At 42.4% G+C, this 256,684-nt stretch overlaps 5 protein-coding genes across 18 annotated transcripts; 3 read left to right on the top strand and 2 right to left on the bottom strand.

Moving 5' to 3' along the window:
- Window positions 1-1,959: 1,959 nt before the first annotated feature.
- TM6SF1 (transmembrane 6 superfamily member 1) lies at window positions 1,960-76,246 on the bottom strand. Of its 10 annotated transcripts, XM_033919879.1 has the most exons (11): window positions 71,988-72,212; window positions 71,345-71,468; window positions 53,893-53,996; window positions 45,923-46,020; window positions 42,003-42,106; window positions 30,066-30,148; window positions 24,537-24,658; window positions 20,234-20,338; window positions 12,284-12,376; window positions 11,247-11,366; window positions 1,960-2,262 (listed from the first exon to the last, which is right to left on the bottom strand). In XM_033919879.1, exons 1-11 carry the CDS (start codon window positions 72,145-72,147, stop codon window positions 2,071-2,073), a joined length of 1,305 nt encoding a protein of 434 aa, XP_033775770.1. In that variant the 5' UTR covers window positions 72,148-72,212; the 3' UTR covers window positions 1,960-2,070. The 10 variants fall into 10 exon arrangements, with proteins under 10 accessions (XP_033775770.1, XP_033775777.1, XP_033775773.1 ...); XM_033919886.1 differs by lacking the exons at window positions 71,345-71,468; window positions 71,988-72,212 and adding an exon at window positions 76,207-76,246; XM_033919882.1 differs by lacking the exons at window positions 53,893-53,996; window positions 71,345-71,468; window positions 71,988-72,212 and adding exons at window positions 73,125-73,226; window positions 74,489-74,666.
- Window positions 76,247-76,345: 99 nt separating this feature from the next.
- Window positions 76,346-106,508, top strand: BTBD1 (BTB domain containing 1). 3 transcript variants are annotated; one of them, XM_033919877.1, is made up of 10 exons: window positions 76,860-77,005; window positions 79,371-79,418; window positions 82,022-82,063; window positions 86,004-86,160; window positions 88,567-88,672; window positions 91,201-91,398; window positions 96,104-96,296; window positions 96,650-96,737; window positions 98,395-98,541; window positions 104,359-106,508. In XM_033919877.1, exons 1-10 carry the CDS (start codon window positions 76,884-76,886, stop codon window positions 104,515-104,517), a joined length of 1,260 nt encoding a protein of 419 aa, XP_033775768.1. In that variant the 5' UTR covers window positions 76,860-76,883; the 3' UTR covers window positions 104,518-106,508. The 3 variants fall into 3 exon arrangements, with proteins under 3 accessions (XP_033775766.1, XP_033775767.1, XP_033775768.1); XM_033919875.1 differs by lacking the exons at window positions 76,860-77,005; window positions 79,371-79,418 and adding an exon at window positions 76,346-76,847; XM_033919876.1 differs by lacking the exons at window positions 76,860-77,005; window positions 79,371-79,418; window positions 82,022-82,063 and adding an exon at window positions 76,347-76,847.
- A 3,386-nt stretch (window positions 106,509-109,894) lies between these two features.
- C14H15orf40 (chromosome 14 C15orf40 homolog) lies at window positions 109,895-113,368 on the top strand. The gene is made up of 4 exons (XM_033920856.1): window positions 109,895-110,032; window positions 110,209-110,332; window positions 111,761-111,888; window positions 112,984-113,368. The coding sequence occupies exons 1-4, from the start codon at window positions 109,952-109,954 to the stop codon at window positions 113,077-113,079; spliced, it is 429 nt and encodes a 142-aa protein (XP_033776747.1). The 5' UTR covers window positions 109,895-109,951; the 3' UTR covers window positions 113,080-113,368.
- A 4,716-nt stretch (window positions 113,369-118,084) lies between these two features.
- HOMER2 (homer scaffold protein 2) lies at window positions 118,085-237,689 on the top strand. Of its 3 annotated transcripts, XM_033920507.1 has the most exons (10): window positions 146,940-147,712; window positions 156,251-156,326; window positions 186,531-186,687; window positions 205,678-205,809; window positions 209,977-210,069; window positions 212,309-212,448; window positions 216,727-216,883; window positions 222,585-222,695; window positions 227,631-227,711; window positions 235,905-237,689. In XM_033920507.1, the coding sequence occupies exons 2-10, from the start codon at window positions 156,295-156,297 to the stop codon at window positions 236,091-236,093; spliced, it is 1,092 nt and encodes a 363-aa protein (XP_033776398.1). In that variant the 5' UTR covers window positions 146,940-147,712; window positions 156,251-156,294; the 3' UTR covers window positions 236,094-237,689. The 3 variants fall into 3 exon arrangements, with proteins under 3 accessions (XP_033776397.1, XP_033776398.1, XP_033776399.1); XM_033920506.1 differs by lacking the exons at window positions 146,940-147,712; window positions 156,251-156,326 and adding an exon at window positions 118,085-119,214; XM_033920508.1 differs by lacking the exon at window positions 156,251-156,326 and having other exon boundaries at window positions 146,941-147,712.
- On the bottom strand, window positions 128,977-134,373 carry RAMAC (RNA guanine-7 methyltransferase activating subunit). Its single transcript, XM_033920509.1, has 3 exons — window positions 134,275-134,373; window positions 131,586-131,755; window positions 128,977-129,320 (listed from the first exon to the last, which is right to left on the bottom strand). The coding sequence occupies exons 2-3, from the start codon at window positions 131,753-131,755 to the stop codon at window positions 129,131-129,133; spliced, it is 360 nt and encodes a 119-aa protein (XP_033776400.1). The 5' UTR covers window positions 134,275-134,373; the 3' UTR covers window positions 128,977-129,130.
- Window positions 237,690-256,684: the final 18,995 nt, after the last annotated feature.

Here is a 256,684-nt window from a genome sequence, read left to right as displayed (position 1 = left end):
TCCTCTCAAGTAACGCTCAGAATCAACTCTTGAAGAGGGGGTGGGCAGGATTGTATATCTGATTAATATTCCTGACTAGGCAAACACCTGTTATAGATAAGCAACTTTGCTTTTTTCATCAACTAGCAGTATTGAATCGGGCACATAAGTGGGTGACTGACATTCTCAGGATTGCTTCAGCTTGTGACATAATTGCTCAGCTGTTGAAGAGTTGAGCAGTTAAATCGCCAAAGGCACTGTTCTTAATGACAAACTGGTCCAGAAACTAGTGGCTAGTGAATGTGTAGAGAGAGGTCACTGCTTTGCAGATACATTGCAAACGGCCTATATGGAGGGAGGCAATGTTCACTGCTCTTAAAGTCAGTTGTTCTCAAGAATATTTACACCCTTCCTAATGACCCCCCATCCACGAGACTACTGTCAGAAGTCATGGCCACAATTTTGAAGCTGGGGCTGGCAAAAAGGCAGGAGTGAATGGGGATTGCTCTTGCTTATCCTACCCTAGGCTACGAGAGCATTACTAAAGTAGATCTGGAGAGGACCTATAGGGAGTGGAGGGTCTTCAGTAGGGGAGTGAATACTGTTGTGAGAAAGTTTCAGAGGTAATGTTCTGGTGTGAGGCCTCACCACTCTGGTGCTGTTAGCGAATAGAATGCTAGGTATAATCAAGAAGGGTATTACAACCAGGACGAAAGAAGTTATCCTGCTGTTCTATCGGGCGATGGTGCGCCCACATCTGGAATACTGCGTCCAATATTGGTCACCGTACCTCAAGAAAGATATGGCGTTACTCAAGAGGGTTCAAAGGAGAGCGACACGTCTGATAAAAGGGATGGAAAACCTTTCATACGCTGAGAGATTGGAGAAACTGGGTCTCTTTTCCCTGGAGAAGAGGAGACTTAGAGGGGATATGATAGAGACGTATAAGATCATGAGGGGCATAGAGAGATAGAGAGGGACAGATTCTTCAAACTTTCAAAAAATAAAAGAATAAGGGCATTCGGAAAAGCTGAAAGGGGACAGATTCAAAACAAATGCTAGGAAGTTCTTTTTTACCCAGCGTGTGGTGGACACCTGGAATGCGCTTCCAGAGGACGTAATAGGGCAGAGTACGGTATTGGGGATTAAGAAAGGATTAGATAATTTCCTGCTGGAAAGGGGGATAGAAGGGTATAAATAGAGGATCACTGCACAGGTCCTGGACCTGTTGGGCCACCGCGTGAGCGGGCTGCTGGGCATGATGGACCTTAGGTCTGACCCAGCAGAGGCATTGCTTATGTTCTAAAAGTTTTAAAACCCAGTTATACTAACTGCCTTTATCACGTCCTCTGGCAATATTTCTCCTAATTGTGAGGATTTCATCGATCTCCATCCTATCTCCCTTCAGATCTGGTCACATATTTCAGTTAATACAAGTTTACTATTTAACGTGTAATAATTTTTGCAAAAAAAACATACAAAACAGAAGTACATAAAGCAGTAACTTCACAATCAAAAGGCAGATAGGTTATGGTAGATAGTGCTGGTGAACACATTATCTTCAGTAAAGAAATGCATTTATTCATCAATAAGCTATCAAAATTGTAGGGCTGCATCTGACAAAACCACCTAAGAACTGTCCCCATAATTACTTGTACTTGATTGTCAGTGTATATAGATCATTTACATAATTCACAAGGCTACAATACCCCTCTTCAAAAGGTCTTACAGTCCATTTGAAGAGAGACAAATAATATACTCAAGGTACAAATGGTGGATAGGGAAATAAATCCAAGATTTCCCTGGTCACAGTTGTATGCTTTAACCACTCTGAGCAAAATGATGTGAATGTTTTTTTTACCTATCCCTGGAACCCAACAAATTTCTGGAGCAATTGAATAGCTTGTGTACAAAAAAGAAAAAAAACCCACACATCCAAGCTAATTAGAGGACTTGATTACACTATCAAAATACACAGACTAGACTGTACAATTTTATTTATTACAATACATTTTGTTGAGGTTCTTCAGTAAGAGATATGTTATGCCATGAGCCATATTTATTCATATCCAGATGAGGAATTTTGCTATTTTACTCTGCTTTGGTATCTTGCTTTAATTTCATGAAGAACTCTGGTTTGATGACACACCGATAGGCCAGAAGTTGGGGCACAATTCCAAGGAGGATATTTAATGATAAAAAGACCATTTTAGCTTCTTGTGGCACTCTGTAGATGTAAGGAGTTCTGGCATGGAGAGAAGCACCAATATGGGAAAACTGGGCCTACAGACATAAAACAGAAACATAAGGAAGGTAAATGAGATGTGTATCTTCCACATGTAATATATGTCACAAAATTTTATTGTGGACCTGTTCTCTTCCATGCAATTCAATCTAAGGAGATAATCATGATGAGGAGGGTCTCAGGGATCAATTCTAGGTATGGCTTGATTTAAAAGTTGGGTTCTCACAGACAATGGAGGGGGGGGGGAGGCCCACCTCCAAGATTTACTGGAGTAGTGGGGGGGGAGGGTGGAAAAGGGGTGATGAGAAGAAAAACTCCCTACCTCCATAAATCATCAATACAGAGTGACTCCCAAATATTACCTTTACCTAAGTAATAGCAGCCTTGCATGGTTTTCCAAGCTGGCATGCGATCTCAGGCCTTGTGGAAGACTTGCACCCTCCTCCACATAGGGCTTCCTGTTTTCAGTGGAAACCCATGAAAGGCTATGACATCCACAGGGTCTGAAATTTAAAGCAAGAGCTGAAGCTCCATGCTGACTGCTTAAGGCTGCTGCTTTCCTGCAGCCAGCAGAGAAAGAATGTTCAGGGCAATCCCAGTTGGAGACACGGCTTCAGCAGCAGCAAGTTAGTGGCTATTAAGTTTAGACCTCAGAGGCAGTTGCTAGTATTGCCTATGCATAAATGTAGGTCTGGTTCTAGCATTGTTTCTGTTCAATATTTTTGTGATCAGTATTGTGGAGGAGTTAGAAGGATAGGTTTCCATTTTCGTAGATGACACTAAGATATACAAGCAGAGTGGACACTAATGATGATGCAGAAAAAAATAAAAGTGCAGTAAAATGCTTTGGAAGTTAATATTCATAACAAAGAATGTGCAGAATCAGAGAGATAATGATGGGAGTGATAAGCTGATGTGCACTTCAGGAGAGAAACGCTACTCGTTTTGGTAGTAATGTACATTATTAGAAAGCTTCGTAATAAGATACTGAGATAGATCTAATGATTGATTTAGCATTGATTCTATAAGAATCATAGAGCAATAACAATGCTTAAAATGATCTACCAGTGCAGTTAATAGAGACCAGATTCTGGACAGGCCTGGGACAAAAATGTAAGACAGTGAAAAAGAAAAGAACCCCCCCCCCCCACTGGGGGTGGGGAACTGGTGTTTGGTTCGGGTATTGGAACTGGTATGGGGATCTATTGCCTCATCTAGCCAAAGTGGAAGAACCACAACTGGGTAGACTGAATGAACCAGACTGGTCTTAATAAATGATGGCAGGATGTTCATTAATAAAGATCCCATACGGAAACATCTTGCCCTTCCCCACTGTTCTTTTCTTGAGTATGTTTCTGTTGCCACACACTGCATGCAGTTATGATCTCTAATTTATAGTTCTACTTCTGCTACTTAAAGAACTCCAAAATCCCTTAATGTTATTTTTTTATGGGCATCAAAATTAAATTTCCTCTAACAGTTTCTTTACATTGAGGTATTGGCCTGGTTTGAAAAGCAATAAGAGTCTTTCTGCTGCCAGGAATTCATGAACGTACTTTCCCATCTCTATTGTTGAAGACGGCATAGTAAGAAAAACAGCTGGAGTAACTCCAAAATGTGTGTTCCATTACTTATAAGATGCAATGAGGAGTACATCCAACTAAGTAAGTACTTTTGACAGTGCTCCCAGCGTGCAAAGGGACAAGATAGGTCAAGTCATTGTCAAACAACTGCAGTACAATTATGACCCATTTCTATGCGATAGGCAAAGAGCTGCATAAAACTTGGTTGCATTAGTTTCATTCAGTTTGCCTTTACCTAGAGGTCTGGCTCAGTTCTCTGTCAGCCTGCCATTCAGGTCCTATCTCCCTAAAACAAAAGGCTTCAAGTATACTGTACAATCTTTTATTTTATATAGGGAAATCACTTTTTATAAACCAAGCCTTCAATGTGCTAGCACCATTTTGATCTCTTCTTATCAGTTACCCATGCTGTTATTCCTGTCAACAGTCACCTTTCTTCTCTCCAAGCTAAAAACAGCCTCATCTATTTAGTTTGATGCTGCTGTGCCCAGAAATTCCTTTTTTTTATTCCACTGGACTCAAAAATACCCTGTTGCAGAGCTTAGAAACTCATAATATAGACTACAAAGGAGAAAATACCTTCCTCGAAGTGCTGGCAGTGATAGCCAAGGAAAAAGAAACTTATTAAACCAAATAAGTATCTTTAATACTGATAGAAATATTGTAGAATGCTGTAGAACATTTTATCAAATGACATACTCAAGTTATTGTTATTTAAAAATAACTTGAAACACACATGGCATTATATACCAAATAGGCATCCTACAACACTGCTAACCTATATCATCCTCTCACTGAACTAGATTAATAATCTTTTATATTTAGTTACTCATTTAAATATAACCTTTGCCAGTGTCCAGTTTAAATTTACAAAAGAAGTCATACACAGAGGGGCACTCAGTGAGCTCAAGGCATATTTTCAGCATTAACAAACATTTAAAGATAGAAGCAATATAAAAGCTGTTGTCTTTTTGCCTCCATCTGTTAGCAGCTATTTCAGGCCGCATGACCCTTCTGTGCTGCACAAGGAACCTGAGATGATAGCTGAGGATCACAATAGGAGTGTGGGTTGGTTGTTTTTGCAGGACAGAGCTGGGAGAGAATTTTATGAGGGAAAGAAGTGCTGGATTCTTACTAATTCAGCAGGTACAAAACATTACAGTCCCCCCAATGGCATTGTCTGTTCAGTATACACTACAGGTCTTGTCATTTTCCGCTTTATATTGTGCCATTGGTGGAAGTCCATTGTCAAATTTACCAAAGTTTTTCCACAGAATTCTTACGCCTTTGGGACTCCCGGGAGTGTGATATGTATTCATTCCTCTAGTACCTGCCAACAGGCTGTCATCATAAACATGAACTATATCACCCTGAACCACACAAACCTACCCAAGCCTTTGTCTGTGCATGCATGGATGTTGACATGACGTCAAGAGGCCCTCCAGATCTAGCCCTGAGGTCAGGGACTTCCAAAACTCTAACAAACTGCTGGGTTTTGGAAATCCCTCTGGGCACCCAGACAGTCCTCCAGAAAGAGGACATGTCTGGGTTTTCTCAGATGTCTGGTAACCCTAATGCAGGGCAAACTAAGTGAACCTAAGAAAACACTCAACCAAGAAGTATAGTACTTGCCTAAGGGAGAGAAAATCTATTGTCCTGTTGAAGTTTACCTTTTAGAAAAACTATTTACAGGCTGAAAGCAAAGCTTTAAAACAAAAAAGGGAAATGTTTTTAGTTGAGGCACTATAGACTAGCTCAACAAGATGTGATTTAGGAAGTGCAGCAGAAAAGAAATTTTATTTTTGTCTCACTAATTTTCCTCCTGCTCCTTGGGGCTTCCAGTTCAATGAGAACCAGGACTGGAAAATGGCATTGTGAAAGCTTAATTCATAACTACCTGGGGATTTTTATCCTATTTTTAGACCCCCTCTCACCTCACAGCTCAATAATTGCAGAAACAATCTTTCAGCAGGGTCCAAGTACCACAGCAGTCTTGAACTCAAACCCTTTGCAGGGGGCCACATTTTGGATTTGTAGGTACTTGGAGAGCCACAGAAAAAAATAGTTAATGTCTTATTAAAGAAATGACAACTTTGCATGAGAAGTACCTACAAATCCAAAATGTGGATTATCTGAAATTATCAGAAGCAATTAAGGAAATATGTATAAACTATACTTTATAAACTATAGCTTATAAATCTTTCCTTAATTGCTTCTGATAATTTCAGCTATACACAGCTGAAGCAGTGCACCAAGCAGAAAGTGAAAAACTATCAAAGTATCAACTGCAAGAGACAAGATTTTGGACCAACTGATTCTTTATGGAAAACTTGTGCCTTAAGTGTCCGGTGGTTGCGTCTCACCTCCTCCAACACCGGACACATGCACAAGCTGCACTGTTTCCAATTGTTACCTTACATTCTGGACTTTGCAGGGCCCAGAAGCAGGCCAAATGGAACAGGAAGGAAAACTGCTAGGCCCTATTAGCCAGTTCTAATAACTCAGCTACAGAACTTGTGATTCCTTTTTTTTTTTTTTTCTTCCCCTATAGAATCCTGAATTGTGTTTTACCCAATCTGATCGTCTCCCTTGTTAGAATAAGGTAAAGAATCATGTTGGTCCTAAGTTCTCTGTTGACACCAGTCACAATCACAGCCTGCATTTATTTTAGCTATTTTTATATATTATTTCTACTTAAAAAGTTCATATTTTCAATTGTTTTTAAAGACCAAACCGCAACAATAACAACTTGTGCGCAGGTAGTCTTCTCATCAATCCTACCAGTTAGAGGCAAGGGAAGAGCCAGAGATGAATGCATCCTGAGAACGAACGAATGGCTACGAGGATAGTGTCAAGATATGAACTTCGGATTCCTGGATCATAGAGAGGCGCTGCAAGGACTACAGGGACCAGACGGACTCCATTTAACCAGCAGAGGTAAGAACATCTTCGGACACCGACTAGCCCGCCTACTTCGCAGGGCTTTAAACTAGGTAAGTTGGGGGAGGGGACCTACTCATATACTGGGGTGGAAAGGAACTATCCTGATGGGACGAGTCGACACTCAGATTCCGAGGTAAGGACCCAATATGCAAACAGTTCTCTTGGAGCCACACAGACTCGGTCAGGAATAGCCTTACAGGGACTCAGCAAACACAAAGTGTGGAGGGCCATGTATGTTAATGCACACAGTTTAGGCAATAAAATTCTAGAACTAGAAACTGAAATAAGGGATGCCAATCTGGACGTGGTGGCAATATCCGAGACTTGGTTCACTGACGCACATGGGTGGGATATGGCTATACCGGGGTACAATCTACTTCGTCAGGACAGAGAGGGCAGGTTAGGTGGAGGGGTAGCACTATACATTAAAGAAGACATCAAAACTACCAGGATCACTGATGTCAAGTATACCGGGGAGTCCCTCTGGGTTAACCTGGCACGAGGTAGTAAAAAATGCCTGTATCTTGGTGTGGTATACAGACCTCCAAGACAACCGGAAAACATGGACGCAGAATTGAAGACATAGAGAATATAACTCTACGGGGTGACACTGTGCTGCTAGGGGACTTCAACATGCCTGACGCAGACTGGAACACATTTTCAGCAGCAACCAGCAGCAGCAGGAGGCTTCTGAACTCCATAAAAGGAGTACATCTCAGACAGATGGTAACGGAGCCCACTAGGGCCCAGACAATCCTAGACCTGGTACTCACAAACGGGGAAAGCATCTCAGAGGTCTCGGTAGGAGATACGCTAGCCTCCAGCGACCATAACATGGTATGGTTCAACATTGGGAAAGGATCCCCTAAATCAATTACAAAAACAAAGGTGCTCAACTTTCGGGGCGCCGACTTCGCACGTATGGGAGATCACGTTCATCAGACGCTACAGGACCAAGCAGAGACCGGCAATGTGGAAACTATGTGGTCGTACCTGAAATCATCCATACACGAAGCAACTAATCGCTACATAAAATCAGTAGACAAACGGCAAAGAAACAACAAACCCCAATGGTTCACTGAAGAGATCTCACTCCTCATTAAGGAGAAGAAAAAAGCATTTCTTTCCTACAAACGCACCCAGAGAAGAGAAACTAAAGTAGAATATAAGACCAGATCTGCAACGGTCAAAACAGCAGTTAGGGAGGCCAAACTTCGAGTGGAAGAAACTCTGGCAAAAAACATTAAAAAAGGGGACAAATCCTTCTTTAGGTATATCAGCGATAGGAAAAGGAACACAGACGGTATAGTACGCCTTAGACAACCGGACGGAAACTACGCGGTGGCGGATTCAGAAAAAGCAGAACTACTAAATGAATATTTCTGCTCAGTCTTCACCTGCGAAGCACCGGGACACGGACCACAGTTGATGATAATACAAGACGTGGATGACCCGTTTCAGAATTTTGAGTTCACTCCTGGGGACGTCTACAACGAACTGGCAAGGCTAAAGGTAAACAAGGCCATGGGACCGGACAATTTACACCCAAGAGTGCTCAGAGAATTGAGAGATGTCCTGGCAGAACCATTGGCGGTGCTCTTCAATCTCTCACTAAGTACGGGGAAAGTTCCGTTGGACTGGAAAACAGCCAACGTCGTTCCTCTACATAAAAAGGGTTGCAAGGCTGAGGCTGCGAACTATAGACCGGTAAGCCTCACCTCAATAGTGTGCAAACTCATGGAAACACTAATTAAGTATAAATTAGATACGATCCTGAACGAGGGAAATCTCCGGGATCCCAGCCAACATGGATTCACCAAGGGTAGGTCATGCCAGTCCAATCTAATAAGCTTCTTTGACTGGGTAACAAGAAGACTAGACTCAGGAGAGTCCTTGGACGTCGTGTACCTGGACTTCAGCAAAGCGTTTGACAGCGTCCCACACCGCAGGCTGCTGAACAAGATGAAATCTATGGGATTAGGAGAGACTCTAACTGCATGGGTTAAAGATTGGCTTAGTGGCAGACTTCAGAGGGTGGTGGTCAACGGTACCCTTTCTAAAATGTCGGAGGTGACCAGCGGAGTGCCACAGGGTTCGGTCCTGGGCCCACTCCTCTTCAACATATTCATTAGGGATCTGACTCAAGGGCTCCAAGGCAAGGTAACCTTATTCGCTGATGACGCCAAACTATGCAATGTAGTAAACGGCTATAATCTTCAGGATGCTATGGAGCAAGACCTGCGTACTTTAGAAAATTGGTCCTTGATCTGGCAGCTGGGCTTCAACGCCAAGAAATGTAAGGTCATGCATCTCGGCAACGGAAATCCTTGCAGAACTTACACCCTGAATGGAGAAACTTTAGCCAGGACTACGGCAGAACGAGACTTAGGAGTAATCATCAGTGCTGACATGAAAGCAGCCACTCAAGTGGAGAAGGCTTCATCTAAAGCACGGCAAATGATAGGTTGTATCAAGAGAAGCTTCGTCAACAGGAAACCTGAAGTCATGATGCCACTGTACAGAGCCATGGTGAGACCGCATCTGGAATACTGTGTTTAATTCTGGAGGCCACATTACCGTAAGGATGTGCTCAGAGTTGAATCGGTTCAGCGGATGGCCACCAGGATGGTCTCGGGGCTAAAGGGTCTCCCGTACGAAGAAAGACTGAGCAAATTGCAGCGCTACACTCTCAAGGAGCGTAGGGAGAGGGGAGACATGATTGAGACATTTAAGTACATCACGGGACGGGTAGAGGTGGAAGATGATATCTTTCTTCTCAGGGGACCCTCGACCACAAGAGGACATCCGCTCAAGCTCAGGGGAGGGAAGTTTCGTGGAGACACCAGGAAATACTTCTTCACGGAGAGAGTGATTGAGCATTGGAACGAGCTTCCAGTGCAGGTGGTCGAGGCACGCAGCATCTCAGACTTCAAGAACAAATGGGATACCTATGTGGGATCCCTACGAGGTCATGCCAAGGGATAGGGTCATTAGGACTGAATGAGCGGGTCAGTAGAGTGACAGTATAATTACAATTATTCTTTAGGGGGTCAGTAGACTCAAGAGGGTGGGTAAATAGTGTGGGCAGACTTGATGGGCTATGGCCCTTATCTGCCGTCATCTTTCTATGTTTCTATGTTCTAACTTGCTCACAAAAAGAGATCCAACAACAGCAGTTAAGAGTAGGAAAAAAGGAAGAAACATGCTATTGTATATTAAAGGTAAGATTAAAAGGACAAAATTGCAGGACTTAGATGGAAGAAAGAGGCACTCAGATTTTCCATTCCCTCTTTCCAGATTAAGCCAAATTGCACTGGTGTGACATGCAGAGAAAGTGGACAGAGATTTAAATTAAAAACATAGCTATAAAAAGGAATGTACTAAAAATAGGTGATTTTGATATGTTGAAAGTTGACTGGGGCATCTTTTTCCAGGGAAATCCTGGATTCTCTATAGGGAGAACTACTCCAGCTGTTGGTAAAGGAACTCATGTGAGATGGAGACACACTGGACTTGGTAACTAACAAACAGGGGGAATGTTTCTGATGCTAAAGTACATTGGTGTAGTAAGGGAGGGCAGTCCGTCTCAGGTGCCGTCTTAGTGGGGACACTAGCACCCATCCTCTCTGCCCCCTGCTCCTTCCCAAACCCCCCTACCACACGTGTGCGCCCCTTCCCTTCCCGCGTACCTCTTTAATCTTTAATTTTCCCAGCATGAGCAGCATTACGAACTTGCTGCCCGCATTGGTGTCGGCTCTCTGACATCACTTCCGGGTCCCGCACCTGCGTGATGCTGCTCATGCTGGGAAAATGAAAGAGGTACGAGGGAAGGGAAGGGGGATGCGGAGAAGAGGGAGGGGCACCACTCACTCTTGCTACGCCACTGTTACAGTGGTTGATCACCTGGCATTTAGTGGTTCAATATTAATATGCAAGCGAGGAGGGTTTATTGAAAAGTGAAGGTTCAAGACTTTAAAAAAAGACTAATTTTAACAAGATGGGGGAATCCCTCCAAGAGTAGTTAGCTGAAAACATCAGAAGTAGGAAAGCAGTGGTGTTCCCATGCCAGCATGATAGTTTTCTATAACAGCATCTTGGTGCACAGATACCATTAAAGAATTAGCACCCAAGGCATGGCACTGAGGCACCTAAATGGAGACATCAGTTTATAACATTGCCTCTATTCAACTGTTCATCAAAGGTCAAAGTCAATGGAGAAAAAGCACAGAGAATTCAAGGGGAGATTGACAAGTTGCTTATGAGTAAGGAATCGGCAAGTTCCATCTCTAATTTTGAAATCACCAAACAACGAATAAAAATAAACATTTTAAAATAAGACAACAACCAGAGAACAGGAAAGCTGATAGAATGCTTGTACTTCTGCTTGAAAAATGACTTCACGTTGACAGGATAAAGATTACACACAGAAAATCAACAATCCAAAAGTGACCAAGACTACTGTATTGATTTTATTATTTATGCAGCACTCATAATACCTGAGCTAATCCTCCAGCATGTACAAGCGATAAATCGGGCATCCAAGAACATCCAGGAACCAGCAGGCCATACAGTGAGATTATACAGCATGGAACTGTGTAGAACATATAGATGAGCATCTGTATTTTTAATTAGAAAAATATTACCCTTTAAAACAATGAGCAAACTTTCACACTGCTAGCGTCAACTCTGCAAATAGTCACAGCCAGTGTTAAAACTAAATATATATATAAATAATCTTTGAGATGGAGCTTCTTCCCCCTCCCCCTTTCCCTCCAGCAGCATGGAACTGCTGTGATGCAGCCTAGTATGCCCAAAGACCATATTAAAAAGGGATGTCATGGATATCCAATTTCCAGCAACACCAAGTACACCCCACCCCCTCCAGATTTCCTACCACCCCTATCACCCATAACTACCAGGATTCAGGTGCAATCCCCAGATGTTCCTTCCCTGGCAGCTCCCAGAATCAAAATGGCACTGAGGAGCTGAGACAGACATTGTGATTCCTGGAGCTACAGGGGCAGGAGCACCCAAGAACCCACCCCTGGAGTGCAAAATTAAATATATCATGCAAGTCACAAACCTGAGGTACCACAACTTAGTGACTTCATGTTAAAATTTTGCTGCTGTAAAATACTGCATTTTGCCACCGTTTATCACCTAGCTCTCTGAATGCTTCAAGTCACTGCTATGGCTGGGAAAAAAGCTTGCCGTGTTTAAATGGCACCAGATTAACCCCTTTTACGAAGCCACATTTTTATCACTGACCTCAGCAGTATTAGGTCCAACGCTCATAGAATTCCTATGAGCTAATACCGCCAAGGCCAGCGATAGAAAAGCCTAACGCGGCTTCATAAAAGGGATGGTAAATTGGCACATGATTGCATCTCTGGAAAACAAGAAGGGTCTATAGCATTGCCCTAGAAAGCAAACTGGGCATAACAGATGGGCCTGATATTTGCCAACTGACTCTGTATTTATTATGTCAACAACAATTCTGTTCTCATGTGACAATTAAGACAATCATGTTTACCTGAATTTTTGGATAGGCAGCTGGATCTTTTAGGTATGGCTCTTGACGCTGAACATATAATCGACAGAATTCAGCAGGACAATCTAAAGCAATCTAAAGATAATCATAAAATAGAAACTGCTGTAGCAATATCTTTCTCAAATATGCCATGCCAGAATTATATCAAATCTCATTGTCACCACTGACCTGAGCACATGGCAGATTTGCTGTATGCAGTTGTACAACTAATACTTTGAAAGCTGGCACCAATTCTAGTGGACATCTGATCCAGTAGGGTTTATTTATACTAACAATTAAAAAATATATATATTGAATACCTAGAGGGACATTTAAAAAAAAACATCTAAATCCAACTTGAGGGGAAAAATGGCCATTTTCGAATGATAAACTGCTGGACATCCAAATGTAATTTTTTTTTTTTTTTTACTGTTTACTTACAATTGTAATTGGTACATTTGACCATAGTAAATATTGAAGAACTAAGGCCAGCCAGTACTGGGCAGACTTGCACGGTCTGTGTCTGTATATGGCCTTTTGGTTGAGGATGGGCTGGGGAGGGCTTCAATGGCTGGGCGTGTGTGGATGGGTTGGAGTGAGATTGGACTTCAGCAGTTGGAACTTAAGCACAGGACCGGGTAGAGCTTTGGAATCTTGCCCAGAAATAGCTAAGAAGAAAAATTTTTTAAATTGAATCAGGTTGGGCAGACTGGATGGACCATTCGGGTATTTATCTGCCATCATCTACTATGTTACTATGTTTCAAGTTATATACATTAAAGCAGTGGCATAGTAAGGGTGGGGCACTATCTTGGAGGGGGCGCCAGCACCTTTCCTCCCCTCTGCCCCCCCCAGTATCTCTAGCTCTTCGCCGGCACATGCAGCAGCTCTAACGTGAAAATTTTGATATGAAATTCAAACATTTTAGAAGTGTTTGGGCATATAATTTAGAAGATCTTCCCTTTAATAGTACTAGGATTTATTTTGTCTATTTCGCTTTACAGACTGCGGTAAGAACAAGTCCTAGGACAAAGCCCCTAAATTATAGGACAACAGTAAACATCAATAGAATTAAGCTTTGGAACTCGTTGCCAGAGGATGTGGTTTGGACAAGTTCCTGGAGGAAAAGTCCATAGTCTGTTATTGAGAAAGCCACTGCTTGCCCTATATCGGTAGCATGGAATATTGCTACTCCTTAGGGTTTTGGCCAGGTACTAGTGACCTGGATTGGCCACAGTGAGAATGAGCTTCTGGGCTTGATGGACCATTGGTCTGACCCAGTAAGATTATTATTATGTTCTTATCTCTAATCCTAAACTCCTACCTGATTAAATATGGTACAAAAGGATAGTCCTTAACTGCCATCCTAAAAACATGACAGCATTTAATACCTCAGATTTTACATGGTAACTTATTTCCATAAGTCAGGATCACTTCCAGGTCCCGCAACTAGGAAGAATAGCCTTGCTGTTTACTCTTTCCAAAAACATAAGGCTAGGGGGCTTGCAATGAAGCTACTACATAGTAGATTTAAAATAAAAAGGAGAAAATATTTCTTCATACAAAGTGTAATTAATCTTTGGAATTCATTGCTGGAGAATGTGATGAAATCAGTTAGCTTAGCAGAGTTTAAAAAAGGTTTGGATTATTTCCTAAAAGAAATGTCTATAGGTAATTATTGAGATGGCTTAGGGAAATCCTAGGAAAAGCAGCATAAAATCCGTTTTACTCCTTGGTATCTAGATAGGTATTTGGGACCTGGGTTGGCCACTGGTAGAAACAGGAGTCTGTCCCACTATGGCAGCTCTTACATTCTTATATTAAACAACACTACAAACAAACCCAAATACCTAAACCATGCCATAACCCGCAACTCTGCAAACTAAAAATAATCATAAATGTAATCAAAAGCATAATTACACAAACTCAGAGTACAAGCTTACAATCAAGCACTGAACATGTGCCAGGAGGATCACTGGTATCCTGATATCAGTCTTGTGCCACTTGCATCCCTTGAAGGTGATAGTTTCTCAACCACTTTTCTTCCTTCACCAGGAATTTGCACCTAGACACAGTGAAATAGAAGTTCCGAAAAGCTCTTGCTGTGACAACCTGGCTGGCTCAGGGGGTTGAGTGCTGAGTTAGTAGCAGGAGACTGAGGTTTTGATCCTCAGCTAAGGAGTAGAACCTAAGTGCTGCATTTTGTGTCAACAACTAGGATTTGAGCTCAGAGATGGAGAAATAGAAGTTACGAAAAGCTCTTGATGTGAAAGCCCGTCTGGCTCAAGGGATGAGTGCTGGGTTAGTAACAGGAGGCTGAGGTACAAATCTCAGCTAAGGAGTAGGAGCTAAGAAAGGAGGGTAGCTTCTATTCTGATGCATTTTGTGTCAATGACTAGGATTTGAGCTCAGAGATAGAGAAATAGAAGTTACAAAAATTTCTCACTGTAAAAACCTGGCTGGCTCAAGGGATGAGTGCTGGGTTAGTAACAGGAGACTGAGGGTTTGAGTCTCATCTAAGAAGTAGGAGAGGAGGGTACCCTCTTATCATTTTTTAATTTTTTTTATCAATTCAAACAAGTACATAAACAATTGCACAGGAAATACTGAATATATCTCTTCAATTCATCAAATAATAAATGAATATGAAACATAAAGAGAAGAAAATTCTTTATCATAGTCCACCTGTGGGGGGAGAAAAAGCATCAAGAAACCACCTTGTGGGAATCAAGGTTTTAACTAAATATCTAATAAGAGGAAAAAATATTTGAGCAATACATCATTCCTAACATTCCATGACTACATTTATACTGTTTTGCTCTGGACCGCAGTAGGAATTCCTTTACCTTCCAAAAAAAAAAAAAAACCCCAATTGGGCAGATTCAAAGAAAATATACTTGTTCCTCTGATAGGAAACACTAGGAAACAAAACCCTTACAGGGAAATCTTAATTGAAAGCTTGCCCCCAAAGAAATCACGCTTTTACGGTATGTAAGAAATTCTTTCTGCATATGGTCCGCAAATTTAATCACCTCACTCGTCGTACCTATGTCCAGATTGTTTATAAAGATGTTAAAGAACACGGGTCCAAGCACCGAGCCCTGTGGCACCCCATTGGTATTTTGTTCTACGTCTGAATCATATCTCCCCTGTCCCTCCTTTTCTCTAAGTCTAAGGTATACATATTCAGGGCTTCCAGTCTCTCCTCATATGTCTTTTGTCGCAAAACTCCTATCATTTTCGTATCCCTCCTCTGGACCACTTCAAGCCTTTTTGTGTCCTTCGCCAGATACGGTATCCAAAACTGAACACAATACTTCAAGTGGGGCCTCACCAATGATCTGTACAGGGGCATCAACACCTTCGTTGTTCTACTGGTTACGTCTCTCTTTATACAGCCCAGCATCCATCTAGCAGCAGCCACCGCCTTGTCGCACTATTTTTTTGTCTTTAGATCTTCAGACACTATCACCCCAAGGTCCCTCTCCCCATCCATGCATATCAGCCTCTCCCCTCCCAGCATATATGGTTCCTTCTGATTAATCCCCAAATGCATTACTCTGCATTTCTTTGCATTGGATTTTAGACCATTCCTCTAACTTTTGCAGATATTTCTTCATGTTTTCCACGCCCTCCTCGGCATCTACTCTGTTACAAATCTTGGTATCATCCGCAAAAAGGCAAACTTCCTTCTAACCCTTCAGCAATGTCACTCACAAACATATTGAACAAGATCGGCCCCAGTACCGAACTCTGAGGGACTCCACTACTCACCTTTCCTTCCTCCGAGCGACTTCCATTAACCACCACCCTCTGGTATCTGTCCGTTAACCAATTTCTAATTCAGTTCTCCACTTTAGGTCCTAACTTCAGCCCTTCAAGTTTGTTCAAGGGCCTCCTATGAGGAACTGTGTAAAAGGCTTTGCTGAAATCCACGTAAATTACATCTAGCATATATCCTCGATCCAGTTCTCTGGTCACCCAATCAAAAACTTCAATCAGGTTCTTTTGGCACAATTTACCTTTAGTAAAGCCATGTTGCCTCGGATCCTGTAACTATTCTTTATTTCAACAACTCTTCCATTATTTTTCCAACAACCGAAGTAAAGCTAACCAGCCTGTAGTTTCCCGCTTCATCCCTGTGATCACTTTTGTGACTAGAGACCACATCCGCTCTTCTCCAGTCCCCAGGAACCACTCCCGTCTCCAGAGATTTGTTGAACAAGTCTTTAATAGGACCCACCAGAACCTCTCTGAGCTCCCTCGGTATCCTGGGATTGATCCCGTCCGGTCCTATCGCTTTGTCCACTATCAGTTTTTCAAGTTGTTCATAAACACTTTCCTCCTTGAATGGTGCATAATCTACTCCATTTACTAGTGTAACTTTGCCAGACAACCTCGGTCCTTCTCCAGGTTTTTCTTCCATGAACACAGAACAGAAATATTTAACAGGTTTGCCTTTTCTTCATCACTCTCCACATATTTGTTCCTAGCATCTTTTAGTTTAGCAATTCCATTTTTCATCTTCCTCCTTTCACTGATATATCAAAAAAATTTTGTCTCCCTTTTTAACATTTTTTAGCCATTTGCTCTTCTGCCTGCGCAGTCACTAGGTGTATCTCCGTCTTGGCTTCTTTCAGTTTCACCCGGTAGTCCTTTCTGTACTCTTCTTCTTGGGGTTTTTTAATATTTCAGGAACGCCTACTCTTTTGCCTTTATTTTCTCCGCTACTAGTATAGAGAACCATGTCAATTTCTTGTTTTTATTTATTTTCTTCACATAAAGTTCCGTAGCCATATTTATAGCTCCTTTCAGCTTAGACTACTGTTTTTCCACTTCTCTTATGTCCTCCCATCCTAACAGCTCTTTCTTCAGGTACTCTCCCATTTTATTAAAGTCCATATGTTTGAAATCTAGGACTTTTAGTATCGTGCGGCAGCCCTCCACTTTAGCCGTTATATCAAACCAAACCATTTAATGATCGCTACTTCCCAGGTAAGCACCCACTCATACATTAGATATACTCTTTCCATGTATGAGGACCAGATCCAATATCGCTGTTTCTCTCGTGGGTTCCGTCACCATTTGTCTGAGCAAAACCTCTTGAAAGGCATCCACAATCTCCCTACTTCTTTCCAATTCCACAGACGGAACTTTCCAGTCCACATCTAGCAGGCTGAAATCTCCCAACAGCAGCACCTCCTCTTTCTTTCCAAACTTTTGGATATCCACAATCAGATCTTTATCAATTTGCTGCGATTAAGTCGGAGGTCTGTAGACTACACCCACAGCCCCACAACACATACGCCGAACGAGGCATAACGCACTGTCAAAGGACGCATATTGCACCAAACAGAGATCACGCAGAATGCCATCATTCACCGAGCGCCCCACGGGCCTGGACAAGTTGTGACTCAAACGATATTTGCCAGGCTCCTTCTTTGGAATAATCGCCAGCGGAGACAATATCAGTACCGGGAACAGGCACTCTTGGAAGGGCCCCGCAGTCTGTGCCCTCTCGAGTTCCTCCTTCAACTTCCTACAAACCTCCACCTGTAGCTGAGAAACTGAGGAAGTGTTGGAAGCCTGCACGTTATCTAATGGAAGCGCATAAGGAATCACAAAACCCTCACTAAAACCCTCAACCAAAACAGCCGCCACCCGCGAATCACCATACAGATCGAGCCACGGCTGTATGGCAACCCTTGGGACCCCACCTAACCTAGCCGGGGCAGACAGCACTCCAGCTCCTTTCTTGGGGCACTTGAGAGCCGAGTGACCCTGACCACATATGGAACAGGCGTGACGAAAGCGACAGACGGTAAAGGAGCAGGCCAATTTATTAACTGCCAGCAACGGCCGGAGCCACCCCCGGCCCCCCTGGCGGACAAAAGGAACGCACCCCCCCCGAGGCCTGAGAGCCCAGCTTAGCCGAAGTACTCAGCCCCGATACCCCCGGTTTTGCCATATGGGTGATCCACAGATTAATGTCCTGCGTACCCCAGGACATGTGCCAGTTCTCCTCCATCTTGTTGCGGAACACCTCGTCATAGTTGAGCCACACCCAACCCCCAAATCGCTGACACGCATCGAGGATGGAGTCCGCAAGAGGCCGTAATCCTGGGGACGTTCCCGCCCCAGACACTGGCTAGCCGTAAAAACGCAAGCGTCCAGTTTAGAACATTGCGAGAAACCGCACCCACTTTTAGCTTCCCTCCCTTTTTCTTACTCTTCTTCTTCCGACCGCGAACCCGACCTTATAGGAGTTTAAAAATGTCCACACGTACGCTTCCTAATCTTATGACGTAGGGACCGCGGGACCTTCTCCCATAGCTCCGACAGTGCCAAGGGCTGGGACCCCCCGATCATCACCGTCCTACACCAGCCCCTCCCTCCCCGCCGAGGTAACCCAGAGGAGGAAGATGACGTAAAAGAGGAAGAGGACGAAGAAGAATCCCTGCCCCCACGGCCCTTTTTACCCCTCCCCTTCTTCTTCCGGACACCATCCCCAGCCCCTAGGGCCATGTTACCCGCAGTCTGGTCACTTCCAGCTCTGTGTCCGCTGCCGCCCGCTCCCAGAGTGGCGCCATCCACAGCAACCACCATAGCTGGACGCTGGCGAGCCTGCCCAGGCTCCTCAACGCCGATCCGCAGGGCTTCATCCAGTCCACCTTGAGCCGTTCCAGCAGCAGACGTCCCAGACACACCGTCACGTCTTAGGTCCTGTGGGAAAAAATCCGGACAGGGGCCAGCAACCTGCACAGCATGAGGGTAAGTTAGCCCCGTGGAACCAGCCCCCGCATGCTGGCCCCCCGCCCCCACGAAACCCCCTGACCCCCCAGTAACACTCGGACCCCAAGGGGATGGTGGAACAACGCCCATGAACAGAGGCGAGACCATCGCCCAGGGACCTACTCCCCAAGGAGGACCCCATGGCTCAACCGCCCATGGGGACCACCAGCCCGACGTGCCCCCTGGCGACCCTCCGCCCATACCTGATGTCGAGGGGCGTACTGGAGCTTCAGTCACCCCCCCAAATCCCCCCCTTGCAGGAGAACAAGTCCTCATCCCCAGATTGTCTGTCCCTGGCGCAGACCTAACCACCCCCTCATCCTGAGGCACGGCCAGAGGAACACCGGCTGCAAGCAAGGTCCTCGCCGGTGTCGGGTGTGCTGATGGAGTCTTGCCTGCTATTTTCGGTCCCCTCAAGGGGATTTTGTCCTTTTGCTGGTCTACCTCCGAGTTCTGCAGCATTTGGAGGCGGTTTCTGCAGGCCCTCTGGGACATTTTTAGGCACTGAGGGCAGGCAGCCATGAGGTGAGCCTCCCTGAGGCAACAGACACACACTTCGTGGGGGTCCATGGAACTCATTTTCCTTTTGCAGTCCGGGCACTTCTTAAAGCTCGGTTTTGCTGCAGTCTTCTCTTTTTTCTGCCATTCTTCTTCTTTTCCTGATGTTTTTTGGGTTGTTTTTTTTTTTAATGGAGAGCGATGATCCATCCGTTGGGGAGGGCGGATGAACTAAACTGAATTAGAGAGGGCCAGCACAGGTATATATAGGGCTACCACAGGTATATATAGGGCTACCTGCACATGCTCAGATGAGGCTCCCAAAAGCCTCACCTGAGCTCTGGGAAAGCAATTCCAAATTGGTAACGTTAGAGGACGTCACCAAAGTGTGGCTGACTTAAGACTGCTTGTCCATGGAGAATGTTTTATATATAGACCCTCTTTCTCAAAACCATAGCACAGTTTTTAGCACCAGCTGCAGCAGTAACAGTTCAGACACTCATAGGAATTGAGTGTCAGAGCCGTTACCCCCGCAGCCAATGCTAAAAAACCGTGCTACGGTTTTGTAAAAAGGTGGGATAATACTTTTAATATTGCAGGCTAGCAAGCTCTGTTAAAATTTTTCTAAATAGCAATAAGTCAAAACTAATAATTCAAACTCACCATGCCTCTAAATAAACAAAATATGGTTGCAAATATGAGGTAGGTGGCCAACACTAGATCGAATGGTCTTCCCAACAGTCCTTTCTTCTGGATTTCTTGAATCACCTAAATATAACATAAAAAAGGTAAATAACACATGTTGAGAATCATTATCTCATGCCATATGTTGTTAGTAAATGACTCCAACAGTGAAACTTTCTTTCATTATTTTCTAGGCTTTATTGTTTCCATTTCTTTGTTAATATGAAAGGCAATATTTAATTCCAGGAAACATTATTTTTAAAAATCTAACTGAAAATTCTTTTTTTTTTGTTGCCCAGTAGTGTTTTTCTGTTTCTTTAGGTTTCTAGTAGTGAATGGCACGGGAAAAAACTCTGTCCCTGTTACTGCCCCGTCACCGGACCACCGTCCTTTTCACCGCCACTGTCCCGTCCCCAAACCCGCCGTCCCCTTCACCGCCCCATCCCCGCAGCATCCACCCTTCCCTCTCGCCACCTCACCGCCCTTCTGTGGCCCGAGAATCTCCCTCCCTCCCCCTTACTGTTGCAGCGTAAAGAAACTTAAGGTAGGGAAAGTGCGCAGTCACCGATCGCACGTGCGGCCCCTTCCCTCCCTCCGACCAAATCTATCTCCCTCCCTCCCCCTTACCTTTGCGGCACTTTAGAAAAGAAACTAGCTGCCCCTGGAGGCAAGAGTTCTGTTCAAATTCACCTGTCTTTGTTTGAAATCTATTCTTGGTTTGGCCTCTCATGTACTTGCTCTCTCATTTCAACTTGGATTATTCCATTAGACCTACACGCAGAATCCACATGTTTATCCATCCATCTATAAAGGCCTGCCGATATAGAAGATTCTTGGACAGAACACTCGCCTTCCAAGCAGGTCATCTGAACAATTGGCTTGGTAACATTATTACACACTCCTCATCCTATCTAAGTTTTAGAAAACTAGTAAAAACAAACTTGTACAATAAATTTTTAACCTAAGATCTCTTAAAGCCCTTCCCCTTTTTAGTCTAACCAATTTGTAACCAAGATCTCTCAAGCCTTCTTAGTACCCTGCTTACATGTACTTGACGACTTTACAGTGTGCCTATTTTCGCTGATCGTGCACTGATTGTTCCAGCTCCTCTTATCTCTGTATCCTGCTCTCATGTATTCAATGACTTTTCATTGTGCCTATCTTTGCTGATTGTCCAGCTCTTCTTATTGTAAATCGCTTCAAACTATTATGGCTTTGGCGGTATATAAAAATAAAAATTATTAAATTATTATTATTATGCCTGTGCCGCCCTGCAGTCACGTGTGTGGGTGGAAGCTTCTCCTCTGATAATTGTCATTTTATAAACACAAATAAAACAAAGCAAAGGTTCAACAAAATCCATCTCCCCTCCCTTTCACAAATATCCCCTTCACTATTGTGAAAACTGAACAAACCAAATTACTATAGAATGCTACATAGAAAAATAAAGCTAACAGAATACTTTAGTCCTAGCAAATATTCACTCTTTGACTGCCTGTTATACTAATAGCTATTGTATGGATCTCATGCCAGCATGGTGATCTGGAACACATTAGCACAGCAGTTCTCCAAATCACTTGAATTATTATAGTTTATTCAAAAGTTTCTATACTGCGCAATGTCACCTCAGTAACTATAGAAAAATATAGTGTAAAATATAGACAGCAGATATAAATTCTCAAAACTGATACATTTTGATCACTAAATTGAAAATAAAATAATTTTTCCTACTTTTGCTGTCTGGTGATTTCATGAGTCTCTGATTGCATTTCCTTCTGACTGTGCATCCTTTCTTTCTGTACTCAGGCCCAACAATTGTCTGTTTCTATTCCCTTCCTCCTTCCTTCCTATGTCCTTAGTGCCCCCAGTGCCCCCTGATGGAATAACAGAAATTAATCAAAAACTCAACAAAATCAGCCTCTGGCTTCGGCATATTAAACTATCACTGAACATTCTTAAAACTACTAGTGTCCTTTTCTCGCCTTCTCCAGATGAACATTTATGTCTACCCATCAGTATCAACTCCTCCCCAATTCAAATGGATAGCAAAGTTTTAGACAGGGATCTTAGCTTTCATTAACAAATTAGTGTAGTTATGCAGAAATGTTTCCATAAGCTTACGCTCATCCGTTCTATTTCCTCTTTTCTTGATCCCTCCTCCATTAATATCCTGATTCACTCCCTAGTAATTTCAACTATAGATTACTGTAATGCCCTCTATCAGGGCATAACCCAGAAAGAAATTTGCCGTCTACAACTATTGCAAAACACAGCTGTTAAATTAATCTATCACGCAAAAAAATTTGATCATGTCACCCCTCTCCTCTGTAAAGCATATTGGCTACCTGTCACTCATCGTCTCTCCTATAAAATACTCCTCCTCACTTTTAAAACAAAAAAGTCTAACCAACCAGTGTTCATAGATAAACTGTTGATCCCTTACTCATCATCAAGGGCCCTCCGATCAAATAATCAAAATTTATTCTCTATACTGTCAATACGGGAATTGTTTTACGATACTACTCACAAATCTGAGGGGGCCGCCGCGGGAGCGGACTGCTGGGCATGATGGACCCCTGGTCTGACCCAGCAGAGGCAATGCTCATGTTCTAAATCCATCTTTTAGGTTACCGCCCCCTCTCTGTGAAATGCCCTTCCACTAGACATTCAATAGAAGAACTCACTCAGAAAATTTAAAATCAAACTTAAAACTTTTCTCTTTAAAGATGCTTTTACTCTTTAGCATCAGCCTCTGTCTCCTAATTCTCTGATTCATGTGTAGCAGTGAAACATCTAATACTTCTTTTGAAGTGATTCCCCTCCTAATATCTTTACCACTCCCCCACTTACCGTCCTTTTTTCATTAATTTTACTTTGATGTATTTTAAACAACTTTTCCCTCCCCTACTTTCCTTTTGTTTCATGTAGGTTAATCTAAATTTGTCCAGTATATTTTTTAATATTTGATAAATTATTGTTTTTATTTACCTATTTTAATTGTTTCCTATAATCTTTTATAACGTACACCGTCTAGACATGTATTTTGATAGACGGTATATCAAAAATAAAGAAACTTGAAACTTCCCATGTCCTTAATGCTCCCAGTACCTCCTTCCCATGTCCTTAGTGCCCCCACTGCCTCCTTCCCATGTCCTTAGTGCCTCCTTCCCATGTCCTTAGTGCCCCCAGTGCCTCCTTCCTATGTCCTTAGTGCTCCCAGTGCCTCTTTCCCATCTCCTTAGTGCCTCTTCCTATATCCTTAATGCCCTCAGTGTCTCCTTCCTATGTCCTTAGTAGTGCTGCCCGGTTCACTGATTCACTTCGGGTGAATCGATTCTAATCTATTCAAAACAAACAAAAAATATCGGCTTCCCAATTCGGATGACCCTCCCCCCCTTGCCCCCTAAAGCAGAAGCCGGTTAGTGTTGCGGTCCAGTTCCCCCCCCCCCCCCGGCATCTGGTTCCCCCCCCTGGCGTCTGATTCTCCCCCACCCGACATCTCGCTTCCCCCCTGGTCTCCCCATACCGTTTATCTTATAGAAGCAGCCTGCAGCAAGATTGCGATGCCAGCGATCTTTGCACTGCTTCGGAGCTATTTCCTCTGCCACGGTCCCGCCCCTCCTCAAGGGGAGGGACAGGCCTTCAAGGGGGGGAGACAGGCCTTCAAGGAGGGACAGGCCTTTCCAGGGGGGGGAGGGTAAGAATCCTTCGAGGTGGGACAGGCCTTCAGGGGTGGGATGCAGGCCTTCAAGGGAGGGACGGTGACAGGCCTTCAGGGGTGAGATTAAGACCTTTGCGTGGCAGGGAGAGAGAGGAAGCGATCGCCTGGGACGCTGTCCCTGAAAACAGGACATTTTGGCGTCCCGAAGCTGTATGTGGGGACAACGGGACAGGGGATCTAAAAATGGGACGGTCCTGTTCAAAACAGGACGTATGGTCACCTTAGGTATAGAAGCTTTCAATAAACATAAAATGCTGACAATGGTAGAGAGGCGCATTCTAATCACTTTTTCTGCCTCACTTGGCAATGCTGAAACCTGTTCCATATCGTTTTTATTTTTGTAAGGGACGTACAAACTATAACATATAATAAACAGAGCCCCTCTCCCATGACCACCAACACACAAGCTATTGCTAAGCCTAATAAAATTCAAACATGTCCTGGTTATTCATACGAGTGTGGCCCAACCAAAAAAAAAAATATATATATATATATAAATAACCATAATTAAGTATGGCATGTATGAAACACTGTAAGGTTACACATAGTTCAATCATTTACCTTGGCTGAAGGATTATGAATCACCGAAGCTTGATTATAGATTCTAAACCCAGCCCATAAAGGAAGGCAAATGAATGGTACATTTAAGAGAAAAGCAGGACATATCTGTGTTCCATATTTACCTATTAAAATAAAGGAAACAGTAAAGTTACAAGATTAAAAATTGTTAATTATATCGACTTGATATAGTCTACACCAGTGTTTCTCAACCTTTTCAAGCCAAGTACCCCCTAAGCCAGGGGTCTCAAAGTCCCTCCTTGAGGGCCGCAATCCAGTCGGGTTTTCAGGATTTCCCCAATGAATATGCATGAGATCTATGTGCATGCACTGCTTTCAATGCATATTCACTGGGGAAATCCTGAAAACCCGACTGGATTGCAGCCCTCAAGGAGGGACTTTGAGATCCCTGCCCTAAGCCTAACAACCGAGTACCCCTGGCTAAACTACGTCCCGGACCCGCCCAAACTCCACCCATGACTCCACACCCATAATAGTAATACTAATTGTAATGCAATTTCTTCCATCCATTTTTCTTATACACATAACATAATCTTACTAATACATAATGGTAACCACAAAATTAAAAAAAAACTAAGCACACTGTACGCAGAGAAAATGTTAATTATCATTTATATTCGGGGTTTTTAAAAGATGTCAAGGCAGATGACTTTAAAATATGCAATGTCACCTCAGTAACAACTACAGAAAAATAGACAATTATAGTGCAAAATATAGACAACAGATATAAATTCTTAAAAAGCACAGTTACTTACCGTAACAGGTGTTATCCAAGGACAGCAGGCAGCTATTCTCACTAATGGGTGACGTGATCCAACAGAGCCCCGATGCGGACACCTCACAAGCAGTCTTGCTTGAAGAAACTCGAAATTTCGAGTCGCCCGCACCGTGCATGCGTGAGTGCCTTCCCGCAAAACGCAGGGTGCGTCTCCTCAGTTCAGATAGCTAGCAGCGAAACCAACCCGGGGAGGTGGGTGGGTCATAAGAATAGCTGCCTGCTGTCCCTGGATAACACCTGTTATGGTTATTAACTGTGCTTTATCCCAGGACAAGCAGGCAGGTATTCTCACTAATGGGTGACCTCCAAGCTAATCAAAGTGGGATGGTGGGAGAGTTGGCAACTTAGGAGAATAAATTTTGCAATACTGTTTGGCTAAACTGTCCATCCCGTCTGGAGAAAGTATCCAGACAATAATGAGAAGTGAAGGTATCAACTGAGGAACAAGTAGCAGCTTTACAAATTTCCTCAATAGGTGTAGATCTAAGGAAAGCCACAGAAGCTGCCATTGCTCTGACCTTATGGGCTGTGACTTTACTGTGAAGAGGAAACCCAGCCTGGGCATAGCAGAATGAGATACAAGCCGCCATCCAATTAGAGATGGTACGCTTAGAAATTGGACATCCCAACTTGTTCGGATCAAAGGAGACAAAAAGTTGAGGAGCAGTTCTGTGCTTGGTGCGTTCCAAATAGAAAGCCAAAGCACACTTACAGTCCAGAGTATGAAGAGCTGATTCTCCAGGATGAGAATGAGGCTTTGGAAAAAAACACTGGAAGCACAATTGACTGATTTAGATGAAATTCTGTGACCACTTGTGGCAAGAATTTAGGATGAGTGCCGAGAACCACCTTATCATGGTGGGAAACTGTAAACGGTGGGTCCAACACCAACGCTTGAAGCTCACTCGCTCAACGTGCAGAAGTGATGGAGATTAAAAATACCATTTTCCAAGTGAGATATTTAAGATGAACAGAAGACATTGGTTCATATGGAAGCTTCATCAGTCTAGTGCGAACAACATTAAGATCCCAAACCACTGGAGGCAGTTTGAGAGGCAGCCTGATAAATCTGGAAACAAGAGGATGAACTGCAAGAGATTTATTGTTGACTTGAACATGGAAAGCACTGATAGCACTAAGGTGAGCTTTGACTGAAGTGGTTTTAAGACCTAAGTTGGATAAGTGTAGATGATATTCCAACACTGAAGGTATGGAAGAGGATTAAGTATCGTGATGATGAAGAATACACTATGCTGAAAAAGTGTCCACTTCTGTTGGTAGCTCTGCTGTGTAGAAGGTTTTCTGGATGCTTCTAAAATGACTGACTGGATCAGAAAAATCAGCATCTGCTGAGGTCAGGCTGAGAGGTAACAATTTGTCAGGTTTAACAACTGCAGGTTGGGATGAAAAAGAAACCCTTGACTCTGAGTGAGAAGAGATGGAAAGATCTGCAGGATTATTGGATCTTTGACCTTGAGCTGAAGTAGAAGGGATAACCACGGTTGTCTAGACCACCAAGGTGCTATAAAGATCATGATAGCTGAGTCTTGTTTGAGCTTAGAAATTGTAATTAAGGATCCTATTCGTCAGCATGAAATTCTGATAAAGGCAATGTCCAAATTTGTCTATCATATGGTCCTCATGTCCTGGAAGTGCCAAGGCATAAACTTTTGCATTGGAATATTTTTTAAGGGTTGATTTCACCACTAATGATTGACGTTGAAGCTGTGGCTTATCAAACCCTGGACAAGAAATGAATCTGTATAGGGAATCAAGTTTTCTCAGAGCTACTGTGATAGTTAAAGGCGTTTCCCAATTTTTAAGAAGTGTCTCTTTAAGAATGCCATGTAACAGTAACTTAAGGAGTTCTTTGGGAGGTTCATCATAGTACAAGGCCTCCAAGTACTCTGCACTATGATCAGTGTCAGCTTCCAATTTAATAGGTAGGGCTTTGTCTAATGTATCTAGTAAAAGAAAGTCTTTCTGAAGGAGATTTTCTTCCAGGAGGCATTTTTCTGTGGCGACTTTTCCGAAGGAATGCCATAAGACTCAAGTGCAGATAAAGTAGGTGAACAGTCTTGAGTCAGAAAGTAAATCTGAATCATATAGAAGGCTTGGAGACACTGGATGTCGAGGAGAATGTTGTCTATGAGAAGAGTTTTGATTTCTTCGGTACCAATCTGATGAAGACGAGGAAGATGACCGATGAGTGTCTCTCTTATGCTTTGAAGTATGAAATTGACGTGATGAGGAGTGATGATATCTTGAAGTCGAATGCCCTGAAGAAGAGTGTTGATGCTTCGAAGTAGAGGATCAATGCTTCAATGAGGTATGTTGGTGACAAGAGCGAGAACCTCAGTGTGAAGATCAATGTCTGGAAGCTGAACATCATTGAGAAGGGGAACGATAGTGTCTCAAAGGAGATCCCTGAGGAGTTCAATGCTCCAATGGATAGCTGACAGAGCTACCTTGAGGCCTTGTAATGCTATGCTCAAGTTGGGCCAGTACCAAGGGAATCGATGCTAGCACTGGTATGCATTGAGTGCAGTTTAAATATATTACCGAGCTCCCTCTGGAAGAACTCATCAAATTTTTCCCTAAAAGTAGGCACCAGTACTGATGGCTCAACAGCCGGTACCATTGGTGCAGCAGGTTGTCTCAGAGTGGGTGACCTCAATGAGTATGCACACAATGCAGGAGAGACAACCTGTGAAGCTAGAGAGCGATGGCATCGTTGTTTGGTCTCCATCAAGGGACTCAATGCTGTAGAGACCTGCGACGCTTGTTTGAAAGCAGCTGGTTTATCTGATGACAGAATCTCTTGCGATATCGATGTCAAAGCCAATCCCAGGGTTTTCGATGGTAGCACCGAACAATTGCTCCTGCTGAGTGCGATGGACTTTAAGAGAGCGTGACTTTAAAGTTGAACAGCAAGAACAAGTCTCAATTTTGTGTTCAGTGCCTAAAAATGTAGATATCAATTATGAGAGTCTGCAACAGAAATAGACCACTGACATCTGCCACACTTTTTAAAACCCGTCAACAATTTCAACATAGAGAAAAAAATTACTTCAGCGAGATTGAACTCAACTGTCACTGGAATTTATGAGAGAAAAGAAAAAAAAATTAAATTCTTCTCCGTTCCCTCATTGTTTATGAAAAAATAAATAAAGAAGAAAAATTACACCAAAGCGGGAAGGCAAACTTAGGCTGAACAGAGTTCAGCCAAATAGTACTTCTTTGCTCTATAGAAAACAAAAAGCTGAGGTACTGTGAACCTCAGTGGGTGAGAAGGCAGTCGTGAAGTTTCTAAAAACTTAACGTGACAGTTCACTTGTCAAACTGTTCGTTCCGAGCTCCGTGGATGACATCACCCATTTGTGAGAATATACTGCCTGCTTGCCTTAGGATAAGCAAAGATACTTATTTGTAGCAGGTGTTCTCTAAGGAGAGAAGACATATATTCTCACATGTGGTACTCTAAGCTGTCAGGATCATGACTCTGGAAGAGATTAATAAATACATAAACATGAGCCTGGTGAAACCCAATAAGGCCAGAGGGAAAGTTGGCTCTCAGAAAATGAAGAGAGTTTGCAGAATTACTCATCCAAACTGACTGCCCCTTCTGGAATTGTGTTCTAAAATGCAATGAAAGGTAAACATAGCCACGGAATGGGGGAGTGACCGGGGGGTGCAGGTTTGAGTGTATGATGGTTGTAGGAGTGTATGGGTATGCATGGTGGGTTTTGGGGTTGGTATGCTTTGGAGTGGTGGTGTGTATTTTATGAATGTCTGGATGGACTAGTCGAGGGTTATTCTGAAAATAGGCTGTGACTTGGACAAGGTCAGGCAGACCTAAATACAGTGTCCATACCAGGTTCTGTGGAAGATATCACCCACAAGTGAAAATATAAGCCCTTTTTATCAAGCAGTGTTACGAGTTGTTTTTTTTTATCACTGGCTGCTGCTGTAAAAGCATTTACCGCAGTGGCTGGCAATAAAAAACCCTAATGCGTCTTGATAAAAGAGGGTCATAGTGTCTGCTTGTCTTTGGATAAACAATTTTTCAGTTTCAGACAGGAAAGTCAATTTATTTATTTAAAAAATTTTCACTCGCCTAATACCTAGGTGGGTTACAGTAGTATCTACACAATTTATTATAGAATAGCGAACTATAAGAATTCTTCACATCTGCAAATAAAATATATCTTCTTATAAAGAGAATTCATCAACAGAGCAACAATTCATCCCTCCCACCTTAATAAATTATGAGTAGTTATTTCAAGCTTTCCACATTTCTTGGCCATAAATGACCTAGTTCAGTAACAAAACTCCTTCACAAATAAATTAGTCTTGAGCAGTCGCCTAAATTGTTCCATATTCTTATATAAATGTACTTGTCCTGGTAGTACATAATCTGGCTCCTCCTATCGAGAAAGATACCTGACTTGTTGACATATAATGTACCGAATCTACCAATGATTTCATGCTTTCTCTGACCTTAATGATCATTTTGGCATATATAATGCAAATACTTTTTTAAAATTTTCTGTTTGTCTGTATATAGTGTGGTGAATTATTTATCATTAAAATCTTATATTGCACCCTATATTTCACTGGCAACTAATGGAATTGCTTCAAAATTGGTATTATATGCTTTGAACGGTTGCCATCTTTTGAATTAACTGCAATGCTTTAACCTTACATTTTGCTATTCTTAAATATATCCTTACCCACGATATTTCCAGGGAGAAAGACAATTATGCTCATCAATATGGATCCTACCCAATATAGACCAATGTTCCTATAGCTCTCCCTGAAAAAGAAAATGTTAAAATTTAAAATAGTTAGAAACACTATGAAAAAAATTATATTTTTTTCTTCAAAATAATGCAGCTAAAAAGGCTAGATTCATCAACATGGCAGTTTTCTAGTTTATTAATCCTACTGCCTCATGTTTGGAATCTAGACCTACTGCATTTTATGGTCTTACATCAGATAACATGGCCAGAGACAACCTAAAGAACTCAGGGCCAAATGATCAAAAGTCACTGTTAAATATTGCTTGCATTTATAACCATGGTTGAACTTACTGATTTTGAAACAGCGATTGATGCTCAAAGGAACATAAGAAAAGCCATATTGGGTCAGACCAATGGTCAATCTAGCCCAGTTTCCTGTTTCCACAGTGGCCAATTCAGGTTACAAGGACCTGGCAAAAACCCAAATACAGTGGAACCTCGGTTTGCGAGTAACCTGGTTTGCGAGTGTTTTGCAAGACGCGCAAAATACTCAGCAAACTTTTGACTCGCAAACCGAGCACTGCCCCGATAAACGAGCACTTACAGTCCAGGAAGCGCCGCTTCGGGGGATTCCTCTTCTATCTTACGGCCAGCCTTCCACGTCGGGTGCCTTCCGCAGGTTGGAGGACCTTTGTTTGGGCCTGCGCGGCCGGGTGCCGTCCCCCCTGCACGTTGCGTGTGGCGCGCACAGCGTCAATCATCGACGTTGTGCGTGTCGTGCGTGGCGTGTGGGTGGGGCAGCGCTCGGCTGCGTGGGCTCGGGTGGGCTCCAGGATAGGGCGCAGGTCCCCGGTCTTTTTGGGGACCAGAAAGTACCGGGAGTAGAATCCGGTGCCCCGCTGACACAAAGGGACCTCCTCCACCGCTCAGAGGCGAAGGAGGACATGAGCCTCCTGGAGAAGAAGGGGGAGTTGTGCTCTGTTCGAAGGACACTTTCTTGGGGGCAGGTCCGGAGGCGGCATCCAGAAGTGCAGGAAATACCCTTCTCTGATGACGGAGAGGACCCAATTGTCCGTAGTTATCAGTTCCCAGTGGTGAGAAAAGGCACTGAGGCGGCCCCCTATAGGCAGAGGAGAAGGCTCGAGGATGGAGGGGGTCGGCCTTCTCCAATCCAGACAGTCAAAAGGACGGCGCAGGCTTAGCCGTCGCAGGGGTCTGAGGCTTTTGAGGGGCCCTCTGCTGCTGCTGACGCCGAGGAGGTGGCCTGGAAAAAGCCGGCATCGACTTCTGGGGATAGCACCGGGGAGGCAACTTGTATGACTTAGGAGGAGCGGGCTTCGCCTTGGGTCGGACCAAGGAGGCAAAGGAGCGCTCATGCTCGGAGAGGCATTTGGTGGCTGCCTCAATGGAGTCAAAGAGTTCGTTGCCCAAGCACGGGAGATTCGCCAGCCAGTCCTGCAGATTTGGGTCCATGTCGACTATGCGGAGCCAAGCCAGGCGGCGCATGGCTACCACAAAGGCGGAGACCCTGGAGGAGAGTTCAAAGGCATTATATGTCGCCTGAAACATATATTGTAATTTCTCCCCCTACTTACCCTAATGTTTCCAATTAGTCCTGCAATTAAATTGTTTTGTCGTGTTTGTTTGTTCTTTGTACGTTTTAAATATTGTAATTTTAAACATGTGTTAATCGCTTTGAAATTGATAAAGCGATCAATCAAATATATATTAAACTTGGAAACTTGGAAACTTGGATAAAGCCGAATCTGCAACAGCGTATCCAGGACTAGCGAAATTCCATCCGGCGATGGACAGGCAAATCATCCTGAAAGGAGAGCATGGATTTGATGCACTGTTGAGATAGGATGTGAAAGTAAAATTGTAGTTCAGAACCCTGTTCGCCATCATCGAATTTTGGTACAGGCATCTGCCAAACTTATCCATAGTCCAGCCTTCCCGGCCCGGCGGGACAGCCGCATAGACTTCTTTAGGGAAAACTCCACCACCAGGGACTGGTGGGAGAGTTGAGCCTTCTCAAACCCCTTACAGGGGACCGTCCGGTACCTGGATTCCATTTTGGACAGAATGGCCGGGATAACATAAGGAGTCTCCAAATTCCGGAAGAAAGTCTGCTGCAAAACCGGATTCAAAGGGAGGCGAAGGGATTCCTTCGGTGGATAAGAAAGCTCCATCTCCTCCAAATATTCCCGGGTGTACCTAGAATCAGACTGGAGGTCCAATTGCAGCGCCTTGCCCATGTCCATCACAAACCTGGTGAAGGAGGACGGCTTGCTCGCAGACGGCCCCTCAAGGGGGTAAGCTGAGTGAGACTTCGCTGCAGCAGAAAACGAGGGGGAAGCCTCCCTCAAATACTGCACTGGTACATCAGTGTCAACAAGAATGGACGTTGAGGAGGCCCCGCTAAAAGAACAAGGGGGAGTTGACGACGGCTTGCGCTTAGAGAGCCAGGAAGGTGAGGACCCAGGGGTCCGAGGGACAGAGATCCAACATGGGACGGAGGCGGGAGTCCTTGATCTGGGGCCCCCTCGGTCCGGGGACCGAGACGGCACAGGAGAGCGAAGAATACTAGGGTCAGACAGTACGAGGTCTGATGTAATGTAATGTAATTTATTTCTTATATACCGCTACCGTTTTATTTATTTCTTATATACCGTTAGGTTCTAAGCGGTTTACAGAAAATATACATTAAGATTAGAAATAAGAAAGGTACTTGAAAAATTCCCTTACTGTCCCGAAGGCTCACAATCTAACTAAAGTACCTGGAGGGTAATAGAGAAGTGAAAAGTAGAGTTAGAGGAAAAATAAAAATAAAATAAACATTTTAACAAGACAGCATTGATCTAAATACTGATGACTTGATGGACCCTGTAGTGCGAAGGCCTGGTGACCTACCCCGCTTCGGGGAAGAATCCCATGGCCACTTCACAGACCTCTGCCTTGAGGAAGAAGTACGTCTCGACCGGTGCTTCACACGAGGCCGGGCGGTAGGAGAAGTCTGCCTCAAGGGAACAGGCGAGGAATCACTCGAGGACAAGCGTCGAGACCAACGCACCTTGCCTCGAGAGCTCTCGGCGCAACGCTCAGGCTGGTCCACAATGAGCGAGGTCAAGGCCGGGGCAAGCTGAGCTAAAGCCAAGGAGTTCTGTGAGGTTAAGATAGCCTTAAACATATCCTCGAACATCGGCACCGAGACCAAAGGATTCGGACATACTGGTGCGGCAGTGCACTCCAACGAGGGCGACCTCGATGTAAAGTATTCCTGTAATGTGGAGGCACGCTTGGAAGGAGGTCTCATCAAGGCCGGCAGGACTACACTCACTGCCTAGGCGGCCAGAGACTCCAAGGATGGCTTCTTCGGTAGCTGAGCTGAACCTGAAGGAGGAAGAGGAGACTTACCCGAGGCCTTTGAAGCCGGAGCCCCCGAGGTCTTCGAGGCCGAGGCGTTACCAGCTTCCATGTCGAAGAGGTCCAGAATCTTGGCTCGACGCTGACGAAGAGTCCAAGGCTCAAGGGTGGCACAACGAGGGCAAGAGTCCGTAGGGTGATCAACACCCAGGCAAAGGATATACCAACGGTGCGGGTCTGTGATGGAAATTACCCGACCGCACTGCGTGCACTTCCTGAACCCAGTAAGAGGCCGGGACATATAGTAGGAAGGAGGGCTGCGGCCACCGAAAAACCGGGATCCCCCAGTCGCTGATTGCAGAAGAAAATACTGAAAAAATAATATATATATATTTTTTTTAAGATGATAAAAACAAAGACGCAGAGCACAGTGAATTCCGACTAGAAAAACAAGAAAAGAAGCCGCGGTGCAAGAAAGGCACTTAGGAACGCAGAGAAGAGAGACAGGGCTTTCTGGCTCCGCAGAAAACTAAGAACTGAAGACCATGTTGAGGAGACGTGCCCTCTAGCTGAGCGGGAAGGCACACGCATGCGCGGTGCAGCACTAGCAAACTTGAGATCTTCAATCAAGTTTGCTTGAAAAGCTGTCCGCGACGGGGCTCCGTGGATGATGTCACCCACATGTCGAGAATATGCTGCCTGCTTGTCCTGGGATAAATATATCTTTCTTGCATAAAGGCTCTTTAAGCCATTTGAGCAAAATCCAGCAAAACAAGATATTTTTAGAAGATATGTCACTCACTCCTCTTCAGTACATGCAAAGAACACTTGTTTATGGAGGTTCCAATAATATAGAATCTATCAAAATACTCTCCTGCAGTGTGTCTTAATTAAACATATTTTGACAATTCTACATCACCCACTGCAAGGGCTGATTTTAGTGCCTTTTGCCTCCCTTAAAGCTCAACATTCTGCTGGGTTTTGTTTTGGGTTTTTTGGGCTCCTCACTTTCCAACTGCAAAACTGATATTCATTATGTGCATAGAGTAAATCATACATAAAAGAGGGGCTTCTGTTGTTACTCAAAACAGGAACTTAACTTCCTGAAAGAGCACTTGTTAAAACAGGAAGTTTGGTTTTGCATGATGTTATTTTCTCTATGCTAGTGTTTGTATTACCCAGTTTTGAAATTTAATAACATTAAAACAAGAGTTCAGTCTGAAGGATTTAGTCTTCTTTTACACAAAGACCATAGTGCATAGCTCAGTGTTACAAATTCATAGAGGGAAAGTCTTCAGAAAGTAAATCATTCCAGCATATTTATTATCCTATTCTTCAAAAGGAAAGGCTGATAAAGCAATTGTCTGCATGCATAAGTATTTGAATGTGGTTTTGTGGAGGGGGGGTCCTTAATTACTGGCTGCTTGCAAGCTGCATGCTACATAGGCAATATTTGGAGCTTCTGGAGTTTCAAATACCTAACAGCCAGGGTTGGGTTCTACATTACTTGGGTAAAGCAAGGAGCCATGGTTTGGGGCTCTTGGCCAAGGAGTGTCAGCGCAGCAGCTGAGAAGAGTTGGCAGGGAAATAATACTCAGATAGGGGGGAAATCCCTCAGACATTTGCAAACGAAGACTTATGGTATGTAGTTCAAAAGAGGGGCATTCTGATTGAGCAGGAAGATAAAGGAACAACAGGAAACTGCTGTGTCTATAAAAGGGATTCTGGGAATTGTTTTGTTTAAAACTCTGCACTAGAAAACTATGTTCAAATCCAAGTCTAACCTGCCCTTATGCATGCCCAAAGCCCGCCAACACACTCATCTCAAGCTCTGGATGCATAGAGGCTGGACACCTTGCTAGAAGTCCAGAAAGGTGGTTTTGATTATCGTTACATGGATGTCCTGGCAATTAGGACTTAGGATGCTTTATGGGCATTAAATTTTTTTTTATTATTATGAGCCCCTAAGCGTTTAAAAAACGCTGACCACTGCCAGCTGAATATCAGCCGGTAAATTATTTGCAATGTTGTTGAAATGTTTATATTCAAGAGTACACTCTTGTATAGAACAGCCAATTCAGTATCAAAAATGAAAAATAGAGAGAGGAAAACGATCAGCGGTCCCAGAAATAGTCCACCATATTGGGGTGAGACAAGTCACAAATTAATATGCAATATTTTCAGCATGAAAATTTAAAGTTACACAGAGCTGAATTCACCAGAATCATCTACTTTGTATGAAAACTCATTCACCTCTATGAACAGGCAGCTAAGAAGGTACAACCGGCTACAAAAGCAGCTTGGAAGCAAGGAAACCGGTCAAATGTGCTAGATCAAAAGTAAATATCAAACTGACTCATATTTAACTACATTTACAAGAAAATTTCAACCTGCCACTATTTAAATATTGTAATAATGTTTAAGGACTGGTATTACCTTATTTCAGTATTGCTTTTAGAATACAGCATCTTACTGAGGATCACCAGTGGATCCCAAACTGTGAGTCAGGACCCCAAATCAACATATCATCAGGTCCCCCCCCCCCCCGGGCCTCCACTGTAACTTATGCCCAGAAGCAGTAGTTAGTATGAGATCTATGAATGTTCTCATGCACAGACTCAGCCCGCTCTTCTTTCAAAGGCTCCCTGTTAAAATGGAACCCAATGCATAACACTGCAGTTTGTGAGCACACCTCGATCGGCTGCACAGTTGGAATTTTAGGACAATTCAACACTCTCAAGTTCAGCCAAAGGTTGTAATTTTCAATCATTTCTATCTTGCGTGAAATAGAGGTCTGCTCTCTAATTATAGTAGTAATGGAGTTTCTCAAAGGAATAGTCTACAGTCGACTCCACTTAAGTGCAAGGCCTCTGGACTTAAATAGAGTGTGTGCTTAATCGGAGTACCACTATTTATTCATGAAAAATCACAGTATGTAATGAAACTTTTATTCAGTAAAAAACACACACGTAAAACAATTCTACACGGTTCAGTTTTAGAATCAGCACTATCCCATCTAATGCAACACACTGTAAACCTTTTTTAAACCAACATTCTACTGAAATAATCAGTCATTGTTTTCTGCACGCAGATTGCATGATTCAGGCTGACTACTGAGGCTGACTACTGAGGCTGACTACTGAGGCTGTAAAACTGGCCATAGTCGTGACATCCATTTATCTCCAGATAACAACGCAGTGCATGTAGGGACTTCAGCAGGTCCGAGAAGGAAACAATCTCTGCAGATGTTTCATTAGTCATGATGACCGCAGCAGTATCCCCGTCATCAGACTCTTGATTGTCAGTAGTGTCCTTTATGACTGTACAGATATTGGAATTAGTGCTGTCAGATGATGTGGGCACAACATTGTCAACGGCGACATATAGATCAAACTGGGAGTTCAATAGACAAAGTGTCACAGCTTCAGTTGTCTCATCAGATGTGTGAATGAAACTCGCCCGTCAATAGCAATTTGAAATCGTGGATGATGAGACTTGACTCCATGCCTTCCGTATCATGTGAAGAGAGTCGAGCACAGTCATTTTTCTTGCAAGCTCAGCAGCTCGGGAGCTGTATTCCGTGCTTGCATCAATCACCGCCATCACATATCTCATGACGAGCGACCTGTAATGACATTTGAAGTTGGCAATTATCTCCTGGTCCATCAGTTAGATCAAAGAGGTCGTGTTTAGTGGCAGAAATACGAGTTTGATGTTGGTTAGTCGTACGTTATTGCTGTGTGCTGCACAGTTATCATACAGTATTATAATGTGTCTCCTATGCCTTCTCATCAGATTGTCAAGCTTCTGCAATCATTCAATCCACAGTCTCGCCGTCATCCATTCGTTTTTATTGCTTTCATATTCAACAGGCAGACATTTTATGCTTTTGAAGCACTGAGGATTTTGATTCTTCTCAAACAATCCTCACTCAACAGGATAAACCATTCAAAAAAAGAAGAACAGACCAACTTGTAACGTTCTTCATCTTTCTTTATTCAAATTTTTTTTCTTTTTTTCTTATTAGTCTTGCTCCAATGCTCAAATGCCCGATGGGACCCGTTTCGCCAAACTGGCTTTATCAAGGATTCCAGCAAGGAGCACTATACAATATAATAAATTAAAGAGTTAATACACATATCATAAATTTATATTTAACATCCTGAAAAAACTGCATTTTAACTAGTAAAATTATCTATATTGAATGTGCAAAAATGCAAATCCTATATAAATATTTATTTGAATTAATCTATCACTTATCATTCAAATTAATTTATCCCTAATAAATCAATACATACCTTCATAATTAATATTAATTACATTTCTCAATAAATATTCAATGAATACCTCCCTAACCACAGACAATGGTAAAATTATATTGGAAACCAACATATTTGATAAATACTTATTCATATAATGTCCAACTCATTTATAATATATAGAAATTAAATAATCAAATTAACTACTTCATATATATTAAACATATCACTAAAAATCAATCATATATACAAATACAAACTTTAATTGATAATTAACCAATGAAAATTTAATATTCTTAAAACACCATCTATCTTAAAACATATTAGCTATTAATTAATAAATAGATATAATCAATCATATATATATATTCTCACACCTTTTATCTAATAAATCCATACTAGTACACCATTAAAAACCTATGTATTTAAATATCAATTAATAAATATTCTTTAAACATCATCTCTCTTAAAAAACATTTGCTATTAATAAATAGATGTAATTGGTCATATATGTGCATTCTCACACTTTTTGTCTAATAGATTCATACTAATACACCATTAATATTTAAAAAAAATATATATGCATCTAAATATTAATTAATTAATAAATAATTATAATCAATCATATAAATATATGTACATATGATAACTAACAAATACTTAGATAAAATACAATAAGAAATGAAGTAGTGTAATCTATATATGTGCAGCTATATGTAATTATTTAAATAACAAATAAAAAACAAAAAACAATAAAAAAAACCATACTACATATGTGGTTTTTTACAATGTAAATGAAAATTAAGCAATGAATTGTTAATGGATATAATTTCAAGTTACAAGCGTTATTTGGAGTATATTTTCTGAGGTTGATGCATTATTAATCATTTCATTTAAAAGTGGGGGCACAAATATACACAGTCTTTGATGTTAATATTGACTTTCATATTATGTTAAAGGAGATTAATTAAAAATTTTAATTGGTTATTAATTTTTGATAATTAATTTATGAGTTGTTATTTAAATAATTACATATAGCTGCACATTTATAGATTACACTACTTCATTTCTTATTGTATTTTATCTAGGTATTTGTTAGTTATCATATGTACATATATTTATATGATTGATTATAATTATTTATTAATTAATTAATATTTAGATGCATATATATTTTTTTAAAATATTAATGGTGTATTAGTATGAATCTATTAGACAAAAAGTGTGAGAATGCACATATATGACCAATTACATCTATTTATTAATTAAGAGCTAATATGTTTTTTAAGAGAGATGATGTTTAAAGAATATCTATTTATTAATTGATATTTAAATACATAGGTTTTTAATGGTGTACTAGTATGGATTTATTAGATAAAAGATGTGAGAATATATATATATGATTGATTATATCTATTTATTAATTAATAGCTAATATGTTTTAAGATAGATGTGTTTTAAGAATATTAAATTTTCATTGGTTAATTATCAATTAAAGTTTGTATTTGTATATATGATTGATTTTTAGTGATATGTTTAATATATATGAAGTAGTTAATTTGATTATTTAATTTCTATATATTATAAATGAGTTGGACATTATATGAATAAGTATTTATCAAATATGTTGGTTTCCAATATCATTTTACCATTGTCTGTGGTTAGGGAGGTATTCATTGAATATTTATTGAGAAATGTAATTATGTAATTAATATTAATTATGAAGGTATGTATTGATTTATTAGGGATAAATGAATTTGAATAAGTAATAGATTAATTCAAATAAATATTTATATAGGATTTGCATTTTTGCACATTCAATATAGATAATTTTACTAGTTAAAATGCAGTTTTTTCAGGATGTTAAATATAAATTTATGATAATATGTGTATTAACTCTTTAATTTATTATATTGTATAGTGCTCCTTGCTGGAACCCTTGATAAAGCCAGTTTGGCGAAACGGGTCCCGTCGGGCATTTGAGCAAGAAAAAAAGAAAAAAAATTTTGAATAAAGAAAGATGAAGAATGTTACAAGTTGGTCTGTTCTTCTTTTTTTGAATGGTTTATCCTGTTGAGTGAGGATTGTATACTGTTTGAGTTGTTCAACTTACCTCACTTCCTATCTTCAAGAACCTTTTTCGTAGATTTCGATTCTTCCCAATCACCAGTGGCTCGAGCTTTTCACTACCATCTGTATTGCAAATGAGCAACAATGTCAATCATTCCTTTGGCACCTTGAAGCCAATAGTTTCATTGCGTTTGAAAGCCAATGTTCCATCAGGGATGTCAAGCCAGTACAGGCCGTCTCATTGGCGTTGAAAATGTCACATGGTTCATATCCACCAATGACTGATGGCAAAACTTCCATGACCCATCTTTCTGCACCAAATTCATCCACGTCTTGTTTTTCACCATGCTGCTTCTTAAATTTTATGCCGTTACGAACCTTCCACCTCTCCAGCCATCCGTTGTTGCTTTGAAGTCTTCTACACCCAGTTCTTTGGATAGCTGTGCTGCTTTCTCCATCAGCAGAGGCCCACTGATTGGCAGTTGATGATTTCTAGCTTCAGCAAACCATCGCAATGCCTGTTCAATGTCTCCAGCCTTCCCAATTATTTTCCATTTCCTGGTAGGATTGCTGTTTTGCCAGTCTTTCAATATGGCTTGCTTTTTTTTTTGTGAATCTTGAGAAAACTGGCTAGGATGAACGCTGTAATAGAGACCTGACTCTCCCGTTGGTCAAGTTTCGCTAAGACATCGACACGTTCAGCCAAAGACAATGACTTTTGTCCAGCGTGGTTGACACGTTCAGCCAGAGACAATGACTTTTGACCAGCCAAAGACAAAGGTTTTTCTCCACGAGACGCCATGGTGCAGTTTCGAAAGTTCGAACACCTGGCCAGGCCTAGACTGTTGATCCGAAACACATGGCTCATCAATGTGAGAACATGATTGCTTTTAACCGTGATTGCACTTTAACATAAACGCATAGAGGTGGGACCTATAACATCAGTGCGCATAAGCGGATTGTGTGCTTATCAGAATTGCAATTATCCGTTTACGTCCATTGACTTTAATGTAAAAAAAAACAAAAAAAAAACCAGGACCATGATGGTAGGCAGCGGATAACCGAAGCGCATTTAGGTGGAGTCTACTATATCTTATCAAGGCATTCCTGTTTCACCTTCCCCATACTTGACATAAAGGAATCCACCTTCTCCTCTATTCTCCGCATGGCCTCAAGGAGACTATCCAGGGTGCCTGCAGGGATTTTTGCTTCAAAAAGTCTCAGCGTTCTTCCTCCCCTGCTCTCCAGCTGAGAATATAGCTCCACCCGCTGCTTGCTCCGGAGTCACTCCCTCCTTCCCTCCAGAGAAAAAATTGCTACTCTGCCAACCCACTGGACAGGGTGGGGCAGAGACTGTAGGCGGCAAGAGAGATGTTTGAAGCTCCAATGGCTTGAGTGCTCCCTCACTCAGAGCCAATGCAGAAGTCTGCCGCTGTTGGGGAGACTGAGGGTCAGTAGTAATCTGCAGCTTGAAGAATCGCTGCAATGTTTGCTGACTCGGCAATGAGGTAAAGGCTGCGGGGTTGTGCCACTCTCACAGCTCCTTTTCTCTTTGTATGGGGCATATTCGGCCAAGAAGTAATAATGTCCCAAGGCAGCAAGTAACAAAGTTTGAAGAAAACCAAAACGAGCAGTCGGATCACCGAGGCCAGGCGTCTGCCATCTTAAATTGCGTCTCTGATCTGCCATAATTTATTATGTTACAATCATCCAGGTTCGCACAAGTTTTTAAGGGCTTCTTTTACGAGGCCACATTAGCGGTTTAATGCGCGTAATAGCACGTGCTGAATTGCCAGCCGTGCTAGATGCAAACGCCAGCATTGAGCTGGCGTTAGTTCTAGCCACGTAGCACGGGTTTAGCACGTGCTAAAACTGTTAACATAGCCCTAAGTGTTAAAATAGGATCACATTGGGTAAATTTAGGAAGCACCAATCTAGGAGTATTGTCTTGCAATAGGCTAAGGGTTCTACTAAAAATCTGCTTACATGCTGAACTTAATTAAATGCCTCAGTCTACACAAAACGATACATACTAATTTATAAGCAAAATCGTGGTATCGGATTGGTAGCATGGAATGTTTCTACCATTTGGGTTACTGCCAGGTACTTGTTACCTGGATTGACCACTGAGAAAACAGAATACTGGGCTATATGGACCATTGCTCTGACTCAGTTTGGCTATTCTTATGTTCTTAATTTATACAGAAATTTGAATACGAGAAAAGAGACTTACTCCCAGGCAATAGCTGCCACCATTAAGAGGTACATCAAATAATGCGCAGAACCATCCCAGTAACAGATCACATGCCCATAAGCAGTATTCAGATAAGGTTCACCCTGGAAAATACAATATAATTTCAAAGGTATTTAAATTTAAATATAATAAAACAAAATTATCGGGGCTATTGTAATCTAAACTGCACATTTCATTGAAGGCGACAAGAGTTAGAATAAGAATTTTTAGTAATCCATAACTGTAAATATTAAACAAAGGGGCCTATTTACTAAAGTGCACTAAGTTTTCACAAATAAGTTTTGTATCTAATGAGCATTAAGTCCTGTATGCTGTTGGGGAAGCAGTCAGCGAATTCCATGCAATAAGCACACAGGGCACACATTGACTGCAGAGGCCCATGTTAAATTCATCAGCAGATAGTGAAAAGACGGTTAATAAAGCCTAATAAATAAATAAGTGTAGATGTATCCATGCTATCGACACATTTCATACAGGTCCCATCACTAAAAAAGATCAATAGCTAAACACTGCTAATCCTGATAAAAAACCCAGTTCCAAGCACAACATCAAGCTCATTCCTCCAGATTTTCACCTGGTACTTAATGGGGGTATACCTGGTAGTGTAATAACGGAGCAAAAGTGATCCCCTATATTTGTCTCCTTGCCACAATTTTGAACCCAAGCAGCAACAGGATGGGAGCCAGCGGGATAGCTCCTGCCATGATATATCCATGTAAGTGCTAGTAAGGGGGAAGTTGGGAGTTTGGTGGAGCGTCATTTTTAAAAAATTTTATTTAGGCAATAGCTACACTAAGATGCACACTTATAGAGCAGGTACACTTAATGCCCCATCCCTGAAGTACTTGGTAGTCTGAGCCCTAGCAGATTACAACTAGAGGTCATGGGCACTTTTTTGAACCTAGGACTTGGCATGAGCAAAAGCAACTGGGGATCATTCTTGCTTCCACTAGACTACCAGAGATTTTGCTAAGAATGGGGGGGCTTGAGGGATGTACAGGTAAAAAAAAGTTGGATGTTGAGGGGAGGGGGGAGCAGTCGTGGGAAGAATCCAATGCTCCTTAGCTTTTACACTTGCCCCTTCAAGTAGGCATTTATTCATGCCGTGGGTCAGGTATAAATGCCAAAATCTAGATATTTTTCTTATTAACATACTTTGCCCTTGTAAAATCCATATTTTCAACTAACCCAAACCACTCCTTCTCCATGCTCTAACCACACCTCACTGCAATCTAACTGTGGTATGCATCTCCATGTAGAAATGGCAGCTTTCTAAAATCACTATTTGCATGTGTAGGCAATCTGTTCATACAAAAAGCCTCTATTTACACACGACGACAACTTTGAAACCACCCTGTTGGTTATTATTGTTGCATCAAACACAGTAAGATACAGACAACTGCAACAATCATAACGCCAGCCACAGAAGCCTAATTTACTCATTTACCAGATGCCAAATAATTGCCTGTACCTTATTAATCTAATCTTTAGCCTTATATACCGGGTCATTCCCTTGAGGGACTCGAACCGGTTAACAAAATTTAGGTTAAGAATACATTAATGAACAGTAATAGAACATTAATGAACAGTAATAGAACTGGAGAGACAGTATATATTAAACTTTCAGTCATTAAGTAGAAAATTCATAAAGACGCATCCTCTTTCAACTATCAGTTAAAAATCTCTTGAACAGGTATGTTTTCAGAGTTTTTCTGAAATAAGTCAGAGAGAAAAGGAAGTTCTAATAACTGAAGGAAGACCATTCCAAACTTTCACCATAGTAAATGCCAAAGAATGTGAAAACTTATCCAAAGTTTGAATCTCTCTAACAGAAGGGAATATTAATTTAAATTTATGTATATTCCTAGTAGACAGAAGACGATAAGAATTAAAAGAGAGGAAACAATGGGGGAAAAAATCCCATATAAGCTCTTAAAAACAACATTACCACACTTAAAACTGAACCCTCCAATACATCGGAAGCCAATGCAGTGCCCTCAACAATGGAGTAACATGATCATATTTATTTTTACCAAAAATCAGTTTGGCAGCCGTGTTCTGAATAAGCTGTAATCTCTTCAAATTACATTTGCTCAAACCAATTTAAAGAGAATTGGCATAGTCTAAATATGCTAAAATTATAGCCTGGACCAAAGCAACAAAGTGATGTTGATGAAAGAAACAATGAACCCTCCTTAGCATCTGTAGGCTAAAAAAGCACTTTTTTGATATGTTATTAATTTGATTAGTCAAAGAGGGTGGAATCTAAAACAAATCCAAGAACTCTAGATGAAAATTCAATCTTTAGGGAATCATCCGAATTTAATCTTATAGATAGAGGTAAATTGTGTAAACAGGACCAAACCATAACATAAATATAAGAATCAAATAATGATCATAATGGACATCCCAATGTACTCCTTTGAGCTTACACGCATCACAGCAGAACCAGGGAACGACCAATAAAAGTGACACAGCAAATCATGTCTGTTTGGTGAACATGATTTTAGATTTATTTTGCAACAATCCACCACGTGTTTACCCCCAGGTTCTATAGACGTGCACACATCTTTACTGGCTAACAAGCCATTAAAAAACATTAACTAACCACTAACAACCAATTACTGGCATTTATTAGCAGAAATTGGAATTTACACATGTATCTGGCTGTGTGCCATTCTATAACGCCAGGTGCTTATATCCCCATAATGTGGAACTCAAAAAGAGGCATAGCCATAAGAGGGGTATGGGTGTGTAAAGGGTTTCCAAAAAGTTGTGCACATTAACGAATAATGGGTCAGCATGATCAGCTTGGGTGAGAGCATTTACACCACTTTTCAGCAGGCATACATACGTCTGGCACCCAAAGTTAGAGAACATGGAACAACATTCGGAGGCACAGGAATAATGGTGATACTTTATTAATCAAGACTTCTATATCATAATAGCAAGTACAAACAAAAACAACAATAAAAGCAGATGCATCAGTAACAACATATAAGGTACCAAATGTCTGTCATGATATCACAGTATTAACACCTTATATCTGATTTATTTGTTCAATTCTCTATACTGTTCTCCCAAGGGAGCTCAGAACGGTTTACATGAATTTATTCAGGTACTCAAGCATTTTTCCCTATCTGTCCCAGTGAGCTCACAATCTATCTAATGTAACTGGGGCAATGGGGGTATTATGTGATTTCCCAGGGTCACAAGGAGCAGCGTGGGTTTGAACCCACAACCCCAGGGTGTTGAGGCTGTAGCTTTAAACATGTGTATTCAGATCTAGTGGGTATACAATGTGATATGTATCATCAATATTTTGAAGTGCCAAACAATTACATGTTGAGGGATGTAATAAGTGTTTGGCATTTCAAAATATTGATGATGCATATCCACATATCTCATGTTTATGGTTTGTTTTTTTTATTCTATGATTTTTTCTTTCATTCTTCTGTTTAAGGACCCCTGAGGAAGGCAAAACATTGCCGAAACACGGCCCATGTAGGGTCAATTGTCATTCTGTGAGAATCAGATACAAGGTGTTAATACTGTGATATCGTGACACGGACTTTTGGTACCTCATATGTTATTATTGATGTATCTGCTTTTATTGTTATTTTTGTTTTTACTTGCTTTTATGATATAGAAGTCTTGATTAATAAAGTATCATCATTATTCTTGTGCCTCCTGGAATGTTCTTCCACGTTGTGTTGCTTGTGATTCGCTCGTTTTTGTTGTGGAACATACGTCACTTACTGTGGACTTTATTTGCTCTACTCAAAGTTAGAGAGCAGGAATCAGCACAAAGCGCAAGTCTATTATAATCGCATTTAGCACCGATCTTTCCTTGTGCCCATTTTTGAATGCCATGTATAGAATCCAGGCCTCTCACATACCTCTTTCAAGTAAAATGTCATGAATCCATCGATCATGCCATCGTGTTCAAGTCCAATGATAAGGGCCACCACACTTGTAAACGCAAATACTGCATAAACTGGAGAAATAAGTTGACAACTGTTATCTAGAAGCTGACTTTTACAAGCAGTGCATTCTGAACACAGAATCTAAAGAATATGGGGCTCATTTTCAAAAAAGAAAGACATTCAAAAAGTGGCATAAAGGGGCAGATGGATGTCTTTCTCGCCAAAACCTTCCAATTCGCTATTTTCAAAAACCTATTTTCTATATGGATTTCTATGGTGTTCATCTGTAGTTCATCTAAATCTTAAAGGGACATGTTAGAGTTGTGGTATAGGCAGGATTAGGGAGGGCTTATGACTTGGACGCTTTCTTGCAATAACATTTAAGAATATGTCCAGGGCACAATTTGGACATTTGGGGATAGACCTGTTTTAACAACAAAAAAGTGCCAAAAAAGGTGCCCAAATGACCACTGGAGGGATGTGAGCATGATCCCTCTACACTCTCCCAGTAGTCACTATCCTTCCACTCCCCCAAAAGTTGTAAATGAAACAGTACATACCTGCCTGAATGCCAACTGCAGATGTTATGGCCAGTTCTAGTAGAGCAGTAAAGGTGTCTGGAGTAACCTAGTGGTCATTGCAGTGGACTGCAGAGAAGGGGACTCAGGCTTATATCCCACTATAAATATACAATATAACTACTACACTTATGGTGGAAAGTGCGAGGCAACCAAAACCCACCCAAAACCTACTGGACCTGGTGGACCATCATATGGGTCAGTGGTCCCCAACCCTGTCCTGGAGGACCACTAGCCAGTCGGGTTTTCGGGATAGCCCTAATGAATATGCATGGGGTAGATCTGCATTCCTATCATCTTCATTACATGCAAATCTCTTTCATGCATATTCATTAGGGCTATCCTGAAAACCCGACTGGCTAGTGGTCCTCCAGGACAGGGTTGGGGACCACTGATATAGGTGACACTCCCAAAGGAGGTGGTGGAGAGGAAAATGGTGACAGACAGGAAAATGGTGACAGAGTTCAAAAAACCATGGGATGAATACAGAGGATCTCTAATCAGAAAATAATGGTATATATTGAAGAACTAAGGCCAATACTGGGCAGACTTGCACGGTTTGTGTCCCATATATGGCCATTCAGTTGAGAATGGGCTGGGGAGGGTTTCGACGGCTGGGATGGTTTAGATGGGCTGGAGTGCGCTTTGACAGAGACTCTAGTAGGGTGTAACCTAAGCACAGTACTGAACAGAGCTCTAGGTTTCTAGCTCAGAAATATCTAAGAAAAAGGACCATTTAAATTATATCATTAATTTATAGAGCATGTACGGTTGGGCAGACTGGATGGACCATTTCGGGCTTTACCTACCATCATTTACTATGTTACTTGCATCATTTACTATGTTACTCTGCTGGGTAACTATGTTACCCAGCAGAGGCATTGCTTATGTTCTCTGCTTTATGTTCTCCAGCCATTTGCCTATCCATCTTAGTATAAATATCTCTCTCTATTCTATGGCTTTGTAGTTTCCTGAGAAGTCTTTCGTGTGGAACCTTGTTGAACGCTTTCTGGAAGTCCAAGTATATTATGTCCACCAGTTCTCCACTATCAATTTGTTTGTTCACAGTCTCAAAAACCTGAAGTAAATTCATCAAACATTATTTCCCTTTCCCGAAGCCATATTGACTGGCTCTCATCAGGTCGTGTGTATCTGAGTGCTATCTTTAATTAGTGCCTCAACCATCTTTCCAGGGACAGACGTAAGACTCGCAGATCTGTAGTTGCCCGGTTCTCCTCTTGATCCTTTTTTGAAAATTGGCGTGACGTTCGCTATCTTCCAGTCGTCAGGTATCTGTCCAGTTCTAATTGACAGGTTGGCAAGTTTTTGCAATAGCTCTCCGATTTCAACCTTCAGTGCTTTTAAGACTCTCGGGGATTTGTCACTTTTAAGATTGTCGATCTGGTAGTATATCTGGTCCAAGTCCACTTCTACTGTGGTGAGGCTGTCATCTATTACTCCTTTGAACACTTTCACTGCTTCTGGTATTGTTGCAGTGTCCTCCTTCGTAAAGACAGACGCAAAGAAGGAATTTAGTCAGTCTGCAATTTGTTTGTCTTCCTTGATGATACCCTTTTCTTCCCTGGTCATCCAGCGGTCCCACCGCCTCTTTTGCGGGTTTTTTTCTTTTTATATAAAAAAGAGCTTGAAATTTTTGGCCTCTTGCGCTATTTTCTCCTCATAGTCCTTTTTGACATCCCTCACCGCCTTGTGACATTTCTTCTGATCATCTTTGTGTTTGTTCCAAGCTTCGGTTGTTTTCGTGCATTTGCATTTTTTAAAGGAGTCCTTCTTTTCTTTTATGGCTTCCTTCATCTCTCTAGTAAGCCATGCCGGTTCTCCTTTGCCTTTAGTTTTCCTTTCTTTGGAAATCTGCGGAATGTAGAGATTTTGTGCTTCCGTGATAGTATTTTTCAGTAGGGACCATGCCTGATCTACTGTTTTAACTTTGGCCATCTTTTTCTTGAGCCATTGTTTCATCATGGCTCTCATGCTATCGTATCTTCCCTTTTTAAAGTTTAAGGTTGTGGTTAAGGTTTTGCTATGTTTCCCTTTCCCGATGTCAAGTTTAAAGTTGATCATATTGTGATCGCTCATCCCCAGCGGGACCATGACTTCTACTTCTTTTGTCAGTCCCGTAATGCCATTCAGAACCAAGTCCAAGGTGACGTTTCTTCTCGTCGGCTCTCCCACCATTTGTTCCAAAAAGCAGTCCCTAGCGCTTCCATGAACTTGGCCTCCTTGCCGCAGTTCGAGGTTCCCAGGTTCCAGTCTATCCCCAGGAAATTGAAGTCTCCCATGATTATTACATTACCTGTCTTACATTCTTGTTTAATTTCCTCTATCATTTCTGAGTCTGACTCCTCCGTCTGTCCTGGGGGTTGATAGTAAAGGCCAATTTTTGTGTCTGCACTGTTGTGTCTAGGAATCTTGATCCAGAGGGACTCCAGCTTCTCTTTCCTTTCCGTCGCAGCCTCTCTAACAGATTCTACTCCATCCTGAACATATAGGGCAATACCTCCACCTTTCTGCCCTATTCTATCTCTTCTGTATAGTTTGTATCCCTGTAGTACTGTGTCCCATTTGTTTTCATCATTCCACCATGTTTCTCTTATGCCAATGATTTCCAGTTCATCGTGTCTTACTATTGTCTCTAATTCTCCCATTTTGTTTCTCAGACTTCTAGCATTTGTATACATACATTTGAGTTCCCTTTGTGTTACCAGTCTCTGTTTCTTTCACGGTATCCTTTTCTGCTCCTGCGTTGTCTCCCTTATTTGCTTTGTGGTCATCCCCTCCTGTGTCTGAGTAGTTGTCCCTTCTTCGGGGCATCCTTTCGCCGGGGCCATCGATTGGTGGTCAACTTGTCGACTTTCCCCTGACCTTTAGTTTAAAGCCTTCTCGATGGCCCTCTTCATGTTGCCTGCCAATACTCTTGCTCCTTCCTTTTTGAGGTGTAGTCCGTCCTTTCTGTAGTACTTGCTTTTTCCCCAGAACGCCGTCCAGTTGTGCACGAAGCTTCGTACCATCGTCTCATCCAGGTGTTGATCGCTTGTCTCTTTCCATCCTCTTGCCCTTCATCTCTTCCCTGTCATACTTCCGTCCGCTCACAACGTTGGTTCCCACGTGGATAAGCACAGCAGTGTCCTCTCCCCCTGCGCTGTCTATGAAGGCAATGAGCCCCCCAACCCAACAGCCTGGGATATTTGGTGACTATGAGCCAGTCCAGCAAAGACCAAGGCATGCCTTTGAAAAGATTAATTTCACTGAACCACCAAATGATATTGAGCGATGTTTGAGGAGCATATAAGATACTACAATTGGAGCCTTGAAATACCAGGAACCACTGGAACAAAAGCGACTGCTGTAGCATTCTTATGTGAAAGCGACCCGAAGTTCCCAGTGGAGTCACCACCATAGATCCTAGAACCTGTACAGAATCCCATATTCTTGTTCTTGGTGACTGAAGAAGGCAAACCTGAGATTGTAACTCGTCGCCCCAGTCTCTGGGAAGAAACACATTCCTCTCCTACGTGAACAACATCCCCCGAAATTCCAATAATTAGTACAGGAGAAAAGAGCTCTTTGGAAATTTGAAGATTCACATCCAAATAATTAAAGAAAAGAAGTTCAAATGAAAGAAATCGCGCGTTTGTGTCTGACAAATTGGCCTGGCTAGAAGACATAAGAATCAAGTAGTCGTCCAAGAACAAAAGTACCTGAATCTCCTGTTTGCGCCAAAACGCCACTACTGCCCTCATTTTCTAAAATCTTTGTGGAGCCATGGCTAGGCCAAATGGCATCTGCCAAAACTGATAGTGCTGCTTGATGAGAGCCAAGCGAAGATAGTGCTAATTCGGTGTCCATAGGGAAATTGTAAATATTCTCAGTTTTTCTCGGGAAATATTTAACTGAGAAACTAATTTACCAGAATAAAATCCAGCCCCCGTCTGACCAATTCCTCCATCTTAGGCACTATGAAGTAAATGGAATAACTTCTCTTAGTTCCAGAAGAACTAAAACTACTGCCCCGAGGTACCAGAAACACTTAAAAGGGGTCTCACACAAACGTTCAAGATAATGAAGGGAATAGACTTAGTAGATAAAGACAGGTTGTTCACTCTCTCCAAGGTAGGGAGAACGAGAGGATACTCACTAAAGTTAAAAAAGGATAGATTCTGTACAAACCTAAGGAAGTTCTTTTTCACCCAGAGAGTGGTGGAAAACTGGAATGCTCTTCCAGAGGCTGTCATAGGGGAAAACACCCTCCAAGGATTCAAGGCAAAGTTAGACAAGTTCCTGCTAGACCAGAACTTACGCAGGTAAGGCTAGACTCAGTTAGGGCTCAGGTCTTTGACCTAGGGGCCGCCATGGGAGTGGACTGCTAGGCAGGATGGACCACTGGTCTGACCCAGCAACAGCAATTCTTATGTTCTTATGTAAGCTCAATACATGGTGACTCCCACAAAGAATCTGAAATGGGAGGAGGATTCAAAGTTGCAAGCATCCTGAATAATGCCCAAAGCCCCCTGACCTGACATCATAGTGTCTCCCCCCCTCACAAGAAAACATAAAGAGTTACCACAGGAAGTGAAATCCCATTCAGAATGAAGAGCAGACAGTCGAGGAATGGCTGGATGAGAACTATTAATTCTGGAAGAAGAAAGAACTTTCCCACAAAAAAATCCAGCTTTGCGATGTAAGACGGAGTATGTTGAATTCTGAAAACAGTACTAACTCCATGCCATGTTAGCCATGTTACTGCCTTTAAAGTGAAGATGTACTAGAAGCTGCATTGACTGCCCCATGGGAAACAATCTGCACCCTAATTGTTATCAGACAAAGCTCACATCCCTAAAGAGAGCTTCAGGGATGATTCCAATAGCTACATAGCATTTGCTACTCTGTGGGTTTGGAAGAAAAGGTAATTTGTCCCTGGTTAGAAGGAGCCACACAGCTCTTCCTGCAAGTTTGAGGGACTGTCTAGCAGGTGCCATGAGAAGATGGCGACCTGAGAAATCTGTGCGAGAAGCTTTAAAACTTGCAGTCCCTGGCACCCTAGAAATAGAAAAGACAGTTCTGCCCATAGAAAGATGTGAAGTGCCGTTATGACCCTAGAGCAGGGATGGGCAAATCCGGGCCTCGAGGGTTGGAATCCAGTTGGGTTTTCCCCAATGAATATGCATTGAAAGCAGTGCATGCAAATAGATCTCATGCTTATTCATTGTAGAAATCCTGAAAACCCGACTGGATTCCGGCCCTCAAGCACTGGAGTTGCCTACCCCTGCCCTAGAGATTCCCCCAATTCATAATCTATTCATACTACGTTCAGGAATCAATTCTATAGTGCTACCATACACAAACACACCGCTTTACAGAGGCACAAAGAATAATAAAACCTGTAAACCTCCATAGACTCACCCTTCAGGGACCCCGAGAGAGACAAGAAGATACCCGTATGAAACACAGGGTACTCTCATGCCGCTGACATCACTGTGCAGCAATTTGCCTTCTTCCAACCCATAACGGCAAAAAAAACGAGATTGGGCGGCTGAGCACAGGACAGAATCTCTTTCTTAAGCACCATTAGGCATAACAGTACAGTCACGATTAAAGTACTTAAGTCTTTTCAAGTAGAGAGGGGAAACACACACACAAGGTATATCACTGCAACAGTGGCAAAAGCTGTTGAAACACTCCTGATGCATACAACCCCAAAAACAGGGAAGCCGCGGGATACAGTGACCCAAGTCAGCTGGAAAATAAACCCTATGAACGCTGTGGTGCTCCCGCTAGCGCCAGAGACCCAATCGTGTGTCTGTTTCATGCTGAAATGAGCTGGCTCTATTAAAAGTGCATTAAAAACCTACCCGGAGCCAACCATTAAAATATTTTTCCCACTGTAATGGCATAAAATGCTTAAAATGAACATTGGAGAGAAATAAATGAATGCTGCTTCATTCTCTTCAACTTAGGAAAATAAGCGCGCGCCTCTTGCGCTCAGTCAGGAACCGGCTATGTGAAGAACTCACCCGGAGCCATCCAAATATTCACCTCTACCCAGCTGCGGGAACTGCCAAGCAGAGTCCAGAAGAAATCCCACTACCACTGTGGCGCTGCTGCAAGAGTATGAAAACAAGTGCGCACCTACAACACGCAGGAAGGCACCAGTTCCATCAACACAGCTCTAACCATACATCAGAAGCCCTTTACTGAATAAACTTCATACAAATGTAAATTTACTTGTCAGTCACTAAACCATTTCCACAACTCTACAAAATATAGCGTCTGATAAACATATTCCTTCTGTAGACTCACACCGAACCCACGGCTCCACCACAACCAGAAACCAGAAAAGAAGTGCAAATGAAACATATACTCACAACTTTGTTGATAGTGCCGGGAGATGCCGGTTGTTCAGCACTATGAGGGCAGAATTGTTTAATAGTCACTGTGGTCTCTCTTTTTCTTAACAGTGAAAGGAAAGAAGAAAAATCGAGACCCAGTCAGATCCTCTATCATTGGAGGGAGGGTGAGGCAGGGACCTGGGGGGGGGGGGGGGTGGGCCCAGGTGTAACCCCTAAAGCCGGCACCATTCAGCCAGACACTCCTGTCTCACTGAAGAGAAACCTCAACAGGAGAAATAGAATTGCCGTCTCACTGAAGAGAAATCTCAACAGGAGAAAATAATTGCCCAATCATAGCCAGAATCCAGGAGCTAGGTGAATAGCAACTATCATCTGCTGGGAGATAGAGCATACTGAAGATGCAGGAGGCATGCTACCCCATTAGTCTCTGGATTCATCTGCTACTGTTGCTAAGGAATGTTAATTACAAAGATCACAACTCCTAGATACTACAACAAAACATAAAATAAAAATATTAATCTCTTTCAGTCACTTTTACATATTTGGAGATCATGTATCTTTTAGTCAAATGGAAGTCTTGGTTTTACCTACTGCTGGAACCCACAGTCAGTTGAGGTTTTGAGGTAACAGAACTGGGGTAAATTTGCACACACCGAAGTACAATGTATGCAAGTTTATTGGTTTCTTGATATACAGTCTTGATATACACTCATCTAAACAGTTTGCATTAATGTTGTCTAGTGCATGCCAGGCTGTAGAAGAGCCCCGTGATTACAAATATATTTATTTTTTATGGCTCTACATTGGCTTTTTGTAATATTTGTACCTCCACACAAATAGTTTGGAGGAAACTGTTGGAAGAAACCAATAAACTTGAACTTGAAGAAAAAGTTATAGAAGCTGTTAAAATTTGGGCTTCTAACAATAAAGAACACTGACACAAAACACACTGTCGATCAGATGATAATGTGTTTCCTGGTACACAAAAAGCACTTACCATAAAACAATGGATCTTTGGGAGGTTTACGTATCACCAAAACTCGAGCCAAGAGAGCTGCAAGAATTAAAACCAGTCCTCCGACAGCCGTAATAGCCCAAGTACTGAAACAATCAAAACATATTCTAGGTGTTTTCTAACACAAATCTGATTTTATAGTCATACACAGCATTTCACTCTCAACAGAAAGATCATTCCTCCACCCCCCAATCATGTACACTAAATATAAAGGTCAAGAAAATTAGGGCCCGATAAAAGGTCTTCCAAGAAAGGGGAAAGAGGTCTGCAGAGGTCCAAATAATTTTATTAAATAAGTTTAAAGAGCTCTCAATGCCTTCCTTAAAACTACAACTCAATATGTTATGGTAAATGCACAGTCATATAAATATTAAGTGAGAGCATACAACCTTGGGAACACAAACAGGCACAAACTTGTTGCTGTTATATCAAACACTATTAATACAACCCAACTGCATTCAGTGCACTGTTTATCAATTAAGACAGAGGGCTGCATGGCGCCTACCACGACTTAACGTCCGGTGCACTATAGAGAATTTGGGCCTTAATGCCTACAAGGAAGTATGTGCTCATGGGATAATTAAAATATATATATATATATATGGTTGTATACTAATGGCATTCCAAAGAGAGGCAAGGGAGACGTCAAATCAACCAATGAGTGTGTCTTTCTTCATAAATATAGTCCCATTATGAATAAAGACCCTCTCATTGGCTGATCTGAAATCTCCCTTGCCTTTTTTTGGACTGTTTGTACCTCAAGGAGAGGTGTTGATCTTCTCTATTGTGCCTGCTTGTATACCAATGGCAACATTAGCACATGGCCATTAATACAAGGAGAAAATAAATCATTTTTACGGCTGCAATAAAAATAAACTCAACAACACACCCTTAGGCAAGTCTGTCCCATATGCTAAGTTCATTTTTACTGAAGCATAGAAATCCCTAAAAGTTCTTACACCATTTCCTCCACTACTGCACTGCCTTGACACTGGCACTCCTCTGCTAGAACCCAACTGCTTTCTCATATTGGTCTTCCGTCATCACAGTTACAATGAAAAAAATACAAACAAAAACATTTAAGATGCATCTTCTGTCTCACTCCGTTCTGCACGATCACCTTACTCTTTACTTGTTAGTACATTTCTCCTGGCTTCATTAAGTTTATTTGAACTGTATCAAATGATCACTGGGGCAGTGCATTTTATTTGTGTACCAGCACTTTAGATCAAAACAACAAATCAATGGCAACAGGAAAAGGGAACTTAGCTACAGTAATGGATAGGCATAAAGCAAACAAGTTTAACCCACCTTATTCTTCTCCTTAGGGTCAAGGCAAAGGGCCAAATCTTGAGTTTACAAACACACTTCCTCTCTCAATTTATAATCTGAAAGTCTAGATCTCAGATCAACGGCCTTTGACTAACATATTCGGTTATATTAGTTGCAATCATCTTGCAAAAAAAATCTGTTTCAATGATGCTGCGATTACAAAATAAAAAAGAAAATCTCTCGACCTTCAGTTTCCTGAACTCGCTGCAGGCGAGCTTCTTTCTCGATTCTCAAATGCTTCCTTAGTCCAGCTGCTTTTGGGCACTTTTTAGACTGACAACAGGCAAATGACTGCTCCACGCGCCATCAAACCTGAGCATTAGTTGTGTCAGTCTTCTAGCCCCCCCCTCGCCCCCCCCCCGAACTTTCACTTCTTTGCGGCCGTTCTAACTCACCTTCTGGAGGCAACAAACCAATTGCAAAGGTAAGTGACGGGTATGGCGGTCAGAGACAGGACGAACACTCCCGTGGCAGCCGAGGCGCTCATGCTAGCGACTGGCACCGGCGGAGCTCTCAGCACCTCTGTCGCCTCCGCATTCCCCCTTCACTCCCCCCCCCCCTGTGGGACACCGGCGTCACGCGCTCTCTGCTTTCACTGAGCTCGTGCCACTTCTGTAAGGAAAGGCGAGTTTCCCGCCCCGCTCTCGGCAGCATCCCTTCCCGACCGGGATGGGGCGAGAGAGGCGGCAGCTTCCCGCGGCCCGGTAGAAGCGAACGGAGCGAGGCGCGGACAGGCTGCCGAAACCCCGTTGTCTCAGCGATGACGAACCTGACCACTGCTCGGCGGGCGCACGAGCTGGCATGCCAACCGCCTCGCGGGAGGGGTAAAAACGCGGACCTCACGCTCGCGCCAGTGCAACGGAATTAACTGTATTGTGACATCATCGGGAGCACCCACCCGAGCTCTGGGCTCGCGCCAGGGCAACGGAATTAACTGTATTGTGACATCATCGGGAGCACCCACCCGAGCTCTGGGCTCGCGCCAGGGCAACGGAATTAAATGTATTGTGACATCATCGGGAGCACCCATCCGAGCTCTGGGCTCGCGCCAGTGCAACGGAATTAACTGTATTGTGACATCATCGGGAGCACCCACCCGAGCTCTGGACTCACGCCAGTGCAACGGAATTAACTGTATTGTGACATCATGTGATTGGACCAATCGCTAGCCAGTCAATAGCAGGTACATTGAAACCGTTCCAATGTGTTCTGCCCTCTCTTTTCATCAGATCCTGAAACTAATGACAAGGGGCTGAAATCGATGGTCGGGGTACAGAGACTTGCTCTGCATAATCAGTGATGTTTTTGGCAGAAGGCAATTGCTCAGTCTTGTTGGAAGTTGGAGCTCACATCATTGCTTTTCAATTCTGCAGGGCCAATGCAAGGGGGGGGGAGAAGGTAAAACGCGGATCTAAAACCGCATGTCCTTAAAAAGCTGAGGTCCGTGCCCCTTTCTGGCTCTGACAGACCTCCATGGCAATTGAGCTCTGACAGATCCATCAGATCCGCTAATGAGGATGCACGCAAATGCGATGCGCACGTGAGGCTCGCACCCCGACACAGCAACTTTAACCGTGGAACCCTCGCCGCGTCATCAGCGGGGGAGAAATCGACTGCCGCCACTTAATGTGGATCGGAAAAGTTTTGTCCGCCTCGCCTTTCTAGGGCTCCCCCCCCCCCACCCACCAGTCCATGAAATCTGCCCAAGCCGAGGGAACCGCTTCCATTACCTGCTCCGAGCCACCCGATCTCTGCCCCGACTGCACCGATGCGTGTCCTTATTATCATTACCCGCTACCCTTGATTCTCTTTCCCTTTGGCACCTGCAGCCCCTGCTCTCCCAGGTCCGCAGCCTCAGAAGGGCTTGCGCTGAATTCGATCTAAGGAGTGGGAAGAAATGGAGCAGATGACACCTAGCAGGATGTTAGCAAGTGAGAACCAGAGTGCGGGTACTCATTTGTTTAAGTCTGGGTATCTTTATGGAATTTAAATGCAAAAAAACAAAACAAAAGGGTGAAAACATACCCAATACAGAATATAAACAAGGACCCATGAAAAAAACCCTAGGATAATGTGGATACATACAGCCATGAGGAATATACGATGGGCATGCGAGACGGATCAGTCAGAGCTCAATTGTCATCGAGGTCTGTCAGAGCCAGAAAGGGGCACGGACCTCAGCTTTTTAAGGACGTGCGGTTTTAGATCCGCGAGGTCCGTGTTTTACCCCTTCCCATGCAAGGGCATTCGACTCCTCATTAATTTTAAGCTCCTGGGAGGACATAAGAAGTGGAAAAACAGTAATCTAAGGTAAAAAGAGCTATAAAAACGGCTACGGAACTTTATGTGAAGAAAATAAATAAAAACAAGAGAAAAAGGAAACCCACGTAGTTCTCTAAACTAGTGGTGGAGAAAATAAAGGCAAAAGAATTGGCGTTCCTGAAAGATTAAAAACCCCCAAGAAGAAGAGTACAGAAAGGACTATCGGGTGAAACTGAAACAAATCAAGAGGGAGAGTAAACAGTGGAGTGCCGCAGGGGTCTGTACTAGAACCGGTGCAATTTAACTTTTTTATAAATGATCTGGAAATTGGAACGACGAGCAAGGTGATTAAATTTGCAGATGACACTAAACTGTTCAAAGTTGTTAAAACGCATGCGGATTGTCAAAAATTGCAGGCGGACCTTAGGAGATTGGAAGACTGGGCGTCCAAATGGCAGATGAAATTTAATGTGGCAAATGCAAAGTGATGCACATTAGGAAGAATAACCTGAATCACAATTACTGAATGCTAGGGTCCACCTTGGGGGTTAGTGCCCAAGAAAAGATCTGGGTATCATCATAGACAATACGATGAAACCTTTTGCCCAATATGAGGCGGTGGCCAAAAAAACAAACAGGATGCTAGGAATTATTAAAAAAGGGATGGTAAACAAGACTAAGAATGTTATAATGCCCCTGTATCACTTCATGGTGCAACCTCATCTGGAGTATTGGTCTTCTTATCTCAAGAAAGATATAGTGGTGCTAGAAAAGGTTCAAAGAAGAGCGACCAAGATGGTAAAGGGGATGGAACTACTCTCGTATGAGGAAAGACTAAAACAATTAGGGCTCTTCAGCTTGGAAAAGAGAGCTGAGGGAAGACTGAAGTCTACAAAATCCTGAGTGGAGTAGAACAGATACTAGTGGATCGATTTTTCACTCTGTCAAAAATCACAAAGACTAAGAAACACTCGATAAAGTTACAGGGAAATACTCTTAAAACCAATAGGAGGAAATTTTTTTTCACTCAGAGAATAGTTAAGCTCTGGAATGCATTGCCAGAGGATGTGGTAAGGGTGGATAGTTTTAAGCTGGTTTTAAGAAAGGTTTGGACAAGTTTCTGGAGGAAAGGTCCATAGTCTTATTGAGAAAGACATAGGGGAAGCCACTGCTTGCCCTGTATTGGAATCCGTGACAGTGCACTTCAATGGTTCTCTTCATTCCTGACTGACAAATCGCAGAGAGTCCTACTATGAAAATCCTTATCTGAACCCAAACCACTCCACTATGGAGTGCCTCAGGGAGCCTTACTTTCACCTCTCCTCTTCAACTTCTATGTCAAACCAGTACTGGACATAGCGGGAAAACACCAAATCAGAATCCACTCCTTTGCTGACGACCTACAACTCTGTCTTCCCCTAGGCTGTCACTGAGACACACAAATCAAAAATCTACAGTCTTGCTTAACTGAAATAAAGACTTGGATTACCGTAAACAAGTTACATTTAAATTAATCCAAGACAGAACTTCTCTGGATCCACAAAGATCTATGCGTTTACCCCCATCCGTCCTTTTCCTGGGTCACAAACACCCTTACACCCAAAGACAACATCCGCAGCCTAGGAGTAACTCTTGACTCTAATTTATCAATGACAGATCACGTATCCAAACTACTATCATCCTCCTTCTACTACCTCCGCCAGCTAAAAACCATACTTGCCTACTTCTCAGAACCTGAATTTGCCCAACTACTTTACGCTTTTGTACTATCCCACATAGACTATTGTAACACTCTACTATTGAGCCTGCCTACCAAAACTCTCTCCTGTCTCCAAAGGGTGCAAAACGCTGCAATCCGCTTTCTGAAAAACCTAGGCATCCGTGATCATGTTACCCCTGCATTAGCTTCCATGCACTGGCTGCCCATTCAAAAACGCTGCACCTTCAAGGCCCTGGTCCTCGCTTTCAAAACCTTCCATGAAACGATTCCGTACTACATGAAAACTAAACTACAAATCTACTTCCCAAAGTGACCACTGAGGTCCCAAAGAGAAAAAGGACTACCACACCTTCTAGCCACTCCCTCAAAACTGAAACTGCCCGCAAACGCTCCTACTCACATTTCATACCCAAACTTTGGCACACAATCCCTCCATCTGTCAGATCACTAGATGGACTCTGGAACTTCAGGAAGGCCATGAAAACCTTCCTCTTTTCTAACCCAGGGCCTTAAAGTCATTCACCCTGAAATGCCACCCAGTCAACACACCTACACCACCTAATCTCACCAGATGCTACTTAGTGCATATGTTTTATTGTCATGTCTATATTGTAATTTATGTAAACTATGTCATCCCTGCTCTGTCTGGATTATTATGGATGTACTTTGTAACCCTTTCTGGGTTCCTTTGGGAGGACAGGCTAAAAAATTGAATAAATAAATATTGCTACTCCTTGGGTTTTGGCCAGGTACTGGTGACCTGGATTAACCCAGTAAGGCTATTCTTATGTTCTTAAGCTGGAGGGAAGGTCAAGGGGGTAGGGGGGGAAGGAGATGGCTGAAGGGAAGGAAAGAAGAGAGAGAGCTGCAGGACCTGCAGAAGGGGGAGCTGGAGAGAAGGGGAAGAGGTGCTACACACGTTGAAGGGGGGGGGGGCTGCTGGAGGGAAGGTGCTGGACCTGTTGGTGGGGGAGCTGAATGGAAAGAAAGGTGTCATAGTGAGGGGATGAAGGAATGAAATACTGAACACAGCAAAAGGAGGGAGAAAGGGAAGCGAGAGGAAGACACACAGGGAGGTATACAGAAAGAGGGGAAATAATGGGGATGTAGAGGAGAATAGGGACAGGGACACAAAGGGAGATGCTGCATGGGAATGGTACATGGATATAGATGGGCAATGCCAGACATGGGAGGGGGTATACAGACACAGAGGAAAGTGCAAGATGTGAGAGAATAGGAACATAGAATGGAAATGTTGTTCTGGGGGGGGGGGCATAGGAACAGAAGAGTGATGTGGGACATAGAATAGTGATGATAAATGCAGGGAGATGGACACAGGGAAGATGCTGGACAGGGAAGCATAGGGGATACAGAGAAGGGAAAGATAGGTACACAAAGATGGATGATGAGCAAAGAGAAAGAAGAAAATGTCTAATGAGCAAGAGACCCTGGTGAGTGAGTTAAGAGATGACAGAGGGAAATGGAAACCAGAGCCTGGGACCAAAAATAAAATGACCAGACAACAAAAGGTAGAAGAAATTTTAATTTTCTATTTTGTGATTAGAACTGAAATGTTTTTCCTGCCAGTGCTGGTGTTAACATGGCTAGGACCCAGGGCAGAAATTTGGGAGAGGACCCCCAAACTCACTACCAGCCTGTACCACCTCCAACTTCCAGAAGGCTTAGCACTCTCTCTAGCTAGGGGACAGTTGCCCTAATTGCATTGCTTGGCCTAACACCATCCCTGGCATGTGTGATCTTTATATTTTACACCACATAGAAGGAATTGGATCTTTCTATTTCTTTGGCGTTGTACTGCATGGAAGGTGTGGCTTCGTGGGATTTTGGTTTAATTTATATTTATCACGTTTGGTCAGCTATTATATATTTTGCATTTATGTTCCGAGGACTTTGGGTAGGGTCTGAGGCAGAGGCTTGAATAGTAGTGATATGTATTCAGGTACGCTATGGGCTTGCCATAGAGCAGGGATGTCAGAGTCCCTCCTTGAGGGCTGCAATCCAGTTGGGTTTTCAGGATTTCCCCAATGAATATGCAAGAGATCTATTAGCATACAATGAAAGCAGTGCATGCAAATAGATCTCATGCATATTCATTGGGGAAATCCTGAAAACCCGACTGGATTGCGGCCCTCGAGGAGGGACTTTGACAACCCTGCCATAGAGCTTATGGTCTCTAACTTCTAAGTGGGTACACCGGAGACAATGGGACATGAAGGTCACAAAGAGTATCAGAAGCAGGAATTGAACCTTATCTTTCCTGGTTCTCAACCCAATGCACTGACCACTAGATCACTTCCTGATAGATTGTCTTGGTTCTGCCTTTCTCCCTCCCCCCCCCCCTCCAATATAGAGCACAGATGCTCAAGTAAATATTAACTATTTCCCAGATGGGCTTGTCCAACATGTTTGGTTGCACATGCATTGACTGCGTTACAAACTTCAGAATGCCATATTTTCATTGCAAAAGGCATCTTCCAAGCATTTGTTGATAAAATCCAAGTTTGCCTTCAATCTATCACCTAAGAAATATAATTATGGTGTCCTAGCTATATGACACAAGTGAACAAAGCTGATATCCGTTTTTTAGTGGTGTTTTGCTTTTTAAAGTCACTTGTTTTTCTTGGACATGTATGCTAACCACCCAAGGGATTGAAATGTACTACACACTCTACTGCTTCACACTTCCTGATAGTCAGTCTCTCAAGCTGTCAGTCACACACTCTGGGGGTCACTGTCTCACACCCTCTCTCACTGCTCAACTCTCAGTCCCTCAAGCTGTCACTCTCCCACCGTCTCTCACACGCTCTCTCACTGCTCAACTCTCAGTCTCTCAAGCTGCCACTCTCACACTCTGGGGGTCACTGTCTCTCACACCCTCTCTCACTGCTCATCTCTCATTCTCTCAAGCTGTCACTCTCACACTCTGGGGGGGGGTCACCGTCTCTCTCACACCCTCTCTGTCTCTCAAGCTGTCACTCTCACACCCTCTCAAGCTGTCACTTTCACACTCTGGGGGTCACAGTCTCTCTCACACCCTCTCTCAGTGCTCATCAGTCTCTCAAGCTGTCACTTTCACACTCTGACTTTCTCTCACACTAGTACTCTCTCTTCTTTTTTTGCTATCTAACTACAATCACTTCTCCTACCACAACTAATCTAATCTGGGTTTTATGAGTCAGTCCCACTATGCCTAAGAAGGCTGAAGGCAACTTACAGAACATTTTTTTAAGGAGATACTGTTTAGTGTAGTGCAAAGGATGCTATAGAATAGATGCTATAGAATTACAAAACCATTTGAGGTAGGCAGGTCTCACAGTGCAGTTTATAGATACACGGATAAAGCAATTCAAGGATATAAGGAAGGTACGTTATACAGACAATTTATGGAGAGCTAATATTGTTTGAGGAGTGAAGCTAAGAAGCAGAGATTGTTATAGTCGATTTCAGATGGTTGGATGAGTACTTGGTGCCTTAGGGAGATAGGATTTGTAGGTACGCGTGTCCTTTTCTTGGGTATATGGGGGTCAGTATATAGAGTGCATTGAGCCACATAGAAAGGTCTTTACTACACCCACAAGGAATCACCATTCCACGTATACGGCTATAGATGTATAGGATACCAATTGCTACCACAGTAATGTTCTGATGTCTTCAGGGACATTTAGTAGGACAAGTAATTGAACCTCTACTGTAGAAGTTTTGCAAGTCATAAAATCGAAACTCTATCATGTGTAACTTAGACATATTAGGGATACGATAACCAAAATCTCTGGACGTCCAGTAGAATGGTCTGCAGACGGCGATATTTCAAATGTATAGCTATACCATAATTGAAGTGACTTGTTCCTTCTAGACATCTTTTTGATTATGGCCATCATAGGAATGAGCATCGGAGCAGCCACCGCCGTTGCTGGCACTAAAACCTGCGCTACTCATTCGTAAAAGAGGGGCTATGTGTTTTTATCATGATCTAAGATGTTATGCAAGATGGATTTTTCACTTTTTTTTTTCCACTTCAGCCATCTTCTAAACTGTTTCTTGAAGTTTTTTTAATGACAAGTATTTTTTGGTTTTATCTTAATTTGTTTTAAGTCAGTTGGATTATATATTTACGTTTTATCATTTAGTTATATGCCCCTCAAAAAGCCACACAGGTGACATCCATGTTCAATAAACTTATTCATCTTCATTTGGTCTACCTGTTATTTTATGCTTTGGATGAGTGCATATTTTGCAATGAATAAAAATCAAGCGAGTAGGGAAACTGGTCTTTGTGCCTATAAAAGGCCTGATGAGACACGGAATATAGCACCAAATATTTAAGCTGTCAGTAGAGTCTAAATTCTATGGCATCTGTAGTGGAGCCAGCATTTGACAGCCTCTTCATTCCACTGTTGAAGTTTTGGCAGTGGGCCCTACAGTAAGATGGAACAGAATCATGCCTGCCCCGTGTGACACATGGAAACTGGCCCACACTTATGACATGCTACTGACTGAATTCAGTACGCTTTAAGAGAAGGGAGCTGTTTACACCCAGGGAAGGGCTTTACAGTGCACTAACAGTACTGCAGTCCACCGACCATAAATAGAAACACATGTCTCTTGCTTTTGTGTTCCAGCAGTCAGCAAAGGAGGTATGCCAATCTGCTTCTTTCCAGACTGCAAGAGGCCAAATAATAGAGGACTACTGTACCATTTCATTTACCTTTTTTTTTTTTTTTGCTATAGAAGTGTCTTGCAAATTTTTAGAAGCCGGGGCTACGTCTGGATGGCACAGACGTCGCCCTGCAATGATGTCATGTGCATGTGTGACATCATCATGTCGACATCCATGCATTTACAGAAGCCCTCCAGACAGGGCCCTGAGCTTGCTATTACTACGCCTGTGTGTGTGTGTTGGGGGGGGGAGGAGGAGAGACCCAGCGCCAGCTGACTGCCTACAGAAGATGCCTCTCACCATGAGAGGAACATCCTATAGGAAGTCAGCTGGCGTTGGTACCTCTCCTCGCCAGCGTCTCACAGCACACCTTGAATCTTGCTGTGGCAAACAGTTTGCAATGCTGTGCTATGGTATGCACCAGAAAAGGTTCCAGTTCAGACTTTCATTATTATCTATATATATATATATATAAAATCGGAGGTGTGTATGTGTGTGTGTATGTGCCGCGATCACGCAAAAACGGCTTGACCGATTTGAACGAAACTTGGTATGCAGATCCCTCACTACCTGGGATGATATGTTCTGGGGGTCTCGCGGCCCACCTGCACACGTGGGCGGAGCTACAAACATAAAATCAGATTTCACCCATTCATGTCAATGGAAAAAATGTAAAAAGCTGCCATTCTCACAGTAATTCAAAAACGGCTTGACCGATTTGAACGAAACTTGGTATGCTGATCCCTCACTACCTGGGGTGATATGTTCTGGGGGTCTCGCGGCCCACCTGCACACGTGGGCGGAGCTACAAACATAAAATCAGATTTCACCCATTCATGTCAATGGAAAAAAATGTAAAAAGCTGCCATTCTCACAGTAATTCAAAAACGGCTTGACCGATTTGAACGAAACTTGGTATGCTGATCCCTCACTACCTGGGCTGATATGTTCTGGGGGTCTCGCGGCCCACCTGCACACGTGGGTGGAGCTACAAACAGAAAATCTGATATCACCCATTCATGTCAATGGAAAAAATGGAAAAAGCTGCCTTTCTCACAGTAATTCAAAAACGGTTTGACCGATTTGAACGAAACTTGGTATGCAGATCCCTCACTACCTGGGGTGATATGTTCTGGGGGTCTCTCGGCCCACAACTCTATGTTGCTTGCTCAAGGGTGGGTTCACCCAACAATTTATATGTTCTTGCTCCTGGAGGTGAAACTAAAAATGTTGTTTATAATCACGTTTTGCATTAGTTGTATTGTATTCCTTTTGTCAAATATTTCACCTTATAATTTGATTATTGTACTTTTTATTAAGCTGTAAAACAATAATTTCATTCACCACTATAAAGTATCTTTATTTGAATCCATTTACAGTGTTATTGCTATAATTAAATACCCGTGCACCGCCGGGGCATCAGCTAGTCTAATTTATATTAAAGTTAGAAGAATGGCAGTCAAATTCATAATTTTCATTAGATTTCAAGACTAAAATGCATTCTAGAAATACTTTTTGCAGGAATCAACTCAAGAAATGAATTAACTTTCTGTGCCATAGACTAACACGTGTGCAGAAATGCAGCAAAGAAAGGTTTTTACAATCTGCTAAAATCTCTGAGCTTGATAATCAAAAAACACTTGGACACCAAGCTGAACAGCTAAGTGCTTTTTTTTTTTTAAGTATTAGGTGATACTGTACATATAAGACTATAGAAAGTTTACTGTATTGGGGACAGTGGCATAGCTGGGAATCAGTGGGCCCTGGGTGAGAAGACTGAGATGACCCCCCCCCCCCCATACACACACACAGGTCTGGCACCTCTCCCCCCTACCAAACACCCAGTTGCTTACCCACCTGCCAAGTCCTCCAAATGCTACAGTGATAGAGACAGTTCTCTGGCAAGGAAATTGCATCAGAGTTTCAGGACATGGTAGAGTAAAGGTCCTGCCAGTCAGAAAAGCAGCCTTTAACACTGTCTCCGCTGCTATAGCATTCAGACAACCCAGTGAGGGTAAGAAACAGGATGCGGGGAGAGGTGCCAGACCTGGGTATGTGGAAGGGAGGGTTCAGCTGCAGGAGGCATAATACTTACAAAACTAATCGTAAGTACACACATGTCACTAATGCCTTTCCACAATACAGATTATCTTATAGCTGAGGAAACAAGTGCAGATATTAGATGGGGACAAGATCCATTGGGATAAACAGCTGGAAAACTAAACATGAGACAAGTTGATTATACACTTAGCCCTCCATATTCACGATCGAAGACCCCCACCCCTAAATTACATCACAGGAAATCCCTGCTCCCAGCTGCACTATCTTCATTGGAACAGTCAGATTATTTGCAGTTTTGTGTGTCTTTTTTTGTTTTACAGAAAAACTGTTTTTTCTCTATTTGCTGCCTTGCCGTTCCCCTATCACCGCAAATGCAGAGGGGGAAGTGTACGGTTAAACAAGATAAAGAAATGATTTACAGCAGGGATGCCTACACTTTTTATGCTTGCAAACTACTTTTAAAATGATCTACCAACAATAAAATTTTATAAAACACAAAGCACACTGTACACAGAGAAAATGTTAATCATCATTTGTATTTGGGGGGGGGGGGGGGTTTCAGAGGTCAAAGCAGATGACTTTAAAATATGCAATGCCACCTCAGTAACAACTATACAAAAATAGACAAATATACCCCCTCCCCTTTTACTAAACCGCAATAGCAGTTTTTAGCGCAGGAAGCTGCGCTGAATGCTCTGCGCTGCTCTCGATGCTCATAGGCTCCCTGCGCTAAAAATCGCTATTGCAGTTTAGTAAAAGGGGGCCATCACTCTTGCATTCACAAAGAATGAAAGAGTAGGTTTCTTACCTCTGCTAATCTTCCTTCTTGTAGATCTTCTCTGGAGGCTGAACGGCTGGGATTTTGCATCTCTGTTAGCTTCAGCTGCAGGGCAACTAAAAGATGATCCCTCCCCTTTGGGCTATCTGCCCGGGAGCTTCCTGACATGCCCACTTAGTAGAAAAGCCACGGAGACCTATGGCAACAGGAAACAGAAGAAAAGAAGGAAAAGACGCGGGAACTCCCGCTACCAGTCAATTCTGCTCAATATCATATTATACTAAAAACTACGGCCAAAAATGGCCAACTGGAACCAAACAGATTAGGCAAACATTATAAACTGCAAATCCCAGGGAAAGCCTGGAACCTGGAAACAGCCTGAAGATCAGAAGGGGTACCCCCCAGGGAACCCCCACCAACCCTTAAACCTTACGAAGGGGAATACACATGAAATTCTTAGTGAGGCTGATCAAAGACAGAAATCTAGCTTACCAGTTACTGATGAGGCGACCTGCAAATCGGACAAAACATATGGGCAGGCGTTCAGCCTCCAGAGAAGATCTACAAGAAGGAAGATTAGCAGAGGTAAGAAACCTAGTCTTTCATTCTTGTACAATCTCTCTGGTAGCTGAACAGCTGGGATGTATCAAAGCAGTCCCAAAACTCAGGGGGGGCCCGATGAGCCCGCCGCAAGAACAGAAGCGCCAAAGGCCGTATCACCCTTAGCCGCCATATCAAGCCTATAAAACCTAGAAAAGATATGAAGGGAAGCCCACATGGCCACCTGACAAATCTCCTCAGGCGAGACCGCATTAGATTCAGCCCACGAAGCAATTCCTCTGGTAGGCTTCTTCCCCACCACCACATAGGCCGCGGAAATAGCAGCACATATCCAACGCGAAATAGTAATCTTGGAAGCAGGCCAACCCCGACGCACGGGGCCCGCCAGGACAAACAGATAGTCCTACAGTTGGAGTCGCTAGTGGCTTCGAGGTATCTCAAAAGAAGACACCGTACATCCAGTGACCGCAAAACACAATTCTGAGACTGGGAACCCGAAGGAACCAAGGCTGGCAACCGAACTTCCCAGATGTGGAAAGAGAAAACCACTTTCAGAAGAAAAGAAGTCACAGTCCTGAAAAAACACCCCATACTCCATGATGTGAAGAAAAGGATCTCTGCACGACAAAGCCTGAAGCTTCTAAGTCCAAAAAATATAGTTTTTAAAACTTTAAAGAAAATTCAAGATGGCCACCGCGGATGCCTATTTTGGCAGAAAAACGGCCGTTAAAAACGCAGGAAACCGCTATAAACGGTGATTTTAGGATTTTACAGGTGGGGGACCAGGGCATGCAGGGAAACCCCCCAAAACCCCGATTTAAGGACCCCCCAAAATCGGCAAACTCTGTGACTCAGACACCACAGAGACATGTGCTGCAATGGAAGTCTAAGGCAGCCTGTAAAACAGAGAACAAGCAAGATCAGTAAACTGGATATTTCAGATCTGGCTGACTCAATTTCCCTGTCACCTCAGATCACGACCACCAGGACCCCTCAGGGAAATCAGGGAAGACACACGATGCGGTTCCAATCCTGGCGTACCTCCTCAGAACCGCAGCAGCCTGCGCTCTACCCCTTTGCGGATGAACCAGCGGAGAGATGGCTCCAGAACCTGGTGACCCGATTCAATCTGCAGGCTGACCAAAGGGTTTACTGTAGTTTCAGGCTTAGAGAGCACCCTCCAGAAGCAGATAAGCTTTAAAATGTCTGCGATCTACCGCCGAAGGATCACTCACACAGAGTTGATCTGCAGTATGTGGGCAAACCTGAGGAAAAAATAAAATAAAAAAGAACTAGGAATTGAAAACAAATTACGAGCAGAATTAACTGAAATGAAACCAAGCAGTGAAGCTGCAGGAACAAACTGGGCATGTCAGGAAGCTCTCGGGCAGGTAGCCCAAAGGGGAGGGATCATCTTTTAGTTGCCTTACAGCTGAAGCTAACAGAGATGCAAGATCCCAGCCGTTCAGCCTCCAGAGAGATTATAAAAGAACAGTGGTTCCTGGTCTCTGTGCTCACAAAACTGATTTTGCAAGGAGAGGCAGAGACCAAGAGCCAGAGTGGATGGTAGCATTTGTTTATCCAGCACAGAGGAAAAGAGCTCACACAGTGTTTTCTTACAGAGCAGGAAAGAGTAAAAGAGAGAATATCTTGAAAGTAGAAGAAAAGATAGAAGTGCCTTGAGGCAAAGGTAAAAAAGAAATGGTTTCAGGGGTTGAGGAGGGGGCAAAGGAAGAGAGTTCTTTGGAGATAAGGGAGGAAACAGCATGCAGGATAGGAAAGGGGTTTTAGGGAGTAGAGAGAGTGCATAGGCATTTGCTAGATGTAGTATGGATCAAATTGTAAGAAAAAATATAATCTTTAACAATTCAAATAATGGAAAAAAAAAAAACCCATGGAGATGTGGAGTGGCATTTTCAATATGAATAAATTTGCTGATGACACAAAGTTGTTAAATCACAAGGATTGTGAAAATTGCAAGAGGACCTTGGGAGATTGGGCATCAAAATGACAGAAAACGTTTAATGCGAGTAAGTTCAAGTTTATTAGTATTTGATGAATCGCTTATTCGGTTTGCTAAGCGATGTACAAAATTATAAAAAGAAGTAAAATTACAAAAAAGACAAACCAAATGACAAAATTCTTGATAAGACAAACTTGAATTGGGAGGAAAGGAGGGGAAGTTACAATTTTTTTTAGAGGAAATAGACAAAAAAGGAAGAGAACAATGGGGAACAGGAAAGATAAAAAAAATCTGAGAATATTTAACAAATCTAAAATTTAAATGTTAAAAGAATCTTTAAAAAGATAAGATTTTAAGGATTTTTTAAAGGAGGTGAGATCCTTTTCATTTCTAATATATTGTGGTAATGAGTTTCACCATTGGGGGCCCATTACGGAGAACATATCAGATCTTCTCGTGCCTACTATTTTCAGAGAGGGGATAGATAGGAGATTTTGGAAGGATGATCTGAGTGGTCGTATAGTGTTATGGGGTATTAGTCGTATAGTGTTATGGGAAAGAGGAACCCGAACTTTAGCTATGTGATGCTGGGTTCCACGTTAGGAGTCACTGCCCAGGAAAAAGATCTAGGTGTCAGTGCTGAGGATACGTTGAAACCCTCAGCTCGTGTGTGGCGGCGGCAAAGAAAGCAAATAGAATGTTAGGAATTATCTGGAAAGGAATGGAAAACAAAGATGAAAATGTTATAATGCCCTTGTATCACTAAGAATTGCTGCTGCTGGGTCAGACCAGTGGTCCATCGTGCCCAGCGGTCTGCTCCCGTGGCGGCCCCTAGGTCAAAGATCAGTGCCCTGAGACCAGCCCTACCTGTGTACGTTCTGGTTCAGCAGGAACTTGTCTAACTTTGTCTTGAAACCCTGGAGGATTCCCCTATAATAGCCTCTGGAAGAGCGTTCCAATTTTCCACCACCCTCTGGATGAAGAAGAACTTCCTTAAGTTTTTACGGAATCTATCCCCTTTTAACTTTAGAGAGTGCCCTCTCGTTCTCCCTCCCTTGGAGAGAGTGAACAAAATGTCTTTATCCACTAAGTCTATTCCCTTCATTATCTTGAATGTTTCAATCATGTCCCCTCTTTTCAAGGGAGAAGAGGCCCAGTTTCTCCAATCTCTCACTATACGCAAACTCTATGATACTGTGTGCAGTTCTGGTTGCTATATCTCAAAAATGAAAGCAGAATTAGAAAAGGTACAGAAAAGGACGATGAAAATGATAAAAGATTTGGGATGACTTCCCTATGAGAGACTAAAACAGATAGGAGGGGCATTTTCGATAGGACATATAAGTCTGAGATTGGACATTGGACATTGTAGCCACCACTAGAGCCTCTAAGCAGGTTTCAATAGTGCCCCTAGTGGCTACAGCAAAAATCAATCCGGGCGTGCCACTCAGAATTGAGTCAATCCCGCAGGGACTGAAATACTATATATATATATATAAATAAAAGAACCCACAAACTTCCAACAGCAATAGTTAAAAAAAAAAGTTTAAATAGTCAGAATGTGTCAAGTCAAAATGAATTGTAATTTTAAAAAAACCAACAAAAATCAAAGGAAAATCATGTGTAGTGCTTAGGATTTTTTCACTCAAACAGTTTCTTTTCCAAAGTTTTTTCCCCAGCCTGCTCAATGCAGGTCTCAGGTAAGTCCAGCTCCTTAGCTGTAGCAGTCCAAGCATTCAAACAGCCCAAACACAAGAGCCTCCGGGTAACACAGCACTGCAGGGGCCAGAATTGCCTCAAGTTTGCATTATGTAAAGCACAAAAAACAGCTTTCAAAATTCCCTCCCAGATAGTGGCAAACTTCTCCCCATAAGACAATCTCAGCTTCCTACAAGCTTAGGCTGAGAGAACCAAACACAGCAATCAAAAACCTCACAGTTCTGGCAGTCCATGAAAAAATAAAAAAAAAATAAATATATATATATATATATATCCTCAGCAAAAACAAAACTGTTAAATTCCAATGTCCCAAACACAGAAACATTTTTTTTATAAACCTCAAAGCTCTCCAATCAATACTTGCAAATGGCAGCCAAATCCACATCCATCAACTCTGGTTCCTGGAACAGCTCCTGGGGAATTAATGTTTTTTGGAACTCCATCTGCTCCTCTTGGGCTGGAGCTGCAACTTCAATAGAGAAACCTATCTCCTTTACTTCCATCAGCTCAGGAAGATTACCCTGGCTTAGGCTGGGAAGTTGTTCCTTGGGAAAAGGCCTGTTCCTTCCCACTAACAGCCTATTCAAATCTGCAGGCTTTTCATGTGGGGAGCCACACCCTACCCTGGCTGAGCCTGCTCTCATCTGAGTCTCTCTATGGCTCCCCCGGTGGACACTAGGGAAATAGCACTGCTCCCTATTCCTAGGAACAGGTTTGTTTCAAGGTCTGCTGTATAGAGTAGTGCCTGGCTTAGGCTGGGAAGCTGTTCCTTGGGAAGAGGCCTGTTCCTTTGCTCTAACAGCCTATTCAAATCTGCAGGCTTTTCATGTGGGGAGCCACCCCCTACCCTGGCTGAGCCTGCTCTCATCTGGGTCTCTCTATGGCTCCCCCGGTGGACACTAGGGAAATAGCACTGCTCCCTATTCCCAGGAACAGGTTTAAAACCTATGTTTCTGCTCCATCTGCTCCTCTTGGGCTGGAGCTGCAACTTCAATAGAGGAACCTATCTCCTTTACTTCCATCAGCTCAGGAAGATTACCCTGGCTTAGGCTGGGAAGTTGTTCCTTGGGAAAAGGCCTGTTCCTTCCCACTAACAGCCTATTCAAATCTGCAGGCTTTTCATGTGGGGAGCCACACCCTACCCTGGCTGAGCCTGCTCTCATCTGAGTCTCTCTATGGCTCCCCCGGTGGACACTAGGGAAATAGCATTGCTCCCTATTCCTAGGAACAGGTTTGTTTCAAGGTCTGCTGTATAGAGTAGTGCCTGGCTTAGGCTGGGAAGCTGTTCCTTGGGAAGAGGCCTGTTCCTTTGCTCTAACAGCCTATTCAAATCTGCAGGCTTTTCATGTGGGGAGCCATCCCCTACCCTGGCTGAGCCTGCTCTCATCTGGGTCTCTCTATGGCTCCCCCGGTGGACACTAGGGAAATAGCACTGCTCCCTATTCCCAGGAACAGGTTTAAAACCTATGTTTCTGCTCCATCTGCTCCTCTTGGGCTGGAGCTGCAACTTCAATAGAGGAACCTATCTCCTTTACTTCCATCAGCTCAGGAAGATTACCCTGGCTTAGGCTGGTAAGTTGTTCCTTGGGAAAAGGCCTGTTCCTTCCCACTAACAGCCTATTCAAATCTGCAGGCTTTTCATGTGGGGAGCCACACCCTACCCTGGCTGAGCCTGCTCTCATCTGAGTCTCTCTATGGCTCCCCCGGTGGACACTAGGGAAATAGCACTGCTCCCTAATCCCAGGAACAGGTTAAAAACCTATGTTTCTAGGTGCCTGGGTAGGGTTTCCCTGTCCCCCCCATTCTGGGTCTTTGCCATCATAAAGCTGGTCTGACTGGTACTGGGAGCTGGCCTTGGAAATCCCCTTTTTGAGCTTCTTGCCACCTGAATAAATGCATGTAAACCGTTCTGAGCTCCCCTGGGAGAATGGTATAGAAAATTGAATAAATTAAAAAAAAAAAAAAAAAAAAATTAATAGGAACCATGGCACATCACCCGAGACAACCCAACATCATGGAACCTCCCTCCACATCACCCAACACACAAGACTTCATGGAGCACCCCCCCCACACACACCCCCACATCACCCAACATCGTGAAACACCCCCCCACACACACACATCACCAGACACCCCATACCTTCTGCTGCAAAATTGGCAGGAGGGAAGTTCACTCCTTCCTGCTTACAGGGCTGCATGCTGAGAATGTGCAAATTGGATGAAAACTTTGGATTTGGAATTGGTGGTTTACAATTGGTTCCAAGGATTCCTTAAAACAAGAACGTACAGAGTTAAGACAAACAACACGAAATCTAACCCATGGTCAAATCCATGCGGAGTCCCGCAGGGGTCACCACTGTCGCCCATTCTATTCAATCTCTTCATCTCCTCCCTCGGCACCACTTTAGACGACCTAGGTGTAACATCATTCAGCTACGCAGATGACATAACTATACTCCTCCCCTTTGAAACCAAAGACCACACCTCAACAGGACACCTGGAAATAATTCTGGATGAAGTAGAAAAATGGATGACAAACCACAAACTGAAACTAAACTCGGACAAAACCAAATTCCTAATGCTTGAAACGGACAAAAACCCATCCATAACAGACCTAGAAATTAAAGCAACCAAATACCCAATCCAGACCTCACTCAGAATCTTGGGAGTGCTGATAGACAGATGCTGCACTATGCAGACCCAAATCAACAAAACTACCCAAAAAGCATTCTTCACAATGCGCAACTTAAGAAAAATAAGGAAATTCTTTGACAAAGAACACTACAGGATAATTGTACAATCCCTGGTACTAGGTCTCGTGGACTATTGCAATATCCTTTATCTACCATGCCCCACAAACATGATCAAAAAACTTCAAACTGTTCAGAACACAGCCCTTAGACTAATTTACTCACTCGGAAAATTTGACCACATCACCAATGCCTACCTAGACTCACACTGGCTACCGATTCGAGCCAGAATTCAATTCAAACTATACTGTCTACTCTTCAAAGTAATTAACGGTACTGCACCCACCTACCTAGATGACCGCCTAAACCGTAACCTTCCAACCAGAACAAGAAGAACACTGACATCATTCGCATACCCACCACTCAAGGGTACTCACCGCAAAAAGCTTTACGATAGCCTCCTGGCAACACATGCTGCAAAACTCGAACCCTCCATCACCAGATTGTTAACCACAACATCAGACCTCAAGACATTCCGTAAAGAAATCAAAACACTGCTGTTCAAAAAGCATATACAATCTACCTAACCTCCCTCACCCCATCCCCCAAGAAACCAAAACACTGCCGTCCAAAACATCTTCCGATGTTACTAAGTCTTTACTATCATTCTGTTATTAAGTCTCTATCCTCAAACTGTATTCTCTATTGTCATGTACCATCCTGGAAATGTCCAGTTCTCTTCTTATGTAATCCGCTTTGAACCGCAAGGTACAAGCGGAATAAAAATCACTAATGTAATGTAATGTAATGTAATGTAAAAGAAAGATCATTTACTGCCAGGAAAATGGAAAGTTTTGAGAACCAACTAAGGAAAAATAATCTGAGACTCCTAAACTTTCCTAAATGTCCCTTAATTTCACCAATGGAGATGGCAAGAAAATACTTTAAGGAAATTTTGCTAATTCCCACAGAAAGTTTGCCACCAATTGTTAGAGCTAATTATCTGCAACTAAAGAAACCTGTAGAAGTTTCCACTCTTAATGAGATTCAAGGGACAAATAATAACATGAATTTAACAACGTTTCTGGAGAATTCTTTAGAGGTTATAACGGAAAGGAAAATCCTGTTAATAACTCTTGCTTTAGAAAGTGATAGAGAATATATACTACGCTTGTTTTTTCGTCATATTAATGATCAATTTTTAGGCTCTAATGTTCGAATATTTCCTGATATGTCATTGAGATCTCAGAGGCGTAGGAAGGAATTCTTGGCATTACGGCCAAGAGTCCTAGCCTTGGGAGCAAATTTTATGTTGAAATTTCCTGTAAAATGTTTTGTTTCATATCAGAATAAGAATTACTTATTTTTTGAGCCTAAACAATTGATAGGATTTATAGAATCTAAAGAGCATGTAGTGCCTGTAACTGAAAATGAGTAACCTGCTATGAATGGCTGTAGCACCGCAGAAAAATGCTGCTTTCTAAGTTGGATAAGATTAGTCTTATTTCTATTTTTTCTTAAGTCTCTCTCCAAAAGTTGTGGACTAAATAATTTGAATTATTATTGAGTAACCAATAACACTGTGTTAAGTGGAATTGGGATTATAGTTTTTTTTTCTTATAATATTTTGTGTAATCTGTGTACAAGTATGTTTATTGCTTGTTTGTATTAATTAAATTGAATAAATAAATAATAATAAAAAAAAAAAGAGAATGTGCAAATTGGGATGTAGTGGAAGGGGCCTAAGGCCCTGATTGGCTCAAAGTGGTGATTTCTATGCCCTTACAGTGTGCAGAACTGCTGTCCTGGGGATTCAGAAGGTGTCTTTTTCCCCTGACTGAATCTCTGTCATTTGTCCAGCTCTAGAAGGCTGTGGAGGGGCTAAGCCTGAGAGTCCCACCCTTCCCTCACGTCCTGCATGGCATGTGGTGCAAAAGTGCTCTTCAGCTGCCCATTCAGCACAAAGGTGGCATAATACAAGTGGATTATGGTCTGAGGACTCTATCTCTGCCAGTTTTGAGGCAAAATGAGGAGTTCTGGAGCAGTTTGAAAATTTAAGAGAATAAATCTGCAAATCCAAGATGGCTACCACAGCAGCTTTTTGGCACCAGAAAACAGCTCAGGGTTGACCCCAAATTTTTTTTTAAATAGGATTTTAAGGGAGGACCAAGGACCTAACTGCAGAAGCAGTCAAAAGCTGTTTTGTTTGGGTAGGGGGCAGGAGCTCCACCCTAGCCCCAGTGAAAGCCTGCAGTACCAGCTCAGGACCACCTCCTACCAGCGTTGCACTTTAAATGTTCGGGGCAGCCACCATGCAGGCCTGACCTCGGAAGTAGAATGAAGGGGTCCAGGGCAGGCCTGCCCCGAAGATTTAATGTTAAAGTACAACATTGGCAAACGAGTTACTATGGAGGACAGATTGAGACATCCGGGTTTTACTTCCATTGTTCTGACTCCTATGTGTGTACATACATAATTGGGCGTTAGCTTGGATAGTCATATATCATCCACATTCATTTTAAAATGAACTACCTCTCCCTATAGTTTACTCAATTCTGGGACTCATGTGCACCCTCTGAGCTGGATCCCAGTCTGCGCTGCAGCAAACTGAAAGTGCGCGCGCAACGGAAGCGTCCCAACTTCCGCTGGCGGGCGTGAAGCCCGCCCCCTCCGCCGGAAGTACGTCACGGCAGCCCGGAAAGCGGCAGGCGGCCTCAGTCATGAGCGGCGCTCTTCTTTCCGGGGACCCCCTGTAGCCTCTGCGGGTTCGTTGCAGCCGTCATGGCGGCGGCGGCAGGAGCGTCGCTTCCGGAGGAAGAAGAGGAGGGCGGAGGCGGAGCAGCCGCAGCGTCGAATTTCCCGGCCGGCAAAGCCGTCGGGGTCCCCGGCAGCCTCCCTCCTCCCCCCTTCCACCGGGAGCCCATGTACAACTGGCAGGCCACCAAGAGCTCCCTGAAAGAGCGCTTCGCCTTCCTCTTCAACCACGAGCTGCTCAGCGACGTCAGGTTCGCGGTGGGCAAGGGCCGCCAGGCCCAGCGCATCCCGGCCCACAAGTTCGTGCTGGCGGCCGGCAGCGCCGTCTTCGACGCCATGTTTAACGGCGGCATGGCCACCACCTCGGCCGAGATCGAGCTGCCCGACGTGGAGGCCGCCGCCTTCCTGGCGCTGCTCAGGTGAGGAGGGCGGCCGGTGCCCTGCAGGAGCTCGAAATGTCTGTGCGATCCAGGGAGAGGAAGCCTAACCTGGACTATTATGCTGGAGGACCTGAATGTACACCGTTTAGGTTATATCTAAATACTAAAAATAAACATTCAAGGATAAGAATTGGCTGGTAATACTATTTCCCAGATGATCCAAATACAGACTGCTGTAGTAAAGAACTTTATCCTTTAATACAGTGGTCTCAAACTCCCTGCCGCCAGGTACCATTTTGAGGCCCTCCCCCCTATGTTTAGCATAATCACAAAAGTAAAATAAAACAGTTTCTGGATCATATGTCTCTTTAGCTATAAATGACACTATTATTATTAAGACTTAGCCAAAAGGAAAGATTTATAAACTATAAAGAGTTTTACCTCATGCAAAATTGTCATTTCTTTAAGAAGACATGAACGATTTTTTTTTTTTGAGGCCCAAAATGTGGCTCTGCAAAGGGTTTGAGTTTGAGACAACTGCTTTAGCACATTTTGTTGAATCTTGATTTTCATGTGCTAGTAAAACCATTACTCCAAAGAGTAAGCATAGTGGGCATATAAACCCTAGACTCCTTTATTTGGCAGGTTGTCTACTCCCTGATGATACAATATAGATCGTAGTATCTGAGGTTAAGTTCAGCCTTTCACCTCAGATGATCCTTTTTTAACAAACTTCCTAGAGGCTCAGAGGGCCTTAGATCCTGCCCACCCAGCAGCTTATTCCCCAGTGGGGCCTGGAATGGCCCCACTGGGGCCACCTCTGAGGTTAAAGCAGGAGCAATGTCCATTTCTTCTGTTTAGTACCACTGTCATGTAAAATGGTAGTTTTTGATGCCTAGAGGCAGGAGTGAATGAGTATCTCACAACCTCAGAAGTGAAAGAGGGGAGTTAGGAGCCCATTGGGCCACTACAAAAGCATTCATTGTGTGGGAGAGTTGGGGGCTTACCAGACCACTGGACTTTTTCACTGGTATTTTTCTTGTCTCCCTTCTTGTCAGTATGTTGGCCAACCCCTGCTTACAGCTGACAGTCAGGGAGACACCTTATGCCATATGTAGGAAACTCTAGCATGATCTGCATGTTTTTACTGAAAGTTGTAAAGAAAGCAACGTTTTTGCATTGACATGTAAACATTTTTGGCTGGATAATGGAAATTTTGTGTTCTTATTTACCCAAAATGTTTGCTGACCAAAGAGGAAACAACTGACTTAGATAAGGATCATTTTACTGGCAGTCAGGTCTGTATGATTGATAACTGGGATTTATCTGTAGAATGTTTAATGTTCATGTGTACAATTGGACTGATTGGCCTGTCTTTTTTTTTTTTTTTTTTTTTTAATCCTGTGCAAACACTGAAGGGAGCAATATTTCCAAGTTTTGCTGTGGGTTAGTTAAGGATGGAGACATGTAGACCTGGAGGCCAGCAAGCAAGAATGCTTTGAAAATTTCCACCCTGCATATTTGATATGTATTTGTGAACATCTGCCCATAACTAGTTTTAATAATGTTGCTGTTTTGAAAAGTAGACTTATTGTGCATCTCCAGGGTGTATTTTGATCCTTAGAGATTTCTCGCACATAAGCCACATCTGCATTTCAAGGTGACCTGACTTTTATATTGCAGTTAAAATATGTGGGAAAGATCCATTTCATATCAAATGTGTATATGTTAGCTAGTTAGGTAAAAATTAGATCTGTAGAGAAAAGTTAGAGATTTCAGAAAAGATTTGCATTTTAATGACTTGCTGTATTTTTCGCTCCATAAGACGCACACCCCCTCCCCCCCAAAAAAAATAAAGTGGGTGGAAATAAGAGTGCATCTTATGGAGCAAGAACTGATGGCAGCCATTCAGAGAGTAGTGCAGGACCAGGTAGGCATGCGAAAAGCTCATGCCTGCCTTGTGCATCACTCTACTGTTGCCGGAACAGATCAGCAGCCGTTCAGTGAGGCAGGAGTGCGGAGAGCGCGCTGGACTGCCTGGATTAAAAAAAAGTGCCCGGGGGGGAGCTGCCTACCCTGCTAGACCTGCCTGGGGGGGGCTGCCTACCATTGAATTTAGGAAACACCTAAAAACATACCTGTTCTCGAAATACCTAGGTGACGAATCAGGACAATAGCCCCCATCGCAATCCCTCCCCAAATTAGATCTTGTAAACTGTTAACCTCTAATCTCTAACTATGAATGTTCCTTTCAATTTATGGAATTTTTCTAATTCATTGTAAACCGCATGGAACTTCACGGTCCTGCAGTATATAAACTGTTGTTATTATTTTTATTGTTGCTACTATCAGATATTCACTGCTACACTCTGTAATTCGATGTCTGTGCAGTTTCTCTTCATTGTAAACCGCCTAGAAGTCGCAAGATTGTTGGCGGTATATAAGAATAAAGTTATTATTATTATTATTATTATTAGACCTGTCTTGTACCCTGTCCTATCTCCAGATGGGGGCAGGGCGGTGGGCTGAATTTTTTTTTCTTTGGGTTTTCTTCCTCTACAGGGGGGGTGCGTCCTGTGTTCGGGTCTGTCTAATAGAACGAAAAATAAGGTAAATCATGTTATAACAAGCTAAATATTTAAGCAGCTTGCATGAGGCTATGCACACACATTCTGATCATATGGGCCACTGTTGTTTTGCCCCCACTTTATATGGGCTTTTACTCAGTTTCTTGTATAAGAACAAGTTTAAGTGTTTGTGCTAGATGTATAAGTAAAGTGTGCTCTGTGGATTTAAATCCTCAGAAAGCTTTGTTTTTCCTAGAGAACTAGGCTGCAACTACAGAGTTTAAGCCAGCCTCCTCCTTCAGTGTGAGAGAGAACAGTTGCCATGTTTGTAGACCGCTTGGCTATATGAGAACCTGAGTTTAGTTAGCATTATTCTCCCACCAGATTTTCATCCTTTATTTCTAACAATCTAATACAGCTTAGGTTGCAATATCTAAGTCTGGAGCAGTGTTTTCCCTGCTTTCCCTTTAATACCTTGAATAGGATGGGCTAGTAGAGTGAGAAGATTCTGTGAAAGTTGAACTGCCTTGAATTCATCAGTTGTTAGTGTTCTTTACTTCATGTTATTAAAGAAAGTTGTTCAAGAACTACAGAGTCTGGCTGATAACACTAAGATTATAGAAATAAGAGTTAACTGAATAGGAGCCTCATACAAATGCCAGTATAACTCAGAGTAAGTTCAATAGTGTTTAGCCATTCTGAGGAGTCCTTGTTTTTCAGTACAAAACCTAAAGGAATCTATGGTGAACTGTTCAATACAAACTGTAGACAGCACAGTTGAAATTACTTGGATATGCTAAAACTACACTTCTTTAAAGAATAACAGATAAAAAAACAGAAGAAAATCTAAATTACAACCACAACAAATATACTCCTGTTTTAGTCCACAAAACCTTACAGGGCAGAGATGGCAATATTAATAGTGGAGCCATTTAAACTAATAGGAAAAACCTAGGAAAATGCATTAATGTGTTTTTTTTCTGATAACTATGGGCTCCTTTTATCAAGCCGTGCAAGTGGGGTTAGCGCACGTGACTTTTAATCATGCGCTAACCCCCGCGCTGGCCAAAAAACTACCGCCTGCTCAAGGCAGGCATTGGCGGCTAGCGTGGCCGGCAGTTTAACGCGCCTTAAACCGCTAGTGCGGCTTGATAAAAGGAGCCCTATTTGTCTGTAATCATGGAAATCTTTTTCATGTCCAAAAAAACCTCTTCAATTGAGCTGGCTCAAAACACACATTTAACTCCCAAATATTTAATCAAGCATCTACACAGATAGCTTAACAGAAAAGAAGCTCCCAGATCTTTGATTGGGTGGTTAAATCACTAGTCAGACTTGATTTAAATCATGGTTCTCATTGTATTTACTGCCACTCAGTACTGCCCAGAAAAGGAATATTTGCTTGTTTCAACTCTTTATTTCTTCATAACAACTGTATCAAAATGACGGTAACATGGAGTAATATATTTTTGCTCAAATATGACAGTTCCTCAAGGCACACTCTAAGACAGTGGTTCCCAACCCTGTCCTGGAGGACAACCAGGCCAGTTGGGTTTTTAGGATAGCCCTAATGAATTTGCATGGGGCAGATTTGCATGCCTTTCACCTCCATTATTTGCAAATCTCTCTCATATTCATTAGGGCTATCCCAAAAACCTGACTGGCCTGGTGGTCCTCCAGGACAGGGTTGGGAACCACTGCTCTAAGAAATATGATGAAATCAAAACATTTACCAACCTGAAGATCCTGCCTGTTAAACATGTTCCTTTTCTCATCTTCATTCAAGGACTTCTCATGATGTTTCATTCAGGCTACCTGGCCTTGCATTTCTTTGTTGTATTGTTTATATTTTGCATGCATGCCCACCTTACTGAAAGGTAGAGGAACTTCATTAAAATATTACCAAACTGGGTCTCTCTTACGGCCTGCTGCCATTACATATTTTCACTAAGAATATGATAAACCTCAGATTACACTTCTCCCTCCCTATTCGCGGGGGATAGGGGCAGAGCCGGCCCGCGAATAGGGAAAATTCACAAATAACTTTTGGGCCAGCTCTGACCCACCCCCGGACCTTACCTGTTAGTCTAGCGGTGATGCGTGGCAGGAGCAATCTTCCTACACTCCTGCCCTGTGCAGAGCTGTGCTGTGAGTTCCCTTGGTCTCACGAGACTACAACAGGAACTCCCATTGTAGTCTCGTGAGACCACAGGAACTCACTGCACGGGGCAGGAGTGTAGGAAGATCGCTTCTGCCCCGCATTACCGCTAGACCACCAGGTAAGGTCCGTGCTCCTTCGATCGCCTCCTCCTCCTTCAATTGCCCCACTCATCCTCTGATCGCCTCCCTCCTCGCCTCGATCCAAGTCCCGGGGCTGTTTTTTTTCGATGTGGGCTACCAACGAGCGATTCTCGGGGGGGGGGAGGGGGGGCTGGGAAACAAAAACGTGAATAATCGAAACTGCGAATAGGGAGAGGGAAGTATATATACACACAAGAATCTCAAGTGGAGTATTCTGCTCAAAAGGTTTCACTTTCAGTTTTACTACTTACCCTTCACTCTTGGCTCCTTGTGCAGATATACTGTATAAACTTAGCACTTAATTTATTTATTTATTTATTTCGTTTTCTATTCCGTTTTCCCCAGGGAGCTCAGAACGGGTTACAGGTTAAACATACATAAAAAGAGGTAAGGGGTTGATTCTGTGTACGTTGATTTGTAAAGGAACAATGGGGCTAAGGATTTTTTTCCTTAACTCTGTATATTATGTAACAGTTTTGCTATGAAGAGGCATGTTATCTCTGCAGACAGAAGTTCACAGTTTTAAGAAATGCAACACCCAAGCATCTGTGAGAATTATTTTCTAGATAGAAAAATTATCCGTGACATGAATGGATTAATGAAATTCATTTATTAAATAATTTAAGCATTGCATGAGTATACAGTCTCATGCTACATAATTTAAAACGAATCCCTATTTCATGATGAATAACATTTGGACTTTAATGTAACTGATTTTTCATCAAAAAAGTACGGTATTTTATTTATCCACCCTACTTACTGTCTACAAGATTTAAAAAAGCTCTTCTTCCTTTCTTCTAGTGTGACAGACACTTTGTCTGAATGTGTGGGTAGTCAGTCCCTTCTCCCAAGAATTCTTATAGGGAACTTAATTAGCATTCTTTTGCTCCGCCTCCCATCCTGTCCTCCAATTCCTTAGTTGTCTTTCTATAAGCGAAATGGTAGGAGCCTGTCTTTTTTTTTTTTTTTTTTTTGCTTGTGTTTTCTTTTCATTTAAATTCTGCCTTTTTGAGAGGCTTTTTGATGTTGCAGAGGATTCCATTCTTGGGACAATTCTTGCTGCGGGAGAGTGCAGACAGACTCTGAGGTCGAGGGTCTGTTTCCAAGGGGCAGACTGCTTTTCAGTGCACCCATTTGGGCAGCCCGCACTAACAGTTTGGGGGCTCAGGGACCATTCCCTTGGGAGCAAGGCTCACCCCCAGGTTCATCCACAGTGGGCTGAGTGGCTCCATGGCGGTTTTTCCAGGATCGGGGCCGACTGCTTTCCTCCCCCTGTTTGCGTGTGCGTGGCCAGTGGTGGTGGTGATGGGGGGGGGGGAGGTTTGAGGTCTCTGGCCAATTCATTGGCCCCAAGAAGCAGTCCAAATTTCAGGCTTGTTGAGGCAGAGGTTCTCCCTGTAAGCTGTTTACAGCTTTCAGCACATAACATGGCACAGGTTGACAGACTGGCAAACAAATTTGGGGGGGGGGGGTAGGTCTTTCAGTGTTTTGTTGCGGTTAGGTTCCCCCACCTCTAAAATCGCTCAATTTTAATCTCCATTGTAGCTCCAAAAATTTCCTTACATTGCTCTTGAGTCTCCCACCCCTCAACCTCAAATTATGTCCTCTGGTTTTACCATTTTCCTTTCTCTGGAAAATATTTTGTTCTACGTTAATAACTTTCAAGTATTTGAACATCTGAATCATATCTCCCCTGTCTGTCTGAATCATGTCTCCCCCTGTTCCAGTTTCTCCTCATACGTCTTTTGTTGCAAACCTATCATTTTTGTCGCCCTCCTCTGGACCGCTTCAAGCCTTTGCCTTGTGTTACAAATGGAAACAGCAAAAGCTAAATTCAAATACCTTCTTTCACAAATGAGTATTAGGGGTAGCTGAAGGTCAGACTAATAGGTTACATGGAAGTACTGTATAAGCAGGCAGACTTGAGTCTGCTACATTTCCCAATGTCTAAGATCCACTAAATCCTTGAGTTCAAGGCAGTTTTGAACCTGTTGAAGGAAGATATGCCTTCTAGAGCAGTGTTCTTCAATGAACGGTCCAGGGACCAGTGCCGGTCCACAGAAATTTCCTGCCGGTCCACAAGGCCAGCACATGCATCAGGCCCAAAACAGTGTTCTTCAACTGCCGGTCCACAGTGCGATCGATGTGGCGTTATCTTCGAGCCAGCTCCCTTTTCCTCACTGATTCAGTGCATAAAGCCACGGGCAGTGGCTCCTACGGGCATCCTGTGCCTGAACCGGAAGCCTTCTCTCTGATGTTGCAACGTCAGAGGGAAGGCTTCCAGATGAGGCACGGGACGTGCGAGGTGCAATTAGTACTATTATGGGGGCGTGGTCTGGCCCACGACTTAGCCCCGTGTTCTTCAACCGCCGATCCACGGACCGATGCCGTTCCACAGAATAATTCTTTATTTCTGCCAGTCCACAGGTGTAAAAAGGTTGAAAAACATTGTTCTAGAGTATTTGTACAGTATAGAAAAAATGATACAGGTGAAATTTACAACTAACAATCATTAGAAGAACAAAGCAAGCTGGATGGAGTATAGGGTTAATTAGGGAGCCTAGGTAAAGTGGGACTTTGGTATATAGTGTCTACGGTATATGTTAAAAGCCAGGATTTTAAACTGTATCCTCAAATGAACAAAAACAAACTACTGAGCTCTAGAATCCCTTCCACTCTGCGTGTCTTTTTTTTTTTTTTTTTCTTTCCTTGAATCAAATGCTGCCACTGCTTCCACTAGGAAGGTTTTCTGTGGATTCACCACCTTTTCCATACAAGGAATAATTTAAGGAAATATTTCATGTATATCCTCCCTTTCGTGCTCATCTTATGACTCCCTGTGCAGTTAGGCATTTAAATATCTCATAGGTATTTATTTATTTGTTTTCTAACCCGTTATCCCCAACAAGCTCAGAATGGGTTACAAGTTAACATATATAATATACAGTTAATGGGTTACAATTTGCCATAATTTCAGTACAAGATTTTTCAATACAAGTTTTTATAGAAACATGATGCCAATCTGCCCATCCAGAGTAACCATTATCTCTTCCTCTCCCTTAGAGATCCCACGTGCCTATCCCATGCTTTCTTGAAGTATATCTTCCTGTTCTTCCTTTCTTCTTCCTCTGTCTTTATTTGCTTCATGATTTTACTTTAGTAGTCATCCTTTTGGGAAAGTATGGCACAGTGGTTGAAGCTACAACCTCAGCACACTGAGGTTGTGGGTTCTAACCCATGCTTCTCCTTGTGATCCTGGGCAAGTCACATGGGTGTCCCGTCCCCCCCCCCCCCTCCCTACCACTGCCCCTGGTAGATTATTATCCCACCGGGACAGACAAGGAAAAATTCTTGAGTACCTAAATAAATTCATGAAAACCGTTCTGAGCTCCCCTCAGTGAACGGTATAGAAAATGAATGAATGAAGAAATAAAATCTGGCAGAGTACATTGGGGATGGGTAGTAGCAAGAAGTAACACACAGATGGTACTTCCAGCAGCAGATACCATCTGTGTGCTACTTCCTGCTACTACCCCTCCCCATGCACTCTGTCTTGCTGATTGGAGGGGGTTTCTTGGAAGTATAAAGAGAAGCGAGCAGATTTTGTTTGAACTCCTGATGAAGGCTTCTGTCTGTGTTGAGTCCTGTGTGTATCTCTACAATAAAGGTCTGATTTTATTTATTTAGATTTATATCCTGTCTTCCCCAAAGAGCTCAGAACGGGGTACAGTTTACATTTACGGTGTTACAATATAGGGTTTACATACATTGTGTTACAATATATCTTCATATAGGATTACTTATGCTGGTGAACTGTTTTCTGTTGTGGCGGATTAATTTAGTCCTGGTGTATTCCTGTGTTTAAGAAGGTTTGCCAGATACGGTCTCCAAAACTGAACACAATACTCCAAGTGGGGCCTTACCAGTGACCTGTACATGGGCATCAACACCTTCTTCCTTCTACTGAATGGACAATATCATGAACATTATATACTGTGGGGTTTTTTGAGAGACCTATGACTGTGGCGAGCCCCATGTTGCATGACTTGATTGTGTTGAATTATATGGTTGCATTTTTTTTCTCCACTTTTTGGGTACTGCAGTTGTCGTATCATAGGGGTCCATACTGTTTAATTTTTGTTTTTGAGTTTCTAGTATGTTAAACCATGTGCTTAGTGTCCTGTACTGTAGTTACATATAAATATCTGCCATTGACATTTTAGCACCTTTGATGGTGTTTGTAGTAATTGCTTTCAAATCATGATCTGTCATTCTAGTTATTATTCACTTGTATACTAGCCATTTGACTGTTGTTCTTTGGTTCTAGGTTTCTATATTCAGATGAAGTTCAGATTGGTCCTGAAACAGTGATGACGACATTGTATACTGCAAAGAAGTATGCAGTCCCTGCACTGGAAGCTCATTGTGTGGAGTTTCTCACCAAACATCTTCGGGCAGACAATGCATTCATGCTCCTCACTCAGGTAATTCTGCAAAATTAGTTTCTGTGCCACTGGGGAGAAATATAGTTTAAAAAAAAAAAATTCCTTAGCATCTGGGCTGCACCATCCTAATTATTGGGTTGTATTCCTTTCCTATCGGCAGATGGAGATAGAGAAGCTGACTTTTTTTCCCAGTAGCATTACCAGTATAAGAGTTAGTGCTCTGTGAAAAACTTCAGTATTTTTTTCTGTCACCAGCAGTTGGTAGCGTGCACAGGTTGGTGTACCTGATCCCTGTCCTAGCTCCCAGCCATGCATGTTATGGCAGTACCTTCTTGCTTGAGCCTAATGGCCTTGCTCCCAAGTTTCAGGTTTGTAGACAAGACCTGGTAAAGGGTGGAGCATGGCTCCATAGTCCCAAGTCAGTCATCTACAGGCAGTAACTTGATGAGTCTCAAGGCTTGGTTCCTATCTTGTCCTTCTTTCTTCCTTCACCTTTAGCAGGTGTTCTCCCCTGGCCTCCCTGGATGACTAGTTTAGCTTTATTACCTTAAAGCTAATTAAAAAATAGAAAAACAGCTGCTTCTTTAAGCAGCAATAAAAAAGACCGTACATCTAAGAACTAGGCAAGGGAGAGGCAGAATCGCCTTTAGTCCCAGGCCATACCCACACTGGCAATGCCAGCAGACTAGCTGTCTGTGGGAGTCGGCCTAGCTGTTGGCTCTCTTTGCCCCTCTTGCAATGCATCAAGTTCTGATTCTGACTACGATTGCCCCTGCAGTGGCATTGGGACTTATGGTCTTGATGCCTGTATCAGTCATGTTAGGTCCTGCTGCAGTTTCTCTGCAGCTGGATTTATCTCTGCCCCCCAGTAGGGCTTTTGAGAGTGGGGGGTTAAAGTGACCAAATGTGTGTACCACTTGCAAAGAATGCCCCATATGTTCAATGAGGGGCCTACCTTAAGAAGCCTTTCTGGTCTAGTGCCTTTTTGGGGCAGGAGAGATCCCTATGCGCTCCTGCTTGTGTTGTCTGCATAGTCAAAATGGCATTCATGACTTCCAGCGGCAGCTTTAAGTATCATCATTTCCTTTCAAAGAGAAAAGAGCTAAACTAGGCAAACCCAATCAAATCTTGTTTGCTTAGAGCTGTAAAGCAGCCCAGAGTAAAAGCACCGAAAAAGGGCAGCAAAGTGAGTATAGGGGATGGAGAACCTATAGGGTAGAGTCATATCTCACCAAGCGCTTGCCATCGAGAGATGACTTAGGGACAGCAGAGTAGCACTCTGAATTTGGGCAGGTTCATTGTTGTGGTATTAATGAAAGAAAATGACGCCGCATGGCCTTGCTAATTCATTTTACTGGCCTAAAAGGCAAGGCATTTGTTGGGTGCTGGAACATCTCATTTCCATGCTCACTTCTCCGTCGGTTACACCATCTTTGCAACAATATCAGTTTTCAGAAACTATTTTGGCAAATGTAGTTCGTAAATTCAATAAAATGCAATGAAGGAATAATGACAGTCAGAACTTCGACTTGGGAACCAATAGAAGATGCCCACTTTAGGCTTGGGAACCTAAGTTAGGTTATGCTGCCCAATCATTGGTTTGGGAACCAGACAATTACCTGCTCAAGGCTTGGGAACTTTGACAAAGAAACCAAGAAAGGGTACTGTTGGGAATAAAAATATAAGGTTTAACACCCTCTCAATTTAAATTTTTGGATTTGGCATTTATAGTTGCCAGATTGGCATTGGCTCAGCAATGGCACATGCGAGATGTCCCTACATTAAAAGATCTGAGGGAACGCCTGGGAGTAGTTTGTGAGAAATGTAGATTATCGGCCTTAGTAATAAATCAATGGGCAAAGTTTAATGATATATAGGAGAGTTATATTCAAATAGAAAAAGAAGTTTACTGAAGAATATATTATTTTGATAGATAGGAGATCCAGGTCTCCTGGGGAGGTAGGGGATAGGGTTATTTTTAATAGCTGCATTATCTTTATTAGTTTATTAAGACTGTGACTCACATTCAATGATGATTATGTGTTGTAATGAAGTATGATTTCTTTAATAGTAGGATGGATAAGTTGCATTATTTTTATTAGTTTATTAAGATTGTGAATCGCATTCAATGTTGACTATGGGGTTTAGTGAGAGTAATTAGAATAAAATTATTAAATAAAGAATTTAAAAAAGAAAGACAAAGAAACCAAGACTGCAGGCTTGGGAACCTGAACCAAGAAACCCAGCTGTGGCTGATATTGCACGGCTATTGAGTTGTGATCTCTGTGGCGATGAGGTTGCTGGTTCAAATTTCTAGAACTGGTAGTGGCAAAGCTACCATGAACCAATACAATTGCATTACTCATTTAACATTCCTTAGAAAGTGTTCACATTGAAAGGATACTTTCTGTTTAATTTCTTAACTATATCTCTCTTCATCCATAGGCTCGATTATTTGATGAACCTCAGCTTGCTAGTCTTTGTCTAGATACTATAGACAAGAGTACAATGGATGCAATAAATGCAGAAGGCTTTACTGATATTGACATAGGTATGCAGCTCAGCTTACTATCATTTCTTTTTTTTAAATATATCTTTATTGAATTTTCAAACTACAATTGTGCAACAAGTAATTCACATACATATAATATTACAAGAAAAGCACAATAAACTTTTCATACATTAATGTACAGTTATATTTACCCCCCACCCTCCCACATAATATTCAAATAAAATAAAAACCTTCAAGAAACTATCCATAAATTCCCTTAATCAAATTCCAGTACAACTCCCTTCCGTCTCAACCACCCTGGATGTGTATGTTTACGGGTTAATGAAATAAAATCTGTTATCATTCCTTACAAAATTTAGCCAATGGCTCACAAACATCCATAAAATTCCTGTAACGTCCCTGCTATATGGCCATGAAACGTTACATTTTAAAAATATAACAAAGGGATTCCCACCAGAATGTGTAATTTAACCTATCCCCGTTCTTCCAATTCTTCAAAATAAGTTGCATGGCAACCCCTGTCATTATAAGGACAAGTTTATTCTAAGCAGATATTTGACTTTTAGATCTCATAACGTACCAAATAAGATGGTATCGTATGTCAATGTCACCGGATTTTCCAATAAATTTTTCACTTGATCCCAGATGGATCTCCAAAATTTAAGTATCAAGGGACAATAGTACAGTAAATGATCCAACGTCCCAGCTTCGAGATGACAATGCCAGCATCTATTAGACTTTGCTACACAAATGCCATTACAGATTTGGCGCTTAGTGGGTGGAATCGGCACACCTAACTGAAGGTGTCAAGTTATGGAATTGTCCCTTTTACCTTTGATATTTTGAAAAATATCTCCTGAGGTGCTTATATAGTTTTTGGATAATGTGGCAGTTGGTAATCTTGACAAATCCCAGGTGCCAGGTATGCATGCCACCTAGAAATTGCCCCCTAATGCCCGGGAATACATGACCCCTAAAGTTTTGTTGGGCAGAGCTGCTTCAGTGTTTCTCCCATGTTTGCACCTTCATTTGGCTTTAGCTAAGTTTGAGCCACATGGTACAAGAAGTTCAGGTTGGTCTTGCAGTTTCAAACACTGCGAGACTTGAAACTTTGATTTCCCAAACTTCCTGAATTTCCTGTACTGTCAGCTCAAGATTAGAAAGCACCAAATTGTGGTGAAAACACGAGACACACACTATGAGGCATCTCTGCATATAGCAAGATAAAGGGAATAAGGTGTCAGACTCCCAGGCACAGTAGATGCCTGAAAGTGACTTGTAAGAGTGACTGGGTAAAGGGAGGGGAGAGGGGATGAGATCCGGGTAGGGATCCAGGCCATGACAATGTGCTTTTTGCTTCTCTTATCAAGGGAATGTGGTTGGTGACGTAGTGAGAGTAGGAGATGCCCTCCTTCCCTCTCCCCCACGCCACACTTATGCCCTCCTTTCCTCTCCATATCTCTTTAAATCTTTGCCAGCGCGAGAAGCTTCTCTGACCTGCTGCTCACACCAGCTTTGGCTTTCTCTCTAATGTCACTTTTTGGCTCACGACGAGGAACCGGGCCGGAGAAGTTGCTTGCTCTGATGAAGAATTAGAGGTGGTTGGGGAGAAGGGGGCGCGGCAAGGTGCTGGTGCCCCCACCAAGATTGTGCCTGGGGTGGTTGGCCCCACTCCCACCCTTAATTATGCCTCTGGACGCAGTCATACAACTGTGAGAATACTTTGGGAAAGAAGACTGCTGGCTTAAGAACATAAGAATTGCCTCTGCTGGGTCAGACCGGGGGTCCATCATGCCCAGAAGTCCGCTCACACGGTGGCCCATCAGGTCCAGGACCTGTATAGTATTCTTCTGCTAGTGATTTGCCAAGGCACCTTAAGGGATGGATTTACTAAAGTTTCTTTACCCACAGGCACAGGATAGGGAAAGCACTTTAATAGATCAGCTTCTAAACAAGCTACACTTCTCCCTCGTCATTCGCGGGGGATACGGGCAGAGCCGGACCGCGAATGGTGAAAATTTGTGATTATCCGGCTCTGACCCACCCCCACTTACCTGCCGCCTTCCCGGCCTTACCTGGTGGTCTAGAGGGCTTTCGGGGCAGGAGCGATCTTCCTACGCTCCTGCCCCATGCAGATCGCCATCAGGAAATGGCTGCTGGGAGTTCTCGACGTAGTCTCGAGAGTCTACGGGAACTCCCAGCAGCCATTTCCTCATGGCGATCTGCACGGGGCAAGAGCGTAGGGAGATCGCTCCTGCCCCGAAATCCCTCTAGACCACCAGGTAAGGCCGGGAAGGCGGCAGGGAAGGAAAAAATATGGGGTTTTTTAAAGTTTAGACTGTTTTTTAAAATTTTCCCCCTCCCCAGAAAAAAATTGCGATTATATGAAACCGCGAATGGGGAGGGGGAAGTGTACTATTCATCTGGAAGGGATCTCGCTTCCTTCTCTGACCTTGACTGGGGACATAATTGGAGGGGTGAGGCACTGGCCCTTGATTTAATGAAAATTTGTTGAGGTTTGGATTTTAAATTGTACATAACGAGTCATTTCTTTGCATACCCATTAGATACACTCTGTGCGGTGCTGGAGAGAGATACCCTCAGTATTCGGGAAAGTCGTCTGTTTGGTGCTGTTGTCCGATGGGCTGAAGCAGAGTGCCAACGGCAGCAATTACCCATCTCGGTGGAAAACAAGCAGAAAGTATTGGGAAAAGCCATTTCCTTAATTCGATTCCCATTAATGACTATTGAAGAGTTTGCTGCAGGTAATTTTTATTAGTCTTAGGTCTCTGCTACACAATTTATAATGATTGCAGTATTATAAGAACATAAGAATTGCCTCTGCTGGGTCAGACCAGTGGTCCATCGTGCCCAGCAGTCTGCTCACGCGGCGGCTCCCAGGTGAAAGACCAGTGCTTTAAATGAGTCCAGCCTTACCTGCGTACGTTCCAGTTTAGCAGGAACTTGGCCAACTTTGTCTTGAATCCCTGGAGGGTGTTTTCTCCTATAACAGACTCCGGAAGAGCGTTCCTTTTTCTACCACTCTCTGGGTGAAGAACTTCCTTACGTTTGTACGGAATCTATTCCCTTTCAACTTTAGAGTGTTCCCTCTCGTTCTCTCTACCTTGGAGAGGGTGAACAATCTGTCTTTATCTACTAAGTCTGTTCCCTTCGGTATTTTGAATGTTTCAATCATGTCCCCTCTCAGTCTTCTCTTTTCAAGGGAGAAGAGGCCCATTTTCTCTAATCTATCACTGTACGGCAACTTCTTCAGCCCCTTAACCATCTTAGTCGCTCTTCTCTGGACCCTTTCGAGTAGTACCATGGCGACCAGTGCTGGATGCAGTACTCCAGGTGGGGGGTGCACCATGGCCCGGTACAGCGGCATGATAACCTTCTCTGATCTGTTCGTGATCCCCTTTTTTATCATTCCTAGCATTCTGTTCGCCCTTTTCACCGCCGCCACTTTCCTTAATGCCAGTCTTACTTTCTGACATTTCCATTGCAGAATTCCAAGACCCATAAATTGTGCTTCAGAGCTTTTCCTTAAAACAAATGGCAGCCAGTCTTCACCGTGCATGACATTTCAGCATATATCTGCTACCCTGTAGCTCAGTTGAGCTACATAAACTAGAGGTTTTCAAATCAAGTCATTGAGGGCCACAAACACTTGGTTTTCAAACTGATTTAATCTGATTCTTGGACCAAGTATATGGTGGGAAGACCAAAGTTGAAAATTCCTGAAATAGTAATTGCTCCAGACAGGAATTGCCTTCACTTTGTAAAGGTCAATACTGGAAGACCAATCGCATGCCAAATATTCTGATTTTCTTTTTATTTAATCACAATGTGTACTGTTCCATTTTTATTAGTTTTTTTGTTTAATTTGAGATGCAGGTTCTATCCCAGTGGTTCTCAAACTTGTCCTGGGGACTCTCCAGCTAGTCAGATTTTCAGGGTATTCACAATGAATATTTATGAGAGACATCTGAATGCAAATCTCTTCCATGAATATTAATTATGGATATCCTGAAAACCTGCCTGGCTTGGGACCCCCAGAATAGGTTTGGGAACCACTGTTCTATCCAATTCTGAGAATAAAAAGTGATATAAGTGTAATCTTTCTTGTAATTTTGTATGCCTGTTGGGAGGGGTTGGGGGTGAGAGAGAGATTTAGACAAGCCAGACACGCTAAAATTATGACTCCTTATTAGCAGCAGATGAATCCTGAGATAAGTGAATTGTGTCCATCCACCAGCAGGTGGAGATAGAGAGCAGCACTATGCTGAGCTCTGTCATATACAGTAGAGAATGACACGGTGGCTGTTACCCACAGCTAGCCGCGGGTAACCTGCAGAAATGAGGAGAGAAAAAGGTGGTCACTGCAGGTACATAGGACAAGACCATTCACTGCCCTGTAGAGCGGTGAATGGACTTGTCTCCGCAGTGAAGTGAGGGAATGCACGCGGTTACCGATCGCTGCCGTCTGGGCATCTCCCTCCCTCCCGATCGCTGCCGTCTGGGCATCTCCCTCCCTCTCTTCTCCTCACCTTCGTGGCAATTTTCATTTTTCTTCTCTCCTAGCGGCACGAGCCTTTCAACAAGTTTGAATCTTGTCATCTGATGCAATTTCCTGTTTCCGGTTTCATCAGAGGAGAAGATTCAAGCAGCCGTGAGCGACTTGTTGAATGGCTCATGCTGTTGGGAGAGAAGAAAAATCGCCACAAAGGTGAGGGAAGGGAGAGAAGGAGATCCCAGAAGATGGCGATCGGGAGGGAGGGGGCTGCTGGACCATGAAGGATGCTGAAGGAAAGTGGAGAGAGAGGGTTAGGGGAAAGAAGAACAGGTGCTGTATGGAAATGGGTAGGGGGAGAGATGGGAACATGCTGGAAGGAAGTGGAGTGGGGAGGGGAGAGAGAGGGGGGAACATGCTACATGGAAATGGGTAGGAGAGAGGGGAACACGCTGGAAGGAAGTGGAGAGAGGGAGGGAGGAGAAGACACTGCATGTTAGTGGGTAGGAGGGGAACACACTGCATGGAAATGGGTAGGAGAGAAAGGGGAACACGCTGGAAGGAAGTGGAGAGAGGGGGAGGGAGGAAAGGGAGGAGCAGATGCTGCATGGAAATGGGTAGGGGAGAGAAAGGGGAACACGCTGGAAGGAAATAGAGAAAGAGGGGGAGGGGAAGAAGGAGCAGATGCTGCATGTTAATGGGTAGGAGAGAGAGAGGGGAGAAGACTCTGAAGGAGATGGGTGCCAGACCAATGGGGTGGGGAATGGAGGGAGAGATAAAGGGAGAGGCACAGTAACAGAGCAGATGCAGACACTGGATGGAAGGAATACAATGACGAGAAGATGAGGAAAGTAGAAACTAGACAACAAAGTTAGAAAATAAATTTATATTTCTTTTCTTTTTTATTGCTTTAGGATAATTTAGTATATTAGTTGTGTGGATAAACATTTAGTAACATAGTAGATGACGGCAGATAAAGACCCGAATGGTCCATCCAGTCTGCCCAACCTGATTCAATTTAAATTTTTTTTTTTTTTTTTTCTTCTTAGTTATTTCTGGGCGAGAATCCAAAGCTTTACCCGATACTGTGCTTGGGTTCCAACTGCCGAAATCTCTGTTAAGACTTACTCCAGCCCATCTACACCCTCCCAGCCATTGAAGCCCTCCCCTGCCCATCCTCCTCCAAACGGCCATACACAGACGCAGACCATACAAGTTGCCCAGTAACTGGCCTAGTTCAATCTTTAATATTATTTTCTGATTCTAAATCTTCTGTTGCACAGAACCCCGCCGGGAATATTAAAGGAAAGAAAATTATCAAGTAAGATACATAATTTTTACTTATTTTTATACTGAGCAGATCAAAATAGCTTTTTTTGTGTGTGATTTTAAGGTTTGGCGTTGCTGTTTAAATCATTGACGTTTCTCAACTTCTATATGACTTTCCTGGAAAATTTTACATAACACTAAAAATTACTGTTTAAGATTTAAAAATAAAAAATTAGTATTTGTAGTGAAATGGAAAGTCAAGTTAGTATAAATGTAAAGCTTGGCTTTGACATTTTTGTGTACATGCTGCAGCATTATTATTATGCAAATGTCTCTGCCTTTGAGATTTTATTTTAAATCAAATTCCAAAACATATTTTGACTTTTTATGCAAGTAATCTACTAAATTTGGACAGCTATATATAGATATAGAAACGAAATTACTTAATGCTATATTTTTTAATTTCAGAAGTGTAAGAAGAAAAAAAACCCTCAAACAATAATAAACATTATATATATATATATATATAATAGTGCTCAGTGAAAAGGTTATCACCATCCCTACCAGCAATTGAGTAATCACTGCACCACATGCCTACCAGACCAATTAATAAGTCTTGTATGAAATTTAAAAAAAAAAAGTTCTTAAATGTTCTACTTATCTTAAACAGATTCCCTCTAGTCCATGGCAGTTCAGTCATCTGTGTAGAACCGGGCAATGGTGGCCGCCTACCGTGTCCACACAGATGATTGGGCTGCCAAGGACTACAGGGAATCTGTTTAAGATAAGTAGAACATTTAAGAACTCCTTTTTTTATTGTTTCATACAAAAGACTTACTAATTAGTCTAGTAGGCAAGTGGTACAGTGATGTTTGTTATAATCACCATCCCTACTGGCATTTTCCATTATTTATTTATTTATTTATTTTTATTTATATATATATATATATATATATATATATATTTTTTTTTTTTTTTTTTAATGTTTATTATCGTTTGAGGTGAGTTGTTTGTTTTTTTTCTACAAAATTTGGACAAGCCTTGCATTTATTTTCCATATTTTCTTATGTTTTGTTTATTAACAGTTAACAGCCCTTTGCTTTACAATCAATAAATGCATAGCACTATGCTAATGTATATAACTACTGTGTTTCTCAATTTTTCAGTTTTTGTAGTCTGTACTACCCATCTTTGCACATAGTAGTTCTGTAAGGAAAATTCATTTTTGTAAAAAAAACCTCTTTAAAATTTGTTCTCTTCTGTGTAGTATTTTGTTGTTTTGTTTTTTTTTTTTAATGGCTGCTTTGAAATGGTAAAGAAGGGATTCCTCTGCAGAACAACTGACTCAACATGAATCGTGTTTCATCCACATAGGCCTGCCTCAGGAGTCTAGATGTTGATTCACATCAATTAGATTATTCACCAGCTTGCTATTTTTATGCATTATCTAATTGATGTGAATCAACATCTAGACTTCTGAGGCAGGCCTGTGTGGTTGAAACATGATTTGTGTTGAATCAGGTTTATATATTGCTGTTTTGTATCAATACAGTTACACTTCTGAACACCTATAGAGCTGCTCTGTCTTCTCCGCTGTTACATCTCTACATTTTGAAATGATAGCATTGAGATTGTGTACATATTTAGATCACCTTCACAAAAACATGTGTTTTTTTCTGTCATCGCAGGTCCTGCTCAGTCTGGAATTTTATCAGATCGAGAAGTGGTAAATCTCTTTCTACATTTTACAGTAAACCCTAAACCTCGTGTTGAGTATATTGACCGACCACGATGCTGCCTCAGAGGAAAAGAATGCATCATCAACAGATTTCAGCAAGTGGAAAGTCGCTGGGGCTACAGTGGAACAAGTGATAGAATCAGGTACCCTCCACCATGGTGTTACCTCAAGTCAGGACTGTACGAAGGGCATTCAATAATTTATCTATCTGAGTATGAACGAAAGTAGCAAGTGTGTTGAAACAAGTCTTTGCACGTTGTGACATGTCTCAAGGTTACTCGTGCCCAGTTGCGGCTGAGTGCAAGTCTAACGTTCCAAGAGACAGGATGTCAAGAGAGTCCTCATGTGAATGAAGAAACTGCTAGATTTGGAGAACTGTTCAGTGATAAAACTTTCTCACAAAAGAAGGGAAAAAGCCAAAGGAGATCCATGAATGCATGATTGCAGTATATAAGTCTTTGAATTAACTTATATGTTTTATTGTTTTTTCATGAAGGTTTACAGTTAATAGAAGAATTTCTATTGTGGGATTTGGACTATATGGTTCCATTCATGGACCCACAGATTATCAAGTCAATATACAGGTATTCTTTATTTTTACTCTACCACAGTTTTACTGTACCACAGTTTGCATTCTATTCCTTGGACTGGTATTTCTATAACCTGCCTTCCCAGGTGCAGAATGACAGTTTTTACACAAGCAAAGTACCTATAATTTGTTTCTAAAAATATTAGTCCTTTTGTCATTGCAAAGTTTGTTTTGAGTGATGCTGCACTATGTTTTAGTCTCCAGTTGCAATTTGGCAAGTATTTTACATTTTAACTAGAATCATCGTGGTAGAAAAGCTATTTTAAAATGTCTTACACGAGCCTTCTGGATTTTGAGTTGTGATGAAAATTATTTAAATAAGCAGTGCCTGTCATTTACTAATAAAATTAAATGTTTACAATTTGCTGAAGCAGCAGATTTGTCTTCCTGACTTTTGATTGGAACAGTGGCACAACATTTTGCTTAGGAGGGCCAAACCAAGCAAACTCTTCCCTGCTCCTTTGTTTCCACCTTGTTCTGCTGCCCATTGGTAGAAAGGCTTACACAAACCTGACTGCTGATAAAATGGGAGAAAGCCCTTTCTGCACATCTTCCATCAACTTGTTCTTTTCACTTTGAGTATCATGTAAGTTGCTGTGCTTCCAACATAATTGGGCTCTTCAAGAGAACATTTTATTCATATCGAACCAGGAAGGCGATATATAGCATATGTGTGTTTTAAAAAAAACAGAGCCTTTTGGACCCCTGTTCGTTTACATAGAATTGATAGCTCTAAGTCTAATAGATGCTGGCACTGTCATCTAGAAGCGGGGACATTAGATCATCTTTTATTTTATTGTCCATTCATATTATTATTTTGGAAATCAATTTGGCCTCAAATAAATAGGATGTTGGAAAATCCGGTAGCCTTGACATATGATACGATTTTATTTGGTACTGCAATGAGAACTCGGAGTCAAATCTCGTCAAATAATAACAAACTTTTATTTATATTGACTGGAATAGCAGTTCAACAAATAACATACAATTGGAAGAATTATGACAGATTAAATTACAACTTTTGGTGGAATTCAGTTTGCCATATATATATAAGATGGAGTGTACTTTTGCAACACAAAAAGGAGATATTGATAAGTTGAAGAAGATTTGGGGACCATTAACAGATTATTGCAATGATTGATATAATTTTTCCCATAATAATCTAATCTAATCTAAACCTTAAGTTTATATACCGCATCATCTCCATGAGAATGGAGCTCGACACGGTTTACAAGAACTTAAAATAGTGGGTAGAGAAGAAGAAAAAGATACTTGATAAAGGGGGGGGGGGTAGGTTTATTCTCTTTATCACAAAATATCAATAAATTATCATAATATTTGTTATATTGTATGCAACTATCAAAATAAGGGGAGGGAAAGGGATTATAATTGAATAATAGTTGATATAATTATTAAATATTATATGATGTCTAAAATTATAGTAAGGACTATATAATGATATGTTGTATTTACAGTAAGTTATGGAAATATCAAGTGTATACTTAATGCAATTGTATGAAATTTTATGATACACTTGTTGTTATATGAAAAATGAATTAAAAAAAACCAAAACGGAACATAGCATTTTTAAAGTCATAGTTGACAGGTGCGTATTTATACCATGCCCTTTCTTTTTATCTGTTTTCTTGTAGATTATTGAATATGAAAAAAACCAGACATTAGGCCAGAATGATACTGGGTTTAGTTGTGATGGAACCCCTAACACGTTTAGAGTCATGTTTAAAGAGCCTATAGAGATATTGCCCAATATTTGCTATACAGCATGTGCAACGCTCAAAGTAAGTAAATGTGTTATAGAATGAGTAAAAAGTAATGCTAGTTAATTTAGAACATGTTCCTACGCAGTATTTGAGATTTCAGAGAAAAAATATTAAGTATGTGGTGATATTTATTCAACTAATGCACACAACACCCCTCAAATCCCCCCCCCCCACCAAAAAAAAAACCCAAACAGGCTTAGCTAACATAAACATCCAGCCTAATGCCCAAGAACTAGCAAACTACTGGACAAAGTAATCTGGAGAAGGACATCATGTTTGGGAAGATCGAAGGAACCAGGCAAGTGACCTGTGATCAGATGGCTGGACATGTTGAAATCAACCATGGGGATGATACTGGAGGACCTTTCCGGACTAGCCCAAAAACCAATTTTTTTTTTTTTTTTTAGATCCACGATTCATCAAGTCGCTAGGACTTGAGCACGAGTCGATGGCATCTAACAACAACAATCTATCAAATACCACAAACCCAACCTGAACTTAAAACAACACCCATGCACAGTAGATCAAATCTGAAACAACTTTGAACCACTTTTTCAAGATGAACTATTACCACCACCACAACAAAAAAAAAGCTATCCACCTGAAGCCGCATACTGGATAAAAACTCCCCCCCCCTTTCCCCCACGCCTCTTTTCTCACATCCCTAATGAACTAATACATTGTCTGGTTTCACTACTGAACAACCTACTAAAGCTTGGCAACCTTCCTGTACAAATGAGTTGCATTGCACTTGCTGCTATTCCAAAAAGTCAAGGAACCGATCTATCCACACTATCCAATTTCAGACTCATAGCAGGAATACCACTGCTAACCAAACTACTTGAAACACTGGTTTGTAGACAACTCACAGCCTACATAGACAAATTCTCCTGCCTCCACCCCTCCCAGTATGGCTTCAGACCTACTATTACTAACGTTACCCACCAGAATAAAACAGATATTGAGCAGAGGGCAACAAATGATTCTACTCCAATTTGATGTCTCAGCTATATTTGACTCTTGTCGATCACAAACTACTACTTACCAAACCAGGTCTGACTGGAACTGTCCTCTATTGGTTCAAAGAGTTCCTAACAAACAGAGAATACTGCACTTGAAAAGACAGTACTTTCTTCCAGAGCTAGAAAGCATTCTGTAGAGTGCCCCAGGGGTCTCTAAGTAACACTTATATTTTTCAACTTATTTATGAGCTCCTAAGGTAACCTCTCCGTAAGAACATAAGAATTGCCGCTGCTAGGTCAGATCAGTGGTCCATCGTGCCCAGCTCACTTGGCGGCCCTCTGGTCAAAGACCAGCACCCTAAAACTAGCCCTACTGCGTACGTTCCGGTTCAGCAGGAACTTTGTCTAACTTTGTCTTGAATCCCTGAGGAAGAACATCTGCTATCCTATGCAAATAATATCTTTCTCCTAATTCTACTTAATACAGATATGAAGAAAGCTTCCATAAAAGTCTCCAAAGGTATTGATAAAATCTACTCTTGGACTTTATCCAACAAACTAAAACTAAACACTACCCAAACTAAATTACTGTAGTTCTACAGTACCACACAGACTGTTCCCACAAACTTACTATTATCCTCAGGCACAGCGCTAAGCATAGAAAAAACTTTCAGGGTCCTTTGGAATACTACCAGACTCCACTCTCTTATAAACCTCAAATTTCTAGCCTTACTTCTACAGCCATCACTTTGCAATACTGGTCCAAACTCTAGTTGTAACACAACTAGACTACTGCAACTCTACATCATCATCAACTCTACCGTAATGTACAGTGATATGGGGACTAAAACTATGCCACCGGACTTGATGGACCCAGGGTCTGATCCGGAGATGGCAATTCTTATGTTCTTATGTTCAAATGATCCAGAAAACTGCAATCAGATTGATCTTGGGTCTAAAAAAATATGATGCTATATTTCTATTATCACAGGCTACCTACAAATGCTAGAATTATATTCAAACTATCCTGCATCATGTTCCACATCCTACACACTAATAAAACAACAATTAATTCACCTTTTCTCCAACTCCTTCACATCACCCAGAATCAACTACACACAACTGATTGTTCCAAAGGAGCCAATACAAGTATGTTTTCGATACCCTTTTTACTTATGTAGCCACAAGAACCGAGAACGGTCTTCGTGCAGCCATAAGGACTGAATCAAACTACCTCAAACTACCTTTTAGAAAAAAACTGAAAACCCACTTGTTTGACAAATCTGTGCAACGCAACCTCCCCTCCAATCTAAGAATGTCATACATTAACTTAACTATGACTGCCCTTATCTCATTAACAGACTCTGCAATAAAACATCTCAGAAAAGCAAACTCACTGAATTTACAAACCTTTTTTCAAACTAAATACTTTTTTTTACAAACATTTTAACGCCTCCATTTCTGTAAATCATCTGTGAATCTGTTCTTGATATTTCCTTGTAATTGTGTAAACCATAATTTTATGATGTAACTGATTCTCCATATTACTATATGGGCGGCCTCAGCTTGTAAATTGCCTCGAATCTGTACTGGATAAGTACAATACAAAAATTCTGACTAGATTAGATTTTTTTTTAATATAAAGTTAATAGTATCTAGTATTTACAAACTCAACTGTCTGAGGATTTTTTTTTTTTTTTAAAGCAACGGGCATCTGGCATGTAGCAGCCTTCTCCAGTGCTTTGGCTGTGACCCAAATGCTTTTAAAAGTAGCTCTCAGTTGGTCTGAGATAATGGCCCAAAAAAGGGGAAAGTATTTAGAGCATGGCTCATGGAATTCTTTCTAGTCTTTGATGGGTGTGCATATGTGTTTATCTGTATTATGTGAGTGTCTGACCTGGAGAAAAGAGAGGAGTCGGTGATTTGAATAGTATCCAAACTCTGTTTTGGAAAGAATAATAAAATGAAATAGTGTGAAGTGAGGAATGGCCTAGAGGTAGAGCTGCTGCCTCTGCACCCAGAGGTTGTAGGATTGAATCCCAGCGCTGCTCCTTGTGACCCTGGGCTAGTCACTTAATCCTCCATTGCCCCAGGTACAAAAAGTAAATACTTGTATATATGTAAACCACTTTGAATGTGTAACCACAAAAAGACTATACAAGTCCCATTCTATGATATACCTAACCTTTAGATGTTGATGTCAAGTTTTACTACAGGGTATTGCTGTCCCAAAGCAACAGATATTGCCATGCGTATTACCCACTACTGGCAGTACATACAGCAACCAGTAGCAAACTACACAGTTCAGTCACTGAGTGTCAACCGTACATAGTGACCATTAAGAAAGCAATTGAGTTCAGTCACTAGATTTTACCGTAGAAGTTTACACATCAGAAGTGCTGAGAACCAACATGGTCAAGGATGTGGCAGTAGAGGAGATGTGCACAAGGAGCATGCCTCATGGAATCCAATTTCCCTTGGTGTCTGTGAGAGAAGATGATGGAGGAGGAAACAGTTTGAACATAAAAATAGCCTTACTGGGTCAGTCCATCAAGCCCAGTAGCCTGTTCTCACGGTGGCCAATCGAGGTCACTAGTACCTGGCCAAAACCCAAGGAGTACCAATATTCCATGCTACTGATCCAGGGCAAATTGTCCAAACCTTTTTTAAAACCAGCTACACTATCCATTCTTACCACAACCTTTGGCAATGCGTTCCAGAGCTTAACTATACTCTGAGTGAGTGAAAAAAAATTTCCTCTTATTGGTTTTAAAATTATTTCCCTGTAATTTCGAGTGTCCCCCTACTCTTTGTAATTTTTGATGGAGTGAAAAATCGATCCACTCAGGATTTTGTAGCCTTCAATCCTATCTCCCCTCAGCCGTCTCTCTTCCAAGCTGAAGAACCCTAACCTTTTTAGTCTTTCCTCATACGAGAGGAGTTCCATCCTCTTTATCATCTTGGTCGCTCTTCTTTGAACTTTTTCTAGCGCCACTCTTATCTTTCTTAAGATAAGGAGACCAAAATTGAACACAGTACTCCAGATGAGGTTGCACCATGGCGCGATAACAGGGGCATTAAAACATTCTTAGTCTTATTAACCATCCCATTTTTAATCATTCCTAGCACCTTGTTTGCATTTTTGGCCACCGCCACACATCGGCGGAAGGTTTCATTGTATTGTCTACGATGACACCCAGATCCTTTTCTTGGGCGCTAACCCCCAAGGTGGACCCTAGCATCCGGTAACTGTGATTCAGGTTATTCTTCCCAATGTGCATCACTTTGTATTTGTCCAAATTAAATTGCATCTGCCACTTGGACGCCCAGGATTCCAATGTCCTAAGGTCTGCCTTCAATTTTTCACAATCTGCATGCATTTTAACAACTTTGAACAGTTTGGGGTCTTTGCTGGTTGGGGAGATGGGGTGTGGGGATTGCTGCTTTTGTTTTATCTCCTAACCACAAATGTTGTATTTTAGAACCAATGCTAGGAAGTTCTTTTTTACACAGAGGGTAGTGTACACCTGGAATGCGCTTCCGGAGGTTGTGATAGGACAGATTACACTACGGGGTTCAAGGAAGGATTGGATAAATTCCTGAACGATAGGGGGATTGAGGGATACAGATAGAGGTAGAGATAGAGATAGGTTTTAGACAGAGTATGGATAGAAGGATAAAAGGGATCAAGGGCTTAGAGAAGGATCACATTACAGGTCATGGACCTGATGGGCCGCCACGGGTATGGGCATGATGGACCTCTGGTCTGACCCAGCGGAGGCAACTTCTTATGTTCTTATGTTGGATGCTTGTTCTTTTGATTTTGTTCTATTCCTTGGTGTTTGTTTGGCATTCGCAATAAAAAATATTTGAATTTAACAACATTGAACAGTTTAGTGTCATCTGCAAATTTAATCACTTATATTACAGTGAATCGATGTTTGTATGCTGCAAATGCTAGGCCTGCCTCTGCTATTAAAATGCACCAAGTCATTTTTGGAGAGGAAGATTTTCTCTGGAAATCCTTCTATCTGATCCATTTTCAAACTTGGCATGAAAGGACACACCGAGTTTGACCCTGTTCCACTTAATTTTTTCAAGTTGTTTTGCCTCTATAGAGACACTTCTTTAAAAACCCTTTATTTATAATTTTCTTTCCAAGGTTGGAAATAATTTTAAAAAAGATGCAACACTATAGCCTTGCTGGTCATTTTCTTCATTCTTCTGCTAAATGAGATTGTTTTCAGAGAAGAGAAATACCCCTTCACTTCTTATACCATACTTGAGGCTGCCCTGCTCACAGTAAATATAGCTTTTAGAGCAAATAGAAAGGACGACTGTTGCAAAATAGACTTTTTCACGGTATGTGACCAGAATTTAAACTGAGCTGACTGTAGGTTAATAGAGCAGTTCTATAGTATTTTGTATTCATAAGATTGCTGATTGTTAACATGCAAAACATTAGATTAATAATCCTGTATGGAAGTGAATTACTGAACCTTGGTGCTGTTGTATTGACTGGGGGGTTATAAATTTTAAAATAAAGCATGCTTGCGATGTTTGGTATGAGGAGAACTTTGGTGGTATTCCTGTAATACCGTAAGTACTGCATTTGTGTGCTGTTGTAACTTGTTTCTAAATTAGTCTTTTCTTTGTATCATAATATGTATGGTTTTGCTTTTAAAAATGTTTTTAAAATTTTGGTACAAGTGGATGTTTTTTCCCTGTTTCTAAGCGCCTCCTGCTAAGGAAAATTTGCAGTTCACATAAGCTTGCAGTAATCATCTTTGGAACTATGAGGTAGATTTGTAATGTTTTAAAATACACTAATTGCTTTAACTATGTAGCTTAAAATCTGTGTGTTTGCTTTTAGGGTCCAGATTCTCATTATGGAACAAAAGGACTGAAGAAAATAATCCATGAATCTTCAACATCTAGCAAAACCTGTTTTTTCTTTTTTAGTTGTCCTGGTAACAATAACGGAACATCGGTGGAAGACGGACAAATACCAGAAATTATCTTTTATACATAATTGTGTTATGTTTAGCTCAGTTAGTAACAATGTATATAGCTCCCATGGATGGCATACATCCAGCTTCTGAGGGCAGTTTAAAATGTATAATTATAATCCCTAATAAGAAGCAAAGTAGTTCATATGGGATATGTCAAGAATGTGTGAAGTGGATTATATCACAAGTTGAAAGCATGAGGAAGATAGGCCCAAGAGTTGTAAAAACTGTTGTAATTCTAAATAGTAGTTATTAAGCGTGGTCATACCTGAAGTTTCATATTGTAAAATTACCATGGAAGACCTGAAGCTTTCTCATTTGGTCATCAAAATATGTACACCCCGTAATAGGGATTTTCTCTTGGATTTCTTGCTGAAACATCAACTTTTAGGAAAATCTTTTATTACTCAGACTGATTCCATCTCCATTTTGATTTCATAGCTTTTTTTATTTTCTTCAGTAGAACATGAAAAGTAGCCATAGAAATGTTGGTTCAAACAAATTTAGAGTAATATGAACTGAATGATTTAGGGCAGCCTTATATCTCTGTTAGAGAGAATAGATGCAAAATTTCTGCCATCAGTGTTCAAGGATACCAGTAAAGACTGTTGACATGGCTGCAGCATATATAAATTGCAGGAATAATATGTGTACATAAATAACTATGTTCAAAAAATGAGAAGGTTTTGTTTTGTTTTTTTTAAAGGCAAATGATAGCATTTTGGAACTGGATGCATTGGATTTTTCATACAATGCTAAAATGATTCTTTAACGGTGCTTTTGTTTTAATCTGGGTTTTTATTTTGTGCCGTAAGCATTTGAATTAGGAAATAGAGTAGGAATTTTCATGTTCCTAAGACCTGGCCTTTGATTTAGCATAATTTTTTTAAAAAGTGTGGTATTTGCTAAATACCATTTGTTATTTTAGCTGTAGGACACTAATGAAAATATCCAGAATTTACAGATCAATGCATAAGGAGTATGATGTAATTTGCCTATCGCAGACATGAACTACTTAAAATTATTATCCAATAGTCTGCTTTTGGATTGTAGTTAATGGCGAGTTGCATTCAGGTTCAGTAGGTTTTCCATAGAATCTGACTACCGGTATATGTAATGTTATCATTTCATTTTAGCTTACAATAAAGCATAGAAGGAAGGCATAACATTCTCCCCGCTTGAGAGTGTGGGTGCATCATGTATCTGGACTTCCCCAAAAGCGATTTTGTAAGACTTTATTTTTAGACTTGTTTAAATATTTGGCAGTATTTAATAGTTATTATGAAACTCTAACAGTATTATCCAGAGTAGGCCTTGTGCAAGCAGGCATTGTACAGGTTTTACTGTTGCTACTGTTACTTATTTCTACAGTAGTGGATGTACGCAGCGCTCCAGACAAACCTGGCAGAGCTTACGATCTATTTGAAACAGGGAAGCTAAGGGATTAGAGAGTTTGATTTACTATCGGAAAGATTAAAGCAACATTGGTGCTTTTAATAAAGGCTTAAGAGTTAAAAGCAGTTGTAGAAAAAGTGGGTTTTTAGCCTGGATTTGAATAGGGCCAGAGGTGGAGCATTATGTGATGATGAGAAAGATGGAAGGATCAGAGTCTGGAGTTAGGTCGCTCGTATCAATAGTCTTCTCTATCTAATAGACACAGGAAAGAGATGAGACACAGGAAAGCTGCAGAATGAATGTACTTGCAAGTTTGAAACTGTATACAGACCTAGATAGAGAGCCGGTGAAGTGATTGGGGAGTTATAAGTGTATTAACATTAGCTTCAGATAGTCAAGCAGGAGAAGTTTGACTAGATTATCAAGAGGTAGAAGTGAAAGGTGATTTAGGGAGAGACATAGTTCATGTTTATTAAAATTTGATGCAAACGCTTATAACATAGCTATGAGGAGCAAGTAGGAGGTAAAATCACCAATGATGGTCCATCCAGTCTGTCCAGTAGTCATACTCCTTATCAGTTTATGATCAAACCAACAATAAATGTGGTATAAAATATTTGATCCTGTGTTGTTGTTTTTTGTCATTTCTGTGACAAAGACCACAGGAGTCCACTCAGCCATTGTCCTTATGCTCCAATTACTGGAATTGTTTTTGAAGCCCACTCCAGCATGTCCCAATCTCCTTTCTCATAAGGGACATAAACCATATTAGTCTGCCCAGCACCAGCCTTAGCTCTTTACAGCTGGAGTTGCCATCTAAGCACCACTTGTTACACTGAAGCTCATGCAGTCATTGAAGTTTTGTTTTTATAAACCACCCATTTTCTTTTTTTTTTTTTAATATCTTTCTTCCTTTTTACATTATACAAACAAGTGTACAATAAATCAAGTCATACTATACATTCTTCACTTGAAACTTTACAATCATCTTATACCATAAATTACCTCCCCTCCCTCCCTTTCCAAATATTTTTGTAACTACTCATCCTAATGTCATAAAACCCACCCATCCACCCTCCCATCCTATACATACTAAATGGGGATAAATTCATTTATTTATTATAGTAATCAATTAATGGTCCCCACACATCTTTAAATTTCTTATAATATCCTCTCTTAATCGCCAATGTTTTTTTCCATTTCATACACATGACACACCGAACTCCACCAGAAACAGTAATTCAACCCCCTGTAGTCTTTCCAATTGTATGTTATTTGTTGGATGGCAACTCCTGTTAAAATCATTAACAGCTTATTATTTGAGGAGATTTGACTTTTGGCCCTCATAGACATCCCAAACAAAACTGTGTCATATGACAGGGCCACATGATTCTCTAACATACAATTTATGCCACCCATTTTCTGATTAGAATCCTCCATGTTCATCCCATGCCTTTTTGAATTCCATTACCATTTTTGTCTCTCCCATCCACTGACAACTCTTGCCATGAAAAAATAATTCCTGATGTTACTTCTAAGTCTACCACCCCACAACATGGTATCCAGACAGCCGCTAAAAGGTAGTGTGAGGTTTAGCATATTCATAAAATTTTTTTCGAAAAAAGAACAAGTGTGTCGATAAGACAGAATTATTCAAAATGACTTTGTGAAACTGGTAGACTGGGCATCTTGTTAGCCTCGGCCTATAACCCCTGCCCAGCTATGGAGCTTCAGCTACCTCCTGGATTACTGTGACCGATGCAACTGACCTGATGAATCCCTTTTCCACATTGACCAAGGCCCATCAGTGATCCTTGCCAACTAGCCCAGCAGGGCTAGAACCCATGGGCTGAAGCAAAGGGCAGGAGACTAACCAGCTCCGCTGGGGTAACATGATATAACATCGTACTTAAAAACCGTTTAACTGTAAGTTCAACGCGGTTAACAAAAGATTAATAATATGACATAAGAAACCTAAATTAATTTACCAGGTACACTGAAAAAAGGTAAGTTTTCAATTGAGTTCTAAAATGTTTATAAGAACAAGCACTACTCAACAGATCAAAATTCCTTCTCGTAGGAAGCAGCCTGGAATGCTAATGTTTGATCCAAAAATTTATTGCTTTCTCAACCCTGAACAGATGGAAAAAGAAACAGAGCATGTGATCCTCTTCTATGTTTATAAGAAGCTATAAGGAATCTGTCAGTTATATAAATCAGAGTAATATCATACACGACTTTATAACAAAGACAACCCAACTTAAACAAAACGCGAGCCTCCACCGGAAGCCAATGCAACTCGCGTCACTTCTTATCTTTCTTTCTTTTCATTTTTTTATCTTTCTATTTATCATTCATCATTACCTCTTTCTTTTAGGACCCCTGAGGAAGGCATGTAGGGTCCGGTTGGATTTTTATCACAGTATTTTTTATCATTGTACTTTTTTAATTGAATTTTCATGGTTTTATATGTCAGTGTTTAATAAATTATTTCCAGAACATCTGTATCCACAGTTTTTGTTTTCATCGGTAGATTGTTTTCACTGTGGATCATTGGGTCTCCCCATTTTTCTTTGTCATATTTCTTCAAACCATAAATCAATTTCACTGCTGTATTCTGAATTAATCTAAATCTAGCCATTTCTTTCTTGGTGCATCTCCATTGACCACTACCCTCTGTCATCTTCCACTTAACCAGTTCCTGACCCAGGCTGTCACTTTGGGGCCCATCCCCCATTCTATTCCCATCTTTCACCCACTCCTCATTATCACATTTCTCCTCTGTACTCAATATCTGCTTATCTATTCCTCATTACCATATTTCTACCTCGGTACTTTCTATCCTCTCATTGATCTTCTTGCCACCTCCCGTCTCTCCGATTCCATATTTCCAGTATATTTCTGCCCATTCTTCTAACTCAGCATCTCCTGACCCTCCCCTTCATGATCTAACATCTCCCTGTCCTTTATTCTTCCATCTTCCTGTCACATCTTTCTTCCTTCCTGTCCCTTCCTCCACAGTCCATCATCTCATCTCCTCCCTCTCATGGCCCAACATTGCTCCTAATCTCTTTTCTCCTCTCACGCCATGATCCAGTTTCTGTCCTACCCATCCCAGCCCCCTACACCAACGTTTCTCATCTCCCAAAATCATTTTTCTCAATGGAGGAGAGTAAACAGCGGAGTACTGCATGGATCTGTACTGGGACTGGTGTTATTTAACTTATTTATAAATGATCTGGAAATTGGAACAACGAGTAAGGTGATTAAATTTGCAGATGTTACTAAACTGTTCAAAGTTGTGAAAAATTGAAGGCAAACTTTAGGAAATTGGAAGACTGGGCATTCAAGTGGCAGATGAACTTTAAAGTGGACAAATACAAACACTTGGCTGATACTGGTATTGCTGAGGACCTTGTTAGGAATTTTTGTGATACTATGGGGATTGGAACAGTTGATTGAAATATAGTATCAACACATTGGTTGTGGGATAGTATTATAGTGTTTTGAGCATATTATTGAATGCTCTACATTCGTGTAGGCTTACTACTGGGTGTAGTTTGATATTTCATGTATAGTAAGTGCAAGATTTATGTGGTTTGATTTTAACTTATTAAAAGGTATCCGATTGAATTAAAAAAAATTCTACAATAGCTTTTTTTGATATGTTTATAATTGACATTAGTATACGATTCTGATCATTTGCATGATTAGTATAATAGGCAAGAGACTGACATTTTAAAATGTATAGAGGATCCGGGGAAATCCGGAAAGTCCGCGTTTTACATTTTGCTTCTGCATGCACAGCGCAAATGCACGCGTGCACCAACGAGAACAATGGGAACGAGGTAAAGAACCCATCCCACGTGCTGCAGTAGACGCGCTTTACGGAACATAGGCAAGGCTTTGGGCAAATTGCGCGTCGGGAGCTCTACCCTCAGAGACTTTACTCCTGACAACGGGACTCGATGAAACCGAAGATCCCCGAGGCGTCAACGTCTCCGTCGCCCCGCCTCCCCGTGACGCAACATCCCGCTAAGGGGGAAAGCGACAGCAAGGGAAATGTTGCGTCAGAGGGGGCGGGGCTCCGAAGAAGGAATGCTGCGACGCTGTTGGCGGCCGGTCGCAGGCATGAGTTCGAAGGTAGGATGGCGGAGGGAACTTGAGACTGAGGGAGGGGGGGCTGGATCGTGGACGGGAAGGAGAGGGGGGAGGTCCAACACACCCCCCTCCACCACCGAATGCGTGTGACTTGGTATCTCTGATTGTTGAATTTAACCAGTAATAATTTCCTAGTTTCTTGTTATTTTGCATTTTAGGGAAAAGAGCAGCACAAGAAGGCAGTGAAACCTCCTGCTTCTGGACCTGTTGGAATTGATAAAAATGGTTCTGTCACCATAGCTATTCATGCTAAACCAGGTTCCAAATTAAATGCTGTCACAGGTGTGGTATGACATATATAAATATATCTAAAACAAAAGGCAGGCTTTCTAAGAAACAAATACACCAAATGTTTTCAAATAAGTATTTTAGTATCATCTATTACTCCTGAGCCTGTCGCCTCTTAACTTCATCCTATGCCCTCGCATTAAGACTCAACTCATGCGCATTTACACCATGTCGATATTTAAACGTCTCTATCATATCTTCCCTCTCCTGCCGGGGTGGGGGTGGGGGGGGGTTCTGGAGGAGGCGAGGTGCTGGCACCCTGCCTACAGGATGTGCTTCTTACTGTAAGAGGCACGTCTGTCCTGTAGGCAGTCAGCAGGCACCTCTCCTCCTCCCCAGTGTCTCGCGGCACACATAATCTCATCACAGCACACAGTTTGCAATACACTGCTTTAGGTGCAGAGGCAGCACCTCTACCACTAGGGCACTCCTTACCTCATGAGACTATTGAGGACTGGTTGGGAGAGGGAGAGATAGGGTGACTGTGGTATAGATGGGCTGGGATTAGAATGGTAAACTGGTGTTGGGGAGGCAGAGAGGTTGGTGGGACTTGCAGTGCTACCTGTAGCATTTCTTTGATCCAGTCATCCCTGGGTGTGCACCACTTGCTGTGCTCATTTAAAGGCAGCCTGGCCAACTTTGTTGATGAACCACTGTGCTTTAATTTCCTGTATATCGACTTGGTAATTTGTGCAAGCCGAGAACCCCCAATCATTTTGAAAAGTTGGCTCCTGTAGTACGTCCACTTAAACATAAAAACTTAACTGTAAGGATTGAATAAGCTGAGCCAGGGCTGCTAAGTTGTCCAGTTCCAGCAAGGAGATTTTTGACAAGTCCTAGTTTTAGGGTCATGTTGAAAAACAAGACTGGTAGAGCAGAAGCAAGATGCCATAGATGGGCTAAGATACTGTGAGGGGTGCATCTTTCTATCCCTCCCATCCCCCTGTGCAGCAGAACCCTTGCCCAGCTTCCATCCTTCCCTCCCTCCCATCGCTCTTGGTCCAGCCCCTCTGTCATATTTTCGTGGGAAATTATTGGGCAGGAGAAGTGGTAAGAGGGCGTGTTGTAGAATGTCATGTGACTAGTGATGTAATTTGATTTTGAGGTATTTAATACCTAGTGTTAAAAAAAAAAAATGAAAGTACGGAAGCTTTTTGAAGATCCCTCATAGAATTTACCCCACAGTGTAGGATTTAATTCAGCTGCAGTGGCTAGCATTTAAAAATAATGCTGACCACCCTGGCTGATGGCGGAATATTGACCTATTAGTGAACTTACCCCCTTTTTTATTAAGACCGATAACACAAGCCGACGCAGAGGAATTAGTTGGGCGTTGAAGCATTTGCCATGCAGCAGTCACTCCCACAGCTTATTAAAAGAGGGCCTTAATGATTTAATAATAAGCAAAATGGTTTCTTTCAGATGTGACGACAGAGGCTGTAGGTATAGCGATTGCTGCACCTCCGTCAGATGGTGAAGCAAATGCAGAGTTATGCCGTTACCTTTCTAAGGTTCTAGAAATAAAGAAGAGCGACATTGTTTTAGAGAAGGTATTTCTCCAAGTTGAATTTATGATGACATGTTTGTTTTTCAATTTTGTGTATTTGTGTAGTTCTGTTGAAACAGTTCAGTTTGTATAAACTGAGAGTCTTGGAATACTAATTCTAGTTGGAAGAAAAACAGGAAAAAGTTTTTAAATCAAAATTCCTAGCAAAAATTCAGTATTTTCTTATCAATTTAAAATCAAACATTCCTCCTTTCTAGGTAGGTAGATCTTGCTTTGCTCCTTGCAGATTAAAGGCTTCTTCAGTCTTTTATTGATATTTTCAGTGTATTTAGTGCTGTTAAAAAAACCCCCAAACAGTGTTCCCCCGCAAATTCACGAACTCGTTCATTCGCAGTCTGTTCCGACCGCCTCTTCCTGTAGTAAAGTCGGGCTACACCAATCAGGAGCTGCGTGTCAAAGCAGCTCCTGATTGGTGTAGCCCGACTTTACTACAGGAAGCAACGGTCGGCGCAGACCGTGAGTGATTTTCTTCACCCGCCGGCGCTCCAGCTGCCCTCTCCTGCCTCCCCTGCCTTTTGAATGCGGTTTCGAAATTCACGCAGGAACCCCCGTGAATTTCAGAGGAGTACTGTACTTGGTTGTAAGATTCTATCCCAAAAATGTTAAGGCACATTAGTGATTATTATTTCACTGTGGGTCCTATTTTATGTGATGTTAGGCTTTTTTTATCACTGACCGCAGTAATATTAGCTCCAACACTCAGAGCTAACGCCGCTGCGGCCGGCTTCGTAAAAGTGTGTGTGGGGGGGGGAGGTTTAGTTTGGTATGGATGAGCATGTTAATTAAGATCATGAAATAAAGCCGAGGGTGCAGTTTGAATCAAGATGTTAGCATGTTTATATTTTGTTGTTTTCGCTCAGAAGCCATAATTTCGTATTCAGTGCGAGACCTGTCTAGTCATTTTGTAGCAATCAAGTACACAAGATCATGCAGGTCAATTTAATCTTGGGTCTGGCATGCTTTGTGAATTAATGTCTTCCTAGATGCTACCAATTATATTTAATAAGAAGGTTTGAAACAAATATAGTGAAGCAACTGGTTGGTTTAAATGCATGCATGTTTGTGTTTTTCTTAATAGGGCGGTAAATCACGTGATAAAGTAGTGAAGCTTCTCGTCTCAAGGACTCCAGAAGCTGTGCTGGAGAAGCTGAAAAAAGAAGCTGCTGCCAGTTGATACCCAATAAAGTATTCTAGAAATACTTCACAGAAATTTGCTGCTTGCAAAGAATTACTAGCTGGCATATGCAAAGAAGAGGAGATGACTAATGTCAGAAGCTGTTTAAAGCAGTAGGACTAAAAACCTTCTTAATATACTGTCTAGCAAATTGATTTAAAATTCCTTTGTTCTCTTCATAGTTGGTCCATTTTTGAAGATATGGTTTTTGAAACTCTTCTATTATAGCTATTCCTTGTTTTAGAAAAGTAAGTCAGAATTAAACCGGAGAAAATATTTATTCACTCAACGTGTAATTAAACTCTGGAATTCATTGATGTGGTGAAAGAAGTTAGCTTAGCGGGGTTTAATAAAAGGTTTGGATAATTTTCTAAAAGAGAAGTGCATAGGCCATTATTGAGAGGGCTTGAGGAAATCCACTGCTTATTCCTAGGAGAAGCAGCATAAAATCTGTTTTACCACTTGGGATCTAGCTAGGAACTTGGCCCCTGTTGGAAACAGGACACTGGGCTTGATTGACCTTTGGTCTCTCCCAGTCTGACAACTCTTATGTTCTTAATTCTACCCAAAACCCCATGCAACATCATTCTCGTACAAGGTCATACTTAGAGAAACAAGCAGGGCCATTCTGTAAAGTATGTGTTTACAAATGTTGAGTTTGCACATATGTCATTAGAATGGCATGTGCACATATGTTTTTATATGGCAAAATTCTACCTAGGTACAATTCTGTAAATGTGCGTATTTGGTAAGCACATATACATTTTTGGAGAGTGGGTGGGACACTATATGTGTATCTTTAGCGCTTAGGCACATGCCAGTTCGAGGGCTGGCATGTGATGTGGTATGGAAGGGTTCTGTATCCCCTACCCTCTGTGTCATGTCTGGCTGTCCAATTTGGATTGTAAGCTCTTCCGAGCAGGGACCGTCTATAAATGTCATAATGTACATCGCTGTGTACGCTTTTCAGCGCTATACAAGTGATAAGTAGTAGTATATAACCCCAGCTACTCTGTTAGAGGAGCTAGAGAATAATGGTGAAAAAGAAAGCTCCCTGTCCCTTTAAGAGGGGAACATGAAGATTTGGTGCCGGGGGAAGGACAAGTCAGATAGGCCTAAAGAGCAGTACCTGGTTTGCTCCGGTGAGCCAGCTCTATGGGTGCTTGAGCACCCCCGATATTGAGAAAATTCCTTGACTGAATCCAAGCAAACAATCGTTAGCACTCCTGATCTTTTTGGCTCCTATGCCCAATTTAAATATACAGTTTTCTGATTAGTTTGCTATGATCTTGATTCCACTCCACAAGAAAGGCTCAAAGATGGAGACAGCAAACTACAGACCAGTGAGTCTAACATCAATAGTGAGCAAACTTGAAACTTGAACTTGATCAAACGCCAATTGGATAAGATCCTGGATGAGGAAAATCTACGGGACCCCCGTCAACATGGATTAACTAAGTGGAGATCATGCCAATCCAACCTGATCAGCTTCTTTGACTGGGTGACGGGGAAGCTGGATGTTGGGGAGTCCCTGGACATCGTGTACCTGGACTTTAGCAAAGCATTCGATAGCGTACCACACCGCAGGTTGCTGAGCAAGATGAATTAGGTGACACATTGACGAAATGGGTTAGGAACTGGCTTGGTGGTAGGCTTCAAAGGGTAGTGGTGAACGGCACCCCCTCAGAAATGACAGAGGTGATCAGTGGAGTGCCACAGGGCTTGGTCTTGGGACCGACCCTATTCAACATCTTTATAAGAGACTTGGCAGAAGGGCTTCGAGGTAAAATAGCATTATTCGCCGATGACGCCAAACTAAGTAATGTAGTGGGCAAATGCACAATGGACAAAGATTCAATGCCCGACAACATGATGCACGACCTACTCCTACTGGAGTGCTGATCTAGGACCTGGCAACTTAGCTTCAATGCCAAAAAATGCAAAGTCATGCACCTAGGCAACCATAATCCATACAAGACTTATACCCTTAATGGTGAGATCCTAACAAGAACGGTAGCAGAACGGGACTTGGGGGTGATCGTCAGTGAGGACATGAAGGCTGCCAGTCAGGTAGAGCAGGCCTCATCCAAGGCAAGATAGATCCTAGGTTGCATACGCAGGGGTTTCGTCAGCCGGAAGTCATTATGCCATTGTATAGATCCATGGTGAGGCCCCACCTGGAATACTGTGTGCAATTCTGGAGGCCACATTATCGCAAAGATGTGCTGAGATTGGAGTCGGTTCAGAGAATGGCCACCCGGATGGTCTCGGGACTCAAAGATCTCCCGTACGAAGAACGGTTAGACAAACTGCAGCTATACTCGCTTGAGGAGCGCAGAGAGAGGGGGGACATGATCGAGACGTTCAAGTATCTCACGGGCCGCATCGAAGCAGAAGAAGATATCTTCTTTTTCAAGGGACCCATGGCAACAAGAGGGCATCCGTGGAAAATCAGAGGCGGGAAACTACGAGGTGACACCAGGAAATTCTTTTTCACTGAAAGGGTGGTTGATCGTTGGAATAGTCTTCCACTGCAGGTGATTGAGGCCAGCAGCGTGCCTGATTTTAAGGCCAAATGGGATCGACACGTGGGCTCTATTCACTAGGCAAAGGTAGGGGAGGGTCATTAGGGTGGGCAGACTAGATGGGCCGTGGCCCTTATCTGCCGTCTATTTCTATGTTTCTAAGATCCAGAAGCTAGTGTTTGATTCACAGGCATCCCTAAAAGGGCTGGTTTAAGGGTGATGCTGAAAGCTACCAAGTGGAGAGACCTGGCTTCAGATCTCAGCTCAGACCTGTTACGTTCCCCAGACCGCTGGAAATGGCAATACTGTGGAGGCAGCATTCACCAGCCCAGGGGAAGGGAGTCGCTGGCATCTTGCAGCGTTAATCTAGTAGCCGTATTTAGGGCCTATGATTGCAAGGTTCCAGAAGCCCTAGTGCATAGCTCCCAGCTGTGATGAGTCAACTGGAGAGGGGATGAAAAATTCCCAGCTAGTTGCAAATGAAAACTGATCCTGTTAGATTCCATCTCTAGTTAAGCTGAAAGCTCAAATGAGCAGGGGCGAACTTGTTCAGCCTTTCCTTGTTCTCTCCCTCTGGCCAGTTCTGGGATCAAAGAACATGTTTGCGAATCACTGAGAGAGATCTAAATATAACCCCCCTCAATATTCAGTGCTATTTAACCAGCTAAAAACAGCTCCTGGCTGGCTAAATAGCGTCTGGCCGGCTAACCGCAAATATTCAGCGGACGATAACTGGTTATCTCCACTGAATTCTGCAGCTAGCCCTGGTTAAGTTTAGCAGCCTAATTGAGGTGTGTTATGTTAGCCATAGGTTCAAAGTGAGTCAGACTAATTCTTAATTAATATATCACTTCAAATCGAATCATCTCAAACACTGATAGAAATTATTAAATTCTGCTCAAAGGTTTTCATAACATCAAGACCATATCAAATCTAAACCCCTGATTAGAATTCTTGAAAGAGCCAAGTTTTCACCTTTTTTTTTTTTTTTTTACAAAAAACTGTATAATAAGAAGTTAGACGAATATTTGAAGGTAGTGAATTTCACACTTTCACTATACAATATTAATTTGATTTTTGATGCACTTGTTTGCTTTTAATACCATTGACTGATAAAAAAAAGCCAGCAGTACTCGTAAGTGATCATAATTATGACTTCCAGATCGTCGTCCTAATATTCTAAGAAAGCTAGGAAAGCTCTCAGGTACTTTGCCGTACAAGATCTTAAAAACCACACAACTGAAAAAAAAGGGGGGGGGGAGAAAAATCCACAAAAAAGGAGTATCCCCCCCAAAAAAAAAAAAAAGGTGGACAAAAAATGGTGAATACAAGAAAGATTTTTTTTAACGTATTTAAAATGCTTTAAAAAGTCTTTACAAACAGGGCTATAGTTGTACAGAAAATCCAATCATCGAGACAATTGCTTTTCCAAAAATATTCTTTTAGAGGACTCCTGAGGCAGGCTTAGTGCTGAAACATGGACTGTGTGGAGTCCTTTAAACAGCAATCATCCTGTTGATTGGATTTTCTGTACAACATAAGAACATAATGGCTTTACTGGATCAGACCAATAACTTTTTTGGGTGTATAAGAAACATTTGACCTTGCTTCTGGTACTTTCTTTTTAAGAACACTAGGTGGTATGAGAGCAATAGTGTAGTTGGTGATAGAGCAAGAGCTTATAAAAGGTAATTTGTGCTACTCTATTGAGAAATGTCTCTCTTGACCTTTCACTGCCTTTATTCACTAGATACTCTGCCGTATGAGACTCAAAGCTTTCATCAATCACACCGCTGGTTACAGCTTCTGTCTAGAGAAACCTGGTTTGTACAGACTAGACAGAAAAGGGTAAAAGAGGAAGGACGTTTAAAACACAGACACTCGTGCTTCAGGCCATGCACGTGCTATTAAAGCATTGCTGCTAGGCTCAAGTATATTGGGGAAGAATCCTATTAGGGGGCAATTTATGACTGGGTGCCTTTATTTAGGTGCTCCAAGGCTACATGGTAGGAGAGAAGCATAGTCAGATCTTGCATAGGTGCTATTTATTCAAAATCCTTTTGGGGGAGCGGTCGCTCCTCTTGCACCCCACCTAGCTATGCCTTTGGGTAGGAGACTATTTATTTATTCATTCGGTTTTCTATACTGTTCTCCCAGGGGAGCTCAGAACTCAAGCATTTGTCCTTATCTGTCCTGGCGGGCTCACTATTTATCTAACGTACCTGGGACAATGGGGAGATTAAGTGACTTGCGCGGGGTTACAAGGAACCGTGTGGGTTTGGACCCCCAAACTCAGGGTGCTGAGGCCGTAGCTTTAACCACTGTGCCACTCTGGAAATCAAAATGTAGTAAAAGTGAGCTATGTAAAGCACAATCAAGCCATTGTGACATCACTGACGAGGTTGGCTCTTAGTCATTGGTGGAATGAGGCTTTATGACATCACAATACCAGCTCTGGTTATCAGAGGCTGAAGCTTTTCATACTATTTATTCAATTTTCTATACCGTTCTCCCAGGGGAGCACAGAACAGTTTACATGAATTTATTGAGGTACTCAAGCATTTTCTATAACGGAACCAAAGCACCTACTGTTGGTTCCATTATAGAATACTAATGTAATTTGCCATTGTCATGCCTAACGTAGGCGCCCATAGAGCTGATGACTGGCATAGTAAGGGGGATGAGCCGCTCCGGGTGCAGCACTTCGCCTTCCCAGCCAGCAGAGGGCGTGCATTGCTTTACATCAGCTTTTCTTGTAAGCCTTGGGATAATATCATCCAGAACAACAAATCACAGGACTGAGCTCAGTTGGTTTTCACTGAAAAAATAGTAATCATGTTTTTCAATTTCTGTAGTGTAGCATTCTGTCTTCCACCTTCCGGCGATGTTCTTTTATAGCATTTGCTCAGAATCCAGCATCAAAGTCGTTAAAAGACCATCTCCCCATCTAACCACGTGTGATGATGCAGACAGATGACTCAGCAGCTGACTCATCTGTTCTTTGCTTCTGTATGCAGGTTGAATGAGTCTTGCTCCTTTTCTTCCCTCTCTACATTTCCCGCAACATAATCCAAGTGGTACACTTCAATGATATTAGGATAACAGAAAGTGTATATTGTGACCAGCCAGGTATTCTCCCTGCTAAGGTCCCAGTTAAGCTAGGGGAAAAAGTAAAAACACGGAAGGGAAATTCCAAGATCTCCCAGGGTTATGATTCTGGTAATAATGCCATTGACCACCAGAGGGAGCCAGATTTGTCTGAGGAGGAAGTAGGTGAGCTTTACCCGAGTCACCACTGGGGGAACCCAAGGGTCCCAGGCAACACTGCTGACTCACTCAGAACAGGGCACGCCCCTAGAGTATGTAAGCCAGCAGTGACATTCAAACAAGCAGGCCGGTTAGGGAGGAAGTTCAGGCCTTGCCTCCCTGAAGATCCACCTGGGCCAAACAGGAGCAACAGACCTATGCCTATGGAGCTGACTGAGGCTGGACAAGCGGAAGACTTGCCATTCCTGAATGGAGAGCCTATGGACTGTCAAGAAGCTTGTGCAGGCTGTGCATCTAATTATCCTGAGCCTATGCAGGTGGACTTGGCCTCAAGCTGCAAGCAGTGAGTGTGGATTATTTGGAACTGTTTGTTTGCTGTGTTTTGTTTTTCTTGGATGTTGGTTTTTTGAGAAAGTTAGGAGTGTGTGGGGAGAGGTTTTGTTGTCACCTTGGGTGGGATTTTGAAGGCCATATCTGTGGCTTTATTTTTGACAAAACCTGTGTCACTCTCCTTTCCTGGCAGTCATATAATATTGCCAGAGGTTGTAGGCATCTCTAAATAGTCTCTTCCCTCAGATTAATTGGGAGCGTGTTCCAAAGCGTAGGGGCTGTGACTGAGGATATTCGCTTCCAAGTAGTAGCGTTAAAAATATGTCTTAGGGAACATGCGAGAGAAATTGATTGCCAGAGCGAAGTATTATTGGAGAGCAGTAGAGGATGAGTAGTCTGTCGAAAAATCCTGGCGCGTCTGAGTTTTTTAAATTTTGAATGTTAGTAGTAAGATTTGAAAGGTAATTCCGTGAGATTGCTTGACTTCCCCTCTACAATATATGCCTCCAATATGCATTTCAGCCCTGCTTTGCTCCCTATGGGCACACAGACAAATCCGCGCACAGTTGCACGCACAGACAAGTGCACGCACAATGGGACGGAGGCCTAAGGAGTCAGCAAATCAGGGCCTTCCAGATATCCACTTATGTAAATGGTTCCCATAATCATCATGTAAACCTTATCCTAACACTAGATACCAAGTGAATCTTGCAAGTGTAGTGAGGGGGGTCCTCCCCTCAAAAAAGAGGGCTGCTTTGTAACCCTCAAGACAAAATAGTATCCAATTGTTGGAATACCTCCCATTCAGTGCGCGCATTTGTCACGGTGCAATTGTCCTGCGCACATTTGACGGGTCACCCTCCCTATGTTACCCAAGATCCCCCCCCCAACCTATGTATGCTCTTTGTCCCACCTGGTTAGGGTTACCAGGTTTTACGATCATAAAATCTGGACCATGGCCCTGTCCCCCCCTCCCCCATTCCTGCCCAGTTCCAACCAGCTCCACCCTGTTCTGCCCAAGTCATGTGCCATTCTGCCCCAGCCCTGCCCCCCCCCCCCACACACCTCTTCTCATGCTCAGAGCCACATCCCTGTCCCTGCCCCAAAGTGTTTGAGGCTTGTGCAGATGAGGACAGAGCTTAGGCATTGGTGGAATGAGGCATTATGACATCACAGTCCGAGCTCTAGAATGTCGCTACTTATGATTTTAAAGAGTTTGAGGCTTGTGCAGATGAGGACGGAGCTTAGGCATTGGTGGAATGAGGCATTATGACATCACAGTCTGAGCTCTAGAATGTTGCTACTTATGATTTTAAAATGTTTGAGGCTTGTGCAGATGAGGACGGAGCTTAGGCATTGGTGGAATGAGGCATTATGACATCACAATCTGAGCTCTAGAATGTTGCTACTTAGGAATTTAAAGTGTTTGAGGCTTGTGCAGATGAGGATAGAGCGTGCAGGAATGGGGCAGGGACAGAAAAAGAACTTAGCAGGACGGGATGGGAAAATGAGTTCCTGCGGGGATGGGGAAAAATTTGTCCTCGGGTCATTCTCTAATTGTAAGTCACCAGTATTCTTATAGGAGAAAAAAAAAAAAAAGAGAGAATGAGCATTCAGGAGTAATTTGAATTGGATGGACCTTTGTTGAGCTTGGAAGATGCTATAGAAATGTTATAAAGAAATAAGGGCCCTTTTATTAAGCAGCACTAGAAAGTGGCCTGCACTGTTGCCAGCACAGGTCGTTCCCACATGCGTTGGCCGTACACTCATTTTCCCATCAGTGCATGAGCACTTACGGAACCTAATTTGTATGTGGTAAGGGGTCACGTGCTAACCCAACTCTAATCAGCCCACATGCTAACCGATCAACATAGCTGCACCCATTCCCCACCCCAAACCTGCCTCCAGCGCACACACCTGCAAAAACTACTGTGGGAGGCCTGATAACGCCCCACAGTAATGCATTTTTGCCTGTGGTAAGCACCTCTGAGTAAAAGGGCCCCCATAATTTGGCAGATACCTTCCTTTTCATATTAACTTTTTGTTTGTTTGTGTAATGCTCTTTCCCGCTTCTTTTGGTCCATTTAACACTATTACTTTTGTTTTCTGTGAAGAATTTTTTTTCTATATATCTCTCGAGCACTTCTTTTTTTCTCAGCAATATTTTCATTGTATATGAAATCTTAAATTTGTAAAAACCAAACCAAACCCAGCTGCCTCTGCTCTTAGCAAGCACCATTCTGTTCCACTGCAATAAAATGAACAAAAAAATGATCCTATTCTGTAGGTGGAGAAAGCCCATTGTAAAATACATTTTCCTCAGCTTCTTCTACTTTCACCTCTACCCTGTGTCATGAAATGTTTTAGCGTTAGTGTTGAGCATAGAGGTTTTAATGGCTTTTAAATGTCTCTTCTTTTCCCCCTGGGGTATGCTGCCACACTTAGTATTGCCTATTTTCTTCACTGAGAAATAACCTTCCCATCCTCCCTCCCACCCCCATTGTCCTTCAGCTCTGCAGCTAAGTGCAACATTATTGATTCCTTGCTTTTCTGTTCACATCTGCAGCCCCGTTTTAGATAAAACAGGGAAATGGGAATTGCTTCCAGATTTTTCTAAAATATATACATGAATGCATATGTGCGCCCTGATTGCACACAGCGAGAGCAAGTATTTTAGAACCATTGACATCCAAAACATTAACAGAGGTAACTAGGCAACAAGCATGTCTACATACCGGCACTCGCACGCATTACCCCTCTCTTAAAGTCACTTCATTGGCGTCCCATCCAAATACAATTCAAACTCTTCATACTGGCCTCCAAATGCATTCACTCAGCTGCCCCTCACTATGTTAAAAAACTTTATATACCGCATAACAGCCTAAAAAGGTTCCAAGCGGACACTCTCTCTTACCAGAGGTTCTGTTTATTCAGTCTTGATATACCATTTGTGTTGACATTGTCCCCTGGGGAAGGCATTTTCTTCTACGTCGAAACAGGGATCCTTCTTGGGGCCACCGTGACTAAAGACTTTATTCACTGCGTGTGCCACCCACCGCAAGGAGCACCGCCAAAGGCTGACGACTGAAGGAGCGAGTGTGGCTCCAAGAAGGTTGTCACGGAAGCAGCGGGGGAGGGGGGAGGCAGGAACGCGAGATTCCAGGCAGCGGCGGATGGACGGGTGGGAATTGGTGGCCAGGTCGTGAGCCCCCAACAGGTGGGTCAAGAAACACTGCCCATCATCGCAGGTCTACTGGTCCTGTATTTGGTGGTCCAGCGGAACCTAAGAACATAAGAATTGCTATACTGGGACAGACCGAAGGTCCATCAAGCCCAGAATCCTGTTTCCAACATTGGCCAACCCAGGTCCCAAGTACCTGGCAGAAACCTAGAGTAACAACATTCCAGAGCTGAGATTGTGATGTCATAATGACTCATTCTACCAATGGCTAAGAGCCAACCTCATCAGTGATCTGCAAACGTCTAATTTCTTTTTGAGCTATTCCCATAAGTAACGCATTACAATAATCAATTTTCGAAATAACCAGGGAATGAATTAGTATATTAAGAGACTTTGGGCATAGAAATTTGGATAGAAAACTGACAGAAATACCATACTAAGAAGAGATAGCTGTCATCCAAGATATTTAGGGCTCCTTTTAAAAAAAATTGGGAGGGAAATGAAGGGGAGGAAAGGGGGGTGGGAAAGATGTGGGGGTATATATGGTATTATGAATAGGTAATATGGAAAATATATTTTGGAGAAATGATAAAATTATTTATGTAATGTTTGAGCTTTGAATTTAATTGTAATGAGCATTTATTGTATTATTGTATATTTGACTGATTTCTTCAATAAAATGTTTCAACATAGGGCTCCTTTTACTAAGCTGGCGTTAGGGCTTTAACACATGGAATAGCGCGCGCTACAATGCCACACATGCTAGACGCTAACGCCAGCATTGAGCTGGCATTAGTTCTAGCTGCGTAGCGCGGGGTTAGCGTGCGCTAAAAACGTTAGCGCACCTTAGTAAAAGGAGCCCTTAGTTGACAACTTGCCTCACTCACAATTGTAATGATGTAAAAGATTTAAAAAAAAACCCAAAAACAAGCCAAAAGCTTGATGGAGGATTTGAAAAAAAAAAACGGGGGTATGAAGTGAAATCACTCAGAAGAACTTACAAAACAGTGTTACACTTCTCCCTCGTCATTCGCAGGGGATACGGGCAGAGCCGGACCGCGAATGGCAAAACACCGCGATTATCCGGCTCTGACCCACCCCCACCTCCCTGCCGCCTTCCCGGCCTTACCTGGTGGTCTAGAGGGCTTTCGGGGCAAGAGCGATCTTCCTACACTCCTGCCCCGTGCAGATCGCCATCAGGAAATGGCTGTAGGGAGTTCCCGATGTAGTCTCAATATTTTTTGTAAATGTATTAAAGTCAGGTGATTTGTTCTTAATCTTATCTTGATAGCTGGTTTTATTATTTGATCGTTTTCCTTTTTTTTTTTTATCCTTATAGGGGCACTGTCTCCTAATGGGTTTCTTTTTTTTACTAATGTATGCATTTTTTGGTTTGCTATGGTATGCATTTATTTTATTTCTACTCTTTTTAACCAGCCTGTTTGTTCTTAGTCCGTTGTATTTCTGCACTCTCATTATTGCTATTCTCTGTTTTGAGCAGGCTTACTTGAAAAGATGGAGTCTCAATTCTACAAATAACTAACATAAAAATAAATAGACGTGGAATCCCATGCATCTGGCCTGTTTGCTATGTGCTTTAGTACAAGAAGAGTTATTTTTAATCACTTCAGCTAACCAACAAAAGCGCTGTGTGGCTTTTCCCACGCCAGCCAGTTGGACCTACAATACCGGAGCTATTATAAACTATTTCTTTTAATTGTACTCGTGATTCTTGGTGCCTAGGGAATTCAAAGGTTGCCATGGAGATTCCAGTTTATATATAGCAGCAACCAGCTCATCATAATCCTCCACACTGGAACCAGTCAGGGAAGTACAGCCCTCTATCAACATTTCTGCAGCCTTACAATGCTACTGTATTTGTTGTGATAACCTTAAGACGGGAGAAGATGGTGTGTATCCAACATCCTGAAGGCTGAATGCAAATACTTGGAGGAGATAGGATAGCTTTTAGGAAATAGTCCTATATTCACTAGGGTTACCATATTTGTGAAGTCAAAAAAGAAGACACATGACCCTGGCCCTACCACACCCCAGGCCCGGCCCTGCCGCCACCAGTCTTGCCCCGCCCCTGCCACACCTTTCACATAAGAACTGCCGCTGCTGGGTCAGACCAATGGTCCATCGTGCCCAGTAGTCCGCTCACGCGGCAGTCCCCAGGTCAAAGACCAGTGCTCTAAATGAGTCCAGCCTCACCTGCACACGTTCCAGTTTAGCAGGAACTTGTCCAACTTTGTCTTGAATCCCTGGAGGGTGTTTCCCCCTATAACAGACTCCGGAAGAGTGTTCCACTCTCTGGGTGAAGAAGAATTTCCTTACGTTTGTACAGAATCTATCCCCTTTCAACTTTAGAGTGCCCTCTCGTTCTCCCTACCTTGGAGAGGGTGAACAATCTGTTTTTATCTGCTAAGTCTATTCCCTTCAGTATTTTGAATGTTTCGATCATGTCCCCTCTCAGTCTCCTATTTTCAAGGGAGAAGAGGCCCAGTTTCTCCAATCTCTCACTGTACAGCAACTCCTCCAGCCCCTTAACCATTTTAATCACTCTTCTCTGGACCCTTTCACCTCTTTCCTTAGTCCCCCTTTCCATCCTCTGTATCCTTTTACTGCTTCTCCCCTTCCCCAGTGGATGTTTTTCTCTTTCTCTCTACTTCCAACATCCCCCCCCACACACACACACACAAGTGCTTCTCTCTCGCTCCCTCTCTCCAACCCCTCTCCCCCATCAATGCTTCCCTCTCTCCCTCCCTCCCCCAGTTTGATCCAATGGTGCAGAGTGTCTCTCTCTCCAGCCCCGGCCCACCTCAGACTCAGGTATTGCTCTCACCTATCCCCCACCTGCCTCTGCTGAATTTAATTTTTGGGCTGGCCAGCAGCATCAGTGAAGTGAGTCTGCTGTGGTTGGATTGCCCTGGAAGCCTTCTCTCTGCAGTTCAAGTTCAAGTTCAATTTATTTGATATACTGCAGATATAAAACCGGGGTTAAAATCTCAGCGGTCTTGCCTACATGGTAACAGGACGTTAGTGCAGAAAGAAGGCTTCCAGGGCAGGCCAATGGCAGCAGGCTCAACTCACTGATGCTGCTGGTCAGCCAAAAGATTAAATTCGGGCAGGGAAGATCGGTGGAGAACAGGGGAGAGCCATGCCACAGACAGTTTAGAAAGCTAAAAAGAGGACATGACTGGGTAAATCTGATTATCTGTTAACCCTATTCAGCTTATATTCATCCCCTGAATAGAAAATCTCAAAAGACAATTAGAAGCTTCCTCGCAGCTGGAAGAAAACTAGCCTTGTCTTTACTGCCTCAAAATCATTCTGTGCCTCACCCTTCTAATCCACTCTTGAGCAAGCTGTCTCTCCTTGTAAATATTTAAGTTTAATTTACACCACTTTAGTAGCTCTATTTGTCTGGTTTATTTATTTTATGCTTCTTAAAAAGATAGACACACACCGGGACCATACGTCCCGTTTTTAGGTTGTCCCCAAGTACCATAGCGAATACAGCCCCACCCCCGGTACCTTTTTTTAATCCTGGCAGCTGCCTCCTGTCCTGATGTCTTCTGGCAGCAGTAGAGCGGCGCACCTGCCTTGTGCGCCACTGCCGGAAGACATCAGGACAGGAGGCAGCCGCCGGGATTAAAAAAAGGTACATGGGGGGGGGGGGGTCCGGGGTCCTGTTCCATTGTGAGGAAAACCATAAATGGTCACGTTATCCATCCGTCAATCCTCTGGAGTCCACTCTTGCATCCTTTTATTCCAGATCCCCGGCAACCTAGAGTCCAACTGCCCCATCACAATCATTTCTCCTCATCATGTGTGTCATCCCTTTTCTTCCTAAGAGTGGCCTAGTGGTTACAGCTGCTGCCTCAGTACCCCGAGCTTGTGAGCTCAATCTCAGTCTGCTCCCTGTGACTCTAGGCAAGTCACTTAACCCCTCCATTGCCCCAGGTACCAGTTAGAGTGTGAGCCTGCTGGGATAGAGAAAAATACTTGAGTAGTACCTGCTTACTCTTTAATGTACCGTAAACCGCTTTGGGTGAATCTCTTAATGAAAAGGTGGTTAATAAATCCCAAAAAACATAGAACTTGCTGGACCTTACCAAAATGAAAGCATGTTATTTAACACTTTTGTTGATTCCACTCAAACAAAAACATTTATGAATACGGCACATCAATAAGAAGGTAAAACGTCTTATTTTGTTTGCGTGGAGAGTGGTTGTATTGCACTGTGTAATTAAACTCTGGAATTCATTGCTGGAGAATGTGGTGAAATCAGCTTAGAGGGGTTTAAAAAAGGTTTGGATAATTTCCTAAAAGAGAAGTCCATAGGCCATTATTGAGAGGGCTTGGGGAAATCCATTGCTTATTCCTAGGATAAGCAGTCTAGCTAGGTACTTGGGACCTGGGTTGGCCACTGTTGGAAACAGCATGCTGGGCTTGATGGACCTTCGGTAGATCCCAGTATGGCAACTATTATGTTCTTATGTGAGCCAATATAGGATAATCGAGCCATTATGACATCACTGATTAGGTTGGTTCTTGGGCATTGGTGGAATGAGGCATTATGACATCACAATCTCAGCTCTGGAATATTGATGCTCTTTGGGTTTCTGACAAGTACTTGGGACCTGGGTTGGCCACTGTTGGAAACACGATACTGGGCTCGATGGACTTTCACTTTGTCTCAGTATGGCAATTCTTATGTTCTTATAGCTGTTTGTTCCTCCACACCTCATTTTTATATTTTTTCTTAACACAGCTCTGTTTACTTTTTATTTTTAAAATTTACTTTAACTATGTTAAAATATTGAAGTGTGCCTGTGATTTATGATGTTGCTTTTGTTAGCGTGTAGAAGGAATCTTCCGCTGCAGCTGTCATCAAACATTATGACTCTTTGATGTGAATGGTTGCCTAGTGATTAGCTTTGATGTTTAATTTCATCCTTTCCTCCGGTCCTCAAGCTTCCTCTCCAGCTTTAAGATTCAAAGGATAGATGCAGCCCTTAGACAAGATGATATGAACAAGAACAAAAACATAAGAGAAGAGACAGCACAGCTTTGTGGCCCAATGATCCTGAGCTGCAGGAATAACATTGCATGCGAGGTGGTTCCCAAGCGGGGTCTAAACCTAAAGTAGGGGTTGCTGAATTTAGCAGTACATCAACATGCAGTACAAACAAACAATCTTTTATCATACCTTGATGAATCCCCTGTAATTCTGGCGTTTCCCTACCACTTCATCTTAAAGCCCCAAAGTCCTAATCAAGAAGTGGACCTTGAAAATTAGCCAAAATATTTTCAGACCCCTTTCTGATTTTATTATTATTTTTTTACAAATTGTTGTTGTTCTTATTTTGTCCTTTCCTTTTTTGTTTTGCTTCTTTTCCCTCATCGTTACATTAGTGATTTCTATTCCGCCATTATCTTCCGGTTCAAGGCGGATTACATATGAATTGTCAGGATATTTAGAGGTTCATAAGGAGTAGTCTGGACATTTTCTAAGTTGCTAAGGATTGGAGAGTATTGCAGGTGATGCTTGAGATAGATCTAGCTATGTTAATTTGGTTTTATGTATTTTTTGTGAATAGTAGGGTTTTTGTTTGTTTTTTGAAGGTTTTGTAGTCTGTGGTCGGGATCAGTAAGTTGGAGAGATGGTGGTCCAGTTTTGCTGCTCGAGTGGCTAGGAGGTTTTTCGTACAGTTGTTTTTTTCGTTCGATATTTTTGGTTGGAGGGTGCGTGAATGGTGTGTGGGTTCTCCTGTGTCTGGTTGAGGTGGATTAGTCGGTTGTTCCGTTTATGGCTTTAAATCACAGGTGTCGAAGTCGGTCCTCGAGGGCCGCAATCCAGTCGGGTTTTCAGAATTTCCCCAATGAATATGCACTGAAAGCAGTGCATGCACATAGATCTCATGCATATTCATTGGGGAAATCTTGAAAACCCGACTGGATTGCGGCCCTCGAGGATCGACTTTGACACCCCTGCTTTAAATAGTAGGCAGTAGAATTTGAAAAAAAACAAAATAAACAAAAGGGGATGCAGAGGTTAAAATGACAATCTAGCTAGAATTTTGGATTATCATGAATCTGGGGTAAAGCTAAACTATATTTTATATGCTACATTTGTATCTTTTTATAACCATGTACACTTTTCCCTCCGTATTCCACTGTGATAGGGTATTAACAGAACTGCAAATACAGAAAAAACGTGAATAACTTTTTCACATGTTATTCGTTGTTTTCTTTTAAAACCCATCGTGAATATAGTAAAACTAACCTGGTCTGTTTCTGAAGGAGAGGCAAAACATGATGAAGAAAGTGCCGGGAATTGGCAATTTTCTCTGTAAAAGCTTGGAATCGGCAATTTCTCTATGCAAGCTGATGTAATTTGGAGGGGGAGGAGCCAGCAAGCTAAAAACCGCGAATAATCAAAACCGCAAATGCTGAAACCGCAAATACGGAGGGAGAAGTTTAGCTGTGTCCAAGATGGAGCTTAAAATGTTGTCAAGACAAAGCATCAAAGGAGCAGGACCTCCAGTTATGTGTCTGGAAAGTGTTGGTCAAATGATAATACATCAGTGAAATCAAAGTTTTTCTATTGTATTTAATCTTTTTAAATTAAAACAAAAATTGCCCATTAACTAAAACGATTACAGAAATTTATGCCTAAAGTTTAGAAAAACAAACTTTCTAAATTTATGGTACAGTATTTGTGAAATGAGTTTAACCAATACTAATCACGGTATGGGTTTTGCCGATTGTAAGCATAATAACTGTGCTGTCCATACGAAGGATAAGACTGTCCTCGTCTGTACTGGTTGTGGTTGTTTTCCCAGCCTCTTCCTTGCCACTGACGCCCAGATCTATAATTCTGGGAGCGGTCATGCCTCTCTCCTCGTTCTCTATATTGTCTATCCTGAAACCTGAAAAGAGAAAATTTAACAGCAATTTAATGCAGTCTCCTGTGTTGCACATATTATAGAATCATGAAATTGTTTCCCCTTTACTATGATAGTATCTGCAATGAGATTAGATATACTGCCTTTTTGTGGTACAACCAAAGCAGTTTAAACATTTATCTTTTTATAATTATATATTTTATTGATTTTAATAGTTGACAATTTTCAACTGCCAAATCAAAGAAAAAATACAGTGTAAACACAACATAGGATTAACATTTAAGAATTTGAGAAAAAAAAACTTATTACATAGTATAGTTAGTCCACCAGTAACTAGAGGAGCTGATAATGAGCTGAAATTTTAACAAATAGGTAAATAGAATAGACAGTCTGATTGCTCTTGAACTATTCTTTCTGAGCTAAATAAGAACCAGACATACCCATAATTTCTCAAGAATTATTCTTATTAGAAATAAATTTAGATAGCTGCTGTGGATCATAGAAGACGTATCTGTCCTCTTTATAAACCATTACAGATTTACATGGGAAATGCAGAACAAAAGTAGCCCCTAACTGAGTAACCTGTGGTCTCAAAATAAGAAACTGTTTTAGTCTTTTCTGGGTAGAGCGAGACACATCGGGAAACATTCTGATAGTATTAGTCAAAAATGCAGGTACTTTCTCTGCCCCTATCGGGCTCCCAATCTAAGCTATTGTACCTAGTGTTAAATGACATGCCCAGACTCACAAGGAGCTGCAGGCGGAATTGAACTTGGTTCTCAGTCCACTGTATTAACCATTAGGCTACTCCTCCTCCTATGACAACCTGGCTTATGCTCAAGAGAACAGTGAAAAGCATTGTATGTGAACATTTTCACCAGTTTTCTGCTTTGCAAAGAAGACTGGAGTGTAGTTTGAATTTTAATCAAATTCAAAATTAATAAGCTGCTATGAAGCAGGGTAGCACAAAGTAGTTGATTAATTCTGAACTCTGTGAAAACACTGTCACAGGCCACTTTTCAACAAAACGCAACAAATTACCTCTCTGATATGCAATCTTATTTTGCCAAACTCCAAAACAAAATTTAAGACTTAACAACCCAGATCATTTGCTTGGGTGGCCAGCTTTATCAGGAAATATCATGAGTTAGTGTATCTGCCTTTCAGGAGAGGATTCTCTAACACTCACACTAAAATCCAATGGGCCACTGTTGCGGCTGTAAATATAACTATTTGAAAAGACGAGTCATTCTCTAAAACCCAGGCATGCAAATAAGGTTCGCGGAGGGTCACTAAATTTGCATGGGACAAGTCGCTGGTGATAACGATTGGCACATGCACAGAATACAGCCCCCAATTTTTTTTTTTAAAAACACCCCAAATCAAAGATCAGCAAGAGGGATGTTCACTCCCTCCTGCCACCAGGGTCCCCGTCCACCCCCCCGATAGCTGGCCACCGATATCCCCGGCAGGAGGGATGCCCACTCACTCCTGCCATCGGTGATGCCCACCCAGCCCTGACACCCCTGTACCTTTCAGTCAACGGTCGTCTGGAGGGATGCCTATTCCTCCAGCTGGCAGGCCTTCCCCTTCGGGGCCTAAGGTGCTTAAGGCTCTTCCTATGGGAGGGGCCTTAGGCTAGGCCAATCAGAGCCTTAGGCCAGTCCCAGGCACATCCCAGGATGCACCAGGAAGGGGAAGGCCTGCCATTTTGAAGAGGTGGGCCTGCCAGCTGGAGGGAGTAGGCATCCCTCTGACTGGCCATCGACTGAAAGGTATGGGAGTGTGGAGGGTGGGCATCACCGGTGACAAGGAGTGGGCATCCCTCTTGTCCTTCAATTTGGAGTTTGTTTTTTTGTGTTTAAATTTGTGGGGGGGGGGGGGGAAGGGGACTGAGCTGTCAAACCTTACTTTTCTGTCAATGCCTGGCCATTCAGTGTTCAGGCACTGACCGGAAAGTAAGACTAGGACAGCTCAGACCTTGCCAGAAAATTTTGCTTGCAAATGTAGGACAATGAGGTTACGGAATCACCCAGCGATGATAGAGAATCGCCTGGAGTGCTTGTTTAAATATTAATTACCTCGTTGTAATACATTTGCCTGGCAAAGTCAGAGTCTGCCAGGAAGCTCAGAAAAGACCACAGTGAGCCCTTTTGATATTTGGCCAGTAAAAAACTTCGGTGTTAAACCAGCTGGAATGGGTTTAGCTGTCATCATTAAAGGCACGGTAGGTTTTGAGAATTTTCCCCTCAGTGAATAAAAATGAGTCATGAGAAAAGTCACTGTCACCTATTGTCTCGATGCCTCTGGTTACCACCAGATCTGTTTCTCCATTCTTCTACGACAGGGGGTGGATCTGCTGGGCGTTTCAGGTACTCTTGAAATTCCTGATCATCTGCTGTGAACCTATGGCTAAACATCTCTTCAAAATCTGGAATGGCATCTGTAGTGGTCGTCATCTTAACATGGAAAATAAGAAATACAAAATTTATTTATAAAGATTTTTTTATTATCTTTGTGAAAAAATTCACCCAAGGCGATGTACAGCAAGAATAAGCCCAACATAGGCAATAACTAATTGTGGCAGTAAAAATATTCAAACAATACATATTAAAACATCTTAATAGACAGCATAAGGAAAACAGAGGTAACTAAAGAAAAAAATCCATCACACCACCTTCATTAGGTAAGGAGGTACATTTGGTAACCTGAACCACCGTGGAATCTACTTTCGACTTAACAAAAAGCCATTGAAATGCAGGAGCCATTATGGGGTATACATGTGTGCAGGGTGGGATGTGGGTGGGGGTTTTGTTGACTGAATTGTGGGGTTGGTGAGGGGGGTAGGGCTTGGGGTTTTAAATAATGGTTTTGTTTTGGTTTTCAGTTGTAATGTCAGGTGGGGTTCCCCAGTTTCTACTCTAAGATTTTATCTTGTGCTTAGGCAGAGACTTGGCTTGTTATTTTTCTTGTGATGCTTTCTTAGTGCTTTGTATTGTAATTATGCTTGTTGTTATTATCTATAAAATTTCTAATAAACATTAAAAAAAAAAGAAATTCAGGAGCCATAAGATAAAGCCTAGAAATAGTCTTGGCTACCTGTTAAGAGAATGACACATCCAAAGCTCTGCCCGGTACCGTTCTTAGGTTCCAACTACTGAAGTCTCTGTCAAAGCTCTACACCATCCTAGCCATTGGCGCCCTCCCCAGCCCATCTGCAACCAAAAGGCCATATACAGACACAGACCATGCAAGTCTGCCCAGTTCTTCAATATTTACTATTATTTTCTAATTCTAGATCCTTTGTGTTCATCCCATGCTTTTTTGAACTCTGTCACTGTTTTCATCTTCACCACCTCTCTCGGGAGCGCATTCCAGACCTAAAATTCTCTGGCTCCGTCCAAAAACCGGCTTCGATTATCGGTCTCTTTTAGGTCGTCCAAGTACCAACTTAGGCCAGTTTTTGGATATATTTTTGTTTTGATTATGAGCCCCATAGAATATATGCAATACATGTCTTCAGAGCATGTGTAGATTTTTGAAAGCTAATTTGTGACCCACTGGGGCAGATTCTTGATACCTATGTTGTCTTTATAAAAGACACAATAAAACATACACTTTGCACTTAGTTATTCGTGGCGCTAGGCACATCCTGTAAGCAATCAGCCGGCACCAGCGCCTCTCTGGCCCTCTTCCCTGCTGTCACCCCCCACTGGCATCTCAGGGCCTGTCTGAAGGACCTTTGCAAATGCACAGATGTCGACATGATGAAGTCATGAATGTGCATGACATCATCACAGTGATGTCCGCACACTTCCGGGTGCCTCAAGCTGCAGCCATTACCTATAGTGTGCCGCAGCTCAAAAAAGTTTGCGGGACACTGATTTAAAAGGAAAAAAAAAAAAAAGGTTTCCTGCCCCGAATAGTTGAGTGGCTTCCCCTGCCTCTCAGCTCTTCGACATTCCCTGCGAGAGTCGCTTTCACAACGATCAATCCGGGGGGAGAGACGGGGATTATGCTGAACCTCCACACGAATCATTTGACAGTGAAATATTTCATGTATCAGTAGTTCTTTTAGAATCGGAGCGGACCCACCCAGTCTTACCAATCCTTTTTTAGTGCATCTGGCCATCAGACTGCTCAAGTCAATACGTCAAGCTCCATCTCTAGTAGTATTCAAATCCAAGCAAAAAGCTCAGTTTTTCAAGGCTGCTTTTAAGTCCTAACTCCCACTCACCAGTAAGATACTTAAGTCCAACTTATCATTCTCCCTGTGAGAAACTCCCCAGCCCCTATCTGTCCCATTTGTTCGGTTTGTCCTAATCAGATTGTAAGCTCTTTTGAACAGGAACCGTCTCTTACAGGGATCTCAAAGTCCCTCCTCGAGGGCCACAATCCAGTCGGATTTTCAGGATTTCCCCAATGACTATGCATTGAAAGCAGTGCATGCACACAGATCTCATGCATATTCATTGGGGAAATCCTGAAGACCCGACTGGATTGCGGCCCTCAAGAAGGGACTTTGGTGACCCCCGCTCTAGATCAACTCCAGTCCTGGAGGGACGGAATCCAGTCGGATTTTCAAGATTTCCCCAATGACTATGCATTGAAAGCAGTGCATGCACACAGATCTCATGCATAGTCATTGGGGAAATCCTGAAGACCCGACTGGATTGCGGCCCTCAAGGAGGGACTTTGAGACCCCTGGTCTATTACATGTTGAATGTACAGCGCCGAGGACTCATTTTGGCGCAGCCGCGACTCCTCTTGGGCCCCGAACAACCAAAGAAACCAGACGCTTTGGAATTCAAGAATCTTCCTTGGCTCTGCAGAAGCACCAAGCCTCGCGCATTTTGCACTGCCCTCACGCGCCACGGGATCATCGCACGCGAGCAGGGGCTCGAGTCATCCCGCGACATCATCGTTCACGCTCTTTGCCCCTCTCCCCTCCCCGGTCCAGCGCCTTCCCATATCCTACCTTCCAACTCCTGCCTGAAGTCAAACACCGCCGGACCCTCCGATTTTCCTCCGCCTTTGGCCGCCCGTCCCCTGTGACGCAATTTCCGGGGTTTTTTTTTTTTTTTTTCACGGCCAAGGGAGAGAGGTTGCGTCTGAGTGGGCGGGGCGCTGGGCGAAGGAAGTTGCGTCAGGGGAGGGGTGGGGCGTAGCAGGAATCAGGCTGAAGCCGTGCGGTTTGGGACGCCGTGGGTCGGGACAGGGTCGCTGAACGCCGACCTCATTGAGCGCCTGTGTTGGGGAAGTTTCTACCGGGGGGGGGGGGGGTTAGATTATGAGCCCTCCTGGAACAGGACCTGAATGTAACTCCCTTGAGCTACAAATTATTGAACCTCAGTGTAAGTTGCCTTGAGCTGCAACTGAAAAAGGCATGAAACCAAATCTAATAATAATAATATATAAAGAGCCTTACATTCCCTTTTCTTCTGTCTTGTTTGGAGGGAGGACAGTAGTTCAATATTTGCCTTTGCTACAGGAATACAGTACTGCAATATTGTGGCTATATGGCATTTTTTTATTGGCAAGCGAAAAACTGTCAAAAGGTCATATAACAAAACAAAAAAGCATTGACAGTATCCAATATTAGATTCTCAAAGAATATTCACGGAACCAAATGTGCATGGTAAATAAATAAATAAGAGACACCTCAGTACAGGCCTGGATATAGATTGGGTGACTTTTTTGGCCCTGGGCAGAAACTCATGGGTGATCAGCACCAGGTTTTTAACCTAAATAAGCTCTGCCCCGTACATCATTTGGTTTCAATTACCACTAATAATTAATATGCACAAGCGGTCGGTGAAAAATTCTGAGAAAAAAATAATAAAGGGGCAAAAAAAGCGACTCACAAAGCCCCGCCCATAAAGTGCATTGGTTAAAAAGTACATTGTGCTTTTAAGAAAGTGCAAAAAATTAAAAGTATAAGTATATATAAATGTATGTAAAAATGTACATATAAATGTATGTAAAAAAAATTATTTATCATTCAAAAATTCATTTGTAGAAAAATACAAGTGTGAGTGCCAATGCTAAAAAGTCCAAATCACCGTTAATAATAATTCATTGGGTGGCTTTATCTAAATCCCAACAGAAGATTATCCCGATTCAATCACAATTCATTCGGGAAAATTCAGTGTAATTCAGTTAGTTCAATGTCCCAACAAAAATGATCACAGTCCAGGTCAAATCACAATTCATTCGGGAAAATTCAGTGTAATTCAGTTAGTTCAATGTCCCAACAAAAATGATCACAGTCCAGGTCAAATCACAATTCATTCAGTCCATATAATAGACTTATCTGAGTCCCAATGAGTAGTTGTCTCGGCTCGACAGAGCTCCGTTTCTCAAACTTCTTCAGGAGATGAAAAATCCAGTTAAATACCAGTTGGAAACATGTCTTGGGAAGAACATCTAAGTTAGCAAAGGCTCCAACATTCGGCAAAGTGGTCTCATATTTATTTATTTATTTACCATTCACATTTGGTTCTGTGAATATTCTTTGAGAATCTAATATTGGGTACTGTCAATGCTTTTTTTTTATTTTTTTTATAGGACAGAGCTCACAGCTCAGTAGTCTGTCTGCATCTGCTGGCTGACAGACATAACCCATGCATTCTGGATTGGTCTGATTGGACTCTAGAAAATAAACTTAGCTGGTAAAACCACATTTTTCCTTTCACCATGTATTCCAGAACAGGCGCTATGTCAACAGATCCTATTTAGTGGAACTTGAGACCTACATGTCTCAATTTCTTTCTAAAATGTTGCATATTGTAAATAACTGTCTTGGCCAGAGATTTTACTTGGATACTGACATGAATCAATCCTTCAAGTCCAAATTATAATATTCACAAATGTTCTAGTCTATATGACCTGGTTTCTACTATACCTGTTTGTGCTTTTCTTAATCAAATCAATTATAATTATTCATGCTATCAGCAAGGAACAAGTGGTAAAGCAGGACATGCAACTGGATTAAATTAGAATTCAAAGGCAACACATATTGTTTGTTGCAAGTTAGGCTTATTTATATCATGCAATGTCAGTGAAGAAGATATTGCATCATACTAATTCCCAGTGATCTGCTTGTGGCCAAAGCTACATCATTCACAGATACCAGCATTTACCAGAGGTCTGTGATGTGATCACTTCTTTGCCTTTTGGGTTATTTTCCTGTTGTAAAGTATGTATATTATGTGAGAGATTAATGCCTTGCCTGCAGGTCCATTGAAGAACATTATATTACAACAGTTGCCAAATCAGGAAGATTAAATCCGCTAAAATATTTTGTCATTCTGTGATACAAACAGGCTGCAGTGCTTTCAAAAGCAGACTTTCTTCTATATATTTGCATATCTGTGATCCAAAGCTCATTTTTTTCTCAGGGACAATTTCTGAAAATGGGATAGTTTGTGCATATCATGACAGTAATGAACCTTATTCCTAAAGCAAGACATGTGGGGTATGATCTGTCTCTCAAATTTACTGCTAACTCTCTTCGTAAAACTTGTAGTGTCTCAAAGAGAGCTTCTCTCTGGAATTCATAAAATGCAACATGTATAGGCAACTTATCCAGATGTGTTTGGAAAATCACAAATACACAGTTGGTTACACATTGTTAGAAGAGCATATGTATGAAACCATCACTGTACAAGGGATCTTCAAAAATTTCTGCATTTTTATAGTTTTAAACCCTATTTATTAAATATCTCAAAAGCAAATTACATCACTTCTCCACCTAATCACCCTGTTATTGCGATACATTTTTCCCAGCATCCTACTATGACACGTCCTCTTACCACTTCTCCCACAAAAATCTAATCTAATCTTCGGTTTATATACCGGGTCATCTCCAAACAGAGCTCAACTCGGTTAACAGAAGACTGGATTTTACAAAGAGATAGGGAAAAAAAAGGGTAAGTAATAAATTTAACCTGGCCTAGCACAAAATGAGCCCCAAGTACAGAAACATTTTGAAAAACCCTCCTATTATTTATTGTAAACTGCTTAGACGTAATGATAGACGGTATATCAAATAAACAATATGCTTGAAACTGGAAAAATCCCTTCTCTTCAAAATCACAGGTCTTTGGAACGACCTCACCACCCCGCTGCGGAACCTGAGCTCCCTTCAGTTATTCCGCAAACAACTGAAAACCTGGCTTTTCAGCAAATTGTAGCTCTATCCTTCCCCCCTTTCTCTCCCCCCTTTTACACATAAGTTCATGTAATCCTTTTTCTTCTTCTCTACCCACTATTTTAAGTTCTTGTAAACCATGTCGAGCTCCATTCTCATGGAGATGATGCGGTATATAAATTTAAGGTTTAGATTAGATTAGATTAGAAACTTGCATCTGAGGCAATTTTTATGTTTATTTATGCTTGCTGTACTGCCTTATTCTGCTAAAGCAGGCCAAGGCGGTTTACATAATATTTGAAAGGAACTCCAGCAAATGAAAGAAAGAACGAAACAAACAATCATACAAACAGAAATTTAAAATCACACAAAACAAAGCATTTAAAAACAAATCTTCATATCATCTGGTCACGATAAGAAAAGGGACCCAGTAAGGCTATTCTTATGCTCTTATGAATGCCAAAGGGGAAAAAAGTTTTTAGCAAAGCTTTACATTTCTTGACAGAGACTTCTTCACGTATTCCAAAAGAGAGGTGCTTGAAAAACCGAAAGCAGAATTTTTCATTGCTTTCAAAAGTGTCCTTGTACACGGTAGAATAAATAACTGCTGTTCTTAGACAGAACAGGTTGGGAAACTAGATGAAATAATGGTCAGTAGACCTGCCAAGTGAGGGAGAGTTTTCAAACACTGCACGTTATGTCATAGTAAGTAATTTTAATTGACGATGAAAATTAATTGGTAACCAATGTAATTTGAACACAAGAAGAGAAACATGATCAAATCTGTCAGCCTTAAAGAGACCTGACCATCTGTGCACATTAATTATCTGTGGTAATTGAGACCATATGATGTACGAGGAAGAGCTTATTTAGGTTTAAAACTTGGTGCTGGTCACCCATGAGTTTCTGCCCGGGGCCAAAAAGCCATTCGATATACATCAAGGCCCGTACTGAGGTGTCTCATATTTATTCATTTTTTATCAACTTATTTATTATTCTTATCCGGTCTGTGATTCTTTGAGAATCTAATATTAGGCTCTGTCAATGCTTTTTTGTTCCATCCAATGATGTCATCATTTGTATGGCTGATAGAATCCTGTATGTCCTTGTAGAATCCAATTTACAATTCTGCAAGGAACAGTGCCAATGGTCTTACTGAAATTTGAGTATTCCACATCCAGCACTCATCCCTAATTTAATTTTTTTGACCACCCAGCCAAAGAACTTGATCTGATTTGCTGGACATAATATTCTGGTAAACCACACAAATAGGACAGATCAAAATCTGAAAATGGTCAAAACTGTGTCATAGCATTCAGACAATATATTTATATATCTTTACCTCCACATTAAGTTGATATACGCATATTAATCACATTTGATACACTATTTCCAAAGCGAACTGAAAAAAATGTCCAAACTCAGAAACATCCAAGATTAATCCTTAAACAAACCAAAAATATTTTTACATCTAACCCTCTAGTACCTTATAAGTTTCCACCCCACATTTAAGGGCCCTTTTACTAAGCTTTGGTAAAAAAGTGACCTTAGTAATATTAGTGGGGTTTTCCTAGGCACTGGGGTCATTTTTACTGCAGCCATAAAATGGCTGATTTTCTATTTTTTTTTATATATTAATGATCATACACTTATGTTGCCTTTAGTGTCCAGGCATTAAAAGACATTACTGTGTGAGCACTTACTGCCACTTGTTTAATAGGTGGTAAGGACTCATGCACTAATGTAGCTATGCTGATTACTGTAGGAATGTCCATTCTCTGCCTCCTAATACATCCCCTCAAAAAGAACAAAATATTGATTAGTGTGCAGTTTTGGCAGTTATCAAAAGATGCCTGAACGTGTTCCCCAGCTGTGTAAGGCGTGAGTTTGTGCCTAAAGGACAAAATGCCCCTTAACTGTATAAAAATACAATTGAGAATGTATTAAAATAGGAATTTGTTTCTCTGATGCCACAAAAAAAAAAGTACGCTTTTAGGCCCACTTTTATGAAGCCGCATTAGGCTTTTTTTTAGCACCGGCCACAGCGGTTATTAGCTCCAACGCTTATCAAATATCTACGAGTATTGGAACTAATACTGCTACAATTGGCGATATAAAAGCCTAACATGGCATCATAAAGGTAGGGGAGGGGTGGTATGAATGAACTTTTGCTGAAAATATTCAAAAAGTCATTAAGAATAAGAAAACAAAAAAGTCCCGATTGCATAAAAGTTTTCACATCCCCTTGATTAATTACTTTGAAGAAAGCCCTTTTTCAGCAATAGCAGCCGTCAGTAGCTTCAGATAAGTGTCTAGCAGTTTTGCACAGTGGGATGATCTGTTTTTGTCTATTTTTCTCTTGGTAGAATCGCTTGAGCTGTTTCAGGTTAGCTAGTCCAAGTCTTCCCAAAGATGTATTTTATTGGATTCAGGTCACGGAATTGATTGGATTACTCAAGAACATTCAGTTTCTTCCTGCTAAGCTATTCTATTGTTGTTGTTTTTTTAATTGTGCTTTGTTATGCTTTTTTTTTCCCCCCACTGTGCTTAGGAAAGGTGAACCTTCTCCACAGGCCTAGATTTATAGCAGTCTGGAACAAGATTTCTTCCAGATCTTCCTGTACTTTGCATCGTCCTTCTTTTCCTTGGATCTTCATAAGGCTCTCCAAACTCGCTACTGGAAAGTATCCATACAAATTCAAGGCAACAGTATTTTTCCAAGTTTCAGATAGAAAGCTCTATTTTTTTTAAAGTAATCTCAGGCCTCACAGTGCCCTTCCTCAGCAGTTTCCTTAATTCATGGCTGCCGACTGAGGGGATGGCCTGACTGAGGGCCTTGCTGTAGAGCTGGCTTAATCATGAAATTAGCACTTCCAAAACACTGTGGCATAGTACAAGCAATGAGTGTACAAATGTCTTTGTTTCTGTCAGTACCTGAGTGTTGATTGGCTCAGGCACTGATACAAAAATTGATGTTAAAAAAAAAAACCAACCCACAAGCAGTGGGCCAAAAAGTATACCATTTGCATCAGCCTACCTCTCCATACCAATCCCTTAGATCCTATAAAAAACATCCCTGGTGTCTAGCGGCACCCACCCTTCCCTTCCACTCTTTGACCCAAATTGAAATGACTTAAAATAAAACTTCCCTGGTGTCTTGCAACCTCCCTCCACTCCCTGACCTGTCACTCAGGCTCCCCTCCTATACCTTAAAATGAGGCAGGAGTGATATCCACTCATTCCTGCCTCAGGTGCTGCTATTTTCAACAATGGTGGCGCCACTGGGCATGGTTAGTCTTCCATATAAGGGAATTTTTCCCTTACATGGCAATCTGAACCCCGCCCCTTCCAATACATACATTGCAGGATGCACCTCATGAGGTGAGTGCTGCCATTCTACTCCATTTTGCTCAGGACAAATCAACAGAGAGAAGAGACACATAAGAACATAAAAATGGCTTTACTGGGTCAGACCAATGGTCCATGTAAACCGTTCTGAGCTCTCCTGGGAGAACGGTATAGAAAATTTTTGGGGTTTTTTTTTTTTTTCCATGTAGCCTGGTGGCCAATTCAGGTCACCAGTACCTGGCAACAGTATGTGAGTGCACAACCAGATATAAAGGACATAAGAGAGAGCAATAAAGGATACTTTTCCGAGTAGAGTAATACAGCCAAATTTCTGGTATATTCAGATCTGGTAATTATTTTAATTAGAAATTTTAAGAAAAACATTGTCAGTGACCACAGTTAAGTGAAAAGTACTACAGTGAGCAAAACAGAACTTCTACAAACTTTGTTCTGTAATTCAAAACATTGTTGCTTGCTAATACATCTACATAACAGGATTTTCAGGGACACACATTTGATGAGAGAGTTCTTAAGTTCTGCATGATTATAATAAATGTTCTGTTTTTCTGATGTACACTATCAGCAACCTACTCACAAGATGTCAGATATTATCTACCATACAAATGTAATGCTTGCAGGACATCTGACAAAGAAAGCTAATTGTGTCATTAGTCTAGTTTTCTGTTGATAATTATGCTTCAGAAATGAGCTGCATGGCTTTAGATAATTCGCTAGGCACTTTAAACAAGCAGAACCATTAAGATTTTCCTTTTTACGGTATTTCTTTCTTGAAGATACATCAGTTCATAATATTTCTGGATAGCAGGTCCTATTAAGTTGCTCTTACACAGTAATAGAGGAGACAATCAGTCTTCTCTGAGCTCCTGTGAACATTTTGGGAATTTTAACCCACAGGTTTTGCAGCAGGAATGAAAGCTAAACTGCAAAAGTGGCTTTGCTTTCGTTAACGCTAAATGAAAAATGACCTGGTTTTGAGCAAAGGTTTGAATGATTTCCTGGAGGGAAAGTCCATAGTCTGTTATTGAGACAGACGTGGGGGTAGCATGGAACATTCCTACTATTTGGATTTTTGCCAGGTACTAGTGACCTGGATTGGCCACCATGAAGACAGGCACTGGGCTAGATCAGTGTCCCGCAAACTTTGTCAAGCCGCAGCACCCTAAACATAGTGGCTGTGGCTCAAAGCATTCCAGAAGTGCACGGCATCGCACGCGGCAATGACATCACACGCATGCGTGACATTATCACATCGACGTCCGCGCATGTGCAAAGGCCCTCCAGATGGGCCCTGAGCCGCCAGTGCCCTGCCTCCTCTCCTTGCTGTTCGCACGTGCCCGCCCCCTTGCCTTCCTCCGTAACTTTTTTACTTACCCGGCGAGGTTGCTGCCCACGTCAGCATCGGCGCTCTAATGTCACTTCCCGGCCCACGCCTAGGAAGCGACGTCAAAGAGCGAGCCGACACCAACATGGGCATGCTGCTCATGTAAGAACATAAGAAGTTGCCTCCACTGGGTCAGACCAGAGGTCCATCGCGCCCAGCGGTCTGCTCCCGCGGCGGCCCATCAGGTCTATGACCTGTAAAGTTGTTCCTGACCATTTCTATAACCTACCGCTACTTCTATCTGTACCCCTCAATCCCCTTATCCTTTAGGATCCTATCTAAACCTTCCTTGAACCCCTGTACTGTGCTCTGGCCTATCACAACCTCTGGAAGTGCGTTCCATGTGTCCACAACCCTCTGGGTAAAAAAAGAACTTCCTAGCATTTGTTCTAAACCTGTCCCCTTTCAATTTCTCTGAGTGACCCCTAGTACTTGTGGTTCCCCACAGTCTGAAGAATCTGTCCCTGTCTACTTTCTCTATGCCCTTCAGGATTTTGAAGGTTTCTTTCATGTCTCCTCTAAGTCTCCTCTTCTCTAGGGAGAACAGCCCCAGCATTTTCAACCTGTCAGCGTATGAAAAGTTTTCCATACCTTTTATCAGTTTAGTCGGAGAAGTTAAAAACGGATGGGGAAAGGGAGGGGGGCACACCCACCCGGCAGGGGCGCCACTCACCCTTATTACGCCACTAAACTGACCTGTCTCATGACAATCTAAATCCAGCTCATAGTCCTGATTAGTGGGTAAATAATCCAATGTTTTGTGAATTCTAATTTACAGAGGCCCTGATGCAAAAAAAAAAAAAGAAAAGAAAAAGGTTTCCTTGCAAATTAGAGTGGTTAAAACCAGTCTTACTTGCAAGGAAACTCTCCTGCCAATGCTGAAAAGGCTTCTCCATGGCTGCAACCGATCATTGTAGCAGCTACTGAGAATCCTATGCTAATGTACTACAAACAGTCCATTAGCATTATAACAAGCACTCCATGTAATGCACAGCAAAAAAAAAAACCAAACAGTTGTGCAGTGACCAAATTTTAACAGCAGGGTCTGAGCTGTCTTATTGGCTCAGGCACTGACAGGAAAATAAGACAGCTCAGACCTACCGTTGAAAAAAAAATGCCCCGATTTGCCCCTCTGCCAAGCCTCCATATCCCCTGCTGGGCACCCATCCCCCCTGAACCCAAAAACAAAGCCAGGTGGTCTAGTGCCCCCCTTCCCCAATGATGCCGGTCCCACCTGATACCCCCTATACTTTAAAATCAAAATCAGGAGGTGGGATCCCCCATGCCGAGGACCCCCCCACACCTTATTCCTACAATGGGCAGGAAGGATGCCCACTCCCTCCTACCCAGCAAGCCCACCTCTTCAAAATGGCAGGCCTTTGCCTTCCCGGTGCATCCTGGGAGTCCTACTGGTTCAGCTGATTGTGGGTTCCCCTGCACTGATCAGCTGAACTGGCAGGCAGGGAAAGAAGGGTCTGCTTTTTTTTTTTTGACAGGTAGACAGGCAGGAGGAGGAGCTGTGCTAGTGATTGCTCTTCTGAGTGCACACCAGGCAAATTTCCTTCCCCCTTTACCGGCTATTGTGCTGAGCATCGCCAGTAAAAGAAAAATTGTTCCCATCACGGTATTTTTTTTACAGTGGTTGTCTGAAGCTTTGTGCATTGGGGCCTTGAGATAGGAAGAACCAACATCACAGTGATGTTTATTGACCCTTTGAACACTTGAATGCCTCAAGCCAGTTACCTCTGTAGTAACATTTCTGACACCTCCTACTTAAACCTACAGTCAGAACGATCATGAGGTCCTGCTTTCATTGTATTCATACTGAAAATCAAGAGCAAGCAAGCAAGTTTTTGCCTTTCTGCTTCAAGGCAAGTTACTGTTCTCTTGAGCTGACCTTAGGACACCAACATTAAAATTTGGCAGGTGTGCCAGCCCAGTTAAACTCCTCACCTGCCATTGTGCCCAGTGTGTGTTGTGTCTGGTACTTGAAGCCACAAACAAGAGCCCCGCAGGGTTCATCTCCATCTCTCCAAGTGATACAGTTAGATACCAAGAAAGTAAAGTAGAGATATAAAAATATTTCCCATCATATGGGGTATCACCGACCCGATTAAAGGTAATTTCCAAGAACACTTTGAATTCCAGGAGGAAACTCTTTTGGGCACAAAGGAAGTATTAAAGTGAGCGTTGGTAGCATATTTGAGAGACCGAGATATGCTCCAAATTCTGGCTTAGGAGAGGTTTATTCCTGTCATTGTATGCACACAACTTTGAAATAACATGGGAATTTCAAAGTTTTGAAGTTAAAATGATAGGATACTAACAAAGATATGGGTTTCCTTTTACACTATAAACATCAGCCTCTTCTGCCCATCCATTTTCTCCTCTGGCTTGTCCCCTTCAGGCTATCATTGGAATGCTTTTATGATATGGTCATCTTTTGCTTATTCTGTCCTGACCTGGTGCAGGAGGCAACGGTGCTGGGGCCGCTTGATAAGTGATCATAACATGATCAGATTTGATGTAATTAATGGAATACGTTCACACAGGAAACCCTATACAACAGCATTTAACTTAAAAAAGGAGACTATGATAACATGAGGAGAATGGTAAAAAAAACCAAAACTTAGAGGAGCAGCTGCAAAGGTCAAAAATTCATACCAGGCATAGATATTAAAAACTACTCATTTTACAAAAACCAAAAACTAAAAAAAGTTGGTAAGCTCTTGTGAGCTTTTTGCATTCAATAGGGTAGAACGTGGGGAGAGGGAAGAGAACCTAAAAAGAAAAGAAAAGAATTTAATGGTCAATGCCAAAGACAAGGCGATACTAAAACTTCAAAGATAAGTTGAAATTAAAACTCAAACGCCTCCTTAAAGAGAAAACTTTTAAGGGCTGCTTTAAATTGATCAAGATTTTTTTCCTCCCTTAAGAAAGCTAGCAATGAATTCCGTGTGAGTGGGGCTGTAAATGAAAATATGGTGATACGATGCATGTTGATAACTTTTAATGAGGGGACCGATAATAGACTTTGAGAAGTGGACCTAAGTGAAGGAGCCGCTGTGTGGGGTATGAGAACTTTTACATGTAATTCTATGTGCAATCTTCTTGTACCATGTGTCCAAATATGAAAGTCAAGTCATCATTTGATCTTCCATTACTGACTGATCTGTTCTTCGAGCAGTCCATGATATACACAGTATTCTTCTCCTGCACCATAGTTCTAAGGCATTGATTTTCTTCCTATGCCTTTCTCGTTTCTTCACTGTTATGTTATATTCATTGATTTTCTTCCTTTCTCGCTTCTTCACTATTATGTTATATTTCACTTGTAAGCTAGCTTCCTTAAACAAAAGTCTGACACATTCAGGTAGTTCATGTGCAAAATAACTCTCCAAAGAAGAAACGGTCACCAAATTTGACATGCAATGCTGATATAGGAGGTTCATTTCTGTCATTGTATGAGCAAAACTAACCTATTTGGAAACATATTCCGCTGAAGAAAATGGGAATATCATGGATATATTTTTAAATCCAGAAACACTGGATTAGTATTTGTCAGAAAATGACCCCCCCCCCCCTTGTAAAAAAAAATATAATTTGAAGGCTGTGGAAAGTTGGCAGGTGCTCTATTCCAAAAACCTTCCCACCTATCTATCTCTCCTGCAGCTTGACCTAGAGCAGGGGTTCTCAATCCAGTCCTGGGGACATACACTAGAAAATGACATGGGGTCAAATTTGTCCCCATGGGACCTATCTCCAACCCTGTCAGGGACTGGACGAGGTAGATAGATCCTGTGGGGACAGGGACAAATTTGTCCCTGTGTCATTCTCTACACAGCTAGTCAGGTTTTCAGGATTTCCATAATGAATATGCATGAGATAAATTTGCATGAAAATTTGGTTCATGAACATTCATCATTGGTATCTTGAAAACATGATTAAGTTGAGAACTACTGACTTAAGCAATATTCGGAATAGATGTCCGGACTTCCTCCCTGCTTGACAAGACCAGGCAGCCGGGGGGGTCAGGGCCAGGGCAAAACTAGGGTGTTACAGGGAGGGGATGGGCGGAACTGGGGGCAGGTCTAGGGGTCCGGATTTTCAGACTGTAAAATCTGGCAACCCTAAATATTCCAGTTTGCTTAGCTACTACAAACCATTCTGTGTGAACCACAGAAAATCACACCACTATACAATTCTCATTTATGTTTCCTGCCTCCATAAGGAACTCCCCAGTCCCCAGGTACAAATGAGATTGGAAAGCAGTCGCAAAGCCTAGCACTTGCCTACTTTTCATCCTTGTTAATCTAATAAAATGAAGAAAAAAATCAGTTAAAAACTAATAGTAAACAAGCCCACCATTCACTTACCATCCTAAAAGTTATTGAGGGGATTAGAAAACAAAAGATGAAAGCGCCTGGCAATATTCTTTTAAACTTCATAATGTAACAATTGTCATTTAAAACAACAAAATCATTAATCCCCCCCCCCCTTTTGTAAAAAATATTTAACAGTGGTGTAGTGAGGGTAGGTGCTTTCACCGTCCCCTCTTCCCTCCCTCTTTAAACCTTCACTAGTTTGAGCAGCTCTTCCGGCTTGCTGATCACCTAATTAGCTTTCTTTCTGACGTCACTTCCTGGCCCCGCGTCCAGGAAGTGATTTTAGAGAGGAGCCAGTTGCTCACTTTGGCAAAGGTTTAACAAGGGGGTGGAGGGAGGTTTGGGCTTACTTTTTGGGGGGAAAACTTCACTTCTGCTGCACCCACCCACCTGGAACAAAATTGTTTATTGCACTAAATGCAGAAGTTATCAAGACTATATCATGCGTAACTAATAGTATAGGCGAATATGCTCTTAAAAAAAAAAAAAGAGATGTAAATAGGTTATGAAATCTATGAAAACAAACAAGGAAACAAATAGTGTCTAGAACTAGCATGCATCTACTTGGAAGATGAGTTGCTGCTTCTGCTGCTTTAATCAAGCTTCGAAAGCCTAAGTTTGCCGTAGCGGAGGCTGGTGCAGGCGCGCGGTGGGAGGAAAGAATGGGGAAGGTACAGGGTGAGTGGGCAGGCAGGGCACGCCTTGGTCTTAGTGTTAAGCAGGAGCTCCAGCCTCCTTCGAACGTGGGAGGCTGGCAGCGGGATCCGCTGCTATTGGCTCTTGCCAGGCTCTCCTGGAGCCTAGCGCAGACGGCGAGGAGTGGGAGGACGGCACGCGGGCTGGCGCGCGGGTGTTACCTTAGTTGTTTTTTTATTTTTTTTTTTTGACGGACGCGGCTCGAGAGGGGGCGGCGTGGCGGGCGCGCGCTAGTGCCGCTCAGCTGCAGCCGCTCGCGCTCCTGCCCCTCATTTTCCGCCGCTCGCGAGCGTCTCTGACGGAGCCGGAGCGCGGCATGGACTTAAATAGCAGCTGAGAGGAGCGAAGGGGAAGCGCGTGTATGAAGTTGTGACCGGCTCGTCGACTCGTTGTGTTGAGTGGAAGCCGCTAGCTGGAAGTAGGAAGCAATGGGGTAAGTAGCCCCGTCTTGTGCCGCAAACCGTCAAGTTTGGAAGTTGTAAACGCGTTTCAGTTCCGTTAAAAAAAAAAAAAAATGTTAATTTTGTTGTTTGACATTGTCCCTTAGGATTTTTTTTTTTTGTCGAAAGCAGGTTGGTATTGATGTTTTCAGTCTGTGCCTTGACGTCTGCCTCGTTAGCAGGATTAAAATGGATTTTGCTCGTTTCCCCAGTCAAACTGTTTGGTTATTTGGCAGGACTTTAAAGAACCGACTGGAAACACGAGGCCGGGACCCAGAAAGTTTCCCCCCCCCCCCGTGTGCGAGAAGGGCTCCCTTGGGTCAGGGGTGTCCAATGTCGGTCCTCGAGGGCCGCAATCCAGTCGGGTTTTCAGGATTTCCCCAATGAATATGCATTGAAAGCAGTGCATGCAAATAGATCTCATGCATATTCATTGGGGAAATCTTGAAAACCCGAGTGGATTCAGCCCTCAAGGAGGGACTTTGGTGACCCCCTGCTCTAGATCAAGGGTGGGCAACTCCAGTCCTGGAGGGACGGAATCCAGTCGGGTTTTCAGGATTTCCCCAATGAATATGCATTGAAAGCAGTGCATGCACATAGATCTCATGCATATTCATTGAGGAAATCCTGAAAACCCGACTGGATTGCGGCCCTCGAGGACCGACATTGGACATCCTTGCTTTAGATAATGATGACTGTCTAGATCAAGGATCTTAAAGTCCCTCCTTGAGGGCTGCAATCCAATTGGGTTTTCAGGATTTCCCCAATGAATATGCATTGAAAGCAGTGCATGCAAATAGATCTCATGCATATTCATTGGGGAAATCCTGAAAACCCGAGTGGATTCAGCCCTCAAGGAGGGACTTTGGTGACCCCCTGCTCTAGATCAAGGGTGGGCAACTCCAGTCCTGGAGGGACGGAATCCAGTCGGGTTTTCAGGATTTCCCCAATGAATATGCATTGAAAGCAGTGCATGCACATAGATCTCATGCATATTCATTGAGGAAATCCTGAAAACCCGACTGGATTGCGGCCCTCGAGGACCGACATTGGACATCCTTGCTTTAGATAATGATGACTGTCTAGATCAAGGATCTTAAAGTCCCTCCTTGAGGGCCGCAATCCAATTGGGTTTTCAGGATTTCCCCAATGAATATGCATTGAAAGCAGTGCATGCAAATAGATCTCATGCATATTCATTGGGGAAATCCTGAAAACCCGAGTGGATTCAGCCCTCAAGGAGGGACTTTGGTGACCCCTGCTCTAGATCAAGGGTGGGCAACTCCAGTCCTGGAGGGACGGAATCCAGTCGGGTTTTCAAGATTTCCCCAATGAATATGCATTGAAAGCAGTGCAGGCACATAGATCTCATGCATATTCATTGGGGATATCTTGAATACCCGACTGGATTGCGGCCCTCAAGGACCGACATTGGACACCCCTGCCAGGGTGTTTCCCCCACGCCAAACCCGAAAAAAAAAAAATGATTGCTTGGCTCTTCCTTATCTGTATCCTTTCGGAGAAACTGTAGTTCTTCCCTTTTCCCCCCCAATGTCAAGTAATAAGTGTGTTTGTTTTGTTGGTTTACGTTCACTTATTCTAAAATGTTCGTCTCCCAGCTATTTTACTTTATAACATTTTATTGAAGAAATACAATAAACACATAATAATATAACACAGTAAAATAGTCATTACATTTAAACTGACCGTATTGACTTCTAATAAATGTTTATCATTCCTTCAAAATAAAGTTTTAAATCTCTCAATCAATTTCCGACCCCCCCCCTGTATTTTATACTATAACATTTTATTGAAGAAATCAAATAAATAAACAATAATATGATACAAAAAGATTTTCATTACAATTAAATTCATAATAAAACATTTGCATTCACATTTTATCATTCCTCCAACATATATTTTAATATATCTAAACTATTTTTCCCTATATCCCCCCTTATTACTTTATATATATATATATATTAAAATCATCATTCCTAGTTCCCTGCCTACCCTAGAATGAAAGGTGACATAAAATACCAAATAAAGAAGCTTACTTACAAAAAAAACGTGTTCTTTATATTATTATGTATTTATTGCATTTCTTCAATAAAATGTTATGAAGTAAAAACTAAAAAAAAACTAAAAAAAACTTAAGATCAACTATTAAAATGACTATATTTAAATGACTATGTACAACGCTTTGCCCCTTTGGATAAGCGTTGGATCAAAATTTGAATAAACTGTGAAATCGCGCTGGTGGTAACGCATGTTTCCGCTGACGTGAACGTTCTTATTGACCGGCAAGTTTAGACTTCTGCTAATCAATTATTTAAGCTGAGCTGGCGTGTGCACGTGCTTCAGTGCCTTCCCTGCGTCCACGTGGGGGTGGGGTTGGGATAGGCCCAGGGTCTAAAGCAGTGGTCTCAAACTTGTGGCCCGAGGGCCACATGCGGTCCGCCAGGTACTATTTTGAGGCCCTTGGTATGTTTATCATAATCACAAAAGTAAAATAAAACAGTTTCTTGATCATATGTCTTTAGCTATAAATGACAATATTATTATTAAAACTTAGCTAAAGGAAAAGATTTATAAACTATAAAGAGTTTTACCTCATCCCAAACTGTCAATTTTTTAATAAGACATCAACTATTTTTTCTGAGGCCCTCCAAGTACCTACAAATCCAAAATGTGGCCCTGCAAAGGGTTTGAGTGCGAGACCACTGGTCTAAAGGGATTGCTGTGAGAGAGATCACAACAGATTCGTTTAGCCACTGTGCGAACGTAATAAAATAGTTTTCTTAACTAATCCAGAAAAAAAAGTCTATTGAAAAGTGTCAACTCCAATGTTCTTCGCCAACTGTTATGCAGTTTAATGTTCTTTATTAAATAACCGATTGCTCTACTTCCATGACTAAGAAGATAATGTTTTGTTATCGATTTCTGTGTACTCATGTCCTCATAGGTGTAACGTTTTTGTGTTTTATAATACGAGTATAATGCATTTCTGCTTTCTCAGGGAAAGGAGAGCCTATAGACACATGTAGTTAATATAAAACATTGCAAATGCAAGCAGAGTCTCACTTCAGCTCACCACATATTAGCTTTCCCACATATTCACCATTATAGGACCTCCAGGGACCCCTGAAGAAGACTTTTTGTTGAAACGCAGACGGTGTTGGGTCTTGCATCCCTAGCAGACTAGGTTCTTTAAGGCTTTTATGTGGATTACTTTACTTTTATGTGGATGATTTTAGTGTACCTTTGGAACTTTGACATTTTCAAATAAAGTCCATTAAGGAACATCGTCATTCCACAGAGTTTCTTTAGGTTTCTTCTGGATTTTCTTGTCTGTGAATATTTTGGGGGTCATTTTTTGGGGTTTTGACAGGCTCAAGGATGCCTGATGTCCTAGGTGAACCTTAAGTTGTGCACAACTCCTACTGCTTAAATATGAGTGAAAAATCAACTCGGAAGCAGCGCTTTCCCCATACATGCACTCTGCATAAAGACCCCTTGCCAGCTTAGCCCCACATCCAAGATATTACGAACATACACTTTTTGGAATGGATCTTGTCAGGTACTTGTGGACCTGGATTGGCCACTGTTGGAAACAGAATACTGGGATTGACCTACACTTATGTTCACTAATCGTGACCCCCTCCCAAAGAATTATCCTGTAAAAAAATATAACAGAACATTGTACTATTAATATTTAACTTTAATATTAGTTTTGGTGTTACCTTGATAGTAGCAACACAACTTCTTCCACTGCCAGACGCATGAATAAAGAAAAAAAAAAAAAGTGCAATTAGACCCAGGTTCTATAAATGGTGTTGGATTTTTAGGCGCTGGTTAAACTGATTTTCAAGGTTCCTAAAAATCCAGGTGCCTCTGTAGGTACTTTCCAGTGCCTAAAGTCACAGTAGTTGTGACTAATTCTGGAAGTGGCGTTAGGCTGCGCTATTCACGTCAAATGTAGGCCTGGAAAACCCTGGCCTATGTTCCCAGTGCTTACCTTTGCCAAAGGTGTGATTCTCTAAATGGTAAACACAAACAAAAAAATTAAACAGAACTGCAGTGATATGTTGAACAAGGAACAAAGGAAAAAACTACAGGAATGGTGTACCAGACGCCAAGTCTTTAATAAACAAACATTAAAATGAACATGAAACAGTTTTGTATCCAAAAAGGTTGGAGAACCCAGACCCAAAACAGTTTGTGTTTTGAAGAAACACTCTTTCCTCAGGGGTCCAAAAAAGTATTATATAACGGGGAACCTTGTGGATAACAACTGGATACAGTGATGTGAACAACTGAGCAGGCTGAGCCGTGTCTGACCCGGCTCCGGGTTCTCCAACCTTTTTGGATACAAACTTATTCATATTCATTTTAATGTTTGTTTATTAAAGTCTTTGCATCTTGTACACCATTCTCTACATTTGTGTGATTGATGTACGGTGGGCGGCTGCTTTTAAGGCAGCAGCCAACAGCAGCACTGGTTAGAGCAGTGCCCCGTAAACTTTCTTGAGCTGTGGCACACTAAATGTAGTGGCCGTGGCGCCTGGAAATGCACGGACATCGAGGCGATGACGTCCTGCACATGCATGCGTGAAGGCCCTTCAGAGAGGCCCTGAGACGCCAGTGAGGGGTGCGAGTGGGAAAGAGGGCTGGAGAAAAGGGGAGACGCAGGCACTGGCTGATTGCCTATAGGACGTGCCTCTTGCCCCACGTCCTCTAGGCAGTCAGCTGGCAACAGTGTGTCTCCTCGTCCCCAGTGTGCCACGCAGGGCAGGATTAACCAATAGATCAAATAGGCACGTGCCTAGGGCCAGAAATGGTCAGGGGGGCTCAATGAAGAAGGGTATCAACATTGTCTTTTCCAAATGGTGATGGGCCCCTCCAGCATCGATCGGCAATGCAGGCCCCCCCCCCCCCCCGATCGGCAACACGGGCCCCACCCCAATCGGCAACGCAGCCCCCGCCCCCCATCGACGGAAAGTAAGCAATGTAGGTAAGAAAGGCAACAGGAACTGTAATTGTGCAAGCGGTGTTGCTGCCCAAAGCTTCCCTCTGATGCAGCTTCCTGTTTCTGCCTGGGCGCATGATGGGGCGGGGCAGTGGGCCCAGTATACTTGTGTGCCTAGGGGCCCTCATAGAAACATAGAAATAGACGGCAGATAAGGGCCACGGCCCATCTAGTCTGCCCACCCTAATGTCCCTCCCCTACCTTTGCCCTGTGAATAGATCCCATGTGCCGATCCCATTTGGCCTTAAAATCAGGCACGCTGCTGGCCTCAATCACCTGTAGTGGAAGACTATTCCAGCGATCAACCACTCTTTCAGTGAAAAAGAATTTCCTGGTGTCACCTCGTAGTTTCCCGCCCCTGATTTTCCACGGATGCCCTCTTGTTGTCGTGGGACCCTTGAAAAAGAAGATATCTTCCTCCGCCTCGATGCGGCCCGTAAGATACTTGAACGTCTCAATCATGTCTCCCCTCTCTCTGCGCTCCTCGAGCGCGTATAGCTGTAATTTGTCAAGCCGTTATTCGTATGGAAGATCCTTGAGTCCCGAGACCATCCGGGTGGCCATTCTCTGCACAGACTCCAGTCTCGGCACATCCTTGCGATAATGCAGCCTCCAGAATTGCACACAGTATTCCAGTTGGGGCCTCACCATGGATCTATACAATGGCATAATGACTTCCGCCTTACGACTGACGAAACCCCTTCGTATGCAGCCCATGATTTGTCTTGCCTTGGACGAAGCCTGTTCCACTTGATTGGCAGACTTCATGTCCTCACTGACAATGCTGGAACCAACTACAGCTTACACTACAATCTTGTGACCACTATCTCAGCTTCAGAAAACTTTTTAAAAGCATTTCTGTACCAAGGCAGGGAGCCAGACCTGAAGTAACTGAAACAGTAATTATAAAAGCCCATCTCTAAACTGAATTAATGCACCTCCGGGGACAAATCGGAGAACCAATGATGATGTACTTGTAACTATGCATTTGTAACTATGACCTGCCTGTACTAGCAACCTTATTGAATGTCCATGTTAAAACTGCCCATTGTAACTTCCTGGCTCATTACCCAGCCTCTAGCAACGTACTCCAACCTTGAACTGAATAGGTAAAGGTGGAATAGAAAACCTGATTAACATAACATAAAAATAGCCTTACTGGCTCAGACCAATGGTCCATCTAGCCCAATAGCCTGTCCTCGTGGTGGCCAATCCAGGTCACTAGTACTTGACAAAAACCCAAATAGTAGCAACATTTCATGCTACCGATCCAGGGCAATCGGTGGAACAATAATGGACTTTTCCTTCAGGAAATTGTCCAAACCCTTCTCAAAACCAGCTTCATCAACTACCGTATTTTCGCGGATATAACGCGCGCGTTATACGTGTTTTTACGTACCGCGCATACCCCTCGCGCGTTATATGCCTGAGCGCGGTATACAAAAGTTTTAAAACATAGTTCCCACCCCGCCCGACGCCCGATTCACCCCCCCAGCAGGACCGCTCGCACCCCCACCCCGAACGACCGCTCGCACGCGCTCCCACCCGCACCCACGATCGGAGCAAGAGGGAGCCCAAGCCCTCTTGCCCGGCCGACTCCCCGACGTCCGATACACCCCCCCCCCCCGGCAGGACCACTCGCACCCCCACCCCGAAGGACAGCCGACTTCCCGACAATATCGGGCCAGAAGGGAGCCCAAACCCTCCTGGCCACGGCGACCCCCTAACCCCACCCCGCACTACATTACGGGCAGGAGGGATCCCAGGCCCTCCTGCCCTCGACGCAAACCCCCCTCCCCCCCAACGACCGCCCCCCCAAGAACCTCCGACCGCCCCCCAGCCGACCCGCGATCCCCCTGGCGACCCCCACGACCCCCCCACCCCCCTTCCCCGTACCTTTGGTAGTTGGCCGGACAGACGGGAGCCAAACCCGCCTGTCCGGCAGGCAGCCAACGAAGGAATGAGGCCGGATTGGCCCATCCGTCCTAAAGCTCCGCCTACTGGTGGGGCCTAAGGCGCGTGGGCCAATCAGAATAGGCCCTGGAGCCTTAGGTCCCACCTGGGGGCGCGGCCTGAGGCACATGGGCCCAACCCGACCATGTGCCTCAGGCCGCGCCCCCAGGTGGGACCTAAGGCTCCAGGGCCTATTCTGATTGGCCCACGCGCCTTAGGCCCCACCAGTAGGCGGAGCTTTAGGATGGATGGGCCAATCCGGCCTCATTCCTTCGTTGGCTGCCTGCCGGACAGGCGGGTTTGGCTCCCGTCTGTCCGACCAACTATCAAAGGTACGGGGAAGGGGGGTGGGGGGGTCGTGGGGGGTCGCCAGGGGGGTCGCGGGTCGGCTGGGGGGGCGGTCGGAGGTTCTTGGGGGGGACGGTCGTTGGGGGGGAGGGGGGTTTGCGTCGAGGGCAGGAGGGCCTGGGATCCCTCCTGCCCGTAATGTAGTGCGGGGTGGGGTTAGGGGGTCACCGTGGCCAGGAGGGTTTGGGCTCCCTTCTGGCCCAACTACCAAAGGTACGGGGTGGGGGGGTCGTGGGGGTCACCAGGGGGGTCGCGGGTCGGCTGGGGGGGCGGTCGGAGGTTCTTGGGGGGGGCGGTCATTGGGGGGAGGGGGGTTTGCGTCGAGGGCAGGAAGGCCTGGGATCCCTCCTGCCCGTAATGTAGTGCGGGGTGGGGTTAGGGGGTCGCCGTGGCCAGGAGGATTTGGGCTCCCTCCTGGCCCGATATTGTTGGGGAGTCGGCGGTCCTTCGGGGGGAGGGATGTATCGGACGTCGGGGGGGGGGGGCATCAGGCTTTCAGGATGGGGACAGACCTTCAAGGGGGGACAGTGCACGGAAGTCAGGGGGGGTAAACGGAGAGTCGGGACAGCGCACAGAAAGTCAGGGCGGGCGAAAGGAGCGTCGGGCAGCATGCGCGGTATACCCGTGAGCGTGGTATACCAAAGTTTTTGTACATATCATCATGATTTCTGCGCGCTACACCCGTGTGCGCGTTTTACACGGGTGCGCGTTATATCCGCGAAAATACGGTACTCTCACCAGAACCTCTGGCAATGCATTCCAGAGCATTTCCTCCCATTTCTGCAAATACTTGGTTTTCACACATACATGAAAGTTGAGAATGCACCGGTGGGAATGGGGGTAGGCAGCACTATGACAATGTGTGCAAAATGCCGCTAGCTGCAGCAAGTAGAAGAATTGATGTTATTGGGGGGGGGGTCTTTTTATATGACCATTATATTTAAAAAAAAAGGAGTGGAGAGGCTAGGTTAGATGTTCTCTGTACCTCTTTTTTTTTTTTTTTAATGTACCTGATTATGAGTTACAGATCTAAGGCTAAGATCTGTAGAATGAACTTCTTTAGCCTTTTAGATAAGAAAGTGTCTCTAATGGAGATTTCACACTTTCAGTTGCTGGATAAATTGAGTCCAGCTCTCACCAATTTTTGATTCATTTCACACTGTGAAAATTAGATTGCTAAAACAGTTTCTGTTCTTCACAGGGCATTGCTTTAAACTTTTTATTTAAGGTACCGGTAGTCTGCAAATGACTGAGAAACATCTTACACCTGCAAAGAGGTATGAATAGACAAATAAGCTCATAACTCAAGTGCAGTCTTGAATGGATACGTGCTACAGAAAATCAAACAAATCGAGAGAAGGCAAAGCTGTGCTGGATGTTTTCATTTGTCATGCTTTTGATTTACTATTTCACATGATTTTATGTGTTTCCTTTCATAGAAAGTTTGTGCTGTGTTATTGGTGATATTGTACTATGGGTTTCTAGCATCCAAGGGTTGTGTTTGACTAACCGTTGAAGAATAATTTTTATATTCTGCTGCTGCTCCCCCCTGTATTCATTCTACTTGATGTCCACCTCATCTAACACTCCTTCGTACACTTCATTCCCTCATTCCTTACATGCTTCCTTCTTATTTGGATTAGTTCCTCTTCTGTTTCAGGGAGGGATCCCTGTTAGCAGACTGCACAGTTCCAAGTTGTAGCTTCTCTCCCTTTTGTCAGTGAGGGGTTAGTTTCCTATTAGCAGGCTGTATTCTCTGGCTGCAACGTGGCTGCTTCCTTCTGCCAGCAGGGATTGTGTTCCTGCCAGCATACTGAAAATGATGCTACATTTAGTTTTTCACTGTTTTACATCAAGGTGGGTTGGGAGGGTCACTGCAATGCATTATCAACTTTCTTGCCCATCCCTACTCATCTTCAGGTAGCAGGGCCAAACTAACCCACCATCCTCCTGACTCCCAATCTCTTCCTACCTTTATCATTATATGTCTTTCAAAAGGTTATTTGATGCACTGTTACATGTAAATGCGCTTTTGGCATTCTGGGTCCTATAACCTTTCTTTGGAACTGAGGCATATACAGAACCATGCATTATCCCAGGACAAGCAGGCAGGTATTCTCACTAGTGGGTGACGTCATCCAACGTAGCCCCGATGCGGACGTCTCACAAGCATACTTGCTTGTAGAAACTTCAGAAGTTTCCAGTCGCCCGCACCGCGCATGCGCGAGTGCTTTCCCGCCTGATGCACCGGGCGTGTCTCCTCAGTTCTTACTTTTCTGCAGAGTCGAGAAGTCCGTCTTCAACTCTCTGCACAAAGTAACTTCACTTGTGCCTTCTAGACCCGCGGTTTTGGGTTCTTTTACTCATTATCGTGTTTTTTTTCGTTACGTTTTCTTGGGTTTTTTTTTTTTTTTTGCAAGCCTGTGGTTATAACCCGCTTTAAGCCCGCGGGTTAAAATCACAGGCTTGCACTGCGGAGAAGGGTGGGAGAGTGGGTCTGCAGGAGATCGGGAGAGTTGGGGGTGCAGGAGTTCAGGGCAGGCAGGCGATCAGGGCTGAAAGCAGGAGTTCGGGGCAGAGAGCAGGGCGGCAGAAGGCAGGGCAGTTGGAAAGGACCTGAGCGACTGGTCCTCAGCAGTTGCTTGTTTGTGATTGGCCAGCCCAGTCGGTGTTGCAGGGTTTTGGGTTTTGAATCGCTGCCTGCCATCATTTGAATGCTGTCCCCCCCCCCCCCCTCATTTGCATGCGCGGATTGGAGGATGATCAGGACACAGGTTAGTGAATTGGGTCAAAGGGAAATTGGGTCACAAAGTGCTTGCAAACCGATCGGTACACGATCGGTTTGCTTAATGAATCTAGCCTTATGTTTCTGTTGTAAAGAAAATATGGAGACCACTTCTTGCTCTAACTTGGGGCCCTATTTTTTTTTAATCAACCCAAATAGTGCGCCTGGTGAGGTAAATGCACTGAAGTCTATAGGCATTGAATGGACTTTGGTGCACGTGCTGCATGGCATTCACTACCACGGTTTGATAAGAGGTGCTTAATGAACAATTGTTGCAGGGAGCCAGGGGAAGGAAGTAAATAGCTGAGATTCAGAAATACTGGTGAATCTATGTTCCCTCTAAGCTGAGCACATGAGCAATCGCTAATAAATTCTAGTAGCTTGCTCATAAAAATACTTGCAAATCTGGACAATTGTTGGTTTATAGAAGCTTTTGCTCACATGAGAAAAAGTTTGCATGTGCCTGGCGAATCCTTAGAGGGAGCATTGCTGGTTATCTGGCAGGAAATCAGCACTGGACTTTGCAAGAATATTTGTTAAATCATTTTTAATTGTTTACTAAAGAATAAATTTCCCCTGCTCTGAAATAGCTGGTATGTTTTGTACTTCTGTTGCCTACAGAATTAATGTCAATGACAAACTTTCCTTATAAGAAAAATGATGAATTAGAGAAATGCTTTTCTCATGTTTTGTTTTTCTTTTCTTTTTTTAATTTTCTTATTTGCTTTTTCTCTTCTCTTATACTAATCTTCTAGGGATACAAAAACCTCAATCGCTCACGGCTGTCTGGTTTTAAGAACTTGTCTTTGTCAGAACTGCCTCTTGTTGAGCTATCATTGGTTTCTTCAATCCCCCTATACTGACAATACTATAACTCAGTGGTTCTTAACCTGGGTTTGACCGAACCCCAGGGGTTTGGTGAGTCAGTCTCGTGGGTTCGGCGGAGGTCAAAACACACCTCCAACTCATATAGCGCTTCGGTCACGTTCAATCATCTATCAGTTATTCAGTGATTTTGATCGACTGATCGTGTACTCGGTTTCTTGATCTATCAATCTGTAACTAATGCCTTATATACATCAATCAATTCCTGATCAAAATTTGTGATTTAACTGATAGATGATTGAACGTGACGGAAGCGCTTATGATTTGTGATGATACGCCCCGCTTGTCCATAATTGGCTGCAGGTGATCACACAACATCGCTTGGCCTATCTGTGCTGAAGGGGATTTGATGCGCACAGTAGTCAAATTGTAACTGTTGTGATGGTACGTCGTGTGATACCTATCTTAATATTTTAATCCCTTACTAACTATGTCGAGCAAAATGCGAAAGTGGTCGGACAAATATGTACAATATGGATTCACATGTATAACGGAACGTGATGGGAGTCAGCATCCTAATTGCATGATTTGCAATGCCAAGTTGAGTAATTCTAATCTAGCTCCGGCAAAACTAAGGGAACACTTCCTTAAGCTGCATGGAGATGGAAAATACAAGAACACAATGCTCGCTGAATTCAAGGTGAAGAGAGCAAGATTCGATGAAAAGGCTACTCTGCCTGTTCTCAGCTTTGTACCCATCAACAAACCGATCCTCACAGCATCGTACGAAGTTGCTTACCTGATCGCAAAGCAGGGCAAATCACACACCATTGGTGAAACACTCATAAAACCAGCTGTGTTGAAGATGGCCAATATCATGCTGGGAAAAGCGGCTGAAGTTCAGTTATCTGAAATTCCTCTTTGAAATGACATCATCAGCAACAGAATAGAGGACATGAGCAAAGACATCTTGGCTCAAGTAGTTGCAGATCTGATTTCAAGCCCGGCAAAATTCAGCCTTCAACTCGACGTTCCAACCTAAGCCAGCTTGCAGTATTCGTGCGCTATGTGAAAGACGACGTGATAAAGGAAGATTTTTTATTTTGTAAGCCTCTTACAACAACAACTAAGGCAACTGATGTGAAGAAACTTGTGGATGACTTCTTCAAAGACAACAATCTTTCGTGGGATATGGTTTCTGCAGTTTGTTCGGATGGAGCTTCTGCCATGCTCGGAAGAAAGTCCGGTTTTGGTGCGCTAGTGAATGCCGATGCACCACACATCATTGTTACGCATTGCATTCTGCACAGGCATGCGTTGGCAACAAAAACCTTGCCTCCAAAACTGGCAGAAGTTTTAAAAATTGTTGTGGAATGCGTGAACTATGTGCAAAATAATGCTCTGAAGCACCGCATCTTCAAGGAGCTGTGTAAAGAAATGGGATCTGAATTCGAGGTACTTCTGTACCATTCTAACGTTCGGTGGTTATCCCGGGGACAGGTGCTGAATCGTGTTTTTGCCATGCGTGTGGAATTAGCTCTGTTTTTGCAAGAGCAGCAACATTGTCATGCAGATTGCTTCAAAAATTCTTAGTTCATTCTCATTTTAGCGTACATGGCTGATATCTTTGCAGCTCTCAATCATCTCGATAAGCAGATGCAGGGTGGTGGAGTCAACATCATCGAAGCAGAAGAAAACCTGAAAGCTTTTCAAAAAAAGCTACCATTATGGAAACGACAAACAGAAAACGATAACTTCGCAAACTTTCCCCTGCTAGACAACTGTATAAGTAAGATCGAAGATGTATCTGGAATCGGAGACATTTCTATACCCGCGGAACTGAAGCAAACTATTGCCAGGCACTTAGATGAGCTTGCAAAGTCTCTCGACGGATACTTCCCTACAAGAGAGTCATATTCAGCATGGGTGAGACAGCTGTTCACGTTTAGTGTTGAGACAACAGATGTCAATGATGAATACCTCGATGAAATCATTGAAATTCAGCAGAGCCAGGTTCAACAGCAACTCTTCAGAACAACAACGCTCTCAACGTTTTGGTGTCAACAATTGATAACGTACCCTGTTATTGCTAAGAAAGCTCTGGAAATTTTCATACCGTTTGTTACAACATATCTTTGCGAGCAATCCTTTTCGAGGATGCTGGACATAAAAACGAAGAAAAGGAACAGACTTTGTTGCGAAAATGACATGAGAGTGGCACTTGCCAAGGTAAAGCTGCGCATTTCTGAACTGGTCTCTGAGAGGCAACAGCAGAAGTCACACTGATTTGCAGTAAATTTCATTATTATGTTATTATTATTCGAAATATAGGAGAACTTTTTTGTTTTCAAAATTGATATTATTTTTTCCCTCACTGAATACCTATGTTTTGAATTTGTAAAAATCATATTTTATTTTTCCAATAAAGAAGGGTTTGGTGAACACGCCTATGAAACTGGTGGGGTTCAGTACCTCCAACAAAGTTAAGAACCACTGCTATAACTGTACTGTATTTTCTTAAATTCTTATACTTTCTTGAGTATTAGTATATCAAAATCATAGATTACCAATTAGCCACTTTTACTGGACACCAAAGCTTTCAAACATTTCTATGTACTTAGCTTTTATGCCCCAATTATTGGCGATGGTGCTTAATGCTTTCAGTTAGAGTGACTAGATGTCGAGATGTTCCGGACGCCACTGTTTTTCACTGATTTTCAAGGTGCTGACTAGCGCTGGAATTGTACCTCTGTAGGTGCTTTACGGCGCCTAACACCACTTGTAAAGCACCTATGGAATTACAATTCACATAAAAAGTAGGTGTCAGAAATGTAGGCCAGGAAAACCCTGGCCTACATTTCCGGCACCTGTCTTTGCCAGAGGCGTGATTCTCTGACCAGCGCTGGTTAGAGAATCATGGCCAAAGTGCAGATCACAAGCATGAGAGATACCTGTGGGGGGAGGAGACTCGGGGGGGGGGGGGGGTTATAAAGAAAATATGAAAACTGAGGAAGATTGTTGTGTAGTTTTTCATCAATAGTATAGTTTTGTACAATGCATTTGCTGTGTTGATGTTACTTAATAGCACACTTTTTATGCCCAGTGTATTATGTTATTCTTTTGGTTATATTCTGTTCTCAGTTGCTATAAATAAAGATTAAAAATAAGTTCATTATGCTGCAGTAAAGAAGGGAGGAGGGGTTGGAATGATGGTTGCAGTGTATATGTGTTCTAACAATAATCCTTAGTTCACTCAAACTCCAGGTCTTACTTACAAGGGTTAGGAGCAGTATTTTTTGCTGTTTGGTTTTAAGCAGCATGCACAAAATGTTATAACTTGGTGGACTTCTTTTAAAATTTATAAGTGTTTGTGCCTGAAAAATTGTGCGGGACCTTCTGGGGTCCTTGCCACTAGTTATGATTGCACCTAATTTTGTGTTTGGCAAGGGCATTCAGGCTAAACATCGTTCTTGTAACATGATCAAACATTTTAGTGTTTGGAAATGAAGACATGTTGCAAGTGAATAAAAAATTTATCTACTGCTATGCACAGAAAAACATCAGGTTAAAGCACTGATATCCACTTGACAGCATGTTCTCCTGGAATCATGCTGTCAACCATTGTTGGCATGTGTTCTGCTTTCTATGAATGCCACTGCGTAGGTGGGTGGATTTTTTATTTTTCTTTTGTGCACTGTATTCTGCTTGACTATTTGGAATGTTTGTATGTCATAACTACTGTATAGATCACTAATGCCTGGAGCATATCATCCACTGAAAGAGAAACTGGGTATAGCATTTTTGTAGAAATGCAGGTCTTGCTGGTCTTTTCAGTTGCAATGAATTTACTATATTTTTTGCTCCATAAAACACACTTTTTCCCCCCAAAAGTGGGTGGAAGTGTGTGTGTCTTATGTAGTGAATATAACAATTTTTTGCACACACACCTCGGTACCTTTTTAAATTCTGGTGGTCCAGAGGTGTATCAGCAGGAGCGAGTTTTCCGCGTTCCAGCCCCTCCCTCACTGGACGGCTGCTTCATATCTTGTGGCCAGTGGCGCACAAGGCAGGAGCAAGCTTTTCGTGCTCCAGCCTGGCCCACGCCGCTCCCTGAATGGCTGCCGTCAGTTCTCATGAGTCCCGCACAGAAAGCGTACTCCTGCCGATACACTGCTGGACCACTAGAATTTAAAAAGGTACCGAGGGGAGGGGAGTTGTGTAAAAAAATTGTTAGTCGGCTGGGACGGATCCTTCCTGTCCCGACCTACCACTAGACAACCAGAGGGGGGACAGGGTACAGAACTTGGCAGGGAGAGGTATTGGCTGCATAGCCTGGTAGGGCAGGGAGGGAAGGGGGCTGGGTGCAGAGCCTGGTAGGGGAAGGGGGCTGGGTGCAGAGCCTGTTAGGGAAGGGGGCTGGGTTCAGAGCCTGAAGGGGGGACAGGGTGCAGAGTTTGGCAAGGAGTGTGGGGTTGGGTTAAGAGCCTGGCAGGGAAGGGGGAAGAGTTTAGAGCCTTTCAGGGCAATGAGGGAAGGGGGACAGGGTGCAGAGCCTGACAAGGAGTGTGGATTGGGTGCAGACCCTGGAAGGAAGTGAGGGGGGCTGAGTGCAGAGCATGGTATATTTTATTAAATATATTAGTACACAATTTGGTTCAGAATGTTTTTGTTTTTTTGTTTTCCTCCTCTAAACCTAGGTGCATCTTATAGTGTGAAAAATACAGTAAGTAGTTATACCGAGTCTTTTTTTTTTTTTTTTTTAAACCTAGAGGCCAATATGCAAAACATGTGTACAGGTAGCTTCAGGAGTGAGTTGGATGTGAGGGATGCTAAGGGGAAGTGGCAGCATCCTAGAAAGATACTCCTTCACAGTGTCAGAGCCATCTTTTAAACTTCATAGCCCTGCCCAAGGGGGAAGTGACATGGGAGGGCACAGTCCAGGAAGTATAAAAGCCCGGGACACAGCTAGGTTAAGGGGGCCCAGAAAGAAGTAGCGATGCCTAACTACATTTCCCTCCCCAGCCTACGAGTCAGGCCAAGTTCGACTTAGATTTTGACCCAATTGACAGCTAGAGATAACATTGGCAAATCTGGAGAACCAGGCAGAAACAGATGAGGTAGAGGAAATGTGGTCATCTCTGAAAGCAATCATGCACGAAGCAACCAACCGCTATATAAAATTGGTAAGTAAACGACGAAGAAACAATAAACCACAATGGTTCTCTGCGGAGATTTCAGACCTCATAAAAAAGAAGAAAAGAGCGTTAATCTCCTACAAACAATCAGGGAGGCAGGAATCTAGGGAAGACTATCTGGCCAAGTCAAAAGCGCTCAGAACAGCAGTCAGAGAGGCCAAATTCCGAATGGAGGAGAATCTAGCGAAAAACATCAAGAAAGGCGATAAATCCTTCTTCCGGTATATTAGTGACAGAAACAGAAACACATGTATGCCTTAGGAAACCCGACGGGAACTATGTAGAATCGGACTCCGACAAAGCCAGACTTTTAAATGAATACTTTTGCTCAGTCTTCACTTGCGAGGCGCCGGGATCTGGCCCTCAGCTGCAGACAAGGGAAAGCTTGGAAGACCCGTTTCGAAACTTCAAGTTTACGCCCAGCAGCATCTACTATGAGCTATCAAATCTCAAGGTTAACAAGGCTATTGGACCGGACAAACTGCACCCCAGGGTGCTCAGGGAATTAAGTGATGTCTTGGCAGAACCGTTATCCGCGCTCTTCAATCTTTCCCTAAGTACAGGAAGAGTCCCGTTGGACTGGAAAACTGCTAGCGTCATTCCACTCCACAAAAAAGGATGCAGGACGGAGGCTGCAAATTACAGACCGGTAAGTCTCACATCGATAGTGAGCAAACTTATGGAGACTCTAATCAAGCGCCAATTGGATACGATCCTGAACGAGGAGAATCTACGAGATCCCCATCAACACGGATTTACAAAGGGAAGGTCCTGCCAGTCCAATCTGATCAGCTTCTTTGACTGGGTTACAAGAAAGCTGGATAAAGGGGAGTCCTTAGACATCGGGTACCTGGACTTCAGTAAAGCATTTGATAGCGTCCCACACCACAAGTTGCTGAGCAAGATGAGTTCGATGGGATTAGGTGACATGTTAACTACATGGGTTAAGGACTGGCTCAGAGGCAGAATTCAGAGGGTGGTGGTAAACGGCACCCCCTCTGAAGCAGCGGAGGTGCTGGGCCCGATTCTATTCAACATCTTTATAAGAGACTTGGCTAAGGGGCTTCAAGGCAAAATTACGTTATTTGCCGATGACGCCAAACTATGCAATGTAGTAGGCAAGAGCACAATGCCTAACATAAGCTCAATGCCCGATAGTATGACACATGACCTACTCCTACTGGAACAATGGTCCAGGACTTGGCAACTAAGTTTCAATGCCAAAAAATGCAAGGTCAGGCACCTTGGCAGCAAAAATCCATGCCAGACTTACTCCCTAAATGGAGAGACCCTAGCAAGGACTGTAGCAGAACGTGACTTGGGGGGTAATCATTAGTGAAGACATGAAGACTGTCAATCAAGTGGAGAATGCTTCATCCAAGGCTAGACAAATCATAGGTTGTATCCGCAGAGGTTTCGTCAGCCGTAAGCCCGAGGTCATAATGCCGTTGTACAGAACCATGGTGAGACCCCCATCTGGAATACTGTGTACAATTCTGGAGGCCACATTACCGCAAAGATGTGCTGAGAGTTGAGTCGATCCAGCGAATGACCACCCAGATGGTCTCAGGACTCAAGGATCTCCTGTATGAGGAATGGCTGGACAAGTTGCAGTTATACTCACTCGAGGAACGCAGAGAGAGGGGAGACATGATTGAGACATTCAAATATGTCACGGGCCGTATCGGGGTGGAAGAAGATATCTTTTTTCTCAGGGAGCCTACAGCAACGAGAGGGCATCCGCTGAAACTCAAGGGTGGGAAATTTCATGGTGACACCAGAAAATATTTCTTCACCGAAAGAGTGAATGATCGTTGGAATGATCTTCCACTGCAGGTATTTGAGGCCAGCAGCGTGCCAGATTTTAAGAAAAAAATGGGATTGGCACGTGGGATCTCTTCATAGAGAAAGGTATGGGTGGGTCATTGTTGTGGGCAGACTGGATGGGCCGTGGCCCTTTTTCTGCCATCAGTTTCTATCTGACATGATCCATTTCTGAGGTGACACAGGCGTTTGCTGTGGCTGCAAAAGGTTTTTGAGCAGCAATGTTCTCTTATGAGATGATCAGACATTATCAACTTCTTTCTTGGCTGGTGCACACTGGCCCCTTCCCCCACTCCTCCCCAAATCATGGATCGATTTTTCACTTCATTAAAAATTACAGAGACTAGGGGACACTCAATGAAGTTACAGGGAAATACTTTTAAAACCAATAGGAAAATTTTTTTTCACTCGGAGCTCTGGAACGTGTTGCCAGAGAACGTGGTAAGAGCGGATAGCGTAGCTGGTTTTAAGAAAAGTTTGGACAAGTTACTGGAGGAAAAGTCCATAGTCTGTTATTGAGAAAGATATGAGGGAAGCCACTGCTTGCTCTGTATAGGTAGCAGGGAATGTTGCTACTCCTTGGGTTTTGGTCAGGTACTAGTGACCTGATTGGCCACCATGAGAACGGGCTATTAGGCTTGATGGACCATTGGTCTGACCCAGTAAGGCTATTATGTTCTTATGATAGGTAAATACCATTACAGTTTATGCAATCTACAGTCCCTTCCTTGTATTTTTTTATTTATACCGCATCTTTCCCAAGGTGGGTCATAGTAAAGTACATACACAAACAAAATCACATACAATACAACAAATCAAACATCAATATAATATAGTAATAATAATGTAAAGCCTCCTAAAATTACAAAGAGGCTTCACATTCCTGAATTTAAATGCATGATAATGCTTTTTTAAAAATAAATTTTAATTGCCAAGCATTTGATTATTTTTAATTTTTTTATTATTCCAATAATTTATTATACCACTTCTCAGGCAAACAAGCCCATCAAGGCAGTTCACAGCTTGATCATTCCTCAAGCTTTTTTTTTTTAGTTCATGTCTCATTTTTGTTTGTCTGATGTGAAAATTAGCTTAAATGGTTAGAGCTGCAGGACATGCTGAGAATCAGGGCTCAGATTCTGTTTTAGATTATAAGCCCTCTGGTGACAGAGAAATGCCTACAGTAACTCATCTTGAACTACTAATGAAAAAGTGGAAGCTGAATTCCAGAGCAAACTTTGGATTGGATTCTTGGCTGAGCACCTGTGATTGTAACATAAGTCTCTATCGGCCTTTGTTTACTAGGCTGCTATGCTCAACAAGGTGGCCAGAGCTGCACCTTCTGCTTTGTGTAAGCTCCATCCCTCTATGTTGTTTATCTTGTGGAGGTCCGTTTTAAATTGTGCATCGATTCCACGCCCTTGCTGGATAGGGATCCTCTATATTTTATCTTGTATGTTTTTAAATCCCCACCACTTCCACAAAGTAGATATTGCAGACATTCACCACGCTCTCCATGAAAAAATAATTCCTGATGTTACTCCTAAGTCTAGCTCCCTAAAACCCCATTTGTGTCCTTTAACTAGGCATCCCAAGATATATTTATTTACCTTTTTTTTTTTTTTTTTGGGGGGGGGGGGGCAGAGATTGCATCCAGGTACATAGCAAAACCTTGTAGAGTGAAAGATGGATTCGGTAACTTAACTGTGTAGCAAAAGCACAAGACATTTTGTTGGTCATAGAGAAAACTGATCCTTTGGCAAGTTGATATCCAAAGAAGGGGAAACTGTATACTGTACTTGAAAGCCCATACTACAGATGCATTTAATTATTCATTCCTGCGTGTCTAGCTACAGTTGTTTTAGACAAGCGAGTGTGATCCCTTCTACCAGCAATGGAGGTAGAGAAAAAACTTGAGTTTCAGTAACTGCACTGGTATTAGCTGGTGGTGCTCCCTGGCCTATCTCCCCACTTTGCTGGTTGCCATGCACAGCTTAGTTGAGCCCAGTCTCCAGGACCTGATTTAAGCATGGAGCACAGCTTCCCTACCTCAGTTCCATATCTTTTAGCGCAATCCTGTGGGACCCAACCCCCACCCCTCTTGCCTGCTCACTGTTTGGGTATAATCCTCTCCCCTTCCAGGCTGTTCTGCAGATCCTAAGCATTACGTGAAAAAGAAACCCCAAAACAAAAGCTCTAAATAGCCTTGGGGGGGGGAAGAGGAAGAGGAGGGGGAGGGCAGAGAATCAGAGAGTGCACCTGAGAGAGCAGGAGGGCTGATGGAGATGCTGGAGCCCCAGACCTGAGTCAGCTCAAGAAGCAAGGCAAGCCTACATGTGCTGGCTAGTGCTGCCCAATTTGTCAGTTCGAATTGATTCACCGATTCACTTCTGTGAATCGATTCATTGAGAAAATCGGACTCGCCAATTCATTTCAACAGGCTTGGCTGTAAAATCCATTATCTGCACAGTCACTTAGATCGCTTTCCAGAGAACCTTGGTTACTTAATTGAAGAGTAAGGTGAAAGATTTCACCAAGACATTTATTTATTTTATTATTTATATACCACTTATATCCTAAGTGGTTTACATTCAGGTACTTTATCATATTTCCCTATCTGTCCCAGAGGGCTCAAAATATCTACTGTAGTGTACCTGGGGCAATGAGGGGATTAAATGACTTGCCAGGGTCAGAAGGAGCAGCGAGGGATTTGAACCCACAACCTCAGGGTGCTGAGGCTGTAGCTCTAACCTCTGCATCACACACTCCCACATAAAAACAATGAAGCCAGATACCAAGGAAGATGGAATGCACCCATGATGACTGACCTTTTGTTTGAATCTTATGTGGGATTGCCCTGGCAGATCCCACTTTTGGAAATCCTTACAAAAGGAGCTTCTTGTGTATCGAATGACTGGAAAGTTTGTATCATAAACTTGTGCTTTTGGTATGAAATAAGTAGATTTTCATGTTGTAGACTTTTCTTTTAGGGATCCTTTTATTAAGGTGTGCTAACTGATTTAACCCACACCAAATGCTAAGGCACCTATAGAATATAATGGATGCCTTAGTATTTAGTGCGCCTTAATAAAAGGACTCCTTAATTTTTAATATGTTTTCTTCAGGCCTTTATCTGCCGTCATGTTTCTATGCTTAAAAGATATTAATTTAAACACTACATTAAAATATCCTGATTTCTTAATGGGCGAGCAGATTGAAGAGGAGCATATGGCACATGTTCTGTATCTCAAAACCTAGAGCTTGTAGGAGAAAACTGGAGCCATTTTTGGAATCAGCACGTCAAATATACCCAGAAACAGGTCTAATATTTGAGGCACAAATTGAGTGTTGGCCAGTGTAATTAATATCTGGATAGATTTATGTTGCTGAATTAGTTGCAGGTTACTTTCCCACTGTAAAAGACACTCAGTTAAGATACCAGGATTTTTTTGTTACTGCAAAGCTTGGAATCCTATCGTGCTCTGGAGTTCTTTCAAGCTCACTGTGGTTTCTGTAGCTTTTTTTTAAACACTGTACTGCTACCAGCACTGGGAGATTAAAGCACTGCCAGCAGCTCGGGCCTCCATTGTGCTCAAAAGCATGAAAAACACACTTAAGCAGTAGCAGCAGATTAGAATTTAACATTTCTATAGCGCTGTCAGATGTACGCAGCACTGTACATTAAACATGTAAGAGATAATCCCTGCTTACAATCAAAACAGACAAACAGGACAAATAAAGCTTAGGGGAATTTATTAAACACAAGATGAGGAGACCTGCTGGACACAAGTGCTTCTTCCTTCCCTACTGCCTCACTGTCCCCACTCTTCTGTCCTATTCACTATTTCATGCCCCTTTTTTCTCCTCTACCCTCTTCCTTCTCCTGCTGTATTTCTATATCCTGCTCTTTGTACACTGCTTGGATGGTTCTTTCTCCCGATCTGCAGTGTAGTAAATTCTAAATAAGCTTGGACAATTAACTTTAACATTAAAAAGTTAAGCACTGGACTCAGGTTGTCACTTCATCCCGTGCATTAGGTCTAGTTAGAGCTAACTGCATCTGGTAGAGGAGGAGAACAGTAGCTGTTCCACTGGTGTCTCCGGTGCACCACCATGCTGAAGGTTTTACCATGAAGGTTTCTCTTGACTTGGGGTAAGGAATCTTGCAGCTGTCTGGGCATGGCCTCCAGGGATTGAAGCATCAAAGGGAACAAGGGAGGGGTAAGAACAAAAGAAAAGGAAATAAACATTTTAACTCGGACCTGGGCATTGTATGGTCCCTGGGCCACATCCAGCCCTTTGGCTGTCCTTGACCAGCCCGCATGAGATCAATGGCAAATTAGGAATCAAACATAATACTAATTCTACATCATACACGCAGTACAACTGTTGGTGTTTTTACTATGCCTATTTCACATTTTCATAGCCTAATCGTAAAACCTACAAGTAGCAGCTAATCAAAACCATACAATTTATTGCTTTTTATAAAGAGATAAAAATGAATGAGGAGCAGAGTTCAGCCTATTGTTGCGGCCCTCCAAAACACTCCCAATTTCTCATGTAGCCTTTTAGAAAAATTAATTTCCCACCCCTGTTTTAACTGCTCTACTACCAAGATATGGGCTTATGCTACAGATGGAGATGGCAAATGAATTAAAGTGGAACAAACAGCCACTTGCCATTCAGTACCTTTTGAGGAGAATGGCAAACTGAAAATAACAGAGATAATATGACTACCTTCTGATAACTTGGCTGCAGCAGCTGGGCTTGCTTGATGACAGAGTGGGTGGAAGCTTGTGCACTGTGATGCACGTCTTACGAGATAAATGCCACAGCATGAGAGCCCCACAGTAAAGCCTGACTAATGCTTCTGCACAGCAGAGTCACCGCTTTGGAAACTGAAAGTTGAAAGTGGACTAGTAGGGAACAGCTGTTTCCAGCTTCTGTCAGGCCAGGCATGGACTTATAGCCTCAGATGGTGAAGTGTTGTCCATCTCCTTCACTGTTTGTCATACCACAGATTTCAATTTGAAAAGACAAATAATTTGTTTTCTGAGGAAGTCTCTGGGTAAGTGAATATACTTCTTCCTCCATATTTGCGGTTTCGATTATTTGTGGGTTTTAGTTTGCTGGCTCCTCCCCCCCAATTATATCAGTTTGCATAGAGAAATCGCTGATTCTAAGCGTTTACAGAGAAAATCGCTGATTCCCAGCACTTTCTTCACTGTGTTTTGCCTCTCCTTCAGGAACAGGCCAGGTCTCCCACTATGTTATTCGCAGTTTCATCATATTCACAATGGTTTTTAATAGAAAACAGTGAATAATATATGAAAAAGTTATTCATGGTTTTTCTGTATTCGCGGGTCTATTAATCCCCTATCACAGTGAATACGGAGGGAGAAGTGTATTAATTTACTGGGAAATTTGGTGACTTAAAGCTTGAAGAGTCGGGAAGAGCGTCGGGAACAGCGTGGGCCATTCAGTGCGGCTCCTCGTGCCAGAAACTGCTCTCGCAGTTTCGTAAAAGGAGGCCTAAGTTGCATATTCTTTTGTCTTACTTTAATCTTTAGTTGTTGCAACTCTAGAAAATTGAAAGGTAGATAGATAACTTAATTGGAGGGTCTTAAATTCCTTTTGCCTTGGTTTAGTCATCTTTCCCACCCATCCCAGGCACATCTCTGAATTTACAGTCTGTTATCTCAATTGAGAGAACAAGTGGGAAATACCACAGGGTATTTTTAAGGTTCATTTTATCTCTGATTAGGGAGAACTGTCGAAGCAGTGTACAATAAAATTCCATGAATTAGTAAAGAACTCCAATATTCATACAGGAAAGAAAGATATAGAAAGTTGTATCCAGCTGTTGCCCTTACCAAAACGGGAACAAAAGTCAAATGCCAATTGAAATAAATGCATCTTAAGATCCTTTTTATATTTTTAACAAAGAAGATTCCATACATAAAAGATATTTAACAATGAAGATTCCATACTTAAAACTACAGGAAAGTGGCCCCACAATACTAAACATTGATTCATGAAAAACATCCAAGAAAACTTGGTGCAAAGAAGGAACAGACTGACTTTGAGCAGCGTGAAGAGCTCAATTTGGAATATAGAGAATTAAATAATGCGAAAGAAATTGCAGTGAACCTATATGACTTATGAACCAAAATCAAAATTTTGTTATACAACAGGCAATGGTAACCAGTGTTCAGCTTTTTAGAAGTTGTATCTTGTATGGTTATATTTTTTGCCTCAATTATTAACTTAACTGCAGTATAATATATTACAATACATTACATTAGGGATTTCTATTCCATCATTACCTTGTGGTTCAAGGCGGATTACAAGTGGTTTGTCAGGACATTAGAAATATTTAGGGAGTAGTTTGTACATTTCTTTGAGTTGCTAAGGATTACATTTGAATTGTCATGGTATTAGCACATATGGAGTAGTTGCAGGTGATGCTTGGGACATTCCTGATTGAATTAGTTCGGTTTTATGTGTTTTTATTTATTTTTTGAAGGTTTTGTAGTCTGTGGTCATTCAATAGGATATAGAGTTGGAGGTTGAGTGTTGCAGCTTGAGTGGCACACGTGATGGAGCCTTCCAGCCAATGGCGACCAATGGCAGCAGGTGCTCGGCTGAGAATGACACGCTGTCACCGTGGTAATGAGAAACCAAAAACAGAGTGGAGAGGTGGGCCCTAAAAGAAATTATGCATTTTTGTACCACATCCATTTTTCACGGTTTTTCACAATTCGCAGTCACTCCTAGAACGTAACCCCTGCGAATATCAGGGGAGTACTGTATTTCCTAGGTAAGCAGCAGCCATCAGTATTTTAATATATCTTGGAAAGGTATTAGTCATGAGGCATTTCACTGCTTGTCTTTAGAAATTCTTTGCTATCTTGAAGCATCAGCAGTCTATTTAAAACGATGTAGGAAAAAATAGCTACCAGTGAGCAGGGCTGGGAAGAAGTATTTACCCTTATCCTTGTGTTCTAGACAGAGAAAGGAGAAAAGGTTGAAGGAAAGGGGTGGCAATTTCTTCACTTAATTATCTTATTCAGCAGCTTCCAGTCCACAACACTGCTGAAAACAGTGCTTTGTTAACTCAGTGGCTGCCTCCTACTGCTTTCCTCTCACACTTTCCTGGTTGCTCATCTTACCTAGGTCTCCCCATGTTCTAAGCTTACCATGCCTTTAATCAACGCTACACCAGATCTAACTGGTGTAGCCTCAAAGTATTTCAGCTACTGATGCACAAATTGGCTAGTGTATGTGAGGGTGGGGTGGTTTGTTTTTGATGTGTATTTTATGTAGGACAAGGCAATTAAGGCAAGTCCGTGCTTGTATGTATGTGTTTTGCGTGTTTTCTTAACTATGTATGTGTTTTTGGAACCCGCTTTGTATAAAGCGGGATATAAATAAAAACCATAGACTAAAATGCGCCAAATTTAACATCAGGTCTGGAAGTGCCGGTAGCGTTGATATACATGTTAGGAGCACTTCTCATGCACATGGGTCAAAGGTGTGTCTTATGTGCGCTTGTTAAAAGCTCAAAAACAAAAAATAGAGAATAAGGGTACTCTGTTCCACCCAAAAAAGTGTAGAGAAAAGCATACATATCTTGTATTTTCACCTTTGTATGGTTTGCTTGTAGGTAATTCTCTGCCCCCCTCCTCTCCCTCCCTCCAGTGGGATCAATGGACGCTTATCATATGCATCTATGATGCACTACAACAGGGGTAGGCAATTCAGGTCCTCGAGAGCCACAGGCAGGTCAGGTTTTCAGAATATCCACAATAAATATCCACAATAAATATGCATGAGATAGATTTGCATCTCAAGGAGGCAGTGCATGCAAATCCATCTCGTACATATTCATTGTGGATATCCTGAAATCCTGACCTGCCTTTGGTTCTTGAGGACCAGAAATGTCTACCCCTGCACTACAATAAGGCATGCCTATGATTCACGCTCATGCGTGCCTACGACGTAACATCTGCTAGTGCATGCACACATTTATGCCTCTTAATATGAACTATTCTGCACGTGTCAATTACTTTCTCCAATGATTGATTGAATGGGATTTCCACAGACCTTCACAAACCTGACCAGGAGAAGAAAGAAGGTGTTGATGCCCCTGTACAGGTCGATGGTGAGGCTCCACTTGGAGTATTGTGTTCAATTTTGGAGACCGTATCTGGCGAAGGACATAAAAAGACTTGAAGCGGTCCAGAGGAAGGCAACGAAAATGGTAGGAGGTTTGCGCCAGAAGACGTATGAGGAGAGACTGGAAGCCCTGACTATGTGTACCCAAGAGAAAAGGAGGGACAGGAAAAATTTGATTCAAACATTCAAATACTTGAAAGGTATTAATGTAGAACAGAGAAAGGAAAATGGTAAAACCAGAGGGCATAATTTAAGGTTGAAGGGTGGTAGATTCAAGAGTAATGTTAGGAAATTCTTCTTTACGGAGAGTGTGGTTGATTAATGGAATGCTCTCCCGAGGGAGGTGGTGGAGAAGAAAACAGTAACAGAGTTCAAACAAGCGTGGGATGAACACAGAGGATCTCTAATCAGAAAATAATGGGTATACATTGAAGGAACTAAAGCCAGTACTGGGCAGGCTTGCACGGCCTGTGTCCCGTATATGGACATTCAGTTGAGGACGGGCTGGGGAGAGTTTCGATGGCTGGGATGGTTAAAATGGGCTGGAGACTCTAGTAGATGGAACCTAAGCACACTGCTGGGCAAGGCTCTGGATTTCTGGCCCAGAAATATCTAAGTAAAAGGACCATTTAAATTAAATAATTAATTTATGGCGCATGTATGTTTGTGCATACTGGATGGACCACTCGGGTCTTTATCTGCCATTATTTACTGTGTTATGTTAATATGTAACCTCATTTACATGTGAAGCTCTTTGAGCATCGCTTGCTGTTTTGAAATCAGCAAATTTACTAGCACTGCAGCGACCCACAGGATTTTAACGTGAACTTTAAAGCGTCGGGGGCCCTGGTCCTTCTTCACTTTGCCATATGAAGGCTCTTTTTCAGCCAGTCAGGGGACTGCTTGGTCCAAGTCTTGTACTAAGAGCCATGAAAATCATCATACAGCTTATTGTGAAACTAAAGATCTTGTATGCTTCCATGGCTACCAAACAAAGAAGATGGTGGGAGACAGCACTGGAATAATTGATTGTTGCTGTTGTCCTGGTCTCGCTGCGTCTGGGTAGGTAGAACCGCTATTTCAGCCATCATGCTGTGGCTTTCTTCAGAACATAGCACTGGAATATTCTGATGGTGTAGATAACATGAGGAGGGATCTAGTGAAGCTTGAAGAATGTCCTTGTAGAATTTTGCAGTTAAGATTCGATGCTAAACAAATACAGAGTCATGCAGTTGGGCTTCAAAAACCTGAGGGAATGGTGCAGTCAGGGCTGGTGTTGGATATGCTGCAGCCAAGGGCAGAAATTAAGGAGGGGACCCCTTCCCTGATTTCTCCACCTACCAAATTCCCTTCCATCCAGTATCTCTCTCTCCCAAATACCCCTAGGTCCACCATATCTTCTGTCTGCTTCCTAACTGCCATCCCATCCAGCATTTCTTCCTCCCCACCACGCTCGGATCCACCAAATGCCTTTCCATCCAGCATCTTTTTCTTCATTTTTTAAAAAAAGCTGGTCTGGGGTGATAGGAGAGGAGGCTTGCAGGCCAGAATGTCCCTTTTTGCCCCCAATCTGAAGCCCGCTCCCCTGCATCTTTTAAAATGTGAATAGGGCCACCAGCATGGCAGTGATTCTCTAATTCTATTCATGGCCTCCTCAGTGTTGTTTTTCAATTGTGGTCCATCCAAGTGGAAACAGGAAGTTGCATCAGAGGGTGTGGACCACAATTGAGGAACAATGCTGAGGAGGCTGCGGGCAGCATGGGAAGAACAGCCCATGAGGTCCCCTTGAAGCAGTGGGGGAAGTTGCCCTGTTTGTCCCTCCCACCTAACACTGGCCCCGAGTACAGTTTAGTGGGGAAAGTACTCTTGTACATGAAAGAAGAGTGAGACTTCAGCGTGATTGCATGTGGTGATCTTAAGGTTGGCATGACTGCCTTGGGAGAGGAATGACCAGCAAGTAAAAAGAGGCAATAATACCTCTGTATAAGTTTCTAGTGAGACCTCATTTAGGCCCCCTTTTATGAAGCCACATTGGTTGTATTTTTTTTTATTGCTGGCCGTTGTGGTAAAAGCTCCAATGCTCATAGGAATTCTAGTGGCAGGCAATTAAAAAAAACAACAAAAAAACCTGATGCGGCTTTATAAAAGGGGGCCTTAGAGTACTGTGTACAATTCTAGATTTAATCTTGCTGTACACTGCCTTGAGTGAATTTTTTTCAAAAAGGTGATAAATCCTAATAAATATGTTGCTTTTCATTTGCTTGGAAGTATGAGTACATAATGCTTCGGCTGGGTAATTGTCTCAAAATACATAATAGTTGCTGAATTCTAAAGCCTTTTTAGTTGGATCGTGAACATTACCAGTTAAAATGATCATTTGCAATTAAATGAGGGTGGTGCCAGGCAGGTTAGCAAGCCTGTTTTCTCTCTCTCTCCCCATTTGATGTGATTGTTTGGAAATAAAAAGTTATTTTAACCAAGCTATCCAGGAGGACTGTTGCCACAGGTTTTGTTTTTTTATTTTTTTGCTTGAAAACTGATGTGAACTGGACAAGACCCTAATGACCTAAGGAGGACTGGGACATTTTTGCTTTCCCACAGGAACTCACCCTGGGGAGAGGCTGGATGGTGAATGTTATCAGTATAGTCCAGGATGGCTGTGCTGCAAAAAAAATATAATGAGGCATCTGGCCTTGCAGATGGCCCATTATCAGAGCTGGTACTGCTGGTGCCCCTAATGAGGGTTACCTCATTCCATGTAATCAAATCTCACTCTGTAGGTTTCATACCAGAGAGAAACAGATGTTCCTAGGAATGTCAGTCTGGGCAGTGTGCAAAGGAAGTCTTGAAGTGGTCATGACAGGATGGTTATGTTATGTTGCAGTCAAAGTTTGACTAATGCAGACCTTTTGCATACAAACAGGTAAGGGGCGTATATTTTATTTATTATTTTTATTTATTTATATACTGCCTATTAATTGTTTAAGTGCTTTACATTCAGGTACTTAAGTCATTTGTCCCGGTGGGCTCACTATCTATCTAATGTACCTGGGGCAATGGAGGTTTGCTCAGGGTTACAAGGAGCAATGGGGGGCTTGAACCCACAACCTCAGGGTGCCAAGGCTGTAGCTCTAACCACTAGGTCACTCCTTCCTATAAAACACTAGGGCCATCTCTCTTGTCTTTCTTTTTTTCTTTTTTTTAAATATGACTCAAGTCTTTTGAAGCTGTGACTGCTATAGTAGAGCTTCTAGCTAGAGGACGACCAACTTATGATTATGGTGCTCAAATTGGCCCAAATCCTTTTTCCTCCTGGTTTCAGTCAAAAGGCTATGGTCATGGTTTCAGTTTGGCACAAACTGACTGTTTTTGCTGAAAGTTGAAAATTTGTGCTTTGTCCTGTTTGTCTCCCTCCTTTCTCCTCCCCTCTGAACAGGAGGTTTCACTCCCTCCCCCCCATCCCCACATGTAGGTGCTCCCCCCTATCTTACAATCCTTAGAGATATAGTCGGGGCAGGAGTGATCCCTAGTCTCTCCTGCGATGCTAGCTCTACGTCGTACTCTCAAAATGGTTGTCATGGTCTCTGGTGACGATTTTTATTCTGAATTGTTTATTAAAAAGTTTTGTAATACTACTAATGTCTGGGGAGTCAATTCAGAGCAATTTACATGTGCTTCTCTAATGGTGTTACAATACATGAGCTATGATATAATGCCCACAATGTAAACCAGTGTCTGGACTCCTTGAATCTATATTGTGCTTGTCCTTTAAGTCAGAGGTTCTCAAACCTTTCCTGGGGGACCCCCCAGCTAGGGTTTTGAGGATATCCCTAGTAAATATGCATGAGATGGATTTGCATACCTGTCACTTCCATTGTATGCAAATCTCTCTCATGCATATTCATTAGTGGTATCCTGTAAATCCCGTCTGACTTGGGGTCCCCCAGGACAGACTTGAGAACCACTGCTTTAACTCAATACAAAATAGGAAATGGTCTGAAATTTGGCAGCTAAAATTTAATACTAAGAAATGTAAGGTCATGTATTTGAGCTGCAAAAACCAGAGGGAATGATACAGTTTAGGGGGTGAAGAACTTATGTGCACAATGGAAGAGGGGGACTTAGGTGTGATTGTATGTGATGATCTTAAGGTGGCCAAACAGATTGAAAAAGTGATGGCGAAAGCTAGAAGGATGCTAGGTTGCCTAGGGAGAGGTAAGAATAGTATGAAAAAGGAAGTATTGATGCCTCTGTATAAGACTTTGTTGAGATCTCATTTAGAATATTGTGTACAATTCTGGAGGCTGTCCAGAGGAAGACTACTAAAATGGTGTGGGGTCTTTGTGATAAGGCGTATATTAAGGGCGTGTCTTATAAGCGCTTGTTGAAAGCCGATGATTGCACCTCCCGCTCCTTCCCCTCCATCCAATAGTGCTGGTATACCTATGATTGGCAAAACGACGTAGTGTTGCTGGTAGTTCTCTGTCTCTCCTATCCACCCATACCTCTTTCCATGGCCTATTCTGCACATGTGCCGATCACTCTTGCCAGCGGCTGATCTCATATAAATTTGGTGACCCTCTGTGAACCTCATTTGCATGTGCAGTTCTTTGAGGATGACTCATCTTTTTTGAATTGTTACATTTACGGCCGCTACAGCAACCTGTTGGATTTTACCAGCAATGTTAGAGAATCCAACCCTCTATAAAGTTAAAATACTCTTATGTCAGTGTTCTTCAATGCAAGGCCTGGGGACCAGTGGAGTGAACCCCGTTGTCTTTCTGTTTTATTTTTTCCGCTACTCTCTCTTTCTACCCAGGCTCAGGACAGAAAGTATATTTGGGGGGGGGGGGGGGGCTGCTTGACAGTCAAGGCATTTCTCAATAGATAAAATAATTCATGTGGAAATGCTCACAAGGATACCCCCTGTGAAGTTTGAAGGTGAGCTGGTGGGGAAGGTTGTCATTGATACACATTGGTCAGCCATGTTATGGCCCCTAATGGAAAGATATTTGGTCTCTCTCCTTCAGCTCATTAAAATCCAAAGTGGCCCCAACTTACAAATTAATGAAGACCACTGCTCTAAGCCTTAAAAAGCCTTGAAAATACAATACATATACACGCATTCTGATTTTAAAGTGAACTACTTTCCCCTTTAGTCTGATTCTATATTTAAACCCATCTTACCTCCTAATTAATCAGTCAAAGTATTTTAAATAAGATATATATGTAAAAGCCCAAAATACAATCCAGCTAACAGAGCCAGCTATTTTGTTTTGCATGATGCCATCAACACACTTCCATTATACCCCCTGTAAGTATATGTCCATTCAAATAGCCCAGCAGCATCTTAATTTTGATTCTGTTCATGCTGCTTTCTTTACAGGTCTGTGCTTTTATGAAAAGGTAAGCAAGACACGACTGTTCCAGTGGGCTTGTAAGATTAAAGAAACATTTATGGTATCTACAAAGACTCTAGGTCAATTTGTGCAGATAACAATATTCCAGTTCAATATATGTAAAGTCCCACAACAATAGAATCCAAAATGAAAGTTAATATGAACATTCAAATTCAAGGAGGAAAAGATTTCAGTGGGTAATGACACGGGTTATCTATGTCGGTGTTTTTCAACTCGGTCCTGGAGTCCCCCTGAAAACCTGACTGGCGAGGGAGTACTTCAGGACCGAGTTGAGAAACACCGATCTATGTCATTCTCTGTGGTAATTTTAGAACCCCCAGCACCAATCAGAAGAACCTTAAAAAATCTCCATTAACTTATTTGCTATTTACTTTTTCATACATATTCATAATCTTCTTTCATAATCCATTAGTGCAAGAATCAATATAAACGCATCTTAAATTTCAGCAGTGACTCAGGCAGATAGGAACGCTCAACGGAGCGTCCATTTTGCCACTGCTTCATCAGGAGCTGCCCAAATTCTTTCCCATGGAGAGTTACATGGATAACCCGTGTGGGTACCTTGAATTCCACGCTACTTAATCCTAGGCATAAACCATGGCTTTGTCCACGACTATCTTTAATAACAGTTTATACAGAAACTATGGTTATGTCAGTCCTGAGTAATTTACATATAACCGTGGACAAAGGTCACTTAATCCTTCCTGTTTCCTTGGATTTGTCAGTTGCATTTGACTTGTTTGATCACATGCTTCACAATTGCCTCATTCCAATTTGTATCTCTGGAATAGTGCTCAATTGGTTCACATCTCTTCTTTCCAAGTGTTCATTTTGTGTGTCTACTGGTATGAAGCAGTCCTCCGACAATTATCCTTTGCAGTGTGGAGTTCCACAGGGCTTTGCGCTTTCTCTGTTGCTCTTCAATATATTCATTAATCCCCTTGTGACACTTACACAATTATTTAACATCCGGTTTTACATATACGCCGATGACATCCTTCTTGTCTTCCCAGTTTCACAATTTTGTTTGGACCTAACACCATTACAAACTTATCTTAAAGCAATTGCAGATTAGCTTTGCCGCATACAAGCTCAAACTGAATCCAGATAAAACAATACACTATAGCCTGTTGCATATATGGTTTACTAAATCCTCCTTCAATTCCTTTAATTTGATTAGTCAATCTCTCTGGTTCATGGTTTTCAGTATTTAGGAGTATGGTTAAACTATATAAATTATTTTAACAACAAATTTCCAATATAGTGAAATCAGGCTTTTTCATATTACATTCCCTTCAGGCTTTCAGAGTTTTTTTTGGATTTTGAGTCTTTACACACAGCAATTCATGCTTTCCTCATTTCCAAAACTGACTATTATAATTTGATTTACCCAGGCGTACCTATAAATAAGATCAAATGGCTTCAAACATTGCAGAATTGTGCGGCATGCTTACTTAGCAGACCTTCCAAATTTTCATTTGCAACCCCCTCCTTTTTCGATTAACACTGGTTGCCCATACATTTGAGAATTAATTTAAATTACAATACTTATTCTTACGTTTCAGGCTTTTCACACAGGTATGTCATCATATAGAAACATATTCCATCATTCCCTACATTCTCCATACTCTCTGATCATTAGATTCAAATAGATGGGTTATTCCAAATCTGCGGCAAACCCACTTAGTCTATTGGGTGTTCAGCATTCTTTTTCTTGGCCCCAACTGGAATGCCCTACCCGATGTCATCAGAGCTGAACAGTCTTTTCCCCGTTTCAAGACTCTGTAAAAAAACACATTTTTTCTCCCAACTGAATAAACCTGGTTGAAGGCAGGAACGGGTCCCCTAGAGAGACAGGTTGTTTTTAGTGACTCTTTTTTTGTTTGTTTTTATAAGATATAATTATTGTATGTGTGTTATCTCTGGAACTCTTCTTTTGACATTTGTGCTCTTTTCCTTTCTGTGGTTTGTTTTACTAATTATGTTCACTACATAGGTCCTTAATTGGTAAAGGCGGTGTATATCAAATCAAATAATAACAATAAAAGCACTATTTTGGGCAGGGACTTATCATACTTAAATATTTTATCACCGTTGTACGGTGCAGGATATATCTAATAGCACTATGAAAATAAATAGCATTATCTGAAGTGAGGCAGCGTTGACACCAGATATTTTTAGCAGCAGATAAATTGGGCTACAGGGAGGTATGAAGAGCTTGATTGGCGAGAAGTGTCAGGAATGCTGCATTGTTAAAGAGATATCTGTTACTATGTTTCCGTTTTGCTGCTAGCACCTTCCACAATACATACATTTACTATAAGTGAAGGCAGGGCTCTTTAACTCAGAATAACTAACTAGGTTAGTGGTCTTCATTAATTGTTAAGTTGGGGCCACTTTGGATTATAATGAGCTGAAGGAGAACTGCTAAATATTTTCTCATGGTGGGGGTGGGAGAACCCATAACACTGCTGACATCCATCCCTACAGCCCACCTTCAGACATCATTGGTAAGTGCAGGCAAGTCCCTGGGTTAAAACGGGTTCCTTTTTAAAAAATTGTTCTTAAGTTGAATTTGTATGTAACTCGAATCCTGTACAGTTAACAGTCTATAAAAACATTAAACATTAAAGAAACAGCCCTCAAAATAAAGTACTGTAGTTTAAATAGAAAGAAAAGATAGAATGTTTACACCAGGGGGTGCCCAAAAGGTCGATCGCGATCAACAAGTAGATCGCGAAGGCAACATGAGTCGATCGCGGAGCCCATCCCGTGCTCCATGATAGACTTGTGTTGCCTAAGCATTCTACCTGCTTCCCAACACAGTAAACAGAAGCGCAGGGCCGACAAGTTTCTCCCCCCCCCCACCCCCGCTGACGTCAATTCTGACATAGGAGAAGTAGTTCCGGGCCAGCCAATCGCTGCCTGGCTTGCCCGGAACTTCCTCTCCAACATCAGAATTGACGTCATGGGGAAGGCTGGTCGGCCCGGCGCTTCTGTTTACTGCGTCAGGAAGCAGGGAGAGCTCACAACTCGGTGCCAGGGAGCTTGGGGGCCTGTTCCCCGATAGCGGCGGTAGCTTGGGGGAGGGCAGGGAGAAAGAAGGGAAACAAAGAAAGAAAAGGGAGACAGAAAGAAAGAAGGGAAACAGAAATAAAGAAAGGGGAACAGAAAGAAAGGGGAGGGGGCAGGGAGAGAGGAAGAAAAAGTTGGGGGAAGGAATGAGGTCTGGAGGAGAGGAACCATACAGGAGGCTGAAAGAAGGGAAGAAATATTGGATGCACAGTCAGAAGAAGAAAGTGCAACCAGAGACTCATGAAATCAGACGACAAAGATAGGAAAGATGATTTTACATTTCTCCCTTCATATCCACGGGGGTTAGGGGCAGAGCCGGCCCGCAAATATTAAAAAAACGCAAATAATATTCGGGCCAGTTCTGCCCCTAACCCCCGCTATTTTAAGCCTTGTAAGCCCCCCCCCCCTTATGCCTTACCTGGCGATCTAGTTGGTTTTCGGGGCAGGAAAGATCTTCTCACGCTCCTGCCCCATGCAGATCGCTCACAGGAAATGGCTCGAGAGACTATGGGAGCTCAAGGCAGCCATTTCCTATGAGCAATCTGCATGGGGCAGGAGCGTGGGAAGATCGCTCCTGCCCCGAAAACCTGCTAGACCACCAGGTAAGGCTTAAGGAGGGGGGGCTTAAAATAGCCTGAAAAATGAAAAAAAAATTTTTTGTTTAAAAATCGCAAATAACCAAATCCGCGGATGCTGAAAACGCAGATTCGGAGGGGGAAGTGTATTTTCAATTTAGTGATCAAAATGTGTCCGTTTTTTGAGAATTTATATCTTCTGTCTATATTTTGCACTATGGCCCCCTTTTACTAAACAGCAATAGCGGTTTTTAGTGTAGGGAGCCTATGAGTGTTGAGAGCAGCGCGGGGTATTCAGCTGAACTCCCTGCGCTAGAAACCACTATCGCGGTTTAGTAAAAAGGGAGGGGGTATATTTGTCTATTTTTGTATTGTTACTGAGGTGACATTGCATTAAGTCATCTGCCTTGATCTCTTTGAAAAAACCCCGGAATATAAATGATAATTAACATTTTCTCTGCATATAGTATGCTTTGTGTTTTTTTTACATTTTATTGTTGGTAGATCATTTTGACAGTCATTTTAAAAGTAGCTCGCAAGCCCAAAAAGTGTGGGCACCTCTGGTTTGCACTTTCATTCTTCATCCGTCCAACTATACCCTCTCCACCAGCACATCCAACATTTCTCCCTCTCATCTCTCTCTTCCCCATGCATCTGTACCTCACGCCTTTCCCACCACCATGTCCAATATTTCTTTCTCCCTCTCTTTGTCCAGCAATTCTCCTCTAGAAAACAACAGGGCAGGCGGTCTGCAAAATCCAAAATGGTAGTTAACGCTCTGCTGGGAAGGCTTCTGGGTCAGCTGCATACTGTGTGCAGGATCCGTGGACGCGGCTTTGAGAAGAGAATTATGGCGGGGTGGAGGTAACATGCGCAGGAGGGAGGCAAGTGAGAAGGAGGATAAGGGGGGCTTTGGGAAATGGAAGGTAGGAAGAAGGTCATGTTTGCACATGAAGGGAGAAGCAGGACCCCAGTTCCAAATGCATTCTCTTGCCCCCATCTAATTTCCTCTTTCAGTCCCAATCCTGGGTAGAGAGGTAGAGTAGCAGAAAGAAAACAGCCAGAAAGGCAATGAGGGTCGCCAAAGAGGTCTCTGGGGGCTGCCATTGACCCCTGGGCCTTACACCGAAGAACACTGGACTGCATCCTCTGTCCATAGGCATAGTTTTGGGAGAGTATGGGGACAGTACTCCCCAAATGCTTTAAGCATGGGCGTCAGGACAGGGGTGGCCGCAGGGGACATGCCCCCCCCCAAAAAAAACCCAACAAAACCCAACAACAAATTGACAGTTGGAGGTCAGAAGAGATGGCTCTCCTGCCTCCCTCACCCACCTCCTCCCTAGCCATTCTCATTTTAAATCTTTGGGCAGGGGCAACGAGTGAGCTTGCTGCCCTCAGCGTGCCCCAGATGTCTTCAATCTGCTGCGTCCAGTTCCTGCAGAATGAAGACTTCCGAGACAGGCCGACGGCTGCAGGCTCACTTGTTGCCGCTGATGGCTGCCAGTTTTAAAATGACAGCAGCCGGGGAACCACCTTGAAATAAATGATAAGGTGGTATATCAAATCAATAATAAACTTGGAAACTAGAGCGGTCCAGGGCGGAGCTCTTTGGTTCCCCCCCAAACAAAAAGCATTCCGCTGCCTATGCCTGCAGAATTGGTCTTCCCTCCCCTATTGTCAATATAAGTTCTTAATCCATTGCTTAATCCACGCTTATGCTCCTTTCCAAAGGAGAGGAGGGCTTTTTCTTCTAAAGTAATCATGTCTTAGAATTTATTTTATTAGGTGATCTCTTCTGTTCATCATCTCCATTTAATTCACAGCCCATGCACTATTCATTGGATACTAGAAAGACAGCAGTCCATTGTTGGCAGGGTCTAGAGAGGGGGGAGTATGATGGCCTGGGGATGAAGTAAAAAAAAGCTTGAGCAAGAGATATCTGATATTTGTGTATAATAAACAGCTGCTTTTTCTCAAAAGTACTATAATTCTGAAAAAAAAAAATTTCCATCACTGTTCCCACACTGGCTAAGTTTTTAAAAGCACCAGTATGTTCTATTTATGGCTGAACTGCCATATCGTTTGCAACTGTTTCACCAAAATGCATGCTTTTATCCAGGGCTTAATTTGTAGATGTTGAATCTTCAGAAGAGGGCAGGTGGGCAAGGTATAAGAGCAGGAAGAGAAGAGAGGCTGGATTAGGAAGTAGAATGATTGCTCTCTGCTCTGCTCCAGAGAGGCTCACCTTGTCCCTTCTGTTTTCCACTAGCTGTCTGGAAGGGAGGAGCTTTGGTAGACCACTAACCCAAAAGCTACTAGATAACACTGACTGCATTAATTCTGTCATTGACATGATGTTGCCTCTTTGCAGAAAACAGGACTGATGGTTTAAGCGTGTCACATTTCTCTAACATCGTGGAGCTAAAACCACTTGAATACTGTTAGTGTACAGCACTGTAGCCAAGAATAGCCTGCAGATTGCACAGTGAGCATTGGAATGCTAATGGTGAAAGTAATTCAAGTAATCTACCGTAGTTTTTCCATTCTGAAATCAGTGAGATTAGACCTAGTGTTTCAATGTTTTAACAATTTAATATGTATTAAAATCTTAAAAGCCGTTAACAATGAAACGCACACTTACAGGAATGAGCTTAACAAGGGGAAAAAAATAACCCAGAGGAAATAAATAAAGGCATTGACTTGCTCACAAATTCCCAGCTAGAAAGAGCTGTGAAGCAAATGGTCAGTCCTTTTCATTGAAAAGCTTATAATATAAGTTGACTAAAAATGAAGAAAGATGTCAAGCTAGATTTACCCCACCACCCCCTTTTACAAAACCATAGCCCGGTTTTTAGCGCCGGTCATGGCGGTAGCCACTTAGACACTCATAGGAATTCTATGGGTGTTGGAGCTGTTACCGCCATGGCCGGCATTAAAAACTGCTATGTTTTGAAAAAAAAAAAAAAAAGGGGGGGGGGAATAGTTTAATCAGCAACAGCAATCACTGTCTTGGCAGATTTGTCATTCAAAAATTCTCTCAACTATCTGGGTTCAAGAAAGATATTGAGGGAAAAAATGTTTTAATTTTAACATTTTTCTAGGAAATTTAAAAAAGGAATCCATTCCTAAGAAAATAGCAAAGCACAATAACAGTACCGGTAATTGTTTTCTGATAGCTTCTATAATACGTGAAAAATCAGAGAAATAACAGCTTCAGTAGCCGATCGCTATCAGCTGTTGTAACAAAGGTCACACCACAGAAGCAGGATCTCTTCAACAATGGAAGTTTCCCCAAAATCTTGGGCTGAATTTAGCAAAGTGTCCATAGTGCCCCCTACCTTTAAAAGAACACAGAGTAAGTGTGATATGCTTTGTTGAGACCATAAGAAGACTAGTACAGGGTATTTTTAAAGATGCTCACTAAGTACTTCAGAATATACTTCTGCTATATAAAAATATCTGTAGAAATTGTCTCTGGTCCTCAAAAGCTCATATCTCAATGAACTCGTTAGTCTATAAGGTGCCACTTGCCTCTGTGACAGTTTCACTTGGACTGTGTGTTGCCTTTCCACAAACTTACTTATGTTCTCCTTCCATATTGCAGAGAGCAGCCCATCTTTACCACAAGAGCACATGTCTTCCAAATTGACCCCACCACCAAGAAAAACTGGGTTCCCGCAAGCAAGCAGGCAGTAACTGTTTCCTACTTCTATGACAGTACAAGAAACAGCTATCGGATTATCAGCGTGGATGGAGCTAAGGTAGGAAATTGACAGTTAGTTGACTGGTAGATACATGCATGCTGTTGAGTGACTATGGGTGATTCACATATAATGGCAGCTGAAGGCAGGAATTTTGAAAATAAATGTTCTCCTTGGACAAGCATGTGGGGTGACATCATCTATGGAGCCCTGGTATGGATGCTATCCAGTGTTCCTTTAGTTTCTGGAAGATTTTTGGGGGGCGTGTACCTTCCTTTCCATCTACCTGACTCATGCAGGACCTTTCATTTTCTCTCATTCATGGAGCAACGAAGACGTGTCTTCATTTTCTCTGTCACTCAACCAGTTCTCCTCATGAAGTATTTTTCTTTTTTATTATTTTCCTTGTTCTCTTCATGCTCTTGGGGTTTTTTTCAGCCCTTTTTAAGTGTTCTTGATTTTATGCAGCTTGTGGCCTCTCTAGGCCTGGGCTACCGAAAGGGTTTTAAGTAAAAAAAAAAAAAAAAGCTTAGATAATTGAGCATATTTGATTTCACAGCATCTGTCTTTGCCATTATATCCCACTAACCTTCTAGTGGGTTCATTTGGTGCACAGACTTCTAGGACTATGTCTATGACTGATCTCACTTCATGTGCCTAATCTGTCTGGGGCCTGCCCATAAGTCCTCACACTGTGTTCTTTGTACTCAAATGCAGAAGAGAACCCAGAAAAGTCAGGAGATTTGTGTGAGAAACGTTTTTTGCATGCTGAAATCTGGTCCATCAACATTGACGTTGAAGGCTTCAGAAGCTGCTCTGGACACTGGAGATGCATCAGCACTGGGGAGGTCTCCCCATGCTCGACATTCGGCAGTGCTCGTTTGGGTTGAGCATCATCAGATCATTATTCTTGGTACCGAGGGACCCCAATGTTGTACACTGAACAAAGGTGAAGAAGCATCAGCATCAGTCCTCATCGAAGTACAGCACAAATCTGAGACATCTGTGTTGGTGTTATGAGGACCACTTCTCCTCTATGAAGCCATACCAGTGTTCCACTCTCTCTGAAACCAGGACCATGCCTCCCATTCAGCTCCTACATCTTTGCAGGCTGTCTCCATACTGGCACTAGTCTCGCCTTTACTGATGCTTGCCCTCAAGGAGTGGCTTCAAGTCGTATTACAGGAGGAGTTGGGGTGTATCCTAGCTCAGTGCAACTCAGAGACATTGAGGATATCTGCACCAACTAAAGTGCTGCTTCAGTCCATCCTAGAGACTCATGCCCTGTCTGTTCTCTATTTGTCAATACTAGTGCCTCATCGGGCATAGGAGCTAGCACCAACCAATGTGGTGCTCTTTTTCCAGCCTGTCAAGGGAGGAAGATGATATATATTGCGTTTGTATTTTCGTCATATCAATGATCAGTTTTTAGGTTCTAATGTTCGAATATTTCCTGATTTGTCTTTAAGATCCCAGAGGCGTAGGAAAGAATTCTTGGCATTAAGGCCAAGAGTCCTTGCTTTGGGGACAAATTTTTTGTTGAAATTTCCTGTAAAATGTTTTGTCTCTTATCAGAATAAGAATTACTTGTTTTTTGAACCTAAACAACTAGTAGGATTTATAGAATCCAAAGAGCAAGTAGTGCCTATGACTGAGAATGTATAACCTGCCATGAATGGCTGTAGCACCGCAGATAATTGCCGCTTTCTAGGTTGGATAAGATTGTTTCTATTGTTAATTTTTTTTTGCTAAGAATCTCTTTTAAAAGATTGTGGACTAAATATATTGGGATAGGAGGCAAAGTTCAGTTGTGGATTAGCAATTGGTTATCAGATAGAAAACAGAGGATAGGGGTTTCTCAATGGAGAAGAGTAAACAGTGGAGTGTTGCAGCGATCTGTACTGGGATCTGTACACTATTTAACTTATTTATAAATGATCTGGAAATTAGAACGACGAGTCAGGTGATTAAATTTGCAGATGACAAACTGTTCAAAGTTGTTAAAATGCTTGCGGATTGTGAAACACTGCAAGCAGACCTTGCCAAAATCTGCAGTGATTCCATTGTGCAACTTTTCTTAAGGAATTGGTGGAAAAGTTTGAGGAGCTAGATGGAAGAAAAGATGAGATGAAGTTGGCATCAGTGATGAGGATTAAGAACAATTTGTCTTTTACATTTCAAATTAGAACAACTAGAGAATCATATGCGGTCAAGGAATTTGATTTTTGAATTTCCCACGTACACATTCATAAGAACATAAGAATAGCCTTACTGGGTCAGACCAATGGTCCATCAAGCCCAGTAGCCCGTTCTCACAGTGGCCAATCCAGGTCACTAGTACCAAAGAGAAATATTGGGTATCCCATGCAGATAATAGATATTAGTCACAGATGTGTCTGGTGATGTTAACCTTACAGGACTTTTTTGAGGCTTCTCAAAATTTGATTGACAACTAGGGCAATCCTTTTGGTCTGATTTGTATCTTAGAAAAATAAGTTGGGGGATTTCAAAATCCTGTTTCAGGAAGAAAAAGGCTTTATATTGTGGTTACAAGATGCAGTTGCTACTGAATGCAGCTGAGTGATGTGAGACACATATTGGTTTTGAGAAGGACTTTCTTTTCAAAATTTCCTTAGAAAAGAAAATTTGATATGTGTTAAGTTAGTCCAATAAAAACAAGGTAACACCTTTTTCAGATCAAAAATGAGCAAATGGACCGCAAAGCAAAGTTCTCAGGTAACCAAAGCAGTGCTTTGTTTGCGGCCCATCGTTTCTCCAGCACTATCGCCATAGCATTTTATGAATATAGAACTGTGTTTGGAGTCTCTTGACAAAGGCATATTTGCCGAAACACCATCAGTGTCTAGTCTACAAGTTCATATGGCGCTGCCATTTAATAAAGTGCATTTTGGACAGTCCGCTGCTGAGTAATTGACATCTTTTCCTCACGACTTTTCAGATATGCCCACAAGAGCACACTTTTTCACGCCTACCATAAAAAAATCTAGTGTTGAGACCAAAAAAATATGAATATTTCAAGATTTTTCTAGCAATCATTCTGAAATGGAACAACATTGTACCAATCTTGTCAAATTGTTTAAGAAAAGTATGTGATTTGCATTTAAATATCCAGCTGAGCTTAGAATTTGACACAGTGAGAATAGCTCTTCTACATGACTGTAGAGACAAATTGGCCTACAAACTTTAACTTGAGAGGCATCATGGAGAAGATTTTACCTCAAAGGAATCTGCTCAGGGACATTTTTCTGGCAATAAAGAGTATAGATGCATGATCGAGCTATGCTTCACATAGCAGAAAATGGGGTTAAGTTAGCTACAGCTATTAAAGCAACTGATTTGAATTTAATCAATACGAGGGTACAGCACATGCTTGGTAGGAAAGAGGATTTATCGAGGGAAAACCTCTAATTGCATTGCAGTGTGACACAAACCATAACAATAAGTTTGCCGGGCTGAAACAGAAAAAAAACAGGGATGGAATTAGCACAGAGCAAAACCTTTTACTTTAGAGAGGTTGATGAAATCTAGGTTTACCTATAAAGTTCACATTCGCCTTTAGGTTCCAGACAATGACCATAACAGTATCCATCTTGTTTTGTTTTCTAATCTTGCAATGAATATCTGTGGCTCTTATTGCTGGTGTAAATTTTGAGTGTTGGGGGGAGGGGAGGGGAGCACTTCTGCATCTCTTTAAGTGACCCATTTAATATGGGACATAATTACACAAAACTGAGTACATTTTTCCCCATTTAGAATGTTATGGCCAGTGTAGTGTTAAAAGGATACGATTTATATGAGAGAAAATGGAAGATTAAACAGCAAGTATGTGTGGAAAACTTGGGCCCATATTCGATTCTCAAGGAATGTAGGCCTTTTAAAACCCTGGCCTATATTTCCAGTGCCTCTCTTCCACATAGCCGCGATTGACACATTTTTAAGGCAACTGCTGATATCAACACCGTTACAGAATCCGGTGCCTCGATGACCAGCTTGTAAGGATCCTATCACACATTAAAAAATTTGATCCAATCATTTAGCCACCATTGCTGACTTCCAATTTTTTACTGTATTCAGCACAAAATTCTTACCCTTGCTCTTAAAGCATTACATATACTGTAAGTATTAACATCCTATCTTCTTATGTCATTCTGTCCATATTGGTGTATCGCAAGCTGTGGGCTGCCAGATGCCGGGGAGAAGGAGAGGTGCCAGTGCTGGCTGACTGCCTGCAGGACGTGCCTCTCACCTCTCCTCCTCTGACATGATGACATCACGCGCACTTCCGGATGCCCTCAAGCTGCGACCTCCAATTTAGTGTGCCATCGGTTCGCAAAGTTTGCGAGACACTGGAGCATAGGAAACAGAGAGTGGGGGTAAATGGACAATACTCGGACTGGAAGAGCGTCACCAGTGGGGTGCCGCAGGGCTTGGTGCTTGGACCCGTGCTCTTTAACATCTTTATAAATGATCTGGACATAGGTACGACGAGCGAGGTGATTAAATTTGCGGATGATACGAAGTTATTCAGAGTAGTAAAGACGCAGGGGGATTGCGAAGATCTGCAACGTGACATAATCAAGCTCGACGAATGGGCATCGACATGGCAGATGAAGTTCAACGTGGATAAGTGTAAAGTGATGCATGTCGGTAACAAAAATCTCATGCACGAATACAGGATGTCCAGGGCGGTACTTGGAGAGACCTCCCAGGAAAGAGACTTGGGAGTTCTGATTGACAAGTCGATGAAGCCGTCCACACAATGTGCGGCGGCAGCAAAAAGTGCAAACAGAATGCTAGGAATGATAAAGAAGGGGATCACGAACAGATCAGAGAAGGTTATCATGCCGCTGTACCGGGCCATGGTACGCCCTCACCTGGACTACTGCGTCCAGCATTGGTCGCCATACCTGAAGAAGAACACGGTACTACTCGAAAGGGTCCAGAGAAGAGCGACTAAGATGGTTAAGGGGCTGGAGGAGCTGCCATATAGCGAAAGATTAGAGAAACTGGGCCTCTTCTCTCTCGAACAGAGGAGATTGAGAGGGGACATGATCGAAACATTCAAGGTACTGAAGGGGATAGACTTAGTAGATAAGGACAGGTTGTTCACCCTCTCCAAGGTAGAGAGAACAAGAGGGGACTCTCTAAAGTTGAAAGGGGATAGATTCCGTACAAACGTAAGGAAGTTCTTCTTCACCCAGAGAGTGGTAGAAAGCTGGAACGCTCTTCCAGAGGCTGTTATAGGGGAAAACACCCTCCAAGAATTCAAGACAGTTTCTGTTGAACAAGAACGTGCGCTAGTAGGGCTAGTCTCAGTTAGGCTGCTGGTCTTAGACCGGAGGGCCTCCGCTTGAGCAGACTGCTGGGCATGATGGACCACTGGTCTGACTCAGCAGTGGCAATTCTTATGTTCTTATGGTCTATATATCCTTTTGAGTTACAGCCTGCACAAATGAACACATTATCCTCTAAGTTTTCACCAAGGATTTAAACGTTATTTCCCTTTTTCTGCTGGTTAGTGGTTATGCCTCTTCTGTCCAGAACTACTGTAATAAATTGTGCATGTTACTGGGGTTTTCGGGATCAAACAAGTGATTAAAACTGAAGAATAGATCTGAATTGAAAGTTTAAAGTTAACTGTGTTTAATAATTATTAACAAGGTTATCATTAGGCAGTGGGTGAAATAGAATTGAAAACAGCACAGTCAAGTATTGAATAGCTGTTTTTAAGCACTAGGGCATACATGGTTAGTATTTTTTTTTTTTTTTTTGTATATTTTATAAATCTTTGTGTGCAAAACTTTCTCATTTTCAGTTTGTGTACACTGACTTTACAATGTGCCTTTTCAAATAATATTAAAACAAGAGAGCACTCCTTGGAGCTAACAACCAGAAGACTGAAAATAAATTGAAGGAAATATTTTTTCCATGCAGTGCATAATTAAGCTATTGAATCTTGCAAAGGATGCAGTCAAAGTAACTAACATAGATGCTGATGCCACAGCAAAATGTCAATGTATGTTTCTGTCTGCCCGGTGCAGAAAGGGTTTTCAACAGAATCGACACCATGAGTGAAGTAACCAGCACATAGCTTATTCAAATCATTGGTAATGTGGCTATTAGCTATTTTACCCCAGTGTAGAGTAGTATATAGATTTTAAGGTTAGCACGATGCAGAATCTTGAACAGCAGTTTTGAGAAAGCATAGGAAGGTTAACTCACTCTTCTGTAGTGGTGTCTGATGAGTTAATGCAGATTTCTTCTTTTTGCTGTGAGCATAACATTACCTGCAACTTTTTAAGACAGATGGAAAGTAGAAGGTTCTGTACACAGGTTTGAGGAGAAAATAATTTGCATCTCTGCGTGTGCTGGAATGTTGCTTTACAAATACTTATTCATAGAACATTCCAGCATGAGCGCAGATGTGTGACAATATGTTTCTTTTGCTTAAGCATGTACACAATACTAGTTGCCCTTGGTCCTGAACCTTGTACATTTGCATCTGATTAGCTTACTGCGTCTGACTTCAGCATTATGTATGTGATAAAAGCTGTGAGCTCAGCCATCACCTTCATGACTTTCTGCCTCTGCCCCAGAGTGAGATTCAAAAGAGGTTTTTGCAAGTTGGAGGAGAAGTCCATTAAAAAAAAAATGATTAGTTAGATGCATTTGGGGAAAACATTTATTTCTTGAAATTAGCTTTTAGGAGTGGATGTACTTTTTGGGATCTATTTGGAGACAGGGTGCCAGGCTCAATGAATCTTGGTCTGACTCAGCATAACTGTTCTTAACCCTTTAATCGGTACATGGTGAAAACGGCTGCTTTACGTAATTTTGGGGCTCCTTTTACTAAGCTGCAATAGCGTTTTTAGCGCATGCAGAATTTTAGCGCGCGCTAAACCCACGTAGAACTAACACCAGATCAATGCTGGCGTTGGTGTCTAGCGTACGCGGCAATTCAGCGCACGCTAAAACCGCTATCGCAGCTTAGTAAAAGGAGCGCTCAATGTTGAACAAGAACAGCAGTGCCAAATAACAGGCATTTGGAGATGCAGACCTCCCATAAGATCCACAGTAGACACATGTTGCTTCAGAGCAACAATGCCAAATAAATGGTTAAATTGTATAAGTCGAGTAGTCACGGAGGACGTATTGAGATATTGTTCCTTTAGCTCTCTGAGTTTTATATCTTTGGCAAATAGAAGTGTTGTGGAAATTGTTGGGAAGCAAAGACGTGGCTGAGCCCTTTCGTGGTGTGGTGGGCTCAGGTTTGGATCATTCAGATGCTGAATAAGAAGCAAAGGATCCTTCACTTTTAGAGGATTTAGGAGCCATCTCGATAAAGATCTTGTATAGTGCAGGTTATTGTTGTTTTTTTCACATGTAGGCTGATTTGTTCAATGATTTTACAGAGCGCTGATAAGAGTGATTGCCTCACACGCCCATACTAGTGGTGATTACATGACTTCCCCAGATTCATTCATTGTTGCTGGCATCAATTTGCAGATGACACCAAACTCTACCGCAGGGTTGAAACCATGGAAGACTGCGAAGATCTGCAAAGGGACCTAACGACGCTAGAAGAATGGGCCAAGAAATGGCAAATGAACTTTAACGTAGGGAAATGCAAGGTCATGCATGTAGGGAAAAAGAACCCGATGTTCAGCTACAAAATGGGGGGATCACTGCTAGGGGTAAGTAACCTTGAAGGAGACCTGGGAGTGATGGTAGACACATCTTTGAAGGCATCGGCACAGTGCGCCACAGCCTCAAGGAAAGCAAACAAAATGTTGGGTATCATTAAGAAGGGTATCACGACCAGGACAAAGGAGGTCATCCTGCCACTTAATCGTGCAATGGTGCGACCGCATCTGGAGTACTGTGTCCAGTACTGGTCGCCGTACCTCAAGAAGGACATGGCGGTACTTGAGGGAGTCCAGAGAAGAGCAACTAAACTGATAAGGGGTATGGAAAACCTCTCATATACTGACAGACTGAAAAAGCTGGGGCTGTTCTCCCTAGAAAAGCGGAGACTTAGAGGAGACATGATAGAAACCTTCAAGATCCTGAAGGGTATAGAAAAGGTAGACAGGGACAGATTTTTCAGATTATGGGGAACCACAAGTACAAGGGGACACTCAGAGAAATTAAAAGGGGACAGATTTAGAACAAATGCCAGAAAGTTCTTTTTCACCCAGAGGGTGGTGGATACATGGAACGCGCTTCCGGAGGCTGTGATAGGCCGGAGCACATTACAAGGCTTCAAAGAAGGTTTGGATAGGTTCCTAGAGGATAAAGGAATTGAGGGGTACAGATAGGAGTAGCGGTAGGTTATAGGGATAGTCTGGGACCATTGCTCAGGCAATGGGCCTGATGGGCCACCGCGGGAGCGGACCGCTGGGCGAGATGGACCTCTGGTCTGCCTCAGCGGAGGCAACTTCTTATGTTCTTATGCCTAACCAACTGAGCATGTGATAGAAGGATGTTGTAAGTGGTAGGAGTCTGATCAGCAAACAAGACTCTTGATGCCACATCAAAGGCAGACAAGATACAAATGATGTCTTTTAATAGAAGTCCATTTAAATCCAAAAGCAGCTGCTGCAGTTTTTTTAAGAACATAAGAATTGCCACTGCTGGGTCAGACTAGTGGTCCATCATAGAAAACATAGAAACATAGAAGACGACGGCAGAAAAGAGCTACAGCCCATCAAGTCTGCCCACTCTGCTTACCCACCCCCTGTCTATGCCCTAATGACCCAATTTCCTTATCTTGACCCTCGTAGGGATCCCACATGGGTATCCCATTTATTCTTCAAGTCTAGCACGCTGTCTGCCTCGATCACCTGCACTGGAAGCTTGTTCCAATGATCAACCACTCTCTCTGTGAAGAAATACTTTCTGGTGTCACCATGAAATTTTCCGCCCCTGAGTTTGAGCGGGTGCCCTCTTGTGGCCGAGGGTCCCTTGAGAAAGAAAATATCATCTTCCACTTCGACACGTCCCGTGAGGTACTTAAATGTTTCGATCATGTCTCCCCTCTCCCTATGTTCCTCAAGAGTGTAGAGCTGCAATTTGTTCAGTCTCTCTTCATACAAGAGACCCTTGAGCCCCGAGATAATCCTGGTGGCCGTCCGCTGAACCGATTCAATTCTGCGCACATCTTTACTGTAATGTGGCCTCCAGAATTGCACACAGTACTCCAGATGAGGTCTCACCATGGTCCTGTACAACGACATTATGACTTCAGGCTTTCGGCTGACAAAACTTCTATTGATACAACCCAATATCTGCCTTGCCTTAGATGAAGCCTTCTCCACTTGATTGGCAGTTTTCATGTCTGCACTGATGATTACTCCTAAATCTCGTTCTGCTGAAGTCCTAGTTAAAGTTTCTCCGTTCAAGAAGTACGTCCTGCATGGATTTCCGCTTCCGAGGTGCATGACCTTACATTTCTTAGCATTGAAGCCTAGCTGCCAGGTTGAGGACCAACTTTCCAATGTAAGCAGGTCCTGCACCATATAATTCTGTAAAGTGCATTCACTTACTATATTACATAGTTTGGCGTCATCGGCGAATAGTGTTATTTTACCTTGAAGCCCTTGAGTCAGATCCCCTATGAATATGTTGAAAAGGAGTGGACCCAGGACCGAGCCCTGCGGCACTCCACTGGTCACTTCCGATGTTTTAGAGAGGGTACCATTAACCACCACCCTCTGAAGTCTGCCACTCAGCCAATCATTGACCCATGCAGTTAGTGTCTCTCCTAACCCCATCAATTCCATCTTGCTTAGCAGCCTGCGGTGTGGGACACTGTCAAAAGCTTTACTGAAGTCCAGGTACACGACGTCCAAAGACTCTCCCAAGTCCAACTTTCTTGTTACCCAGTCAAAGAAGCTGATGAGATTGGATTGGCAGGACCTACCCTTGGTGAATCCATGCTGACTGGGATCCCGAAGATTCCCTTCATTCAAGATCGTGTCCAATTTGCTTTTAATTAGTGTTTCCATGAGTTTGCACGCTATTGATGTGAGACTCACCGGTCTATAATTCGCAGCCTCTGCCCTGCAACCCTTTTTATGCAGAGGAACGACATTAGCTAATTTCCAGTCCAGGGGAACTTTCCCCTTACTTAGGGAGAGATTGAATAGCTCAGCCAACGGTTTCGCCAGGATATCGCTCAATTCTCTGAGCACTCTTGGGTGCAAATTGTCTGGTCCCATGGCTTTGTTCACCTTGAGTCTTGCCAGTTCACTGTAAACTTCACCTGGTGTGAACTCAAAATTCTGAAACGGGTCTTCTGTGCTTTGTGTTGCCTTCAACTGCGGACCGTGTCCCGGTGCCTCACAGGTGAAGACTGAGCAGAAGTATTCATTCAGTAGTTCAGCTTTATCGGAATCTGCTTCCACGTAACTTCTGTCCGGTCTTCTAAGGCATACTATCCCGCCTGTGTTCCTTTTTCTGTCACTAATATACCTGAAGAAGGATTTGTCCCCCTTTTTAATGTTTTTTGCCAGAATTTCTTCCACTCTAAGTTTTGCCTCCCTAACTGCCATTTTGACCGCTGTAGACCTGGTCCTATATTCTACCTTTGCCTCTCTTTTCTCTGTGCGCTTGTAGGAGAGAAATGCTTTTTTCTTCTCCTTAATGAGGTGCGAGATCTCCGCGGTGAACCATTGGGGTTTATTGTTTCTTTGTCGTTTATTTACTGATTTTATGAAGCGGCTAGTTGCTTCATGTATGGTTGATTTCAGTGTTAACCACTTTGCTTCTACATCATCGGTCTCCGCTTGGTCCTGCAGCATCCGATGCACGAAATCTCCCATGCGTGCGAAGTCTGTGCCCCGGAAATTGAGTACCTTTGTTTTCGTGTTTGATCTAGGGAAGCCTTTCCTAAGGTTGAACCATACTATGTTGTGGTCGCTGGAGGCTAGCGTATCTCCTACTGAGACGTCTGAGACGCTTTCCCCGTTGGTGAGTACCAGGTCGAGGATCGCCTGGGCCCTAGTGGGCTCGGTTACCATTTGTTTGAGACGTGCCCAGCAGTCTGCTCACGCGGCGGCCCTTTGGTCAAAGACCAAATTCAGTTGCCAGTTGTCTAAGATGTGTTAGGTTTTTACATATTTTTGATATTAGCAATTTAAGGATGTTGTTCCTTCTAGCTGAACAGCCTGTTTTAAGGCAAGTCTCAAGATTAATTTAGAGAATGACACAGGGACACAGTTCCCTGTTCCCATGGGCTCTGTCCTAGACCCCATCTCTACAACATCCCCACAGGCTCTAGTCCCATCCCTGTGGGCTTTGTCCCTGTCCCGTGGATATCTGCAGGTACCCATCCTCATGATTCTAAAGTTGATGTATAATAAGATAAATTTACTTCTAAAATGTAATATTAATGGATTCTTAAGACTGTACATGTATAAGTAGTTTCTGCTACTTTTATCATCCAAATCAATTGACTGTCATGGCTTAACAGGTTATACTAGGTAATATATATCATTTTTAGAAGCATGAACCCACTGCATTCATTACTTAAAAAAAAAATTCACACTGATTAAACTGCAGGAAATTCACTGGAAGATTACATAAAATTAATCTATACCGTATCTTAAATAGAGGCTGTTGGGGCTTCTGAACAGTGTGGGTGGTGAAAGTATATGCTGTGTCTTAAAAAAAGAAGTCTTGTCAGATGTCAGAGCAGAAGTAAGAGGGGGTGGTTTGGGCAGAAGGAGCTGTAAAGAAATGTTAACTTCCTTTCAAAATGGCAGCGCGTTTGCAGAGGGGTAGACAGTTATTTTCTCTCAAAATTCACATGCAGGGGTCAAATTAATACAGATTTGTGTGTTTTTCAAACAGTTTTCTGTGTCCTATTACTCACAAAAATGCTTAGGATGATTCAAATGTACAGTTCAAGATAAATTTATTTATTTATTTGATTGGCCGGTCCTATTCAATACTAGTCTTTAAGCCCATTACATTAACGGGTGCTAGAATAGATGTGTCTGTCTGTCTTTCTTTCTCTCTCCTTTTACACTGTCTGCCTTTCTTTCTGTCTCTCTCCTTGGCTGCTATATTTCTTTCTTTCTGCACTCAAGCCCAACAATTGTCCCTTTCTATTCCTTCCCTCCTTCCTTCATATGTCCTTACTGCCCCCAGTGCCTCCTTCCTATGTCCTTAGTGCCCCTTTCTATGTCTTTAGTACCTCCTTCCCATGTCCTTAGTGCCCCTTCCTATGTCCTTACTGCCCCTAGTGCCTCCTTCCTATGTCCTTAGTGTCCCTTCCTATGTCCTTAGTGTCCCTTCCTATGTCCTTAGTGTCCCCAGTGCCTCCTTCCCATGTCCTTAATGCTCCAGTACCTCCTTCCCATGTCCTTAGTGCCTCCTTCCCATGTCTTTAGTGCCCCTTCCCATGTCTTTAGTGCCCTAGTGCCTCTAGAAAATATCATCTATATAAACCAAGAAGAGTGCTCAAAAACAAAAGCATTAATAGTAGGATGAATAGATACAATATTAAATGTATAAAACAAACATGTATGGTAGCATAACAGCTTAAAAGATGCAAAAACAATTACATTTAATAACAGTTACATACAGAGCAAACACAAGCAGAAAAAGCACATGAAAGGGTCACCTAACAATCAAGTGAAAATATCAGGACAAAAATAAAAAGTTCAATCAGGTAAAAAGGAAGAAGGAAGAATGAGTTAAGAAGAATGTTCATGACTCTGATTTAGAACTGCCACTCTTGCTTGTGGGCTTCTTGACTGTGAACTTCTGCTGTATCCGTGGTGGTCCCTTACCTTACATCAAAGACTTTAGTATACAGGATTTTCAGTCCTAGGATTCTAAGGACTTTGTTTCTTTCTTTGTTTATTTTTGGACTTGTTTTGCTTTCAGGACATTTGCTTTAAACTTTTTTTGTTCTGATTTTGTCTGAACTTGTTTTCACTTTTTACCTGATTGAACTTTTTATTTTTGCACGATATTTTCACTTGATTGTTAGGTGACCCTTTCATGTGCTTTTTCTGCTTGTGTTTGCTCTGTATGTAACTGTTATTGAATGTAATCGTTTTTGCATCTTTTAAGCTGTTATGCTACCATACATGTTTGTTTTATACATTTAATATTGTATCTATTCATCCTACTATTAATGCTTTTGTTTTTGAGCACTCTTCTTGGTTTATATAGATGATATTTTCTAGATTTAATAGTGTTCAAAGGGTGGAAACTTTTGCTATTGGGATCCCTTTTTCATTCATGATCATGAAGCTTACAATTTTTGCTAGTGGGGCTTGAGTCTTTTATATATCTTTACTTCCAAATTTTTAAAAACCATAAAAGAATGCCTAACCAAATAACCAAGTAAGGGTAAAAATAAAGCAATAAATGTACACTGATTGAGTAGCAATAATAATAATAATAATTTTTTTATTCTTGTATACCGCCATACCCAAAAAGTTCTAGGCGGTTCACATTCATTAATTACAGTCCGCGGTGATACACGGATTTACAATATATTGACAAAATTACAAATTTACACAAATTACAAAATATTGACAAAATTACAAATTTACAGAGTTGTAACGAAGTTACAGAACTGTCAAAACTACAAAATTACAGAATTGTAACAAAAAATTACAAGCGATGAAGAGGGGGGGGCGAGAGGAAAAAACTATAGCTGAGATTTAGCAGGGGTAGTGGTAAGACAGAAGGAAGGGTTGGTACGCGCTAGCGAGTGTGAGATCAAGTGTGGAGGGGGGGAGAGTGGGAAGGGGGAGAAGCCGGTGGCAAATGGGATTGAGATCCCTGTTCACGGAAGAGGTGCGTTTTGAGGAGTTTTCTAAAACTAAGGTAAGAGGGGGCCTCAAGTATTATTTGGGCAAGCCAAGGGTTCAGCTTAGCCGCCTGGTAAGCAAAGGTTTTGTTGAGAAATCTATTGAAGTGGCATAATTTTATGGGTGGGAAGGTGAACAGCTGGGTTCTACGTGATTTCTTGTTGGTGAGATTCAGCGTGAAATGGTGATTGAGGTAACTCGGTAATAAGCCAAAAACTGTTTTGTAGCAGAAGCAGGCGAATTTGAATATGACTCTGGATTCGAAAGGGAGCCAGTGCAGTTGGTGGTAGAAAGGCGTGATGTGGTCCCATTTGTTCAGGCCGAATATGAGGCGGACGGCAGTGTTCTGGATCAATTTTAGTCTCCTCATGGTTTTCTTTGTGGAGCACAAGTAAATGACATTGCAATAGTCTAGTACACTGAGCACGGAGGATTGTACCAATAAGCGGAAAGAGGAGTCTTCAAAGTATTTTTTTATGGTGCGCAGTTTCCAGAGCACTGAGAAGCATTTCTTGACAGTGAGATCGGTGTGATTTTCTAGCGATAGATGTTTGTCTAGAGTGACTCCCAGTATTTTTATTGTTTGTTCGAGGGGGAAGACCAGACCTTTCACCTGGATTGTGGAGTCTTTGATTTTGTCATTGGGGGAGGCTAGGAAGAATTTTGTTTTGTCCGGGTTTAGTTTTAATCTGTAGGATAGCATCCAGAGTTCTAACTGATTGAGTATGCTTGTGATGTAGGCTAGAAGTTCTGAGGAGAAAGTGGAGAGTGGGATGATTATTGTGATGTCATCTGCGTAGATGAAGAAGTTGAGTTTGAGGTTGTGAAGGAGATTACCCAGGGAGGCGAGGTAGATATTGAATAGGGTGGGGGATAGGGGGTAGCCTTGTGGCACCCCGCAGGAGTTGACCCAGCTAGGTGAGGAAGAGTCGTTTTTAAGTACTCTGTAGGATCTGTTTTGTAGGAATCCGCGAAACCAATTGAGGACTTGATCGGAGATGCCTATGTGGGACAGGCATTCGAGAAGAATGTTGTGGTCTACTAGGTCGAATGCACTGCTCAAGTCGAGTTGGAGTATCAAGGCGCTGGAGCCTCGGCTGAAAAGGGTGTGCAAGTGGTCAATTAAGGCTGCTATGATGGTTTCGGTGCTGTGGTCTGTTCGAAAGCCCGATTGATTGTCACATAGTATGTTGAATTTATCCAGATAGGCGGAGAGCTCAGCTTTTACTACCCCTTCAGCTATTTTGGTGAAAAGAGGGATGCTAGCGATTGGTCGGTAATTAGAAGGCCTTATTGGGTACTCTTAGGAACTGCTAAAATGGCAGTGTCCAAACTAAGAGCACACCGAGACCCTAGGAATCACTCATTTTATTAATTTCTATGTAGTTAATGCAACTTCCAATCAGAATACAAGCTTGGAAGGAACTCACCAATCACATCCCAGATACAAAGAAAATACGTGATAGTCAATATTTGCCCTAACTACGTAAGTGGAAAAAAGCTATGTTTTTATAAACAGACATGTTATTCTCTTTAACCTGTCTAAACAACTTTTGGAAGAAACAATATTCTAGGTCAGCCTGGTCTCTTCAGTCTGTGTTTTAGTCAGTTTCCCTAGGAACAATGATGACACAGTTATGGCATGCCATAGGGTCCCCTTTGTCAGCATTAGCAAAGGTTACAAACATGTACACTGAGGCCTGCTGACCTTATTACATGTGTATTATTCTATTGCAAGCAGCTATCTAAACTTGGACACTTGCTAAAACTCATGATAATCAAGTAATATTATTGTATTGTAACTCTGTTTATTACTTGTATATTATGTCTTGTTTCTGAAGACACTGAGTGTTTGCTTCTCTGATACAGATAAAATTGCTCTGAGCAAGCAATGTCCTGTCTCAAAAATAAAATATTAAGTATTGTGCTATAATATGTGTTCTGTCCCTCTAACACATCTTCTAATGCCCTCCTAAGTCTCTCAGGTGTATCAAACAAAGGGTGTTGCACATATAAGAGGGTACCCCATCCCCCTTTCTCAGAGAAATCAAAACCCTCATCGAGAGAAGGGTGGAAGATGAAAGCGGGAGAAAGTGAAGGCTCAAATGAAAAAAAACAATCAAAACCTGTAGTGTCTGTCAGTCCATCTGCACTGAACGATGCACATGAGAGAATAAAGATAAGGAAGAAGTGCTCTAAAGCTCTGCAGCCCAAAGAAATGTGAGAAGAGAAGAAAGTCCACTAATAGGCATATTACATATTGAATTCCCTAATGCAAGATTCGGATCTTCAAAAGAGAGGGTGATTTTAAACAGCACATGTTGTTCACATGTGCGTGTGAGGTTTTCAGCCCATATAAATTGCAGCCAGTTTTCAAAAGGAAATAATCCACTTTGTTTCAGTTTGAAAATTATCAGGGGCAGTCAATGCACTCTAATGGGGTAATTTTATAGTTCATTTATGGCTTGTAAAACATGGTTTGCTCTGGGAAAATGGCTGTGGCAAAATTACACATAGTTCTAGAGGCATAAAAATATGCATTCTGACAACAGTGTTTTGTGCACTGGTGTTTGGGGGACGATTTTTAAATTTTGAGCATAGCTGTGGTGCAATGGAAGGTATGTGCATATTCTCCAGGATTGAATTAGACACACCAGCTGGGTGGTGGCATCTGACAGTATTAGGAGAGATCAGTTCTCACAGAGCTCAGAATTACTATAAAATTCTGAGAATGCACAGTCCTTCCCATGGAAAGTAGTCTACAAAAGTCTCCTCATTCTTCCTGCTTATGAGTATATTTCTTTCACAGAGCTTCTAGGCTTTCTACTTCAGTTATTGCTTCCAGATTCCTTACATATTTAAGAGAAAATGGCTGTGCACAGTCAACTGATGTACATTATGCTGGTACTCTCGTTTTTGGGAGGGAAAGTAAAGTTGATATAAAAAAAAAAAAAAAGTCTATTGAACCAACCCTTCAACAGTTTTGGAAGATGAAAACGGAGCTTTTACCCATTGAGCCACTGCAGCTTCAACCCTTCAACAGTTTTCTGCTCTTGAGGTAGAGCCTCATTATCCCCTTGAAAAGCAAAACGTCTACTGCATATTGAGCTTATTTGTCTAAAAAGAAGTTATATTACTTTTTCAAGTTGAGTCCAACAATCCTAATTATAGTTCTTTCCTAGACAATAAAGCCAGTTCCATGTCAGAGATTAAGAGTTTTATTCTAGATGTTTCTTAATCTTGAAGTCAGGTGAACTGCAACTAATTCTAGACCTTAGGGCTCTCAGCCTGTTCCATACAAGCACCATTCCCGTTGCGCTCTCCTCTTTAAAATAGAAGGGACAGAGTTCTCTAAATCTCAAGGATGCCTATGGTCATATATTTATCCTAGCTATAGAAAATACCATTGCTTTACACTTTGAGCCATTCGTTACCAATACAAAGTCATCTCCATGAGACTTTTGTTAGCTCACAAACTATTCAACAAATTCTGTAGTAGCAATCCACTTAATGGAGTCTGGTTTTTCCTTATTGCAGAACGTATGCAGGTAAGGCTAGTCTCAGGGTACTGGTCTTTGACCTAAGGGCTGCCATGGGAGCGGATTGCTGGGCACGATGGACCACTGATCTGACCCAGCAGCGGCAATTCTTATGTTCATACTACTACTATTAATTATTTCTATAGCGCTACCAGATGAGATAAGATGAGACCCCCATTTTTGGGCCCTTTTTTTGGTCCAAACATCTATTCTTAAATTCGAGTATATAGGACATATTTTTATCATGCTTTGTAAACTTTGTTTTGCCATCTTTGTCCCAGGTACATTAAATAGATTGTGAGCCCACCGGGTCAGACAGGGAGAAATGCTTGAGTACATGAATAAATTCACGTAAGCCGTTCTGAGCTCCCCTGGGAGAACAATATAGAAAATTGAATGAATGAATAATGTTCCAGAATGAAATCCTTTGGTATTCTGACTCGTTTGGCTCACATCATGAATCAAACAAAACAGAAAAGAAAGCTTAACCTTTCCATGTCTAAACATGTTTATTTGACTAGAAACAGTTAATGGAATTTTCCAGTGGTCTGCCCAAATGTGGTATTACCCTTTCAATCTCAAAGCAGATTGGTCATTTGTAACTAGCTGCTTAGAAAATGTTTCTTTAGTGTAATAAATAGCTTGGAAATTTTCTGCTTTGAAACCATACCAGGTGCGTTCTAGGATGTATTGTGCTCATGTTAATTAAGCTGTCTCACATGAATTGCTTAATTATTGCATCATTTGCATGTTAGACATATTTGACTTTCCTGTGCAGGAAACTTCAGTGTTAAGTGGTGAAGGCTTTTGAACTGAATATTGTGCTGTAGAAGAAAATATCTGGTCAAAACCTTTTCCCTTGGTCTATAATTTACCATCCATGTTTTTAGTGGACTCTAGTTTTTTGGATTTAAAAGCCAAATATATGGTAATAGCACTAGAAGAGAGACATCGGAAGCTGTTTAAGTAGCAGCTGCATTTGCAATATGTTTCTAGTAAAAAGGGATATTTGAAACCTGTTGCTGGTAAATAGTTGTGCGGAACACTACATTGTTTTTTGTTGAGATGATTTGGAGATCACTGCCATGTTTTCGACTTCCAGCCTAGGGGTAGGGTGGGGCAGGGGGGTGTTCTCTCTATCTGCCAGGGATGGGGATGGATAGAGACATGCTCATGGCCTTAAGGGGAGGAGGGAGTTATTCACTGTGCAATGCGAGCACCTGGTGGGAAAGTTCTGGAAGGAGGCCTGGTACATGGCCTTTAGCCAAGAACTGTTAGTGCACTGACAGGGTTAAAGTAAATTGAAAGGGGATGTAAAATACAGGGGAAAAAATCCAAGGGTGTTTACAAATGAAGGGTTGTGGTGCCAAATGCAATCTCTTCTTCCAGTTTGAGCTGGAAGCCTAAAGAAGCAGGTGAAAACTGCCAAGGGGGGAAAAAAAGCTGGATAATTTAAAGATTTCTGTAGTGGTGGGTGGCAGGTGAGGGGAAAGAATATACTACAGTAACATAACATAGTAATATAGTAGATGACAGCAGATAAAGACCCGAATGGTCCATCCAGTCTGCCTAACCTGATTCAATTTAATTTTTTTTTTCTTCTTAGCTTTTTCTGCAGTATAAATGCCTAACTGTTTGTTTTTTAATCAATTTTACAGGTGATAATAAACAGCACAATCACGCCTAATATGACTTTCACTAAAACATCGCAGAAGTTTGGCCAATGGGCAGACAGTAGAGCAAACACAGTATTTGGTTTGGGCTTTGCCTCTGAGCAGCAGTTATCCAAGGTAATGAATCATCTTAAAATTGCCTTAGCTTCTGTGTTCACGGGTCTACGACAGTTGGTAGGATGACAATTTGGTAGAACAAACTGCTAGGTGGTTTTTTGTTTTTTTTAAGTGAATTTAATAATGTGTTTGGTCAATTTATAATTCAAAACAGATTGTAAGCAACAAAACTGCATGCTTCAAAACACCTAACAAACACAATACTTCCTCAAAAGTTGATTGTAATACCTAGTTTTTTTTTAAAAAAGGGAATTTGATAATACATTTCTTAATAATAATTTCATAATGTTATATTTTATATATAATGTACTGTGTTTTGTGGTGTAAATTTGCTTTGTTCTTACCTCTTATTGTAAACCTCACTGAACCACGAGGTATTGCTGTATTTCAATTTATTATTATTTATATAATGTTTAATTCAAGACAAAATGTAAGCAACAAAACCTACCAATTGCCATATCCTAACAATGGGGGACCCAAAAGTTCCGCCCCAGACGCTGCCCAAACTCCTATAATAATAGTATTAATTGTAATGCCATTTCTTCCACTGATTTTTCATATACAGTACATACAATATAATCCTACTAATACATAATGGTAACCACAAAATTAAACTACACAAAGCACACTCTTTATCCCCTTCCCACCCCCGCACAGTATTTCTTCTCCTCTGTCCTCCATCCGCATCATCTTTTACCCCTGCCCACCAGCCCCATACCCACCATTTCTCTTTGTATCACCTCTCTCTAAGACAATGACTCATCTCTCTCTCCATTGCCTCCACCTCCATGTCCAAGATTCCTCCCACTTGCATCCCTTTCCATTTGTCCTAGTGTTCTCTCTCCACCACCACATTTCTACCCCTCACCTCTGTCTTCCTCCTGTATCTGTACCTCACTCCTCTCCCACCACCACGTCCAAGAATTCTCTACTGCGGCAAGGAGGCCAAGTTCCTGGAGGCGCAAGGGGATTGCTTCCTGGAACAAATGGTAAAAGAGCCGACAAGAGGCAACGCCACCTTGGACTTGGTCCTAAATGGCCTCACGGGTCCGACAAAAGAAGTAGAAGACACGGTCCTGCTGGGGACGAGCGATCACAATGTGATAAACTTTAAACTTGACATCGGGAAAGGGAAACGTGCCAAAACCTTAACCACAACCTTAAACTTTAAAAAGGGTAAATACGATCGCATGAGAGCCATGGTAGAACAACGACTCAAGAAAAAAGGTGGACAAACTTGAAACGGTAGATCAGGCATGGGACCTACTGAAAAATACTATCACAGAAGCACAAAACCTCTATATTCCGCAGATTGCCAAAGAACAGAGAACAAAAGGCAAAGGAGAACCGGCATGGCTTACCAGACAGGTGAAGGAAGCCATAAAAGAAAAGAAGGACTCTTTCAAAAAATGGAAACCGATGAAAACAACCGAAGCTTGGAACAAACATAAAGATGATCAGAAGAAATGTCACAAGGCGGTGAGGGACGCCAAAAAGGATTATGAGGAAAAAATAGCTTAAGAGGCCAAAAACTTCAAGCCCTTCTTTAGATATGTGAAAGGGAAAAAACCCGCAAAAGAGGCAGTGGGACCCCTGGACGACCAGGGAAGAAAGGGGTACGTACATCAAGGAAAATAAACAAATTGCAGACAAACTAAATTCCTTCTTTGCGTCATCTTTACGAAAGAGGACACCGCAACAATACCAGAAGCAGTGAAAGTGTTTAGAGGAGTAATAGAAGACAGCCTCACCACAGTTGAAGTGGCCTTGGACCAGATATACTACCAGATCGACAAACTTAAAAGTGACAAATCCCCTGGACCGGATGGAATTACCCTCCGAGAGTCTTAAAACAATTGAAGGTTGAAATCGGAGAGTTATTGCAAAAACTTGCCAACCTGACAATCAGAACTGGACAGATACCGGACGATTGGAAGATAGCGAACGTCACACCAATTTTCAAAAAAGGATCAAGAGGAGAACCGGGCAACTACAGACCTGTGAGCCTTATGTCTGTCCCTGGAAAGATGGTTGAGCACTCATCAAAAATAGCATAGTCCGGCACTTGGATACACACGACTTGATGAAACCCAGTCAACATGGCTTCAGGAAAGGGAAATCATGTTTAACGAATTTACTTCAATTTTGCTACATCTCTATCGGGACAATTGCTAACCCACATTTATTCCTGTTTATATCAGTATCTTGCAAACATTTTCAAGCTCCGGCACACGAAACTCAGGGCCACATCTGCAGGACCTCTGGGCATGTATAGATGTCAATGCGAGGACATCACACACATGTGTGATGTCATCACATCTGTGCATGTGCGGAGGCCCTCCAAACAGGGCCTTGAGCTTGCTAACCTTGAAATTACTATGCAAGGGGGGGGAGTGAGGAGAGGCGCCAGCTGACTTCCTACAGGACATACCTCTTGTGGCACACACGGAATCTCACAATGGCAAAAGTTTGCGATACACTGGCATGAACGACTATTTCAGAAAATTGCAAGCCATGGAATCGAGGGTGAAATACTTATGTGAATTAAAAACTGGCTGGAGCATAGGAAACAGAGAGTGGGGGTAAATGGACAATACTCGGACTGGAAGAGTGTCACCAGCGGGGTGCCGCAGGGCTTGGTGCTTGGACCCGTGCTCTTCAACATCTTTATAAACGATCTGGACATCGGTATGTCGAGTGAGGAGATTAAGTTTGTGGATGATACAAAGTTATTCAGAGTAGTGAAGACACAGGGGGATTGCGAAGATCTACAAAGAGACATAATCAAGCTTGAGAAATGGGCAGCGACCTGGCAAATGAGGTTCAACGTGGATAAGTGCAAAGTGATGCATGTCGGTAACAAAAATCTCATGCATGAATAAAGGATGTCCGGGGCGATACTTGGAGAGACCTCCCAGGAAAGAGACTTGGGAGTTCTGATCGACAAGTCGATGAAGCCATCTGTACAATGTGCCGCGGCGGCAAAAAGGGCAAACAGAATGATAAAGAAGGGGATCAGAGAAGGTTATCATGCTGTTGTACTGGGCCATGGTGCGTCCTCACTTGGAGTACTGCGTCCAGCATTGGTCACCGTACATGAAGAAAGACACAGTACTACTTGAAAGGGTCCAGAGAAGAGCGACTAAAATGGTTAAGGGGCTGGAGGAGTTGCCATACAGTGAGAGATTAGAAAAACTGGGCCTCTTCTCCCTTGAAAAGAGGAGACATGATCGAAACGTTAAAAATACTGAAGGGAATAGACTTAGTAGATAAAGACAGACTGTTCACACTCTCCAAGGTAGGGAGAACGAGAGGGCACTCTCTAAAGTTGAAAGGGGATAGATTCCGTAGAAACATAAGGAAGTTCTTCTTCACACAGAGAGAGGTGGAGAGCTGGAATGCTCTTCCAGAGTCTGTTGTAGGGGAAAACACCCTCCAGGGTTTCAAGACTAAGCTGGACAAGTTCCTTCTAAACTGGGATGTACACAGGTGAGGCTGGACTCATTTTAGAGCACTGGTCTTTGACCCGGGGGCAGCCGCGAGAGTGGACTGCTAGGCACGATGAACCACTGGTCTGACCCAGCAGCAGTAATTCTTATGTTCTTAAGCTGGCTTCTGCCTTTTGTTTATTTGCTTGTTAGATACCTCATTTTGAGGTGGGGGGGGGGGCAACAAATGAGAAAAATAGTAGCTTACCATGAAAGTATTATCACCAGACATACCAATAACCAAAGAAATGCAATTAAAAAAATAACAGATTGATATTTTAATGAAGATGTTACAACCTGGTATTTTTGAGGAGCATTTAGATTAGTTCTAACACATTTTTCTTTTCCTTGATCTGAATTTATAGAAAGATCTATGTTTACATATTCAAAAAATTATTTATATTATTGTTCATATTTTATTTCATACTTTTTTATATAGGCAAATAAAAAAAAAATTCATGCACTGCCTCAAAGTACAGTATATGTGAATTGTTCATTACACTAAGTTGCAATTTTCCAGCCTTATCCAGTTAAAGCAATATGTATGTAGATTAAGAATGTTAATGCTCTATGATATTTTTCTGACTAGGAAAGTAAAAAAAAAAGGATAAATATGTTCTTCATATAACAGATAAATGTCACACATAATGTCAGCAAATGTTCTTTCTGCATTTGTCAGTTTGCAGAAAAATTCCAAGAAGTGAAGGAAGCTGCCAGACTAGCAAGAGACAAATCTCAAGAGAAAATAGAGACCTCAAGCAATCATTCCCAAGTAAGTCATTGATTTTTATGAAGATAAGATGAAAGGGCTTAGGAGCAGATCTTGTGAAAATATCTATTTCTAGCTGATAGCTTGAAATATGGGAAAATAAAAATTTGCTAACGTTATATTACCTCCTAGCTAGTTTCATGATGCTAGGATTTATCATTTGCTCTTGTGGCTTCTAGTCAATAACTGGTTCCTAGTGCTATGAGCCCCCATTCACAACTACCAGGGCTTTTAACCCTATCAATTTCACCTCCCCGTCAATGCGCGGAAGAAGTGACCTGTTTTATAAAGTTAACATATGAATGTACTTGCTTTGTAAACCAGACTCCTAGAATAATCCTCAATGGTGCACAAAGTTTCACCTGCCCCAAGGCAGATGCATCTTTCTGCATATTCCCCTTTAATCAATATTCAGTTGACTGCAGTTGGCATGTTTTTAAGCTCAGACTGTGACCAGTTAATTTTACCTCTGGATATTCCGTGCCAGGCCATGTCCAGACACTGACATTGAATATCCAAATTTGACCTGATAGGTGCTGACCATTGAGACTTTGCGGGTCCCAGACAACAATATTCAGCTGGGACCTGAATAACAGCTAGGACCTACATAAGATGATATCTATCTCCACTAGCATAGTAAGGGGGTCACCAGCACCTCTCCGCCACCTCCTATGCCACGGCTTATGCCTTCCCTTCCTTTACCTCTTTAAATCTTTGCTAGCACAAGCAATTTCTCCAGCCTGCTGCTCACGCCAGCCTGGCTCCCCTCTGAAATTACTTCCTGGTCATGGGGCCAGGAAGTGATGTCAGAGGGAAAGCCAATATCAGGGAGCTATATATTTTTACTGCTTTTGATTTTGTAAATTGTTTAAACTTGGTATTTCTAAAATTTGATGCTATATCAAATGCTTGACATAAGCATAAACATTCATTGTCTTTGACTTTTATATGACTGTACTATTATTTTATAATGTTCTACCCTGTCTTAAGGGTTTATCTTTATATTTTGGATTACTGATTTGCTTTTATATATTTTGTGCATTTAATGCTGATTTATTTTAATAGGGGCTATGTCATTTGGTAAGTAATTAAGTAAAAGGAAATAAATGTATCTGTGAAGACTCATACTTCACTAGTAAGGGACAAGGGGATTTTTAGGCTCCCCCTTACATGAAATGGTGTGACCAAAGCTTCTAGATGAAGAATGGGATCCCATGAGGTCATGTACTAAGGGGCTTATTTTTAAAAAAAGAAAAACGTCCAAAAAGTGGCATAAAGTAGCAGACGGACCTTTTTCTCTCCAAACCTTCAAAATTGCTATTTTCAAAACCTGTTTTCTAGACAGATTTCTTTTCTGTTTGTCTAAATCTCAAGGGGATGTGGTACAGTAGTGTGGGTGAGACTAAGATGAGCTTTGGATGCTTTTCTGCTATGATCAAACATTTTAGAAAATGTCCAGGGCACAATTTGGATGTTTGGGGCTTGACCTGTTGTTATTTTAAAAATAAATAAGTGCCAAAAAGGTACCCAAATTAACCAGATGACCACTGGAGGGATGGAAGTATGACCTCCCCCCCACACACATTTCCCCAGTGGTCACTAACCCCCTACCACCACACAAAGATGCGAATGAAACAGTATATATATGCCTTTGTACCAGCTGCAGATGTTACGGCCAATCCTATTAGAGCAGCAAGCAAGTCTTTGGAGTAGCCTGGTGGCCAGTGCAGTGGTCTACAGGGAAGGGGACCCTGGCCCATATCCTACTCTAACTACTATGCTTGTGGTGGAGAGTGTGAGCCTACCAAAACCCACCCAAATCCCACATATAGGTGCCATCGGTAGGCATAAGGGCTATTGTTGTGGTGTACAGTTGGGTCTAGTAGGTTTTGCATAGGTTTTGGAGGGCTCACCATAAGGGGTTTATGGAAATGCTGATTATCAATTCAAATGACTTGTTTTATGCATTTTTCATGTGGACATTTTATTTTTTCAAAAATGACCACTAAGGGTGAATGTGTCTAGAAAGGTCAGTTTTTTGGGGGGGAAAAAAAGAATGGATGTTTTGCAGTTTTGAAAATGACGATTTTCTCTATCCAATTTTTTGATGCACTTCACAAAACATCCAAACTGAGACGTCATATCAGAAATGCCCCTCAAAATGATTTTAGAGTATTCTTATCATTGGAAAATGTCATTACCTTCAAAGGATGTAATTAACTGTTTGTGATATATGCCACAGGAATCTGGGCGTGATACCCCATCTTCAACTCGGGCATCAAGCGTGAATGGAACGGATGATGAAAAGGCATCTCATGGTGAACCTCCTGATGACCATCTGAAAAACGAGAATGATAAGTTGAAAACTGCATTAGCCCAAAGGTTTGTGCAGCATTTTACACTTGGACCATTCGCATTCTAGAAGGGTCTAAGTAATAAGGTAGCAAAGTTCATTACAGCAAAAAATATGTATTTTGATATTTATAATCCAGTTATTTTTCTTGTCGGAAAACATCTTGGACAGTTATAGAATCACAGCCTAACTGTCTACTAACCTAAAGGCCTGGAATGGTTCATTTTCAGCAGAGGCCCTTCCTACCTGCGTGTGGTGACTGGAGATCACTTCGGGGAGATCGTTGCAGGAGGCGGGACCATTGGAGGCATGGTTGATCCTTTCTATTCCTTTTTTACATATTACTTTAATTCATTTAGATATCATTTACATAGATGGTGCTCCTATCTGTAAAGTTAGGAATTTCTATGAAATATTCTGCATGCTTCTCTCCTCTCCTTCCTGCCCTCCAAAGTCCTCCCTACCCTCTTCTAACCCCTTCCTCTGTAATGTCGCCTAGAGCTTGTATAGGTATGTGCGACGCAAAAATGGAAGAAATAAATAAATAATGTGAACCAATGCAAAGCTATGCACATTGGGAAAAATAACCCAAATCATAGTTACCTGATGCTAGGGTCCACCTTGGGGGTTAGCGCCCAATAAAGAGATCTGAAACCTTCCGCCCAGTGTGCAGCAGCAGCAGCCAAAAAAACAATCAGAATGCTAGGAATTATTTAAAAAAAGAGATGGTTAACATGACTAAGAATGATATAATGCCTTTGTTTCACTCCATGATGCAAGTTCACCTTGAGTATTGCATTCATTTCTGGTCATCTTATCTCAATAAAGATATAATGGAACTAGAAGAGGTTCAAAGAGCAACAAAGATGATAAAGGGATGGAACTCCTCTTGTATGAGGAAAGGCTAAAGAGGTTAAAGTTATTCATCTTGGAAAAGAGACAACAGAGGAGAGATATGATTGAAGTCTGTAAAATCCTGAGTGTTGTAGAACGGGTACAAGTGGATCGATTTTTGTACTCCATCAAAAATTACAAAGACTAAGGGACACTCAATGACGTTACAGGGAAATACTTTTAAAAACCAATAGGAGGAAATATTTTTTCACTTGGGGAATAGTTAAGCTCTGGAATACATTGCCAGAGGTTGTGGTAAGAGCTGTTTGAATATACCTGGTTTTAAGAAAGGTTTGGACAATTTCCTGGAGGAAAAATCCGTGGAGGGGCATAATCAAAAGAAACGTCTAAGTCCGTTTTGGGCCTAAGTTGCTAGTTGGCCAAAGTCAGCAATATATAAAGTCCATTCTTGAAAAATACGTCCAAAATATTTTGTTTTTTCGAGAGTCATCTAACTGTATGTCCAGCTGTTTTATCACCCAGACCGCTAAGTCGTCTATCTTTATATCCCATTCTCGTCCAAAAATTAGTCCAAGTCAAAAACACCTAAAAAAATACCTTTTGGACGTGGGAGGGGCCAGCAAAGTAATGGACTAGACACTTAGACATGGTAACAGAGTAGTGGGGCACCTTACAAAAAGGGTGCCACATAAACATCTCACTATAACTCCCTTATAGGTTATGGTGAGCCCCCCAAGACCTACTAGACCCACCTGTCTACCACCCAATAGTCCTCATGGCTGCAGGTGGCATCTATATGGCAGTACAGTGGGTTTGGGGGTGCACATGTTCCACCTTAAATTCAGTGGTTAGAGTAGCTTATGGGCCTGGGTCCTCCTCTCTGTGATTTACTAGCCCACCCCCCACATTACTTAAAGCCACCTCTGTACTGCTCTACTAGGCTTTGCTATGCCAGATTTTGATGTTCTGGAGGCAGGTTTGTATGTTTTTATTCTGATTTTTAGGGGGGGTGGTCAGTGATCACTGGGGCAGTGTGTGGGGGTCTGCACTATGTGTCTGCAGTGCTTATCTGGTCACTTGGGACACCTTTTTGGCACGTAGACCTGGTTTTACATGGCCTAAGTCACAGCGTACAAGTTCCGTCCAAGCAGCCTCGTTAAACTTTCGGTTATACTTGCAGTACAACTAAGTTTAGATCAGCCCAAGTCCCGTCCTCACCACTCTTCCTAAAATGCTCCTTTTAGCTCTGGTCGTATAGCAGCACTGAAAAGGCCTAAGTCGTTTTTAGATACGTCTAATACCCGGTTTGATTATCAGCTTGTCTTACTGATCATCCAAGTGCCGATTTAGGCTGGTTTTTAGATGTATTTCCATTTCGATTATGAGCCCCATAGTCTATTACTGAGATAGATATGGTGGAAGCCATTGCTTGCCCTGGGATCAGTAGCATGTAATGTTATTTTGGGATCACAATATACGACACCAAGCGAATCTAAAAGTAGAAGAAAGGAAAGCTATTTTAGATCTAAAATAGGATGCCTCTATCACCATCAAAAAGGCAGGCAAAGGAGGTGCCGTGGTGCTTTTAGATAAGAGGTGTATGAAAAATTGGGTTTAAATCCCATGAATCGTTTACAGTCGTTTATAAGTGTCGCCTTTATATACAGCTTTTAATAAGTGTGGTTCACTTTTAAATCTTACACATAATTTGTGGAGTAGGTGGCTGTAAGAAGCTCGATGAAAGAAACTGTAACACCTGCCAATAGCTGCATCAATTTTTTTTATTGATCAGCGCAGGAATCTGAGAGCTTCTTACTATAGTGTTATGTCACACTTTCAAGACAATTGTGTGAAAAAGTCCATTGTTTGGTTTATAAATGTTGGGGACTTTTCTGCCATTGCTTTCAGAGTTGTTTTTCATTAGCTCATGGACTTCTCAACAAAGAAGCAAGGAATGTTCATAAATCTCATCTTGCCTGAAGTTCTCAAAAATTAAAACTTAAGTTTCCCTCTCACAGTGGTAAAAACTTAACCTTTAAGAGATTTAGTTATTCTTTTGCCGTTAAATTAACTAAATTCTGGAATGCTTTACCACTTACTTTAAGAAGTTTAGGTTCTTTTGCTTTATTCCGGAAAGTTCATAAAACATTTTTGTTTGCTAAACATTTTGGAAGTTAACTATTTCAGTCTACTTTTTCTTGTCAAATCTATGTATTATGACTCGGTCTATAAAACTTAGTTTTAGCTTAGTTTAGTTTAGAATGCCACAGTAGGTAAGGACATACGTCTGTGAATTAAATAATCCTGTGCTACTAATTCATTTTAAAAATGTTATTTTTGTGCTCAAGGTTTCCTCCCTTCCCTGGGTGCCTTTACTTTCCTCTACTACCCCCACCCCCACACCAACCCATTGACCTTCAAGCTCCCCTCCCTTTCTGCCACTTTCTCTTCCTGTCAACTTGTAAGTCTATGAGTGGAAGAGGCTCTCGGGGCTTCTGATTGGTCCAGTGCATAGGAGTCGGCTCTGTGGGTGCTGTAGGTGCTTGAGCACCCCCAATATTGAACAAATTTACTGACTGTATCCAGGGAGAGGTAACTTCCATTGAGTTTAGCACCCCCAATAATTTGTAAAAGTTGGCTCCTATGGTCCAGTAGTAGCAGTCTGTAAGCTCGGGGCTTGAACAAGCATACTCGCAGGCTTTGCCTTCCCTCGTGCATGGGCTTCCTAACTTAGAAAGTGGAAGCAATACTCACTAGCAGCTGCCACCACTGCCTCTAGTCTTCAGACCTGCCTTAACAGATTTTCTTAGTTTATGAACGATGATGTGAGAGGGGTGGCAGTAACAGGGAGGAAACTGGAGCTCTGTGCCCCTTTTTCAGGCTGACCCTGGAGCAGCTGCCCTGCTCAACATTTCCTAGTTATGCTGCTGGATGCAAGCTTCATTTTTAGAGCACACAGATACTTCCCTCATGCCTTCTCAGAATTTCAGCTGCAGGGTCTATCACAGCGCTTCCTAAACAGTGAGTCAGGGCCTAGGTGAGCTCTCCATAGGTGCATCATTATTCTGAACCTCCAGGGAGTTGCACAGTTTTATTTATTATTATTAATAGTATTATTTTAGTATTTATATACCACTTTTAACCCAAGTGGTTTTCATTCAGGTACTGAACCACTGCGCCACACACTCCCCATAAGAAGCACTGGTCTATCAGTTTTAAATGCAATTCAATTAAGGACTAGTAGAAGGAATATGCGGGAAGTATAAAATGGTTTACACCGCACTTCACTTGACCTGAATATATTCAAATTGCAGAATAGATGGAATGGCTTTTCAAAGAATGCTTTCACTTTTTCTTTGCACCTTAGCTTTAAAACATGGGTCTTTTTGTATTGTATGCAAGTGGTATGAAGCTACGAATTGTTCTCATTCTGAATTCATTTCCCCTTTCAGCTCTATGAATGTAAAGAAATGGGAAAATGAACTGCAGACTCTAAGGGAAAGCAACGCTCGGTTGTCAGTCGCACTACAGGAATCGGCTGCCAGTGTGGAACAGTGGAAACTCCAGTTCCTAGCATGTAAAGAGGAAAACGATCAACTCAGGAATAAGGTGACAAAAGAGAGAAATAGCCTTTATTCTGAGGAATAATATTTTTAAAAAGCCATTTCCTGAAATAAGTTGCAAATGTACCCCACCCCCTTTTACAAAATCATAGCGCGGTTTTTAGCACTTGCTGCAGCGGTAACAACTCTAACACTCAGAGACTTCCTATGAGTGTCAGAGCTGTTACCGCTGAAGTCAGCGCCAAAAACCACGTTATGGTTTTGTAAAAGTGTGTGTGTGGGGGGGAGGTTAAGTGTAAAAGGATGCAAGTATATATGTGGAAGAATTTAAAACATGAATGCTTTCCCCCATTAAAATAGACATTCACAGATATCAAGCCTAGAAGAACTAGAAAAGAATGGATTTTTGAACATGTGCAAAATATGCAAAAGTGAATCCCAAATGTATGAATTTGCAGCTTTGAATATATGAAAATACTGTAAAACATCAAAAAATTTTAAATCATTTATTTCAGTCTCATGGGAACAGGCTGACCAATAAAAAAATAAATTGCTGTAGTGGGAGTTTTCTTGATTCTCCCTCCCCACCAATTCTTAATAGACTTTGTCAGCATAGCCTTTTTTAATACATCTTGTGCTATGTGATCTGACAAACTTATTTTAGTCTGCGCTCCATACAACAGATCTATATACAGGTGCAATGAATCCTTGCCGTGAACAGCTTACAGTCTAAGAGGGTATTTGAGATGGTTTGAGGATCTGACAACCTTGCCAAGTTCACAGCAAGTGGCCGGCTGAAGTAGCGCCTGGAAATCAGACTTTCTGGCTCCTAGCCTGCTTCCTTTCTCAGATAACCAGTAGCAAGTTTAAATATCTATTTGAGAATGTGCATAGAAACATAGAAAGATGACGGCAGAAAAGGGCTATAGCCCATCAAGCCCACTCTACTGACCCACCCCTTTAAGTCTACTGACCCCCTTTAAGACTACTACCATTCTACTGACCCACCCCTTTAAGTCTATACCCTAGTGACCCTATTCCTTGACTTGATCCTCATAGGGATCCCACATAGGTATCCCATTTATTCTTAAAGTCTGGGATGCTGCTGGCCTCGATCACCTGCACTGAAAGCTTGTTCCAATGATCAATCACTCTTTCCGTGAAGAAGTACTTCCTGGCGTCTCCATGAAATTTACCTCCCCTGAGTTTGAACGGATGCCCTCTTGTCCTTTGAGAAAGAAAATATCATCTTCATAGAAACATAGAAAGATGATGGCAGAAAAGGGCTATAGCCCATCAAGTCTGCCCACATATGTATACTTTGGACACACGATTAGGCATAGAGCAAAATAGATAAGCATTAGTACCAGATTTCAAAGCTCCAATCTTCACATCTATCCAGGTTGCCTGTAGAACCAGATTTTATCAATAGTCTATTAATTCCCCACTGTCCATCTAAAACATTTCATTCTATGACACAAAACCTTCTTGCGATTCCATCTCTAAAGCAAATTAACACAATCTATAATAATAATCCTCTAAGCGCGCATGCGCACTTAGGAGATGTGGGGACCTGACATGTGCTGTGTCCGTCCATGGTGGCGCCTTGAGGCGCATGCGTCACAGCACAGCCGGTGATTCCCCCTCCCGCCCTCACTCACAGCCAAAACTTCTCACTGGCTCACTCACCGCCAAAACCTTCCCACAGCCCCCTTCCCAGCCGCCGTGTTTAAATTCATAGACAAGCGCTACACCGCGCTACCGCTGGCCTTGCTGTCTTCTGTCCACTGCGGCCCGCCCTCTCTGACTACTTCCTGTTTCTGCTAGGGTTGGCCACAGTGGATAGAAGACGCCAAAGACAGTGGTAGCGCAGCGCAGTGCTTTTCTGTGAATTTAAACGGGCGGCTGGGAAGGAAGCTGTGGGAAATGCTGCTGCTGCACAGGAAAGGCCGGGAAATGCAGCTGCTGCACAGGGAAGTGTGTGTGTGGGGGGGAAATACTGCTTCTGCACAGGGAAGGGTGGGAAATGCTGCTGCTGCTGCACAGGGAAGTGTGTGTGTGTGTGGGGGAAATGTTGCTTCTGCACAGGGAAGGCCGGGAAATGCTGCTTCTGCACAGGGAAGGGTGGGAAATGCTGCTGCTGCACAGGGAAGTGTGTGTGTGTGGGGGGGAAATGCTGCTTCTGCACAGGGAAGGGTGAGAAATGCTGCTGCTGCACAGGGAAGAGTGTGTGTGTGTGGGGAAAATGCTGCTTCTGTACAGGGAAGGGTGAAAAATGCTGCTACTGCACAGGGAAGTGTGTGTGTGTGTGGGGGGGGGGAATGCTGCTTCTGCACAGGGAAGGGTGGGAAATGCTGCTGCTACACAGGGAAGGCCTGGAAATGCTGCTGCTGCACAGGGAAGGCCTGGAAATGCTGCTGCTGCACAGGGAAGGCCTGGAAATGCTGCTGCTGCACAGGGAAGTGTGTGTGTGTGTGGGGAAATGCTGCTTCTGCACAGGGAAGGCCGGAAAATGCTGCTGCTGCACAGGGAAGGGTGGGAGGGAAATGCTGCTGCTGCACAGGGAAGTGGAGGGGACGGAGAGGGAAAGGGAGCTTGGGAGCAATCTTGGTTTGCTTTGGGGGAAGGGAGACAGAAGGGGGCCATGGAAAGACAGGCAGGCAGCGCATTAGAATGAAAGACAGACACACAGAAAGACAGCGGGCAGGGAGAGAGACAGAAAGAAAGACAGACAGGGTGCCAGAGAGAGAACCAGAAAGAAAGAAGGACAGACAGTGGGAGGGAGAAAGAAAGAAAGGAAGAGAGAGACAGGGGCAGGGAGAGACACAGAAAGAAAGAAAGACAGACAGACATATTCTAGCACCCGTTAATGTAACGGGCTTAAACACTAGTAAGATCAAATTACTTTGCGGTGACTGCGCCATCACTCTGGAATTCTATTCCTAATTACATTCGTGAAGTATCTCTGATTCATTTTAAAACAAAGTTTTAAAACATTTCTGTTTCAAGACGCATTTGATACCTAATTGCCCTTGTAAGGGCTAAACACATGCTGACTGCAGAAGGCATTTTCCTTCCCCTCCCTCTCGTTTTTTTTCCTTAATTGTTCTCTTTTTTAAAAATATTGTAGTTCCTCCCCTTTTCCCATTTGTTTCTGTTTGTCATTGTTTGAACTTATTATGTAGATTTTATTAGTGAAATACTTACCCCTATTTATATGACAAAAGCTGTATTTTTTTTGTACAGTGCTCAGACGTTTGATTGAGCGTTATAAGAAATTTTAAATAAACATGAAACTTATGTGAGCTGAGCAAAAGTTTGAGCCTTAATGATGGCTACCACTTCTCACAAAGTTCAAGCGTTTTTCTCTATATTTAATATTTAAATCTCAAGCCAGCTTCCTTCCTGTTACATTTCATTGCAGTTCTTTTAGCTCTCAAAACAGTTCTTTTCTACAATAATCTTATTTGCCAAAATCTGTCTCATTTCTTCCATGCATAAAAATATTGAGCTTATACGATCTTTTTTTTGTTGTTGTTGGGGGGGGGGAGGCAGTAATTTTTCCAAACAGCATGACAGTAGAAGGGAGATTGGAATTCTGGAAAGTAAGACACAGTTGTGCTCTTGGAATGATTTGTGACCATCAGAACCAGAGCAGTGATAATTAGTATATGATACCTATGGGGGCAATTTAAGTTTAAATCATTTTTTTTTTTATTAAAACACATTACCACAAACAACTTTCACCTTAAAGGGGACTTGATGGTTTTGTTAATTGATAAAAATTATTTTTCCTGTATATTTGCTTTAATTGTACCATTTTCCTGACATCATATGGGATTGTATATGATTATGAAAAACTTAGTAAAAAAAAACAAAACACATAACCAGCCATACAATGTAAACTGAACAACAGATACAACTAAAAGAAACAACATAAACACGGTTTATCCCTAGACAGAATAGCCATACCATAATACAAATATGTTACAATCCAAGAAAAGGAACCAAGTCTTAGAAACTGAGGGGTCCTTTTACTAAGACGTGCTAACTGTTTTAGCTAACGCGTCCATTATGGATACGTTAGCGTTTAGTGCATGCTAAAACAGCTAGCACACCTTAGTAAAAGGACCCCTGAGTTATTCAGCTGGCTAAGTAAACAAGAAAATGCCAATTCAAATGCAACAAACTACCACTTTCTATCATTTCATTTGCCAGAAATGTACCGTTTCAATTAACAAAAATATGTTTTGTTATAAATAGAACCCAACTGACATTGTTGCCTCATTTCTCAAGTAAGCATGCACTAAGATTTGGTACCTTTTTCTTACATTGCGACACATAAGTGACTAGAGGAGTTGTTCATTATTCTCCTTCATCTGTTAACTCATGGTACAAACTAACCTAAAAATATAAATCTTCCCATCACTATACAACCCAAACTTAACCCCTCACCCCCCAAGAGAATTAGTTCAAAACAAATTAAAGGCAATATATAGAAACAAAACACACGGCTCCTTTTACTAAGGTGCGCTAGCATTCTTAGCGCACGCACGAAATTAGCGAGCACTACACCGCGCGGTACGTTTCTAGAATAACGCCAGCTCAATCCTGGCGTTGAAGTCTAGCTCGCACAGAAATTTAGCGCATGCTATTCCGTGCGTTAAGGCCCTAATGCACCTTAGTAAAAGGAGCCCATAAAGGAAAAAAGGTGGTACCATTTTTCAAGTTTTAACGCTTAGCAACATTTCTAAGCATTGTACAATGATAAAAAATAAGGGATTCAACTAAGATGCAACATACTTTTATTTTTTTTCTATGATAGATTTCTCATAGCATCTCATAAATACAGTAGAAAATCTCATGCCCTGCTTATTTTTCCATCATTCCAAGGTGGTAAAAGTAAGAAATACATTAGCATTTCAGGCAGCCTTGTACGATAAAGAATTCCGATCGCTATTACGTAAAGCCTTTAGAACTTTGCTGAAACCTATCTTTTTTCAAAGTCTCTGGCTAACTAGTTTTCAGCGTTTCTTATGTTATTTTATTGTTAATCTTTTGTCAACCACGTTGAACTTCTGGTTACGCAGTTTATAAGCATGATGTTATGTTATATTATGATTGACATGGCTACCACACCATTCTACTCAAAATGAATTAAGAACTAGGTTCCTGACATAAAGACTGAATTTACACAACCCAAACCTTAAAAAGAGTTTTTTTTTCCCCTTGAAGCTTTAGCTTGTTTTTGCTCCAGCAGCATAAGTCCACAAAAGGCAATCACGCTAAGCCCAGAAGGAAGGAGCTTCATCACTGATCCACACACCAAGGGTAGTTTTCTTACCCAAGACCCTGGCCTTCCTGAAAAGGAGATGGTGATTTTCACATGTATGTGGAAAAATATGACTCTTAAATTTGCACCAGGAATAAAAGTACAAACAGTGGCATGCAAACAGGTATTTTTACTGTAGGCATTAATAAGTCTGCAGTCTGGGCTTAGTGTGGGTGGAGTTATGAAGTACATGCAGTGATTAGCAATACCTTAATTTGCACAAATTCTTCAGCAATTTACAAAATGATATTTCCTTACATCTGCAAAATAGGCGTGATCTCAGCAGGATTTACACTGGTAATTTATAAAAACAGATGTTTTCCAGTCTGCTCAACCTAGGTGCCCTGCTAGTCACTTTACAATTATAAAGGTAATTTTATAACGTACATGTCTGCTTGCTTCTGATTTTCCTTAGATTGAAGAACTGGAAACGCAATGTATTGAAATAAATAAAGAAAAAGAAAGAAATGCAAATCTGAGCCTAAGACTTCAAGAGCTGGAAGTTGAACTTCAAGAAAAAGAGCTAGTGAGTGACAAGTCTCTTTATTCCTGTGCTTGAAGGAGTCCTAAAATAGCTTTTACTGCCATCTTGGTTTAGGAAGGATATTAGTGGGTGCTGTATGTGTATTTGAGAGCCAGAGGCAAGGCCTAGCTTTTCTCCCAGGCTTTCCCATAGACATAAATGATGGTCCTTCCCACCCCCCTTTTAGCCCCATCCTGCTTTCACTGGCAGCAGAATTGAGCTATAATCTGTTTACTTCTTTATAGAAACACAGACATGATGGCAGATAAAGGTCAAATGGCCCATCCAGTCTGCCCATCCACAGTATCCACTATCTCTTCCTCTCCCTAAAAGATCACACGTGCCTGTCCCACACTTTCTTGAATTCACACACAGTCTTCGTCTCCACCACCTCTACCAGGAGACTGTTCCACACATCTATCATCCTTTCTGTGAAAAAGTGTTTCCTTAGATTACTCCTGAGCCTATCACCTCTTAACTTCATCCTATGCCCTCTCATCCCAGAGCTTCCTTTCAAATGAAAGAGACTCACCTCATGCACATTTATGCCATGTAGGTATTTAAGCATCTTTATCATATCTCCCCTCTCACACCTTTCCTCCGAAGTATACATATTGAGATCTTTAAGACTGTCGCCATATGCCTTATGACATAGACCACCGACCATTTTAGTAGCCTTCCTCTGGACCAACTCCATCCTTTTTATATATTTTTTGAAGGTGTGGTCTCCAGAACTGTACATAATATTCCAAATGAGGTCTCTCTAGGATTCCTAGGATAAGCAGCATTGTTTTACTACTTGGGATCTAGCTAGGTACTAGTTGGGATCTGGATTAGCCACTATTAGAAACAGGATGCTGGGCTTGATGGACCTTTGGTCTATCTCTCTTGAATTCAGACACAGTCTCTGTTTCCACCACCTCTTCCGGGAGATTGTTCCATGCATCTACCACTCTTTCTGTAAAAAAGTATTTCCTCAGGTTACTCTGGAGCCTATCACCTCTTAACTTCATCCTATGCCCTCTCATTGCAGAGTTTCCTTTCAAATGAAAGAGACTCGACTCATGCACATTTATATTATGTAGGCATTTAAAAGACTCTTGTCATATCTCCCATCTCCCACCTTTCCTCCAAAGCCTACAGATTGAGATCTTTAAGTCTGTCCCCATACGTCTTATCACGAAGACCACACACCATTTTAGTAGCCTTCCTCTGGACTGACGCTATCCTTTTTATATCTTTTTGAAGGTGCAGCCTCCAGAATTGTACACAATACAGTGGTGCCTCACACAACGAACTTAATCCGTTCCAGGAGCAAGTTTGTTATGTGAAACGTTCGTTGTGTGAAACGCGTTTTCCCATAACAATACATGTTAAAAAAAATAATTCGTTCTGTAGCATAAAATATGCTAAGATGACATAAAAAAAGATAAATTTTTGGTTATTATTTTTATTTAGATACATCTAAAAACATAATTGTTTTTTAAAACAACACACATTTTTTAAATTTAAAGACAGACTAAGTAGAGTCTAATTTTACAGTGAGAGGGCAGAGTCTCAGCGGCAAAAACTGGGACTTAACTGTTCATTTTTTTTTTTTTTCTACCGTGTTTCCCCGATGATAAGGCAGGGCCATCAAATAAGACAGCCCCCCCTTTTTAGAAAAAAATGTAAAATAAGGCACCCCCCCGCAAATAAGCCACCCACCGATACCTGCGCTTACCCGAATCGGGTGGTACGGTGGGTGACTCTGTGTAGTCCCTGGCACCCCCGACACGATCGGGGCAAGAGGGAGCTCAAGCCCTCTTGCCCCCCCGACTCCCCGACACGATCGGGGCAAGAGGGAGCTCAAGCCCTCTTGCCCCCCCCCGACTCCCCGACACGATCGGGGCAAGAGGGAGCTCAAGCCCTCTTGCCCCCCCGACTCCCCGACACGATCGGGGCAAAAGGGAGCTTAAGCCCTCTTGCCCCCCCGACTCCCCGACACGATCGGGGCAAAAGGGAGCCCAAGCCCTCTTGCCCCGCCGATTCCCCAACTCCCCGACAATATCGGGCCAGGAGGGAGCCCAAGTCCTCCTGGCCACGGCGACCCCCTAACCCCACCCTGCACTACATTACGGGCAGGAGGGATCCCAGGCCCTCCTGCCCTCGACGCAACCCCCCCCTCCCCCCAACGACCGCCCCCCCCCCAAGAACCTCCGACCGACCCCCAGCCGACCCGCGACCCCCCTGGCCGACCCCCACAACACCCCCAACCCCCTTCCCCGTACCTTTCTGTAGTTGGCCGGACAGACGGGAGCCAAACCCGCCTGTCCGGCAGGCAGCCATCGACGGAATGAGGCCGGATTGGCCCATCCGTCCCAAAGCTCCGCCTACTGGTGGGGCCTAAGGCGCCTGGGCCAATCAGAATAGGCCCGGGAGCCTTAGGTCCCTCCTGGGGGCAGGGCCTGAGGCACATGGTCGGGTTGGGTCCAAGAACTGAAATTTGAGGCCCATATTGTGTTCTTATGCAGGCCCAAGAACTGAAACTTTGGGGCCCATATTCAGAGCACTCTGTGTATACTCTGTAACACCTCTGGACATGTTCAGAAATCCTCTTCTGTAATCCGCCTTGAACCTCAAGGTAATGGCGGAATAAAAATCACTAATGTAATGTAATTTATTAGACACTTGTGTGGAATACTGTCAAAGGCTTTGCTAAAATCTAAATACACCACCTCCAGTGCACTCCCTCTTTATCCAATTCTCTGGTCACCCTGAGAAAGAAATTGATCAGATTTATCTGACAAGACCTGACTCTACTTCTAATAACGCTTTAGAAATTAATATTAATAATAGGAAGCCAGGGTTTGACCCTTGCTGCTGTTCATTATGATCGCGGGCAAGTCGCTTAACAGTCCCTGGTCTAGGTACCAACTTAGATTTCACACATCACGCACAAATAGTTGTTTTTTACTGCACCTGAAATGTAACCCACTTTATCAATGAAAAGGAATGAATTAAATCCAAATAATAAACATAGATAAAAAGCTTCTATGTATAGTGCAGGTAATGTGAATTTTTATTTTACTCTAGGGAAACCTGCAAGAGAGGGAAAGGTACAAGCCCTGTGTAGTTGCTTGACATCAATTCTTTATACTCCCTGCATTTTTAAATTTAAAAAAATGTCACTAGAATGTTTTATAAAAAAAACACCTGAAATCTATCCAGAATAGGAGTTAATTTGTAATGTTAATAAAGGCATTTAGCGTTTTGGACTGTGGCTTAGTAAAAGGGGAGGGCAAGTAACATGGTTCAAACTCCCTTTCCCCCTTAGAGTGTTGTGCATTATATGGATGAGAAGCAGAATGAGTGGATTTTAGAGAGGTTAAAAAAATGTATGTGGATCTTTTAATTTCAGTAATAAGATAGAACTGTCAAAAACTGACAATAGTATTTCCCCTGAGGAATAGTAATTAAGCAAGGTTAGCTGAGGATAGGATGTTTATGCAAAGTGAAATACTACATTACATATTGTAGCAATGCAAATGATTTCTTTTATAGGAATGCTGATGATTAAGAAACTTTTTAAAAAAATTGTTATAGTAGCTATAGTTGTAGATTTCATTAAGTAACATTCCCTTCTGTGGTTGAACATAATGGGTCAAGAATGATGCAGAGACAAATATAAAGGGTCAAGAATGATGCAGAGACAGTGTTCATAACCCCTTGTGGGAGGGAGTCTTGACTGTTACTCAGCAGTGACACCTAGTGACCAGACCTTTGGATCACATTAACCAGGATGAGGATTTGAGGACCTCTGGCAAGAACATAAGAAGTTGCCTCCGCTGAGGCAGACCATAGGTCCATCCTGCCCAGCGGTCCGCTCCCGCGGCGGCCCATCAGGTCCATTGCCTGAGTAGTGGTCTATACCTATCTATACCCTTCAATCCCTTTTTCTTCTAGGAATCTATCCAAACCTTCTTTGAAACCATTTAATGTTTTCTTGTCTACAACAGCCTCTGGAAGCGCGTTCCATGTATCCACCACCCTCTGAGTGAAAAAGAACTTCCTAGCGTTTGTTCTAAACCTGTCCCCTTTTAATTTCTCCGAGTGCCCCCTCGTACTTGTGGTGCCCCTTAAATTGAAAAATCTGTCTCTGTCTACTTTTTCTATGCCCTTCAGGATCTTGAAGGTTTCTATCATGTCTCCTCTAAGTCTCCGCTTTTCCAGTGAGAAAAGTCCCAACTGCTTCAATCTGTCGGTATATGGGAGATTTTCCATTCCCTTTATCAGTTTAGTTGCTCTTCTCTGTACTCCCTCAAGTACTGCCATGTCCTTCTTGAGGTACGGCGACCAGTACTGGACACAGTACTCCAGATGCGGCCTCACCATTGCACGATACAGCGGCATGATGACTTCCTTTGTCCTGGTCGTAATACCCTTTTTAATGATACCCAACATTCTGTTTGCGACAATCAAGAGGATTGTCGCTGTAATGGTTAGACTCAGTTTGTGAGAGGGATATAAACCTAGGGAATAAATGTCTGATTAGATGTGAATAAAAACTAAAAGTCCATGGGAATAGGAGGAAAGAGCTCAGCAATACAAATGTATTTTCACTGTCTACATAGTATGTAGTGCTTTCCATTAGATGAATTGGATTTAATCATTTTTCTATAATTAAGTCCCAAAGCTTCTCATTTTGGCCTGTATATGTATCCTAACTTAGCTGTTAAGACCCACGAAGCAGATGCTCCCTTTTTTCATGTACCACTGCTATGGTGCCATAGAAATGATTAATAGTAGTGTAATTTCTCTTTCAGGTCAGACTCCATATTAATTTTTTTTACTTATTGTATGCCATTGCATTGTAAAGATAGGTAAGGCTATAAATAAATGAAATGAAAAATTACATTTGAAAGATAATATAGCCTGATGCAGATTTCATTTTTATAGGAATTGGAGGACCTCGGGAAACGAGGGGAGATTGTACCCCAGTTAATGTCGGAATGTGAATCTGTGACGGAAAAACTGCAGGTTCAGTATGGTTTAAAAAATGGCAGTTAAATTGTATGTGTGTGTTTATACAAGTGCACAAGTATGCGTGCTAGCAAGAGCCTGCACACTTTTATGTGTTCTTGGGGATGGTGTTTGGGCAGAGTTGCAAGGTAAGTGCATACTTATAAGTGCACATAATTGCTCCAGCCAGTTACATAGGATAGTTTTTAATGCCTATTTTTGTAAAGGCAGCATGCAAATTTGTCACTTTTATAAGACATCTCCAAGTTAAAAATCCTGCTGGGGACCACATTTTTCAGCATATAGTGTTTATGGTGCCAGGGTTTCTATGCTCATGTAACCCCTCTCCTGTCCACTTCTGCATACAGTTCAAACTCCTCTTACTCATTCTGAGGCTCCTCAATACCTCTCCTCTCTTATCTCTCTCTACACCCTGCTCTGGGAACTCCATTCTTCAAGTCTTTCTTGTCTGTACCCTTCTCCTCTACTGCCAGGTTCCGACTCTGCCCTTTCTTGCTTCCTGCACCTTATGCCTGGAACAACCCAGAGTTGAGAGAGTTTAAAGACCAAAGATTAACTGAAGATCTTGACTCCTTTAATCCCTTTTTTAGAAGGAAGGGAGAGTTTAAATTGTTGGATACCTCTTGCAAAGGAGAATCAGTAAACATTCCAAAATAAAGAAATAAGAGGATTAAAGATACCATGTAGAATTTTAAAAGAAATACAAGCATCAATTCGCCAATGAAGACTGGTCAAATTTACGTTTTCCAAAGATCAGCTTTGCAGCAGTATTCTGAATTAATTGTAATGAAGACAAATTTTTGTAATGCTGAGGTAGATAGTGTTACAGTAATCAAGATGAGATAATATAATTGATTGAACTAAGATAGAAAATGACGGTGATGAAAAAGATGTCTAACCTTCCTAAAGAAGCTTTTCATGACCAAGGAATTTATTTGGTCCTTAAAGGAAAGAGAGGAATCAAAAAGGGCTCCCAATATCTTAGCATAGAACTCAATTGGTAAGGAGGACCCAGATACCAGAGCTACAGTACGAGGAAGACAGTCTAATCTTGGACCTAACCACAAAAGCTTAGTTTTAGTTGTATTAAGCTTCATTTGGACAGATAAAGCTCAGGCTTGAAGTTTGGAAATGCAAAGATTTACTTTGGAAACTAGATTGGTAATATCCGGATCAATCTCAATCAATATAAAGATATCATCCGCATAAGTGAATAACATTTCCCAAGCAGACAGCTCTTTAAGTCAGTGGTTCCCAACCCTGTCCTGGGGGACCACCAGGCCAATTGGGTTTTCAGGCTAGCCCTAATGAATATGCATGGAGCAGATTTGCATGCCTATCACTTCCATTATATGCAAATATCTCTCATGTATATTCATTAGGGCTAGCCTGAAAACCCGATTGGCCTGGTGTTCCTCCAGGACAGGGTTGGGAATCACTGCTTTAAGTGTCTCTCCCCATATGCCTTATGATGTCGACCACCGACCATTTTAGTAGCCTTCCTCTGGACTGATTCCATCCTTTTTATGTCTTTTTGCAGGTGTGGTCTCCAGAATTGTACACAATATTCTAAATGAGGTCTCACCAGAATCTTATACAGGGTTATCAATACCTCCTTTTTTCTACTGGCCATACCTCTCCCTATGCACCCTAGTATCCTTCTAGTTTTTGTCATTATCTCTTTGGCCACCTTTAGATCATCATATACAATCCCACCCAAATCCCACTCTTCTGTCGTGCACATAAGTTCTTCACCCCCTACACCCTTGGGTTTTTGCAGTCTAAATGCAAGACCTTGCATTTCTTAGCATTAAATATTAGCTGCCAAATTTCAGACCATTCTTCAACCTTCACTAGGTCCTTCCTCATGTCATTCACACCATCAGGGGTGTCAACTCTATTGCAGATTTTGGTATTATCTGCAAAGAGGTAAATTTCTTAGCTGACAGCCCTTCAGCAATAAAGCCTGCAAAAATATTAAAAAGAACAGGCCCGATAACTGAACCTTGAGGTACACCACTAGTAACATCCCTTTCCTCAGAGCAATCTCCGTTGTGTGACCAGTCAGGCTTGGAGCCTACTGTGGTCCCTGTTAAGTCTGGTAGGAAGGGTGGTAGAAAGACTAAAAAAGGGATTCACCAAACCCACAAACCACACTATCAGATAGACCAGCTTGATGATATTGCAGACTCTGAAGGGGAGGACAGGGAAACCCTACCAGTCACTCCACTCCACATAGCAGTGCTAGAAACACCGGTTAAATCTAATCCAGGTTGGAGCAAGCCAGGTAAATTTTTCCAGCATCTACCGGGGGAGCCCAAGAGAGCCACAAGCTAGAACAGTGGTCTCAAACTCGCGGCCCGGGGGCCACATGCGGCCCGCCAGGTACTATTTTGAGGCCCTCGATATGTTTATCATAATCACAAAAGTAAAATAAAACAGTTTCTTGATCATATGTCTCTTTAGCTATAAATTACAATATTATTATTAAGACTTGGCCAAAAGGAAAGATTTATAAACTATGAAGAGTTTTACCTCATGCAAAATTGTCATTTCTTTAATAAGGCATTAACTATTTTTTCTGCGGCCCTCCAAGTACTTACAAATCCAAAATGTGGCCCTGCAAAGGGTTTGAGTTTGAGACCACTGAGCTAGAACAAGCTCAGGTAGGTTAGGGCGTGGCTCTCCTCTTGAAAAGCCTGCAGACTTCTCCATGCTGTTGGAGAGGATAGGGAAGAAGAACAAGCCTCTCTCTACTGAGGAGGTTTCCAGCTCCAAGCAGGATAATTGCCCAGTCCCCATGGAGATAGAGGAGGCTGGCTCCTCTATAGACTTGGCAGCAACTCCTCAAGAGGAGCAGATGGAATTAGAGGAAGAGCTGTTCCCTGCAGGTCTGTTCCAAGAATCTGAAGTAATGGACGTGAGTGTGGTTCCTAAGCACTACTGAGAACATGGCTGTGTGTGGTATCTGAGTTTGGGACTCTTTTTGGAATAACCCTGTTTTGGCTGCTTTTGGTTTTTCCTTTGCTGATATTTTTCTTTTTGCTACCTGAGCTGGACTGTTGGTGGGGACATTGTCAGGTTCTCTGTATTTCAAAACCCCCAATTGTTTGGACTTTGTATGGGGTGGGGCACTAGTCTGTGTCCTGAAGAAAAGGATTGTGTTTTTTTCTCCTCTCTCCTTATGATTTGAACACTGCTATTTGCTGGCTACAAGATTGTATAGGCTTCCGTGTGTTCAAGTAGTTTTGGAGTGCTTGGATACTAAAGCATATAAGAACTTACCTGGAGTTTGCATTAGGCAGGCTTGGTGCAAAGAACTCTGAAACAAACTGTTTAGAAAAGTAAGTTTTGGTTTTTTGCAGGGAAATCCTAGAAGCTATACAGGATTTTTCACTGTTTGTTTTGCTGCGTCGAAGTGCTTTGGGCACATTCTGACATTAAAACCCTATTGGATTGCTTGCAGTGAGAATTTTGTGGTATGTGTTCCGTTTTTAAACCCTGCAGGGCTAACTCCCTTTTGAGTAGCACGCCTGAATTCAGTGCTTCCTGTGGCCACCCAGGGCGCTGTTGTCCTGTTCCTGGGAACCCCAATGGCTACAGTTGACCACTATCCTCTGTTGCCTTCCACTCAATCAGTTCCTGACCCGGTTCATCGCTTTGGAGCCCATATCGAGGGCCCTCAGTTTATTTATTAGATGCCTGTGTTGAAAATTGTGAAAGGCTTTGCTAAAATCTAAATACGCGATATCTAATGCACTCCCTCTATCCAATTCTCTGGAGAGTACCTATTCTATAACGGTATCTGGGTGTCTTAATTCCATTACAAAATACATCATGTGCCTAAATTTAGGCATGACTATGCCAGGCCAATGGCGGGTATAAATGATCATATAAGTCCATTATATTTGTCCTTATCTACTAAGTCCCTTCAGTACCTTGAATATTTCTATCATGTCCCCTCTCAAGGTACAAAAGGGATACTTCATATCAGTGTCTTTATTCTGCAGCCCCTCGGAATCTCTCATCTCTCCTTACATGCCTCTCTGAGAACTCCATTCCTCAAATACGTTGCTTTTATCTGTACCTTTCTCCTCCACTGCCTCCACTGTACCTTTCTCCTCCACAGACTTTGTTCCTTTCATCTCACTGGCCCGTATGCTTGGAATAAACAGCACTGTAGAGAGTCATGAAAGGGGCAGTCCCTGCTCGAATGAGCTCATAATCTAATCATTCATGACAGACAAGCATATGCCAGGGTTACAGTTAGCAGGGATGGTTAAACTGCTGGCTAGGGTGCTGAACAGAGGGTAGTGAGGAGTAGGGTTATCAGTTGAAGGCTCTCTCTCGAAAAGGTCAGCCTACTTTTGAACAAGGGAAGGGCTGGCACCGTTCTCCCTTTCTAAGGAGGTGCCTTATAGCACCTAAGGCCACTGTGGACATGGTTAATGCCAGAAGTGGCCTTAGGCGCCTCCTTAGATTTGATTCTCATGACAAGTAGGCACCTTTAAAATCCTGGCCTACGTTTCTGGCGCCTATGTTTCACGTACCTGCATTTTTGCAAACAGTTTCTTGGAAGCAAACAGGAAGAACTGCCTTCACACTAGTGAACAGCAAACAAAACAACAAAGGTGTTCAGTCTCTTATTATGATGGACTCGACACGATCATGTTTCAACCCTCAAAGGGCCTGCCTCAGGAGTCTTGTTGTAAATCAAAACATACAATATCTCCAAACTTTTCAACACATTCTATGGAAAACCTCTCCTTGGTGAAACTAACATATACCGATGACTACAACTCATAGAAACATAGAAATAGATGGCAGATAAGGGCCACGGCCCATCAAGTCTGCCCACTCCAATGACCCTCCCTATCTATCTTTGCGGATAGATCCCACATGTTTGTCCCATTTGGCCTTAAAATCTGGCACGCTTCTGGCCTCAATAACCTGAAGTGGAAGACTATTCCAGCGATCAACCACCCTTTCGGTGAAGAAGAACTTCCTAGTGTCACCGTGCAGTTTCCTGCCCCTGATTTTCCACTGATGCCCCCTTGTTGCCGCGGGACCCTTGAAAAAGAAGATATCCTCTTCCACTTTGATGCGACCTGTGAGGTACTTGAATGTCTCGATCATATCTCCCCTCTCTCTACGTTCCTCGAGTGAGTAGAGCTGCAACTTCCCTAACCACTCCTCGTATGGGAGCTCCTTGAGTCCCGAGACCATCCTGGTGGCCATTCTCTGGACCGATTCCAGTCTCAGCACATCCTTGCGGTAATGTGGCTTCCAAAATTGCACACAGTACTCCAGGTGCGGTCTCACCATGGATCTATACAGTGGCATAATGAATTCAGGTTTATGGCTGACGAAACTCCTGCGTATGCAACCTATGATTTGCCTTGCTTTGGATGAAGCTTGCTCAACTTGATTTGCAGACTTCATGTCTTCCCTGACAATCACCCCTAAGTCTCTTTCTGCTTCAGTTTTTGTCAAGATCTCGCCATTTAGGGTGTAAATCTTGCATGGATTTCGGCTTCCCAGGTGCATGACTTTGCATTTTTTGGCATTGAAACTGAGTTGCCAGGACCTAGACCAGTGCTCCAGTAGAAGTAGGTCATGCATCATATCATCTGCCATTGAATTATTGTCTGTTGTGCTCTTGTTCACTACATTGCTTAGCTTGGCATCATCGGCGAATAATGTTATTCTTCCTCGGAGCCCTTCTGTCAAGTCTCTTATGTAGATGTTGAACAAGATCGGGCCCAGGACGGAGCCCTGTGGCACTCCACTTATCACCTCTGACATTTCGGAGGGGGTGCCATTCACCACTACCCTCTGAAGCCTACCTCCAAGCCAGTTCCCAACCCAATTTGTCAATGTGTCGCCCAAACCTAAAGAACTCATCTTGCTTAGCAACCTGCGGTGTGGTACGCTATCAAATGCTTTGCTGAAATCCAGGTAGACGATGTCCAGGGACTCACCAGCATCCAGCTTCCTCGTCACCCAGTCAAAGAAGCTGATCAGGTTGGATTGGCAGGATCTCCCCTTAGTAAATCCATGTTGGCGGGGATCCCATAGTTTCTCCTCGTCCATGATTCTATCAAGTAAACAGCGTCTTCTGATGTCCGCGGTGAATTGAAGTATCCACCCCCAAATATTTTTCGTGCACAAGTGGACCAGCAAAAATTAGAGAGAATATTGGATCCTAGGACCCAGGCTACCTGCAGTTAGAAATCTAACTTTGAAAGCGGAATCCCCACATCATCTGCTCATTTATATGCCATATCTGCAAAGGGAGAATTTTAGTAGCCTTTTGTAAATCCTTTATAATATGCTGCTACTAATCCCTTCACCAGCTCCTCCACTGGCTGGCTGCACCTTATAGAACTCTCTGGATTCAGGGTTTTCTTTCTGTCTATTTCCATTTTTAAAGCTATTTTGTTTGCTCTGAAATGCTCTGAGATTTCAGTATAAGGCCTAATTCTCCTTGGTGTTCTGTTGTGCACTAATTGCCGAGAGCACAGATCAGGCCTTCAGGGACCCCCCAAGCAAACAGTTGTCTGCCTAGGTGCAAGGAGTTGGATAACAAGCTTCAGACCAAGGTGGATTGTAAACTTACTTCTGAAAGGATTTGCAGCTGCTGAAAGCATCCATTCTGTACTAGTATTGGCAGAACAGTCACATATCCCTCACGTCCCAGAGTGAGGCAGGATTGAACTGATGCTTAGAAACATAGATTATGACAGAGAAAGACAGACCCATCTATTCTGCCCAAACTGTTTTCAGTTACAATTCCATAGAGTAAGGGGGATGAGAAATAATTTTGGTGTAGGGAAAAATTGGAACCTGGAAGGCACTAGTCCTCAAACACTTTTTCCCCCCATCCATAGAGGTCCAGTAGTCTGGAGGAAGTGGTGTGCTGTCCGCTGTGGGCAATGCTGGTTTCCCTGCCATTTTCTTAGATGTATCACATGAACCATCATTTCTCCACCTGTACCTTTATATCCTCATTCATCTCAGTATTTCTCATCGCTTATGTGCTAAGAATTCTCTTTGCTTTTCTGATGTTTTCCTAAATTTTATTTTTACTAGAAGGTCATTACAGAAAAAGATGTATGTGTGTGAAATATTTTCTGTTGTTAATCTGGAATCTGCCCCCTCAGAGCCTTGTATCATGATTACCCCCTGTTTATAATATTTCTACTGAAATGTTATGCTTCCTGATCATTTCTACTTTTTTTTTTTTTTTTTACAGTATTTAAATATCTCATATTTCTCCTTAAAAGTGGAGGGGGGAGGGACTTGTTAACATAGACTACCATTAAAATGTGCTTTCCTTGGTATCATTATCAGACCAGTCCAGGAACTTGTGGAGGAACATTGATCCAGAACGATGGCCACGGCAATGAACTTCCAAAAACAAAATTAGAAAGGGATGAGACTCATGGTGAGGAAGAAGATTAAGAAAAGAATAAGCACTGTAAAAACGCTAAAAGCAAGCATGGTCCCTTTTTAAGGACACAGTCATAGAAGCACAAAATTTATATATATATATATATATATATATATATATATATATATATCAACAAGGGATCCAAGAGGAAAAAGAATAAGGAACTGGTGTGGCTCACTGTAGCGGTGAAGGAAGCGATCAGAGACAAGAAGACTTCGTTTAAGGAATGGAAAAGGTGAAAAACAGACGAAAACTGGAAAAAGCATAAACATCATCAAAGCAGGAGAAAACAGCATCAGTTTCCACTTCTGCAGAAGGTGGAGCTAGTAGGCCGTCCCTGGGAGGACGACGACACACAAATTGAAAATGACATGAAGTACAGCAAAATGAAGTTGATGGAAGCTTGTATGTAAGATGACAGGATGAGCATATAGCAGTCTTTGCAATTTCCGCAACCATGGAATTGTGGGAAACTGGAGGGGCCTGGTTATAATCACCAACTTAAATTACCTTAAATCAAGTTTTCTACTAGTGCTACTGTTTTACGATTCTACTCTTGCAGGATAATTTTACAATAAAAGGCTAAAGATAGTTGTGGTGGTAACCAATTCACTTAACATTCTCTGACTTGGTTGATATCATGTACAGAATTATGATGTACTTATAAATGTTCAGCTTCATATAACACATTCATATACTGAATGAATAAATTCATTTTTTTTTAAATTTTCTTTCAGGCTGCTGAGAAAAAGAACAAAGATCTTGAAGAAAAAGTCAGAACTCTAAGGATGGATTTTGAAGAGAGCAAGCACAGACAGGGCCACCTTAAAACGGAATTAAAACATTTTTTGGATGTACTAGATGGAAAAATCGATGAACTGCATGAGTTCCGGCAAGGACTGTCTAAACTAGGTGTCGATAACTAGGTCACAATAGATTTTGTAATGCAGGGGCCTAAATTATAATGGCGTTAATTCCAAATGTGTGTTTTTCAAACTAAGGCTCAAATTTTCCACTTGTCTACATAATTTTTGCACATAGGGGAGGGGTGGGGGTGGGGGGCTTAGTTTTGCTGTGTGTTGGAAGTGGCTTTGCTGCTTACCAAATTGTCTTCTGTTGTTCCGCTCTGGCCTTGCTGGTTTGTGGGCAGACACAAGATTCTCAGGATTCTGGAACTAGGTCTACTTTATCTGCATATACAGGTGTTAGTCACTGAGACATTTGTATATCACTTAAGGGCTGCTCCAACCATAGGAAACAGAAAAACAGTATTTTCTATGTCAAATTATCAAAATTTTTCTAGTCATGGGAATTTTGTGCCATCAGCAGTGAAGCTATTGAGACAGATATGGGGGAAGCCACTGCTTGCCCTTGATCGGTGGCATGGAATGCTGCTACTATTTGGTTTTTTTGCCAGGTACTTGTGACTTGAATTGGCCTCCGTGAAGATGGGATACTGGGCTAGATGGACCATTGGTCTGACCAAGTAAGGCTATTCTTATGAGATGGATTCCTGTAGCAGCTGACACCAAGTGAAATGAGTTCGGTCAAGTAATGTGCATGAATAAAATCTAATATACAAAATTAATGAATTTTGTGCATGTTGTTGACCATGAAATCAAGATTTTTCTATATGAATATACTACATATCAGGGGCATAGCCTGAAGGCAGTTTTTGTGTAGGCACATGTAGTTCTTCTCTACCCTCTCTCCCCACCAGATGTAAAATAGTAATACTTCGGCTGGCGAGGATATACAAGCTCTGCCAGTTCAAAGACATCCTTCATTGGAACTGGTTGTTGGCAGTTGAAGTCCCAGATACTGACTGGGGTGCAGGCATCAGTGATGGGGAGTGTAGCTGCTGACTGCTACAGAGCTCTGATGGCCCTGGGGTTCTGGCAGAAGATGTCTTCAACTGGCAGAGCTTCAGGATTCCTGCCACCTACACTGATTTGTACTGTTGCTGGGCAGGTCAGAGCTGAAAGCAGATGATCCCAGGCCCACCAAGCCCACCTGTGGCTTGGTGGGCCACCAAGCCACCTACTGTGGCCCACCAAGCCCACCTACTTCACTGAAAACACTAAAACTTTTAAGATAGTTTTCACATTATAGAATCCTTTGAATAGAGAATCTTTTTTCATTCAATAAATATTATATTTCTCACAAAAATATTCTTGTATCCAAAATAATCTTTTTCCCAAAAAAAAAAACAAAAACCAACAAAAAAAACAAGTTAATATGTCTGATCAAAATGTTGGCCAAGTGAGTGGGTATAATATTTATTATAAACACCAGCTCGATTTTGACCAGATATATTAACTTATGTTTGGTTTTTTGGGGGGAAGAAGATTATTTTGGATACAAGAATATTTTTTGTGAGCGCATTTATGTGAAAAAATAGAATATTTATTTAAATGAAAGAACATAAGAATTGCCGCTGCTGGATCAGACCAGTGGTCCATTGTGCCCAGCAGTCCACTCCCGCGGAAGCCCTTAGGTCAAAGACCATTGCCTCAACTGAGACTAGCCTTACCTGCATACATTCTGGGTCAGCAGGAACTTGTCTAACTTTGTCTTGAAACCCTGGGGGGTGTTTTCCCCTATAACAGCCTCCGGAAGAGTGTTCCAGTTTTCTACCACTCTCTGGTTGAAGAAGAACTTCCTTACGTTTGTACGGAATCTATCCCCTTTTAACTTTAGAGAGTGCCCTCTCGTTCTCTCTACCTTGGAGAGGGTGAACAACCTATCTATCTACTAAGTCTATTCCCTTCATTATCTTTAATGTTTCGATCATGTCCCCTCTCAGTCTCCTCTTTTCAAGGGAGAAGAGGCCTAGTTTCTCTAACCTCTCACTGTACGGCAACTCCTCCAGCCCCTTAACCATTTTAGTCGCTCTTCTCTGAACCCTTCTTCATGTACGGCGACCAGTGCTGGACGCAGTATTCCAGGTGGGGGTGTACCATGGCCTGGTATAGTAGCATGATAACCTTCTCTGATCTGTTCATGATCTCCTTTTTAATCATTCCTAGCATTCTGTTTGCCCTTTTCGCAGCCGCCGCACATTGTCCCAAGTCTCTTTCCTGGGGGGTCTCTCCGAGTACCGCACCAGACATCATGTATTCATGTATAAGATTTTTGTTACCGACATGCATCACCTTACACTTATCCACGTTAAACCTCATTTGCCATGTCGCAGCCCATTTTTTGAGCGTGTTTATGTCACATTGTAGGTCTTCGCAATCCTCCCGCATCTTCACTACTTTGAATAACTTTGTATCGTCCGCAAATTTAATCACCTCGCTCATCGTACCAGTTTCCAGGTCATTTATAAATATGTTGAAGAGCACGGGCCCAAGCACCGAACCCTGCGGCACTCCACTCGTGACGCTTTTCCAATCCGAGTATTGTCCATTTATCCCCACTCTCTGTTTCCTATCTGCCAACCAGTTTTTAATCCACATGAGTATTTCACCCTTGATTCCATGGCTCGTAATTTTTTGAAGTAGTCGTTCATGTGGGACCTCGAACGCCTTCTGAAAATCCAGATATATAATGTCATCCAGCTCGCCCTTATCTAGCTGCTTGTTTACTCCCTTGAAGAAGTGCAGCAAGTTCGTCAAGCAAGATCTTCCCTTGCTGAAGCCGTGCTGGCTGTTCCTCATCAGATCATATCCGTCAAGGTGATCAATGATACGGTTCTTTACCTCTACCTCTACCGTCTTTACTGGTACCGAGGTCAGACTTGCCGGTCTGTAGTTTCCCGGATCTCCCCTCGAACCTTTCTTGAAGATCGGTGTAACATTCGCCACTTTCCAGTCTTCTGGAATCCTTCCCGATTTGATTGACAGATTGGCTATCAGTTGAAGCAGTTCAGCTATAGCCTCTTTCAGTTCCTTGATTACCCTCTGATGGATGCCATCCAGTCCCAGGGATTTATCATTTTTAAGCCTATTAATCTGCCTACAAACCTCTTCTAGACTGACCGTCAACCCTGTCAGTTTTCCCTCTTTGTTTCGTGTGTATAGCCTGTCGGCTTCCGGTATGTTGTGTATATCCTCTTCGGTAAATACAGATTACAAACGTGTTCAGTTTGTCAGCGATGGCTTTGTCCTCCTTTAGTACTCCCTTTATTCCATGGTCATCCAATAGACACACCGCTTCCTTTTCGTGTCGTTTCCCTTTAATATATCGAAAGAACGGCTTGAGGGTATTCGCCTCCTTGGCTATTTTTCCTTCATAGTCTCTTTTGGCCCCTCTTACTGCCTTGTGGCACCTGCTTTGATGTTGTTTGTGCTTTTTTCAGTTTTCATCCGTTTTGACCTTTTCCATTCCTTAAACGAAGTCTTGTCTCTGATTGCTTTCTTTACCGCTACAGTGAGCCACGCCGGTTCCTTTTTCTTTTTCCTCTTGGATTCCTTGTTGATATGCGGTATATATAGATTTTGCGCCTCAGTGACTGTGTCCTTAAAAAGTGACAATGCTTGCTCTAGCGTTTTTATAGTGCTTACCTTTTCTTAATCTTTTTCCCCACCATGACTCTCATTCCTTCGTAATTCCCTTTTCGGAAGTTCAGTGCCTTTGCCAACGTTCTGGATCGATGTTTCGCCCCTGTGTCCAGGTTGAAGCAGATCATATGTGATCATTGCTTCCCAGCGTCCCTTCTACTTTTACACCTTGCACCGGTCCTCGTAGTCCATTTAGAATTAAGTCCAGAATTGCATTTCCTCTCGTATTTTCCTTGACAGGTTGTTCCAGCAAGCAATTGCCTACAGCATCCAGGAACTTGGTCTCCCTACAGCAGTCGAAGGTGCCTAGGTTCCAGTCTATCCCTGGATAATTGAAGTCACCTATGTTAACTGCGTTGCCTCCCTTGCAGTTGTGTTTAATCTCTCCATCAATTTCTTCGGACTGCCCTGGGGTCGGTAGTAGATGTCAATCTTCATTTCTGTTCCTTTTGTGCCTGGAATTTTGGCCCATGGAGACTCTACATTATTTTTTGTTTCCGGCATGTTATCTCCGCTAGACTCAATTTCCTTTTTGACGTATATGGCAATACCCTCACCTTTATGACCTACTCTGTCTCTGCAGTATAGCTTGTATCCCAGTGTCCCAGACGTTTTCATCGTTTCATCATGTTTCCGTGACGCCGATGATGTCAAGGTTATCTTTTTGTGCCATAGCTTCCAATTCCCCCATCTTATTTCTTAGGCTTCTTGCGTTCGTGTACATACACTTGAATTTGCGGCCTGTTACTTTTTTGCAATTCCTTCCCTCTTGTGTCCATTTCAATCCACCAGGATTTCTGTCTTGCCTATGATCTGGTGAGTTTTCCGCTATCTTCCTGCACGGTATCCTCTGGGTATACCAGTTCCCAAACCATTGACCCTTGTTCGACTGTCAGCTTTCCCTTTCTTCCTAGTTTAAAAACTTCTCAATTTCTCTCTTGATGTTGCTTGCAAGTAGCCGCGTTCTGTCTCCGCTGAGGTGGAGTTCATCCTTCCTGAATAGCTTGCTCTTCCCCCAGAATGTTGTCCAGTTGCGCACGAAGTGGAATCCTTCTTCCTCGCACCAGCGCCTCATCCACACGTTGACTGCTTGCAGCTCCGTTTGCCTCTTCTCGTCGGCCCTGGGTACCAGCAGGTTCTCCAAGAACGCTACCCTCTGCGTTCTGGTCTTCAGCTTCCTTCCTAGTATTTGGAACTGGTCCTTCAGTACTTCCCTGCTGTAGTTCCTGTTGCTCACGTTTGTCCCCACATGGATTACCACCGCCATATCTTCCTCTTCTACGCTGTCGATGATCCTGTCGATGCGGCTCACTATGTCTTCTATCTTGGCTCATGGTAGGCAGGTCACCAGCCAATCCTGTCTTCCTCCCACTATGTGGCTGTCGACTTGTCTGATGATGGAGTCCCCCACAAAGATTGCTATCCTCTCTATCTTCTCTTGCTTCTCTAGCCGCAGGTCCGTGTCCCTGGTGTATGACCATCTCTCCATCCATAAGTCCTTGTCCTCTGTGCACTTCCAGTTTCCCTCATCCTGGCATTGGCTTGCACCGGACTCATCTTCTTGTGGGTTCCTTCCGCTGTCTCTAGATCTCGCTGCTGTGTCACCCATTTCTTCCCTGTGGTTGTCCTCCAGGTGGTCCTCACTCACTGTAGGTATATCTCGGCAGTTCCACTGTTGCTGGTGATTTTCCACGGCCTCCCTGTAGGGATCCTCGATGAACTTCTCCAACTCCCAGACTTCTTCCTCAATGGTTTCCTCTGTCTTGATGCTCTCTGCCTCTCTGTCTTCCTCCTCCACTGCTCGAAGTGCTTCCAGTTCCAGTATTCTGCCCTCCAGGAGTCTGACTTGTTTCTTCAGGCTCTCCAGTTCCTTGCATCAAGTGCATACATAAGATCGCCTCCCAGAGGGGAGGTAGTCATACATATGGCAGACAGTGCAGAAAACTGGGTAGCTCAACTTCCTGCTTCTGTCTGCTGCTACCATTGCTGTCCGCTTGCCGGTTTGCTGTGGTTGTCCTCTGTGCCTGCTGTGGTTTGTCCTTCTGCTCTTCATGTGGTGACTCGTCCCTTCTTAAGGCCCTTTGCAAAGGCGCTCTCGCTAAAGAGAGCGCCTTTAACGCTTGCCTTCGATGTGCGCTGAATGGCCGAGTACCTTTTAAGGGGGAGCTCCAGTGGATGATGTCGGGGGACGGGGACGGAAATAACTCTCTCCGCTGCCCCTTGCTCTCTCTCTGTCCTCTGCTTCCTTCTGTTCTTACTCCCCCTCTTCTCTCTCTCTCGTTTGCCTGCTTTCTTCCCCTATAATCTCCTTCTCCTGCCTCCTGCTCGTCTGCCCAAGCCTTTTCAAAAGATTCTGTAATGTGAAGATTATCTTACATTTTAAGCAAATTTATTTTAAAAAATAATAGAGGAGGAGGTTTTTATGCTAGTGATTGGAGTTGGAGCTATTCTCACTTGTACAAAAGATGTTTCTCTGAATGAGAAATATTGTTCAAATTTCTGATTCTTTTCCTTCCTCTAATAAATATAAAGGAATGAATTGAAATAAGATCTGGCAATATAAGGATGATATAATTTAAACAAGAACATAAGAATTGCCACTGCTGGGTCAGACCAGTGGTCCATCGTGCCCAGCAGTTCACTCCCGTGACGGCCCTTAGGTCAAACTCCATTGCCTCAACTGAGACTAGCCTTACCTGCGTACATTCCGGTTCAGCAGGAACTTGTCTAACTTTGTCTTGAATCCCTGGAGGTGTTTTCTTCTATAACAGCCTCCAGAAGAGCGTTCCAGTTTTCTACCACTAGGATCGAATGTGTGTTTATATTATATATTATATGGCATTTTTACCCTGCTACGCACAAGTGCACATTCATAGCAGAAAGGATATTTCAGGCCAGTCTGCTGATTCCCTTCACAGAGATGATTGCATCATTTAAGGAAACCTGTCACAGTGTTACTTTTGGAAAGTAGAGGTGTGCAGGGCAAGCATTTCACTTCTATTTTTTTTGGGGGGGAAGCAATTTTAGCATGCATTATATAGTCTTTGCACATAAAATTATTCTATTGCATTTCTTTCAGTCTCATGATTTAGAAATGGTGGGAGGGGTAGGAAGAAAGGATTTTAGACTTGGGGGGGGGAGGGTATTCATTAAGTTTTATTAATATTTGTTCTCTGGAGGGCTTTGAGAGTCCCAGCCCTTTACACTCTGAATATTGGTTAGTTGGTTTTTGGAATTGGGGATGGCGGGAGTAAACATTGAACTATACAGATGTGTGTTGTTTTCACATGCCTTTATTCAATTGTTCATTAAAAATTGTTTAAAGATCCAGAATATCACTAAGGTGCCCCCCCCCCCCAACTTTTGTCCAGGTAAGTGTACATCTACAATCATAAGTGCTAATATTCTGCAAATTAATGTGCAGAAGGGGTGTGTAAATGCAGGTGCCCAGTTATGGAACTCCCCTTCATGTTTCTCTTCCTGGATTCAGACATAGACACACTATTGGATCAACTAAAACAAGTCATTGGAAAAATTCAGCCATCTTGGGTTTATCTTCTGTCTAATACATACCAATCATATACTGATCTATGTTTGCTTTCCCCGCCCCCAACACTTACATAACTAGATCTAACTCAACCAGTCACATGGTTGAGTTACATGTCTTGTGCAGACATGTGACCATATTAGCTCACGTTTAGAATGCTTTTGGGAGAAGTGAGAGGGTAATAAAGATGGGAATTTGCATTGAGGCCCAAAGCAAAACTAGATACATTGTGTCAGGGATGTCAAACTCAATCACACAAGGGGCCAAAATCTGGAAAAAAGGCTAAGTCGCAGGCCAAATTTTCTATTAAGATACTTAGTTTCAAGTTTATTTATTATTTGATTAATCGCTTATTCCAAATTCTAAGCGATGTACAAATCAGCAAAATACATATTTAAAATATACATGAAGTAGACATACATAATTAATTAAGGAGCACGAGTTTTGGCAGGCAACATGAAGAAGGCAATCGAGAAGGCTTTAAACTGAAAGATAGGGGAAAGCCGACAGTCGACCACCGGTCGATGGCATGGATAGCAGGATGCCCCGACGAAGAAGCCAAGGACTACTACTCCTACACAAGAGAAGACGACCCCACAGCCAATAAGGGAGAAAAAGCAGGAAGGGACAACTCAGACACAGGAGAGGACGACCACACAGCAAACAAGGGTGATAACACAGGAGCAGTAAAGGATACCGTATTTGAAACTATAGGGACGGCCAAGAGTAGAAGGTCCAAAAAGGTAACACAAAGGGAATTTAGATGTATGTATACGAATGCTAGAAGTCTAGGTAACAAAATGGGGGAACTAGAGACAATAGCAAGACATGACATATTGGATATCATTGGCATAACAGAAACATGGTGGAATGAAGAAAACAAATGGGACACAGTACTACAGGGATACAAACTGTATAGAAGAGATCGAGTAGGGCAGAAAGGTGGAGGTATTGCTCTATATGTTAAGGAGGGAATAGATTCTGTTGAAATGGTTACAACAGAAATGAAAGAGAAGCTTGAGTCACTCTGGATCAAAATTCCTGGTCAATATGGTGCAGATACGAAAATTGGCCTTTACTATCGTCCCCCAGGACAGGCGGAGGAAACTGACTCAGAAATGATGGAGGAAATCAAACAAGAATGCAAGACGGGCAATGTAATTATATTGGGAGACTTCAATTTCCCAGGGATAGACTGGAAACTAGCAACCTCCAACTGCGGCAAGGAGGCCAAGTTCCTGGAGGTGCTAGGGGATTGCTTCCTGGAACAAATGGTAAAAGAGCCGACAAGAGGCAACGCCACCTTGGACTTGGTCCTAAATGGCCTAACGGGACCGATAACAGAAGTGGAAGTCGTGGTTCCACTGGGAAAGAGTGATCACAATGTAATCAACTTTAAACTTGACATCGGGAAAGGGAAACATGCCAAAACCTTAACCACCACCTTAAACTTTAAAAAGGGTAAATACGATTGCATGAGGGCCATGGTAGAAAAACGACTAGAGAAGATGGTGGACAAACTTGAAACGGTAGATCAGGCATGGTCCCTACTGAAAAATACTATCACAGAAGCACAAGATCTCTACATTCCGAGGATTTCCAAAGATCGGAGAACAAAGAGCAAAAGAGAACCGGCATGGCTTACCATACAGGTGAAGGAAGCTATAAAAGAAAAGAAGGACTCTTTCAAAAAATGGAAATGCATAAAGACAACCGAAGCCTGGAACAAACATAAAGATGATCAGAAGAAATGTCACAAGGCGGTGAGGGATGCCAAACAGGATTATGAGGAAAAAATAGCCCAGGAGGCCAAAAACTTCAAGCCCTTCTTTAGATACGTGAAAGGGAAAAAACCTGCAAAAGAGGCAGTGGGACCCCTGGACGACCAGGGAAGAAAAGGGTACATCAAGGAAGATAAACAAATCGCAGACAAACTAAATTCCTTCTTTGCGTCTGTCTTTACGAAGGAAGACACCTCAACAATACCTGAAGCGGAGAAAGTGTTTCCAGGAGAAATAGAGGACAGCCTCACCACAGTTGAAGTGGACTTAGACCAGATATACTATCAGATCGACAAACTTAAAAGTGACAAATCCCCTGGACCGGATGGAATTCACCCGAGAGTCTTAAAGGAATTGAAGGTTGAAATCGGAGAGTTATTGCACAAACTTGCAAACCTGACAATCAGAACTGGACAGATACCGGACGACTGGAGGATAGCGAACGTCACGCCAATTTTCAAAAAAGGATCGAGAGGGGAACCGAGCAACTATAGGCCTGTGAGTCTTACGTCGGTTCCCGGCAAGATGGTTGAAGCACTGATCAAGGATAGCATAGTCCGGCACTTGGACGCACACGACTTGATGAAACCCAGTCAACATGGATTCAGGAAAGGGAAATCATGTTTGACGAATTTACTCCAATTTTTTGAGACCGTAAACGAGCAAATTGATAGTGGGAAGCCTGTGGACATAATATACTTGGACTTCCAGAAAGCGTTCGACAAAGTTCCACACGAAAGACTTCTCAGGAAACTACAAAGCCATGGCATAGAGGGAGATATACAAAGATGGATAGGCAAATGGCTGGAAAACCGAAAGCAGAGAGTGGGCATAAATGGGAAGTTCTCCGACTGGGAGAAAGTGACTAGTGGTGTACCCCAGGGCTCGGTACTTGGGCCGATCCTTTTTAATATTTATATCAATGACCTGGAGGAAGGAATATCCAGTGAGATCATCAAGTTTGCAGACGATACAAAACTATGCCGGGCAATCAGATCGCAGGAGGATAGAGAGAAACTCCAGAGCGACTTGTGTCGGTTAGAAACATGGGCGGAGAAATGGCAGATGAAGTTCAATGTGGAGAAATGCAAGGTAATGCATTTAGACAATAAAAATAAGGAATACGAGTATACAATGTCAGGTGCAACTCTGGGGAAGAGTGAACAAGAAAGGGACCTGGGTGTACTGATAGATAGGACCCTGAAGCCGTCGGCACAATGCGCGGCAGCGGCAAAGAAGGCAAATAGAATGTTGGGCATGATAAAGAAAGGAATCTCGAGTAGATCGGAGAAAGTTATAATGCCGCTTTATAGGGCAATGGTCAGACCACACTTGGAATACTGCGTCCAACATTGGTCTCCCTACCTAAAGAAGGATATAAAACTACTGGAGAGGGTGCAGAGACGAGCAACAAAACTGGTGAAGGGTATGGAGAGACTGGAATATGAGGATAGACTTATAACACTAGGATTGTTCTCCCTTGAGAAAAGGAGAATGCGTGGGGATATGATCGAGACCTTCAAAATACTGAAAGGAATCGACAAAATAGAGCAGAGAAGATTATTTACACTGTCCAATTTGACACGGACTAGAGGACATGGAATGAAGCTAAGGGGGGACAGGTTCAGGACTAATGTCAGGAAGTTCTGCTTCACTCAGAGAGTGGTTGACACCTGGAATGCCCTCCCAGAGGAGATTATTGCGGAATCGACCGTCCTAGGCTTCAAGAGCAAACTAGATGCATATCTCCTTAAGAGAGGCATATAAAGATATGGTGGACTATAAATTACGCCAGGTGTACACCTGGCGGGGCCTCCGCGTGTGCGGATCGCCGGACTTGATGGACCGAAGGTCTGATCCGGAGATGGCAGTTCTTATGTTCTTATGTTCAAAAAATAATAAAAACTAATTAATACAATACATGGCACAATAGGGGAGGTAGGAAAGAAATACAATCTTAAAAAGAAAAGAGTCAACAATTAAAGGTTAAGCACAAGAGGAATTGAAAGACTACTAAATAGGTAAGTTAAAAATAAACGAAAGAGCAGTTAACATTTCAATTAAATATTGAATGCATCTTTAAAAAGAAAACTCTTAAGTTTGCTCTTAAACCTTTCCAAGTTCTTCTCCTCTCTTAAGTATAGCGGGAGTGAGTTCCAAGTCTGAGGCGCTGTAACAGTAAAAATAAATTGCCTTCGAGTATTAATGACTTTAAGAGAGGGAATGACCAACAAATGTTGGTCGCTTGATCTCGGTAATTTAGGTGAATTATAAGGTATCAGTGCTCTATAAATAAAAGCTGGAGATTTAAATAGTAGAGATTTAAATGTAAATAAACATAATTTATATAGAATACGATAGGATACCGGAAGCCAATGAGCATTTTGAAGTAAGGGAGTTACATGGTCAAAAATCTTTGCTCCCATAATTAAATTAATAGAGGCATTCCGGATTATCTGTAACCGCCTAATTTCCTTTTGAGCCATTCCCTTAAATAACGCATTGCAATAATCAATTTTAGAGATAATCATTGAATGAATTAATATATTCAATGATTTTGCACATAAAAATTTGGATATTGCGCACCTTAATAAAAGGACCACTGAGTGACTAAGGCTTAGTCTTAGTAGAAGTATAGGGTTACAACGTCTCCAACCCCATGCCGCCCCTACTTTTTATTTTTGTAATTCCAAATCTTTATTTCCTCAAAACATAAATGCACAGTATCCAACAAGTATTTTTAAAAAGAATTAACATGCTACAATAGGCTAAATTCTAGTATATCAATGCCTGCATTTTGGATTTTTGAAAGCTTAAACTATAGGAGACTAATCACAGTAGAAAGATATAACATTTAATACAAAGTGTAGTCAGTAGTTTCAGCTTGTAACATCCATGTTGTACTCCTGGCATAAAATGCAGAACAATGGATCTTTAAAACTGGCTTGACTTAAATGGCATCGATATTTATATCCTCATCTTTGTTTGCTGCAAAAATGCGTCCCTACTTTAAAAATAATATCCAACAGGTAGGTTCGCGCTGCATCATCTGTAGGTTCACGCGGCCTGCGAAGGATCACTGGTTGGCTGTAGGGATCCTAGCAGGCCGCCGTAGCCTCAGCTGCACGGTCCTGCTGATGTACGAGATCGCACCAGAGGGAACCTGCAGCTGAGGCTACGGTGGCCTGCTAGGATCCCTACAGCCGACAAGCGATCCTTTGCAGGACGCGTGAACCTACAGATGATACGGCACTTGTACTGGCGGGCCAAATTTCAGCACACCGCAGGCCAGAGTTTGCCATGTCTGTCCTACACAAAGCAGCTCCATGGTTTAATTATATGCGTGAGGGCCCAGACTCAGCTTGCAGCAACCTTTCATGATTAGATATAGATATAGATATTGTTTGCATTTGAAAATTTAATAAATATGATTACAACTAATATATATATATATATATATATATATATATTAATTAAAGGCTATCAGGCAGAAGTATGACAGGATATTCTGAATGTGTGTGTGTGTACAGAGAACATGCAAAAGTATCATTTGAACATGAACACTGTTCCAAGTTTTAGAATCAACATTTATAAATTCAAAGACTAACTGAAAAGGCTTACACTGGAATAGATTTAAAATAATAGCATCCACAAGTATTTGCAAGCCTAGACTTTCCTCTTTTGCTGTAGCTTTGATTTCTAGAGCTTTGAATCATTTAAGCAGCTTTAGGACGAAGCATTAGATGGATTAACTATTTCTGCCATTGTCATACCTGTAGTTTGTCCAGCTGTGCTGGCAGTTGGCGAAATGCACTCAGAGGTCCTTAATCTGCAAGTTCAGTTAATGTAAGATTCTGGCTGCTTTGATGGTAGAGGGAAGGGAAGGGGAAAGGTGGTTCTAAATGCACATTAAAAAATATATTTAATTAACAATCCTTTAGAAATATAGAGTAATAGTTACAATACTGTTGATTGCAGAGCACTGGAACCCTTGGAAGAGAATTTCTGTGCATAGAAAGCTAGTCTTTAACTATTGTGTATTTTCAGTAGTAATAATGTACTTGAAGGCTCATGGAAGTGTTGAATGTTGCAGAAGTGATTTTAAAGAAGAATGAAGTAAACCTATAAATATATGTTGAGAATATATATATGAGAGAATGTTTAGGCCCTTCCAATCTGCCCAGAGTAGGGATACCAGATTTTCCCTTTAAATATCTTTATTCATTTTAAAGCTTAAAATAAGTGCAACATATTATACAGACATTTTACACTTTAACAGCACTTAAATTCTATCAAATTATATTTCATAACAAATACATGTATCATCCCCCTTCTATATATCCAACAATTGCACTTAACCATAATTAAATTAAAAGTATTTCCCCACCCTAGATGTGTATGGCTGCTTGGAGCATGGTGCCCCTGCTGTTCTTGATCTAGAATGTGAAACAAAGTGAGAAATTAAGCCTACTCTGTTACTCCTGAATCTACCCACTTTGGAGCCCAAATCCTGACCTCATATTTTGGAGCAGGGGTCTCCAAAATCCCTCTTTGAGGGCCGAATCCAATCGGGTTTTCAGGATTTCCCCAATGAATATGCATGAGATCTATGTGCATGCACTGCTTTCAATGCATATTCATTGGGGAAATCCTGAAAACCCAACTGGATTCGGCCCTCAAGGAGGGACTTTGGAGACCCCTGTTCTAGAGTTTTCCTTCATGCGGAAAAATGTATCTCTCCGTACCGGATGGATTTAGTAGCTGAAGATGGTTAGTATATCTGCCCCTATAGTGTTCATCTCCATTAGGTCATTTGCACATAAAGTGTATTGAGTATGCGTCCCAAAACAGTTTTTTCTCTGCTCAATTGGTAAATGGCCTTCCAGCTATGATAAGACTGAGAAATGTTTACCTACAAAGATGAGAATTATTGACATTTTTAAAATTTGATTTCAATTGTATTTGCTGCTAATGCTGGTTTCTGGAAGGTCAATAATTTAATCCAGAAAAATATTCAGCAGAGGGTACCTAGAGCTCTATACACATGTATACATGAACCTACATCCATCTTTCTGGTATTGAGTTGCCTATATGACCGTACTGATTCAAGTAACATATGTGATAAAACCAGTGTATAAAAAATATGATTATGGTTCTAATTTCAGTTTCAGCACTGGCCAGCAATAATTCTGTTAGCCATAGACCAGCCTTAAAAAGATGGGCACAGAATGGATTTGTGGGAAGAAGTTCAAGATGTACTGATTAATGACATTGAAATTTAACTTTCAGGATCTGGACTTTTTAAAAATTTTACCTGACAACATACTGATAGATCTAGTGCTACTTATTTGATGGGCAATGCATTGTTTTATACTTACATTTTAAACCCATATCTGTGGAAATGAATCTGAATGTTTCAGTGGATACTGCACCAAAATATTTTTAGAAATTTAGAAGCCTTTTACAAAAAAAGCAAATAAAAGATGAGTGAGACACTGGTTTGTAATGTACTATCTGAGATTTTTTTTGAAAAAAGTGGCAGCTGTTTACAGTGGCATAGCGAGGGTGAGTGGCGCCCCTCGCCCGCTCCTTCCCAACCACCCCTGCCGCACACATACCCCCCTTCCCTTCTGCCATACCTCTTTAATTTTCCCAATGCCAACAGCATTGCAAACTTGCTGCTCATGTCGTCTCTCCCTCTGACATCACTTCCTGGGCATGGGACCCGGAAGTGACATCAGAGGGAAACGAAACCAACACGGGCAGCAAGTTCATAATACTGCTCACACCGGGAAAATTAAAGAGGTACGAAGAAGGCGTGCATGCACGCAGCAGGGGTGGGGGGGTCAGGAAGGAACGGGAGGGTGGAGAGGAGGAGAGCTGCAAGACAGTGCCCAGGGCGGAATGCACCTTGCCCCCCCCCCCCTTTACTATGCCACTGTCTGTTTAGATTACAAGTGTGTCAATAATGCACAGTGTTGCTTTTAAATATATTTGTTTATATCCCATTTTAACCTGGCCCAGTCATAGGGCCTTATTTACTAAAGCATTTTTCCCATAGAAACAAAACAGGAGAAAACTTCTAGGGTTCCTTTTAGTAAGCTGCGAGAAATTGTGGCCTTATGTGGATCTTTTACCTGCACTAAGGCCATTTTTAGCACTGCTGGAAAATGGTTGATTTTCCATCTTCTAAATTAATGGTCATGTGCTAATGTTGGGTTATTATAAATTTAATGTTTATAAATTTATTAATGTTTATTATCACTAATGGTAAATTTAAATTATAATATTATTTTCACTTTTTATAAATTATTAAAGTAGTTCATATTTTATGCAGGACTAAGGAGTGTTGGACCAGAACAATAGCCCCTGAGGAAACTTACCAGTGAAACGGCTGGGTAGCCATCGGGCTTTAAGTTAAGTGCTCTTCTTAATAAGAATTTTCCACCACAACAAAGTATTTATAAAATATTTAGTCTGTTAGCTAAAATCCTGAACAAGACCAATGATGAACACGTCACCCCAGCAAGGACATGAAAAATAACAAAAGTAACATAGAAACATGTCTTGGGTGTTCAAGGTCTTGAATATAATTAGAACTCTGTATTAGTTTGTTCACAATCAGTTGGTGATTCATGTGCTAATGTTGCCATTAGCACGTGGCCATTAATAAAAATGAGCCCTTGAGCTCTTACACCATTTTGTAGGCAGTAAGGGGGAAATGATATAAACAGCGCCTTAACTTAGAAGGAAATTAAATTTCAAATGGTACTTACCGGTAAAAAAAATTTCAAGGCACCTAAACGGTGCTGGAATCATGCCTACAGAAGTGCCTACAGGCACCTAATGCCAGACATGGCGGTAGGCACCTCCGGAGGTGCAGTTCATGTTAAAGGTAGGCACAGGAATTGTAGACCTTAAAAATCATGCTGAAGGCGTGATTCTCTAAATGGCGCCATCGCATGACACGCGATTATCAGTTACTTTTAAGACAGCACCGTTTAGAGAATCCAGGCCTAAGGGGTCGTACACTAATCCTGCGCTAACCAATTAGTTGAAGGTATTATAACTAAGCTAATTAGTGCAGAAATGCCCACTCTCTGCCTCAGATATGTCCCTGCTGCAGAAAAAGAGTCATCTTTTAGTGCAATCTTTGCACCCTGCTTTACAAAATGACATGGGACGTCCTGTGGTTAAGCCCATTTAGACTAAGGTAAGCATGTGCTAGTACGTTTACTACAACTTATTTAAAGGAGCCATTAGTACCTGAACTCTTTGTCCTTGAATGTTATCTTTTTTCTTCTATAGACACACAAACATTTCTTATGTCAAAGATGAGTGTTATAATGGTAACAAAAATATTTGTGCTATGTGAAATGGCAGCATAAAAGGGGAGAAAAAAAAATCCTTGATTTTATTTTAAGAACTTATAAAAACATTGTGATTTTTACCTGTTTCTACTGTTCAAAATAGCTGTTTATGTAAAAATATATAGTTTAAGTTACTCATGTCTTGTGTTTTTGAACCTAAAGAAATATACATGGCATGGAGGCTGGTGACGCCCTTATAGACTAACAGGTTTATTGAGGTTTGAAAATCCTTGTTATCACATGTGCTATGATAATCTCCTACTCTCACCAAGATATATACCAAGCTCAGTATATATCTCAAACTCCTCACCTCCAAAGTACCATCTGGGCTCAAAAGTTTTCACTGCCCTAGGCTTTATGTACTACCTCCTCACTGGAGCCGCTATCAATTTTTACTAACAAACTTTACTTTTAAATTTTTATTTAACAACCCTTCTAGCATATTTCAAGGGTACTTAGCTTTTAATTGTGGTCTTCTTTCCAGGGAAAGAGGAGCTAACATGTTTCATCTACAGAAGGTTTTTTCAAGGCTTATCATCCCTATTTAAAAAACAGAACTGTTTAGTTTATTTCGAAAACATTTAATATACTAATATCCATCTATTAACTCACTTTTCATGCTAGTGGTGTTGAGAAATATATACTAAAAACATGTCTCTCTTACGTTAGCAAGCTTTACTCCGACATATCGGACCACTGAATGCTGATTCAAAATGGCCGCAGCTTCTTCCTCTCCCTTATACACACCCACTGGGACCGGTCAGCTCACGCTTACATCAGCACTGTTTACTTCAGCAATACGAGCCCAGGAGGCTGCAAAGGGGCTAGGTTAAAACTACCATTACTTTGAAAAGAGTTCTAGTGAACTAGTTTTTTAAGCACTCTCCGTTTATAAAGAATCAAAGGACAACCTCCTAACTTCAACCCCTCAAATCAAAGTGACCCATTCAAGCTCCAGATTTAATCCATTTGGTAAAATTGTATTTAAATAATAAATCCATCTCTGCTCAGCGAAATTCATTTTTTTCCCCAATTACCTCCCTCCCTACATCATAATGTTCTATTATTCTCCATCTTATTTGTTCTACCGTATGTTGTTTCTGAGTCCAGTGTTGAACTAGCGGTGCCTCACAAGAACATTTATATATAAAAATTGAGTGCCATTTGGATAAAATGATAATCTTCTGTGCATACTTCAGCCCAGTTACCATTCTGTTTACTTTCCATCTGCAGATGCCCTTGATAGGTTGTGCCAAATTCCTTTTTCTTCAGACATTTAAATATTGAAACTGAAATTTGGAAACTCAATGTAAGGAATTTGGTTCTGATGTCACAGGCACTTGTCATCCTTCCAAGACTACGGTAGTCATCCTGGTTACTTTAGGCTCCTGGGGCAGGAATTGTGATCTAAAATAGATGCAAGGGTAAAAGATAGACGAGATGAAATGCTGAGAAATGTTGGAATTGGGTTATCCGCTTTTACTTTTGATCTTCAACAAAACTCCACTACATGGTTGTGCAAAGTTTCGCTTTTATTTCTTCTCCTCCTCCTCCTCCTCCTCCTCCTCCTTTGAAAGCTCCTGCAATTCAGAAGTTGAAATAGAATGTTAGTTTTATTTATTTATGTAATTCATTTCTAATATGCAGAAGTGTCCTCATCATCTGACATTCCGGTTATCCAATGGTCAGTAATCTGTTCTCCTCCCCCACCCAGGGCCGGATTAATGGATGGGCCAGTAGGCACATGCCTAGGGCCCGAAATAGTCAGGGGGGCCCGCTGAAGGGTGACTTACCATGCCAATTTTTTTTTTTTTTTTAGATGGCAACGGTCCCCCCCTGGCATCGGAAATGGGCCCCCCAATGGCAACATGCCCCCACCCGGCATCGACAACGACGACAACAACACCAGCCCCTCCCCCCCTGGCATTAACAGCAATGTGACCGGCTCAGCTCCAAGAAGGTCCCATGATGAATGTGTCTGCCGATCCATTTCCCCTCCGACATCACTTACTTCTTCCGGCAGACGCAGTCATTACGGGATCTTCCTGGAGCCGAGCCATTAAAGCCGGGGGAAGGCCGCGTTGCCATCCATAGATGCCGGGGGGGGGGGGGGGTGCGGTGTTGTTGTCGATGCCGGGTGGGGGCCCATTGCTGTTGCCGTGGGGGGCTCGTTGCTGTTGCCATGTGGAAAGGGTGGTGGAGGGAGAGAAAGGGGGCAGATGCTGATGGAATTGGTGTGCAGAGAAAGGGGGAAGGATACTGGATGGAATTGGGATGGAGGGAAAGAAAGAGGGCTGATTGCAAGTGGGGGGAAGGGAGAGGAGAGAGTGAAATGCCAGACCATGGGGGTGTGGGAGAGGAAAGAGAAGAAGAGGAGAGAGATGCCAGACCAATGGGGGTGAAGGAAAAGATGGAAGGGGAAGGCATACAGTTTCTGGAAGTGACATAGAAGGACAGAAGATGAAAGGAAGAGAGTGACAAGAAGATGAGGAGAGCAGAAACCAGAGAAGACAAAGATATTAAAAAAATTTATATTTATTTATTTATTTTGCTTTAGGGGGGGGACATGCATTGCTGTTTCTGTGGTGGTGTATTGTATGCAGAGTCCAGCTTCTTGGTGGTTCAATTTAACCTTTGTGTACGTATTTCTATTTTATCCCCCCTTTTACAAAACTGAAGAGCATTTTTTAGCGCTGGCTATGGTGGTAACAGCTCTGATGCTTAGAATTCTATGAGCATCTGAGCTGTTACGATCGTGGCTAAAAACCATACTACAGTTTTGTAAAAGGGGAAAAGGTTAGTTTGTGATACATATTCCATACTAGGCGAAGGTGTTTTCTGTGTTCTGTTTGTATGAAAGACATGGTTTTTTTGTCAGCGTTGACTAGCCTTGTTTAGCGAAATGCATTGGACATGGTTCTTGGGAGCACCTTGAATAAACCTGATTTGAAACTCCTTATTTTCTGCCAATCTTTTGTTTCATGTTGGATTCTTTGATGGACTGCTTGCCTTGTTGTTTCGTTGCAAGTTAACATACATGGAGTGGAACGTACTAGAGGAGTTACAGATTTGGTTGTTTATACATACATATGGGCTACAGTTGGTTGATGTAGAGTAAGGCAGTTGAGAGGTGTTGTAAACTTGGTTATTAATATAGACAATATATTTGAACACTTTTATATATGCATGGAAAGGGTTCAGAGTTAAAGTCCTGGGTAAGTAGGTGGGAAGGAAGGAGGATTTGTTCAGAGATGTTTGGGGGTTGCATAGAAGAAAAACTGCACTGAATTAAAAAAAAAAAATACAAGTGGAAATAGAAACATAGAAACATAGAAATAGACGGCAGATAAGGGCCACGGCCCATCTAGTCTGCCCACCCTAAATGGGGGTGGGGTATAGGTGGGAAAGGGCCAGGGGGGACCAGTGTACTTGTGTGCCTAGAGGCCCTCAAAGAATTAATCCTGCCCTGCTCCCACCCCAATCTACCTTAGAGTCCCTGGTTGTCTAGTGGTGACGTTTGGGCAGAAACTGGCTTTGCTTTCAAAATGGTTATCATCACATTTTTAAAATGGAGCTGGCATGGGCAATGGTGTCTGGGACTGTCTCCTGCACAGACCACCAGTACATAAAGTAGGCCCAGGTAGATCTATGAGAGGAGGCACTTGGCTAGGGTTACCAGATTTCATGAACTAAGAACCCAGTCATGTGGCCCCACCCCACCAATGCCCTGTTTTGCTCCAGCCCTGCCCTCACTCAAACCTCCTCAAGCCCAGAGCTGTGTCTAGGGCCCTCAGATGAGCAAGCATGGATGCAAAGCAATGACATCACATAAGTGCGATGTCATTACATCACATCTGTGCATGCTCAGAGACCCTCCCAGACACAGTCCCGAGCTGAAAACCCGGACAAACTCCTTACAGGTTAGAAAGATGTCCAGACACCCGGACAGTCCTCTAAAAAAGAGGCAAGCCTCCTATCATTTTCGTCGCCCTCCTCTGGACCACTTCAACTCTTCTTACGTCCTTCGCCAGATACAGTCTCCAAAACTGAACACAATACTCCAAGTGGGGCCTTACCAATGACCTGTACAGGGGCATCAACACCTTCTTCCTTCTACTGGCTATGCCTCTATTTATACAGCCCAGCATCCTTCTGGCAGCAGCCACTGCCTTGTCACACTGGTTTTTTGCCTTTAGATCTTCGGACACTATCACCCCAAGGTCCCTCTCCCCGTCCATGCATATCAGCTTCTCACCTCCCAGCATATACGGTTCCTTCCAATTATTAATCCCAAAATGCATTACTCTGCATTTC

This window comes from Geotrypetes seraphini, chromosome 14, assembly GCF_902459505.1.
Source record: "Geotrypetes seraphini chromosome 14, aGeoSer1.1, whole genome shotgun sequence".
NCBI lineage: Eukaryota > Metazoa > Chordata > Amphibia > Gymnophiona > Dermophiidae > Geotrypetes > Geotrypetes seraphini.
This window is presented reverse-complemented; position numbering and strand designations above follow the sequence as displayed.

What these genes read in the sequence shown, in the direction of transcription:
- TM6SF1 (XM_033919879.1), bottom strand. Translation starts at nt 72,147, where the DNA reads ATGAGAGCAGGCTCAGCCAGGGTAGGGTGTGGCTCCCCACATGAAAAG. An exon ending in TGACATTTTACTTGAAAGAG is followed by an intron (nt 42,107 to 45,922) that starts GTATGTGAGAGG and finishes TGTATTTTCCAG; the next exon opens with GGTGAACCTTATCTGAATAC. An exon ending in GTGGCAGCTATTGCCTGGGA is followed by an intron (nt 30,149 to 42,002) that starts GTAAGTCTCTTT and finishes TTTCTTTTTCAG; the next exon opens with GGAGAGCTATAGGAACATTG.
- BTBD1 (XM_033919875.1), top strand. Translation starts at nt 76,456, where the DNA reads ATGGCGGCGGCGGCAGGAGCGTCGCTTCCGGAGGAAGAAGAGGAGGGC. An exon ending in TATTGAAGAGTTTGCTGCAG is followed by an intron (nt 91,399 to 96,103) that starts GTAATTTTTATT and finishes CTGTCATCGCAG; the next exon opens with GTCCTGCTCAGTCTGGAATT. An exon ending in CAGCATGTGCAACGCTCAAA is followed by an intron (nt 98,542 to 104,358) that starts GTAAGTAAATGT and finishes GTTTGCTTTTAG; the next exon opens with GGTCCAGATTCTCATTATGG.
- C14H15orf40 (XM_033920856.1), top strand. Translation starts at nt 109,952, where the DNA reads ATGTTGCGTCAGAGGGGGCGGGGCTCCGAAGAAGGAATGCTGCGACGC. An exon ending in TCGCAGGCATGAGTTCGAAG is followed by an intron (nt 110,033 to 110,208) that starts GTAGGATGGCGG and finishes TTTGCATTTTAG; the next exon opens with GGAAAAGAGCAGCACAAGAA. An exon ending in GCGACATTGTTTTAGAGAAG is followed by an intron (nt 111,889 to 112,983) that starts GTATTTCTCCAA and finishes TTTTCTTAATAG; the next exon opens with GGCGGTAAATCACGTGATAA.
- HOMER2 (XM_033920506.1), top strand. Translation starts at nt 119,069, where the DNA reads ATGCCTATGGAGCTGACTGAGGCTGGACAAGCGGAAGACTTGCCATTC. An exon ending in CTGAGCAGCAGTTATCCAAG is followed by an intron (nt 205,810 to 209,976) that starts GTAATGAATCAT and finishes TGCATTTGTCAG; the next exon opens with TTTGCAGAAAAATTCCAAGA. An exon ending in AAAACTGCATTAGCCCAAAG is followed by an intron (nt 212,449 to 216,726) that starts GTTTGTGCAGCA and finishes TTCCCCTTTCAG; the next exon opens with CTCTATGAATGTAAAGAAAT.
- RAMAC (XM_033920509.1), bottom strand. Translation starts at nt 131,755, where the DNA reads ATGACGACCACTACAGATGCCATTCCAGATTTTGAAGAGATGTTTAGC. An exon ending in CAGAGGCATCGAGACAATAG is followed by an intron (nt 129,321 to 131,585) that starts GTGACAGTGACT and finishes TTCTCTTTTCAG; the next exon opens with GTTTCAGGATAGACAATATA.